The sequence below is a fragment of the Ostrinia furnacalis genome, unplaced genomic scaffold, assembly GCF_004193835.3.
Source record: "Ostrinia furnacalis isolate ACB-3 unplaced genomic scaffold, ASM419383v2 OfSCF0389, whole genome shotgun sequence".
NCBI lineage: Eukaryota > Metazoa > Arthropoda > Insecta > Lepidoptera > Crambidae > Ostrinia > Ostrinia furnacalis.
The window spans coordinates 403216-691573 of record NW_021130628.1 but is presented as its reverse complement, the minus strand read 5'-3'; the positions used below and the strand labels follow the sequence as shown (position 1 = coordinate 691573).

The window sequence follows — 288358 nt, the reverse complement described above, 5'->3', positions numbered from 1 at the left end:
GCTTTTAATATATCAAGTTTCTTTCTGTCAATAGACAGTAGAAATTCTATCTTAAACACCGTAACTTATAATAGGCACACCTCAAATTTTATTTATAAACGTTGTTGCATGTGACCTTAAAAATATTTAAATTCGTAGTATTAATCAACGCTAACTAATAAGAAATTGTCAATAAAAATCATCCATAACTTTCTTCAAATGTTGCAGTGCAGCGTTTCTGAGAACCATGCAACAGGAATTTTCCGTAGCCTCTACTATAATAATACGTCAAGTTGCCATGGTTCATGGTTGTCATAAAGTGCGCATTACGACAATCGCGTCGACTCGCGCCATATGCAGTTATCTTGACAATATGGCGACTTTTTACGATTGCAAAAGGGTTACGTTGTTGCCAATACAGTCAAGCACATTAAGCTACCATAAATCACAATAGATTTTAAACTTTAGGGTAGGTAAATGTTTAACATCCATTGAAGAAATATCCGATTTTTAGCACACAACGCGACTGTGCTCAATTTTTTTATGTCCGTACAATGATAGAAGGTGTTGAGCATGAATTCTTCAATGAAAATAATGTCAAAAATCAATTTGCGTTCAGATTATCATCATTTCAGCCACAGGACGACCACTGAACATGGGCCTCCACCAATGACTCCATATCGCTCTGTTAGGTTGGTAGCCACTAGGTTACTTTAAATTTGTTTACACTTAATTTTTAATAGACTGCACTACATGAAACTTTACATTACGCCAAAAGAACGATCGTGCTTCATTGATTGGATGGTTTAATAAAACAAGCATTTTATTTTTGATGCCTTTGCCTGCTCACAAATAAAAGTTTTTTAATTCCTTTGCCTATTTCAAAATAAAAAAAGTTTCTGTAATGCACTGCGCCTAAAGCTGTGTTTACACACCAGTCAGAATCCCTACACAGTCGGCGGGGTTGTTGTAGCCTCGGCTTATATCATATGGCTTCAGTGAGGTCGCATTATTAGATCAAAACTCACTCGCACTCTTTAACTCTTACATACATCCACAATCCTCTGCTTATCTAAAACCAACTGTATCTGTGCATGCTAAAGTATAATTTAAAGTTGAAACTAGATGCCAGTGTACAAAGTTTGTGTCCGGCTTTGCATAGGAATTGTTCAAAAAGTAATTTCAGATTTTTTGGACTTTTGAGAATGTGACGGTCATTCTCCGGATCTGGATTATTTTGTTGATTACCCCGACCNCCCCGGACACGTGATTTTCTTGGCCGGTGGAATGACCCGTGAATACAATAATAATAAAATGTTGGATATGTTAATGAAACTTTTTGCTGGCAATGTTGATAGAATCAAATAATAAAAATAATATAGTGGGTTCGCGAGTCAGGCATGTCATAGCTACATTTTGTCATACAAAATCTATGGTAGAGTCTACAGACGTGTTGTCAGGACTAGTTATGTCAACTATCTCAAAGCAAATTGGCTAAAGTATGCAGCAGTTATTGACTGATAATGATTATAAACCGTATACAATTTTATTTGTTTCATAAAGTATTCATAAAGATCACTGACTTTCTTTTTCATAAAACTTTATCGAAAAGTCAAAATAAAAAGTTTATTTTGTCAGCAACCTCACTTCGTGCATGCTTACATAAATAATCCTTCAAAGTCAAACTTTGTCATAGATATTTATAAGCTTTGCGCGTTGTTATTCAACTCCATAACTTAGGATAAAACGTTATGATTTTTCGTTTGTCATCAAACTTAATACGTCGCCATTTTGACTATGAATTTTCTATTTCCGAACGCGGAAAACGGTTTCTGTAACTGTCAAAAACATTCGAACGAATTTCGAACTCTGGCATTTGTTTTTTTATCGAACTGAATGCCTCTTCCATTTGAAAAACTAACAGAAAGGCAGCCAGTGGCCAATTTTTAGCGTTCCGTGCCCTAAATGGTGCCAATGAAACTTATGAAAAGGTTCCGTTTCTATCCATCCATCTGTAATTTATAAGTTTTCCCCATACCTAAAAATACTTTTACCGTTATTGCACCCTATTATTAATTTGCATGTTGTTTCCAAGATCTCATTATCAGTATCATAGTATCGATTGAAAAATCACCAATCCAGATAATAAGCAGTCTGCAAGCCATAAGCCATTAGTGATCATTGTTGCGGCTCGCCTAAAATAGCTTCATCCTAGCATAATAACCGTGCGTAGTAATAAAATTATTTCATGCACAGCGTCTATGTAAAATATACTAACCATCAGTTAAGCTAATTTAAACTTTATTTCAACTCATAGAAGGTCGATATCGAGTTGTTTGCGGTCACCGATGCATTATACGTTGACACTGGCTGTAAAAGAGACGCAGAGCGCCATTTTGTTTTTTATTTTTTATTTTAATGTCGTATAATTTCCGAGGACACGTCCCGTGCACTATGCGGCCAGTGTCAAAGTTATCTCTTTGTATCGTTTACATCAAAAATATTGCGACACAGAAAAATAAGATAGCAATGTACTCGTACCCGTTTTCTAGGTAATGTATGGTCGATATTTTTTTGTTTACAAGTACTTTAATAAGTTTTATTTGCGGCCGATAGCGATGCAAGACATCTTTATCGCGAATTTTTTACTCGACTTTGTAAGCTGTCTAAATATGTTTATGCAGACAGAGACTGTTTAAATAAGAGGTTTATTGGTTTGTATTTTCACTGTGGTATTAAATATCTAGAGCAAACTGACGTCAGAAGGGAAAAAGAAAATAAGCAAAGATAAATGCTGAACGTGATTGTCTATTGCGTTAAAAATATCTTGTTGTAAAATCTGCAGTTCTGCAGATTCTGGGATCTCCTTGTTTATAGATTCGCGTATTGACAGGTACTACAATGCCAGGGTTGATGGGTACTGGATTCAATTCCCATCAGGGACACATAATGTGAGATGAGCGTAAGTAGAATCGTGGTTCAATATTCTCTCAACATGACTATATTACAGTGACGGACATGAAAACTCGGTCAGGCATACCATGTTCAGAAAATTAGTACGTGCGAAGATCTTTGTAATAATATGTTATCAACAAGCAGGATGCTTTAGAAAAGTGTTTGCAGTGACGGATGCAGTAATAAGGGCAGTAAACCAAAGAATTTCTAATAAATATACAGAATGACACCGTTGGCCTACTTTTGAAATATAGTATGTAGTGCATTCCCCAAATATGTAACAAATCCCATGAGTTTTTGTCTTTATCTTTCACTATTTATTGCTATGATTTGATTTGATTTCACTATTTATTGGTATGATCCATTTAACGAACTTGAAGTTTAATAAAAACATACAAACCCAAACGAATTTCCTATTAATCTCTTCAGGAGAATGTGATAGAAAACGCAGTATTCAATAAAGTTCTAAAATAAAAATTATACTTTTTCTATTACAGATAGCATGATAAACTAAAAGTTTACTTATTGCTCATCTTAAAACACCTAATATTCAAACATTACGTAGGCTTAATTTAACATAAAAAATACACGTAGAATGAGTTGTTTAATTATTCATTAAAAAATGTAATCACAAATAAAATAAAATGAAGCTTTACATCAACATTTTTATTGCGGATGGAAACACTCATCTCAAACACTTTCCATTAATGATTGAATTTAATGATACGTCATCCGTTAATGATAGCGAGTTTAATGATAAGTCATCAATGATATTACGCCAATCATTATTCTGCGTATTTCATTGCGAAGTTGATACTTGGCTATCTAAATTAAGTTATTAAATCTATAAAATAATAGAGATTAGCTTTACGGCATTTCCTAGTGGCTTTTAAGTAATTTGATTATATGTTAGTGTTTGTTCCTTTAGAATTAAATTAGTCATTGAATAATTTATCCAATAGTTACTTTTTATTTTGTAAAATTCAGCCTCTTCCCATTTAGGTCAATTCATTCGTCCCAAGTGGATTGTACTTATCTATTGCGCAATTATTATTATTTTAATACACACCTACTCGTAGATCACAAATAGACCATTAACTATGGAATTAATAGAGCCAAACTATCACTAGCCTAGTCAGCTACAACTGGTAATATTATATCAACGTTATTGTTTTTCATTCATTTAATAGTTTTTTTTTACTGCAATAATATTTAAAAATATGAAAAACAATTTAAAGATTTTAATTGATTTCAATCGATTAAGAAGGGCTTTTATTATATTATTTATATAAATATTTTTAGGATTGATCGATTTTGCTCACGAGAATTCGGATGAGCGAGAGAGAGAGAGCTATAGATACGGAAATGGTTTCGCAGTTTGTGGGTAGAATACTTATTAGGATTTCGTTAATGAAACTAACGGATGCCTGCGGCTTCGTCCAACTTACCCCGTTTTTGTGGTTCCCGTGGGAATAAAGTTCTGATCGTTATAAATAGAAGTTACCAACCGAATTTAATCCTAGCTTAGGATTTCGAGTTAATTAAGAATTGGTGGACGTAGCCAGCCATGCTCAATTCATTGATAATATCATTAAAGCCAAAAGGTATAAAAGACAGCTTACACATTAACATATTGTGACTCAAAACTATATTTTTCATATTTTCACCCAAAATAAATTACCTTCTTATTCTATTTATTTCAGAATTCAGACATGACGTGGCCATAAAATAAAATTCCATTGAAATTGATTAATAAATCATAAAATGCATTCCAACTAAGTATATACCATTTTTTTAAAGACTAGCTTTTACCTATCTCATAGCAGTACAGTTACCTATGTGATACAATTTCTCTAAGGAACGAAAACCATTGGTATGAGTAAAAGCTACTCTAAATTCGAGCGGCGAATCAAAGGGTACTAGACAATTATAATACAAATACTTTTAGCCGAACAAGTAATATGAACAGTAGCGAATGCGCCCGCCTTTTACGGAAGACTGGTCTAACTACCCGCTTGTTAGAAGTGCGCGTGCGTTTACTCGCTAATAAGTATCGTCGGGTACAGGAATACATTACGATTTATGGGGATGTTGTTGCCAAAATAGCAATAAAATACATCATAGGTATTTCCCTATTTTTCTCATGTGAAAGAAAGAAACATTTATTGTTATGGACATCACACAAAAACAAAAAAGGGCAAATAAAAAGATAGGTAATTAACTCGTAAAACAATTAAAGAGAAAGTCAACTGAGCAGTACCACCCTGTCGCAACAGCGATGTATTTTGATATATTTGATTTGTTAGAGCAAGTTAGTCATTTTTGTATAAAACGCAGTAGTATTATTTTCTTAGTTTGGTAGACCACCAAGCCTATTCCCCTCTCTATCACGCGCACCGTAACAACTTCTGTGTAGCCAGGATCCTCAATACAAATTCAGTAATTCAATGTTTACAGATGCAACTTCGTAAAAATCTATACATTCTCCTTATGTATTAATTACAGACTAATAACACAATACATTATTATTGTCATATAAGTGTCTATAGTTACAGTTCATACCAGCTGTATAAAACACGTATGAATTAATGTGAAATACATGGAATAATGGCGCCATTTTATCGAAAAACGCCATAAAACTCTTTAAGTATTCTCCAACTTTCCGGGAAACAGAAGTATTAATCTTCACTTTACAAACATTCTGAGAACGTTTTGACTTTGAAATGGGCCGTTTATAATACACTTTTGTTTTCTTTAGACGACAGTAAAATTCCATTTAGTTAGAAGCTTTTAGGAAGGATTATTCTCTAAATGTTCAGAGAACGTCTGAAAATAATAACTGAATAATATTTTCGTGTGTAGGTAGATAGGCATTATCAAACTAAGCAGTTCTCTTCAAACCTGAAAATGTTTTTGCAAAATAATTCTTCATCTTATCACTGGTCTATGGTAGTAATCATAGCAGCATAACTTTTGGGTTTACTCGTATATTATCGACATAATCATTCAGTATTTATAAATAAAATACGGCATCACATTGAAGCATTTTAGGTGTCCGGGAAAATTTTCAATACCACCCAAGCGTCCAGCTTCCCTAGACAAGTTACAAGTATAATTGGAAATCACTTCACGGAGCGAAGTTACCATATACCTACTTAGGAACAAAAAACGCCGGGACGAGCTGATTTTCGAAAAGCCACTTTACTTACATAAGTACGTCATCTAGGACTGTGGTAGTTGAAGTCTTTGTCCGGATTCCCATAGTTCTTCCCACCAAGGCGATCGACGGAGCACCGGGGTTATTTTAGTGGGTATGCCTCATCATTCTGATGAGGGGAGTCCCACATAACCTACCCTGTCCATGCAGGGTAAGATGAAATTTAATGCATTTTTCCCCGAAAATAAAGGTAACATACGTCATACTCGTCTAGGGCAGAAATATTGGAGTTTTTGTCCGGCAGGCATATAATTGTCTGGTGATGCAGCCCTATCTATCATACGTTTACAATATATGCTCGCCAGGCGAACCGTAAAATGACTGTGACCTTAAGATGTGATACCGATTGTTGTTCGATAGCAACAATGGGCTAGGAAGTGGAATATCGAGAAAAAGACGGTGAAAAGCGAGCGCTTCCCATGGGAACGGTGTTGGGAACCGACAATGCTCGCGGTTGGATTGTATGCGCTGGTTTATTGAGATTAGTTCGCTAATATGGCCATTTGGAGGTTTTGTGTATTGAGGCATTTATAACATTGAATAGAAATAAACAGTATTGTAAAAAAATCTTAGATAGTGCTTTTGTATTCGGCGCGAAGGAAAGGTTTTTTTCCAATAATAGACACATTACTTGTGCACATCTGACTTTGGCCCTGACAGAATTCTGTTAACCCACAACTGATGTTAAGGTGAGTATAGACTAGTTAGAGCATTTACTTGTAACATGACAACGAGCCAAACGTCATACGTCTTACCTATATTGTACCATTCATAAGAACGTTACATTACATAGAAATGCTCTGGTCTATAAATACCTTACGTACCTTTAAGTCCTGCACTCAGGTAAGACTAAGTATGCGAAATATTAGGTCATTCATCTTTTTTCTGACAAAAAGAAAATTAATTCTGCAGAAAAACCCCTCTACTCATACAAAATATTATACCAGATTTAAAGAGTTAACCGCCAATTATCTGGAAATAAATCTTCATACCAGACTTCATATAAAAACATAAACATTGTTAATTATATTTTTCAAACTTTATCATATCATAAATGGACTACAATAATAGCATTACAAAACATAAACTCTCCCACAAAACAACGCAGTTAAAGTAAAAACAAGTGTTGAACAAAAAGCATTCCTGTGGAGGTGCAGGCGAACTTTGCACAGCTGGTTTTTGTTTGCGAGCAATAGGGTTGGCAATAGGTTAAAAAGTTCAAGAAATTCTAAACATTTATATGGTAAAAGTAGCGAGGTTTCTGGAGTTTGTTAGAGATCAAAACATGGTACTAATTGTGGGCTTTGTTATGTTAGGTATGATAGAATTATACGTGCGATAGAAACAACCATTCACCATGCTATTTTCGTGGAAAATCCTTAGTAAAGAATGCAGGTAGAGTCTTCATTATTCTAGAATAGTAAAATAAAACGTCCTTTTATTTATATCGCAATGACTTTAATATGAAAAAAATAGTGGAATTTTTAGGCAGCCCTACATAACATATGCAAAGACATGCACGTAGATAAAAAATACTTTAGGTAGAGGTATGTGTAGCAAATGAAATAGATAAAATTTGTCAGCACCCAAGCGCATTACAACTAGACAAAATGCTGAAGGAATTTTTAATAAGCTGCTCTAGCTAGATTATCATAGATTCGTATTTGGTATAATTTTACTACTCTTGGGGGAAGAAAGAGTAACGATAAAGCCCATATTATAAGATAGTTTTGTGTTTTATTATAAAAACAAAATTATTTTGCAGCTCTAGCTGTAAGGTTGCTTGAATTTAAATAGTTTGTATTGTAAGTTGTAACAATTTTCCTCTTATATTTATTTTTATGGCTATTAAACAATGGCGACCACGGGCAAGACGTAGCGTGGGCAAGCCTCCTACAAAGTGGACCGACGATCTGGTAAAGGTCGCGGGAAGAGCCTGGATGAGGGCAGCGCAGGACCGTTCATTGTGGAAAACCTTGGGGGAGGCCTTTGTCCAGCAGTGGACGTCATTTGACTGAAACGAACGAACGAACGCAACAATGACTCAAGCGGCAGTAGTCAAAAGCGTCATTATAAATTTCTATAAGATTTCATGCGAGCGCACGCGCATCGCTGACTGCATGGAATAAAAATGCTACATAAGCGAAACAATAGGTGTTTTTGAAATATTATTCTTGTCTTATTAAATATTCTATGGTTATTGCAATGATATTGAATTTATTGAGCCAGTGATAGGTGTAGGTAGGCAAATTGTCATTAATATCGATTGTAAAGATATTGAGCTAAACAATTTAGGATTGAGTATAACGTAATCCCATCAAAAACAATACTTGTCAAAAAAAACCAAGTCTCGCAACTCAGTTGTTCTACGGTAAAAAGTTGTGAGATCCATGTAATACCAAGTCCAGGCCAGGAAATCTTTAACGTTTTACATAAATTATTGACTTGGCCATCGCACTAAATAATTTAATTTACACGTGTTTTCATGATTCAGATAACAATCCTACCTAGACTTATTAAAAACTTAATATGAATTTATAAAAATATATCTAAAAGTAAGGAGCAATTAGGTACTTATGTAGGGTTTTTGTCAAAACAAATTAATGTAAAAAATTAAACGCCTACTTAATTCATTCCTCAAATTAAGTATTACAAACTCCTTCCCGGAGGCAAACTTCCAAAATACTTTCCAAAACCTCTTAATTACGGGCTACCTTAAAATTCACAAGTCGTTATCTTAATTGAGCAAATTAAAAGGTATTTTTCTAAATTTCACGTGTATTTTACTAGACACTAAACACGCTTATTGAGATAATTTTGACGCTTAGCCTCAATTTCAACGAAGAGAAGTGTAAAATTGTGCAAAAGACTGTGTTTAACTTCACGTAGTTATTTATTAAAGATATTTTCAATAATGCTTTCTACCTCCGCAATATTTTTTTTAATATTTACTACTACGTAATTGCATAAATACAAAAATAAGTTTGCCGTAGATTTGAATATGTGCATTTCGCAGCAATAATTTTGGATATTTTGTAAATAAACACTAATATGATTTCGATTGATACATAGTCGTCGAAAGTGTCCGTAACCAGTTCAGTGAGTTTTTAGCAGTTTTCAGTTAGTTGTCACTTTGTTTAGCAGATTTCTTAAATTACATAGGCTAGCTACGTCGCAAAAAATGTGAGAAATCATTCTACTCTTTGCAGGAAATTCTTGGAATTTCTCGAGTAGCGACCACAAACCGGAAGACCAAATTCTAGTTGGGCAGGTCTCCCACCGACGATTTGGTGAAGGTAGCGAGAAGAACCTGGATGTGGTCAGTCTAGGACTGGCAGTGGACGTAATGTAGCTGGAACGAACGAATCATTTTACGCATTTTTTGCCAAAATATTTTTCCCGACTCACTGGGCTGACCCACAGTGCATTGTTGTGGGTATCAACGCGTGTCGCCATAGACACGCGACCCTCTGTGCATCGATCCACAATGCAACGATAAGTATTATTTATTTAGCCCCGATTTTGGGGTGAACACCAATTCGTCGGTGTTGTTGTATTTTCTTACAGCCTCATAAATATTCTACCGCGAACTTTTCTTTTTTCTTCCCTTCAACTTGTAAAAAGTGTGTTTGCACGTCTAACATTTTTAGCATTTGAAGCACTGTGGGTTTTCTTCATTCGAAAAAGATTCGCCACCAACCGTTCCAATTTTTCAAAACTATCACAGTTTGTTGTTTCTATTTGTATTTTATTTCTATTAGATATTTATTTATCAGTTCGTACTCATTCATGCGATAGAGTTAAGAATATAGAATGTACTTGTTAGTTTTTCTCTATAATATAGCTAAAAAATACATCAAAATGTATTCGATTAATATGCTCTTACTGTCTCAAAAGTCTGCTCTACATCTTGATGGTATAATGTCAATAACGAGACATCAAAGCAAAGCATAGCCATAATTATTTAGAAAAACGTCAATTAGCCTGGTTATAAACAATCAAACACTCAACTCGAGTGTTGTTTGTATACCCTTGTTTACATTTCGCAAACAAACAAAAGTGTTGTGAGAGTTGTTTGGTTGCTGGTGTCAAACGGTGTCATAACAAGGATTGTGCGGTGTTATCTGACACCGGGGATTCTTTAGGTTATTGTTTTCTGACAAGAATCGACTTCGGAGAAAACGTAACGATCGTCGTGTTATATCACACATCGCAGTTACAATCGAATGATAATAATATTTGATTTTCCATTCTTACTTCAAACAACTACATATTTAACGGAGTTGTCTGAAAGATATCCACGTAAAGTGCATTTGCAATAAAAATGTGTATTGAAATTGATAAAATGATTATGCGTCTTGGGAACTTTGACAGGAGAGTATAAGAAATTTTAAATACCTCGTAATATGTATTTCAAAATCAAATTGTTATTTAGGAGGCTTGGGGTTTTATTCACAGAAATTTTCAAAATATTTGACAGTTACTCACCGTAAATTCAAAATTATCCTGAAACCACTTAATATATTCACTTTACCTTCTTAGTTATTACTCAAAATTATCCTGAAACCACTTAATGTATTCGCTTTACCTTCTTAGTCATTACTTTAAAGCTCCATAACTCAGTTATTGTTTCATATGATATTCATAGCAAATGCATGACATAGCAAATGCATTTCATAGCGACAGGATGATTACAAGATAACCCTAAGGCTTCGGGGTCTTATAAAATTAATAAAATCTAGCCAGATCGATCTGATTACGTTCGAGAATCTTTAAAAGGGGTTTCTTAGAGCCAGAGCACACGTGCTACTTTGAAAATCAGCGGGCGACGAATTTGTGATTGTACGCGATCTGCCCCCGATAGTTGAAAAGGCGCATCTAACATTTTTTTCGGAATAAAGTCAAAGTCAAAGTCAAAATTTCATTATTTGTATAGACTATTATATAGTGCTTACAAATCGTCAAATATTTTGCTCTTAAGGAGCCTCTACATGTCTCATAATATTTTTACCCTACCAGCGCTTCGAGACCAACATTTGGCAAGTCCGCAACAAATTCAGTCACCACTATCTGCCGGTTAATATAAATAAGAGTTAAACACAAGGACAGCTTAGAATTACCATTTAAATTATTTCAAACCTCCGTGGTGACTTTGCGTTCTTTTAACTATTGGGGGCAGCGATACACCATTGCGATTGCGCGACTTCATACGTTCGGACGCGGTATCGGAATCATGCGGTCTAGCGACTCTATCGATGCAGCATCGCGATTTCGCGACTTCAAGCGTTCGGATGCGGTATCAAAATCGCTCGTTTTAGCGACTTTAACAATACAGTATTACGATTGCGCAACTTTATGCATTCGGACGCGGTATCAGAATCGCGCGTTTTAGCAACTGCCAACACTGCGTCGAGTTTCCAAAAAGCGGCTCAATTGACACGTTTGGGGTTTTAAGTGTGCAGTGTGGAATGTGTGGTCGCTACATACAGTTTCTAAAAATCGGCTAAAACGCCGATCGCCGATGCTAAAGTAGCATGTATGCGATGGCTCTTAGAACCTAACCACGATATCTCAAGGAATAAAGGAAGCCATCTTCCTCCACAGCCCGAGCTGATCAGTATGCACACAGCGCAGGGCGTATCCGATCGACGGCTCCGACTCGCCTCCGTCATAGATTAATGACGCAGATGCGTCAAACGGTGTTGGAGCTGACGCGTATTACAAATGGCAGAGAAAATATATAGAAAAAGGATGGGTAGGATAAATTGTAACACTTTAATATTTAAGTTATGAAAATGTATGTCATAAACTAATTATTTGTTCATATTTTAGTAGAGTAAGTTAAAACTTATTAAAAAAAACTAAGTAGACCATTAAGCTCCAATTTCGTAGATAAAATTGATTAAAAAAATTGAGCCTAATTATTCCATGATAAAATGAACTTATGAAGTGGTATTAATTCATCATTTTATTTTATTGTTCTCGTTACAGTTCTTTATAGAACTCGCTATCTGTGTTCATTTATCTCGATGTTTTTCTTAGGGCATTTGTAACAGAGTAAATGCGGCTACCTTATCACACCAACATTCTAAGGATTTTGGACTAAATAAAAAAAACTTTCTTTCTTTCTACAGCTATTGCTATTGTTTTTTAGTCTAACAATAATTCTAATTGTAATCATTAAAACTCTAGCTAAAATGCTGACAATTTTAACTTATTAATCCAAGTGCTCAACTATTCTGCCTAACCTGCATCAATGAATCGCACCAGACGGCCACCTCTGCGCCGGCGCATGCAAACAGACGCGGTGCATCGCACCGGGGCGTGTGCGCACATAAATTATACTCGTTCTCATGTGAAAAATACTATCACTGATTGGAAATAGCTAAGGATTAAGGATCGGCGGGGGACGTCCACCCACAATGCGGACCGACGACCTCATAAAGGTACAGGAAGGTGCTGGATGCATAGGCCGCCACCAATCGGGCGTCCTGTGGCTGAAATGATGAAGATGATCAAATTAATAACGAAAACTTTTCTCTTGTGGATAGTAAACAATCGCCTTTCCATGACATTTACGACTCTGAACCTATGTCTGTTAAATGCGTTTAGGTGTGAAATTGGGACTTAGGCACAAATCAACGCCGAAAACTGGACTCAACGTCAGTCATGTATTCTATTCTATGTTGAAATAAAAGCCTCAATCTTTGCCTGAAATCAGTCCGAGCTTTAAGCTTCGGTCTGTAATATGCACTGTGAGTGTGAGAACTGAATTTACATTTAATTTTACAATGAAGTAATTGAAAAAATTCTGCATTAATACTCAGCATCAGTAATACAAGTCAATCAATCATTTATCCATACGTATGTCATAAACGTTTCTGTATGAATTATTCATTGAAGTGTTTTACTTATTATTCTTTATTTTTGATGCCAACAATCCATAAATTACCATGAAAGCAGTAATTAATGGCAGAACACAAACAATTCTCATCTACTTTTACATTTATTCTTATAGGATGCGCCAAAAAGTAAAAATCTTGAGAAATTCTTTGTTTTAAGTTTTTATTTTGAGTCGATCATGTGAATATTCTCAGAATGGCATAAGGCAGTGTTTCTTAAGGCCTATTCAAACCTGAGCGATATTCGCTGCCGCTGTGGGTAGAGGTACATACCGCGCGGGTTTCGCTCTGGTATTTAGTACCTATCAAGTACCGCGGCTAGAGCGTTTTCTCTGCCGCAGACGGTAGCGAATACCGCTTAGGTCTGAATAGGCCTTTAACCTGTGTTGGCGAGCATATGTATGGGGGTCTGCAGCCTTCAAGCCTTATCTATGGACAATCTAACAATCATAGTACTAAAATAATTCAAAATTTATTGCTGCTTTTTTCATTAAGGGGTTCTTAAAATTGTGCTTGATTTCCTAAGGGGTCTGTGGACAGGGTCCATATTGGCTCACCTAAAGTTATTTACCCGAAATTGTTCTTCCTAACGATTTTAAATCCGAATGATCACTCTTCCTAAATTTTTTCATCCTAAAGTTTTCATTCATACTATTTGTAGTGCTACCGGCGATGTTCATAACACTCATGTTTCCGAAAATTGTAATTAATAATATCATTTATGTAAATATATTTAAACTCCTACTGTTTTTTATCATAACACTTTTATCCCTAAACATTACCATAATATTTTCACTCATACCTACCATAGAATAATAATAAATACCTACTACGTACAGAAGTACGTTCTTCGCGAATGAAACGTAAGGCCACAGTTCTATAAACCAATAATAATGAATAGACCGATTCGTTTCTGGAACTTGACTGAATAACTGGAGCGGGACTCTGGCTTCGCTCGCTCGGCTCGTGCGTTATGGTCACAGTTCTAACCTAACCTAAACCAATAATTATGAATAGGACCGATTCGTTTCTGGAACTTGACTGAATGACTGGAGCGGGACTCTGGCTTCGCTCGCTCGGCTCGTGCGTTATGGTCACAGTTCTAACCTAACCTAAACCAATAATTATGAATAGGACCGATTCGTTTCTGGAACTTGACTGAATGACTGGAACGGGACTCAAGTATGCGTGCTAATGCCAACAAACTTGAACTTTAATATATCGTCAAAGAAAGAAATCTAAACAAAAAAGATATGACTTTGAATAATAGTGTAAAATATGGTTATGTTTAGAAAATCTAGGAGAACAAATAAAAGTATAATAGATGTTTATTATTGCTAATGACATTATGAAGTTGAATGATTCGGAATTATGAACATTAGAAACAGAGTAGTTAGGAATTGTGATTGTTAGAATAAAAATTTTTAGGAAGAACATTTTCGGACTTCCAATTTTCGGAGTTGAAAATTTAGGTGAACTTTGGCGCACCCCTGTGGACAAAATGTTAAGCAACGCTGGCATAAGGGATATTAATTGCCAGTGATACTCAGTAAAAAGTCGTAGGAGGGTCTTGTTCAGCACAACAAGGCTCGGGGATGGGCTGTGTTTACAAATTATGCCGATTACAATGTGGTCGAGTACAGTCAGCACTATAAGTAATTTATTTACGACAAAATGTAAGTTACGATGAAGAAGTTAAACTTTATTTTATGGTTGGTATATGAAATGTAGTGGCAGAAATCAGAATAAGGGTGGATTCGACCAAACAAGAGTAAATATTAATTTCAGAATAAATCGTAATTTTCACATAATCCCCATACTAAAACTGTCAATGTGTCCGTTATGAGTTATTCTCGGATAAAAGTTTGGTCGAATCGGGCCTTAATCACCCACTAAATATTGATAGCGCCCTCCTGTCTATGTCACATCTAGGACACTATAGTGTTGTCCAAATATAACATGGTGTATGTGATTAATGTGTACATTTAGATAGATGTACTTAAAATTTTCATGGCGAGTACCTAAGTAACTAAAGTTAGTAGAGCTCTCAATGAATCTATAAATAGTTCTAGATGACAACACTAGCCACAAAATAAGGTAGCCATTACTTTGATTTAAGATCAACTTTTTAGGCATCTCATAGATAAGAAAATTTAGTTCTTAAGCTTTTTCTTCTTTTCATTACGTATAAACATAGCTAACTATCCACCAACAACACTACTCATCTTCTTTAGTAGATACCCATTTCCATCATATTTCATTCAAGCGCATTTACTCGCTAAGCTGCTCTTTATGCGCAGCACTGTACACTCTACATATTCATATTGTCCGCACTGATGGGACTTTAATCGAATCCTTAAGGCTCGTATAACTTGCACTTAATAGCTTGATGCATTACTAAAGTATCTTTACAACGAGAATAAAGCTACATACGCCCGTATTCACAATTCACATTAACATGAGGTCTCACACTGCGCGTGAACGCACAGGGTGACACACGAACCAATCACAGAGCTCTATTCAACGCTGTGCGTTCGATTTACTGCTTCACTTAAGAAAGCATCGTTTATGAATACGGGCGATAGTCTATGATGTTAGGAATTTGCGATAGTATATTTTTAATGAATGGGTAGGATCTTCATCATGATCTCATCTAAAGAGTGCAGGTAGTGTCTATGATGGAACCAGCTTGCCCAGTAGATAGCCATTTATTCATACCATAAAGGCTCAGGGGCTATAGAAATTTGGGAATACTGATGCTTTCAATTTTATTACAAATCTTTTTAGTGTGGGGTTGATGATCCTGATAAAAAATCCTATGGGTGCAGATGCGATCTATGGTGAAGCGAGATTGTCCAGATAAAACTCTTTTGAACTCCTGTATCTATCTGAAGTAAATACAAATTAATAATATGTTTGAGTCTGCGCACAGGACACTGCGAAAGGAAAAGATTTAAGAATGTCACCGAGTAATTAGAATACCTTATTTTTTTAAGGTTAATTAAGCATTTTAGTAATTTACATTTCATCCCGCAATTAATCATAGTTAAAATGAGAGACAAAGTGGAATTATAAATAGGTATATAAATCACACACCCGACTCTACATTACGGAGCAAAACAAAGGACTGGACTCACATGTGTAGAACCTAGGCACAGCCTAATTAAAACAGCCAGACCACTCGGAGACAACCGCATTTAAACAAATCCAACTAGTACAGCTTTAGATCAAGCTAATAAGCAAAAAACAAAAAGAAAATACTTCAATGATCAAGTTACAAAATGTATCATATTTCACATCTATCTATTCTAAAAGCCTGGATGTTTATGTCATCCCTAAGCCAAAGAACCCTTTTGTTTTTCCACATGAAAGAAGTTATACTATATAATTTCCTTCGGCCATTGAGCCCAAATGGCATATGATGCGCTAGATATACAACAATTTATGACACTCACACATAAGCAAGTCAGTTCTTCCCTAACTTACTCCATACTCTGGAATTCTGGTGTAAGCAACAGTCAGCCAAAACATCGTGTAGTTTTTGACTGTGTAACTTAGTACCCAGTGACTTAGTGAGTAAGTTATAGTGCCAAGAAAGCTACTGTTATCTATCTATACTCTATAGTATAAGTATAATAGCTCTTGGCACTTATGAGAGCGGTGCAGAGTAGTTCCGCCGTGGATAGCGGTCTTTCGGATATGCAATACAAGTTCCATCTTTTATTGCTGTTTGGAAAACCATTCCATCGTTTCAGTTGTAGAGTCATTAACATTGGTGTAATAATTAAAAATAAAAAAACTTTCTTTAATAGCTCTCTAAGAAATAAGTGTGCTGTCTGTTCTAACTGAACTACAGCTTAGGTCCGCCGTGGACCTAGCTTAATGCTAATGTGGGCATAATTGTTTAGCCGCAGGTCGCCGGGGGATAAATTGTCCGTTCTAGTCACGAAAAAAATGGCGGACCGACTAGTACCCGCTCCGTTTTAATTAATGGTGTACATGAGAATAGCAGAACAATTAAGAATATTTATCAGAATAATAATTATTTATAACGTGGGAGAGAGCTTCGCGATGGATAATGATTGAACATACGAAGCATTATACAACGTACACCATTCATTTATTCATAAAAACTACTTACTTACTTTTACTTACTTACTTACTAATAGTATCGGTTATAGGTAGTTACTTAAACACTATTATGCCAGAAAAATACAAACCAGGTAAAATGTAGTACTCTGATTCCAATTCTAGTAACTCTAATGGTTGATCTAAACTCAAACGAGGACATGCTTTAAGCTCCAAATCTCAAATCAGAAACGCCTGTCAGTCTGTGAACAAAGGCAAAGAATTTGTACTTTATCAGACTATATTCAGCATATTTTGCTTTAAAAATACCAACTTCAATTTGTAATGTAAAATACCAAGTCTATTCTACGACCTAGACTTGGTATGGCCGGAGGTATTGTTAAAATCACACTGTAAGACCAAACTTAAGTGGGTTAAGTTTAAACATTTACTAAATTTAAATAATCTAAAGTTTCGGCAAACCCTTTCAGTTCATAAGAAAGACCTTTAGTCTTGATTGAGGATCGTGAGTGGAGACATGATTGATGCAAAGGATTCTCTAGGACAGTGAGGGATGAGCCCTTGGACGTTAAGCTGGCTTTTCACAGATTAGGTCCTAGACAAAAATATTCTAGGAATATCAATAACAAAGTAGTTGTGTTATGGCTCTTCAGGTATTTTAAATGTAATAAAAATGATGCCATGCTCCATAAGATCAAGGATAAAGATGTGAAATCAAAAAATAAACTGATACCAGGGGTTTTCGAGACCTAGGTAGTTAAGTAATAAGTAATCACCATGTAATAAATTCCACTAGAGGAGCACGGTACTTTAACCACCACCGTCATCACACCAAGTATAATAATAGCTTACTTAAAATATCAAAATAGCACTTTTATGTTAGGCACAGTCGCTTTTTATGCAAAATTACAGGCAAAAGCTTTCATAATAAAGAAAAGTTCTAATCCCGCTGATCCCAAATTATTGATTGAATACAAGATGGGCGTCTAGACGAAGGCATGATTGATGACGTAGGGCCGAGGGGCAGAGTGGCGTCATGGGCTGACGTATCGCGAGGGCACCCGCCTCGTTGGCACCTGAGGTATTCCTCTAACGACACTCGCTAGTAGGGTTTTTCCTCGGCCAATGCCTTCAAAACTATAGTACCTATTATGTTTAAGTGTTAATTAAATAACTATTGTGAAGAAACATTACCTGATACATCTCTACGAGTATCTGTTATTAGTGGTTCTTTATTGTTTAATTGTACAATAATCCAATGAAATTCTATAACCCTGGTCTTCGACACCTCAATGAATAGGTAGGTATGATTAGTTTTATTTTGTTATCAATAGATTGCCGTAATACAGTAATGACCGGCATCGAACGTAATCTTTAGGTAATAAATCTATACACAATAAGCGAAATTGGTAAGTATTATAAAGATTTCAAGTGAAAAGAACTTATCTAACGTGAAAAGCGTAAAAACGTTCCGTCAAGATCAATTTCGAATCCTTCATTATTACATTATTATCTTGATGGCACACAAATATTTTCGCAAGCTACCCTCAGGGCGTTGACCCGCTAACAAAGCTGGGATCGAGACAACATCATCTTGGATCGATCAAGCCCTCAATTTGCGAGACGCCGGCAATTTCGCATCGATACCCGATGCGCGCGCGTCGATAACCTTCGATAAATCGCGGTAAATAACGTATCGATTTTGTGTCCAGACATCGGAGGATCTGGGGTACTTTGTTAAGGTTACAGTTGGACACACGCGCTGGTAACGATTAAGGATTTGCCACACTGGGTGCGGTCGGCGGTCAGGTCAGTGAACGCAGCCAGCACCATGTGTAACAACATTATCGGTCAGAGCAAACGGTCAGCAGTTCGGACAAAACAATTTTTCAGCAATCGTGGCAAGGTAATCTGTCAACGATACGGTTTGTGTACTTTGCTCGTGCCCGCACTGTTCTGACCGTGATCGCATCGATACAAAATATAGGTACCTATACTCGCAGAGACCGACAATGCTGTTCATACATGATACATGACCGCTGACCGCAGAACACATCCAGTGTGGCAAATCCTTTCAGTTCCATATTTTTATCATACCACGTAAATCTATTTAAGCGCACACACATAATACTTAAGATTCCTTTTTTCTTACTCGTGTAACTGAATATTCTAATAGCCTTTTCTTTCTAAGAACTCGATCAGCATAAATCCTATTGTATTTTTCCTTTGTCTAAACAGTTGTCAGAATATTTTCCGCAGCCAAATTACGTTTTACAATAAACGAGTTGCTGATGTTGTTTTATTTATGTTTCGTTTCCTCTGGATGACAGTACCTCACGCTTCTGGGTAAATAAGCTTCATTTTGACAATGGATAGGTATGAAGGTTAAGAAGTAGAAGATAATAAATTAGGGAAAATAATGTCTTTCAATAATATTTTTAGAGGTCTCATTAATCCTCAAACGATCGCACATGAAAATTGATTATAGATCTACTGTGTCTCGATTCGCGGGGCTTGAAAGGTTAAAAATATTTCCCTGCTTCATTTAGAACAATAAAAAAGTAAAAATACAAGCAATAGATCAATACAAACAGATAGGTAATTATATTATTTGTCACACAAATGTTGGTATTAGAACCTGCAACCTCAGACGTTGTAGCAGATCTCAACCACTGCGCCAAATTATTCGGCTTACTCGTACAGTCAGCGTCAAATACATAGTTCGTGACACCCAAAATGGCGAATAAATTGACAAAACAATCTTGACTTGATGCGAACTTTTTCGCTACTTTGGGTGCCAATTTAAATCTATACTAATATTATAAACGCGAAAGTGTCTGTCAGTCTGTGTCGCTTTCACGCCTAAACCACAGAACAGATTTTGATGAAAAGCATGGAGATAGTTTCAGTCCCGTGAAAGTACATAGGACAGTTTTTATCCCGGTTTCGGAAACAGGGACGCGCGCGATATAGTTTTTCTGTCACAAACAAAACTCCACGCGGGCGAAGCCACGGGCGGAAATATAGTATTCCATAAATCATCCGACACTCAGAATTCCAGGACTTTATTTATTTAGTCTGGAAGATTCAAAAATGGCGGGTCCATTTATAACGCCGGAATCACCATCGTTCAGGATTAACGGCATTCAAGCCAGGATTAGGTGGGAACGGTGAATTATCATCAGTGTTGCTATCGCAAATTTGTTTTTGCCTTCATAAAGTTCTAAAGAAAAGTATGCGTATAGAAAATTGATGAAACAGGAAAGAAGCTTTCAAATTTAAAGAAAGGGGTGCCTTAATTTCACTAAAAAGCTCGCTTCCATGTAAATCAGTCCTTTGAAAATTCAATCAATATTTTTAAAGTAGTTTCTAAAAGGAAGCTTTACTACACAGACAACATAAAGATAAGTTGATGATGATATAGGTAAATATGTTTTGACAAAAGACATAAGTGTACAATAATAGTTTAAATAATTACAATACTATTGTTTTTATGGAAAATATGTTTCAAGCAGACTTTCGTTGCTTGACTTTAAAGAATAACTAACGCTTTCCCGACTGAAAAAGTTTTGATGGCAAACAATACAAAACATATTTTGATTCGTGACCTCAAGGTTCATCTGGGAACATTCCCAAAGGGGCATTTTATACAAAGTTTGCGACATATGAAATCCAAGGAGTAAATCCACAAACTATTTACGACTTCACAAACGAACAATAAGAGCGCTTTCACATTAGGGCGTTAGTAGCGCGACTGAAGCGCGGCAGCGGCGTTTTTATAATGTGAAGGCATGCATCTGCTGTCACATAATTATGAAATTTTCGGCAACGCTTCTGTCGCGCATTTGTCGCGCTGCTAAATCGCCTAAATCTGAAAGCGCTCTAAGTGATGTTACAAATCCCATTACTCTTGTGACAAATGAGAATTTCGCAAACATAAAAGAGCGATAACAAATCGTACGAATCAAAGACAAATAAAGCAACGACTACATTCTCCCCACATAAAGGCGTTCGACGAGTTATGCCTTCCGATTAAGTCCCAAGTTTTTATCTGATCAGCCGTTCCTGGAAACGGTTATTGTTTTAGATGGGATCGTGTCGGGGCTGATTGTTGGACCCTTCGATTAACCAGTTAGGGTAATCAAGGTTTTTGCTATTACAATCTGTTGAGGTAAAATCTTTTGGAGTTTTAGTCTTTCTTCAAAGTAGTTTTTCAGTGTAATAAATAAATATCCCTGTCACATCATTGTACTTTATCGTTGATAAAGTTGTGATGCTGATTATTATAATGATCCTGTGTTATTTTTTAGACTTAAGTAGGTCTGTTAAATTATTTATCATATCATTATATGATATGCAAGTCATATGCTTATAAAATTTATTTATACAAAAATATGTAACGTAATGTAAAGTTGTTTCTCGATAAAAAGGGTGTTAAATAAAAAGCTTTCAGTGACAAAGAAATACAAGGAAGTTCTTTCTAAGTTAATGAATGCTTCGTCAAATTTTGTAATTAATTTTCATGTTACTGTAATGAAAAAGATAATAACTAGATCACAAGTTTGGACAAGACAAAGGCACAAGCTCGTATCCTATAGGATCGTTCAGTAGTACAGTCAAACGTTGTTAAATCACAATCAAGAATAGTTAAATTATGCCAAGACAAACCCGTCTCACAACAGTTTAGTATCATCATCATCATTGTAGACATAGTTTAGTGTAATCGTTGTTAACTGTCAATTAATAATCAAAACAACCAGCACTTGTCAGGCTTCGACCACTTAACGCCGACCACTTAAAGGACATGCACATTAGTAATGGGATCGCGAAACCCTTCAAGACTGGAAGCCGCCGTGAGAGCTGCCAATTAACTGATCTGCAGACCTATTTAGGTAATGACCTGCCTTGAGGGTCGCGGGTTCGAAACCCGTTCCCTTGGGAAAAGTAACGGTTGATGATCGAATCACACGAAGATTTTAGTTATGGGATCTGATGTAAAGTCTGTTCATTAAGCTATAACACATATCACACAATAATGAGTGTATAATGATGATGATTATGGTAAACAATATTATTATTCTCTAGAGATTTGACGAGATTTGCGAAGATTTGACGAAAGCAAACTGTCGACGTTACCCAGTAAATAATGAAACCGTTGTAAAGTATCGGTAAATACCTACTCGAAACTGAAAATCAGGATGTACAGTCTTCAATGTTTCAGACTTAATCTGTCTGTGAAAGAGGCTTGTCCAATTTAGATAAGTTACCAAGACTTAAAAATTTTTGAAGTGGGTTTACTTGAAGACTTTAGAATGAATAGGGTTGAAATACGCCTACTTTAAATAATTTTTGGATAAAAGTTATTTCCTTTCGCCGAATTTTATTAATAACTAAGTATTCAGCTGTTATTTTTTATGTGAATGAGGCAAACGAGCAGACGGATCACCTGATGGTAAGCGATTACCGTCGCCCATAGACACCCGCAGTCCTAGGCTTTTCTTGAAACAATTACAGCTAAACTACGAACTTATGAAGGGTCCGATATCAGATAGTACAAGGTAAGAACCTTATTTCTAAGAATATTGTTTATATTATTCATTTCAATATGTATATTAGTTTATGTTCTATGTATACTACTTACGTCACCCAATTTAGCATCGGCTTCCAAATTGAATATGCCGAAGTCATCCCATTACATACAAAAGAAAACAGCGCAGATCCTTATCAATATGTTTATTCTGGCGTGAGTCCAAATTCTTATCTATACCATTACTATGTCGAGTCTTACACGAAAGCATGAGGCGATATTTTGACACAGAGAAGAAGAGAGACGAATCAAAAGAGGGGGATGGAGGATGCAAAACATATACTGCGCATGTCAGCTGCAGCCCCAAGACAGACTGTTCGTTCACCTCTGGACCCCACTAAATCCGTTGCAATTTTGAACCGTACTACCCTGAGATAGAGGTATAAATATTTTTGTGTATGTATGTATATGTAGGTATGTGTTAAGTGAATTTGTCTCTGGCATGGCAAGGTCGACGCAGTGGATGATGCCTGTTACGGCATTGCGTCGGGAGGCTGGGAGGAACGTTGAGGATCGTTTTGAAGATCATATTCGTAGTTTTGAGTCAGGTTTATAACGGTAGAAATTCAGCTGCGAAAAACCAAATCTTAATTTAAGCAAAGCAAGAGGAATAAGCAGATTATTAGAACCGTGTCAAGTTTGATTGGTGGTAGGGCCTGTTCTAAGTCCGCCTGGCTAGCTACCACCATTTTACCTAAGTCTGTCACCATAAAAACAATGATAACAGCATTGTTGTGTTCCGTCAGTTAGAGGTAAGATAGCCAGTTCCTCCGTGGTTGAGGATTCCGGGTGAAGCTTGCTTCCACCTTCGGCCTGATCATCACTTACTATCAAGTGAGATAAAGGCCAAGAGCTTGCTCGTTGTGGATAAAAAACCTGACACTATCCATCAGATCACATATTTTTATTACAAAACCGCATCTATTTCAAATTTTCAACTACATAAGAGCTCACAATATTAAAGTTGATGTGCTAATCGTGCCTATAGAATTGTGATTCACTGAATGTAGTAATATTCTCTAGAATATTATTAGACAGTTTATTATGTACACCCACCCACGTGAATGTCCGTCTAGTTAACTATAGACCTTATTAATGAAGACCATTCATGACTGCATGTGATTTGTATTTAGTTAGATCTTTATTCATCGAACATGATAATATCAGCCGTTTATATTATAAACCAGTATTTTACTCACTAGTTAATTGTCCTACGAGGTAAGAGTAATGTAGGATTTTTATTATTTATCAGAGTTTATAACATTTGATTAACATAACAAGTTTAAAAATCATGTTTGAGAGATGCATCTCATAATTACTAAAATTGTTATAAATATTGCCGTATCTCATTTAGATACTGCTGCTACTTGCATTTGAGATTTTTCCCATAAAATGGCCTCCTACAAGGTGGACCGACGATCTAGTAAAGGTCGCGGAAAGAACTTGGATGCGGGCAGCGCAGGACCGTTCATTATGGAAAGCCTTGGAGGCATATGGGAGGCCTTTTTCCAGCAGTGGACGTCATTTGGCTGAAACGATACGATACGAATTACGATACAATCACAAATATTCCAAATTGCGTAGTGCCATTTTGTATCAAAATTGATGAGCTCGATTCCTTTGCCAATTTTTCACCATTCCATACAATAAAATTTCAGAACCCATATATCACACACAAAAGCCAGTGCAGTTTGTATCAGAATTCAGAAGTCCTATTTAAATAAATCCTTCCACTGTCCTGGTAGCGGGCTGCATCGTGACTCACAGAAAATGCAACTGTAGGCAAGCTGTAGTCAGGTCATTTATCTCTAGCTCGCTTCTTTTGGATCCTATTTATAGGTGACCTTTAGAACTAGAACAAATCCAGCTCAAAATAGAGGAATAAGGCTTCAACACGTAATTGGACTGTCTAGAGTTTCTGTTTAGGTTTTCAGCGATTGTTTGAATTTCGACTTTAGAGCGATGAATATAAAACATATTTCCTCTAGTCTCTTCACAATCGATAGAGACAGAACAGATTCTATATTGTGTGCATTTATTTATTGACAGAAGTAAACAAGCAATAACTTTCCTAATCCTGACAGATATACAGAAAATTCCACTATCAACATTAAACTTTCACAAATATTGCGTAGGACGCTTCCGTCCCTACTTGATGGACTGACGACCTCAAAGAAATAGATGGCGGTAGACGTTTTGAGGCTGATTTCACTATGACGAAAAAGAAAAAAACATTGGATGAAATGGTGTAACAGGCTATTTTTAGTACTTGGTAAGTTTACGTTAGGTATGAGCATGAAATTTTAATTAGAATTTATGTAATCCTTCCATGAACTTGAACAGTCTAACAATTTTTCAAATTTTTGTTGCAAAATAGCGCCTAATTTAACCATATAAGATGACACAATATCCTTTATATTATCCTATACCTTGATCGTACATCGTCCAACCTACCTTCAAAAGAGGAGTCCTAAGCCGCCATTTTGCCAAAAATTATGTAGGCACCTAAACCGGGATCTTTAATCCTCCCAATTACCACAAACCCCGGTTCCACGATTCCTCTTATTAGGCCTTACAAAGTAGCCGGCTTATATTCTAACCAATTACAGAATTCTTATTGTTAAACGCGTTCCCTAATGTTTTAAATACATTTTAAGTGAGCTACCAATGGTGCTCAATATTAATAAAATTGGTGCCATGTGTGTACCCAGAAGACACTTTTTCGCGCAGTTGGAGAATGAACGTTTGAATGTAAACATGTTAAATAATACCTCTAGAAGAAGATTCTAGAATTATTAAGAGCCTTCACCGGTTCCTGATAAAATCTCAGAGATAATTATCTGAGTATCTAACAAATAAAGAAGCTGACCGGTGACTTTCTGCCAGATAATATCTATATTCGAGTCGAAACCAATACTTGTCTTTTATCTGATTGATAAGAAATTTCCTGAGTCTTTCAGAGACTTTACCAGCAAGTTTAGGGGTCCCGAGTATCGTTAATAATACTCAGGCAATAACAATTGAAATCTTACAAACCGAAAACTAATTAACGGCTATAAAGAAGATTCTAAAGCCGCACGATTTATCACTCACACTGACAGACGGAGAATAGAATCCTGACCCACCATTCCTCGCGCACTAAGCCTTTCGAAGAAAAGGGAATCGCTTAAAGTTTGTTGACCCCAATCACTTACGCTGATAAGTTGATAACATGAGTCAAAGGAAAGTAATTTCATCTAGAAAAGTTCTGTTTCAGAGGAGGTCAAAGACCTTTCAAAAGTTATGTAAGTGAAATTGTCTCTCCAACCCGTCTGGCCATGGGGATTGGAGAGTGCATGCCAAATCCTCCATTTGCATCTGATAAATGATGAGAATGAAATGAGAGAGGATCATGGGTCAGCAGTGGACACTAAACAAATGATGATGAAGCTGATTATGATGAACAAAAAAATGTAAAAGATTCCTTTGATATTGTTGGAGCTGATACACATAGGATCGACGCAATGATTCAAATGTGCTTTATAGAAAACACAATAATTAAAAAGTTTTTGAATAGCTTTACGTGACATTGGCAAACGTGGCATAGGGATGAAAAAGTAGAAGTAAGACATCGTAATCAAACCACCTAAAAAGAAAAAAGTAGGGTAATTCCAGGATACATGCCTCAGTGGGATAGGTGCCGCGATTTTAAGTACACTATGTTACAAGCAACTTAGCATAAAGTTATAGTATGTATAATAGAAAGGGACCTCCCCGTACCACTTTTCGCCTCGCAAACCATCAAAGAGTGCGTTCGTTTAGCCAGTGAGAGCAAAAATCTTCCGCGGCCAAACCTTAGCGAGCGTCGAAATAAAATTGGTAAGTATCTTTTAATGAATAATTTTTTTGTCAGCTGTAAAATGAAGCAGATTTTTACATAATTTGATAGACTATCTTATAAATTAGACGGGATAGCTATGTTTAATTCGATTTTTAGTGTTATTATATTTTTTATTAAAAAAGGCACCTATCCTATGCTAAAAGGATAGTTGCCTAATTTTTTTTTGGTATAGATGCCCTTAGGGCCATGTCCCATGCTCCTAGGGGCATCTATCCTAACCTGCTCTTTTTGTCACAAGTAGCAAGTAAGTAGAAAAAAAGAATGTAGTACGGCTAACCTTAGGAAAGTAATAAATAGGTCGAATTACCTCTTTTCCCGACTTCGGGTGGATGTACTATGTACCATTTTTAATAAAAAATATTAGATTTCATATTTAATTAATTTAATAACAAACAATCTTAAATAATAATACTTGGCTTGTTTAATTTTAAAAAGCATTTGATCCTTAGAATTCAAAAACTGTATTAACGAGTCATCTATCCCTGCATCAGGCATCTATCCTTTGAAGCAATCATACAGTGAGTCTTCTATCCCCCACATTAGGCGTCTATCCCACTTTTTAGAGGTCAATTAAAATGCTATTTACTCAGAATCGGTATAACTGAAACTAAAATAATTATAGTAATATCATAGACGAAAGACCAAAGTTTACAGATACTAAGATCAAATTGTTGATAAAAACTTACTGACTGAGTTACAGAGCTGTTTCAAAAAGTGGGGCATCTATCCTGGACTTACCCTAAGTAAACATGGTCATATCACTCATATCACGTGATGATGCGAATCTAAGTCAAAAAGGTACCAATAATGTAAATCTTTACTCGTATTCAGCAATATAACACCCTCATTTCTAAATGAATTGGCATCAGCCTATGAAATATCTAATGCTACCTCAACCCTTTAAACTGTTGATTAATGTTGTTTTCCATGATTCCAAACGCCCCTACCCCAAATCCTGCCCTCCGAGTTCGCCGGGTTGTTTACTACCGCTTCGCCAATGCGGCATATCATTACGAATTGTTTTACTATACTACACAATGCTACAATCATAACAAGCTTCATTATCGCCAAAACATGCCACGGGTAGTCAAAAAAGCAATCACAGAACAAACCCTGGCCCTTTTTCAGTCAGCAAAAACCGCTGAACGCGTCAACAAATTTTTCAATCACAATTATTAAGGACTTACCGTGTCCAAAAATAAGGTTAACTCGCAAACAATCCAGTGCCACTAAAATAAACAACACACACGACCGATAAGAAACATGGGCGCGCATGCAACCTTGTGAAAAACTTGTCACACTTCGCACCGCGACGCGACGTGGCGGGCGGCCGCTCTCGCGCTCGCAACTGGCCCGTATCGAGCGGGCCGGCGCTCCCCGCGCCGCTCTAAACCAATTTATAATACATACTGAGACGCAGCATCCCCCGGCCTGCACCCCACCCGAAAAACAACCCTAAATCCAACCGATAAAGTCAAAATTGTACTGCCGATCCGTTGCCGCAGCGGCAAAAACGTCGCTAGTTCTTGCAGAAAAGCGAAGGGTGCGAATCGTGTACGTTTCCATTGGTTTTTACTCTTCATAATTGAAATTAGCGGATGCTGAAAGCCTGTCGTCTCTGAATATTGAATATAATTTGACGTGAAGCTGTCATGGCGCATGACAAGACCCTAATTTTCTTGGTAACAACAAACAATTCAGGGCTTGTCGTTCGACCTGACACGAGGGTCGACACTCATCCGGAGATTCGAAGTTAATGTCATTATTGTGATCGTAAACATAGCTGTCCGAGTTTGATAAGGTTGCGTCAATTTGAAAAGGGATGAAGCTGTACCAGTCATGGAATACTGAGGTAAAACAGGACGGGTGCTGCATAAAACACAAAATCATACTAATTAATTTGCTCTTAGGCAAAATACTATATTGAAAAATAAAAGATAATGCTATTTTTCTCTTTCTACATTTTTGTCTTTAGTGCTCAAATAAATTAGTGGTCTGGGGTGAGCCAGACTATACCGAGGTCGCGCGTTTGATACCCGCACACGCTTAATAATTATGTACTCGTATGTATAATTGTATTTTATTTTATTCAATAAGTACACATACAGGTTACAGTCATTTACATAACAAAATACATAAACAAAATGAACAGTGTCTGGACTCCAACCTACAAGTAGCGTACATTTATAATGTTTTTTATATTGGTTTTTATATTACCTCGCATTAAAAACGAATGTGACATAGTCCTTATGTCCTGATATCATAGATTTATTAAGTGTGCAGCAAATATTTTATAAATTCATTTAAAGTAGATCGCGCCAAACCATACACGTGTTCCCTGAAAACGGACTTATGCTGGTAATATATCTTCCAGCACAAGCAAATGCGAGCTAAATCAAAAAAGATTTAAACTGTATGTTTTTCTGACCAAGAATCGAAACTACATAGAACCTACTACGGCTAAAGAAATATTATGCTCTACCGCGCTTTTCAGCTTCTACTGGAAAATACCCACATCTTTTTGAAAGTCCGCCGACCGCATGTAGGGAACAAAACACCGATGTAGCGTACGGTAGAATGCTACTTTTTGCTTAATTAAAAATGCGATCCGATTTGTCCACATACTCTTTTATTGGACAAAAACTTATGCGACTCCTACTTGCACTTTTTGTATTCAATGTCAAAGAATACACGTACAATACAGATACGAACCTTTTATCAGGCCATACTTTTTATAACATAATTTACCTCATTTAATAAGACCTCAGTTGTTAGGTTTGCCTAATAATTTCCACAGTTAATCTTTCTTGGTATTCATTTTTCATCAAGTACATAATCATTATAGAAATGAAATTAAGTGTTCTTATGAACGTCATAAAATATGAAAAAGGTCCCCCTTAAGGGTTTTACTAAGAACCTAAAATTTTTAAGATAAATAACTTTCTCTTACAGAGTTGAACTCGAAACATTACTAAAATAAAACAGTATTCGAGTGAAAAACAAAAGAAATATACTTTATTTCAAGTGAAAATCACAAGTGGATTGGAGCCTTCAGTCGGATTTATTGGCTCGTTTAATTCAAGTCAGCTCCGGGATTTTATTAAATTGCACCAAACGATATTTTAGTCCAAAGCAGTGCGATTCACTTTCGTACTGTTAAAAAGCTTTTATGTTTTATCACTCTGTTCGTAAAAACTTTACGTTTTCTCCGAGAGTTAGTTAACGAGTTCGCAGTAAATTTTTTTTACTATTTAATTAGCTTTTCATTAATTAACGGTAAAAATAATTATGGTTAAATACTGACAGATTTACAACGTTACTTGTTTTTTGTTTGTTTAGTCTTATGCTGCTGAACAGATTTTGATAAATTTTCGCAAAGATAGATTTAACGTTTTGTTGAAGAACAGATGAAACAAGGACTCCAAAAAATTGTGGTATGAATTTTTTTTTTATATCATATATATCATAAATCATTTTTTAATTTTGTGTTTATTTATTTGTAGTTTTCTGTAATAAATTATATTCTTTGCCCTTATCACCAGTCCGTCATCGCGCTCGGCGCGTCGAAGGTGCAAACACATGAATAATTGAGAGAGCACATCCCTTGCACTCTACAACTCCCCCACGCCATAATAGCCCTTCAACCCTCACAATAGATACAAAAGTCCGCTGCAAGTTCACAGATCGGTATCGTAGGCACAAATCAAGTTAGGTTTAAAACGCACGTATATGGCCGCTAAGGACAGTCAAGGGAAGTCGAATAATGTTATTATTGGGAGCGAAGCCTATTTGGTAAAGCCTAAAGGTCTCGGATGTATGGCAGGGCCGCTGGAGTTATCGTGAGAATCTGTCCGATGGGTATTTATAAGATCTTCGGGCAGTTAGTTACGTTTTAAGTATGGTCTTTGACTCGGTAGCTAATGCGAAATGTATTACGACTTACGAGATGTAGGTACAGGCAACAGCACACAGACTTAGAGCTAGATTTTTGTTACAATATTGCAACTATATTATAAACTAGCTTTTGCCGCGGCTTCACCCGCGTGAAATTTAGTTTGTTACAGATCGTCATAAATTATAGCCTATATATTGTTATTCTGGGCTATAAGCATTAATACTGTAAAGTTTCGTCAAAATCCGTTTAGTAGTTTTTGCGTGAAAGAGTAACAAACATCCAGACATCTAGACATCCAGACATCCAAACTTTCGCATTTATAATATTAGTAGAATAGTAGGATGCAAAACTTTTGCAGCAAAAGTAACTCTGTCTGTCTGTGTCACTTTCACGCCTAAACCGTTCAGTGGTTATAGGTGAAATTTGGCATAGAGATAGTTTGAGTCCCGGGCAAGGACATAAGATAGTTTTTAGCCCGGTTTTTGAAATGGGATGCGCGCGATAAAGTTTTTCAGTCACAGACAAAATTCCACACAGGCGAAGCCGCGGGCGGAAAACTAGTCATAATTAAATACATAAGATGCCACATTATTTTAGCTTGACTCTACCTGCAGTTTCTCTAATTTGTTCTTCTAAACTAATTTAGTTTCGATTCAAACTTATAATTTGAAGGCGGCGGTGATTGGATGTGTTTAAATATTTAAACCTAGTTTAAAGCTCTCTCTAAATAAGTTTGCATATTTTAAGCAATCAATGCAATATTTACAATAATAAGCTCTTTTCGGTCCTTAATTTAAAAACAAAGCACAAACTATTTGAATATTTCAATAGGGATGAATAAATTGAATATAAACCATTCAGCGAACGATATAAAGCATAGAAAATACTGAACTTCTAAAGCTGAATGACAAATTGTAGAGTATTTTTACACAATCAATTTACGTGAGTTGTAAAGACCCATTCCTCTAGATTTTTATAGCAGTAAGTGGAAAGACTTTAATAGCATCGTAATTTAATTTTGCGCGTCTCACAGCAACTAAAAACTAAATACTACAGCTCCTTGAAAATGAATAGGTTATGTATTTTCGCGAATTTGACGCAAGTTTGAATTCAAAAGAGATACATAAGTTTATCCAGGTTAATAGTGGCAAAAGCTACAAAAAAGGTCCTACCCTCATTTTCTCTATTTTGGATGCATAAAAGAAGTAAAAACTAATGGCCAGGTTTTACCTTCTAGTTTCAGCATCAGGATTTTATTTTTTATTTTACAGCAATTTATTTTCTGCATAAGGCTTTTAAGAAAGCGCTTTTACTTATAGACTCTACAAAAGTAAATTTAGAACGCCCTTTTTCATCTAGCGTTGAATGAGATGGGATGTTTCTATGCTTTACTCGTTGTCAGTAGCCATTGCGTGAGTTTGATTGGCCGTTCGATAGCCCCTACACATTCTACGAACAGTCGCGCAGTCGGTCTGTGAGTTGCTCTGGAATTTGCTTTAATAATACTAGAGCTGCGTATTTTAAAACAGATTGACAATGTTACATTGTAGACGGCTCTTAACAGTGTATGTATAAAACATTATTATATACTAGCTTTTGCCCGCGGCTTCACCCGCGTGAAATTTAGTTTGTCACAGATCTTCATAAATTATAGCCTATATGTTATACTGGGTTATATACAATAATACTGTAAAGTTTCATCAAAATCCGTTCAGTAGTTTTTGCGTGAAAGAGCAACAAACATCCAGACATCCAAACTTTCGCATTTATAATATTAGTAGGATTCTATTCTATACACGTACGTAAGTACATAAGGGCTAACCTTTTATTTTTTGATACTCAAAATAGTGCCCAACCTTGGTCAAAATTGAATTATTTTAATTTCATAAGTTCGGACTGATTAAGGCCTGCATAAAGCGCTTTCCTGCTACTTTTATGAGGTTGTCTGTTCACCTTGTGGGTGGACGTCCTATGCAGCGCTTTTCGGTATGCGGCTTCCACTCCAGAACCTTGCTGCCCCATCGTCCGTCAGTACTACGAGTATATTCTATGCCCATTGCCACTTCAGCTTGCTAATCCGTCGGGCTATGTCAGCGACTTTAGTGCGTTTACGGATCTCCTCATTTCTGACTTGATCTCGTAGTGTTTTACCAGTGATGATATTTATGGTACGGAAACGTGGCATTTCACTATAGGCCTTATAAATAAGCTCACAGTTTCACAGCGTGCTATGGAGAGGGCTATGCTCGGTGATTTGATATTGTAGAGTTATTGCCAAATCTGTTTAGTAAAAAACCAAGAAACCCACCACCCGAACTTTGTAGACTTGTTCGATGTGCGACTATATTCGGTGACAGTGACACGTGCTAATTTTTGAACACCCTGTATACCCCACTACTAATAAAAGCTACTCTACGTTATTGATCCGTCAAGCCAGCGTTATTTCATAGCTAAAACTATATTCCTTCACTGATAGAGCTGGCTACGTCATTTTAGCGAGTGAGTTCCCTCACCTTAGTTTCCACTTCGGCGGGGACCCTCCGTCTGCCAATTATCGGGCTTCGGGCCCTCTGGCGCCCTCTGTACGTGAGAGTTGAGTGGTGTGTGCCAGTAGCATGTATACAATATTACATCAAGCTAAATATCGTTCATCTTATGTCATTGAAATAAGGAAGATTTTTCAACAAATGTAAATAGCCTGAAGAGCTTTCGACTGTACGAGTACATGTGCAAAATTCAGTCTTCACACATACGTATAATAGGCATGTGGACTATGTGATATAAGATAAGAGATGAAAAAACTTGCATGCCTTAGGTAAGAAACGAAAATTATAACAAAATGTTTCATCTATCTCATTGCACAACGCAAATGCAAACGTCGCAGATTTTAGGAACTATGATACCTAACTAAATAACAGATAAACATTTAATAGAAACATTATTATAAGTAATCGATACCTATTCCATAAACGTTGTTGGGAACCGATTGGTGGACCAACCTCTTTTTTATATTGTCTATGTTTTTTTATACTTTTTTTATTGCTTTTGATACCTTTTGTTTAGTTCTGAAGTTTGGTTTTTTTGATAGCCGTGTTGTGGGCATATTTTGCAGAAATACATCTTCATTTTAATCCGAAGGTTTTTCTTATTTCCGCACGCCCGAGCGGCTGTCCGCAACAAACGTCTAAATTTATTTTTAGAATAATCAGGTACATTCAAGCCTGCTGCAACGTCCTAACCAATGTGGGAACTATTAGACAATGAGAACGTCACCTGGAAATAGAACTTAGAACCTGTGGGCAGAGAGCCTCGCCAGTGCCTCTTGTCACTAGGCTACGAAGGCGTTATATCGTATATTATGTCGAATCGTTGGGGCAGAAAATGGCGACCACGGGCTGGAAGATGTAGCGTAAGCAAGCCCCTTACTAGGTGATGCAGGTGCAGGACCGGTCGTTAAGGAAATCCTTGGGGGAGGCCTTTGTCCAGCAGTGGACGTCATTTGGCTAAAACGAACAAACGCACAAACGATATCATTGAAAAAAAATCTAATCTCTAAAAGCACAGTAGTGGGCGATGCGATTGGAAAGTACTGTTCGTTTATCATTCAATCGAAGCCTATTTGGTATAACAGGAACACCAACGGTATAGCAACAACCTCATCTCGCCCCCGGAAGGAATCAAACCCGCAACCATTCGGTCCCGTTCTGAATATCATTCTATTTGCACAATACGAAACGCGTACTGTTAGGTTTGTGGGTGCATACGGGCAGGTGTTTTGGACGTGACCGCTACTGCAATCGTGTCCGTAAATGCAGTTTTAATGTGATTACTATGTAATGTTTATTTAACAAGATAACACGTCACTCAGCGAACTGACAGAAGACAGTGACAACGACAGTGGCCTGGTCACAAATAAACGCAGAACCAATGAAAGATGGTAGAGTTGTCGTTCCTAATCCCTGTTACCTAATTCCCATCCGTAAACCTAATCCCTTTTTCTCGACAACAACAACATCAACAACAACAACAACATAAACAGACAGTCGACAACAACAACAACAACAACAACATCAACAGACAGTCAACAGACATTCGATAGATGGAACCCATGGATAAAAGAATACACCTAAAGAAGAGAGCTGGCAGTGGCCAGGTAAAAAAAACAACGGCTTCATTGGTTTATAAGATTTAGATTATGAAAAATGCTGCGAAAACGGGAAAAAATATGGAAACGGTGTTCACGCTTAGGTACGAAGTCGCGGGTACTCGTACCGTTAGTTATAACAATTTTACTAAAAAATAAAAATCGCAGCTTTCTTTCTTGAAATATTGTCCCGTGTGTTTCCAACGCAAGTGCCTCCTTAACAGCTCTCCTAATGCAACAGTGGCGTGATATCGACCAGTATATTTTACTGATTTGGTGAATTACGGTAAGTTACTGTTGAAATAGAAAAACAAAACAAAACGCAATTCTTGTTATCGAATATTTTTTAGAGCCAGGCTTTATTAGATTAGATTAGGTAGGGTAATTTTTAAAGGAAAAGGAAAGAGAAAAAATATTAGCTGGAAGGTAGTAACTTTTTATTTGATTTCCTTACTGATAAGTATACGTAAACCGTCATTACTATTCCTTTATTCATTTTTCTTTCTTATTTTTAATTTTTTCTTTTTACAATGTAATTATCAAAAAACGTATTATTTTATTATTTAGGTATTTAACGTAGGTATGTACTTTCTTAATCACACTAATTTTTAAATCAACAATTAAACCGAGCTTTTAATAGTAGTAGGTACATAAATACATCCTATACTATAATACTAAAGCCTCCTTAACTACCAGTATAAATGCATTTACATTTTCCCCTAGCATTTTCACCCCAGGACAGATGCCGTCAAAAGCAAATTATAATTATAATAAACTGTTTAAACATAACTACCATACAACAAAGCAAGAAAATCATACTTTTGCATTAAAACTCAATTGCAGTTTGTTCTGTTCCCGTTTCAGCAGGAAATAAAAACAATTTTCCGACAACAGTACGGCTGGCAAAAAAGCTTCCATTAGAGCAGGGATCGCGAACCAATGGCTCGCGTGCCAATGATGGCACACGACAAAATATATTTTTTATATTACAATAATTTTGGGCACGCCGCCCCGACCACAAAGTTTACTATGAAATAAAACATTACTTACGAATGTTTTTTTATGCAGCAAATAGGTAGGTAAGTTTCATTATTTTTTAATCCACAACGAGGAAGCTCTTGGCCTGTATCTCACCTGATGGTGAGTGATGACCAGGCCGAAGGTGGAAGCGAGCTTCACCCGAAATCTTCAACCACGGAGGAACTGGCTATCTTACCTCTAACTGTCGGAACACAACAATGCTGTTAACGTTGCTGTTAAGGCGATTATTTTATTGGAACAATTTAGTATTAATTAATGTAATGGCACGTCAATGGCGTCTCTTTTTTTTAAATGGCAAGTTGAAACATAAAGATTTGCCACCTCTGCATTAGAGAAATCGGCACCTTTTACCGAAGCGCCCATTCTGAGGCACGACCGAACAAATTCATTTTTCTCCTGACCCTACGTGCAGATGCACCATGATTTCAAATCATTGTAACTGCGACCCTCCGACGGATAGTAGACTTTAATGGCCAATAAATAAAGGTGAGAATGGGCAGAGTCATGAGAAATTTTGTTATGACAATGTTGGGCCATGAAATAATATACAGGCTTTTCTTCGTGCGTGCGCTGGACTAGCCTTTTGAATGGTAACTGGTAAATGCTACTTTTACTTTTTTATTTTTTTTAATACCGCATTATCCACTACCCATCTATGAACAAAACCCAGTTAAGTTCCAAAACCGGTAGATAATTGTACACTTACCCACTACAGGCGGGACTAAAGCTATGAATAACAAAAGCTACCTACAAAACTTGGACTGTGTTTAAAACTCTCTCATTCACTCTCTTTACATTCATAATTCATAAAATTTTTGCTTAATATCTGCTACTTATTTAGCACTGTATCAATTTACATAATTGCCAAATTCGTGGCCCCAACAAAGTTTGTATTCAATTACAGCAGTGTCAGAAAGATCAGAGTGCGCGAGTAAAAACTCAGCACCGCGATCATTACAAAGTACATTCGAACGTCTTTTGCATTCGTTCGTAACCCTATTGTTTTAAGGTTCAAATTGTTGAAAAAGCCACCCTTATTTTGGTCACGATGTCGAATTTCATGCCTAATGCTCAACCTTGCAAAGTGTTTCCAGCTAATCGCAGAGTATGATAAATTACGTAAACGGTGCACTCTGCTTTGGTTGAAATGTGAGGTTAAGCTACGGGATCAATGGTTTGTTGTACCCTTCAAAATGAAACTTGGCGAGATCCAATGGAATTAGATCCATAGATGATTATTAGGAGGATGTCTTAAGAGGGAGAAATATGCGAATTTCAGGCTTTTCCAACGCTAACCAGTCTAGTGTGGGGAGTGTAAGCCAAATCCTTCGTATGCCTTTGGTAACTAAGGAAGTGTCGTCCTTCTGCAGTGAAGAATAAATGACCTGATTATGATAATGAAGAGATGACTTAAAGAGGCACTAAGTAACATAATAATATCATAAGAGTAAAGTAAAGAAATTTCTTAAAGATGAAAGTTACTAATTTTGAAAATTAAGTATTGGATTTTTAAATGTTACTAAAATGGTAATGTTTATGAGTAAGTACCTATTGAGTACTATTTACCACTAAGCAACCACACGCCCACGTGACCTAGGTGTCAGTTACTTAGACACCGACCACACACACCGCATAGTAAGTATTTGTCCACGTGGCTATGCGTTTTTATTTGCGTGGCACACAAGATAAAAACATTTCAATACACATTGAATTACGAATGTGAAAATTGTTCGAGATTTGTATTCATAAATAAAACATCAATCGCCCTTTAGGAGCTTCCTATCTAACCGCCCATAAATATGGCACACCCTATAATCAAGCGCAGCGTTATTATAACTCAGTCACTGTTGGACTTACCTAACGTCCATTAGCACTACTGCTGGAAAAAGACCGGGAGGATTTCCACAAAAATCAATCCCGCGCTGCCCGCATCCAAGTGCTTTCCGCGACCTTAATCAGATCGTCGGTCCACTTAAAGGTTTCGACCAAACCAACGCGTGCAGATCGCCATCGCCGGCAAGATCACGTCGCGATCATGGGCCAATGACAGGTCGCGCGGACTGTCATGGGTCGCGCGACCTGTCATTGCCCTATGATCGCGCCGGCGATGGCGATCTGCACGCGTTTGTTGAGCTTTAAGGAAGCTTGCCCATGCTACGTCTTCCATCGTAGTCCATTAGCTAGCACTGAGTGTCAAATCTCAATGGCTAAAGGACACGACTTCGTCCCTTTTATTTATACCAATTAGTGGACGAATAACTAAAAATAAGCGATAAAGTTAATTGTCAATAACTGTATGACCTAATTATACTCGTACTCGTACGACGTCCACAACTATTTGTAACACGTGGTAACATTCCCACGACGCATGCCTCACCTTCGGGCATGTCTCACGCTTCAAACGCATGACATTATACAGGGTGAGTCGATAGATGGAAAAACTATCATCGCTTCTTTAAAACGAGTATAGCTGCATAAAACGAAAGGTATACTCGGTGAAATAGATAAAAGGTTACAAAAACACCAAAATACAATAACATAAAAGTAGTTTTATGTAGTTATTTTCTATTTCCTGCGATTGTTGAATTTGATGTTGATGCATTCTATGCTGTGTAACTGGAGTAAACTTCGGTAGAGTTCTTTCTAAACTAAATCAAAAAATGTAAGAAAAATTAGATGCTACGGAATAAAATAAGCTTTACCACAGCAAAAGATCTCTAATAGTAATTAAATGCCCTTTTGTTTGAGTATTAATAAAAAAAACAGTCCGTAGATTTAAAAGAATTGCCTGAATTTATATAATTTATCAAATCAAATCCAAAAATATTAACTTGAATATTCAATGAGGCATTATAAAATAAATAATGAATTCAATATTTTTTCCTAACATCAGCCTGTATTATACCTGTCAATATAACATTATCGAACAGAATATTTGAATTTAATCGACCGCATATCAAAATTCACAGCTGTCTGTGTTCCTACGCAAATAACAACTACAAACAAGTATGGAACGATAGCGTAAAATGTATGTTAAACAGTAACTAGGTACAATGAATATGATACACATTGCCGACCGTTTGGTGTACCTTGTGGTTCAAAACGGACTACCATCCCGGAGGTAGCGGGTTCGATTCCCGCACAGTACAAACATTTGCGTGCATGAACATATTTGTTTGACTGGGTGTTTTCTATGTATAATATGTATGAATTCACAAAAAAAATAAAAGTATTTAAGTATGTTTATATCCGTTGTACAAGCCATAGTACAAGCACAGATAATATAATACTAGTTTGCTTAGTTTGGGACTAGAAGCGCAGTGTAAAATGTCCAAAGGATATTTATTTGTTTATATTAAAACACAAAGCGAAAATGGGAATGGTCAGGAATACCATAAAACATGTACAAGCGAAAGTGGGAACGGTCAGGAACACAAAGGTAATATTTTGAAGAAGTAGGTAGAGTCAATGACAAATTATTTGATACCTTATGAGAGCTGCATGGAAAATAATACAAAATTTACGGAGGATAAAAAGGATAGCTTTTTTACGACTATTATTTCCCTATTTTTCTTTTTCTATCGAGTCTACAATATTGGTAACTAGCTTTTGCCCGCGGCTTCACCCGCGTGAAATATAGTTTGTCACATATCGTCATATATTATAGCCTATGTGTTATTCTGAGTTATAAACAATAATACTGTAAAGTTTCATCAAAATCCGTTCAGTAGTTTTTGCGAGAAAGAGTAACAAACATCCAGACATCCAAAATTTCGCATCAAAGTTATCTATTTTTATTTCCAGTCAACTTTAGGCACCTCTTAGCTACTAATTTTTATAATATTAGTAGGATTTAGGTGAGCCCTAGGTGTCATTTAACTTGTCTCACTCTAACTACCAGAGGAAAATGCAGGATTGCATTTGCAGAAAGCATAGGCGTCTAATATAGTTCATTTTGATGGTTTCACAAAATACGGAAAATTGCATAAACACTTTGGCATTCTATGTCTTTGTAATAAGTGCTATTTTCTATAGTCTGGTCCGTGAGCACGTAGAATTTTGTCCAATGACCCCAAGCTACCCATCCTTATTGCTCGCGCGTAATTATGTTGCTATCGCGCTCGCACACTCACTGCGGGTGCCAGTGTCGCACAGTTGCGATTGCGACAGCAATATAATAACGCGCGAGCGTTAAGGATGGGTAGCTAGGGGTAATTGGACAAAATTCTACGTGCTCACGGACCAGGCTTTAACAAAAATATACATGCTCTGATGATGTCGGTCTATGTTTACCGTATAACACGGTAACAAGGACTAAAAGTCAGGCCCGTGCCAAACTTATGATGAGAATCTAAGGCAGTAATAAGAAAGGTAACAGGTTTGTGGGCCTGAGCGATGCGATTTAAAATGCATTTCCCGCACGAATTTCTGTAAATGCATAATGCAGTGCAGCGGGCCAGTGGGATACAGTGCGCACGGCAAGTAATGGCGCTGATGCTGAAATAATTCACTGTTCTAGGCTGTGTACAAGCTTAGTCTGCGGGGATACTCAGAAAAGCGGTTTGAGTAGTTTCGGGTAAATCTGTCACTGTCGCTCATGCTGACTCTGCCTTTGTGTGAGAGGGATAGAAATATTTGAACTTCGGATTACGTTTTTAGGAGTGGAGGCTACTGAAATTATAACTGGTTTGTAGGGAATTGTTTTGTGTGCTAATAAATACTAGTTAATTCAATTCAAAATCATCAAAAATAATAAGAAATATCATTGTCAATAGTAATGACACAGCTGGACTACTTATACAGGGTGGAAACGATAAGTAATCTCACTCTATTATTTCTAAACTATGTATACAAGATGTCGAAAAACTGGTTACTGATCCTGAAAGTTCTTCACGAGCTCTATCAAACAGTATCAATAATGGGTTATAGAGTAAACTAGATCTATCCGAAAATTAAATGATTCCAGCTTCCATACATTTAGCCTACTACCTACTTACCTCTAAAAAAATGTAAAGAAAACTCTTTTTGTTTTTCAAAGAAAATCATAGACTACCGTGTCGCACTGTCCGCACTGTAGCCTTGCACTCGTTTCTCTCTCGGCGAACCGTCCCCAGTATTTTCTAGAAAACGAGCGGATTGAAATATTATCTTGGGGCGGCACCTTATTGTTATTCCAAGAATACTGAATTGGTTACGTAAATTAGAAATGGAAGAAATACTAATCTAATTTCTAAGTCGTAGGAACATTTCTTAGACAAATTCATAATGGCCGGGCCCTATAGGGCTTATAATGCAGTTTTTAAGTGCATGATAGATGAGTTCCATGATAGTGTTTCAATACACACTAGCCTAAAACTAATAAGAAACAGAGATCTACATATAAAATTCCATTTCACAATAACTCTACATTAATTTTATCTATATTTAAGTTACCAGTAAATAAGTATATTTGTAGCGAACGCGACATTTTTCAGGTTTTTCTTGAATGTATGCTGTAATAAATAAACTTCCTTCTGGCGCAGTCGGGTAAAAAATTGCAATTTCATTTCACAAAAATATTAAATGTATTTTTCAATTGAGAGAAATTAGGAATTCATTTTAAGATTGAGACAAGTACAATGAAATATCTTCATGAGTGGTCATTAAAATTTCTTAGCAATTTTAGAGTCGCTTCTCAAACTAAATTTTATATAACTTGAAAAATCTAACTGCCTAAAGCGGGAATCGAACCCACAACCACAACAGCGTATTACACTTGAAAATTTCGACTGGTTCATCCAGTGTAAGTAGCTCAGAGGGAAGAGCATTCGCCCGGTAAGGGTGGGTTCGACTCCCGCCTTAGGCAGTTCGATTTTTTCTGAAATAAAAACTAACTATACACTAAGTACTGCTACAAACTCTGAATTAGTTACCTATAAAACATCTGTTAATTCCTTTACAATTTCGTCGTAAGCCCTCCATTATACAATGTCCCAGAGTAGCTGCGGTCCCCAGTAGAAGATTTACGAGGGCGCTAGATTCAATTCCGCGGCCATAGACTGCAGACGCAGACTGCAGGCATAGAGCAAATTGTCTGTGGGAAGTGTACTGCTTGAGAAGGGTATTAATGACACAGGGTGTAAGAAACATGCGGAGAACTTTGACAATGAATTCAGATCTTGTTTCTTTTTTTAAGTCGTCTGGACATGCCTCTTTTTCCTCATTATTAAATGACACAAGATTATGACAAAACGCAGATATGTAACGTTACGATAACTAATAAAATTGTGGACTTAATGCCAAGGAGAACTCGTTACCTTATGCAGAACGAAAACTTTTAAGATTATTAATTTCAATAAAATTGCTAAGGCTGGTTTTAGTGTCACGCGGACCGTCCGGTGCGGACCCGCCCCGCACGGCTAATCTGTATGAACTTCTAGGGAGCATTTTAGAGTAATGCGGTTCGGAGGAACCGCACGCTCCCTAGCAGTTTATACAGATCGGCTACTGACAGTCCGCGTGACACTAAAGCCAGCCTTAGTTACAGAGATGCAGGAAACACCCTGTATAATAGCCGTATTATTTATAACGGAAAATCTAAAACGGTTTCAGTAAATAGGAGCAGTGGAAAGTTCAGTTTATTTTTATTAATTCCTACTTCACAAGCTGTTTGTTAATAGACCTTCATCTCCATTAAAAATCTTAATTTTCTCTAAAAAATAAAATATTACCACTGAGTATTATTTTAACAGTTAGTTGGCAAAATGTAACTCCTTCTCGATAGCCTCGCGGGTGCATTATCATATCATAACTTGCAGGAGTTAGCGTGTAGGGTGACCCGACCCAACTTTCAGTTTTGTTGATTTCTCGCGGTATCAAAATATATCAGCATTGATATGTGCACTGATGTGCGATGACCCATTCCTACGAAACTGCTATTACAAGTTGGATTAAGTACTTCTAATCCACATGTAATGTAAATTAAGAGTATCATAAAATTTATTATTTCTACTTCATTACATATACTCATTGTATTCCAATTTGTTTCGAAGGATGAGCGAAAACATAATTTTATAAAAGGACCTTGGGAATCAAAGCCAACTACTTTACTTAATTATAATGAGCTCTTGGTATTTTTTATGCAAGACAAGGCAGATATTTGACAGCAATCGCACCTGGTGTTAAGTTAAGTGAAATGCAGTCTAGGATGGTACATATTTGTCCTGTAAGTGCCTATTCACTCTCGCCTTTTTATTAATCATGGTCACCCTAACCCTAGGGGAAAAGGCTACGACCGATGGGACGCGTAAAAACTTTTCACAAGTTTCCTTACGAACACAAAATTTAGATGACGCTCTACAAAAGTAAAGAGAGAGTTCGCAAATGTAGAAACAAATGAAGAAACTTTTTCAGAACATTTTGGTACTTTAAATACAACCTATTATGGGTTTTGGACTAAATAAAAATTATCTTCTTTCCTTATTTCTATCCTACTAATCCTACTAATATTATAAATGCGAAAGTTTGTATGGATGTCTGGATGTCAACATGTTTGTTACTCTTTCACGCAAAAACTACTAAACGGATTTTGATAAAACTTTACAGTGTTATTGTTTATAACCCAGAATAACATAATTTATGACGATGTGTGACAAACTAAATTACACGCGGTTGAAGCCGCGGGCAAAAGGTAGTACCTAATATAACTTCCATACTTATAGAAACTTACCATCATACTTGTTAGTAAGGGATTATGACTGTGTCGAATAGTAACTGTACTGGGTCCATATTGGCTCACCTAAAGTTATTTACCCGAAATTGTTCTTCCTAACGATTTTAAATCCGAATGATCACTCTTCCTAAAATTTTTCATCCTAAAGTTTTCATTCATACTATTTGTAGTGCTACCGGCGATGTTCATAACACTCATGTTTCCGAAAATTGTAATTAATAATTTCATTTATGTAAATATATTTAAACTCCTACTGTTTTTTATCATAACACTTTTATCCCTAAACATTACCATAATATTTTCACTCATACTATAGAATAATAATAAATACTACGTACAGAAGTACGTTCTTCGCGAATGAAACGTAAGGCCACAGTTCTAACCTAACCTAAACCAATAATAATGAATAGACCGATTCGTTTCTGGAACTTGACTGAATGACTAGAGCGGGACTCTGGCTTCGCTCGCTCGGCTGGTGCGTTGTGGTCACAGTTCTAACCTAACCTAAACCAATAATTATGAATAGGACCGATTCGTTTCTGGAACTTGACTGAATGACTGGAGCGGGACTCTGGCTTCGCTCGCTCGGCTGGTGCGTTGTGGTCACAGTTCTAACCTAACCTAAACCAATAATTATGAATAGGACCGATTCGTTTCTGGAACTTGACTGAATGACTGGAGCGGGACTCAAGTATACATGCTAATGCCAACAAACTTGAACTTAATATATCGTCAAAGAAAGAAATCTAAACAAAAAAGATATGACTTTGAATAATAGTGTAAAATATGGTTATGTTTAGAAAATCTAGGAGAACAAATAAAAGTATAATAGATGTTTATTGCTAATGACATTATGAAGTTGAATGATTCGGAATTATGAACATTAGAGACAGAGTAGTTAGGAATTGTGATTGTTAGGATGAAAAATTTTAGGAAGAACATTTTCGGACTTCCAATTTTCGGAGTTGAAAATTTAGGTGAACTTTGGCGCACCCAACTGTACTAAATAAACTTTAAGGGCGTCTCTAGGAAACAGAAATTTTAGAAGCATGATTTTATTTCAAAGATCCCGAGCCCGTACAAATGTATATTGGATAGGTTTCAATAAGATGACTAAGCTTTATAACTAAAGCCATGAACCCTTCAAAATGAGTAGGTGGGTAAGTATTTAAATTGGGAAATAAATTAATCTGCACTAAGCAAAAGTAGCGTAAAGCGCTTTTACCGCATCTTGGGATAAAAAATTGCAGGTGCGTGGCAAACGTAAAGGAAGCNATGGCAAGTGTCCATCAGGAATCATTGTTCTTACACACAGAATCGTATTATTTCGCTTTCGGGTAGTAATATGTCAAAATTGTTGGTTCTTTAGGCGAACAATGTATGGAGAACGAACATTGTCCTTTTATTTTCACTTTGTCCGTAAAGTGCATGCTTCCTTTTAAACGTGCAAGACGTTTCCAGTGAAATATGAGTACACTCGCGACGTAAAGGCCTCAATTTGTTTTCAAATAAATAGCGCCGAGGAAACTCGCCTTGTACCGCCGCGACACTGAATACACAACATAGAATAATAGCTCTTTGGAATTTATTTATTTAAATAATATGTTTTTATAAAACACTTTACTAAGAAAGCACCAATCCAAAATATAACCATAAGGCATTCAAGGTAAAATAAGTAAATAGGTATCTTCTGGGCAATCTCGCTTCACTATACATTAGTTTTGTGTAATTTTGTGATCAAGTCCCAAACCAGTAAATTGAAAAAAAAAACAGATGGAAAATTTAAAAGAAAAAAGTTTTTTTACTGGCACATTATCTCTCAAAATTATATAGATAGCAAAAGGTGAAAATATCTTATCTTATCTTACTTCTCACTAATATTATAAATGGGAAAGTTTGTATGGATGTCTGGATGTTTGTTACTCTTTCACGTACAAACTACCGAACGGATTTTAATTAAACTTTACAGTAGGTATTATTGTTTATAACCCAGAATAACATATTATAGATAGGCTATCATTTATGACGATCTGCGACAAACTAAATTTCACGCGGGTAAAGCCGCGGGCAAAAGCTAGTAGATCATCCGACTACGACAAATTGACAACCGAGAGTAGCCGAAGTAGTTTTGCCGAGAATAGCCGAAGTAAGCCGAACTTGACTCTTGTCTCTCCTACTCTTAGACTAGGCGCAAACCACCGATTTTTAGTTGGCCGATACTTGTGCCCGATTTTAATTTGTATGAAGAATCGGTCAAATTAAATCGGCGTAATGTGCGCACTTCCATACATGCCCATACTGATCAACTGCCCGACTAAACTATCGGCCGACGAAAAATCGATGGTCTGCGCCTAGGCTTACGGACGCAAAAAATACTACACGAGTAATGAAGTACCAAAAACAAGCCCAATAACGAAGATGTTTCTCGCAATTTACGTGCAACGTCTGGGGCGGAAATCTGAATGATTTCCCGCCCTAGACGCGCCCGCCGCCCTCGCGCCGCGCGGATATTGCAGCGGATATGGAATCATTGGCGATGGGCGGCGAACTAATTTTACATGTGCGAAATGTCGCGTTTTTGTTTTGACAGTGTTTTATAAGACGATGCAAAGATTTATGTATTATTTAACATAGGCCAGATATTAAATTTAATATTGCTTTGTACCTAATAATAACAGAAAAGGTATTAAAGATTTTTAAGGCAATAGGAATAGGATATGATTTATCAGCGACCACAAAATATGTAGCATTTTATTTACGTTTCATTGTAATTAATTAGGTACGTTGATTTCGATTTTCGATGCTTGACTTTTCACCTTAGCCTATAAGTAATTTGATATCCTACTTACATACAGCCAAGCGTTCTTGAGAAAAGGTGTTTTGGCGAAAGATGGTGTTTTGGTGAGCTTATAAGGGCTATTTTTGAAACGAGTCTTGGAAACTGATTTACCTATCCCCTTAGTAATTACCTACCCATTCAAAACAGATTTATTTTTAGAAAGTCCCGTTTAATTTTTAAATTAATCTCTTTGAAGTTCGCCTGTTCCGTGAATCCTATAAAATATCAAATTTTATTGCAAAAGTTCAAACACCGCTTTTGGGTAATTTTCCTGTACACAAATGATTTACCACAGATTTGCAAACATTTTCGGATAAAATAATTAATTATTGTATTACTAAGACAATAAAAATGTTCTGTTTTTCTTATTTTATTCAGCAGATGAGTATAATTTTCTACCATAAGTATGTATTTTAACAAAAATCTATGTAAAGAGACGTAGTTAGGTATATCACATTATTCGTTTTTGTATTGCTATTTTACATAATTTATTCCTGTACTCCACTCAATATTTGACCTCAGACAAACTAATGTAACTATGTACTTAAACCACACTAAATTCTCAGCTAAAAGCTGTTTCCGAGTAAAATATTTAACATTTCAGCAAAATATTCTAAGATGAACGCCGTGAATTCGCCGAGCAAGCCAATTACATGGCCAAATATTACGTTCGCGCGCATTCGTTCGGAAAATCATACGAATGTTTTACCTTCATTACATAACGAAAGGTCAAAGGTTTGTCGCAAAATTTTCACGCTATTAGATTAAGGTGATTTTTATTTTATACCGAATTCCTTATTTTTTTCTTAATAATAAATTAGTTAAATAGTTTAAAACGCAACTCTTCCATAGTTTTTGTATGGTAAATGGAGTCCATGGCGTCACTGGTTCGCAAACTCAATAAACTATACTTATGTATTGATGTCAAAGCTACTAATCTTAGAGAAAATTTCAAAACTAGCTCAAATTTCATGGCTAATAAAAGACTATTCAATAACCCAAGTGTATTTAAGTTTTATTTTCAACATCGCCTAACAAAATGCAATATTTGTACTTAATATTGCATAACAATTGTGTCACCTAAGTATTTAATTATCTAGAAATTCCCGTCCCAATAGCACAAATAGATAAGCCGGCACAGACACCCAGTTACGAGTAGCTATCACGACAAATTGTCAGCAGGTCAGGCCACTATTGTCCATAAATTAGTTGTATTTCTTATTATCTTTCTTGTCACAACAGAATGACATACGGTAAGTTAGTAGCTGGTAGTTTTCGATTAATTATGCAAACTTGATAAAGGTAGCAGAAAGGCGCTGGTTGCAGGCCGCTACCAACCGTGCGATGTGGAAGTCATTGGGGGAGGCCTACGTTCAGCAGTGGACGTCCTGTGGCTGAAATGATGATGATGATGATGATACAAACTTTCTTACGCCGACCAATGCTTATTTTACAAATTATTAGTAAGAATTACATTGATAAGAAAAAAAACAATATCCAAACATACTGGATTGATAGCGTCGTAAACAAGAACGCCCATTAACACGTAAATTGGTATGAACAAAATATTAGAATCAATGTTCCATTTAAATGTTTACCGATGACGGTTCTAGCAAATGGGGATAATAAATTACCTACATCAGTGAATAATGAAACTATTAATTATCATAATTAAGATACTGTTTAGAACCACCTATTTTGATAATATGCTTTTGTAAGAGCGAGCCTCAGATCATAAAGAGCGAGCCTACTGTTTACATGTCAATGCTAAGCTTTTGTTGTGAATAATTTTGTTATTGATTGTTACAGTGGATTGTATTGCAATCTTAAGTAGGTACTTATCTGTTTAAATGTTAAAGTTCAAGTAAAAAAAACTATGTTGTATTTTATTTTGTGCGTGTTCTAATCGCCGTACTACATGTATAAGCTCTGCTTAGATTGAAATAACTAAATTAAGTTCATGATTTACTATTGAAAATATCGCCAGGCCCTGTGGTAAAGTCTTCTAGTCCTTTACAGATTGAGGCTACGGGCAATATTGTTGTGTCGGCGTAATGTCAGTTGTCGGCGTCGGCCAAGACGGCGTTGTCGGCGAAAGTGGCGCCTCCATTCAATGCTAATGAACGAATTAGTGCAGCCTTTACCGGCGCTGACAGTCGGTTAAGGGTGTGCTAAGTGACCGTACGCGGACATAAACGTTTGGTAGGTAATGCTGTAGCTTCTAGGTTTTATCGTAATGTGAGGAATATTGTAATGTATGAGTAAAAAATAAATGATGGTGAGAACACTTGGAGGAGTCTCATGATGCCGTAATCTACTTGGTTGCACAGCGTTAGCAAGATTGACTGTCGTGTATTTGATTTTACGATAAATTCATTCCAATTTTGTACTGTTATGAAGATACAAAAAAATTCAGGGACATGTTTGATTTCCAGACAAATTAAAAACCTGTCATTCGTGGCAGTTTTAATTCCGTAATAGATTCTCGTTGGTAGATAAATAATCTACATGCTTTTAACTGATTCACTGCGTGAAGCCATGTAACATTTTTATAGAGCTTAATTTCAAATTATTCTATCTCAAAGCCGAGTACGAGCACGTAGTTAATTAAGTTAGGTTACTTTTAATTAGAGTCTAAGAAGTAATAAGTACATACAACTACGCTGATGGTCCGATGGAGAAAAACCTATCTGACTTTTACATGAAATCGATTATACTTGATTGCGATCGATTACCAATAATGTAAGAAGTTTCATTATAGAGAGCAATCAGAGGACACAAAAACACAAATAGTCTAGGTAACACTAATAGTCTAGGTATTATAAGCAATTACCTTCTGACTTCTTCAGGGCCCGCCATTTTGTCGAGTCGACTCCGCCAACATCTGACGTCAGCGTCTGACGTCACCGGCTCTGGATATCCTGGAACGTTTATTAGTTTAAGTAAGTACGATGCTGTTTCATTACTTTACTCGCCGCGTATGCAGTGAGTAGTAACTTATTTGGTGCCACTCGGCTCCTATGTAGATAGGTACAGTCAACAGTACTCCAGACCAGGGTTTCCCAAACTATGGGTCGCCACGACCTTAATTTCGAACTCCTCCTATGTTCTACTGATTAATTTCGTTGCGGGTCCAATGACAGTTTAACTTTCCCCCGGGACAAACTTGACCTTCATTGGTTGGGTTTTTATGGCGGTCAATCTGTAGATCCTGACTACACAGGAGTTGCAGTGGTGGGAACGAGATGTGGGAATAGTAAAAAAAAACTATGCCCAGTAGTGGGTCGCGACCCTTGATTGGGTTCTGCCTGTACCACCCTACCCGTCCAACCGCTGGGCAGCGGGCGAAATTTCCTATAGGTGGGTCCCGAGTTTGGGAACTTGTATTAGATGAGTCATAGCCCAGACAACTTTGGGAACCACTGCTCCAGACTATATATTTTTGTATTTTAATTTCATTAATCTTAGTAGGTACATACTTTCTTAGCCTACTTCTTCTTTTGCTAGGACTCCGAGATACGACCTTACACATTGAGTTATAATGTAATATTACTTCAATTACATGAGTAACGGCCGAATACTGAAACGCCATTTAAATATTTGACGGCTTCTCAAATAGTTAAGCAGCTCCTAAACTTACATTTCGCATACTCAAAACAATATCTGAGCAGTTCTCAATTTTTAAGCACCTCTCAAATTAAGTTGCACTCAAACGCCACTCAAATGAATTTTCGCATACTGAAACGCCATTCAACGCTAAGCATTACTCAAACAACTGTCAAATCGTCCTAAGCAGCTGTTAAATTTGAGAGTGCTTGCGCGGTATCTTAAATCCTATTCTTATACCTAAATCGACCTAAATAGTGGTAAATAATGTGTGTCATCGTTATCATTTCTTTCGAGCCTCGAGGAAATACCTAGATCTAATCGCAGGAACGCAATAAGGCTGAACGCTATTGAAAAATATTATTATAATGACATGCAATTCCGAGCGAGGTTCCGCGTCTCTAAAGAAACGGTGTTGTTTCTGGATTCATAATTTGGAAGCTCTTTGAAACCCCTCACCAAACGCCATACAACCAGTGGACCAAATACTTATTAAAACCCTACTGTTCTACGCAACGGGAAGTTATGAACGTGTACTATAGTCTTTTTCACCTAAGATGATCCGTATGACACTTCAAGGTTATCCATATTACGCATACTACATACGCAGAATATTCTTGAAAAAATATTTGTATTTTATTAGCAATATAATAAAAAAAAAATTAACTACTTGTCTTGAAATATATAGTAAAATCTGAGTCTATTGATTATATTTTAATTAAATACGATGTTAAAATATTTTTTATTTAATGTACGCAATGTGTGAAACGGAACAGATTTAGTGCTGGGGTTATTTATTGTATAACAAAATCAATTATTTCCGTAGTTCATTAATCGATTGTTGTGAATACTTAGTTATTAAAAATATCACAAAAATCAACTATATTTTTCGATTGTTGACTTTAATAAACGCATTGAAAATAAATTAATATTTTTTCATTTAAAGAAATAGAACCAGTACATTTTAGGAATCGTTTTTTTGAACATGAAGTCCATGGAATTTGAATATTATCAATAAAAAATGTTACAATAATATTTCTAATTAAAAAAAACATGTTTTTTGTTAAATAACACCTACACAAAATATTTCTCTAAAAGTAGGTTTTACTAACTCTTAGAAAAAAATCGATAGATAAATCGCTATGGTTTAGTTATGTGACATCTCTATAACTTTCAAACTCGAAACGTCATACGAATCATCTTACGTGAAAAAGACTATAGGTGATATAGTTCCAAAATACTGAGCCCCGATTACGGTAACTTTTAACGTCTACAATCCAGACACGCTTCATCGATTCTGCGATACGATTGGTCAAAACAGCTAACGTACGCTGTTGAACGACCAATCGTATCGCAGAATCGAGAAGCGTGTCTGGATTGGAAACGTTAAAAGTTACCGTAATCGGGACTCAGGACTGTCCTGTCGATGACATTGACAGTGGGGCGCCACCGTCAATACCGGATCGCTGGTTCAGATTTTTGCCATGTTGGAAACCATATAGTTGAACGATGGTAGCGCCCCCCTGTCATTGAGTTTGGCGGGACAGTTCAGCGTGGGTCATCTATATCTTCCACATCAAACAGCCAACTGTGCATCGTACTAGTGCACGAAGTAACAACCAAAATAGCTGCTATGAAATCGCAATACATAAACATGCCTATTTCTGAGGAATAAGGGGACATCGCATAGCAGCATTTCCAAGAGTTGTTGATTTGTCAATTTGATGCTCTGTCAACAATGATAAATGTCAATTGTGGTTACGTTTCGGTCCACGATCGCCACTTAATAGATTTCAACAATAAAAAGTATCACCTTTAATATTATTTTTTTAATTAAATAAAAATGCAAGCATAAATTTTTTTATATGATAAAACGAGATTTATATATAATAGAAACTAAAAATAAACTGTTCTATGTTAAGTTGATTGAGTATATTTCCATAAAAGACAATACATAACCAAACGATGCTGCGTGTAATGGATAAAAAACGTAAAGTTATCATTTGTGTATAGTTCTAAAATACTGGACTGTCCTGTCGATGACATTGACAGTGGGGCGCCACCGTCAATACCGGATCGCTGGTTCAGATTTTTGCCATGTTGGAAACCATATAGTTGAACGATGGTAGCGCCCCCCTGTCATTGAGTTTGGTGGGACAGTTCAGCGTGGGTCATCTATAAATGAAAACATACTTTTTTTGGTAAATGTTGCCAGTAGGTAAACATTTGAGAGCTGCTTAGCTGATCACGGCTTCAAATCCTTTGAGTGGCGTTTGAGAATACCATTTAAAATTGAAGGATACTTAAATTTAGGAGCCCGTCAGCTGAGTGACAGATTTGAGTAGTGTTTCAGTATTCGGCCGTAGATATTTTGTGGGTACTCACCACTCAATATCGCGCAAGTGGAGTTATCCACTTAAAGTAAATTAGCAAAAATGCTACTCGTAGATAATGGCATATCCACCGTTCACTGAACTTATTAAAGTCTAATTTTATTAGAAATCACTTTTTTATAAACTATTGAACTTCACAACGTGACATCGTGACATAACAGTTTGTGACATGTCAACGTCCAACGCTACAGTTTTCTTTTTCTTTATCAGACAACGCAAAGGCATAGACATCATAGAAATAAGAAAATGCTTCTGTATTTTCATAGCATAGAAAACAGATTATAGCCTGACCAGGAACATAAAAACCCTCGCCATGTTGCGGAAAACTAATGGTACTAATTTCTTTTATAGTTCCAAAATACTGGACTGTCCTGTCGATGACATTGACAGTGGGGCGCCACCGTCAATACCGGATCGCTGGTTCAAATTTTTGCCATGTTGGAAACCATATAGTTGAACGATGGTAGCGCCCCCCTGTCATTGAGTTTGGCGGGACAGTTCAGCGTGGGTCATCTATAATGGCAACAGTAACTGAAAACTTCATTGACATGTCACCTTGCATGTCAGTCTATTGTTGTCAAAGTGTAAACAAACTTTATTTTAAATGTGTGCAATTGATTTTGTGAATTAAATTGCTAAAATATTTTTATAGTCGTGAAAGAAAAGTGGTTCACAATGTGTTACTGTATTTGTCGAAGAGAAATACTAACGGTTCGGACAATATTTTCACTGAATAATGTTTCCGACAAAGGTTGTCAAATTGACTGACATGTTTATCGTATAGTACAGTCCACTATGAAAATTAGCTGTATAATGAAGAATGTTCACTAATTTTGTTTTTTAGCTTTCTGTATTCTCTGTTAAAAATAAAAAATACACGTGAAAGAATTATTTCGATACGTCAATTAGTTTCCAAGATATTGAATTTTAAAAGTGCGGGCGGCGGCCGGCCCGCCATTTTATGCGCGTGACGTCATATTACAGTGACTGGCTCATATTTGTATGGGTGGAATCTTGCAAGCTGAATTAAGACCCACTTCCAGGCAACCGATTAAGCTGAAATTTCGCAAACACATGTGATTTGGATGACCATGCAATATTATGATGACATGGAGCTGATCTGATGATGGAGCTGGAAGGTGGCCATAGGAACTCTATAATAAAACGACTTAAATGCATCGAGTTTGGGCTCGTTCGTTTTGTATTGATGAGTATTTTAATTCTATATAGTAATCGGGGTCTAATGATGGAGCGGAAGGTAATTCGCAATAAAACGACACAATCGCATCAAGTTTGGGTTTGGTTCAATTTTAATTTCTGTGATGGGTCTGGGTGTTAATATGTATAATAAGTTTGTATTTACAAAAAAAAAAATATTTAAGTATGTTTGTATCCGTTTTCTAGTGAGCGGACGCTGTGAATGTACGTCACACGGGGTCACGTGACCGTCGGCGGGACTCAATATTTAAGCGAACTTTGAATGCCTATAAAATCATAACTACTGGGTATTTTTGAATGAAATAAAAACGAATGTATTTGTAAATGTAAAAGCTTAACTGTAACATAGGTTTGAAGTGATTTTGCATACCTAGTAACATTCTCAATTCTGAATCCTGATACATAAATTTAGCCTATTATTTAACACAGGTACGACTGTACTCAGTGTTGCACTATCAAATGCAATTGAGGCGCCTCTATGCCAGGGTTTTTATGTTCCTGGTCAGGCTATAATTAATTTGTTATTGAAATATTATTACAATGAGGGCTATCGTTTTAGCGCTCACCAGTTTGCGCCACTGTAGAGTAAGGTCCTGTCACTTGCTAGTAGCGAAGACAGTGGCACCAACTGGTGAGTGCGAAAGTGGTAGGAGGACTATCGCATTTGTACTCATCAAGATGGCGCCACTGTAGAGTAAGGTCCTGTCAATCGCCAGGGGTGCCAACTGTTAAGTATAAAAACTATAGCCCTCATTACAGCTGTCGAGAAACTGACTGAAAAACATTTCAATTAGACTCTTGAATAGAACTTTATTCAATATTATTTGACAGTTTCATAATTGAGTTTCACAAACTTTAGCCACATACTGATACAAACACGGTGGTGTAAACGATTCCTTCTTGAAAGTAGGGAGAGGTTAGGAGTAGGCGCACACCGTTGATTTTTCATCGGCCGATAGTTTAGTCGGGCAGTTGATCAGTATGGGCATGTATGGGAGTGCGCACACTACGCCGATTCGATTTGGCCGATTCTTCATACAAATTAAAATCGGGCACAACTATCGGCCCTAAAAATCAACGGTGCGCCTACTCTTAGCGCTAAGCCTCTGAAACTAACTGAAGTCTCAACTAATCAACAGCTTCTAGTCTTACAAAAGGAAAGTTTAATATGACTATTATTATTATACGTGTAAGGCGGTTATCACACTGCGCCGCGCTCCGCCGCGGAGCGCGTGATTTTCATATAAAAAATCACGCGCGCGGACGCGTTGTCAGTGTGAAGTGCCGCGCGTGTTTTCTATACAAACCGAGGTACTTGCATACAATGATTAAATCTGTCGCCCCGCGCTTCGCGGCGGAGCGCGGCGCAGTGTGATAACCGCCTAATTATTAACTTACAAAATTCCATAGAGGTTAGATGAAAGAGCTTATGATACCTACATATCTATTAATACATACACATGTAAAATATAAAATACATTTTTGGTATCGTTTGTTCATACACAGACAAAAGTTAATCAACGATTGAAAAACCAGCCCAAAGATTTTGGATAAAGTCGGCAGGTAAGTAGTTAAAACAATTTTAATATGAAAAGCTGTTCCCCTCTTGCTTAAAGTGGTGATGCATGATTTAATAATCAGAATTTTTGAACATGTGGGTGCCGAAAGCCCTTAGGAGGGTCGCAGGTACTTCAAAGTTTAAATTTTAAAAGGGTCGCTAAAGTAAGAAAAATGTAAAATGTAAAATGAAAGAAAAAGCGAGGGCGAAAAAACTTTCAGGCCATGAAAATGCTTGAAAGCTATTCACTACATTTTCTAGCAATAAGAGTCACATCTCTAAATTACCACTGGCAATCGACTTTTCCATTATTTAAAATTTAGCTGAAGAGAAGCTAATCTCGTAAATCACTTGTATTCAGAAAAACTCAATTATAGAATAATTTTAGGTAATAAATAATGGTCCTTTTTGAAGGTAAATTAAAATCAGAACACGTCCAAAAAATATGTTCTAAACTGATTTCACCCCAAAAAAACAACTTAAAAAACAAATTGGAAAAGTTCCCGTTTCATTGTCCAACTCGAAGGTTTATCAAAGACAACACTTTTGGGGAAAACCAACAATATGACGGAAAAATTCGGCAGATCGTTAAACTCGGGGAGTTTTATTTGTTTGTTTTTACCCTAACATTAACGCCCTATAGCAAAAGATCGTAGCCAAGGGCGTATGGTGATATAGGCTTGCTTTAATTCATTGACCTCATTGACCTTTATTTTATTTTATACCTGCATGACTACTTCGAAACCTAGAGTCGGCTATAAATTACAAAAAAAGAAATTTATTAGGTTTTCCAAAATACAGATCACGTTTATATTTTTACCTTTACCAGTTAAATAAGGAAAAAATGTGGGCCACTCTTGAAAAGAAGCAGTGCAAGAAACTCAGTAACAAGACCCTTTAACCTATACTTCTATACTAATCTATCTATACTAATATTATAAATGCGAAAGTAACTCTGTCTGTCTGTCTGTCCGTCTGTCTTGCTTTCACGCCTAAACCACTGAACCGATTTTGATGAAATTTGGCATAGAGATAGTTTGAGTCCCGGGAAAGGACAAAGGATAGTTTTTATCCCCGTTTTTGAAACAGGGACGCGCGCGATAAAGGTTTTCTGTGACAGACAAAATTCCACGCGGGCGAAGCCGCGGGCGGAAAGCTAGTCATAAATAAATTAATCGAAATAACAGCAGCTGCCAGCTAGCGTATTGATCACCGTACCCAAATCAGTGACAGCAGATAATAAATTGAATTATTAAATAGGCTGTTCTAGTTTACAGTCAAATTGCTCTAATTTAACTAAGGCTCGATCAAATTAAATAATTAATGTGATACTGCTCGGTTATTCTCCAATACATATCCATAACTATGTATTCTCAAGGCTTAGAAGACACCCTTGCGAAGCAAAGTTTGTTATTAGAGTGTTACATAATCTGGATTGTCCTCATCCCTCCGTTCGCTTTTCCCTCGTCGCATAAGGAGTCAGCCTTAACAAGGCGGCATCAGAGGTATTAGTCTGTGCAATGGTGACCACACAATATGGACAACAACACACTATCTTCTAAAAATATTACCCAAAGCTCTTTTAAAATATCAGCAAGTCTAATAACACCTTGAATGTAAAAGTTTACCTAAGAAAAAAAAGGTTAGTACGTTTTTTTTCTGTAGGTACAATAAAACTTGCAGAAGTTGACTTCTGCAAGCTGTTACCACTATGTAACTAGCTGTGGCAAGTTCTACAACCGCTGCAGCTTTCGGACCAAGCAAATGTCGTCCTTCCGACGCAACAAAAATACAGTACAGTTCTATACAGTCAGACGTTCCCATCAAAAACTCTTGCAAGCCATGATCATCTTCTTCAAAGGGTTATTATAGACCTTTATGTAGTGTTTTTATCTAATTAATTACTTGCTAAATTACAATTGGGCATTTCTACTGTACGGTGTATTTTTTCTCAATTCGGTGCTAAAATTTATATTTAGTTTTTTAAGTAGTTTCAATACAAAAAAATTAATGTTACTCCATTCTGAATGTAAAAATAGCATTGTCACTAAATATTGTGAAGTGGTTTATGAGAAATGTTAAGCATCGAATTGAGAGAGCACCGAATTGAGAAAATGAATCACGGAATTGAGAAATGAATCTCCAAATATAAAAATCGCTCCGCAAACTTAGAATTGATGGCATTATGAAAAAAATACCTAATGTATTTCAATAATTAATATAATAAATACTTAAAACGTTTTGATATCTGATTGCTGGTCTATTAGTTAGATTTTATTTATTTATTAATTTTATTTGGTGCACAAAACAGGGATACAACCATAACATACAAAGCTTTTAAAGCAGGCTATACATATGGTTCATTTTAGGTCTATGTGTCTGAAATACCAATGAAATAAAACAAAAATCCTAATCAATATGTTTAATTTTTTAATAAGGAACTATAATAAATATTAATTTTATTTTATTTAAATAAAACAAATAAATACATAACACAGGGTCTCTTTGTTCATTTATTATTAACCTTAAACATAAAACAAATATTGCAAAACACAAGAGCTAGATTGACCTGACACTATACCGAAGATATTATATCGGACGTCAGTTTGTACACGATTAAAATGGCACTCAAATAGCTGAAATACAACAAGGCACCAGGTGTTACGGCATTATAGCTGAGCTTCGCCGGTACTAAAGGCTCTACAGAAGCAGTTCAATTACGTCATTCTGGAAGGAAAAACGCCTCCGGCATGGCACAGAAGTGTGGTGATAGCATTATAGACTCATCTCACTTATGAGGCGTGTTTACAAGCTGTTTTCGAGAGTCCTCACGAATCATCTCGCTCGCAGACTCGACGACTTCCAGTCTTCCGAACAAGCTTGTTTCCTAAAAGGCTTTAGTATTATGATACACACACAGGTACGCTACGGCAGATTATACAGAAGACCAAGAAGTCACGATATCGGGGATGATATCGGAGTCATGGCCTCCGTAGAGCCTTTCAACAAGTGAGTCTCGAAATGAACATGGACAAGACAAAAATCATGTCAAATGTCCGTGTTGCACCCACTCCTCTGAAGGTTGGAAACTACACTCGAAGTTTTTGACAATTGTGTATACCTGGGACAAGAGTCCAGATAGTTAGGTCCAACTTTGAGAAAGAGGTCTATCGCTGAATTCAACTCGGCTAAGCATCGATCGGGAAGCTTCGCTATTACGTCTGAAATACCGCAGCGTCTTAAGACAAAAGTCTTCTACCAGTGTGTGTTGCCAGTGATGGTGTATGGATGTGAAACTTGGTCTCTTCTTCTTCTTCATCTCAGTCGGTACACTCTTGTCAGAGTGGTCGTGGTCATCATTTTGAATCACTATTCAGAGTGATGTTCCTCGTAATACGGCGCCATTCCTCACGGACTGCAGCTTTCCGGGTACTTTCGCTAACCGAGCACTTAGTTGCGGCCTTGATCTGGTCTTGATCTTGATCTCTTACTATGAGCCTAATAAGAATCAAAAATGTGAATATCGGCAAGATAACCAAAGTGACCGGCATAACCCGTAAAATTGCATAAATCAAGTAGCAGTGGGCGGGGCACATAGCTCGTACAGATAATGTCTGTTGGGACTGAAAAGTTGTCGAGTGGAAACCACGGACCAGTGAGCAGGCCCCCACTAGGTAGACCGACGATCTGGTGAAGGTCGAGGGAAGAACCTGGAAGAATTCTTTTAATAAGATAGCAATAGCAGTGTATTTTTTTTAATGAAACCTCAAATAATTAGTTTTATTGTCTTCTGTCCAATGACTGGTACGGTCCAATGATTGGTAGTTCACCCCATTATTATGCTCTATTGATTTAATTATTATTTTAAGTTACACAAACAATTTATAGCACGATAAAAGTATCTATTTTCATTTAATATCAATTCGGTGTACGTGTTTTCTCAATTCGATGCCCCATATTCCGCGGAATTAAGATCCACGGAATTGAGGAAAAATCACATTTCATCAAATTACTCGAAAATTTCTAAATTACAACGATTTCTACCGAACGTAATGGCAGATATCAGTTAAATACTTAAATAATTCAGCAGTAACCTCATTAAATACTTCATGAACATTATTAATATCGCACACCGGTTTGAGAAATGACCAGTGACCAAAAATTCTGAGTGATTTCAAACCTCTGAAAAATGCTCCTCAAAGCGACTGATCCCTCTTTTATAATGCTCGACCACTCGAGTGCAACTGCTAGTTTATGGGAATCAGGCGTGAGTGTTCGTATTGTGCGTTGTTAGTGATATAGGAGCACAAAAGTAAAAATCACGGAATTGAGGCACACACGTCGGACAAAATTTAAATGTGTTACTGTATTAAAACCCAAGGACTTGCAATAAAGAAACTCATTTATATAGCTTTATTAACTATCCCTTGTTCTGTGAATGTGGGTTTCATAATGGGGAAGTTATTATTTCAAAAGTTATGAAGCAAAAACGAGTAAATTCTGGAAACCGGACACTCCATTTTAGGCCAAATTTCGCCTGTTTTTGAACTTTCGGATTTTTTCAAGGCGAGATGTAAAACCTGGCGGTCTTCTAAATATGGTGTCCATCAAGTCAAGAGTCCTATAAATACGTGTGATTTTTTTCAAGTCCGTACTTCAATTTTAAAGGTACTTTTTTCGCCCCAGTAGGTCGATCGGTCGTCCCCGTAGAAATGCCCAATTAATGACCAACAATTGAAGTGTCAGTGACCGTGAATTGGTTGCTTAAATATGCTTTAACAATAAAATTATGATACAAATAAAGTCCCGAAGTTTTCCTCGTAAAGCATGGTGACAATAGCCATGAATGGACCCCTACCCTCGGTATTGATTGTGCAGCATCACGCTGTCGCCAAGCAACCATGACGTCGTACAGTCTGCTGCAATACTGTACGTCAAGTTTAGACTTTATTAGAGAGGAATAAGATACAATATGCTTATAATTACGGTTTATGCTGCTGACTGTACTTAGTGGCGTCTGAAGTATTGTGGACTGTACTCGTGTGTGTTATAGTGTAGTATAAGTACAGCGAATTTTACCCCACACTTAAAGAAATATAGTTACCTACTTCTTCTTAAAGGTTTTAAGCCTTTGTTTGTCACCTGTCATCCGCTTTGCAATGGAGGGAAGTCGAACCTTAATTTCGAACTCCTCCTATGTTCTTTGATTAATTTCGTTGCGGGTCCAATGACAGTGTTTAACTTTCCCCCGGGACAAACTTGACCTTCATTGGTTGGGTTTATGTGGCGGTCAAGCTGTAGATCCTGGCTACACAGGAGTTGCAGTAGTGGGAACGAGAGGTGGGAATAGTCCCTTTACCTACTACTTCATGGCAAATAATTACTCTAAAACTCGATTTTGATTTGATTTGAAAAGAAATTGTGCGTATAATGTGTTCTAAGAATTTCAGGAGCATGCTTACTGAAAACTCGTTAAACTTACAACTAGTATCAGCTAAGATTACTGAAATTCTCATTTAGATTGGTTTGCTTGGATTAAAGTACCAATTAATTTAAGCGTTACAGAAAATGTGTAGATAAAAGCTATACACAGTGGTATCTTTAGTTGTAATAGGGGTGATTTTCCAACAAACGTGTATAAGGCTGATATGCTGTCGTCTTATGACCTGGCGTCTAAGTCTAGTACTAAACAGGATCCTGCAAAAAAACAGTTCCTGCAAAAAACGGGATGTCTACGTGGGAACAAGACAAGTCCTTATAATTTGCAACAAAAATGTGTGCAAAGATCTTCAGCCGACGTATTTTACCTAAAACTTTTTTACTCATAGTAATTGTTGTTATAAAAAAGTCTGGACATTATTTTCTATTTATTGCTAATTCACAAATCCGCACGATCCCGATCTTAGTAATAATTGATCGGCCAATACAATATCTCTTAACCCTAAATTGTTTTCTAACTAATATTCAGGATCACACTCAAATCTCAATTAAACTTAGCCATTAGTTTCGGCTAAGATTGCTTGAATTCAGATTAGAATTGAGTATTAAGTGCAGATTTGAATAGGGCTCATATTAATTGAAGCATTGAAGTATTTACATAAGATAATTGTGTAAATAATGAAGGCCAAATCGTCTATTTGTTACATACTTAAGTATTTAAGTTTTCACTCCTAATACCTTATAATAAGTGCACAGATTTTTATTGAACCTAAAGAAAAAAAAAACAAGATGGATAAATAGGAGAGTTTTAAAAAATCAGACAAAGAAATGTTATTTGTATGAATAAAAGATACTGTTTTTGTGATAGACACATACTGTTTCTGTGACGCGCGCGCAATAATTTGAATAAAAACATTTCAGTATGAGCCATTTGCTATTCTAAAAATCAAAGTGCAATAAATCTGAGTTTATTTGAACGATTACAAATAACTCCTTATCTGCGATCCATACATTCACCACAAACAGTTATGGGCCATAAAGGAGGGTTCCCTCGAGACGGCACCCTCTGAAACCCACATTACCATTCCAGAGGCGCATGAGGGGAGGTTTTCAATCATGCCTCTTAAATATTCACTTTGTTTCCCAATTCATGATAAAAGACTTTTTGAAATTATACAATGGACAATTTACCTTTGATTTTTAATTTTTCGTCAAATAAGGTCCAATCTTATTCGTTGTAATCAAAGCAATTTAATTAATTTTTAACGTAAGTGAATTTTAGCAATGAAATCCCAATTAAATATTCGTTAAAAAATCCTATTTCTAATGAGAATTTAACGTCTGTTGCCTTCCCATCGAAAATATTCTTCTAATTGGATTTTATAACAAATTCCTACATAAAATACCCATGGGAAATGATTGATGGTTAAACAAAGGGAAACTGGAATCTATGTCCATTTTGTGGACAAAGAAACTTTACATCATTCAAACAAGTTTTAGTAAGTATTCCAATAGTATTAAGGACAGCGCACACGATGAAAATAAGAGCAGTCTTAAAACAAAAGATGCGAACTATTTAGTTACTTAAAATGATGTCGTCGACTTTTGGCGACTTTGGACTATTCACACCTCTCGTTCCCATCACTTCAACTCAGTCCTGTGTAGCCAGCTTGACCGCCAAGAAAACCCCAACCAATAAATAAAAATAAATAAAATAAATAAAAAGTATTTATTTCGGATAACAGGGAAGGGACAGTGAAGGTCAAGTTTGTCCCGGGGGAAAGTTAAACTGTCATTTAACCCGCAACGAAATTAATCAGAAGAACATAGGAGGAGTTCGAAGTTAAGGTTCGCCGGCACGACATCAGCAACTTTTTGGAAATTTCTATCAACTCAAAGGGATAACCGTGTGCAGACAAGTTCGTTCGTTCGTTCGTTCGTTTCAGCCGAAAGACGTCCACTGCTGGACAAAGGCCTCCCCCAAGGATTTCCACAAAGACCGGTAACGTTGTATTTCTTGAGTGTCAGCGGGCAACAGATATACCGTAGGTCTACTCTATTGCCCATCTTGAAATAAAAAAATTGCCTGCCATTGGAGGACTTAGGGTATAAGTTCAAGATGGGCTGCTGACTGCAACCGCAGGCGATACGGCCAGAGGCTGCGGTTGTCCGCAGTAAAAAAATCAAAGAAACCGTGGTGGCTTGCAGTTTGCGGTCTGGAGTCCATCTTGGAGTCCAAGTACAATAAATTCTATATAAAAGACTACCTGGCCTATCATTTCAGCGGGAAAAAGTTTCGTCTGCGCTAACACTAAGCCGCATGCGCAACAAAGTAAGCTGGTAATACGATAAATGTGCGTATTTTGTCCGTGAGGGCGACTCCGCGACGTTAAGGCCCTTGTCGGCTCCAAATGCATCCGTTGCACTGCTCTTGTTACTTGGTACAAGCATTGAGCAGGAGCGATATAAAACGTGTATCAAAAATTTTCTTGGAAATAAACTTACCTGTTAGCTGCTTACTGCTGGATACGATCACATATTATAATTTGACAGTTTCCACCAAATCAATAAATTCAAACTAATATTTTTAAAAACACCGCACTGTATTTTAAACTTTCATTTTACTAAATTTTTACTACGACGAGATTTGGCAACACACAAACACTTTTAAAAAAGGTAAAAAGGTATTTACCTTCCCGACGTTTCGACCCGGTTGCACGAGTCATGGTCGCGGGCAGACTGAAGAGATGCGGCGTCGTCTGCTCGGACGCCATGGATTTTCTTCACCCACCCGCATTTGCACAATAGTGAAAATGTATACAGCACTGTAGCCCTGAAAACTGAGTTCATTTTCAGATTCAGTTCAGCTGTAAAATTCTTAATAGTGTTCGCGACCTGGCGACAATATAGTTTCCCTTTACCATACAAATTTGGGACGTGTAAAATTGCCCTGAAAAGGGTCATTTAAAAAAGAAAAACAAAACAATTTAATGGAGAGTCATTTTGGCTATAACTATCCTAATCTTGACTCATTCCCAACGGTACAAGATACACAAATACTTGTAGATTTTAATCGTCGTTTCAACCAAATGACGTCCACTGCTGGACAAAGGTCTCCCTCAAGGATTTCCACAACCACCGGTCCTGCGCTGCCCGCATACAGGCACTTGCCACGACCTTCACCAGATCGTCGGTCCACCTCGTGGGAGGGAGTAGATTTTAATATTGAACACATTTCCGCTCATACCACACTACACAAACCGATTAGTTGCATCCGACCCGGGCACCCGGGGGCAGCGCAGCAATTGATGGAGCCAATCAACCACCATTATGCGCATTGGCCGCCTTTGTGTCGTTATTTATTATCTGCCCACGCCACCGGCTCCCAAAGTCCCCTCCGTGGGAGATAAGGAACCCCTTTGTAAAAGGACAATGACGATTTTCTTGAAAGACTATTAAGGAACACGTAATAGATGTGAATTTGTAAAGAAAATCATCTGAGATTGATGAGGCAAAAATACCTCTTTTGAGGGGGGCTATTTGGACAGAAGTAACCAATAGAAGTAACCACGAGCGCACTGTCAAAAGCGCAACGAATAAAAAGAAGAAGAACTACTAGAAAAAAACAGAATTGATTGAATCTTAATAGATAGCAGGAAAATATCGAGTTTAGCTTTGCAATAAAAAAGCTTCTAATGGACTCTACAGACTGCTACCTACCCGGTTGTATATTTATCTAACACAGGACTTTTGATAATATTTATTGAACACAATACTTCTTCTTTTGACTGAAAACTGATATTGTGCAACACACGTAAAAGGCTTAATTCACTGCTTCAAAAATGTTTTTCTTCATTTCTAGCTAAAATACGAGACTTGTAAAAATGTTGACAGCCGCTGGTCTATCCAGATTAATGACATACATCTGAATGGGTACAAATATCATAACCCTATTACAAAGGCTTAAGGATTAAGATGCCCTGGGAGTCAGGAGTCGCTTTAGTTTTGTTTTTATTAATTTTCGAAATTGGATTTCTACGAAGCATTAACAGCAAGTGTGATGGATGATAGTGATGTGATAATATCATGTGTCAACGTCATTGGCTCAATTTTAATCCTAAGCGTTTATTATCCAGTAAGTGTGCATTTACTTGAAGTGAAAGTGGTTTATTTAGAATAAACGTGAGTTTTTATTTTGTTATTTGAGTTTACATTTTCACAGAACTCCCAAAATGTGTAAAAACAGGCTAACCTTCAGATTTTGTAATGAAATATTTAAAGCCTATGGAATTAATATATAGCAAATACCTAACTATTTTATAAAAATACATAATTAAAATGAATTTATTATTTGTTTAATAACTTTTTACGACTCCAATTAACCCTTAAATGCGCAATACCCTATTTAACGTCATAGCGTAATAAAAATAGGGTGATACCCACGAAAGTTCGTACCATGTTAATTAAAACGAGCATTCAAGGGTTAAGGGAGGAAAGGAAACTAACAGGCATGTGTGTTCGACGTTAAAATTAACTATTTACGTTAATTACCCCCGTGTAGGGCGCCGATAAGCACGAGCGGGTTTGTTACAGAAAGCTAAAGGTAAAATGTTATACATTGACGACTTTAAAAAGTAAAGTGTAGGATGTAGAGCATCAAACGTGTAATTTATTAATCTATTTAGATTTGAGACACACAAAAATCAATATGTTAAGTTAAATCAAACTAAGGCAAGGGAGAAATGTACTAAAAAATAGACCTCCCAACTCCCATCCCGTCTCTAGCCACTAGCAGCGTGGGGATTGTACCAAAACCTCCAGTTTCATAGAGAGAGTCATTCATATTTCATACCCTTACAGTGAGAATTAAATAACCAAATCAAACTTCTTTAGAATCTTAATGACTAATAACAAAACAAGATAGAAAAAATACAGTTTTTTCTCAAAGAAAATCTAGGTCTAATCTAATTGTAAGTAAATATGTACTTACAATTTTCCTTAGCAGTTAATCAAGAGTGAACACGAATATATGGACACCCCGACTTTACCAAACAAATAGCTAATCCTTCGATTTGAAGCCTTATCCCGTTTAGCTAAGATTTACTTTGGAATTAATTTTGTTTGTGTCAGCAAATAGCGACACGGTTTTTACATTACAACTCAGTAACACTCGTGATGCAGAATTATAATTATTATTTGTTATTTAGATGACTCTAACTAATAAACACAACTACTAAAAACAAAATTGCCACTTTTTCCCAAAAATAAATGTAATTTTGAATTTAATACACACTGAGTGCAAACCTTTTCCCTGAATCTTACTTTATAAAAAGTTGGCAACCCCTCCTCCCTGTCCCCGAATCGTATTCACAGGCGAGATAACAAAATATAAAAATACCCCCGCATCCAGTGAGGTGTGAAGAGCGCGACTTTTGCTACGGGGACCGACGCGTCCAGTCGGGCAAGCAATTATTGATTGCTTGATTTATTGGTGTATCGAAGGCCTAAATATATACTGTTTTCGCGCCAATAGAAACTGCAAACTTTCCTATATTTGAAAATTTTAAATAACTTGAAAAAATCGAACTGCCTAAGGCGGGAATTGAACCCACGACCTTCCGCTTGCCGGGCGACTGCTCTTCCAACTCGTGGGTTCAATTCCCGCCTTAGGCAGTTCGATTTTTTCAAGTTATTTATAATTTTCAAATTAGTTTGAGATGCGACTCTAAAACGCTAAAAATTTAATAACTTTCCTATAGCTGAATAATATTCACTCGCACCCGAGATTTAAAGTAAACCAAAAGAAGTCTTCCTCGAAACGCGCCCATTTTGAAGTGCACCTAAACTATTCCTCGAAGTGCGCCTATGTTTACTAATGTAAAGAATTTTGAACTCTACTATGTTAACGATAAATAAAAAGAACCAGGGCAACGTAACATATGTGCGCTTCATTAGGTGCGCCTCAAAATGGGTGCGCGGGTGTAAAAAAATAGTTCATGTCTACAAAATCTCTCTTAGCGCTATGAACACATGAGTGAAATAAAATAATACCTGTAGCCACACCTTTTCATACATTTTTGTCCCAAAGTAGCACCTTTTACATAAAATGTCTCAGTGTTTACACAACTTAGTTATGAAGTCTAGGTGCGTGGGTATTCCATAACTTTATTGCTTGATCAGACAAGCTATTTTCATGTTGGAAAATAATTTCACCTTTACAATCACATTCGACAGGCCTTTGTAAATTTTCCCCTCATATTGTGTAGGTAGAAGTTATAAATAAAACCGCCCACGTCAGTACATGAGACATCAATAGGGCTCTGAAGATGTGAGTACCTAATTAGGCTTTGTAACTCATAAAAATCTCATTTTATTTTTGCAAGTAGGTAGGTGTTTAAGGCTCGCAGAATTGCTAAAATCAAATGGCAGTGGGCGGGGCACATAGCTCGTAGAAACGATGGCCGTTGGGGCAAAAAAGTTCTAGAGTGGCGACCACGGGCTGGAAGACGTAGCGTGGGCAGACCTCCTACTAGGTGGACCGACGATCTGGTAAAGGTCGCGGGAAGAGCCTGGTTGTGGGCAGCGCATTACCGTGCATTGTGGAAAACCTTGGAGGAGGCCTTTGTCCAGCAGTGGACGTCATTAGGCTGAAACGAATGAACGAACGAACGCGGTTTTTAAAAGGCACTTTTACACGTCCCAGTATTAATTCTATCACTGCTTCGGGACAATAAATGGGTCAGTGCTGAGAAGAAGCAGCGCAAGAAACTCAGTCACTATTGTCAGCCTCTTTCTCTCTAAGGATAGAAGTACCAAATCTAAAGGAGGCGTTATCGTGTATTCCCCTTTTAAAAACCGGGATAAAAACGATGTTTTACACTGGATGTGAAACTAATTCTATATCAAATCTCATCTAAATTGGTTCAGTGGTTTCAGCGTGAAGAGGCAATACCTACACACAGACATAATATACTCACCATTATACGTATTAGATAATTTTGTATCAAGTTTCGAAAATAGAAAAGTCTCGTAGCAACCACAAATTGCTTGCTGAAATATTGTGCAAAAGGATGACGTTATCCATTTCTATTTTTAATTATCCCCCGACTATAGCTCATCCCACTCAGTGTAGTGACGTAACTTATTCATTTATACTCCCACTACTTGGACTAAAATAAGGGATGACATACGAAGAGGCTGTGTTTCCATTAAGAGTAAATTGATATGTATTTTTAAAAGATGTTTTTATTTTTAGAAATGTAAACAGTAAAAGTAAATTAGAACGTCTTGGTTTCTGTATTTCTGATGATTTTGAATTGAATAAACAATGTTTCGTTCTTTCTTCCATTTAATCAATCCCGATCACAACTTCTTGATCATTTTAGACCAGAACTCCCTAAGTCCTTACCATGAAAACACTGAACGAATTTTGAGGAAACTTTCGATGTACGAGGAGGGGATAACGATATGCTAGCAGAGGAAGGAAATCTTTAAAATAATATTAACAAGATCAATGTAACTTAGATTATGTATTTGATCCTATTGATATAACGTAGACATTAGACAATTAAATAACTTTTAACTGATAAGTTGACTAATTGAGGTTTCCGGCTACTGGGACCGCAATTAACTGGGACCGCGATCCCAGTCGCTGGATCCATAAATAATAAATATTTTTCTTGCCGCGACTAGGACCACTCATAAATAGATAACTTAAAAAAATATATTAACTGCGGTTTAATATCTTTTAAAACTTGTTAAGGTGCGATAAATACTTATTCTCGAATCTCGCCTCTACATTATTTACTTATTTGTTTTGACTGTGCCAAGAATGACGTACTATGACGTAGGCCTTCGGATTAGGCAATTAGGTAAGCTTGTGAAAAGGACGCCTGTGGAGTGATTTATAATCAAAAGATCAGCTAGACTGAATACTGATTTATGTGGGCGGAGAAAATTCAGAAAGATGGAGGTTTGAAAAAACATTTTTACTGGTACTTAAATATTAGGAGAGTGGATTTTATGAGATTCTATTTAAATATTTTTACAAATACAAACAGTTTATTTAGTACATAGGCCCTTATACACGTCCCAATTAAAAAAAGTATTGAGGGCAATGTCTGTAACTACATCAATTCATTAAGAAAAGCACCAATTTGAATATTATTTTATTTTTCTTCTTAAAAGGAGTTTGTCATCCAGATAGACGCAGGCAAATCCTGTTGAAATGAAGAAAATTGTTCTTGATTAGTGCCTTCGTCGTCGGCGTGGAATCAGTGGGTCTTACATAGTTTTAAGTTCTGCTTAGTTTTGGGAAAACTTAAATAACTTAATGAGACCAATTTATTATATTTATTAATATACCTTAATATCAACTAAATCACCCTGTATGTAGAGATAAATTCATAGTTACAACTTTAAGTTAAGTAAACAACTCATTTAGCCAAACATACCTTGCCATTTAGAAATGAAATACTCAAGCAATAACCAGATTCATTCCTCAGCATTGCATTACCGATGTCTAATTACGTTCAGACTAGTCCTGAGCCGCGGCTTGGCCTGGCTTTTAATTAGTTGTCAAAACAACCGACTTGAAAGCTGCCGCCCGAACGAAAGCACAGAACAAGTTTTAACTAAAACTGATTTTTTTTTTTTATGCTAGCCAAGGCAGGTATTTGACCGCAATCGCACCTGGTGTTAAGTGAGATGCAGTCTAGGATGGTACATATCTGCCCTGTAAGTGCCTATTCACTCTCGCCTTGAAAACGCCCGGATTATAGTGTTCAGGAAATACAGCAGCAGGCAGCGAATTTGGTATTTTGAACTTTTTTCGGAAAGGGTAAAGAACCAAGAGGAAAAAACTATTTGAAGTAACTGAAGCAATAATCAAAAGAGACAATTCGTTAGTTGAAGCCGCATCTTTGCTGTGATTTGCTAAATCGGGAATTCGGGACGCATATCAAAAAATATTTGAATTCAATGATTGAATTTGACTGATTGCCTAAATTTTAAAGAATTATTTTAAGAAAATACTTAGTTTTAAAGGCTTATAATGATACTGAGCTGAAAACGTTGGTGCTAAACAAGGAAGTACTGAAGTTGTTGTTTATTAGTAACGGATCTGTCGAAGTTTAGTGACTTCTCTGCTTTTTTCGTTCGCCAGCCGCGCTCAAAGGCAGTGACGAAACCTTTTTATTGTTTGTCCTGCTGACTAGCAACCACTAAGAACTGGATAGACAAAGGAATTTGTATTTTGAAAGCTCTAACAGATAATAATATAAATTTCGACAAAATATGTTTGGATACAAAATATTTCTTAGATATAAATTATTGTTATGAATAACTTTGAGTCAAATTCATCGTATTAATAGGCCCTTTCTAGCGCTTAGGTATAAGAGTCCTAAATATAGAATACTCTACCACTGCGGCTGAAAGTTTCGGAAAAACAAGTTACAAAATAAGTGTATAAGTGACCTGAAAAAGGGTTGAAAGAATTTGAATTAGGTACAATTTTAATTTCAGCTTGAAGTTATGAAGGCGACAAATTAATGCTAAACACTTTTTAATTTAATAAACAAATGCGGTAACACTAATTCATGTAACGGAGGAGTTACAATAGGGATGTTTCCTGGGTCAAAAAGCAAGAGTTTTAATTAGTCCGTCAGTTAACTTATCAAAAAATACTCTACACGTATTTTTCACTTTTTCAAACTAATGAAAATTTAAAGAGATAAAGCGCCCCAAAGTTCATAAGAAGAGGCCCGTGACGTCAACGCTTGCTTAAAAGTGCCGCACGTTGTGACGTCGTGCGCAACTTCAACGCACCATAACTATGTAATTATTTGTTAGATTGACAAATAAAAATATATGTGTCCAATATTTTTTGATATTAAACATTACGGACTAAAAAAATTTTTTTAGGCAACTAGCCTATTATATCTTCCAGTGGAAATTTTGCCAACCTTCATAAACAGTAAGACCCAAATTCATACTCGATCACTATAATGACAACACTATCTCCCAAATGAGCGACGTCAACGTCATCAATCAACAAATTATTGGATTATGCCATAACTTCGGCCCCTAGCTAACTTTATCCCTCGGAGTTGTTGACAGAAGGCAACTTGAGAACTATCGATAGAATCGATATTTTATAGACAGCACGATGCTAGTTCAATATCGATTGACCTGTCTATAATTACGCGAAGTGTTGAGATAATGGGTGTTATCGATAAGTCAAACTACATTAACATAACAAAAAAATTAACAGGCATTTTCGAATCTATATGTACAAGCGTTATACAAATTTATTTATCACTAGCTTTTCGCCCGCGGCTTCGCCCGCATGGAATTTTGTCTGTCACAGAAAAACCATATCACACGCGTATGATTCAAAAACCGGGATAAAACTATCCCATGTCCTTTCCCAGGACTCAAACTTTTGATTTTGGACCAAAAATATATGAAACGTATATGATGTCCTTTCATCAAAATCGCTTCAGTGGTTTAGGCGTGAAAACGTGACAGACAGACAGACAGAGTTACTTTCGCATTTATAATATTAGTATAGATAAGATTTGTCAACATTCCGCCTCACGTATTCACATTTTTCTTGTTACTTTAATCACAGCATATTTTTGATAATAAATGAAGTACCTATTATTTCTAGAGAAATTCTTATACGTTGAATTTTTCAAAAAGCTGATCAGACGGTGTATTTATGAGACATATTAATTTAAATTCACATATGAATTCGTACTATGCATTTAAATGGTTCAATAATACTTTAAATTATTGACATCACTAAGCTTTCTAATATTGGATAGAATTATTATTTTTAAAGCCAACTATCGATATCGGTAAATTAGGTAGTTCGACATCACTACGCTCTACTTAGACCCTTGGAGTTATGAATTGATTCCGAGCCATGATTTATTCAACTACCTACTTACTTGGAATTTTCACGAAACGTGAACGCAACGGAAAATTATGGAACCCTCTGTAATTTTGATGAGGATTAACTTAGGACGGGACTAAAATTAGGACAATTGATAAACAAGTTGGGACTTAATAATTTTTGTAACAAAACTTCTCTGAAATATATTAAAAAGAATTGCTTTTACATCCTACTAATATTATAAATGCAACAGTTTGGATGTCTTGATGTCTGGAGAGTAACAAACTCTTTCACGCAAAAACTACTGAACGGATTTTGATGAAACTTTGCAGTATTACACTGCACAACAAAATTGCAACTTTTGGCTGATGATTGACTTTCATTACATGATGTTTACTAATTTGACGTCGCTGATTCTGAATCTGCCGTCCATTTTTTCGTAGCAGCTCTTGTTTACGTGTTATAGCTTTCACTCAAAAATTGCTAAATTTCAGTCTTAATTCGCCGACAGTTCAAAAAATGCTATGTTTTCTTTGTATAATTTAATATGGTAGCATTAAGAAGTGTTTGTGTGAATGATCTAAATCAATTTTGTTTCATTTGCGGAGAGGATATGTTTAAATAATCCGTTTAAATGTGACAAAGTTCGTAAAATTGGCTTACAAAAATTAGTTTGGGGACCCAGTGGAAATGAAAGATAAGCCTTGAATTCCGCAAAAGGCGTGGAAAAGATGCATTGAGTTTTTACGTTTGTAAACAAATAAGAATATGTGTAGATTTAGGTACGAAACCGCTATGATCTGAAAGGAACCCTTGAACCATCGCGACGACTGTTATTTCTATTTTTGAACAGAAATGGTATTAACCAAAAAATATTGAACTAAATGGTAATACCTTGCATACGTTTAGCATGTAGACGTCTTTTCAACCCTAAGAAGTCACCTGAACCTCATGTTGATACTTCACATGAGGATTTTGAGGCGAAAACTGTCAGTGTGGTAGAGACTTTGAATGTGACCCGAAATTTTCAAAACCATGTATCCAAGATGGTTTAAACGATCGTTTTAGAGATTTAGGATCTTCAAGTCTTCCGAAAAGATATGGAATGAGTTATTTTGGCATTTTAATTTATTTTTTGGAAAATCCGAAAAAATCTTACTATTCTTACAAATCGAACAATGTATGAGTCACTTACAAACATGTATTTTTGGTTGGATGTAACATAAACATCGAATTACACTCTCTTCGCAATCACCTGAACAATTTTATCACAACTCTTAAGGATCTAAGTGAAGAACATGGCGAGCAAATCCACCAGGGCCTTCGTACGATAGAGGGACGCAATCAGGGCCACTGGAATGCACACATGATGGCTGACTGCTATTAAATCATTCAGAAGAGCTGTCTGCCTTCAGCATCAGCAAGCAAGTCAAATAAAAGAAAGTTTTTTCAATATAACAACTTCATAATATAGGATCATATCTAAAAAAAGAGTGTTTTTTTTACAAAAAGACCCAAGTGTCATATTTTTTTAACCAGAGCTGATACAGACATTTCAATCACAGATTTGAAATCGTCATTAAAAATTGGACTAATATCATGTAACATAACCCAATCATCAGAAATGCTGTTGTGCAGTGTTATTGTTTAGCCGCTTGAGTCCCAGACGGCATTAATTAATGTCATAACAATTGATTATCTATTGTGTCTAGATTCGCGGGCCTTGAAGGATTAAAACCCAGAATAACATACATATAGGCTATAATTTATGACGATCTGTGACAAACGAAATTTCACGCGGGTGAAGCCGCGGGCAAAAGCTAGTTTTTAAAAAATAATGATTTACCATTGTGTTTAAAACTGATTATAGTTTTTCTTGTTTGCAGTTTTTAAGTACCAAGATCTGCAGACTAAGTAAATAAAGAACTCGGAATCTTTTATATATCACAACCCGAAGGAAAATAGAAATCGGTTAGAAAATCTTCAATATTTTCGTAAGGAAAGAAAGAAAAAGGTTTTATTCAATGACAAGGCTGGGGTTAAAATGACATGACCTCCTAAGGTGATCTATCAAACCTTGCCATACATAGTATACCTACCTGATATACTTTATGTACAATGGTATTCAACAACCTTTTAATTACACGTTACAATACAATACACGTTTTAGGTACGGTTAATGCGTAAAGAATCTTTATTCATAAGAATTTCTTCACTACTTGAGAACTTAGGGTTCAATTCAACATTTACTAAGGTGTCAATAAAGACCATAGTTTCTTAACTACATGCTAATAACAGGTACAATAACAAAGGCTTGAATCCGACTGCCTGAGTAGCACGAGCCCAAATCGCCAGATCTCCAAGGGTTGATCTGCCTCGATCGTGCGCGGAGGCTGCGCCGGCGCACAGGGCCGCGGGCGCTGTCTTACGTCATAACACAGGCGTATACAGTAAGGCAACATAATTTAAATCTACGGTGGTGTCAATAAATATTAACTGACATTTTGGCGCTTTATGTTTCATTGCATAGTCGTGCAATATTTCTAAACATGGAATAGGTACCATAAGCTTCGCAACCTACTTATAATACATACAAAAAACAATTGATCAAAATTAGAATTATCTACGAACTTAAACGATTTTTTCGCCTTCTGTAAAATTGACTTTTTGTAAATAGTTATTTATTGATACTTCACCGTCGAAATGCAAGTTCTTGTCTGAATTTACCTAGGTATTATTATTATTAAATAAATAAATCATCAATTAAATAAACAGGCTACAAGCGTTGCGATGGATTCTCGTTGTCAATGAAAATCTTAGATGTAAACAGATAAATTAAATTATTTTGTTTAAAGAATTTAAAAGTAAATATGCCAACTATTTTCTCGAGAAATTAATAAGATATTTGTTTATTTACACCTATACGCAAAAAGGACTGGATGGATGTAATATTATACTTTAGAAGGTGAGCCACGTTAAATAGCTAGTCTTGCACCTACACCGTACATTAATTAGTAGGATTAATCCAAAACCAACAGTCAATAGGTACACAAATTAATGTGACGTCTTTGTTATCTTTCACGGTTGTATTCTTTCACAAAAGTTAGCCTACCATCATCTACGTAGGTACATTACATCATCTACATGCGCGCGCGCCGCGAAGACAGACGTGCGATCACATCTCCGGACATGCTTAATTCAATTTTTCACGCCTTATTATCTCTCCCGATCCGCCATCTTGCTCATTCATCCAACCTTAACCTTATCACCACGAAATACGTGTCATTATCATTTGAATGCAAATGCCTTAAGTTTGCGACTCCAGGGTTGTGAGAGCTCGTTCGTCCGAGCTAGACAAGGGGCCTACGGGTCTTCCTACGTTTGTGTATTTATGAAGCCGTTCTCTTAGCACGCCTATCAAACTGCGGTCTGTGGTTGGATCACACAATGCAGACAAAATCAGTAGTTTTTCTACTTCTTTAATAGCTTGCTCTCTCATCACCTTGATACTAAGATTTATAAGCCTATGGTTCTGAAATTACTATAATATCAGTCCAATCATAACCTTAACTATTCCAAACCACTGAATGATTTCTCGGATAATAAGGTTAATTTGGCTCTCCTATTTACAAGTAATTTCTATTACACACAGTACTTACCTAAGCGAAATTTTTAAAAACTTCTTGTCACGAAGCTAAGCAGGTAGTTTGTAAAAATAAACTAGGACGTGTAACAGCGCTTTTTAAAAGTCTATTTTCAGGAATCATAACTTTTATGACTGCAAAAGCGGATACTGACCTGTCAATTTTCCTAATGGCTGACAAAAACAATCTATATGTACAATTTTTATTTTTATTTATTTTAATTTTTATATGATTAAAAAATATTCCACAACCACCAGCTTTTCTAAGGTTGAAGGTTACTTATGCGCATATTTGGTAAATCTTAATTATCCAATAACGGAGTGACCCTACTCTATTACATTTATGGTAAGCCGATGGAAACGATACCCTGAGATAACTAGACATGTTCGCGAATGGTTATTAGCTCCAAGTGTAGAACGCTTCAGATTATTTTGAGATGGTTCATCTTAAATGGACGATATGAAAAGGAAAGTAGGAATTTAAGCCCTTTTATAGACTCCTTTGTTTCAGTTTTCTTGATAAGTAGGTATTTAAAAATAACTTAGCGGTCGACTTAAATTCCGTGGTGAACCCTAGGTTCGATTCCTAACCAAGTCAAGTTATGGAACGATCTTTCCACTGTAGTCTAGGTAATAAAATGCAATGACGCTTAATTTTAACTTACCCCTAAATATTATGTGCACTTGAAAAATAAAATCTCCGTGGAGTTTTCTAGTTTTTCTTGCAAATTACATCTCTCTACCAACAGTTTAAAAACAATGTAGTTGACTAAGGGTGGATTCGACCAAACAAGAGCACGACAAGAGTAAATATTAATCTCAGAATAAATCGTCAGTTTTGACATAATTTCCCATACTGAAACTTTCAATGTGCCAGTTATACCAGGAGTTATTCTCGGACAACAGTTTGGTCGAATCGGGCCTTAGGTACACACAAATAAAATTACGGCATAAATTAAAAAAAACATATCGTAATAAATCTTCCGTGGAGTAGTTTCTGGTTAGATGACGTCACAGTAGCAAGGTCCAGGTCGAGACTTCCACTACGTCACATCACACGTTGTACCGTGATGACCACGTGACTGTGAGGTAATGGCCATTTCAACCCTGAACTTCTTCTTTCTTCATCAGTCTTGATAAAATTCTTCGTATTCATTTTGTTTCTTGACAGTTCTTGAAAAAGTCTTGATGTTTCAGGCGATTTTGAAGTTGTTAAAAAATTAATAACATTCACGAATGAATAATACTTATACCTGCTTAAAGATTGCCTTCAAGATGCGTATCTTTTACTTTTATCTTTAGATTTGTCTGAGGGATTTCGCTTATCCTCTGTAGTTAAACACAGTCACTAATTTAACTCCTTATTAAAAAAAAACAATAAAATACACACGTATTTGGATTAATATTGAGTATTAAATCGTATTATGTGGCATTACTTCTTTACGTAACGTTGAGTAAAGCGTGAACCGTTTTGCAATACAAGGCAGGAAGCCGTGGAGTCATAATATTCTCGGTTACAATGTTGGTACGATAGAATTATTGTATTTCATTGTTGTATGTGCCACCCACACCATTTATATGAGGAACATAACATTGTAACTTATTTGAAATCAAATTGGAACAGAATACGATGTATTATGTGACCAGCCGGGCTAGGATACGCGCCGTGATATATACTCTTATCGACGTCAAAATGTATGGGTAAAATCGATAAAATGGCGTGTGATAACAGCTTAGAGTCGACGGCGTCGACGCACACCGTTGATTTTTCGTCGGCCGATAGTTGTCGGGCAGTTGATCAGTATGGGCATGTATGGGAGTGCGCACACTACGCCGATTCGATTTGGCCGATTCTCCATACAAATTAAAATCGGGCACAACTATCGGCCAACTAAAAATCAACGGTGTGCGCCAACTCTTATCGCGCGCGGCGCGCATCCTAGGCCTACTGCACTACATGAAAAAACATTATTCCATCAAAACATACTTGTAAAATTATTATTACGTCATCACTTACTACTTTACTGCTACCAACCACCGGAAGAGCCAAAATCGAGACCATCACTTAACTCCATAGTTACAACTGAAATCACAAAAATAATAATTTGAGGATGATATAGTTACAGTAGTTACTATTCTAGTAAGTAAGTACTTTCTAAAAAAAAATCGAAAATCAAAAATATTTATTCAGTTTAGACCACAAGTGGCACTTATGAACGTCAAAATGTAAATAATAAAAAAAGAAAAGGTAGCCCTTATGGGGCACTTTACATGTCTCCTTATCTTTTGGGCCCTACCAGCGCTTCGAGACAAACATTATGGCAAGTGCTGAGAAGAAACGCCGGAACAAACTCAGTCACCACTTATTGCCAGGAATTATCTAACGGTAAGAATAGCCAAATTTAAGTACATCAAATATGTGCAGACTGAACTGACCACGCATCCTTGTCATCAATATAGTCTCGAACCTTGTAGTACCCTTTCTCTAAAAGTTAACTGTGTCCCCAGGGACAAGGAATTGAAACTGCAACCGCCTGGCTCTATAATTCGTTCCCAAATATCCTAGCATCCAGCAAGTTAATACAAATAGTGAAAACTACTTTTTCGGGAAGATAATATCATTAATTTCAAATAAATGAGGGTTTTTGCGATTGAAAAATCCGCCAGATTCCAATACGTAGACGGGAGGTCCAAATGCTGCATGATTGGTGGATTTTGACATATCTGTCAATGTCATGTCAAAAATAACCAATCATGCAGCATTTGGACCCCGCGTCTACGTATTGCCATCTGGCGGATTTTTCAATCGCGAAAACCCTCATTCCGCACGACTCTATCAAAATAACTACAAGTACAATGTAGAAAAATATCTAGGTACAATTGAATTGACAATCGACAAACAAAAAGGAATTTTCCCCCTTATTATTCAGGGACTTCAGGGCACACTTTCTAAATTGTCTTATTTCACCCACGTTTTAATATTCCAAGTAAAACGCCTTTGCCAAATAATACGAGATAAGAATTGAAGCAATACTTCGGGATTATATTTTGACTGAATCCAGGCTTAGTTAGGTGAAGGTCGAAGTAAATTCGTTCCCAGGGACCCCAGGGTCATGTCTGCAAAATTGACTCCGACCGCGCGAACGGCGCCTTGAATTGACACAACTGAAGTGGATACAGTAGTACCACCATTTCAGGTTGAACAGTCCACAGTAGACACAACAAATGCCACAATACTATCACTCAATCTCGCACTTTTTTCATACTATAAAAATATTTCGCTATGGCAAAAATATCGCTTCTGCGTAATCTGGCATGGCTTGACTGAAAAACTTGCATATTACGCACATTATTTAGCACTTTCGCTTTGCAGTGAGCCTTCTGGTTCTACTTAAACGAAATTTTCTTGACGCGTAGTTATACTAAAAATAATATCATGTAACAAATAAAACTACTTTCTTAGAATCTACGCATTAGCTTTGGACCTACGGTGTTAACGTGCGCCTGCGAAGCACGAAATCATTATTTTTGGACATAGCGCAATAACGTCTAAGACCCGCTTATAATATTCTTAATTAATAGTAATAACTTACTTAATTAATTGGAAAACCGGTAACGCCAAACTACATGTGTGTGTCCCACCGGGAAACCAAACCCTGGACCTTGCAAGCGTCTCTATCCACTTTCTAACAGTTAGTAGAACATGTTTCCCATTACAAAAATGGCGTCTACAATAAAGAGTTCTATCTACATTAAAAAAACAAATTGAACAGTAAGTAGGTAGGTAGTAATAAAATATGCAAACATAACTTACATCGTCCGGTAGCGAAGAGCTGCGCTGGAGTCGATGACGTCAGCAATGCTGACCCGATGCGCGCGCGTTGGGTGTCCTGTTCGTAGGAATTACAATTTTAAATATCGAGCAAAAATTGATCGCTGTCAAGGACAAATGCAATTCGATATGCACTATGTTTGCACGGCGACATGTTAGAATGTGCGATTATGGTATTCTAATAATTGGTAAGTTATTGCGACTCGCTTAGTTAATGTGACTCTCAAAATAATGATTTGTTAAATACGACAACAATTTAAGTGGCAACTGTATTATTAAATCAAGTGGAAGTAACATAATGTGGGAAATTTGGAAAACTGCACAGCTAAGTTCTAATGTGTAGTAACTGAATGCACTGAAAATCGAAAAAGATAACTAACTAACTTGACCTCTAAAGCAGAAAATAAGAAACAATATTTTAATTAATGTGCATTTTCATGAAATTTCACTGAGGTACTGAAATAAGATAGTAGGTAGTTCTGAAAACTTTTTAAAATCCTAAAGTCCCAAATCCCTAACGAAATCCCTAAGAAGTTCTAACTATGTAAACTCTAAAAACTTAGGCTTATTAAGCCCTAGATGTAGGTAGGCCCCATTATTTTTCTATCAAAATATCTAATGCATTAAAGACAATGAAATGCAAAGAAAATTATCTAAGTTTGTAGGAAAAGATAAGCCAATAAAATTATCTTAACAGTCCAATATTATAGCTCTATTCTATCACATTATAAAAGTTAGTAAATAGTCAAACCTGTTTCAAAAAAACACCTAATTTTAAATTATTAAAATAAGTAAATCCACTTACGTCTCCGGTGTGGTCCGTCTCGGTGAATTGCTTGCGCAGGAGTGGCCGCGGGCCGCGCTCGCAGCGCCATGTTCGTCGCAAACGCTGACAACGCATCCCGATGCACCGCCAGGGAAACTGCAATGCGTCCTGTTACTATTAAAATTATTTTTTGGTGTTTCAAAGATTATTTTATGGGCTTTATTTTTGTTCTTTATTTTTTTTATAAAAAGTAGTCCGGGTCTAGAAATCATTGATGGAGGCCTAGATTCAGTGGATAGACGTTCTGTAGCCGTAATTATGAATGTTAACGACCTATAGTAATAAAAATTATGATAGGCACTGGTCCTCACACTAGGATTCCCTGTGTCGTGGTTGGTTCATCATCATACTATTTCAGCAATAGGACGTCCACTGCTGAAAATAGGCCTCCCCCAATGATTTCCATGTTGATCGATTGGTAGGCCTGCGTCAGGGTTGCCAACTCTACGTATTTTTACGTAGATCTACGTATTTTAAGCCTTCCTTGCAAACCTACGAACTTTAGTCCCAGAATCTACGTATTTTCTATCAAATTTGCAAAATAGGCTGAATGGGCATCGTTTCCTTTACTTTCGCGAAAAAGTTCGATCATGGTTCCAATCACGGTTATTTGGCATGTGGCAAAAGTCGGAACTAATGTTATTTTGACATTTCCCCATAGAAAAAATGCTGTACAGCGCCCCCCTGTAAATGTCACTGACACTATAAAAATATTTCGAACTAAGATTGTGCTAAGATTTCGAAGGTGTTGTTGTATTTCGATATTTTTCAACTTCCTTCCTTCTTTTCAACAAATATAATTATGTATAAATTTAATTTGTCTGAAAATGATACACAATAAAAGTGTACTTTACTACTTTTAGGGTAATATAAATTGTCGTTTTATTACTTTTACCTACCCCTACTCTCTTCATTTCACTCAGAAAAAAAATTACGTAGATCTACGTATTTTCTATATGGAAATTGTACCATTTCTACGTAATTTTCTAATCTGTCCTACGACTTTTTCAAAATCCGAGTTGGCAACACTGGCCTGCGTCCAGCGCCTTCCTGCTTCTTGATTGGTACTCAATTTCAATTATTGAGAATTTTAAATCATGTAACTGTACAAATAGAATTTGTTTTAAAACGGATGGAATTTATATACAGCTTCAATGGGATTTGAATCCACATACTTTTGCTTGCCAACTTTGTTTGAGTGAGACAACTAACAATAACTCTTTAACCAACTGAGCTACAGAGATACAACAGCTATTTTTAGTAGATATTACATGTAATGTCGAATTCAAGACTAAATTAATAAATATTAATAGAAGCTATAAAACCGTAGACGAATTTGATAAAATTTTGAATCAGTTATTAGGACAATCTAAAATACAGCAGCAAAATTTTAAAACATTAGCATGATTTGGCTCGGTATCTCACAATTTCCATTTTTCAATTCATTCTGTAATAAAATACACAAGTTTCAAACAATTCGTGTTGACTTTGAGATGATCTTACTAAATTAACATTTTATTTTCCTCACGTTTATTCAAATTTGTGAAACTCTACCAACTTCGTATTTTTCGCAGCTTTTGCTAGAGTTTTGTTATCGTTTTCAAATCTTACCAGATTTAACATTTTATTTCGTTGGGTAAATAGGTAAAGTAAAAAGCTCTTAATATTGTTACTTATGTAACTAACTCATTCAAATAAAAGACTAGTTATACGACTTATGTACCGAGCTTCCAAAAACCTAATTCATTAATTTCGTAGCAATTTTTATTCGATGAAACGTATTCGCTACATTTTCTACACTATCTAGCTGGGTATAGTTCAGTATAAAAATATGGAAAGGTTAGTTTTAGTTAAGACGTTCAGAAAATGGATAATTATCATCATTGACGTTATATCAGCTATGTATGGCTGTCCACTGCTGGACGGAAGCCGCCCTAGGAAAAGCTACAAAGCCCGATCTTTTTTCAGCTAGCTTTATGAGGTTGTCAATTATCAATAGGTATTCTATTACCGAAATTAAAGTCCCCCTAAGTGTCCCCTTAAGTGTGGAGTTTCGTAAAATCCTTTCTTAGCGGATGCCTACGTCATAATAACATCTACCTGCATGCCAAATTTCAGCCCGATCCGTCCAGTAGGCTGTGCGTTGATAGATCACTATGTCAGTCAGTCACCTTTGAGTTATATAACTACATATATTTAGATAGAAGATGGAAATATTAAAAATATTATTTTGCACCTGACTGTATCAACCGCTGGGGTCTGCCAGTCACGTCGCGAGCTTTCGGGCGCGAACTAGCAGATAAACTAATAAAACCTCTATTGAGGGCTCCGGACTCCATTCCAAGTATTGGCCTTCGATCAAACAGACTTGTTCTTAATTTTCTTTCAGCCCCAGTCAGCCCTTCTTAATTAACTTTCTCTCAATTAGTTTACGGGGCACTCGATGTTATTATTTGAAATAGCTTGCTAGGCTTTTAAAATAAAGTTTGAATTTAGGTAATATTTTATTCTCTAACACCTAAAAGCAATTTGCCTAAATTAATCTTTAATTAATTGGCATACTCAATATCTACAGTCAATAAATAACAACTTAATACATAGTTATTAACTTACTCGAATACGAGTAATAAAATAACCCGATGCAACTTTATAAGAGTCATGTTATCTTCATTTGAAAGCTCTTACCTTGTCTTTTTGGGACAAAAATAACTTTTCTTAACTTTTGTCAAACTAGTGTGACATTTTTACGCACTGCTACAGGAACATTGTATACAACACGGATTACACGGCTTGTACCTATAAGTATAGAAAATTAAATCTTAGACGAAATAATCGAATAGAATAAACTGATACAGGGTATCTAACTACTCTCTATTATAACTTGTCTAAAATACCCGGGGTATTTTAATGTAAAATAGCTGTACTTACTACTCTCCAAAAGATAAAACATGTAGAGTACCTGTGCTACAGTTAACTTCGTGTCAAAGGACTTTTTAAAGTTTTCTTTATCTTATAAGCCTTATTATAATAATCTATCTATTTACCTATCTATAACTTCACTAGGAACCACGTCATTAGCTAAACTTGGTGTTAAATAGTGTTCAGTTAACGTTGATCTAATTATGTATATTTAGACTAACATAAGCACGCCTAGATGGTGGTACCAAAGCTTGTTTTACATCGAAATCCTTAGCGATAATAATGTTAATTAGATCAAATCGCTCCAATAAATCATTGGGCCCCAGTTGGGCGCACCTGGCCCGTATCGCGTTGCTGTGAAACATTCTTAGCCAGCGTTCCCGTGCTGTTAATACCTTTCACAACTACTCACATTTATTAATAATAATGGTACACTGTAAAAACATCGGCGCGATCGAGTTGTTCAAAGAAATCGGAAACTTTAGGTCTTTTAGCAATTTTGCATTGACGTCACCTGTAATACCGGGTTGTGAAACTGTTTGTGAAGTTAATTTGTATTATTTTGATACAATTTGAAATTATATAATTGATACTTACCATTAATCTTTGGCTGCATCCACAGGCGGACAAATAACATGTTCTTCATAATTGAAACACCCTGGACGGATTGAACGTTTCGACAATATTCAGTTGATTTTTACGATAAAATATTATTTCACTAATTTCACAGAAATCAATTTATTGTAAAGTGTATCAGGAAGGTTTTCTCCCAACTGACTATAGCAGTAGGTGGTAGGAAAAATAGTAAGTAGTAGTGGAGGGTAGTTGTAGGGCAGGATGATAAGTAACTTAATTTGAACTATGATAAAACTTCAAATCTTGAAGCTTTCATAATCAATATTAATTTCTTATTACTTAGTGTAGGTGTTTCTTTATTCTGAGCTTTTATTCTTCCAATCTGATTATCTGAGTAATGCATTCAAAAATTCCTATTAATTTTCAGTTTTAATTAGGTAGGTGCAAAAAATTTAGATCACTATTATCAATTGCCTGCATAATAGGTTGCTACTTTAGTTATGACCTACTTACTTAATAAGAAACTACTAGCTTTGCCCGCAACTTTTATTGGGCATTGTCACTGCCATCCTAACTTGTTTGTGTTTTTCTTCTGATTATTAGTTTTAAGTGGTGTAATAAGGATTGTCTACCTATCTATCTGATCAGCTATGTAACGGTATTTTCTATTTTTCCGGGCTCATAAGGCCCTTGACTAGACATGGATATTTATTTTTCTATTTAATGTGCAGAATTATTACATTATCTCTACAATTCCATTTTCATTACAATAATGTTCTCATCGATGCTAAAAATAACTGCCCTAGGCATCGTACTAACTAGAATGTAACCAACACCTGCCAACATTACACGTGCTTGGGTTAAAGGATATAGGTACAGTCGACAGCACATTAGAATATACACTTTTGTTGCAAAATAACACCTATTACAACTAAAACAAGGCACAGTGTTTAGTTCAAGTAAAATAGTATGTAATACTTACCTATCAATGCCTTGAGGCAAATGTACTTTTCGCTCTACATTTTGATTCAAATATCTCAATGACTTACTTCATCATCATCATCATTTCAGCCACAGGACGTCCACTGCTGAACATAGGCCTCCCCCAATGCTTTCCATGTTGATCGATTGGTAGCGGCCTGCGTCCAGCGCTTCCCTGCTACCTTTACGATGTCGTCGGTCCACCTTGTAGGTGGACGTCACACGCTGCGTTTTCCGGTACGCGGCCTCCATTCCCCTTATTTTAAACAACTGTCCTCTAGGTTGTCTGGAAGAGATCGTTTCTCATAACGATAAGACCGCAAGAAGTGTGCTCACGCCAGAATGGTCTAGTGCTCAACCCATAAAATCTTAGAAATAAACAATACATACTTTATGATACTAATTCTAGAAGAGTATTCTGATGACTGCAAGGTTAAAAAAGAACAGTCACACTTTTTCGACAACTTGAAATGCACGACTCTATTTTGATGCTAATGTCTTCTTTTATTTCTCATTAATAGTTTTTGTGTCTGTGTAGTGACTTTATTAGTAATTTGTGGTAGTAGTGTGTTTTTGTGTGTCAAGTAGGTCACAGCTATTATGTAAAATACAAAAACATACCTATGATTAGGAATCGGATGTGTGTGATGAATGAATGTGTATTGTGTGTATGAAGCGTTGAACAATAAAACACATGTTTATCAATCATACAATATGTATTTAATATAAGATACAGTACTTGTGACAGGTGGACAAACCATTGTATTTAAAAAATCTTAATAATCACTACATTGAACAAATTTAAAGGTTCGAGATTAAATTAATATTTACTATTATTATGCCCAAATGTGTGATAAATTAATTGAGGTAGATTACCCATTCCGCTGTGGGTCAAATTATAATTAATTTTCGGATTTCACCGTCGAGGGATCAAGCAAATAAGACAACGCATTAAACATTATACTATATATAATTAAATATCTACAAATTGAATATAAGTAGTGCACACTATCCAGGATACAGACTCCACGCATTACTATTGTATCTCGTCAAACATTTACAATAAAGGAGAACATTCATATAATAAACGCATAATATAGGAAACATTGTGAAAGACAACTCCGTACGCTACGACTAATCTAACCGGCCAACCAGGCGCGAAGCAAATTACAGATTATGCAGAATAATACTTAACATTAAATACACTTAACTATATACATTCCAGTTCGTCTGAACAAACGCCGCGTCGCGGTAACGAAACTATTTGTCTATTAAATTCTGAATAGATCGCGCTATGTTTGTTTGTAGTCCCGGTCGCCGCGTCTGCATTGCAGCTGTAATGTGTTTCACGCCTTCACAACATCGTGGTTAGATCCCAAACCCGCGGCTGAACAAAAACTATGGGCATAGCACGCTAGCGCCGCCGAGACGCCTTGCGCCGCGCGCGGAACTAAATACAACTTAACTACTCTCCGTGAGCAAACGCGGCCACTCACACACCCAACTATGACTATTGTGGCAGTGACAAAAATATATCTTTTTGCGCTTACGAGTTATGTATATTTTTCGATATAATTTAGTCCCCCGTCGACAGGGTTCGCTTTCACAAAATATTTATCTGCCTAACGATCCGAACGCCTAAACACTAGCCTAATGGAGTTAAGATACTTTAATCCGTGATCAATTTTGACAAAGTTTGTTTCAAAGCGCCTCCGTACAGTAAAACGAAATTTGTACTAGAATTGTTACTAGGCCAGTCGGTTTGTTTGTCGTGCAATGTACGCATTCGAATTGAGCGAAACTTAGCGAAGGAACCGGCGCGTGCGACATCGCCGTCAGTCTGAGATCAAATATTCAAGTCCATATTGTTACTGATAAAACAAAACGCAATTTTGTCTTTCTGATTTTGGTGTCGAATTTCACTACAAAAATAATTTATAAAAAAAAGCGAGCCAATAAAATATGGCACTACTATCAGTGCTGAAAATAATTACTCTAGTTTTTAAATTTAATAAAAAAATAATCAGTACATTGGAAACGCTCCAAAAAGAAGTCTAGACTGTAGATTTAGCATACGATCCCATTACTCATCAACAATCAGGCACCAACTTGACTACTGGAGAAATTTTTCTATTACACTTCTTTGGGTCTACGCGCGCGAGAGCCACCGTCTTATCGACCGACATTATGTATTAATTCGCTATGTTAATGAACGTTTAAGAATAATATACCTTAAAATCGATAAGACAAACTGGCTACGTGATCGCGCTACATTTCCCTATAGGAGTACTTTCGCGGGCCCGTAGCGACTTCGTAGGGCCACCGCGGTCTTAGGGCCGGCGCCGACGACGATCTCACAACTGTCCACACACTCAAAGTGTCATTCATTCGGTTCGTTATCACCGACCGTCGCCTGCGCCCGCCCTTACCTCCAACTACCCACTTTACCCCAACACTCGACTTATCATACTTTATCAACCTACCGCTTCGCTACGACCATCTAATATAGAATCTCCGTTACTCTTATGACGTCGAAAAGCGAAAGTCTGAAAATACGCACTGGTGTCTATTACCGTTAAGATACACCACGTCCACACACAATTCATCCTAACTTATCACTATAGGCACTAACTAAAAATACTAGCGAGATCGTGTGAGCACAGAACACAATTTACTCCATTCAATTGTATAATCCCTTATTGCTAAAAAGGCATTAACAACTTCTGTATAAGGGGACTCCAAAAAGTTAACACCTAAATTCTGCCTAATAAATCTGTTATTGACGTTCAAAATATCAAAATCATTGGCATGTTGTGTTTATGTAACCACTAATGCATGTATCTTTAGTTCTCCGCTTGCCGGGCCGCCAGAACGGAGAGGCGACTATGACATTTTGGTACTTATGTCTACGTCATTAGGCAGTAGTTTAGAACATTAAGTCATACGGTAACGTCTCCTCGGTTCTCTCGACCCGACCGACCATCACTTCATTAACAAAATTGATACTAGAACATATCATAGCTTTTCCAAACTCATGCCACTGTATAACTGTTGTATACAATAATACACAAAATACAAAACACTTGTGCGTGGAAACGAATATATCTGTTATTCAACAATTAAGTCACTTATCACAAAACGTTTATTGCTAACAGTACAATCGTCGATGTTGTTACAACGGCTTTAAACTAAACACTTTCAATGGCAGTGTCGTATAAATAAGTCATCGGACACACTATAAAATACGAATCACGTTTGGAAGAACACTTGAGTCTGTTTGACTGAGACGGCGCTATACGAGACCGAAATTGGTAGATCGTCATCCTTGTCACTCCCGAAATCAGCGTTCCTTCCAAAACGTTGTAGACAGTTGTTGATTCTGTAAAGCGTCTTAAAATTCACGTTTCGAACACAAGGACTGGATAAAACTCCGAATATCAAAATGGAACTCTAACAACTAGTACTAACTGCGAGTTTCGTCTGATATGACTACACGGGTATATTGATATAAAGTGAACACTACGTAGTACCGGTAGAACTGCGCTATCGAGGCACTTGGTGAGTCGTCAGCCCAAGTCCGGAAGACACCCGAAATGCATCGCGCATTATACAACCATAGACAACGGACCGGTGTCCGCGTCACGTGACAGTCCTTTGTGAAATACTATTCACATGAACAAGTTCACAAATGAGAAGCGTCACATGATACTGACTGGTCAATTGGTACTATGACAAAAACCACACAAATCGATGTATATTGGCACGTAAGCGAAAGCAATCGAGACGCGGTTAATCACCACTAAACGAAACCACATCAAAAAGCGTCAAAATCATATTAATCTAAGCTAAACGAATGTTTCATTAATCATCTACTATGTACACGTTGGCAGTGCTGCGTATTGCTGGTCGTCCGTGTCTACGCGACACAACTTACTCTAAGGGCGGGCGCACACCGTCCACGCCGTCGCAACCGACTTGACATTACCTAAACACTTTTTACAAACCACGCCAGTCAACTGTCCGAATCGCGACAGTGTGCACGCGCCTTAACAACTTAAAAATATTCAGACTACTCCGTCCACTAACTAACTCGAATAGAATCTATCGTATGCACCTACAACCTTTTTACACTTCGCGCTAACTATTTACAGCTTCGTGAACGAAGTTCTCCCTCAATATCATTATAAAAAGTAAGCATCAGTCTTGTGGGTGAGGCTCGGACTGCGAGCGGCAGGGATCTGAGAATATTTGGACTGTGGATTGAATCCATGGTCTTGATTCTTGGCGCTTGCAGTCCTGACCTGTATGTACTCGCTACATTGAGCCCGGGCGGTTCGCCCGAAGAATCAACATCTGTCTTCGCGAATACTACTAACGCTCCCGAACCTTACAACATTCTTGTCACCCATTGGACGAGAAATTTTCGACGAGTTGAAATAGAAATAAAATCTGCACTCAGAGCAAAATTAAAATTATTCAATTAATTCAAATCAAAATTAGAACTCATCCAATTAAATGACGGAACGTAAATAATAATTGAATAATTAATCAATTTAAAACTGTATCATTAGATCATCGACATAAAATTAAATTACAATTCACTATAGTAAAATTGAAATAAGATAAAAAGCCTTGTCAGACTGATAAATAAATAGCATAAAACCGTTAAAATCGATTAAAAAGACCTGACGTCAATTTCGCGTCCAACGTTGACGTTTCTATGCGTTAACAATTCACGCTATCGTTCGACGGGCGTGTGTATGGGGCTCAATAGGTTTTCATCTATGGAAGTTTTATGGAAGACTGGCGTTTGTACTCTGGCGTCTTGGGTTTGTTTATGGGACGCTAACGAAGTGGGATGTCTTTGTAATAAGAATAGTAACTAAAAACATTTAAAAATTCACAAAACTCGCCTGAATCTGTTTATCAAGCAATTTGAACCTTACTGCCTTATATTAAGGTCGCAAAAAAAAACTGTTGCGCGTGCAGTTATGTTGTAAAATATTAGATAAAATTGGCAGTATAATTGATTAAAATCCACTTCGAAAGCGTACACTGTTAAAATCTAGCCGTCCTAGTTTTATAAAACACACGCCCGTCGAATTCCGTTGTCTCCTATGAAAATGTTTCGGTCTTTCAGTCGAATTACAAAGAACGGATTAAAATTATTTGCTATTGAAAAATTGTGTAAAAATGTCATTAGACTACTTTCAACCTTCGAAATATTAATAAACGTGGAAGAACTATTTGATACAATCTTTTACGATTGTATTTGTACATCTACTATTCGTATGGGCGGGTCTTCCTGTCAAATATTGTCAATCTACCGCCATAACTGTTTACGTGTAATTCGTGAAGCTTAGCGTTTATAAAAGGCACATTAAATTCTTATTCTGTTCAGATATTCCAAAGCGTCTTCCATATTTCTTATTACTTCGATAGTAGATAGCTGGTGTTTCAGACGTTATCTAACTTACTGGTGAATAGGCACTTACTGAGCGGCTACACTTAAGGTGTTACTATTATAAGTACTTAAATCAAGGCTACATTATCGCAGATTAAAAGAAAAGACGAAACAGATTCATAGCGAGCTTACAGATAGGGAATTATCGTCCGGAGGGCCAGAAGGCGTCGTAGCCGCCATACCGGCGGCCCATCTTGCGTTTCTTGGCGCCGCTGACTTCGACGCGTTCCGGCGGCGGCTTGTACAACGCGGCAAGATCCGGCGTGGAGCATTCCGATTTTTTCTGCTTTTGCTTCGCCAGTAACTTGTTGAGGAGTCGCGACGATGTGCAGTGCCTCGCCGGGAGAACTCGCGTGGTAGGGACGGCCTTTTTCGGCGGCGGCGGGCTTGGACTAACGCGATACGCCGCGCAAAACTGCTCGTAGAGTAGCACTTTGGTGTGCGCGGGTAACGTAGCTATCTCGACACGCTTGATCCGCTTCACGTCTTTCTCAGGCACCCATTCGTCTTCGATCCTGTGGACGGAGGAAAATATTAGAGGTAATTCGATAGTGTGCCACACAGATGTGGTTGCAAACACAATGGCAGTGCCGCGCTGGTTATCGCCATCTGAAAGTAATGTTACATTTCTCCCGGTCTCCGAGCACGTAGAATTTTGTCCAATGACCCCAAGCTGCCCGTCCTTATCGCTCGCGCGTAATTATATTGCTGTCGCGACTGTGCGACGGGCGCCCGCAGTGAGTGTGCGAGCGCGACAGCTACATAATTAAGCGCGAGCGATAAAGATGGGTAGCTTGGGGTCATTGGACAAAATTCTACGTGCTCGGCGACCAGACTATAGATCTTTCGTTCGGGAGTGTGTTTGCAGCCACGGGTTGCTATCCTCTCTACGACGAACGATGCGTGTCATGCGACTAGGAAGCTTTCAAATTAACTTCGCTTTTGTAAAGTGGAAAATCATAAAGGTTAGTTGTGATGATAAATGAAATAGATATACTACCTACAATGAGCTAAATCATAAGATACGGCCAACTATACATACAAAAAGGACAGGCAACCCTTGGAGATGCTAGCAGAAACTGTCAGAAAACAATTGTCAAACATTCCTCTATTTGCCCAATAGAATAGTATTTATTTATTTATACTTCAATGCCAAAAATATTAACATTAGACGAACTTAATGCCATAAGGCATTCTCATCCAGTTTACCTTTAGTACTGGGCGAACAAGAAATAGTTTCTCAATATTAGTGATAATCAGTTTGTGTGCTAGCAACTTGAGATTTATCCGATTTGTCGTTTCTGTGTGGCACCACGACGCAACATTGAGCATGCAAAGCTGAATGTTGCTTGCGGACCAGTTGCCACCTTGTTGGCCGATCAGAGTTAACTTCTCTAGGTACTTGTTTTTTTAATTAGACTTTTATTTCTCTTCTCTAAAACTGTAATTTAGCAGAAGAACTGTTTATTGTTTCTTTTGGAAGGCAGCAAATGATCCTTTTCAAATCATTAAGCGAAGCAACCATGCTGTTTGATATGGTTAGCCATGGTAAAAAAATGAATGTACCTTCAAGACTACACATCTAGTCTGAAAGAAACTATGAACAACAAAAAATGAGAAAATGTAAGTTCACAGAGAAAAACATTAGAGCATCAATAATTTTGACATATTTGTGTATGATAAACAGCTATGCGTATCATCACATATTTACATGTGAAAATAGGTCGAATATTTTACTTGAATGTATCATGAATGTGAGAAATTATAAATTAAAAATGGTGGGCGTCACTCGCTGCATGTTGAATATGAAGAAATTTAGAATTCTTACACCCGTATTCACAAACATTACTATGAGGTCTCATAGTGCGCGTGGATGCACAGGGTGACACACAAACCAATCACAGAGCTCTATTCAACGCTGAGCGTTCGATTTGCTGCTTCGCTTAAGCAAGCATCGTTTGTGATACGGGCGTAAGACAAGGAATATTCACAATTAATTTTTCTACAACTAATTGAAGTTACCAGACCCACCTGTGTTACCTGATAAGTTATAAATTACAAAGACCGACGATAAACTGACGCTGTCGAGTAAATCGTAAAAATGATTTGAGTATCATTAGGTCGATATAAGTTATAACTAAGATAATAACTATCTTAACGTATAGGTTACTTAGAAACGTAAGGTTGGGCTAGTCGTAGTCGTATGACAGAATTTTTAAGTGTGTCTTCTTTTTTGTGATAAACTGTACTGTATTAGAGTTCCATCCTATGTGCCTTGTTTCATGTAATAAATATTTGAATTTGAATTTTTATTTATAAAGGTAAATGGTCACAAAGTATAGTATCATAATAGTTGCACTATATAATTTTGTTTCTCGTGCATTGTAACTGTATAATCTGTACATTTTAAAAGTATTATCCTTAAGTGTAGTTGATGTGATAAAAACTCCAACGAAGTCGGTAACGACTAGCTAAACCTTACGTCGTTATAAATATACGCTATTCCTTCACTCATCATCATCATCATCACAATAACACGCCCCACGTAGCCCCCTAAAAGCAAATTTGACACAGTTACCACGAAACTTCACTACAAAACTCCAAGTGGGCTTACCTGGAACAAGTTTCGTGATACTGATTATAGTAATAACTTTTACTTTAAGATATTAGGTACTAATTCTTAAGTTATATTAGAACTTATGGTAATTTGTGTTAGCACTAATGCCAAGAATATAGCTCGGACTACAAGCATTTCGAAAATTCAAATACCATTTTGTGATTACCAGATTTTATCTGAGGATCAATCCAAGTTCTTGTAATCCAATCGTCATTCTCGTTGATTTTGTTAACCAATCACACACACACACACACACACACACACACACACACACATTACACGTACATCAAAGAGTTCTACGTATATCTGTTAAGCTTTTTTCTTGCATTAGATACATCTAAAATATTCAGGCAACTTAAATTTTCGAAAATTCCCTGCGCAAATAACTCAGAGCCCTACGTAGATGGCGTTACCTTTCATTAGGAAGTTTACCAATGCCTCGCTAGATGGCGTAAAAGCTGAATATATTTATACGCGGAAGCTTATGAGATTCTGTTTATGTTCAGCTTACACATTAATTAAATGGATTTTACATTATGTACATCAGCGGTAAAGAAATAACCTTAATTATAAGCGAATGTCTATCTCTAGCAGCGTCATAGACTCTCGTACTAAAAAGGGATATTTTTGCAGCAGTAGTAATAGTAACTACCAGTTACCACTTCAAAAACTAACTACTCGCATCAATGATTGTCTCAGTCATACGTGACCTTTATTTAAGCCCTGCGATTCTGTTTACTGCAGCGAGTAGTAGGTACCGGTATTTAGTTCAACTCAGTAATACTATAGCCATTAATCTTAAACTTTCTATTATTTTATTTCAGCAATACCGGTGTTACAGCCCACACATTGCGCAAATGGTTTGCCAATAGTTTCAAAATGTTGTTGCAATAAATTCACCATTTTAATTTATTACATATTACACACTAGTAGTGTTGGACGCAGTCATCAAATTTTGTGAAAAATGTTAATTCATTCGGCAAGAGTTTTGTCCCATAAAGAGCTCTTTCCATATCGTCTCCTAGACAAACATATTATAGTATCAGAAAACCTTTTGCGCGCGGATAATAATATCTCACTAATATCTTAACTAGAAATATGACGGTCTCCAAAGTCATTATTTAGGCACGGAAAATATTCCATACCTAAGCAATATTTTCCGTCACATATCCCAATATTTCCACCCAGCGGGAACATTTCCATATTCCCGGTAACCATGCCCAATATGCCCTGTAACCTATGGTTAACCCACGCGTTCCTTCCACATACTTCTTGCACGTCATACGTCACCTCCATATTCCAACACAATGCCCAATATTCCCTGTAACCTACGGTTCCACGAATCACCTTTCCCAAGTCATCATCCCTACGTTATAAAAAGACTAGCTTTCCGCCCGCGGCTTCGCCCGCGTGGAATTTTGTCTGTTACAGAATAACATTATCGTGCGCGTCCCTGTTTCATAAACCGGGATAAAAACTATCCTATGTCCTTTCCCGGACTCAAACTATCTCTATGCCAAATTTTATTAAAATCGCTTCAGTGGTTTAGGCGTGAAAGCGTGACAGACAGACAGACAGACAGACAGAGTTACTTTCGCATTTATATTATAGTATAGATGTATACTCCTTTTGAGTTGCATCTAAGTTACTGCCATAGCGTCCGTTGAGAGACCACACATGATGCGACCAGTTTGAAACTTTCAGTTTCAGTTTCATTCATCAGCATCATCAGAAAGTTGCAGTTTCGTTTCACCGTCTGTTCTGGGCCTCCATGGTCATCGTCCCTACGTTATAAAACGATGTATACTCACACATGCGGCGGGTAGTACGTGAGCAGCGCCTCGTGCGCGTGCGCTTGTGCATTGTACCGCGTGGCTTGTAGCGCGGCGTGTAGCGTCAGCGTGTGTCGGCCGGGCGGCTCGCGGAGCGGACAGCCGCCGCCCAGCCGCCAGCGGGTGACGCGCCCCAGCCGCCACGCCAGACCCTCCATCATGCTAGCGTCGAAGAAGTCGAACATGCGCGCTGGAAATGATAATAGAGTTGGTTAAACAACAGATCAGAGAAGAGTAAAGGAATACGAGGCAGAGATACAAAAAAGTCAACTTAAATGCAACAACATTCTGCCCCCTACTGATGTTATACGCGGGCGAAGTTGCAGGAAGGCCTAGTGTAATTGAGTCACACATAATCTAATAATAATTATGTATATATAATATATGTATGTGTATGTATATGTATATGTATACATAATCTAATAGTAAGTATAAGTATGCGTCGGCTGTCTGTGCGCTGAGGCTATGCGCCTTCATTTTCTCTGCAAATGGACTCCGCAGAATACCAGTCGCCGTGACGAGCTCTGCGCCGTCACTGCCTTTACTGAGCGGAGCCCAATTTGGTACCAAAATTATAATTATTTTTTTTAAATTTTATATAATTTTTGTTTTGTATTAGAATAAGTTAAATATTGTGTAGGTTTTTAAGAAGTGCATGTAATTTGGTGCCAAATAAACATTTCTTTCTTTCTTTCAAATGACAGTGAGCTGGTCTTAGAGTCTATTTCGATGCTGGATCGCTGAACTACGCCCCAAAAACAAATGATGCGATCAAACAGTGATAATATGTAATAGGATAACATAACAGCTAACTATGTGACAATGAGATAATCTCAAAAGACTGATGCTGGATGGCTGAAGCTAAACTCGTTGTCAAAAAAATAAATGAGTAAATGGGATCAGGCCGCTACCAATCGATCAACGTGGAAAGCATTGGGGGAGGCCTATGTTCAGCAGTGGACGTCCTATGGCTGAAATTATGATGATGAAATGGGATCAATGACTTCAAGAGTTGCAAGTTAAAGCATTGTGATAGAATGGGTGTCTATCTCAGTTAATGAAACCAAAAATATTGATGGAGGTTTGAACTCGATGATATGAATCAAAAGCATGCTGAACTGAGTGAAAATTAACTCGCACTATAGGTAAATCGATAGTTATCAAACTCACCCGACCAAGGTTGCCTTCTATACCGCAGTTTCTTGCCATTCCTTCGTATTAACTTGGAAGCACTATCAACCGCTTTCTTGCTGCCGTTCGTCCCTGGAGACACCTCGTTGAAGTGGTTGTTTACGTGCCTTTCCAACAATATCTGTAAAGTAATACCATCAAGTTAGATTTAGGATGAGAATCAAGAATATTAAATGGGTAACAGTTATCCTTGAAGATTTCGAAGAGCCTACCCAGAAGATGTCGACTGTGTTTGATTCAAAACACATCATCATCATTCACAAAATCATACACAGATTCTATTCGAAGAAGAAGAAGAAGTAACAAATCTCTGGAAGAAAGCATACTAACTTAATCTAGCTAGTCCTAGCACAATACTTGTATCATCCTTTATTTCATCAGCTCGTCTCGATGTGAATAAAAAAATTAAATATGTCGAACAATAAATTTATCAAATTTCGAAGGTCAAATAAATTTATTGGGAGACAAAAATGATAAGACACGGAGTAGATCAGGCACAGGGACTTTGACGCGCAGTCTCGAACCTTTAGGAAAGAAAACATAACACACATTTTAACATACATTTTTGAGCGATATTGCTCTAAAAATCAACGCCAAATGTGGTCACATCACTTTTGCTACATAATTTTAATGACGAAGACGCTAAACGATATGAAAAATGCAAAATTGACTTTATGGAAGACTCTTAATTAAAATTTAAGTAATGGCTTAAAGCCTGACGATACTAAATGACGACACTGAATTAAGAAGATTTTTTATTAAATGACTATAGTGATGTGCCACGTGATCATCCAGCGATTGAATCACGGCACGTATTAACAAAACTGACGAAAGACGACTAGGAGACAATGAAAAAGTTTGACGACAATATTTATATCTCCACAAACAGAATCTACTTCAACCACGTGATTATAATCCAATCACTAGAAGATTGGCCGTGATTTGAAGAGATCACCCAAAAATACACACACGATACAATATTAACACACAAGTTTACTACGATGAAACTAACTTAATCTGAACAACGAAAAGAAAACTATTAACCTACACACCTCTTTATATAAAGATATACATGAAAACTCCCGTCCCGAAAACCAATTTAATGTCACAAACAGATTAATAACGTATGTATTTATTTAATAAAAAAAAAAAGAAAGAACAACCCAATTTTACTGCCCCAATTTTTAACTAAATAAACAGTAAGGAAAAAAATAAAAAATGGTACTTATATTAATACACGATACAAAGAAATAATTTAATTTTGAAGACGACATGTACTGCACCAGAAAACTAAACGACCAATCAAAATCCTTAATTACAAGAGGTACCTACTCTATGTATTAAAAGAATGAAGAAAATTCTAGAGAATCTACTAAAAATCAGACTTTTACAAGTTGTGAGACAACTTTGTTTTTAGAATAAGTACCTTAATTTTAGATACTATTCAAGACTGGGTGCATTGAGAAAACTGGTATGTAACCATAGGTTACATTGTGAATAATTATTATATGAGGTATTGACGACATAAGATTGGACCTATTTTCAAAGGACTTTGAAATGAATATAACATTAGTAAGACATATAACAATGATTAGTAACTAACTATGGGCCAAAGAAAATGGCGGACTGTACTTCTGGAAACGGACAGTTTTAGAAACATAGAACACGCAAAAATACATCAACTGCTTAGAATTGTATGAACAGTCCGTTACCTGCTTTAGACCCGAATCATAAATACCCAAATCCTGTCTGCTTGCTTTCACTTTTTTATTTTTTTAATTATCGTCGGCTAAAGTATTTGATTTTTTATCTTAATATTCATAACTCCGCATAAATTGTATTGAAACTTTTATAATCCACTCACTGTTCCCGCACTTAATATCATCTAAGTTTTGCGCGAACTTAACCCTAGCCGACGATTGACGTAGTTTTAATTTTTAGGGTCCGCCATCTGTACGCAGAGATCGAGGAGAAAGAATGTACCTGTGTGGAGAACCTTCTGTCGCAGCCGTCGACGATGCATTTGAAGGGTTTGTTCCCTCCGTGAGAAAGGGCGTGCCTTTGCAACCAGAGCCGCGAACAAGAGGGCTTCCCTCGGACCTTGCACTTCTGCCATAGGCACACGTAGTTTTCCTTTCCCGCTTGGCTCTCCACATGGACTGACTGGAATGGGTGAAAAGAGAAAGATCAGTTAATGTTTTAAAAGCTTAATAATATATTATTATTAATTCAAAGCATTTTCGTAAGGAACATAAGAATAAACAACGTGTAAGTTATTAAAGGATTTGAAAATGTTGAGGGTACGGAAATGAATCTTTTTGTTTGTAGGCTAATTTCTTTTCAGAATTATATGGGTGCTTGTTAGCACAATTTGTAAACAAAGGACTGTATTGTAGTAGACTAATGTAGACCACAAAATGTGTTATTAATGGTGGGTTTCTGCTAATCAGAAAAACACAATTCAAATGCTCACCTGTAAGTGCTCCAAGAGATCTGTGTCGCTCTCGAATTCACTTTTGCAGTTTTCCCACATGCATAATGTAACTGTTGATGTTGTATCAGTACTTGACGTCCTTTGATTACTACCGGATTTCGCTGGATTCCTTGGTGGAAACCTCAACGTTTTCGGCTGCTTCAGAATTGGACTCTTCTGGCTACTCTGCACTTCCACTGAACACAAACTTATACTTAACGATAACGATGAGTCTTCATCACATTCCTTACTGGTTTGCGAGTCGCTCGGGGAGTCGATGGACTTGTCAGTACCGATCCCCGACTCTGATGACTCCGTAGTGGTGCTACAGTAAGTTTCTTCTATCACAGTACTTTGAACGTTAGACGAAACGTCTTTCAACACAGTTATCTGAGTGAAAATAGTCTCTTCTCTTCTTGCTACTTCTTTAATCTTCCTTAAGTCTTCAGTACATTCAACGTCTATGATCGTGGAGGACTCTATCAGAGTTTCTCGCACTTTCTCTACATGAAATTCGTCTAATCTCTCCGAGTAAACTTGTGCAAAAGGCCTCGAATTTAGTTTATTAGAATCTAGCGGAACAATGTTATTGTTAACAGTTTTTGAAAGCCACGGTATATCATACTTTGAACTTGTTACCTCACACACTTCTTCTTTTACCGTACTACTAGGCGGGTCTGTGCCCTGAATTGGATTGTCGGGCGGCTTGACCGGCGCTATTGGTATACTACTTGTATGTAAGGCTTCCGTAGTAAAGTTCGCTACTAGAGGTGGCGGGTGATGGACTATTGGATTGGAACACGTTATTTGTGATGATGATAAGGCAGTATTCGTGTAGCTCCATGTCTCTTTCACATTCATATTTGGCACAGATGTCACTATGTACCCAGGTTGAGGCATTAGAACAGGATGGCTTAGGTTAACGGTATAATTCGGTTTGGACTGCATATGGGTAATTCCCACGGGTTGTATTCCAGGAACGTTTTTATTTATTACAGGAATAGGTTGACTTGTAACAGGGGCCGTCTTGTTGACATTAGGGTACGTAGACGTCATTGTGTTAGCTAACTTTAAAAGCGTACCGTTTATGAGAATTTGTGCCGTTTGTTGATTCTGTAAATGGTCTTGCCTGGGTGTTGTTAGCTGCGGTGTTTGAGGAAGAACAAAATTAGGCATTTTAGCCATTAGATTTGGTATTTGCAGAACGGTTCCATTGATATTCTGCATGAGTGGAAACACAAATTGGCCGTTCAACTTTGTCGGGCTTGACACATTGACATTTGGCCTATTAAAAGCGGTCATATTACTTGGTTGCGTTAACGTTTGTGCCGGTATTCCATTCTGTGGTATCCTTAACGTGGCTAACATAACATTTTGGGGGACCGCTACAAATGAAGGTAAATTATTTGAATTCACTGCTCCATTACAAGGCTGGGGAATATTTATTTGGTGACAGTTCTGTAAATTGTTCACAGGTACATTTATACTACCGAGATTCCCATTAATCGTCATTGGAACTTGACGAACACCATTTGGGATATTCATCTTTGGTGCTGTGTTTGCTTCACCTGGTAAATTTTGCATGGATGAATTTTGAGTAGAATTAACACAATTTTTTTGCTGAAGCTGTACTTGTTTCAGGTTATTAACCTTAGACCAAGTAAGGTTTTTGCTGTTAGCTATGCAAGCTGAAGATTTTCGATTTGTTCTTTTAGCTTGAGGAGTGGTCTTCTTTGGAACTTCTTTCTTCGTTATGGTGATTTCAGAACTTAAACCTAAGTTATTTGATCCAATGGTGACCCCATTCATCCTACTATCTAACTTAGTAGTGGAACTAACAACACCGTTTACTCTCGTTGAGTCAGGTTTTGAAATCAATGATTTCTTCGGCATATGACTGGCAGATGTAGCTGGTGCTATTCTTACTCCATTTAATTCGTTTGACATTGGTATAGGTACTTTTCTTTTAGCTGCTCCTATGGTATTTGTGGTATTATACTTTGCGCAATTGGCGGATGGGTCTGGTGTTGCTTTATTATCGAGGTTCTGCTTTTTACCGTCGACCAACCCGTTTAGAAGCCCATTTGAAAGTTTCTCTTTGGTCGTTTGGAACGATTCGGTCGCATGCCTAACTTCAACAAAACCATTCATGCTGGTATGATGATTTTTTTCTCTACCCTCCTTAGACCTACTGAAATCAAGCTGACTGCTAATATTCGTATTAGGCGTCACTTTACTGAGATCTGTCGGTTTGGTGGAATCAACAACTCCGTTGACGGTAGAGTTGGGTTTCTTCATGGTTTCTGCTTGTTTCCCAACATCCATCAGGACCTTAGGACTGAGCGTCTGTGACAGATACGAGATGTATTTCTCTAAGTCGTCCGTGACGCCGTTTTTGGGTAGGCACTTTCTTTTGGTGTCTTCGTTATTGGTCGCGTTGGAGTCGCGCTTTAGGCCGTTTTGAGGCTTCATTTTGTGGCTGAAGTATTCTGTGATGCGTCGTCGTATGGGAGGCTGGGGGCGTCGCACGGGCGCGGGTTGGGCCGCGAGGCGTCGCGGGCCCGGCGGCGCCGGCTCGCTCGCCCACGGCGGCATACGCGCGCCCGCCCCCGCGCTCTCCTCCGGCGCGCTGCACGACGACTCGGGGCTGCGCGGCGAACCCGGCTCGGTGATGTCACTGCTGCTGCACCCGCCGCTTTCCGTCGGACTATGCACCGCTACGCCACTGAAACAATAATAATATTCAATTAGAAACGTCAAGGTCACCCAAAGGGCGATGGAGCGGGCTATGCTCGGAGTTTCCCTGCGTGATCGAATCAGAAATGAGGAGATCCGCAGGAGAACCAAAGTAACCGACATAGCTCGCAGAATTGCTAATATCAAGTGGCAGTGGGCGGGGCACATAGCTCGTAGAGACGATGGCCGTTGGGGCAGGAAAGTTCTCTGAGACTGGAAGACGTAGCGTGGGCAGGCCTCCTACTAGGTGTACCGACGATCTGGTAAAGGTCGCGGGAAGAGCCTGGATGCGGGCAGCGCAGGACCGTTCATTGTGGAAAACCTTGGGGGAGGCCTTTGTCCAGCAGTGGACGTCATTTGGCTGAAACGAACGAACGAACGAAGAAACGTCACACCGCACGTTGCCATAAACGTTCTATTTTTATAGCCTGACCAATCCAGTCCATAATAGTGTCACCGATTGCGCTTAATGACAATCAGCTGTTGAATGGTTACGATCGATCGTATGCGAGGATAGACGAGTCGCGAGAACGGGACGGCATGCGCGATGTTTGTCGGCGGAGTGTTGTGAGCGCAAGGTGCATTGCCCTGCCCGTCCAGTGCAGTGACGCAACGAGACGCGCCGCTGCACTGACCGACCGAAACCCACGCACACACTCAAATTATTATTTTCGGCTGTGTGACAGTCGCTGCACGTAGCTAACACTACACTCAGTGTGTGACAAATGAACAAATAATTGTACTTCTTTAACGTTCGGTATCCACTCTCATACTTGGATAGATTATCAATCATGCATTCACTTATGTGATGTTATTTTAAGTTCACGAACGAACTCCCACATATCAGTCTAAGATTATTTATTCTAGAAGCATTCTCCGCGTAACTCGTTTTACAATCTTTTGTTAGGTGAGAGATCTACAGGTAAATGTCGAATAACACAATTTTGACACGTAGCCAGATGTTTCTTACGAGCGATTATGAACTTTGTGGCTGAGTTAGCGGGTGTTATTTTTGTAAATATCTTTCGGCAGAGGGGTGGCGAGCGGGATGGGACATGTGGGTGGCTGGGGTAGGGTGGCGTCTCAGCGTCAAGGGTGCACTCGCTCTTTGTGGAGCCGCAGCGTATAGTCATAACTAGGGTTGTACTCCCCTCCCTTTTCGCACTTCACTAGGAGCTTTGTCTCTAATTGACCCAATTTTTAGAGAAATTTTTAGATCAAACATTTTAAGACGATTCAGGTATCTTTGGGGGGATCTTAATTTAACGTCGAAGATCATTAAGCTGGGATTAAGAGTGGGAAAAAGTTGTCGACAGTAGAATTCACTGTAAATTGTTCGTTAATTGGAAGTTCATCGGGTTTCAATTAGCAGAGTCGTGGTATCGTTAGCACAATGAGGCGGAAGCATCACGGTTCACGGGTGAGGTGACACGCAATCTCGGTGGTTTAAGCGATCGGTCGAGTTGCTTATGTTTTTTGCGAATGTCGAAAGCAAAAGTGGGCGCGTCGGCACCGCGTATGTAGGTGAGGCAAAGCTGCAAGGTCGCGCCCGCGCCGATTTCGGTCGACGACCCGCTCTCGGCGTTACATTGTAATCGTTCGAATATCGAGTGGGTGGTCTATTCCGACCGTTTGTTTTGACGCTCTGCCCAATTTCGTGGAATTCTTTGATGTATTCTATACGGTAACACGACGTAATGTCTACTTTCAATTGAAGTTACGATTGCGTGATAGCGTTATTAGTACTACTTGCACTATAACGACTGCGGCTACATAAATAATAATACATTATGCAGGTAGGATGCTTGATGAGAAAATAATGATTCTTGAGAAGCCAGCGACCAATACACTGGTACCCAGCACATGATCAAAGACAAAGGGAACCGACTCTACTACCTGGCTCTCTATGACCGAAGACATTTTGAACAGCAGCAAGAAGGTATACAAGAACCAGTGATGCGGCATTAATATTAGACTCCATCGTTAGTTGTGTACAATTGTAGAAATTGCGTTAATAATAAGTTGTTGCAGGAACACAATTTTACTTTTTGATCCAAGAGAATCGATTCCAAATTTCTAACTACCCTATTATTGGCAGATGAAGATTAGGTAGGTACCTACCTACTGTAATCAATAACATTTTCATGTTGCAAGAGACCTACCAAATCTGAATTGGCAACATCGGTATTCGGATGGATTCTGGATGACGATGGACTCTATTCCACTGTCATAATCCGTCATCACAAGTCCTAATCGGCAAGCCCTAATGACAGCCCAATCCGCTTCCATTCCGGCTCATAATTGTCGACGGTATCTCGGCACATAATGCGCGACAATTGAGCGTGACCCGATAGCATCGTCGCCGGCGCAAGCTAGCGTGTCGCCCTCGGACTAGCTTCGTATGAATAGGCAATGGGCTTTGCCAGAACTGAGAATATTGCGAAAAATATTTTGAACTCAAATAGTCCTTAGGGGTCATCCATAAAGTACGTCACACGTAAAGAGGGGGGGAGGGGGTCGACAAAGTATGACATGGTGTGACAAGGGGTGGGAGGGGTCCTAAGTTTCATGACATCACATTTCTAGAGGTACTTACTAATCGCGTAATTTGAAATATAAATTAAACTAAAAAATACTCCCACCACTTAAGCACAACTCCGTCGAAGTCGAAAACCTAGGAGAGTTTTAATGGGCAACCAATGAAGCCATTAAATCAATAAAATCTTTTGTAGGAATTATTTGAGATTTAAAATCTAATTCTACTGGCCTATAATGCCGCCAAATGCACCGTACCTCGCGCTTGATTTTATTGTTTCTATTTGTTGCTATTTTTTGTTAATTTAATAATTTTTCGATGTGAAATTGCAAAACATGTGACGTCACACTAGTTAGGGGGGGTCTCAGAAATGTGACCACCTGTGACAAGGACGGGGGAGGGGTCAAAAAATCATGAAATTCGTGTGACGTACTTTATGGATGGCCCCTTACGCCAAAAAGAAACCGCTATAAGAAAGGTATGGGTCGCCCTCGCACTAGTCTCGTATGAATAGGCAATAAGCTTTGCCAGAACTGGGAATATTGCGAAAAAATATTTTGAACTCAAATAGTCCTTTTACGCCAAAAAGAAACCGCAATAAGAAAGGTACCTACTACCTTTTTCTTTCTCAATTTCAAAAGATAATAAACTCATTTTTTCCTGTAGTTCGTTTCAGTTAAATGACTTCATCCTGACGGACAAAGGCCTCCTCAAGGATTTCCTAGTCCCATCTTTTACTGTAGTTCGTTTCAGCCAAATGACTTCCATTGCTGAACAAAGGCCAAGGATTTCCACAACGGTCGGTCCTGCGCTATCCGCATCCAGGTCCAGGCGACCTTCACCAAATCGTCGGTTCACCTAGGAGGCTGGCACAAACTACGTCTTCCGTTTCTTCTTTCACCGTAGAGTCTATTCAATAATATTTGGTAATTTGCCTATGTTCGTGGCATAAATGATACATGCAAGTCTTGAAAAATCAGACAATCATTTCATTAAGTTTTCATTATAATGGCTACATGTTAGATAATGCGATGTGTCCGCTGATGACCACAACTTCATTACGTCGCTACATGAAATTGTACGTGTGGCACAGCGTTGCCAGACGTCCCGATTTTGGCGGGACGTCCCGATTTTTAAATCAAATTTAAATGTCCCGCGCGGGACAGGCTCTGTCCCGCTTTTTGGAAAGAGACACTCACTTCACCAGACTATTGTTTGAAACGCCATATTATTCTAAAGAATATTTTTTTTTTAATTTTTTTCTTTTTTTATTCTAAAGACGAATTAAACGATAGAGTAAATCTGATTTAAAATATTATTTTTTTGATAAAATACATTTTCTATGGCTACTTTTGCTATCTATTGTCACGTAAACGTAATTTTAAGTCAAATAAAAAGATAAATATTTGAAAACCTTTTACTATGTCCCGCTTCTGACGGAAGAATCCCGCTATTTTCACTCAAAAAGTACCAAAGTCCCGACTTGGCGAAAAAAAAAACTGGCAACGCTGGTGTGGCACCATAAAATAACGGCGCTCATGATGTTCCAACCAACTCCAAGCCAAATAGCTCGTAAAAGCATAGAACAATAAATTGCCTCATCACGCCATGTTCTTGTAGGATTTCCAATCAAGTACAATTAAGGCCGATGTCTATACGACTATTGTTCTTTATTCTATAGTGTCTCTAACCTTAGGACGACATAGAGTCGAATGACATATTAAAAGCTCTTGAAGATACATAATACCTACCTAAAGATGTAAAGCAATTTATTACACAGGTTCGACTTGGATACCTATTAAATCAAATCGAGAAAGCGAATAACAATATTTAATATATTTTTTCCTTTAGAAACGTTCACAAATTAATCAACATTACCATCTCAATCTCACGTCTAAGGTTTCCTTTTAATAACTCAATTAGGTAGATTACATTAATCTAATATCAATTCATGTTATTTAAATTATTACAACAGTCATCATAACATTTCTAATTTATTGAATTCAAATACTTACACATGCTTCAAAGGGGGAGAGACTTTTCTGTCTTAAAATTCTGAGTAAAAAGAGATATTTACTGAGTAAGCGTGTTTTATCTTATTAACCCATTGTCGATCTTTCTATCAGATGAGATGGTTCCAGTTTTTGGCTTTAATCAGTCTCATCTCATGAAATTATAATTTTCTTTCATGTATTAATTACATAAAACATAGCAGCGATAATGTCCTAAAACTTACAGGACATCATAGTGGCTTCAATTTTACGTAGACGTAATCTACGTATATCTACGTCAATATAATTATATTACCAGGCTACCAACAACATTACTACGCGCACGTGTCAGCGTTACGCTTACGTTACGTTATATCGTAACGTTATCAAACGCAAAAATAGTACTACAATACGAATACGCAGAAGCGGCAATCACACAGCCCTGCGATAAGGCGGCGCGTCAGAACCCACTAATTGTTCTAGGAAATTACTATGCGATAGTACGCGCGGTTGCGAGTCGGATGTTTTTTTCATTTGTCATTAACGAACTTCATTTGTCTACAGGGTTCGTTTTGTTTGTTGTAACGCGACGTGATGCCGTAAACTAATTGTAAAATTAACGTCCGATTATGTCACAAAAATTTGTGAAAATATTTTAGTTACAGCTATAAATTTTCTTAATACGGAGGTAAATGGACATGGACGTAAATTATCGTAACATATTCTATGATGAAAAGCTATTTGAATGAATGAAACTATTCAGCACATTAATCAGTGTTTAGTTAACTGTCCTTCCTTAAGCAGTATACTTTAATTGAGTAAATTATGTAGTAAGTGTATATCAAAACTTATAGTTCAGCAGTGACAAGTTGATTTACGCCGCGATCGTTCTAAAAGTAAATCTTATCGAGAAGTTTATCGCTAACTGAAATTGGTAAACTTGGCGCAATTGAAAACTTCGAAGTAAACACGATAACTCGAACTAGTTATAGTGCACTAGCTTTCCGCCTGCGGCTTCGCCCGCGTGGAATTTTGTCTGTCACAGAAAAACTTTATCGCGCGCGTCCCTGTTTCAAAAACCGTGATAAAAACTATCCTATGTTCTTTCCCGGGACTCAAACTATCTCTATGCCAAATTTCATCAAAATCGGTTGCGAGGTTTAAGCGGGAAAGCGTAACAGACAGACAGACAGACAGACAGACAGAGTTACTTTCGCATTTATAATATTAGTTGGGATGCATTACGAAACGAATGGTTGCTGGTGCTAGCAGCGATTTACGTTAAATTGAACTAGGAGCTAGTTTATGTGCTGGCTATAATAATTCCCTCGTAAAAATTAATCTGGATAATTCGTGTGCTAATTTAGGTGTGCTTTAACGACAATTATGTATTTAGCGTTAAGTTAATGTAAGTTCTCGAATAAATGACAGTAGGGATAATATAAGGCCCAATATAAGGCAGGTTATTATTACGAACCACGGTGGCCCACATCAAATGCAAATTACTTTTTTACTATAACTAGGGGAGAGAGATAATAAGAGCTATGGAAATAATAGATGTAGTATTAGTATATTTTAGCTTTTTACAACATTATTTTAGACCTCATACTTGATAAATTAGGGTCGATAATCATCAAATAACATGCGACATTTATCCCAGTGTAGAGTCATTCATGAACATTTTAGACGTCAATTTCAGACTATTCTTTTCTTCATAACGCCCTTAGAACGTCTTTCCTGCCGTTTTCTACACGCATAACCAGGATTTTCTATATTCCTAGTAATACTAGCTATACAAGAGCCCCTATCTTATGGATAACGATTTGTCATCATTATTATTTCAGCCATAGGACGTCCACTGCTGAACATAGGTCTTCTCATTCATTGCTATAATGAACGGTTGGTAGCAGCCTGCATCTAGCGTCTTCCTTCTACCTTTTATGAGGATAACGATTCCTGTTGTCAAATAACAGACCTCTAGCCATATGTGTCCTGTCCTGCTACAAGTACACCGGGTGATTACATGCAGGACACCCACCGCGCAAATTGCCGCGCGGAATGAAAATGGCGCAACGCGTCAAACGCGGCCTTTGACAATTTTCGCCGAACACGCGCCGGGGACGCATAAATATGTGGATTGCTATAATTAAATGCGGATTAGGCTCTTATGGACATGGTTTAATTTAAATGATTAAGAGATACACGAACAACATGGTCAAAGACAAAAATGTATTTTTAGACAAAACAGGGATAGGGCTTTTCCTTATAACTTCGCCATGTAACAAATATTGAGGACAGTCCACCATATTCAAAAGACGGTTTGGTTTATACGTGAAACCAGAAGATCCAGTTATTTATACAATAGCACCAAACCAAGGATAAACGTCACGCCTCAAAGATACAAAACGTATGACAGTGATTTCCTTTTCTTTGTACAAAGCGAATTTGAGTCCAGGAAGCGAAGTCGGTTTACGACAAAAATATACATCATAATGTAGATATTATAATAACAAGCAAAGGGTGTGTAATAATCATTAATTCTCCAAGCTTGATCGAATACACTAATGTGGGAAACGCATAATATGAAATGCATTGAAATGTTGAACATCAAAGAGATCAGAAATACACAATAGAGCGTTGCTTCGTGTGTTAATATTAATAACATCAAAAGCATCAAAACAGTCCCCACTGCACAATGCGCGCGACGTAATAGGTGGGCGGACAAAAGCGCAAATGATACGTCACTCGCACATGTTACTAAATCTAGTAGACCCTAGCGTACGTCCCTAGGGGACAGATTATGCACCGCACCCCGAGATTTTAATGGAATAACTACAGGGTTAGTGCCAATACAAAGGACGTACTGTACAATTTGTTACACTGTAATTGGCACCTAATTTGGTGTTTTTACAACCACTGATTTGCGCTTCCAGAGCTGCAACATTAATCGAACAAAATTATGCTTGCATTTGTAAATGCCTTAATAGCGAACTTGAAAAACACTAACAAAATGTTGAACAAGTTACAAAGTATTTTTCGGTGTCAGATAGTTTATTTCGACAGTTATTTATCACCACTTAAATATATCCAGAACAAAACGATACACCTGACACGATACGAAACCTTAAACCCGAACGAGGACAGATTAAAAACCCAATTATTTCGAAGCCAATATATTTGCATTCTTTTTGGGTTTGTAAAATGGAATATAACATTTTAGCGTTGGAAATTGATCATCGTGTAGGGAGCCGCGCCGCTGGGGATTTTAAATCCTTGTCAAATTTCACTCGAGGCAGGCGATTTTTTGGATTTGTGTGTTTATTTTGGTGGTGTAAGGTTGAAATTCGGGTGTGTCGGTTCTGGCAGGGCGTTGTGGCGCCCCGCGGCTCGCATGTCCCACTGTGCACGTTGTACGCTACTTAATTTCTGAATAAATTCCAACCGTTATTGAAATTCCATACTCCCAAATTACCTATTACACTACTGAACGCTAAAATTAAGCCCAAACTACATTCGTTCGATGAAATAAAAATTAAAGAGTAAAATATTACAACGGCCTATGAAAATAATGGTTTTTATACCATGCGTAAATTAATTCTTGTGTGGAGAATGCACATAAAATATAATTTAAACCTCATTAAGACTTTATCATCTACGCTTAGGGCGACCTAATAAAACGCGAAGGTTATCGTATACAATTTATTAATTAGTTATAGGGATAATGAAATGGGATTTCCTAATTTAGAGAGTCGGAAATGATACAATATTATTCTAAATATAGTAGAGATAAACTTTGTAAAGGTCATAATGCGATAATAACTAACAAAAGTTATTAATTAAAATAGTGTTAACTAGTCGCTCACAGGTCAATAAACTGTGTTGCACTTTCCTTCTCTTGTTTCTGGCAAGAGTGAGCATTATTTATTATCTGCCTACCCGTAATGATAAACGTCTACGGCAAAGCAAGTCTCGTTGTGTTTATATGTGAAATCAAGTTTCAAATAATTGATTAATGAAGTCTAACTTGAGAAAATATGGTAAAACATCAAGTATCAGTTACAGCTCGAGGCGGGATAGGGTAATTGCTCAATTATTCAGCATGTGTCTAGATTTTAATGACTTTTTCTTTCTAGATCTTGTTACGATACGACTTTATGGCTGGATTTGGAATGCGATATGTTGTGGGAAAATAAAAATAAAGTTGCCGTGGAAATATGTTGGCGCAGAGATTACAGGGTAAGAGCTCTATCATCTGGCTCGCTTAGCATTAAGCCAGGCATGTAAGATTCGTTCCATTCATGTTTCATCATAGTAATGTAGTAAAATTACGAACGCGAATTTACCACACGGCTCGACAAAATGGGTCAACGCCCGAACGTATATTGATTACGAATTATCGCATGAAATTATGCGTTACATTTTCAAATTGATCCAAGTAGAAATTTGCAATAAAGTAATTCTTGTAATGTCTTATGAAACATGCTAATATCCATTTCAATGTACAATCAGTCATAAAACATCATCATAGTGAAAGTGCATATCTAGCAACCAATGTTTTATTAAATAAAACATCATTGCAAGATTGTTCTACATACTTCCTACATAAAAATAAAATATAGTGTCCGCCACTCATTCGAAAGCAATGTCAGTCAGCCCGAGCTGTCATGTCAGCGGCTTTCAGTCGCAGACATCTGGAAACAAAAGAAAACGCCGCCCAATATACTTTCTAGTCATAACAAGTTTTCAATGGCGCGTACGTACGCAATGTAACGTTTCCGAGATTATGTCACCGCTGTTTACGCGGACCCATTCATTACGGCTGAAAGGAAGCCCGTCGCGTGAGAATCGTGTCACAGACCCTGCCCCCTGCCCACCCTCCCCGGCCCACCCCCGCGATTATTATGCTAAGTGTCTGTAGGGGAGCGCGGGGCGAATTTTTCGCGCATCTGCTATTTATTTACGCGCTTTTTATATTCATGGACTCGTAACCGCGTAAGGCGGGTAACTCGGTTCGAACAGTGCCGTACAGTTCATTACACATCGCAACAACGCTTAGTTTGCTGCTAGGTGTTGGGATTTGACCCTTCCTACCAGGAGGTTAAGGTTTCCAGTTAGGGCGTCGAAGTGGGTTAGCGGGCGCACCCTGCGTGACGCCCTGTCAAATGTCGTTCGATTGATTTCGCTCGCTACTAAAGTGCTTTTTCGAATTTGTGTTTAGTACGGTAAATAAAGAAGTTGAAGACATTTTTCCCCTTTGCACTTCCGCGATACGTATAAGTTATGAAGTCGAGTTAATCCAATATGCATTTAGAATGCATTTGAATATGTTAAAATTATTCAAAATGATGTTATTTCAAGCGAATGCATTGTATGAAAATTTGTTGAAGGGACGAACATTTTTTGCATAAGTAATGACATAAATAAATAAGTATGCAAATCAAAAACCAACCGAAGCTATATTTGGAGCTAGCTTTTTTTAACTGCGTATTGAAAATTGGAATATAAAAGGAAAACGCTTAAAATCACCTCTTTCTTCCGTAAATGAGACGGTAAATTAAAGATACAATGTTAGGTACACATTCTCGGTGCACACACCTAAAATAGCCGTTTTATTTGAAGTAAAAATTTTCGAGCTAACATGCACGGTATAAATAGTTTACGTGTTCTCCGCCGGCGGTCTCAAACGGGCCACGTACGGCGGCTTTCAGAAACTCAATTTCCTGCTCAAATCGCGGCGATACTAGATAAACACGATAGTTCTGCCGTGAGCATCGTCCGCAAACGAATTTCACTTATCCAGGGATGCCAACTTGCCAGTCGTTGTATAAATAAGCAGAAGTGAGTTTGAACTGACTCAGCTCACTTCAAACTTACTGAGCATCTAAAGATAGAGCACGTCTTCGCAATCATACTTTCGCCCTTGGAAAACCAACCGAGCTTTAATTTTCAAGGGCAGTAACATGCTTACGAAAGTTACGATAACTTTAAAGTTTAAGTCCAAGAATCCTTGAAGTTAGCGTAAAATTATGGAACTTTGGAAAGTCTCGAATGCTACTTGCATTGCTCGTCTTGTTATTTCAACGCTCCGGCTAAAATAAACTAGAGTAGAGGTTTGCGGTATTTGAGTTGATATCCAGACGTATATTCTTGGATTATTGAAGTTTAGTTACATAAAAGTAAGTGCGGTCGGTTCGTTAACATCCCTGCTCGTACTTTCGTACCGGCGTCAACGGTAAGTAAGTTAGTTGCGCCTAAACGTTGGATTAATTGCTTGTAGTGGCTTCTGCTTCATTGCAGTAGGGGCGAGAATCGCTTGCGTGTGTTGCATTATGTTGCAGCGTAAAGACGTTCCCGTCATCCGGAGTCTGCGCAGGAAATAAGGATCTAGAGGGCGCTTTGTCTCCGCCGCCACTTCAGCGCTTCCGACGAGCGAGCTCGGGCGGTGAGCCAATCCACCTTATTCGGTGTTCCGTTACAGTTGAATGCAATTTAATTAACCAGACAAGCCCAAGTAGGTGTAATTACGCTATTAACTACTGTAAGACCGCCTGCCTACTTAAGATCGTAAATATTAGTATTGTCTAGTAGAGCGCGAAACAAATAAACTTATGGGGGTAAAACTCATAAATAAATATCAGAGAATAGGTACAACAAATAATCTAGATTTAGATGAATAGTCGCCACAAATAACGGCCTTACCATTTTCCGTATCTCTTACCCTATATTGTGTTAATTAAGCAAATGCCTAACAGGAAAAGTTAATGCGAAAGTATCAAATAACTCATGTAATTAATTTAGCAAACCCAGACACAGTAAAAGCAAAGAAATTCTAGACATATGGTGAACTTTTTGTTGAACAATCACACATCGCTCGTGAAAAAACAAATGAAGTAATGAAATCATTAGCAGCAACGAACAAAAAGTGCATTGAAAGCGACATGTTTGAAAAACAAGCCGAGCGAGCGCGGGAGCGAATAAAAGCAACGCGCTCAGTGCTTCCTATTATTCCGACCAGACTAAACACGTTGTGTAAGCACATGATATTTTGACTTTGCGCGGCTTTGCCGAAAAATATACAGACGAAATATAGATAACGATAGTATAATATAAAGATAGACCAGACACGATAGGTATTAAAAACAATCAATAAAATAAATAAGTGGAGAGTAAACTTGTGTTACAGATTTCAAGGGAATATTTTGCGAAACTCCCCCCCTAAAAGGGGGTAAAACGGGATCCACGCGTACGAAGTCGCGTGCGGCTGCTAGTCAATAATAAAAAGAAACTCAATTCACAATATCTGACACCAGCTTACAGACAGACCTTGCGAGTACGATAAGAAAGGATGATCTTGAAGCAAAAATATCCATGATCATCTTTAGTATTACACACAATATTCACAACACAAAAATTGAACGCGAGAATTTATAAACAACTAGCAATTAGTGATTATTCGAGTAAGCAAACAAATCTAATTCTGTTAACAAGATCAAATGCATTGTTCTTAGATCACAGCGAGTCAGACGTTACTTAGTAGGTATGTGGCCACGGAAATCTGCGCTACTATGACAATAAGGCTATATGTTATAAACAACGTCTTCCGTAGAAGTATATTCGTAAAGAGAATGTAGGAAATCGCCTATTTGCTACTTAATTCCTAGCTTACACCAATATAAAAAATAACTTTAAGTCTGGTATAAGAATATTAACCAAAACAGTTCAAGTAAACCGTTTAAACAATAACAATGCTCTGATGGCAAGAGAAGATTTGACAGAGGTCGAAAAATACAAAAATAACAACAAAATTAGTTTTTGTTTTTAATTAGGTAGATGTCAAAGTGTCAAAAGTGTGAATTCTTATCTTACATTACAAGGTTACTGCACCTTACAATGATAACTTTGTCATGCCCCCTACAATACTGCACAAACATACCTTCAGCAATAATGATAAAGGTCACACGGTAGCAAAAAGTGATTTGCAACGTAAATGTAATTAACCGTAACCCATCATGCTTTTTTGCTGACAAACCTATTGAATTTCATTGCAATACTGGGAATAAAAACCTAACTATAGCTTCTGCGAATAGTCCATCAATCATTAATGAAGCAATAACGCATCCTGGTGAAACTAAAAGGTCTATATCAATTTGGAATGGCTGATAATGATCTATCGGATGCAGTTTATATTGATGACGATAACGAACATAAGTTCGAAATCGGATAAGTTAGTTATATCACCATTGCACTTTATACAATTGTACAATAAAACCAAGGCAAAGGAGTGACCTTTGCAATCGATCTTTACCATCACGTGCCGGCAAGACGGTCTAACCACCAGTTACAGTGTGAAGTGTGTCCCGAACGCTAATACATATAATTTCTTTGTCTGCGATGTGTGTCAAGTGCGGGCCTGTCATTAACGTGAATCACGTATCGATGTTGCAGTTGCATGATCGTCGCATCGAAAACGAAAGCCCCTACCAATGCTTTATTTAGAGCGATTAGAAACGTTACAACATTAAAATTTATCGAGTAAAACAGTCTTTAATCGGACTATTGATTCCGTTTAAGTGAATACTCGAAATGAAATTTCTCACGAGGAGTGTAGGTTTTTAAAATGTGTGAATAATTAGCGGGCAGGTAAAGGAAGTCGTTAATGGCCGATGTCCCGGAGTGATATGATTTAACTTTGAGTTATTGCTCGTTACATTTCAGGGTAGAAGGCTTTCCCGTAATTAAAATTTACATAAACACTGAGTTTAGTGTAGTTATAATGTAATCGGTGGAGAGTGGACGCGAATGTTAATGTGAGATCTACAGTTACATGTTTTGTAATTATTTATTACTCTTTATATTTATAACACTAGTCTTTTGCTTCGGTTAAGTTAGAAAAGTTGACTGACCGCAAATAGTTTTAAAACAGAATTTTACGTCAAAGTTCGCTCAGAAGAATAACAATACTAAATTGAAATAATACTACTTTCAAAAGAAGCGAGTAAGCTGGCGATAACAGTATTGGGGTGAACTTTAATGAAGGGCGCTATGGATTTTGGAAAAAAGCTTTGGGGGAAGCTTTCGTGCGCACATCGACAACATCTAACCTTGAGCCGTTCTGGTGATGAAATTTGCGATGTTGTCATATGATATCTAAATATATAAAAAGAGAAACTGACTGACTGACTGACATATCAACGCACAGCCTAAACGGCTAAACGTAGGTACTTGAAATTTGGAAGGGACGTAGCTTAGGTACCGTAGAGGTGCACTAAGAAAGGAATTCCCGAAATTCTCACGGGAACGGGAATAAGCGGGAAAATCCTTTTGTATGAAAAATCTAAACCGCTTAAGTTAGACGCTTGAAATTTGGCATTCAGGTACCTTAGTAAACTTAAAGCTTAGTTACAACAGGATATTGCAAAATCCCCACGGGAACGGGAGTTAGCGGGAAAAAACATTTGTATGAAACGGGATCCACGCGTACGAAGTCGCGGGCGGCCGCTAGTGTGAAATATAAATATTCGCAAACCAGTAGTATGATATTTGCTAAAGGGCAACGCGACGCATACTAAGTGCAGCGGCCTTGGTTGCAGCGATGACGCGCGGCCTCGCCTCTCCTGTTGCAATCGCGCTAAGACAAACGACCGACCGCCTCTTTGTTGCACCGCTGCTTATGCAACGCCATAGCGCTTTGCTGCGCTTCGATACCCTTCCGATTAGGTGAGCATTAGGTTTCGAATTTAGGACTTTGTTGAACTATAAATTCTGAGTCAACTGCGCTTTGTTTATGCCAATCTGTGAATTTCTTTTATAGGCATAAGGTTGTTTGAAGTCAATATCAATAATCCTGCTAATATTATAATCCAATGTTTGTGAGAATGTTTGTTACTTTTTCACGCAAAAAGCACGAAACGGATTTTGATGAAAATGGAGTATTGTCATAGATTATGCTGGAATAACATAAAGACTTTATAAACAGAAATCTGGAAACTCACACTGATATAAAAGCTGGTAATGTATGAAACGAAGTTAGGTATGAAAGTGGCTGTAAAAGAAGAGTTAAACGTCTAAACCTGAATCGAGTTCTATACCCAAAAAGGGGAGCCTGTAATAGTATTTAAAATTACCATTCCTATCCCGCGAAGGTATTACCATAGAGATTGGCTCTAGACGGCATTATCACAGCGGGTTTCGACGAGCTGCCAGCCTCGAAATTAAATTTAATACAACGGGAACTTGTATGGGTATCGTAATAACGCTCTCAAATATAATTTATAGTTGATGGAGACGAGATATACTCTGGCACGCAAACTTTGAATGATAGTCCATGAATTGAAACGAGTTTTAGTTAATTGAAGTGAATGAAGTCCGGTTGAGGAATTTTGGTGTTGTCGAGTACGATGACATTAGAGTAAATTGAGCGTCCTCGCGATCATTCATTAAACGATACGACACAATAACCTCAGAATAAGGTGACCTTATGATTGTCATAATATGCGATTTTTGTTAACACAGATGTTACAAGAAATTACAAACGTGATTATCATTTGGCTTTAGATAATCATTATTCCACCATAATTCTACATTGAAATTCACAGCAAACTCAATGGATTCACTTTGAAATTACAGTGTCAGTCGTTAGATTTTTAGTAGGTAGCCTGTGTAAGCGATTGTTGAATTATTAAACATTTTATACAACAGGGAACAAATTTTCTGCGACACGTAACATGGCGATGTCGTGCGACGTCGTTAAACATCTTGTCGCGTGATTTTTTCGTACAAATTGGTGTTGTCAGACGTGTCGCACTATGTCGAGCAAACTCGTCTGTTGTAGTACGATTTAGCTTGACATGTGTACAATTCGAAATTTTCATAAAAAAATCTCATATTCTCGCACAGCCTGTATCAAAGTTCTCTGACTTACAATGCTCGGTTTTAATAATAGATTTTCACATCGCATTAGTTAAATCGAGAGATACGGGTGCGTTGTGGTGCCGGCAATCGGAGGGCGCCCGAATTCGAGGAAGCACGCATCCGGTGTATAATTAGGTACCGAGGTGCCGCGGTTAACAACACGTGAGTCGATGGATATTAACCGAATTATTTTCATAAGGTTTGTAATTATTATGGATATTTATTACAGAACTTCAGATGGTTATCGGATGCAGGCGTCAGAAAAGATCGTGCCAAAATTTTAACACTACGGAAGGATTTGGGATGCTCTGGAATTGAATAGAATCCTGATGTTTAAGAAGAGAGACTTTGCAAAACTTTGACAAAGGTATTATGAAATAAAATAAATACAGAATATTTAGTACCTATACCAAGTGGCAATGGGCAGCAATATTGGGGACACTAAACAACAAAAGTCTACTATATTGACGACATTGTATTAATTAAGATAGACCACCCAAAGACTAAGGTTTTCTTAACCTTGACCCGTTTCGTTTAAGGATTAAACGCTAGTGGTGGTCCCTTGACTAATTATTCAAAAGTTGACATCTATGTCATGGGAATTGTTCCCTAAGACACCTCGCAGTAAATACATAAGGCTATGTGTTTGAGTTACAATAATGACATCACAATGCTCGTTACTATCTGCAGTAACATGCAATGCATGAATATTTACTACGTTCTGCTTGGCATATGCGCATTTTGTGCCCAGCTTTGTTCTACAGTCAATGCAATAAGGTCACAATTTGAATGTGCATTCTCTATTGTCCTTAACTGTGCGACATACGATGCGTGTTTGTCTTATTGTTAAATGTTAACGTGTTCTTCTTAACAACCTTAGGTACCAAATGGGTGCAACCCATCGTTTGTGAGTAATCGATGTTTCACAAATAATACTACGAATTATTCTGTATAAATACACCTCTCGAGGAAATGGAGAATTTATTTGATAGAAAGGTAGAATCCAACATGTAACTGCTTTCAAACCACAAATAAAATGACTCATATGTGTTAACACAGGACATTATCACAGTGACTTCATTAGAGCTGTCTCATTCGTTAGTACATAAACGATAAGCCGAAAGACACACGTTTTAACCGCTATCAAGTCTACAAATACATTTCGCAACAATTCCGATGACGTACTGTGCAAACGATTCCGTACATAGATCAATCTAGACTAGATTATAGAGTTCTAAACAGACCACGTCATAGATCTAAAACTTGAGATCATAACTCGTAACTACGTGCTTGTAACAATGGAATTGAATGCGCGTACACTATGTTTATTTTAGACGTCAGCTAAGGTGCCATTCGATGGCTCCTACGTATAAAGGCGAAACTGCCGCTTACGCCTTTTTCCAATTATTTAAGGAATGATTTCATTTTGCTCTAATCTATAACGTCAGTAAGAAAAAAAAATTTTTTTTCCATTAGATACAAAATAAAATTGTAGGCAAATAGGCGTATGTGCAAAATTACGCCACGTATAAAGCCCAATCATACGATTCGTCAATCTATACGAGTAGTTGCTTACATAAATATATATTTTTTATAATCCAAATCTTAAATAAAGCCATGAAAATATTTAGCAAATTGTTTTATTTATAAATTTTGACACATTATATAGTTATTTAATTTTTAGCGTTAAGAGTCGCATCTCAAACTAATTTGAAAATTATAAATAACTTGAAAAAATCGAACTGCCTAAAGGCATTGTGGGTTAATTCCCGCCTTAGGCAGTTCGATTTTTTCAAGTTATTTATAATTTTTAAAAATATGACACATTATGTTAAAAGACCTAACTAAATCTCGAGCACAGTATATGGGCGTATTTGCGTTAAAACGTAATAACGATACATTAAACAACTTTTTCTAACTGATTTATTATTAATATAGCACATGATAACAATTAAAATAATTACATGCATAAATAAAGAGAGTAATCGCTTAAAATATTATATTTACGTTGTCATTTAAGTCTCTTTACGTTGAACAATATAAATTAAATTATAGAAATGTGACGACGTAAAAGGGCAATGCGTAAAATCTCAAAATATATAAGAAAAATATAAAAAATTATAACAGCAGTAGCAAAAGCATTACATGTTAAGGCTAAATGTGAAATTTCATTAAATTCGTTTAAGTAGGTCAGAAGATATGACCCAAAAATATGGTTCTGGCCACTAAAATGGCTCTCCTGTAAAATTTACTTTTTTCACTTACGCCAGTATACGTAGGAGCCATCGCAATGGCCTAAAAAATCTCCTTCGCGTGATCTTGAGCTAGCGTGGAGCTAGACAGACGGCCAGGTTGCCTGACCGAATAATTAGGGTTGATACTGAGTAATTTAAAACAAAATACAGAAAAAAGTCCACCCTGCTTAATTTTACATCGACTAATGAATTTAAGACAGAACTAAAAGGCCTGGTAGTCGATACGCGCCATTAGCCTAAAATAGCGTGCCGCATTCTGATGGTCATGCCAAAGTTATTTTCACAGGCATTGTCACCATGACAGCAAGAGCAAAGCATCGCAGCCCTGCAGTTGTTACTATCGGGGCCGCTACGTAAATAGCCGTCAGTGGGCGAAAGTGAACGCGTTGGCCGTTGCGCTTGACGTGCCGATAGGAATGACTTGCGCAATCCGCGCCCGCGCATCGCTGCAGCGGCTGCACTGCGCAGAATCGCGGATTTACGTGTCTGAATCCTGACACGCTATATTTGTAACTATGTATTTAATTTATGAGTCATCATCATCATCATCATTTCAGCCATAGGACGTCCACTGCTGAACATAGGCCTCCCCTAATGCTTTCCACGTTGATCGATTGGTAGCAGCCTGCATCCAGCGCTTCCCTGCTACCTTTACGATGTCGTCAGTCCACCTTGTAGGAATTTATGAGTATTTTAAGTTAAAAATAAACTTTACCTCGGGACAAACTTGACTTTCACTGGTTAGGTTTTTATTGGCGGTCAAGCCGTAGATCCTAGCCACACAGGAGTTGCAGCGGTGGGAATAGTAATTTTTAAACTGTTTAATATTATTTGTGAAAATCATATTAAACAGTGAGTTCTTTTGATGGTTACCGGTTCAAATGCAGATAAGTAGAGTTTATTTGACGCTAGATTTCAAGTCAAATCAAAACTATTTTATGTTAGTATTTTTACAGTTACAGTTGAAATTACAATAGAATGTAACAATAAACTTCACGCAATGAAAGCGGAAAGTATATTTATGTTCTTTCGCACGACATCGTCGCTTCCTTGCAGTCTAGTCTGCAGCACTAATTGTGCTTCGAGTTTTGCAAGCTAACGGCCGAGGAAATATAATTAAGTGCGGTTTAGGTAGCCTAGTTAATCCAATAAGCTGACTGTAGAGTCAGCAATTTGACTAACGCCCGTATTCACAAACATTACTATGAGGTATCACAATGCGGGTGGACGCACAGGGTCACATACGAACCAATCACATAGCTCTATTCAACGCCGTGCGTTCGATTTGCTGCTTCAATTTAGCAAGCATCATTTGTGAATACAGGCGTGAATATCTTACGTAAGTCTGTCTTCATAATAACAATGTGAACAGCATTGTTGTGTTCCGGTAGTTGAAGGTAAGATAGCCAGTTCCTCTGTGGTTGAGGATTCCAGGTGAAGCTCGATTCCACTTTCGGCCTGATCATCACTTTCCATCAGGTGAGATGCAGGTCAAGAGCTTCCTCGTTTTGGATAAAGACAACTTTTTTTGTTGCAATTTAGTCTACTATCTACTAGACTGCATTGCTGTAACTAATGCTTTGTTCATTCGTCTGTAAACTATTGCGGATAGTACTTAGTATTAAATAATATACCTACTTCTTCTTGTCGTGTCGACAATCAACCTACAGCCAAACGTCAGCCCAAAACTCCGCCACAAGAGTATTAATTTAGTATTAAATAAGTATATTGTAGGGGAACATTTTAAATAAAATATTTGGGTCTTAAAAGCTCTTTTTGTAACCTCACTCAAGAGTAACAAAAATCTTAAAGCACCAAATCGACTCACGCACCACAAACCGTATTGTCCGGCGCACAATGGGCATGCGGGCGCAGTGTCCGAGGTTCGATGCCCGCCACAAATCGCCCCCATGATCGCCGCCATGATACGTCTCCCGTCCAGCTTAATAACCTCATAATTTACACTCACAGGAGCATGCAGTTACAACTCAAGCATCGATCTGTGTTGCAGATATGAGATTGACATCGTCTAGTCCAGTCAATGAATGCCTTAACGACGGTGTAGAGAGAAATCCGTGGAACACAATTTCTGACCTCGGGACTTTATTTAGACTAGTCAGGAGGTGAACATAGCAAAAGTCCCCGCCCTTAGCCCTTGAGCCGGCGGGGAGAGGGGGGTTTAAAGGTGCCACTTTTCGGTTTTTCGCTTAATCCTCGGAAACTATGCGTTCTAGTGACATGACTACTATGAACCAAAAAAATCTTATTCAATTTGCTACAGGTGAGATAGTCAAGTTTTTCTATATCTTGTATAGTTTTCGCGGCATCTGCTCCAGAAGGTCTGTAATATTGGAAATTTTATTTTTGTCTTACATGTTCCCATCAGGAGAAAATCGACTTAATCAACATTGAGCAAACATTCTAGACATGCGGGAGCATGTTAAGCCTAGTTCCAGGGAGGGGACTGCCCCGTGCGTATATTCAGACGAACTAATTGGAGCCACTTTTGACTCCTCATCACTCAAAAAGCACTGTGCATTAACACTTCAAATTAGGCTCATGTGTTGAGACTTGCAAGATAAACATCAGCTTCAAATTTCATAAATATACCTCAAACGGTTATTCAGGTATTGACGTTCAAAAATCGACATTTAGGACACTAAAATCTATCTATCACCAGTGAAATGTTAAAATTTACTGGTTTTTTATTTTTTCTTTTGTATTTACATAACTACCTTTCTGGATGCCAAATTTGAACCTTTAAGGTCATCTGGAAGTGGTTAGAATTTGGTCTATAGGTCAGACATGTAGATTTTTGGACGTCAATACCTAAAGAACCGTTTGTGGTATATTTATGAAATTTGAAGCTGATGTATATCTTGCAAGTCTTAATACATGAGCCAAATTTGAAGTGTTAATGCACAGTAGTTTTTGAATGATGAGGAGTCTAAAGTGGCTCCAAGTGGTTCGTCTAAATATACGCACGGTGCAGTCCCCTCCCTGGAACTAGGCTTAACATGCTCCCGCATGTCTAGAATGTTTGCTCAATGTTGATTTAGTCGATTTTCTCCAAATGGGAACATGTAAGACAAAAATAAAATTTCCAATATTACAGACCTTGTAGACTAGATGCCGCGAAAACTATACAAGATATAGAAAAACTTGAATATCTCACCTATAGCAAATTGAATAAGCTTTTTTTGGTTCATAGTGGTCATGTCAGTAGGACGCATAGTTTACGAGGATTAAGCGAAAAACCGAAAAGTGGCACCTTTAAACCCCCCTCTCCCCGCCGGCTCAAGGGCTAAGGGTGGGGACTTTTGCTATGTTCACCTCCTAACTAGTCTAAATAAAGTCCCGAAGTCAGAAATTGTGTTCCACGGTTTTCCATCTATAATGCTTTATTGACTGGACTAGTCTGTGACTTCGAAAATAAAAAAAGCGTGTTGTTTTTATTTTTCAGGACGTTATGGCGGTTTGGAAATTGCCTCCTTTAGACGCGGCAAGGTGTCAGTGTCCCAGTATATGCTGATTATGATGATAATTATTTCATAAAACCACGCCCGAAAGGAATTACATCATAAACGTTAAAATATAACTAATTATTTGAATTTGTGCGATAATTGCATGAAGAGAAGTCAACTGTAATTTATGTTATTTCATTATTATTTTATAATAGCTTTCGTTTTTACACGCTCTACAATTTACTGACAAAGATATCGGTTGCTCGTTTAACATAATTTATTGGCTTTCAGTAAGTGAATTGACTAATGACTTTATAACAGACAATGAAATGTAGATTTTTAATCAAAGTAAAGAAAATTAAGTTGTCTCTACATGCTAAAATCGCGACAATACTATATTATTACATCTCTATCAGACACCACTTATAATAACGTTCATAAATCTTTCTTAAAAAGCAGCGACGGTATTATGTTTTTACTTTTTATAGCAACAAAAACAATCTTGCAATGAAGTAGTGTAATAATACACATCACCTGTCAATAAATCTTCACGGGCACTCAGTGGTTGCGTGAGTAAGTATTAATCAAAACGGTGTAATTAGCGTTAGCAGGCTGCCCTGGCCGGTACCCACCCCTAGAATTGCATGCGATAGGGTTGCCTCTATGCTCAAACTGGAACTGTAATAACTGGCATTACCTAAATTGACCACTCGTTATGGCAAGAAAACCCTAGCTTTAATGTATGATGCTTACTAATCATTCTAGGAAACACCTTTTAAAATACAGGAGGACCAGACATGTAATTGGCTGATATTCAACACAGGTTTAGCATTTTATCGTATCAATTTGGTAAGCAGTTTTATTCCTTCTTTAAAACTTGTCTGTTCCTTATTGAGAATGGGTTCACAACCCTTAGCATCCATGGTCATGCGATCGAGGTGTGGGTTAGCGTTCTGTGCCCAACTAGGAATGCATAATTAAAACCCTGTAATTATCGGTTATGGCAACGCTCAGTATGCAACAATAGCCGCTACCAACAATCACTTAGTTCACACATTCTTCTACTTGTAGATGGATGGATATAATGGTGGACATGAGCAATAGCGAAGACATCGCATAAACAGTCAAGTTTTTATTGTTTGCCTTGATAGACTTCCTTTCAAGATAGTGATTTTATGGAATCTAGTTTTTTGCAGCAAAAAAGATCCCTTTCACGCAATTTATAACGGACGAAGCGTTTCTAGTAAATTACGTTGCATATTTTTCCGGACTAACAGGTTTGCTTCTACATTTAATTGCTGGTGTAAAAAATGTTTCCTGTTAAAGGATTCTACCCGTCATGTCAACACGTTATAGGATCAGGAAGTACAAGAATAATGCAATTATCCTGCAGCTCGCGAACAACGCAATCTGCGTGCCAAGTCTGCTATTTTTGGAATCATTTTATATGCGATTCATCTTAAAGTAACTCTACTACAGTTATCACAAAAACCTACTTAAATTGACAATTGGTTTGAGTAGAGTCAAAACATGTCTAGATTCGGGAAACATACAAGCAAAATTCTACTTTTCAGTTGAGCTTATTACCCTTATGACGAACATACGAGCAGCAAGATAAAAAAAAATACTTTTGTAAAAATTGTATATTTTACGTAGAGTCTTAAATGGACTTACACGTGAGTACAGTCCATGTATGTTTTAGGTAAAATCAATTTATTTTAAAGGTCTCACCGCACCGTCAAGCGAGTTTCACTTGTCGACACGGTAAGCAGCGTACTATACTATGTCATTATCGCGACACATCTGCATAATTTACGTTTCCGACGGGCGCGGGCGCACCGGGAATACGCACTAATGACCGCACCGTTAAAGTTTTTTATTAATTGCAACTACTATTGTTTTTTTGATGAAGATATGGTCTCTATTATTTCGGTCGAGTTTTACAGTCGTTTATCGAACTGGAGCACTAAATTAACCGGTAATTATGATATTTTACCTTATACGTTTTTGCTAGTCTATAAGTGTACGTAAAATTATATTTCGCAGTCACGACACGACTAACATTTTACGTTTAATTTTAAGTAAGCCATTTCAATTTACCGTATACTTCTATGGGCCAATGTTTTGCTACAAAGTTAACTTGATTGACATTTATTAAAGTAGACAGGCTCTGTTGTTTACAAAGTAAGTCCAAATTAAGTCATTATACTGTTCCCTTCATAATTACATTCCCGGTTAGGTCATGTATGATAGTTATTAACATTTACGAATTTCGAAATTCTGTTCAAAGTTGCACTAAAAATAAAACAATTCATTTGTAATTTTATACCTACTTGTTAAAAACTTTATTATCTATTTTCAGACGATACAGAGCACTTTAGTTAGAGCATAATGGCTAGTAATGAACGAATGATACAATATACGACAATCTTTTAGCCTACCAATTAACTTGAATATAGTTTATTTACTTATTAGCACTTGCAATAACGTGATAATTGGCAAATCCGTTTAAGCGGATGATAAACATCGACTGCACTGATAAGCCGATCGTGGGAACCGATTGTAAATGTCAAATCGATTAATTAACCCGACATTGACATATCTCGCCTTACCTAATTGATTTATCGATTTCTCAATCGCGTTGAATCCGTACACGAGTGTTAAAAATGCGCTAATTATCAATGATTGATTAAGAGAAAAGTAAAAATATTACGCTACACGCTTTCGAACAACTGGATGAGTTGCAATGGTTTATTGCGGATCCCGCAATAAAGTTTGAAACCTCAGTCTAGGACGGCGCAATTGAGAAATTCTTTAAAGGTGTGTTAATCAATTAAAGTAGATAGATCTTCTATTGCGCCAGACACACTTAAAAAAGTTTTTAAACATAAGATAGGTATAATTTGGGTAGTTCCTCTAGGTTAAGGAACTGATGACAGCGACTAACACCCAAATAAAACCAAGCGACTCTGATCTATGATCATGACTAGAACTATAGCTAAAGATTAATACTAGGTATAATAACTAGCAAACTTTGGTTTTATTACATTTGTTTTGTTCACTGAAATTGCTTTGTTTAACTCACAACGGAACATCGAAACGAATGATTTATATGCTACACAAGCTTTCACATGCTCGGTAAACTCTACATATAATTTTATTACTCACATTCACGACTTCACAATACAGATACTAATCTTGTACTTGCTACTTTATAAAACAAACCACAAAAAAGGGTGCGTTCTTTTTTTGACATTCAAAATCCAGCACAATTTTACAAAACACTGTCCATGCAATACTTTTTGGAGTCTCAAAAAAAGAAAAAGACAACTAAAGAAACATAACAAAAGAAAGTGCGCAATCGAAACCTTACCGGTTCACTATCATAAACTTGACCGATCGGCGACCATTCACTCGACGAACCTGTCCCGCTTCCGCTCCGTTACGGCGAATAGACCGAATGAATATACAATGGCGTTTACGCACAAACCGGTATCTGGATTCTAACTATTTAATGATACGTAATTATTATGGAATCTTCATAAATAAAGCGGTTAATGAATTGTAATGTGTTTAATTGAGCGCTCAAGTCTTGTTATTTTGTCGTTGTATCGTACGTGCGTAACGTCTTCTCAGTCTTTGACCTGCCCTTGTGTGAATGTATTTAAAACAACGATATAAACATTGTTATTTTTTTTTAAATACATGCCATTCCCGTTTATTTTACATGCAAAACACAGAAAACAACCAATACAAAAACATGCCGCGATCTTTGGCATAGTGGATAGCAGACTTCTCGCTCAACCACTATGCTAAATCGGTTGTCAAACCACCAAATTCTGGATAAGTTTCGCGCCCGAGTTTTTCTTGGAGTTTATAATAATTGTCGTTTTCAAGTTTCAATATACCGTCAAATAATGCAGCGGTACTGGTGTACTGCGCAACGCATCGGAAGCGTCGCGATAACCTCCGACCCATTTCACAGTCTCGCGGGCAGCCGGCTGCGTCGCCATCATCGCGCCGATTATTATGCGTGCCACCACGCGCTTGATCGCGCAGGGTTCACGATGATGGCTTTTATTTAAATACTAGCTTTCCGCCCGCGGCTTCGCCCGCGTGGAATTTTGACAATCACAGAAAAACTTTATCGCGCGCGTCCCTGTTTCAAAAACCGGGATAAAAATTATCCTATGTCCTTTCCCGGGACTCAAACTATCTCTATGCCAAATTTCATCAAGATCGATTCAGTGGTTTAGGCGTGAAAGCGAGACAGACAGAGTTACTTTCGCATTTTTAATATTAGTATAGATATCTGGATATCAACAACACATTTTCAGCTTCCATCAGATACTAGAATATTTACCGCCGAATATAACAATTAATTATAACATAGATAAGTATTCAGCCCCACCAATGGCTTCTAAGAACAGAATCAAATCTGTGATTTGTCGTAATATTGAAATTGAATTTCAATCTTTTGAGTGCAGTTTCACAATGCGGGCGTAAATCTGAACGGCATGTTTTCATCATTGTAAATACAGATAAGAGTCTGATTCCACATATCTAAACCTTAATAGCTTCACATGAAACCTATCTCACTGATCTTAACTCTTAAAACTACTTTTTTTTTATGCTAGACAAGGCAGGTATTTGACTGCAATCGCACCTGGTGTTAATCGCACTTGATGTCAGTTGTTCAATTCGAACGTATTTTATTCGCAGTGCTTGGCAGCCCTAATCGCACATATTTTTAGCGAACGTCGCGAGGTGAACGCACCGCTTTATTTTGTAACGATCGCGTTATGGTCCTGAAAGACAACCGGAGATGTTTTTAACGATATCTCCGCGGCGAGAGATAAGCACTTGCGGTGCTTTAGGAGTCTTTTATTTTCGTTCGACCGGCACATGTGCGTGCGGTTCAAAAGTACGGCCGGCAGCACATCAACCTACCACTGAATGGCAAATTGACTTTGAACCTTATTGTAGAGCTACACAATTCAAAGTCCAAGTAAGGTGCAAGCTGACGACTGTACAACGAAAGCAGCGGATTTCAGGACCATTCATATCATCCTGGATGATTCAGACTGTTAAATTCTGCGTAAAGCAAACCTACTTATTCCCTTTACTTCGCGGCGAACACGCAGAATACTTGTTTTGATCCGGCTCCGCTGTTTTATTTTTATTATTGTATAATTCTCATGCAAATGTAACACGTAGATGTGTTTACCTTTACGAGTGCATTCATCTCAAGCGCAGCGTAAAATTGCGGGTTACCGATTAATGTATTGTATTGTTCTGTTAATACAAATCTCACGTTTTACATAGAACTTTAGTATTAACAATCAATTTAGAAAGGCAAGCAAATGGAACGCCTATTACTGGGCGCAAAACAATGACATTTTCCAGGCCGGTGGAAATCTTAACTGCTAAGCAGTTAATGCGTTGTTTATGCGAACAACTAATAACAAATAATCCATAGAATTGTGTGAAATCAAATTTATAAACATTACTAATATAAAGTAGGTACTATTGTAACACGGCGAATAGTCAGACAAATGCAGAATAAGAATCTACTTACACGATGCTATAAACATTTAAACAAAATGACATACGTAATTATGATGTAGTTATTCATATCTCTATGAATTAAGAAGGGAGAATTTATTCTTATCTGGGGGCACGGCAGTGCCCCCGCCAAGTCGAGCGCGAAGCAAACACTGCCGTACCATCTTTACTGGAACCATTTCGCCGCATTTTCAGGCCTCTATTTGAGAACCTCTGGATAAGACCAGAACGCAGAAATTTTTGTCATCTAGTAAGCTATAATCACATACTTAAAATCCAAAATTTCAAGTCTGTAGGTCATTTAGTTCCGAAGTTAAGCGAAAGCAAAGTTTCGCATTTACGACACTCACTCACTCACTCACTGATGATCATCAAAATAGAACTAGTACTTCCCATTAACTCAGAGAGTTGAAATTTGGTACAGAGTTAGGGTTTAATGACTACATAAAGGGAAAACTATAAAAACTAGGAAAATCGAAGATCTGGAGTAACACCACATTCACAATCAATACTACTAGCGCCACACCGGCAACCGTGGTGTTCGCCTGTACCGCTCATCGCTAGATGGCGTGGCACTTGTTATTAAAACAATTTCTGATTCGTTGTCCATTTTAAAGGTCGTTGAGTTTATTTGTGTTTAATATCGTAGAAAAAAATTATGCCACTTTCTACAAAAAGAAGTGAAATCCCACCAAAAACATTCTGTAAAAAATTAGCCAAGTCTCGATGGAGCTGCCTGTTTATCTCTAAAAAGTAATGAAATCTAGACAAAGTCGTGCCAAGTCTATGGTTCCTTACTGCGATTTCTTTATTATTATATTTAATGTTGTGTGACTTGGCCGTTGAACAATCTTTATTAAGATAATCATACATTTAAGTATTATTGAAATACGCAGCTTTATTAAGCCTACAATTGACTGGTTATTGCATCAACGTTTTCCAAGTGCAATTTATTTTCCATCGTCAATGGGTAGCGGATTTGGCGACAGATTGGTGCAATGGTGTCATGGAGCATCTGGTTTGGTACCCTTCAACGGCCAAGTCACACAACATTAAATATAATAATAAAGAAATCGCAGTAAGGAACCATAGACTTGGCACGACTTTGTCTAGATTTCATTACTTTTTAGAGATAAACAGGCAGCTCCATCGAGACTTGGCTAATTTTTTACAGAATGTTTTTGGTGGGATTTATTATTCATTGAATATTATGTAGATACGTTAATGTAAGAAATAAGTAATCTCTGAGTAAAACCACTGAATAATGGTAAATGATACTATTACATTGAATCTAATTTTTAACGGACAGCTAAAGATAATGGTAAAGTTAACCCATTAGAGTTTATAATGATGATAACACATGTAACAAGTTAAGCTGATATTGGTTTATAGTACGGTCTGCGGTATCATGGTGTCACAGTTACTGCTCGTAACGACAAAACAAATCGGTTAATGTCGGTTATTGATAAGGACGGCTCGCACTTTATCATCTAGTCCACGGGTGTGTTCTATGGAAGGCCCTCGATTCTATAATCAATATTTGAAATTCATGTATGACGGAATATTACGAGAAGATATGTACATGAAATCATTTACCTACTTTAAAAACGCCAAAATCTTTGTCATGTCGAACCCAATACAAAACACAATAATACTTTAAAATAATTTCGAACACAGCAATAATTTAACAATGATCATGTTACCAATTGAGGATAACCCGTATAGCTTCGAGGGAAACTCACAAATTGCTCCCAAAATAATATTCTGAATATTAGTGTAACAGTTCCCGGAAAAACGGAACGAATTATCCGGTAAAACCTTCGATAGCTGTTGAGGGAATACCCGCCTGTTACCTCGCGATAACAACTTAGGAACACGTTATGGAAACGTCGAACACATTAAAACAGAAGCAAATAATAAAATGGAAAACAATCCAACTAGTTTCCCAAGGAAAACGTTGCATTTAAAGCGTGGAAATGACAACTTGCCCGACAGAGGCAAAAATGTAGATGCAGTGTAGGAAGTAGGTACAAGAACTACTCGCGGAATAAGCCGAGCCTACAATAAGTATAGAAGAGAAAAAACTGGTTTACTTAACGTTAAGGCGCATTCTTTTAGTTATTACATGTGGCAGGCGCAAGTGCGCAACAGAACCAAATAAGGGTGATGCGTTGTAAATTAACAACAAACAACATCTTTAGTACAATTCAGCTCACTAAGATTAATAATGACATTATATTAAAGATACCATAAATACGTGCATCAAGTACTACAGAAGCTTATAACACAAAACTTCACTTGAACAAAGAAAGCAAGAAAACAGCAAAGCAAAGCAAAATCTCAATACATTAAAGAAGTCGCAAGTATGCAAATACAAAGTTGCCGTCGAACTATCCGAAGAAAAATAACTTGAACTTGAATTCTCAGTTTATTTCCAGGTAAAGGCCACCGACCAACCTATAATGCGACGGAACCGGATCGCGATGCGAATTTATCTGAGATGCATTCAGCATACGAGTTCTACGAGAAAAAAGTTGTTGAATGACAGTCGCGGAATGAAAAGGTTCGTCACCTTAGTGTCGGTTTTCGCTTGCACTAGGTACTGTAAGAGTCAAACCTGCCAACATAACAGTACAAGAAACAGTGCTGCTAACATTTAAATAAATATGACGTTTGCTAACGAATAAGGTTTTGCTTGTTTATTTTTCTATCCTATCAGTGCAATGCAATGATGACATTGACCAATTGACAATAGTTTTTTTTATTTAATCGAAATAATAATGGCAGGTTGAACCAACAAGAAGGTTTTAGTTTATCAATCATAATATTCATCTTGACAAGATAAATCGTCAAACAACTTTGATCTGAATAATTTTGAACTTTACTGACGAACAGTTAAAGATTATTTTCTCTAACTCGAGATTATTCTGTAACTTAGTTTCAAAAGGTAATATGTGCTCGCGATTCGTTGAAGGAATTAATTTGAAAACTGACGAACCTTTTCATTCCGTGACTGTACCTTATGATTGAAGATAGCTTTTACAAAATGTAAATGTTCCAGTGTGCCTACCATGAGTTTACGTTAGGTGAGCTCGCTAGCGAATACGTCAAAAAATTCTATGAAGATTTTATTTCTTGAAAGTAGCCACTAGGGGCGCTGCACAATATGTCATACATTTAAATGTCATTTTTTTACGCAGTCGCTAGCGAGCACACCTAACGTAAACTCATGGTAGGCACACAGAACAGACGATTTCAATTCATTTGTTATTGTGACGTAAATTCTCAGCTAAGAGGTAAATACTGAATCAGCTGATAAAGTGAGAGAATTAGTAATAGCGTTATAGGAAAACAAAGCAATGACAATAGAAATAAACATAACGTTGCGTTCTCAATGCCGCATTCGTAACCTATAAATTCCCAACTAAAGAGATCATCAATCGCAATACTAACGTAATAACCCCGACGAAGAGAACTAAACGAGAATTCTGCTTGGAACGTCAAATTTCTAGCGTTTGCCAGAAGAAATTCGCCGTTTGCAACGTCAGGTTATTGCATCTAGGCAAATAGTTCAGAGGGCCGCTCTGCAGATATGAAAATGTGGGGATCAGTGCACGTTACGTGCATTCGGCTCGGAAATTGAGCGTGCTTGACGTCGAGATTGCTTTTAAATCGCATTACGCCACTCGAAGCGCAACTGCAGGACGACAGGCGGCTCCGTTAATTAACACACTGATTTTGAACGCCCACCAAAATTAGGATGTGGAAATTTCAGAAATTATACACCTGAGGATATTATTGGGTAATTTTCAATATTGTTTGCGTTACTTTAGCAAAAAGAAAAGGCATAGTATAAAAATAGTTTCACATCTAATGCAGCTATGATTTTGAAAAGATCACCACTACCGAAATTCTTTCCTAAGAACATCACATGAACAACAACTATAATTTATTGTTTCAAAGGAAAGATGTCAATAATTTAACAGAGATTACCTGTCTAAAAAAATACAGAGGAGATAGAAAATTATTTCTACAGATTAACCCAAAACGATTGTGACGACAACAAAGAGTCATAAAAAGCCGTTACGTAAATGACAATTATGTATTGTTATCGAAGGTCCACAAGTTTACAGCCAACACAAACTGTGCCGCAAAAGCGTTTGTAGGACTTTGTTAATTGCTTTCAATAAAATCAGATAGCAACCTATTAAAAGAAATAGAAAACCAACCATGGGTTCTGAGAAAAATAAACACTGAAATGTTTGCTGAATACTGATTATTATAGGCACTGACAAAAGTATGGCTGTTTAGCATATTACTGTAGAAAGCAACACTGACAACCAAGAAACAAAATTATTTCATATTGTTGAACGTAATGAAAAACTTAAAGCATTTGTCCCTGCGATAAACACGGCTAACGACAATGAGATCACACGCATACTTTTTATGCTGATCTGTGATCACCACTTTGCAGTTAAACATGTGACTGCAATAACAATTATCGACATAATCTCATTGAACATGTGTTGTAACTCGCGTACACGACTGTATGGGAAGCATAAATGATAGCGAAGTAAAAAAACAAATTCACAATTTAAATATCGCGCCAGGTCACCTCGGCACATCTGCTCACAGACATTTTTTATTCTTGACACGTGGTGTTAATGATGAAAAAAATTAAAGGCAGGCAGGCACACAATAAAACGACGGTGTCGTCCGTCCATAATAAATCTTCGATATATCAATGATATTTATCATCGTTAAAGGTAATTCTGAATTTTATTCAGGCAGTCTTATGGCACAGCACGATTGCTATCAAAATGTAGAGAATGCAAAAAATTCGTAAAATTTTGGCTAACTAGTGTCTTCTGATATCGACGGCGTTATTTGTATTAAAATGATACAGATAGTAAATTAAGGATTAGAGAGTAATGAAACAAAGATCACCAAAATGTAAATAAAAGTTAACCATTTCCGTGGATGAGTCACCACCACATCTAATGGCCACAGACCTCGGCGGACCTGTCCACATTACATCTCCAAGAATTCCAACGACTTCCTTACAGAGTGAAATTGGCGGTTTTTCTACTGCGGATTGTGAGTAATTCAATGGGTTTTACTTACTTTGTCCTCGGCTTAGAGATAAAACAAAGAATAGATAAATTATTCAACGCATAAAACCGGAAGGCTAGGCACAAGGTGCTAGGCACACCTGCCAACTATTCCTAGACCTTTGCTTTTTTATGGCAAATGAATTCAACTAACAAGCTAAGAATTTAATTCCATCTATCGTCAACGTGAAACAAGTTGCTCTTATTAACGATTAAACTATGTTAAGCAGGTGAATTAATAAGTGCAAAAACACCGACGCCATGGAAGACAATTCTAGCAATATCGTGAAGTTTAACATAATTAATTGAATGGTGGGTTTCCCTGTTATAATGAACTATTAATTCTCAGATATGGAATAATTTTTTATTAAATTCTGACGCACGCAAGGATATTATTGGTAATACCAGTAATTCACATGAACTTCTGGCTCACTATGACGTTCGTGATAAACCGCTACGTTTCAAAGTGCATGATTATACGAGTGATTGCACTATTAATATAAATAGGAGTATTATCTGAACACCACGCTTGAATAAACAAATTGTATAAATGATTCATATTCATATTCATAACAATATCACACTCGCAGCAAAATTAAAATATCATTTACTGTTGCTGTTAATTAGGAAATACTTTTAGAACAGTGGCAATAATAGTTACAATTCTAAAATTTATTTTTTAAATTTAGAAAATAATATCTCTTAATCTTGACATAAATGTATTTATTATTATTAATTTCAATTTCCAAGATATCTTTCGAATACTGTGCGTGTACGTAATAAAAACTAGACCCTTTTTATTTAACAGCAACAATGAAGCTCCCCAGCGCAAGGGCGACATCCATTGTCGAAATTTGATAAAAAACCAAAACTTTTTTGTAACGCCCGTCGGGACGGTGTTTTTTTGCTCCATTCACAAAAAAGCGCGAAAAAATTTGGGCTTCTCTTACCAGCTCAACAAAATCATGGACCGTTAACTGAATACGATCACTGGAAATCCATTGAACGTTGTTCACGGTTCCCACACGCATGCATGGTGTTTTTAGGGCCGAGGTCGGGATAATCACCTCGGTCGGTGGCGTAACATAACTTCTCATCGCCCGGCGGCGCCTGGTCAGCTCCTGGCTGGTTCACTGCACATCCTTGGGTCACACACAGAACATCATGATCACACGCGGGTAGGCACTCGGCACGATCGAGTCGTTCACTGCACACACTATGTCACTGTCACGTATTGTCGCGGGACGAGCGGCGGCGTGCGCGGTGCGCTATCAACGCCGATGCATTGGCGGCAGTGTAGTGTGCGCCGCGCTCCCGGGCGCGCAACAGCTGACGGGAGGAGCACTCCCCCCTTCCCGAGCCGCGCGCGCAGCCGGTGCGTGCACCCGCCCCCCGCGCCGCGCCGCCACCCCGCGCGTCTCACCCCACCTCTAATCCATTATTTACGGACGGCCGACCGGTTTCAGGCGCGTTCGTTCTGCCCGCCGCTTCACGACGATCGTTCAAATTTAATGCCCTTCCTATGTCCGGCCTCTAATGCGATAAGATTACGGTCGTCGAGTTTTGGGCCCCGCACGAATCCGGAGCATCGGCTGTGCTCGGACGATCCGCGGCACAGACGTCAGGGTCATCATCGATGCACGGAATGTCGGAGATGCTACAGCGGGGACCAATTCACGAAAACGATGTCGAGGATGAGTCAATGACGTGACTGATATGACAAAGAGGGTAGGTGAACGAACTGCAGGCAGGCATCGACTGGCACTAAAAGCGCTAAAGCGCCTATAACCCAAAGTAATATTCTGTTGTAAGCCACAAATACTCTTTTCAAGCAGTAAATATACGTGGCCGGCCATAAAACCGTAGTAAAAATAGTATTGGATAACGAATGGTTTAGGCTGAAGTATTCACGTACAGTGCATGTGAATCGTATGAGCCGGCTGATGTACAGATACTGTCGAAATATTCCTGGGAACATAAAAACTTTCACAGCAGATCCCTCACGCATGCTCAGTTTATCTTAGCATTTATCTTATTTCCGTGAAAATAACTTAAACTTAATCCTTATCTCCATTCTGAGAATATCTCTTCTACTTGTTTCAAGTCCGGGAAATCTTTGAACAAGTTAAACAAAAGTTATTAGGAATCCTATAACAGTAACTGTATTTAATAATCATCTGCTTAAAATAATCAACTTCAAGAAGTTAAATCTGAATATCGATCAGCTGTAGAAATATGAAAAACATCAACGAGCTCTTGAATTATGAGTCTTGAAATTAAAACTTGGATTAAATCATTATTTCGCAAGACGCAAGTCGGCTCTATTTTTTAATGATTGACACATGGTTCATCCTCAATTAATCTGAATTATAACAGTAAAGTTTATTATTACAGCCCGGGTAATAAATTCTATGCGGGAGAATAGTTGAGTTATGAGTACTGGTAATTGGGGCACAAAATAATATCTTCAAGACCACCACGATGAATCGTGGTGCCATTAGTGGCATGAAAGCATCGTCGATGAGTTGGGTACTTTCTGGAATGTGTTAGATATGAGACATTAGATACTCCAAAAAGTACAACGCGATTCAGTACTCGGATGGGGGTCTGATCCGATGCTGCAGAGGGTGGTGGACGGTGGTCCGTGTCTCATTACTAGTTCCAGGTAAGATTAGCGCCAGGCGAGTGGGTCCCGAGATACCTACTTGGGGAGGCTTTCGGACAGCCATAGAAATCACGTAGTTCGCGGAACTTTGTTACCTGTGGTGCGGCGGCAACGCAGCGCCAAGGTGAACGTTCGGGCCAAGGACGGCCCGAGTGGCGGGAGGGGGACGGCCGCGGCCCCCGCGACCCCATTCTCCCCCCGGACCTCAGTAAAAACGCTCCGAACCTTCAAAGACGGGCGGTGCAACCCAGCAAAAAAAGGGCCCGACCGACGGAACAAATACAAAACGCTCGACACAAAAAAGAATACAAATACTGGGGTCTCGGGTAACAGAACTAGTTAGGCCGTACTCTGACGGTTGTCGAAATGTACGGTTCGCGTGTCACCTGCGCCTACGCAGACAGGTCACGCACCGAGACCGCGCGTGTTCCTATGATGTAATAGACGAGCGATAAAAAACGACTAACGGAAGAGGCGCGGAACTGGCCGCATCGGCGACGGTCCACTAATCACCTGCCATTTTGTATTTTCGCAGATATAAAGACGGAATGATAGAATCTGCTGGATCATTAATATTCTAAAGAACGTCTCCATTTCAATTATTCATGTCCTTCTTTCTTATTCGTGAAACGCCATCGTTTTTCTAGTTGTATTAAAAAAACTAGTGGCGACAGGCGATAAAATGCCGGGACTGCTTCCTACCAACCAGTTCAGCGGCATATTGTAGTAATTTTCTCAAGAGAAAAAGTTGTGGTTAGCGCAACATGGGCTGCGAAGTATTCTATAAGATCGAAATCTCATCGGACAGAAGAAAATAAGACAACAAATATTGTATGGTCTCGTGTACAGCTCAATAACGATATTGTAGAAGTTGGTATTGGTGCATTGGGAACATGACAATGAAGTCCTGATTGCAGTAATGCGGAGTGTATTGCCCGTGTTACATCACCGTTCATAAATAGACTCTCCTGGAGACGTAGTACTTGCGTACAGTGCGTGCAAGGAGGCGTAACACTCCACACTCTTCTGACCAATGCCAATAAACAAGAGGGAAAAGGACGAAGCAGTGTTACAGTTAAGCAGGAACTCTATTTATATGCAAATATAGCTTCGGAGTCGACACCTGTTTGCGTATTCTCGTCGCTCGCCGTGCTTTGTGGCAACACTGTCTCCGCAGTATCCTTTAGTTAGATTATGAAATGCAAAAAGCTAGTTTGTACAAACTAGAATTTATTTTCACGAGCCTATGGTTCTTAAGCGTTTGCACGAGGAATCTAAAATGAGGTCATAATCCTACAGATCAAATTCACTTTATTATGAATACTTCTGTCGGCTACTATGCCGCTTTGAATAATTTTACATTCCCAATTTTTTGCAGACAGACATAAAACTATGAATTGCGTAATCGTACGTATGGGTGCGTTGAACCTTTCAGAATAAGTTCTAGGAATGATGCATTGAAAATTAGTGCATATTCAGCAACTAATAAGCTCGGGCATGTTCGTATTAAATTCAATGTTTGCAAACGCATCGTTATCTATTTCCCCTGCGGTTTCGTGCAGTCACGTCTCTCCATTATCATATTTCGCCCTCCCACGCCGCACCCTGGAGTTGGCGAAGACTGCGGTCCGGTGGACGTACTGGTTCATTTATCATACTTGGTCCTGGCCTGAGTGCGTTCCTGTGTACTCCTGCCCGCGCAGAAACGTTGTTTATTTTGTTTACATGAGTTTTGCTAGTACGTCTGTGCTTTTGAAGTGCCTTCTGAAATCAATAGCATTAGCATTTACTTGTTTATGTATGGATTCTCGTAGGTCTTTGTTGTAGGATTTTTGTTTTGTAAAGTCAGTAGTCTCGCACGTCGAGATATAATGTACGAGTATATGCTAGTAATTTTACTTCAATTTGAGTTTTTTTTTCCGTTAGAGGTATTTACTATCCGGCTTGTGTTTCGTAGCAGAACAATTTGTAGATTCACGCGTACAATCGGATTGCCTATTGGTATGCAGATGAGGCGGCATCAGACGTTGTGCCGCTATCTATCTACGTCGCAGTAAGCGTGTGAAACATTTATGTCCACTTTATGGTTATTGTCTAAACATGCAAAGATTATCGTATCGTTTGAAATAGATGTTTTAACTGTTTTATTTTTGGACAGATGTGATCATGATCGGTCTAGAGACTAATAGATTAGGTTTGTATTCTTCACAGCAGTCGTTGTGAAAGAAGCGAGTTGTATTGGTATGCAGAAGCGATACAGCGCTATCCGTCGCTTATCGTGTGAACAATCATATCGCGCGGGAGCGACGCCCGCGCCGTCCTTCCTCGCCCTTTCGGATGCTAGCGCACTGCCACTACACGCGGTGATGCGTCGAACGCCGAACTCTAATAACTATACTCGTACGTAACACGACACATCGCCATTGAATTTTTATTACAAAATGATTGAACATAAATGATCTCGTTACGATTACTCCAATAAAACACGCTCTTGTTAATAAGTGTATCGCCAACTGAATTTATGTAACGAATTAGTAGTTATACTTTTATTCAGTAACATTATTGTTGAGTGCTGAAAACGTTTTATGCTGAAAGTCACTGGAGTCACATTCGCATGGGTTTTCTTTTCAGTTTTGCATAACACAATATCTGCAAAGTCAATAATCTCTTGACTTTCGTCGAACTTTGCGTTGTGTGTCGGGATCGTGACGGCGATGACCGCCGGCTTATGACTTATGATGACGCATAATTACTTTTTAGTGCGGCAATTATTCGCGAACAACGCGCTGAGCACGCCTCTCGACTCAAATACATTTTTGTATCTTTAATATGTGCAAATGTGAATTCTATTGAATACACATCAGACTGCGGAGTTTATTTATCATTTCTTAACTGAAGAAGTAGTAGACATTTTAACCGGTGTAATACAATTTGTCTTAATAGGAGTTGATTCAAATTTCCTCTCCACGCCTTGCCAGTCTGCATCTCTGTAACGCATAACTGTTTCCCTAAAAAACGAACCCAATATCCTTGGGGACTGGGTCCGCGGGAATCCGATGAGACTTTTAATCAAGGCACTCCAAGTCAGCCTTAATAGGTGCAGATTAAATATCCTCGTTTCTGGCAGACGGTTGCTTTTAATTCTCTACTACAGCCGCGTACTTTTTAGCTCATTCATTTGTTGCTTGTCGTGTACTTTTTCATTCATTATTATCTAGTTCTTTGTATCTTGAAAGTACTATTTTTTGTTCTTGTTTACTAGAGAACTGATTTTTAAATTCACTTGCATTTTTGTTTTAAGAAATTTTTGAAGCAGTGCTTTTATTTTGGAGCTAACAATTTCGATGCAAGGAAGTTCTGTAATTTCATATTAACTTTTTTTTCTTTGATTTTCTGGTGGTTGGCCAGGTTCATTGGTTTGTTAGGTATTATTACCAAGAAACTGCTCGTAACGAAATAACACAGGCTGCACTTTGATGTCAGCTGAGCCGCAGTCAGCGACCGGAGGGTGGAAAATCACCCGCGGCGATGCTGCGCAGGGCTGACAGTTGCCAAGGATACGGGCCTTTAATGACATTTTGATTTTGTGTAGGGTCATTGTATCGAGATTGTTTTGTTGATGACTTTTAATTTGCTGAGTGAAGTAGGTTTTGCAACTGATGTAAAAAAATAAGTTCCTAAGAGAGACTCCTTCGAGAACAATGCGTTTTACTTTATTCGTAAGAACGCTATAAAATATTTACAACACAAAAAGTAATAAATAGAAACAAAAAATGTTTCCGAAAAGCTCGTTTGATAACCCTACCGACCCCTATCTAAGAATTTCATATTCAGCTACTTCGGAGAAAACGGCGCAGCGAACGCCGCGACTGACGGCGTCCAAATTAGAGCTACACTCGCTGACCTAAAACTTCACCGACAGCTGAAAACTCAGCTTTACAGGTGAAATAACAGTGATTTTAAAGTCGAGTTTCGTTTAATTTTTCTCTCACCAAGCAACCCTACAAAGGAGCTGAGAATTTAGAAGTCAGCAAGGGAGCGTCGCGACGGAAGGCGGCACAAACTTGGAGCGCGACGCCTCTGACCTATAAACCGCGTCGATGCTATTGCTCGGATAGTGCGAGTAAGAGGATTTGATCCCGAGTCCCGATTCCAGTCACGAAAACTTCTGGATTATATCTGACAAACAGCGGAATTTACGGGTTTGTTACGGAACAAAATTAGTCGAGTATAAATTTAAATAAAGGGGAATTACATAAATGCAGGATTTTTTCTGATAAACTAGACAAGTTACGAGTATTTGTTGCAGTTTAATTTATTATTTCTTTATCAGATGACAAATTAATAAGCTCTACCTATATTTTCTACTTACTATTAGACTACAAACAATCCCGGGTTTAATTTAATACGATTCCCGAGATTAGGAAAAAAAGGGGCGGAATCTTTCATAAGTGCGAGTTACTAGAGCCCTCGCTCTGTCGGTCGATCGGTACAAACCATGGCATTGGTTGTGGCATGGCATGGCATTTAGCTTGCGACTTTTTAGTGAGGTCAGACTAGTCGATAACAAAAGACGAAAACAATGACAGTTTTTTTGAGTGACTTCACTGGAGGAAAGTAAAAAAAAAACACATAGAATAAATTATGTTCAAAACCAACAATATTATTGAATAGAGCGTCTGACATCTCGATCGTATCTACGAGTCCAACAAGTCGTATATTTGGCACAAATATTTTGTTAGGCACTCCACCCATACAATATTTATGGGCGCGAACCCTCCTACGATTAGAATGCCGTTTCTTTACAATATTGAGAACGTTACTGGCTGTATCTTACTTCCATATGGATCTTTGCATATTTAGCGGGGGATTGCATCAGTCAGACAGAATTTGTAAACATCCTTTGAAAAATACAGGGTGCTAGGGATGGGTGTTCGATTTTAGCTTAAGAACGCGAGGAAAGATTTCAGAAAAAAAATCGAAGAAGAAAAAAAATTACCAAAATGATTCGATGAAACGCTTTTTCACGTTCATTGATGCTCAACATGAAAAGGTAATTTTGTATTTTAATTCACAAATATCTTTTGGATAAATACTTATGATACTTATAATTGTAATCAGATTGGATTTACGGTTCACAAGATCTAAGATCGATGAAAATATCTCATAATCTCAACCCATATAAAAAAAAATAAAACCGACTCCAAAAAACCTACATTAAAAAGTAGAAAAATAATTACTAATAACCTACTTATTTATTAGGACGAATTAATATTTATGTAGGTATACCATGATTGATACTTGATCTGAAAATAAAAATTATGTATTTTAAATGGTTCTTGGCAGTAACAGTATTGATAAAAAAAATATGATTACTAACTGTTATGAGCTCCGTTGGTAGTAATAAAAATGTATGAATAAAAAAAGTATGAAAAATAAAATTATGAAGAGAGATTATTATGAACACAAATCGGTAGTAAGACAAAGAATAGGATTTAGAATTTTATGTGAGCCAATATAGAACCCTCGAGTTCGTTATTAAAATGCCCCAAACAAACGCAAAGTGGCAGCGGATCCGGCAAATTGCCGTCTAACAGGCCGCCAGCAGGAAGGCGACGCGACGACATTGCGGCGGCGACAATTTTCCAATCAATCGGCCACTGGACCGAGTGTTAACTATGTCTAACGTCAGTCTACTATGTACACTGTACAGACTGGAATGCATGTGAACGTCAGCGAGTTACTTTGCAAGCTACTTTGAGAGCGTCAAGCAAGATAAATCGTTGTAGTATGAACTTTATTGCCCCATAATACGAGTATGAATTCGCTATATCTTACTGAATCATCCTCATCGAGAATGTCGACAATATGTGAAAATGGTAGAGCTGAAATATGAAAATCATTTTTCAGAGTAAACAGGCCATGACTTTCAAGCTCATTTGATCTGATGTTCATTGTGGTCAAGTTTATCTAAATTGCGTAACTAGTATGTTTTGGAAAAGACCCTATGATTTTCCAGACTCGTAAGCTTGTTAAACAACCATTAAACTTACACGTGTAACGGTTAGACCATCCAACTATGAATTGATTTGGTCCTGCGAGCCGGATACGCTCCCCGTACAAACTAAATTAAGTGAGAGGGGCTACAGTGTTTGATGTCGCATCGGATAGTGAAAGAAAATGAATTCAATAAATTTAAAAGTAATCTCAAACGACCAGTCACTAATGAATACTTTAAATACAGTAAATTGCGAAAAAATTGCTAAATGATCCTTCGTGCCGGATGCGATTAACACGACACTTTTTATGACATTTCAAAGGAAGACTTTGATATAGCGATAAAGTCGAAAAACTGTTAACAAATTGCATACAAAATTCAAGTTATAATCAAATTGGGTGTAGTGACCGGACGTCCACACCCCTTGCTAGCACGTATACATGTTTGCGAACAAAATATACGAAGTGAATTCTCTTTAGATGGCGTTTAAATGAAAAACTTTAATATTTATGGCACATTATGCAAATTAAGTTTTTTTTTTTTTTTTTTTTTTTTTTTTTTATGCTAGACAAGGCAGGTATTTGACCGCAATCGCACCTGGTGTTAAGTGAGATGTAGTCTAGGATGGTACATATCTGTACGTGTAAATTTTAAAATTAAAAATTAGCGATTAACGGGTTAATTATAAGCAAAAGGTCAAAGGTACCTATCTTAACAACATTGTTTCAAAACTAAGTTAGCTTATATTAGCGTTTAATTAGTTCATTGTAAGCACAAAAGTTAAGAGTACCTTAACAACATTGTTTCAAGACCAAGTTAGCTAATATTGTTATAAGTAAATAAATGTACTGTCATGTTTTAAATAAAGAGTTATAATTGGGCTAATGATTAAATACAAATTCAGTCATGTTTTACATTTTTATTTTTCACTCGTTATGAAGTTACCCAAAAATAACTTATTATTAACATGACTTTTAGTTGTTCTTAAAGAACCTTTATGTACCAGACTTGTGATTTTTCCAGGTAAAAATCTCCAAAACAAGGGAGGATGTGACGCGCCCTGCGACGCATCGACAGCCCTAGCACCGAGCGCGGAGATTTTGACAACCCTACGGCTGCGCGGCCGCACGCCGCACGGACCGAGTTAATATAAGAGACGGCGGCGACCGCGGGCGCCTAGCATTCGCTCGGGAGCCATCGCAACAGCCAGACGATCGCGCGCGCGTCTACGGATTCCACAATTGCAAATCTACTATGACAAGAGGGATAGCGACGCGCCCGGTTCACGTCCCGAGACTAGTTTACGTATCCGCGAGAGGGGCGGCGCCCTGTGCGAGGTTTAGCAAGTGTTAGTTTGGATACTTATAAACTAGGGGGGTAGGATGGTCCGCTCACCAAATCGGTAACCGAGGTCAACGAAGTGGGGGTTCGAGTACCAAAGGTAAAAAGGCTTGGGACCTACGTGGCGAGTGGGGAGGAATCCAGGAAGGGTGGCAGCGGGATTGCTACCGCAGGTCGGGATTGAGTAAAGCATGCACTCGGTAAGGATTGGAATGTGTATACAGGCAACGATGGTTCGCTCGTGTCACGGAAACCGCGCGAGCCGAAAGTCCTATCGAGCCAGGTTAGTGGGAACAGTGAGGGTAGCTATTCGCTAGGGACTCTTGCGTAATTAGCCGTAGACGCGCGCGCGATCGTCTGGCTGTTACGATGGCTCCCGAGCGAATGCTAAGTACGTGTCAGGTGCCTTTAACAAACAAAGAGTGTTTGCATCTTGACATATTATTTTACATTCGTAGTATTTATGACGCCCTTAATTACAAAAAAGGTAACAGGTTCAGACACCTTTGTAAATACGCTGCATCGTAATTAACTTGTTGTATTGACTTATCTATAGCCTCAAATTAATAACGTGTCAAAAGTAACATAAGCAAAGTGATCGGATAAGATTTATTGTGTGGCAATGGCATAGAAAAAACAACCATGTTATGGGCAAAACTTGATGACTTAATGAATGGTATACTGTGCAGTAAATAATTCCTTTTCGTGTGAACTTAATCAAATTATTAAGCGCATTTATATCAATTAAGCACTAATTAGAGTAGAACAGAACTCCACAAAGGACAATGTTCGTTTTCCATACATTGTTTGCCTAAGAACCAACAATTTTGACATATTACTACCCGAAAGCGAAATAATACGATTCTGTGTGTAAGAACAATGATTCCTGATGGACACTTGCCATAAAATTAATGATTAAGAATATTAAATCACAGCGATTTTATAATATGTCGTTTATGACAACATGGCGTNGTCAATATCTTTTTAGCTTTTAACGCAAATCTAGTCTTCAAAGCAGTTTAATCGATTTATTTTATTTTCAAAATCGATATTTTATTGTCTATGATGGCCGCAGGAACATCACTATACATGGACTCCCAGCAATAAAGTACGGTAATGCCTCGTACAGATTTTATCGGCAAAAATTATGGAACTTGATAGGTTTTAGACCATGCCACGCACCAAAACGTCCGGAAGTTGTAATAGTATTATAGAATAAACGTTAAAAGACTTATTTATTTAATTTTTCAATGCTTAAGTGTCCATTAGAACGAAAGGGTGCTTAATGTATTAAAAAAAATAGAAAATAATTATGATGGGTTAATGTTTTTGGGCGGTTTTTTAGGCGGTTTCTGACAATGTCCTTTCAGTTAGAACTGGATACTTTATTGAGTTAATGGATATTGTAAGAGTTAAAACTTTTATGAGAAACTTTTCTTTAATACTTTGTTTCAGAGCAAGTTAGTTGTGAACGGGAATTAGCAGGTGCGAACAATAATGTAATAATCAACAAGAATGATCTAAGGAAATAGTTTTATTTATTGAGCATCGACTGAAGAAAATAAGTATTAAAGAGAGCTAACTTGTTGACAACGTTAAGACTGCAATATTTTAAAGATACCGAATTGTACTGTAAATGACACGCACACAATAAAAATCTTTTAATTGCCTAAAAGCAACAATGACAAACGACGATCGCAAGCCCAGAACATGCGGTTAAACTTTCATTAGCAATAATTGGGAGTTATGTATGTGCTCACACGCTTCGTCGTCTTTTTACGATTAGGTATCTTTTTGTTTCTCTCATGAGATATTTGCTAATTTATTATTGCTTTTCTTAATTTGCAGATTTACTAACTACGAGTATAGCATGCACTCAGATTCTACTGCACTACACAGCTTGACAAGCGTGATACATAGTTGCAATGCAAAAATCTCTATCAAAATTTTTGACTTCTCTATTGATTGATGCATATCAAAGCGTAAAAAAAGCACATAGTTAATAAATTCCTCGAAACAAACCGCAAAGATAAAAACCCGAGAACTATTATTAAGAGCATGCAATTTTCATGATACCATTGTATAACATCTTCCACATAATCTTTAAAATGGTAGTAGCGTCGAATACTTTTCAAAAACTCCCTACTACAGCGAACACTGCAGAGATTCCACTAAAGCTGCGGGTATTATACCCCACCGGAATTGTTCTTGTTTACCCTACACGTACAAGCACAGTGACGGTCNCCGTAACAGATATACTATTACGAACGTTACTTTGAGGCATTTTTTATTATTCTCCCTCCTTTTTCGAAGTAATTTGACTATTTAATACTAGCGTGTAAAATAGTACATAATTGAAAATCAATAAATTCAACTAATAAACATTTTAGCAAAAGTTCGTAGCAGCTGTACGACTACAAGGTGTTAATAGTAGCTTTATTTAACGGCTATAGTAAACCAGCGGTTGCAATAGAGGAATAGAGCGTGCTCTACGTATATTTCTAGTAGCTATAGTTGTAGAGAGGCACCGCGCCGCGCGGGAAGTGTTCTCTTGTGCCCTATTTCTAAGTACAGTCGCATACAAATTAAGTGCTTGGTGAAGATGTCGAGTCAGGGAAACTTGCTCTTACCGAGGTACAAAGCAGGTGTTTATTTTTTAAGATTCTATGAGGATAGCCAGTAAAATAATCTTAAAGTAGACCCAAAAGTTTTCTAGGAGAACCATTTGGAAAATAGCTGAATAAATATCAGTCACTGAAAATGAATCAAAAAGTGGCACGGACAAAGAAGAGGTATCCGATTGTCAAGTGTTTTCAGGTATTAACGTTCCGCCATTCAAAGTTGTCATAAATAATCCAACTATTATTTTAACGGGATTATAATAAAGGAACCATTCTTGGAAGCTTAACTTCGTGAATTTTAAAGTACTCTACGAGCGCATTAAAACTAATCTTAATAGGGATCGTATCGTATATCTTTTCCAGGGAAAAGTTATTACCGTCTCAAAACACCCAAGTGCTGCTAATGCATTTATTCGCTCTTGGTCTTTTTGCGTGCTCGATGACTGAATTATTTCGACTTAAACGTTGTGCTGGCGATGTAATGCATAAACATTTGCGTACTGCCCTCCCGTCGAGATGGGCATAAAGATATTTATTCGCGTTTTATTGTTGAATCAATTACGTATTTATGTCGATACAGCCTTTTAACTGTACCATTAATTATGATAAACTAGAAAACCCTATATGGTTACTTCGCACGTCATTATGCGAGTAAAATAACACACTGATGCTTTTGAATATTGTGAAGTCATGTATGTAAAGTAAAAGCTTTTTAAATGGGAAGGAAGATACGTTTTGAAGCGAATCCTTTGCGAGATATTCTTATAAATATTTAAAGTGTGTAAACGTGGGGCCGAGTAACTCGATTCCGCCGGTTTCAGGTTGCCTATTGACATATCCATTAAGTATTATTACGCTAGTATAGGGTAACTAGCTCGCGACCAAGGCTATACTTTAAACAGATACGAATTATAAATAAATGTTTGAAGCTGAAAATAGTTAAAGGGGTTTAAAAATAGCTTAAAAATAAATGTGTTAGTTAAACATTGGGTAAGTTTGTAGAAAAAATATTTATGATAAGGTAGGAAGAAAGAAATACCCACAAAGACGTTTCTTAGAATAGTAAGGATAGATTATAACAAAAGACCACATGTTTCAAGGGTAAAAATATGAAAGTTTTTGTATAAGGTACATTGTTACTTAATTTTAGTTTTTGGCATGTTTATTGACAGAGATAGTAACTATATTTTTTAGGAGCAAAGTTTTCGGATTTTTTTGTAAACCATTTGCAATACTTACATTTTGCAACAGACTGACTGTACATTTATACCCGCAGTTAATTTTACAATAAACTAAATGGTAAGTAGTACTAAACGTAGATCAAAATGAAGTCTTTATGGCACTGAAATTGGACTCTACAAGTCAGAATTGAACTACTTATAATATATTCTGTGAACATTATCAATATTGGTATCAATAATACTACTGAAATCGGATTCTTTAAGTTGGTTGTCTTGAACTACTTTACATATTCTGTGAACATTATATTCTGTGAATATTATTAAGTATGTAATATTGGTATCATACTTATTGGTGATTAACCTTTACGTAGGGTGTCAGCTGTCAACAAACTGTAAACAGCTAATTTAAAATGTATTATTCACAAGCCGATATCCGCTTCCGTTGCAATTTGAATTATGCGATGGCAAAGCTTATAATACATCGCACATATGCGATGTACCCACATTGTAATTATTGATGCATACCTTAAGTTAATCCAAGAGTATCAATACAGTGCATATTAATATTATAAACTAGCTGANTAATCTTAAGTTTATGTTCGCATCTATCTTTAGCCGTAACATATAGATAAGTTGCTTTGTGCGTGCTGTCTATTACATTTTTGCGGCATGTTGATAAACTTTTGTAAAGAAATGTTATGGGATTCAGGGAATATAATTTAAAAGGAATTGAGAGTGCAGGATCATAGTAATTTTTCCCATTTTCGATAGTATGTAAACTAATCATACTTCCCTGACCTCCTGACCATTTATGTAGAGCGTTCAATAAAACACGACATTAACAAATTGATAATTCTATGTTAATTTCATGTAAAAAGTCGCCCGCTATCATTATCGCCTTAAATAGGTCACGCGGGAGCTAATTGGGCACGCATATTAATAGATCGTAGCGTCGCCTGTGTCCTTTATATTTAATTTTAACCTTATTTGTACAGATGTTTGTTAATTTTGCACAAAGAGCACAATATTGGAAGAGTTATTTACTTATTTAGTGAGTTGTATTTTTTCTTCTAATGGCACACCCTGTATAAGGAAGCAAGTTATAATTTCAACACGAACTTAACGAGACTTGAAAGGTCCCTTTCAGATTTACATTTTTATTCGCATTCCGTATTTGAGACACGGCCCCAAAACTGGAAATTCGGGAATATCTCCTTCTCCATCGGACTAGGAACTTTAATTTGTTCTATCTCCTTGCTTAATGCAATATGGACTTTATCACGCCGCTATACGGATCGCCTTCCGAATGCATTTTGAACTCTACTACTTGGAAGATAGGAGTTGTCAGTTTTGCGTGTAGAGCGCCGTGATTGTCACCTCATTCATATCGGGTTGTATTTAGGACCTTACGGTGATGGTAATAGAGGATGGTAGAGTGTTGCAGGACTGGTGGTTGTAATTCGAACCGGGGGGCTCGGGTTCGAGGAAGCGGGATGTTTCCCACGGGGCTCGCGCATGCGCCCCGCACAGCCGAGTGGACATGGTCATACCTGTGGACAATAAATGTATGTTTAATTGACAATGTTGATGAGCAAATCAAATGGAAACAGGATTCAATAAAGGGATCAAGTAGGGTACGATGAATAGATCAGGGTTTGCATTTAAACCACCAGCTACTAGTGTTGTAGGAAGTTTGGAACGTGTTTTGAGTATTGTTCTCTTGTAATAGCAAAACTTAACTGAACTTTTAGAAAGACTTTGGTTGTAGTCTACAGCTGTTTATCAGCTCTACAACTTGTAGAGCTGATAAACAGCCTCAAGCATATCTTACCTCACTATCTAAAATAAATTTTTCACAACCAATAATAAACTCTACATTTTATGGCACATAAAAAAAGCTTAAGTTTTTGTTACTTTATGGGTGGATCCTTCTTTCCCTTTACAAAAAATATCTGTAGTGGTATAACAGTGAATATTGATCTGTCAATACAAATTAGAATGGTGTATTTTATGCTCTCCGCAATCCTTTACAAATCCTTTCTTATTCGTAATTTTAAGAGTTTACAAATGTGATGCACGTAGTAATTAATTTAACATTCGGTGGCAAGTCGTATCAATAATTTAGAAGGCATCCAATTTGCTGTGCAAGTTTTTCTATAACTTTTTTGTGAATATCATTAGTCAATGGACTTGTACAGACACATAAAAAGCGCAACTATCGACCGTCTTCTGTCTTTTTTATCCGGAAACCACGTGACCAAGAATGCGAGGCGTAAGGCGAAGTACACACGAGTAATATCAGCGTGACACATCTGACGTCACCTTTTGTTGTACGGCGCATGTGCTGTAACTCACATTACACGTGTTACATAAACAATCCATTATCTACGATGTTATCAATGATACCGATCTCGTGTGCACCGTCTGCAGGGAGTAGGTATACCTGATGGGGAAGGGTTCTGATGAGATTGTGTTTATGACATAGTATATATGATTGGGGCAAGCAAGTCTACCCACGCACTTTGCCCGGATGTATCATAGAATCATAGTCACGGAATCAGAAATATAATCGATTGTAGAAACCATGTCAAATCAGTCGTCTCTATATTTTAAGTTTTTTAAGGTGTTAATAAAGACAAAGCTGGTTGTGTAAACATAAAAGTAATATTTAAAAATAAAATTATTATATTTTACCTTCGCTTTACAGCTTACGTTATCTTTTAACGCCACATGAAATTGCAAATGCGGTGTAGCATGAAATTATTAAGATTTATGTTCAATGTATCAATAATTTTATACAAATAATATCTTAATGTATTCGCGTATTTTACATTTTCCTGTATGATTAAAATTTAATGAAGGACCAAATATCAAATATCCAATAAGTAAGCCAGACGGTTTACCACCAGGAGGAAGTTCCAAAAATATGACGTGTGAGGATTTCGTTTTTTATTAAATTAAATAATTGGTATTTTTGACGTTGGATTTGTTGTAACTAATCTAATAAAAATATAATTTCAAGTGGTGCTAAATATTTATAAAAGTAGAGGCCGACCTTCTTTCCGAGTCTCATCACTTATTTTAGGATTAAATCTAAAAAACTAATGAAAAAGAATAATAGGGGACAAATTGTACTCGTCTCTCAGTAATTACTTTTATATCAAAGTCGATAAGATTCCCAAAGTTCGCGGTCCATTAACAGGATTGACGGCAAAGCGCGCCCAACGAATTGAAAGATACATCTATTACAAAGAGGGTGAGAAAAAGAGCACGTACGTTGTTCTCAAGCAACCTCCAATCATTTTGAACCTTTTCCGTATGAAAATAGAGTTCAAGTGACTTGTAAAACGCTGTTCGAAGAGAAGAGGCTCTCCAATGGAGGTTGGATCCTACATATTATAATTTAACGTTCTTAGGCGGCTTTATCAGTCTTTTCCAGCTTACGTTTTGTATATTCTTATTCTTAGGTCTGATTGAGCAACAGACGTCTATGGTAATTTTTAGTGCCTGACAACTCCCATGGTAGAAAATGATGAGTTATTTTTCGTAGCATTTTAACTTTACGATGTGAAAATCGAGGGTAAAACTTTTAAAAACCATGTTTTGTACGCAAAGTATGTTAACCAAAGTCTTGAAAGTGTCATCGACCTGAATCGCTTCCTACTCTACATATCTCTCTTCGTTCGGCTGCAAATAAATAAGAGCGAATGTGGACCAATGCTGATGTATTGATGCGTTTTGAATACGGTCCAATTACAATAAAAATAACTTGTTGTATTGTGGTGACTTCATTGGAATTTATTTAATCTTGCAATTAGGTATCGTTCGTTCGTTTCAGCCGAAAGACGTCCACTGCTGGACAAAGGCCTCCCCCAAGGATTTCCACAAAGACCGGTTCTGCGCCGCCCGCATCCTGGCACCTCCCGCGACCTTCACCAGATCTTCGGTCCAACTAGTGGGAGGCCTGCCCACGCTACGTCTTCTGGCTCGTGGTCGCCACTCAAGAACTTTTCTGCCACTTGATTTTAGCGATTCTGTGGGCTATGTCACTTCACTTTGGTCACCGCAATTAAGTATGTCTAAAAGTAATTAAAGATTTAATTAATTTTACCATTGCTAACATTTTTCCCATAATTAAAACCTAACCTTTGTGTACCGAAGTGTCAGTTTTCCACCCATCTCCCATTTCCCCGAAGCGGGCGCAGTAATCGCATCAGATTCGTTATTGTAGCGCATTCCGCGGACTCACTGAAAGCGCCATTGTGCCTCAGTTCCCCAACATCGCGGCGTGTTTGAAAATATTGGAGAGCAATTGAGTAATTAAAAGGAGTCAAAACATTTCCCTATTATTAGTTTGGGTTCGGCTAGAAAATAAACATTAAGGTCGGGGCGCGTACACTTTTATTGTCACAGCAAGCTGAAAATGACGTTAAATGATGGGAATAAGGTGGAATGTTCAAAGTGGTGGTGGTACAGCGTTGCCGCTCCGTCCGGCATCGCAGGCGCACAATGGCCCAGCTGTTTGTTTGTACCTGGCGTGTTTGCCGAGACTATTTGCCCGAGCCTCCCCCGACTTCTTCTCAGTTGATAAAAGAGAGTAATCGATCCGCGTGAAATTGATCCTTGCGATCCAGTAGAGGGCGCCTTGAGCACGCACCGTGTGTGCGCGTGTGTCGTTGCAGTCGCACTCATACTCAACCCTCCACATCGCGAGGGGATACTTAATCCCCTGTCTATTTCAAATACGTTTTACCTCATTCATTTCGCGTCCGACAAAAAACTGTTATTAGATTTACTATTCTCCCCGCCGGATCGATAAACGGACTGTTGTGATTTGACGGATCGTTTCAAGCGGGGGAAGTGTTAAAAGAAGCAACGAGTTTATAAGGGACGATCGGTCACATTATTTCCAGTTTATGATAATTAATCATAAGTTAATTAAATACAAAAATGTTTGTCAATGTCATACTCGTGTAGCACGTATTTTATAAATGAATTAAGGTTTATTTATTACAACCTTGCCTCATCTCAATAAACACCAGCTTTTCTAGCCGTATGCATTGCGATAATAAATTAAGATAATGTGCGGCGAACAAGCTTCATTTGCTGAGCTGGAGTTGAGCGTTCAAAATATTGAATACAGCCGATGCTACCGCGAGCCGCGGAAAGGTTAACCCGTCCCGGGCTTGATAAATGAAAATAGTCTGCGAGGGGGCCGGTCTCCCGCGGAGGCACACATGGCCTTATCGACTCGCGAGTAAGTGGCGGGCATTAGCGGGACGGATTAAACTACGCTAGCATTTGTTTTATTGCCAAGTGCCAAATGCATACAGCTGCGCATGGTTTTGACAAGACTTACTACTATAAAGCGAAGCTCTATCTTATACCAACTTGAGTAGTGTGTGGCGACGATGTAACATAATAATATGTACCTATGTCTTTAAGAGCCTCTTTATGAGCCTTTTGCTCATTGTTGTGTAAGAAGATGATGGCAATCGAACAGTTATAATACACATAGTATATAACTACATACTATAACATACATACGTGATTATGTAGTTTAAGTCGACCAATTAAAATTAACTTGTTTCCGCTTTCATTTTACAGCTGCAAAGTCAATGCCATTTTGGTTATTTTGTTATCTATGACTCATGGAGTTTATTTATTTTTTGGCATTTTGTTTTATTCGCAATGCCTTCAGCATATCTCAAACCAGTGATTGTAAACAGCCGATGCCGTTTCTGAACTGACGAATCACCGACGTTTTGTCACTCGTCGCTTATGCCAAAGGCTGCAGTCTTTTTCCAGTCGTCCTGGCGATAATGCCGCGCACGTACCACGCGTTTGACCGGTGGCTGCCGCAGCGCTTTCGGACTATGTGTACAGCATGTAACTGTTCAGTATTATGACTAACATATTCTCGGAATATCCTTTATCGTGCAAGGAAAAAACAGGCACGTAAACCCGCTACAAAAGGACGTATCCACACTTATGTGCTAATGTTCATTACACGTTGACATGACGTGTCAGAGTGTCATCCATAGGAGGTCACGCCATTATCATAAAAAAACATAGTGCTGTTGATTAGGACTCTACACATAACGTCATCATCATCATTTAGTCATTTATTTTCCAAAGCCTCCGATTTACCAGGAGCAAATGAAGGTATATTGATTCCACTATTGCATGCCGTGGCAACCTATAATTGAGGCAGCAGCTTTGACATGAATTCGACGAGAATGCGTTATTCTTCGCAACGAATTTTAATTCTACAGGCAGAATCGCTCGTCCCTCGTGCCTCACGCCGAAAGTCCTCCGCCGACGTCTCGTCCTCGCAACGACACCGACACGCACGCGCCACGCGTGTGACCGGCGACTGCCGAAATAATTGTCCATTACCATTACCGACTGTGGGGGACCATGTTTCAACTTTATAACATCTTTAGATCCCATACAATGTTTACGATCCCATCAAAAATAAAATACACTCACTTCTCTCGCTATTTTTTCATTTAGGTTCATTAATGCACTGTAATTATTTAAAAATCAACTTATAATAACCAATTTTGTAAAAGCTCATTCTTTTACAACACTACAAGCAAATACCATTTTAACTAGATAAAGATAAATGTTTACATAAAACCAATTACCATCACAAATAGGCAGCGTAACTATTAATTTATAATCAATCATCTAACGTTTGTTCACAGTCCGTGTCGACGTAAAAAATATTTATGAACTGTAATCAATATGTGCGTCCACTGATGAACGATACGATACGCCTAGCTGGCGGGAAGTAATAGGACAAGGGAGGCTGGCTCGAGGGACTGCTGAACCCGTAAACCTAAAAATAAATGCGACGACACCCTACTATTGACAAAAATATCTTTGCCGACGCCATAGACAAAAGAGAAGCTTCACACCCCACTAAAGTTAAAGCATACGGTTCAATATCCGTTGCAACTTTTTTCCAAACATGAAAATTTTTACTTCACGTATAGGTAGGTAGGCTAGGTATATTGCTATCCGAATAGGCGCATCTGTCAAAACAATATACGCCGGAAACAATAAACCTACGTGACTAAATTAAGTTTTTCCCATGATGCGTTAAATTTTATTGTGCTTTTACTACCCGGTGAATTAAGAAATCTGGAGGGCCGATGGATGGATCCAACATCGAATAAAACGCAACGACATCTTTTTAAGAAAAACCGGTCGCGTCGCATCATAGCGCCACTGTCGTTCCACATGGGCATCTTAATTAATATTTTGGTAGTTAAAGGGCGCCGATATTTAACGATGTTTTATTTCCACGACGTTAATTTTATTACGTTTGTTTTATTGCATTCATTACCATACATTAATGGATCGTAAGGAGCAAAATATTACGTTGAGTCCGCGTCACTGACATAATTCGCGCTAAGTTTCAGCATTTGTAGAGTTTCATGAATAACGGTTACGCAACGGTTACGGGCGATATAGGGCAGAAATTGCCTAATGCCACGTCACTGAGTGTTAGAACGAGTTATAAAAGTTGGCGAGAAGTGCCGTAAGGCTAAGTTTCCCGGCTCCCTCGTTGGGGGAAGTTTCGAAACGCTGTTGCCATGTTACGCGGATTAGGTAATAATTTATTTTTCTCTCGGTACCGGCGGGAATCGTTTACGGGAGTTTGAGTCTTCTATTTCTGTCGGACAATTCATGTCGAATTTCGGCGCAGATTCAGAGTGGACGTCAATCAATGTCGGTGCGGTCCCTGCTGCGAATGGAACAACATAATCTGGAGGCGAGTTTAATGATGACACACGGCCAAATTGTTTGCAATGCGACAGCGGGTGAAGAAAACAACGACTTTTTAAACGGCTGGAGCGGCATAAAGAGCGGCCACCGCGCGTTTGACATGAATACGCGAAGGGAAGCGAGTGATTCCGCGCGACTGAGTGACAGCTCGCAATCAGAGTTTAATCAAAGCAGCCGACGTACAGCGGAGCTGCGGACCCGCTGGCTAATTGAGCGGAACAGCCATGGGTGCTCGCGCTCGGTCAGTGCAACGAGAGAAAGCGATGTGACGTTTGGGGACAAAAAAATATCTAGAGATTATACGGCCAGCACTGATGCCGACAAGGATTAAAAGCCTTAACTCTAACTGAAATAAGATGGAATCCTACACACCAACAAATATCCATATCCATAGCCTGATGACGAGAAATAATTGAAGCAAATTACAAATTCGTCATCCATCTCTAAAATTGTATCCGGATAAATCGTGAGAGGTCACTGCTATCACGTTATTGGGTACAAATATCTGCAGGTATATCGCGTCGTCAGATTCTCCGAAAGTTGAAGCACCTGTCTGAGTGTCTAGTGACGTCATCGCCGCCACAAAAAGGCAATGCTCGCCCGATCCTCTGCCTTAGCCCCGTCACATAGAGGACGCGGGTAAAGGGTTCGCGACAGAAAGAGAGGCGAGATATTGTTACGTCGTCACGCGTCCGTGGAACGCGGGGAATGTAAAGTTTGGCCGCATCAAAGGGTTCAAAGTGCCTCCGAAATTAAAACGACAAACAGAGGTCCACTGCCCGTGTTTGTTGCCTATCGACCGGGGGAATGCAGCCGACGCATTAACTAATGCCTTTGGTTTGTACGAGGTGTGATAGTGGTCAGCCGGATTAGTGTTAGGGATGCCATACATAAATTACAATAATATATTTTATGGGAAATTATTATTATATTTGATTAAGTATTGTTTATTAATGCTAAGTGATTGTACAACTGTGTCTACAAAAGCAACTGAACAAACATATTCGCAGACTGTTTTACTTCAATGGATATCGACAAAATCACCTACAATCTACACCAATTTAGTTTTGACGAAACTTCTCCCATGAGGTCATGGCACAAGTGAGCACTTTCCCACGAATATTGATTAATATTTTAATAAAAAGATGTTTCCGTGACGAGTAGCTGACAGCTGAATATAAGTGTAGGTAAATTATAGTACACAAAAACGTAAATGGGACATGGACGTCACGTCAAAGCGTCTTGGCCGTGCCAGCTATGCGCGGAACGCACACCGATGGATTGGAGATAAATTACCCTATACGCTCGATGTGCCGTGTCATCCACACTCGGAATGGTCTTCTGCTTTTAGATCAGGCGATGCACAGATTAAGCTGCATTTTCCGTCGCTTAATAAGAAGAAAAAAGAAAGATAATAATGGTTATTTTAATGAAATGTTATTTGCACACAATACTCGAACACGCACGAAAACTTCTACACGTGTTTCAAACAGATGTCAAACGTACAAAATTGTATTTAGGTAGGTACAGTAAATTTTCAGTGACCTTGAAGACTTTAGCGCATAACTCTTGAAATATAAATTAGTTGAGTAAACACATCTCTGCACATGTCGATTGACATAACTCCACAAGCTGCAGTAAGTGAAATCTCAACATCTTCGTAAGATTTAGGAATGCTTTTGCATAAACTTCTCAATGGAATTACAAAAATTTGGTGTTATTGAGCGTGTTAAAGTAAGACGATGTTCTTACTCCTCTAGCTAGCTAGAAAAACACAATGTTATGAATGAGGAAAGCCCAGAGATATTTACAATTCAGTTTATGTTTAAGAAGACCGTAGTCTTTTGATCTAAGAAGGAACTCATCAAAAAAACTGGAGATACTATCCTGTCTTTTAATTATAGGCTCTGAAGAGCTAAGAGGAAGTATCTAACAGAAATATTCATCAAATAACAAGTCAGAATAAATAAGCCATTTGGTAAGGGTTTCTCTCAAACAAAGAAGAGGATTAAAAAATCAACTCGGCAAAGGCCGTGGGCGGTCATTGTTAAATTATTCAAGCTATTTTTGTTCAAACTCGTTTTTAATGAGTCAAATTACAAATACTGCTAAGCGTCATTTTCGTCGGCTTTGAACGAAGGGGCAGATCGATCTGGCCAATTCTGCCATTTTTTTTTCTTTTCCTTTTATTTACCTTGGCTAATCGCTAATTGGGCGTTTTCATCGATTATATACAGTTGTTTTCCATTGCTTTTTATGCCCATCCAATTTGAAAGGAAATAAAATATTAGTGGCGTTCATAATACCCTTGAGTTCTTATAGAGATATTTAAGTGTCTTCAAGTAAGAGAAAATTGGCGTAAATTCTCCATTTGATGTTACTAAAGGGACTACCCTCCATGTAGAGCTCCTCCCAAAACTTTGACAACAAATATTTACCAGCAGGCTTTTAAGGTACAAGACTGACTGTGTTCAGACGGAGTACCGAGAACTGTGCACTGAGCAGCACATGCGGCTTTCTCCGAAAACTCATTACCGCGCACGCGTCACGTACGGCCCATAACCGGTTTTATTAGGTTTCACTAACGCGCCCTAAGCCGGCGCCGCGCATCCGTGCTGCCCTTATAAGGGCCAGTGTTCACAAACTTTATTATTTTTAACACACTCAAATTTTCATAATTAAGTTGGACCCGCACTCTTTTACGCCCTTTATTGAATTACATCCGGCACTTCTCAAATTAACGCTAATTTAATAACAATAAACGCATCGATGACGACTTTACCAATGTTCTTCCAAGATATGTGACTGCCAAATAGGTTTAAGATTTAGAAAGTTTCAAGAAACTGGAAATTCTGACCAAAATAACACTGAGTAAGCTATATTATTATATTTGCCAGCTATCCCCTAACTCTACAATCTGATTCGAGTGAATTCGTATTGGCAGAGGGGTCGTCGACAGCCTTATTACTTTGCAATAGAACTCAGGTTTGCATTGGTTTAGCATTACTTTTTCAAATCTTGTCAAAGAAATAGGAAGGAAGTGCAAATTCCATTACCTTAGCTGAATCGCTGTTAAATGCAATTGATGATTTCAACACTCGTTGTCAATGATGATAGATAACGTCTATCATCCATCACGATATCCAGATTGTCGTGTGAACGCGCCTTAAGACAACGCCCACTTTGTTTCGGGTCAGATTTTCTCTAGTAGTACAAGCCGAGCGTAGCCGAATAAATGGAGCGATAATAAAAATGAACGGAGCATCTTTCAATTGGGCTCTGCTCCTCCACGCTCCTTTGAGCAATTTTTAACAATCCCGTAATTCATTCTTTCGCGGCTTCTTTATTCAGCGCATTCGAGTTTTAGGTGAAGTTTTTATTACTGTTTTTTTTGTATTTGTCCTTTTGTGTTAAAAAAGGTATAAGCTATCTCTACATTATTTAAACTACACGCTAGAAACATACATAATGTACCCATAGATTAGAGAATAAAAGCTCTCTCACTCTTATTTTAGCTCTCATCTTACCATCAGCCCCAAGCAAAAGTATTTTAAAAACCATGATGAGCAACATTTGCCTTTTTATTTCAATCAGTCTCAAGTTTGCGGAGCCAGCGCAAACCAGAGGGGAGTCATTCTACATTCTAATTAGTGGCACGTTACTTACCTTTCGTAATCAAACTAAGTCGCAAACAGGGGGTAGTGTCCTCTAGCGCAAATATTGGCTTATTGTGTCGAACGAACCCCAAGGGATCGGTTATCGCAGTTCGGAGTTCTGGGATAGGGATGTGGTCGGGATGAAAGAATCGAGAGGGTAAGGCAATCGAGAGTAGGTAATGATGGCCTCTCGATCTCAAGAGTCGATAAGAACTCTCCAATGATAATAATAACTCGTGTTGAAAAGTGCATTGAATCTCCAAAAACTGTAATACTGAAGAGAATCATTTTGGATATGAGGAGATTGATAGTATTATTTAAATGTATGAGGTTAGCTCAAATGCTCTGATCGAAATGGTAAATTATGAATGATGTGACTTTAAAAACGTTTTGTTTGTTCCAAATTGAAGTACTCCAGTGCAACCTTCAGATAAAATTTAGTGAAATGTGTTCGGAAACGATGAATCAGGCGATATCGAAACGTTACACATCACTACTTTACGAACTTGTAAATTCCCCTTGATCGGAGGGTCCAAGGTGTCCTCTCGGATTTACTATTTAATTGCGACAAGACAACTTAAAGTTATGTGGGGAATCATAATCACAATGTATCGTTTCATGGCAGTTAACCAAATACAACATGCTTAATTAAATATTGAGGGAAGGGCAAGACGTTCTGCTCGAGTGTTAATTTGCAATAAGTAGTTTGTTTTCCGGCTAAATTGGTAAAATGTGACAGATTCGTTGAAAATATTTTAAATCTGTTTTCAAGAGCTTAAATTATAGCAGAGGAGCAGGTACGAAGGAGGAGTAAAAAACTATACCTACCTACCCTTGTTTGGTTTCTCTACAACAAAGTTTGCTTGCTATCATATTACATTCTACGATACAGACCCCTTTGGGGCCATACTTCAAGAATTCAATACTCTACAATCTACAACAATAAAACATGAGCTTCATTATACCTAAATGTGTAAATAACACCGTTTTTTAATTGGCACAATTCTTTAATATCTGTAATTCCCTCAAGGGAATGTAGGCATAAGGCAAATACACTTTTATCCACACATATTTTATTGAGATTTCCCATTGTGGAGGCTCGTTTGGCATGCGCATGCGGTAACTCGGCGGTTTATAAAATTTCCGTCCTTGAAAGAGTGATAAAGTATGAAGCCAAAATCACCCTCCTCCCAATTTGTCATAGACGGGGGACCCAGAAATAATAATACTACATCCGTCATCTGTACAGTTAGTGCGTGTAATGCAGCAATCGTGTTATTTAAATTGAGTGTATTAATTAAAAGCATTATTTCTACAACACCGATAAGAAAAATAGGTAAGTTTGTGTTTTGTCTGGTACCGATAAGGTGCATTGCTACTTGTTTGAAAATAATTTGATCAAAAATTGCCATTGTACTATTTTATTTCGATGTAGTAACAATGTTCGTCTGTATTTCTTCTTGTACTAGGTAAGTATATTTTTTTGATTTCTATTTTTTTCTAGAACTTATTTTTTGAGAACAACAAAATTATTCCCCTCCCCTCTACAGAGTAATGCCGCCAAAATCCCCCCATCAGTCCGAAGGATCGAAAGCAAGAGTACCAGGCTCTCATAGGCTCGGGCAGGCTGCGTTGGCAGACGGGGCGGGCGCGATCGATACCCCGCCGCATTGTTACCCCCCACCCCGCGCCCTGCACCCAAAATTCGCCCCATTTGATCCCAGGAGCGAATCAATCGCTTTTGTTGCAGTAACTTGATGCATCACGTACGCCCAAACAAGATTAACTGACTTGTTGATTAGGGTATAAGACTCAAAAACGCTTGCAGCGTTCTGGAGTTAATCTTGAGGACGCGACAGCTGTTCAAGTTTTAAAGAAATGTGTAAAACATGCATTGTTCTCGGGAAGTGTCTGCAACAAAAGAGATGTAGATAGGAAGTGCTATAATAACACGAGTCCACCTGATTATACGGTCAATATTATTCTATTATTGTATCGAGATAATCCGGGATAAGTATCAGTTTCGTTAAAAAACTTATCTGGTAACTTGCGTGGTAAATGGTAACATTGTAGAGTCAACACGAAAATGTTTTTCTGTTTGAATGCATAATTCTGTTGCAAACAGAAGAAACATAAAAAATCCCCCTCTCATCAAATGAACGCTATAAACTCTCCTATGGTGATTCACATTAAGCCAGTAAATAATATGGTTAGCAATAAATAGAATAGTAAATAATTTTAACGATAAGTGTACATCAAACAATAAATACCTAAACGCATAAATTGCGGTCGTATTCTGTATGTTTATTGATTACAGTACGAGGCAATCAATTGTGGGGTAGATTGACAGATTGCAACGAAAACCCCACTTCACTAATAGGGCTTAATCAAGAAACCTTAGTTTAGAGGTGCCATAAATAACTCTCTGCTATAAACCTTTAAGGTAAAGCAGCGTCTACACTACGACAAAATCAAATGAAATTAATATAATATCTTATTTCATAAAAAAGAACCGTACAATCTGTGAACAATAAATAAAAATAAATATGAAAGTGGACAACAATCTTTAGATTAGAGACGGCTCACTTGAGTGTAACTCGCACTCCATTAATATTAACACTCGAGATAGGTGTAGAAACAAGACCTGACTGGCATAGTTTATGTCCAATAAATTAAATGTAAAACCGAGTGGATTAGCATCGAGATAAACAACGTGTTAACAACTCGATTGAAAAGTAATATTGGAACGCATTGGAATGTATTAGTCGCTGTTCAGTGTTCACCCGCGGTGTATTAACGGGCTAATTACAATACACCCACTCATTTCCCAGCGAGGGAAGCGAGTAAACCTAAATGGCCGTGTAACGGACGGCTAGTAATAATCTATTAAGGCCTTTGCCCTCTGGGTCGTAAATTATAGAATTTGCTCGAACGATGCTATTAGTTGGACAGAAGATGAAAAATTACTGAAAAATGAAATAGTGTTGCTCTCACGATACTTAAACATGGCTTATTCTATGCCCAGGAAATCCATCCATCTTAAATTACATGTTTAACTGAATAAAAGCGTTGCATAAAGGCAGGTCGATGTGCAATTAGTATTTTAGAGCTTGTTCGAGTTGTTATTTGCCATAAAACTTGAAACGTGAACCAGTACAAGCAACGCACGCATTGAAACGGGCTGGAATTGAGATAGGGATATCAATAAGTTGGTCCATAAATAATCCCCACTCACGAGTGGTCCAGATAACGCACAGTTTATTGGTTCACTCGGCGCAAGTCATCGGCTGTCTGCACCTAGCCTAATAGCCTTATGCCTTTAGACATTTAACTGACCCAATTAATTGGCTGAGGTGCGCAGTCAAATTCCATTTATAGAATGACAATGAATGATCGAAGGCTAAGTTTTAGCTCTAACGTTTAAATATCAAGATTTTACCTTTGACTAAGGAGAGTAGTGTCATTTTAGATTTTGATTTCTTTTTGGGCCCTAGAAATTATGGTATTTTTTCTGTAAACCGCTATCTCCTTAGACTTGTACTTACTTACTGATATGAGCGGAGGGATCGACCTCGGCTATCAGTTGTTATGTGATGTTACATAAAAATAATCATGTATAACAACTGCGACACTGTAAACTATTGCCCTGCGACTGAGTTTTATCATTATGTTGTTGTTTGAATCGGCCAATAACTCTAATGTAACAAGTAGAGTCGTTTGAAGGAACATTGAATTAATAATTTACACATTTTGTTCCTTTTTTCGTCGTAGCATAATCGTAAGATTCCACTATTACTATGACTCAACACATCATTATTTATTTTTCGTAGCTGTTAATAAGCATTCTTCTCGCATTAACACTAGAAGGGCCGGGCTGCATGCTATACCTTCAAAGACCGCAGCGGTCAATTTGACGGTACTAGAGATTAAGTGAGAATACTTATGAAATTATTACAGATTTTAAATAAAAAAATAACATAAAAATAATACAAATTTATTTTTTAATAGTAATAAACAATTAAAGTTAGTAACATTTGTAACAAGTAATAGTTTTTTTAGACTCTTTTGTACAATTTCCACAAACAATTTTTTTACAGATAGTGCAGTTTTCACATGTTTCATTTTTTTTACAATTACTATTGATTTGACATTGCCGCCTCTTATTGTTTGTAGTACATGGTTCACTTGTTTCAGAATTAGTTTATTGTCTCTGAGTCGCAGTTGAAGTGGATTTTTTTCACACATACTCTTCACGTAGTTCGCTCACTAGTTGAAGGATAAAATCATGGTGAGAAATTTTTATTCCTGTGACTTTTTGATATAGAACCACGAGTTTATAGCTGCTAAATCAAGTATATTGTAAAAAAACGTGAACAGGCCATCTCCAACTTCCAGCTTTTACGGTGTATTTGCGTGCCATTTGATGTCTACACCAAATTTTGTTGCATTATAAAATTCAACTGTTTCAGGCAGCTTTTTTTTATCAGTACCTATGCTTACGTTGGGGTGTAGAGTATTCAAAATAATAACAATTTTTACTGGTTTTCCTTTATAGGTAGTAAGGGTTATATCGGTCTCGGTTTTCATTATGAAAGTTTCATATCTTATAAGATACTATAGTACGAATACATCTACAAATCGGTGGTACCTACTTCTCTTCTTGCACGCCGTTTTTTGTGTTATTATGAAAGTTCAGAAAACTGCGCAGTTTTTAAAATTATTTTGGACCTATGGAAATTCTTTTTTTTTCTCATACATTTCAATTGAAAATTTTAGAATGTTCTGCTAAAAGCATATTTTTTATGTTTCTAGCAAAAATTTTGTATCTTGCATCAAAGATAGGAAGGTGATTATTTTTTTCAAATATCTGCAACTAATAGGGAATCTGTCAAAAAAAAGAAATCTGAGAAAAGTCAACCAAAAAAAAAGATAAAAAAAAAATTAAGCCACTAGGTCATGAAATCTGAAAAAATCACAGAATTAACGATAACTTCTAAACTACGAAAAATCGTAGAACATACATGAGGGTGAAATCGATAGGTCTAGTCCTCACCGATCACCTGCCTTCGGCTTGACACCTTACAAGAAACACCCTGTATATATGTTACGGCTAAAGATAGGTATGAACATAAACTTAAGATTAGCCGGCTAAACTTAAGTTTATCTTCGAGAAGCAGCTAAANTTTCTAGTGTTAAATAAAGATTCACAGATCAATTACAATCTTAAGGAAACAATACATAATTTTTTAAACTGTACGTCAATTAAAACTTCATCATACCCAATAGAAAATCAATTGTTTTGACTAAAGTTAACTGCAAACTATGACATCATGTTCAATAAAAATAGTCGCATTCAATAATGTATGCGATGAGTCTATTATAGAGCTTTGTAAATCAATTACCATGAATGGAAATTATATGGCTGACAACATTTCAATTAAACCTTCATTTTGCCAGTCGCACGAACGGCCCGGAGCGATATTTTCTACAGCAACTTTTCCATGGCTCGGGCTGAATCGCTGATGAGCGAGAAACCTCGAGAGGCAAATGTTCAACTAGAGTTGAGTTGACTTAGTATGAGGCAAATTAATTTTAAAGCATGTCCAAGGGGCTTGCCAACTTCGGAACTATTTTAAAATATGAACTTCATGGTATTTCTGAGATATGCTTGCTCAATTTGTAACATCGATTTAAACTTTCTCGTTTGTTCAAAGATTCAAAGAACCAACCTCTGGAAATTACGTTACTGCCACTACTGCCAGGCTCTATGATGAAGAAACGTTCTACTGCATTTCAGCCAAATCCCACTGGGTTAATCCGTCAAAGTGGCAAACAAGATCTTATAGATAGATGGTCTGGAATTCCGGATGGCTCTACCTTCCTAGTTCCATAAAAGAGATGGATTTTAGTATTGTTGAAGAACCGAAAAGACTACCGTTTGTCATTGTTAAAAAGTGTGAGCAACGCTCATTATTGATGCCGATGAACTTTTTCAAAGCATCGCACTATCAAACTATCCCTATCCCTAACAACCAACAGCAATAGCATACAAAAATAAAATCAGCCTAACGTACGCGAGGGAACGTCGTGCCGAGTACGCCTGTAATTTGCACGTCACCAGTCGCCACGCTCTGTGATTATCGCATGTCAACCGCTATGTGCCAAGTGCACCACACATATACGATGTGGGTTTGTCTGGCGCACAATCGTTGCGCGAGCACTGACCTACCGCACCGAACTAGCCGCGTCATCCGGCTAGAAGCGCCGTTTGAACGATTAAGAAAAAACCAAAGAAACTATTAATCTTGCGAACAGCTGTTCGGCTCCGGCAAAAAGTAAGCCCGCAAATCTTGCATCACCAAGGGAATTTAGCACTTACGACAGAGACTGTAGTGTCATATTGAAACACCAAGCGATATAACTCAAGCGTCACATTACCATAATCATGCCATGAATAACGTGTAGTATAGTTATCATCAATGAAACGTAATAAATGAAACAAACATTTTGCTTGTCGTATTAAATGGCTCATCAGTGGTTGTTTTGACAGGGCTAGTTCATAGATGTCATAGTTAAAAGGGAAAAACGACAAAGCACAGTTTATCCGATTACTGTCAAGAACTACGAACGTCGAGAAGCTTATTTTTTATTCCGTTGGACGTTGAACTACTGTTGATTATTCTGTTTTAAAGTAGTAGAATATCTAAACAAAACGCTTATTTCCTACACAGTTCCCGTATAACGTTAGGAAGATTGTTTTTAAACTTCTCGAACATTCGAATTGTTGATGATCCGTTTCAGATTTCGACTCAGCATAGGTACTAAAGAAACAATTCGCGAATTCAGACATCTCGTAAAGTTCACTGGGGCACGAGTCGTCTGCGACGATATATCACGCCGTCTGGTGGATATTTATTTATTAATAGCAGAGGTGGACGACACTTCTCTAGGACAACACCCAAGAGGTCTGCGACCGAATATTGTGTGAGGTTTTTAGGAAATATTGCAACTGCAATGTGGGTAGAGTTACGAAACCTTCAGCAGTGTACGTAATCTATACCATTTCTTTATTAACATTGATTTGGAATAAATTGTTACCACTGCTTTTTTATATTTCTAGCACTAGCACACTTGAGCCACAAGTTCCTAAAGAATGTCTTAAAAGTGTGCCTTCAGCTTATGAAAATGCGAAAATGGTTTCTTCTCTTGCTATATTTATAGCACAACACCATTATCATTATAGTGACACGAGAATTTATGACATCGCTATGCACGACAAATGGTCGAAAAGAAACAGACACTGTAACAAGATAGTGGAGAGGGGCTGAACGTGGTGTGAGTAATGTGTGACATCTTCCGATTTGACACATTATCCTTCGCCAAACAAAGGACACAAAAGACAACAATGTCATGAACTCTGAGCGATTGCCAAAAAAGGTTCCATAACATTACTGGATAAATGAGCCGGCAATATCGTTCCACTGAATTGTTAATCTTTATAAAAACAAGGTATCATTGTTTAACCCGCTCATTACGCCGCGGCCCGCCTTCCTCGAAGATCATCAATGCCCTCCACATGTATGGAACATGACACCAATTTCCTGCGCGCTGCAGGTCGATGTCGCGTAAGCGTCATTGTGTTGCCGATTTGCATAATTAAATAACATTATGCATTCATTCATTCGGGTCACCCCTGCGACGTGCTGTCAAAACAAAGCGCCAAGAAAAACACGGTCCGGCAAATAAAGGAACACGGTGAAAAAAAAAATCATGGCATAATCGCTCTGACAGTTCAATCTCGCTGTTTCCTTCAGCCGCAAAAAGGGAAAACTGTTCCGGACGCGAATTAATGTTCGCCTGAGAACTTCCAAATTAATCCCCTTGAGGTGGACGCCCACATCGAGAGTAAACAGTTATCGCGGAGACTCCGAGTTCGCGGAAAGATCGGGGTGTTTCGCGAAACCGACGCCAGACGAGCGGCGGCGGGGCGCGCCGAGGGCGGCCGAGGCGCGAGGAAAGCGAAACCTCCCTTAGTTTTCCCCCTCAGTGGGGGCTGGGGTCTTTGTCCCCGCGCGACCCAGTTAATGACCGCCCCGCAGACGCGGCGCATAGCCTCGTTCCGATATAAATACGCCTACTACACTTGACCTCCAAAGTTTTTATTGGAAAGCACGTGCCGGTATCGAGATCGTGTGTGTTGTTAAACAATATCGCTCTGTGATGTAATTGATATAGCTATTTCAAAACTGATGTAGAGTCACGTTATCGTTACGTCACGACTTCACTGCGGACCAGATGTTGCGTGTATGGCCAGTTGAGATGAAACGGGATAAAAATTGCACTCTGTAAAGGCTGGATAGGATACAAAAGTTTCCAAATGCGGCTAATCAAGAGCGCACTTGGTCCGGCGAGGCGAACTTTGTTAGCCAATAAATCCTTTCTAAGTTGAATGGGAACTTAAAAGGGTCGGTCGGTCCGTCCGAGTGGCAGCACGAGGGGGGCGGAGGGGAAGCAACAGGTCGCGAAACAACGTTTTAATTGTTGGCCGATAAGCATCGACGTCACCGGACCGCGACACCTACACGCTGCGGCGCAGTAAGGTACGATGACCGAGCCCTAAATGCATTCACTCCGCTCATTTACTGTGAAATTGTGCATGTGTTTATAATATTTTAGTGATTTCTTACATTACAAAGGGGAACGATAAGATGGCCACCTTGGAGGTTGAGGTAATATTGGTTATTCAATAAAGTTCTCCAGTAGATGGAAATAACGTTTCAATAGTTGTTTAAACACCTCGGGAAGTTGCCCGAGGATGCCGAAGTTCTCCTTTACAGTTGACCAAGAGTAACCAGTCGGTAATGAACTTCCGCAGCCGAAGCCGTTCAAGTTAGTTGAAGGGGACTGGTGGCTCTTTGTGGCTGGTGCAGACGGGAAAACTTGCGCCTAGAGCGATAGTTGCATAAAGCGCCATTTCGCAAGCCACAAGGGTCTGAGGTAAACGTTTCAATATCCTTTGTTTCGAGTTGAGTTTGCTTACAAACTGATATTTAAGCGGAGCACTTTTGTTTATTGAACGATTAAAGTTATGATTTGTTAGTATTAGTATTGGTATTTTCAGACACGCCCTATCTTTAAGTTGAGTTTGATATTTGAGCAACAAAGTTTTGGGTCCATATTTCAGAAAAGTGGAGTCGAGTGTACATAAATACTTATACGTCGTCCTCGCCCACATATTGAGCAGCTCTCGGTCCAAACGGCTCAGCCTCATTGTGTTGGAGGTGCTTTATGTCGGCTTATGTCTCTCAGCTCGAGCCCGTCGGTTTTACGACACGTTTCGAAATCATAATCAAAATCTACCAACCTCCAATAATGAAGTCCCGCTGTTAAGATCACAATGCTAGTTTACGAGTTTGGCAAAATGAATAACTTCCAAATTTTATATCTAAAACCGATACAATACAAGAGTAGCGATAAATCTTGTAAATGGCTGGACTAAAGAAAAATTTACCATGAACATCGGCATTAGTCACAGGTGTTTAAGACTAGTGATTGATTGCGAAAACTAATTCGTTTTCCGTTCGCAGACGTTGGACTTGGCACTTAAATAACTCTACAGTGTGGTACAAATCCGGAACATTGAAATGCCCAGTCGCTTTAAAGTTACATTTGTCAAGAGAACAGAGTGACTTTTGTGCAGTTACGAGTGATTTTCCAATTTTACGGCTCTACTTGTCAACGCGTGTAAACAAAAGCTGTGTGGAACGTTATTGGTGTATTGTAATATGAGAAAGGTTCGGGTCATTGGTTGATCGTAAATTTGAGGCCTTGGGGTCACGTATACTATGGTCTTGTCGAGTGATATTTATTAGATGGCTTTGTTCGAGATCGACGACTTCAAGTGTGGAAATAATAACATACTTCGTAGTTAATTTTAAAGCTTATCGTAAATTGTCGTCAACTAAATTCTTACGGTATTGGTCCATTGGGATTCTTAAGTTTTATCCACTTGGTCCACATACCTTAGTAAAAAGCCATTCAAGCTTTTAACTCGTTTCCTTCAATTTCTTGCTGAATTGCATAATTTATGTATTTTGGTAAACTCAGAAATGACTTTGTAAGTAGATTTTGAGAGTGCCAGCAGTATTGAAGTTTTTGTACCTCATAAACCCTCCAAAACCCTTGAGATCTTGAGAAATGAAGAATATAATCATAACATCTCGAAGGCACACAAGTGGAGCCTACGTCGAAGATATGGCAGTACAAATGGTTGCGTTAATCATTCGTTTTTTACGTCCCAAAAAGTAAAAGCTGTTTAGATTTGAAAGGCCCTTTTTGTGCTTCCCAAGCGTATGCAAATGAGGCTTGTACACGGTACCGGCACAGTGTATGATGATGCAGTAGATTTTTCCACTGCATGCTGTATGGATTTGGTATTGGTTTGCAAATTATACGAAATCAGGGTTCCAGAGTTTTACTCTTCTTAAATGCAAGACAAATGCAGGTTGAAATAAGACAACCAACTTATTTAAATGCTAAGTATACCGCAGACGTTTAATTAACTAGTACGTACACAGTTTTATATTTACGATCATCAAGAATCAAGAAATACACTGGTGAATTTATAAGAGACTTCTTCTAGCCAATCATGATGATTGAGAAGGAGATGAAGATATGTATTGGGATTTGCTTAGAAACAGTGCTGAGCCTACTCCACCCGCTCCGCTTATGGGGCCGGTTCGAGAGCGTTCCGCGTAGGTACCTCGGTTGCATTAGTGCAACTGCAGTTGTTGCAACAGTATGCAGAGGCCTTGCATTCGCCGACCCACGGCGCTGGCCATGGACCAAAATACCCGCTTTCACGCACTAAACTCTGTAGTCCCATTCAATGCACTTAGGTTTTGTAACGACGCTATTCTAACTAGGAAATATTCCAGAATGGCCAAGATTCAATCTTCGAGACCTAGATGTTCTGTATCGAACACGATCGATGTTGTATAGACTCTACGTTATTATGACTAACCTTTTCAGCCAATGTGGATTGTGGCACAGTAGTAAATTCTTATAATAATTTAAGCTCTTTTCTTTTCATCGCTCTTTATTTCTTCAGTCAATGTGGCACAGTAGTCAATGCTGATACATATTTAACTTGAGCTCCATTCTTTTCATCGCTCTTTATTTGAATGCATTATTCTTGCCAACTTTTAGTCTTCAGTAATGTAAATCTGCATCTGATTCTCTCATTATATTATTTCTTCTTTGAACTCGTTATTTTCAATATCCTACTCGATTTCTGTGCTTAGTGGTACTTGGCAATTGAAATCTCGTTTGAAATCGAAACCACTAACACACTTTAGTCATCGGAACATTGGTTCGCGTAGTTAGCACAATCGTAAACTGGAATCGCGTTGGCGGTTTTCAACAAGATTAGACCCACACGCACCATAACAGTCGATATAAGATTATATTCTGACCAATTCTGGCTGGATCTTGCGGTATAGTCGCCAACAAAATACTAAAGACACAATAATTTCAAGCAGATGTGACGGCAGTAAAATGCTTATTACTTTAACTAGACTATAGATAGATCTGAGATTTAGATACTTTTTATTGCACACCACACACAACTGACGAATAAAAGTCCTATCGCTACGAAGCGATCTGATCGTCCTCCTCCTCCAAGTCCTTCTTTCCCTGAGATGTTTGTTTGTTTGTTGTTATTACACTTCTGGTTAATCGTATGTCATAATTATCACGCTGATCATCATCATCATCAGCATTAAAAGGTAACAATTTTGTTTATCTTTTCTAAAATCCCATATATTAAATGAAGCCTGACAGTCACAGTACAGATACAGCTACTGTTTCTCAGAGAGCGTGATTTGCCCGACTTGTAGAAGATGGCGCAAGCGCAGCGGTGTCGTTTATTACGACTCTGTATACTTAAACGCGATCTGGAGATAAGGATAACGTTAGTTGACATTTATACTGGTGTTTAATATTCATGTCATTAAACTTCGCGAGTAATTATGGGAATTAATGGAAAAGATACCAACTGTGAACCACCCATGATGGTGTGAGTCACTCATTAGAGACAGATAGGGTGTAGTAACACGCAATATTGTCTAAACGAGACATGAATGGATGTGTTTTTGTGTGATGAGTATCTTATAAGTAAATAATAATCTTTAGCAAAAGTTAATTAGATATAAAAATCTCTGTAGTGTGTTCCAGACAACTTATGGGTAGTAGATAGTTCCCATGCGATACAACTTGATAACTCTGGCATGCAAATGCACTAACCAAGTCCATTGAAGCCTTTGTTCAAGCATACAGATTGCAGACTTCAACTCAAAAGTGGATTCCAAACTTCGCGTCAAAATGGATTCGATTTCGATCGCATTGTTCATTTACTTTGACCTTGAAGAACAGCTGTGGTAGTAACATAATTAGCTTAATTTGGAAAATTATATGGAGAATGATAACTAATTGGTAGTCGCCAGGTTAGGTGGTTCACGCTCCAGTGCTCTACGGTTCTGAGTTCGAATCCTGAAGGCATTGGGAGGAGATATTTGGAGTCATGGCTATGAACGTGTACATATTATATCGTATATCTGTTTATTACCGCAATTCCTTCATCTAATCGTCGCAGTATAATCAAAGTTTAGTCCCTTAACACTTTCTGCAAGAGGGACATGATTAGAGAATTTTCCACCAAGAAAATTTCCAAATGTGGAAATTTTCGAACACTTATCGCATTCGCATAGTGAAGCCATCGAAACCGTATCGAGTGCTTACCAGTCGCATTCGCCTCCTTAGGGAGCTATCAAGTATCAACTGAGGTAGCTGGATATGTCGTGGGCGTTACGCATCGCATTGTAGTGGCTCAGACTGTTTGCGCTTCGGCCTGTCTGGCCACAGCGCTTGTTGTATGGCTACAGCGTGATTCTAATCTTGGCATGTTTATTAGACGCCGCTAGAGCCGCTTTTGGTAAGTGGTAAACAGTTTCCCACGTGTGTAGTGGTTTTAAATTGCGTAATCATTGAAATGCTAAGGAGAATGTGTGAATAAAAATGTGGACATTTTTGCAAGGGCATGTGAATCGCCTCAAGCATAAGACCTAAGGAAGAAGTTCAGGAAGAATTGCAAATAAAATACTTTGTCGCTACCACCTTTTTTTGCAAAGTATTATAGCTTCATAAGATGCTACTACAGTGTTCGTTTGATGTGCCGACGTATGTACATAGTAATTTCGCCGTGTCACGGACCAAAATGGCTAACACGTAAAACATAAACTAGGTAAAATACTTGCGCATGTAAAACTTCACAGGCCCGCAGATTATAATCTCGGATATGTTTACGAGCCGCCACTCAGTCATTATAGTAAGGGCACGGCGAGGTAATCGCATACTCCTGGACTAGCAACGACTGCAGGTTTCGCCTGACGCAATCTCTTATTTATGTGTTTTGCCTATATCCATTAGACGACCAGTTTCTGCTTAAACCTATAACAGTGAAATTTTATTATGGTTTATAACTGGGAGCAGGATACAATTAGGTACACGTTAAAGAGACTTTGCATACTAAACTCATCACCATTATAAAATATGATGGCTTAATTTCCTTTTATCGTTTGTGGACACTTTATAAAATAGCCCGAGATAGACGTTTTACGTGGTTCAATCAAGCCTAGCCTAGGACATAGCACCGAAAGACAACACAAATGTTAACACTTTTTGTTGGTGATAATACAAAATATCTCGAAGCGAGAAGGACACAGCCACAAAAACGCCGGTTAATTTTATATTCATAGGTTTGACGAAATTTCTAACAATGCCAAATTACGGTACGGGTATATCTATGTGACTTAAATCGACACAACAAAGCTGGGGGCAGTAAAGTCAAAATGTTTATTTTTACAGGGCCACAAAACGTACAATAGAAACGTTAAGACAAAGCTCTTTGGAAAAAGTTACCGTACGAACAAAAGGACGTTTGCTTCAAACTGGGACGTAAAGGGGGCGCTGTAAATCAATGTAGGCGAATAATAAAATGCGACTGAGCGCGGCCAGAAATGTCGCTGGAAGTGGCCGAGGCGACGTAACTTTTAACGAGAAACTCGTGAAAGTTCGCAAGTATTTCAAAGTTTGAAAAAAGCTTCAAAATCTCAAGCAGGACTAGGGTTGTCAGACGATGAGACAGGATAGTCTCTGCTTGTCAATTTAAGGCTGAGATACACTAACTCACTTTAACTGTAATTATAACAATAACCAGTGCTTTTTGTACGGAGTTTGACAGATTTATGACGTTTGTTAAAGTTAAAGTAAGGTGGTGCACCTTCGACGATTGATGCCCTGTCCCACTTAAAGGGCCTTGTTCGGCAATNTCCAGTTTAGATGACGATCCGTGGGGGAGGCCGTACAGGGCAGCCAGAAATCAGTTGCGCCCAATAGGCCCACCACTAACTGAGACACTAGAGCCAGCTCTGCTGAACTGTGTGGTACAAGGCCTCTTCCCGAGGCAGCTCGCTTCCTTTACCCCACCGCCAATGATTGACAGGCTAGTCAGCCCATCTGTAGAAGAGGCTCCAGCCATCACCAACGGAGAGTTTGGCGCGGCAATATTGAGAATCCGCGCCAAGAAAACGGCCCCCGGTCCGGACGGTATTCCGGCTAAATTAGTGGCTTTGGCATCCTCTGAAATGGAGGGAAGGTTTCGGGAGCTTTTTGACCGATGTCTAGCAGTTGGGAGGTTCCCAAAATCTTGGAAGGATGGACAATTATGCCTTATTAGAAAAGAGGGGCGTCCTGCCGACTCTCCTTCGGCATACAGGCCAATTGTCTTGCTCGACGAGGCGGGGAAACTGTTTGAACGCATCTTAGCGTCCCGCCTCGTCAAGCACTTAACGAATGTTGGACCTGATCTCTCAGAGGCCCAATACGGCTTTCGGGCAGGGCGGTCGACGATTGATGCCCTGTCCCACTTAAAGGGCCTTGTCCGGCAAGCGGTAGACGCAGGGGGCGGGGTAATGGCTATATCCTTCGATATAGCCAATGCCTTCAACACCATTCCCCACGCCACCATTATGGAGGCACTCAGATACCACGAGGTGCCTCAGTACTTNTCGATATAGCCAATGCCTTCAACACCATTCCCCACGCCACCATTATGGAGGCACTCCGATATCACGAGGTGCCTCAGTATTTGAAGGATTTGCTGGCTGACTACCTGTCAAACCGCGAAGTTTTGTTTGTAGACAAAGTCGGTCAACTCCGGCGGCATTGTGTCACATCCGGTGTTCCACAGGGATCAGTTCTAGGTCCAATACTGTGGAACATCGGCTATGATTGGATCCTGCGCGGCGCCCTGCCCCCAGGCGTGAATGTCATTTGCTATGCAGACGACACTCTTGTCACAGCCCGGGGTAAGGACTATGAAGAGGCCGCTAACTTGGCAGCCGCTGGAGGCACACTAGTCGCCAAGCGGATCCGCAGACTGGGGCTCGGAGTAGCCCTTCATAAGACGGAGGCTGTCTATTTCCGGGGGCCCCGCAAACGTGTCCCTCCTGACGCCCGTATTGTTGTAGATGGCGTCACGATAGAAGTGAAGGCCCAGATCAAATATCTGGGTCTAATAGTGGATAGCCGGTGGCAGTTTGGCGCTCATTTTGCTATGCTGTCACCGCGCTTGCTAAAGGCTGCAGACGCCTTTTCGTGGCTCCTCCCAAATCTGGGAGGTCCGAGGGCGAAATGCCGGCAGCTTTATGCCGGCATTCTGAAAAGTATGGCGCTATACGGGGCTCCCATTTGGGCAGACACCCTCGACAGGAGAGAAAACGGGGNAAAAAAAAAAAAAAAAAAAAAAAAGGTGGTGCACCTTTCTTTCAATTTATAACCAATCTTAGTATAACGTATTAAAGTACCTAGCCTTTTTGGCTACCTTCGTTTATCTAGCTAGTGTCTTTGGGACAGCATCTAAAATGTTTTGTGACAGCAGCGAATAATGCTTATGTTTTCGGCCTTCATTCGATGCAATGCATTTGGCAGTCTCATTCAGCACAACTATTTCTTCGTCGGCTGCACGCTGCGAAACCTTGGTTAGTGCATAAACCGTGCTTTTTAGTGTCGACTCCGTCAAGCCGCGATTATACCAAGTAACCTACATAATAATAACAGTTTACTGCACTGGTTATTTTCGGATTTCTTGCAAAATTTTATTTTTGGGAACAAGGGCGCTGCTTAGAACAATTGGGAAGGGTTTTTATTGTGTCAGTGAAAGGTCGTAGATATTATTAGCATGGTTGATTGTTAAGGGTAGAAAATAAATCAGAATAATACAAAAGTTGGATGACGTAACGTCACGAAAAGAAATCGTTTCGAATATTTGATTATAGCACGACCATTGTCATAATTAACGAATTTGGGGCTATACATTGTGGCTTTAATACAGTGAGGCATTTGTGCAACAAAAATGTACCTATTTATGTCAGATATGCTGGCGACTGTACAATGTTTCATAAATTACACAGCCAAAGTGGTCACTAAAACATGTAACATTACACACGAGAGGCATTCGGATTAGTTCGTTTTTGTTCGAACATAATTCATGAGATGAATGCCCCACAAACCGCGCATAAGAGAATGTGAGGCGAATCGCGCGGCCATGGCCTGACTTGCAGCTAGAATGCAGTTTAGAACATACTGTGCTGAGTTAAGGCTGGTGCACAACACTGAAAATGCATTTACATTATTCTCTAAGTAGTTTATATTCTCCAGTAAAATATTTTTCACATTAACCACTTTACCGACTCTTCAGGATAATATTTGGGACAGTGCTGAAAAGAAGCGTAAGAAACTCAGTCACAACAACACTGCACTGGTTGTACTTTGCAACCGAAGACGTTATTTCTAGATGATTCGTAGATTCAAATTCGCATGACTAACAATACAGCAGTTAAAAAAAATTACTAGTACCATTTTCATTCTTTGTTTTTTTATGTTCAAAAACATTTCTAATTACCATACAACTTTGTTTCAACAAAAAAATAGGCACCCCTTCGCGAACTACGAAGAAAAATCTTAAAACATTAAAACAAATTGTAAAGCAATTTCTATTTGTAAATTGCAATGTTTAAAAACACGCCAATAATACTTGGCAAGTATACAAACATGATTATTCTTTCATGTGGGAAAGCAAATTCATGTTAACGTAACATTTGACGACTTGCTTCCAGTTCCAGCCGTAATTATTCCTCGCACTAGGAAACGCATTATGTAAATAAGCTAAATGTATACTAGCCCTTATTGTTTATTACTCCATCAACACAAGTACCGTAATTGGAAACCTGATTGCAGAAATTATTTCCGAAGCTCAGCCGTAACTTCCAAGATATCGGCGTTTAGACGCTGTCCTTCAAACCCCGTTAAGGCAAGTAACTTTTCCCTACTCTTTTCAAATGTTAATTATTTTATTAGTATGTAGGTAGTCCCTTTTCAGGTCACTTATACACGTCCCAAATACATCTTTCTCTTCTATTTTCATCAGAATTTTTGTATTATTATGATGAAAGATAGATAGATAGATAAATCATTTATTTGCATACACTTAACACACATGAAGAGTAAAGTTGCAGCATAACAATATTAAGAAAAGAATAGAATACATATATTAATAATTAATATTAATGATATTTACGTTTCGCTCTTTTAAACTTATCTATCTTCTTGCCACTGCGGGACAACATTTTGGTTGGTGCTGAGAAACTCAAGTCACTTTTGTGAGAAAATCTTTAATTCTGAAGGTATCCTCCGTGCGAAAGATCTCAACATTTTATTCCGATAGGATACCCGTTTGTACATTTTCCTTTTTATTTTAGTAAACTTTGACATCGTTATTTATAGGGATCGATTGGGGTTTGCGCGACATTTGAATCAGTCAGGAATTTAAAAAAACTGATAATGACTTCAGTTCTGAATCATGTACCTACTTAATTTGAATACAGAAAGCTGTACAAGGATAAGGTTAATTACATAACAATTAGTGACGTCTGCAACTGTATAAACAAGGGAAGTTTACGAGACAATCGATCAGCAAATGGTAGCAATCAACCACTTTGTAGAGCCGCCCACATTTCTTCGTCTTTCTTGGTGTAGTTGGAATGAAAATCTTTTCGATTATTTACTTTTAAAAAATAAATAAAAAAGCTAACTAAGACGGTTTCAAGCTTATATTGGAAAGTTTGTGCCCAGAGAGAGACTAAAGAAAGAAAGCACATACACACACGAGTGACAAGACGTATAATAAATCTTATGAGCAGTTACTGCCTTCATCTTACACCGCGCTTTGATTAGTTGATTGGTTAGCATTCTGTTAATGGTAATGAGATTGTAGGGACAATACCGTTACTATATTACAACACTAACGTGGACAAGCCTCGAGGTCGAAGAAAGATTTAATAGAAAATAATCTCCATGGACCATGAAGCTACTTATATTATTATCGTACCATTATATTGAAAAAATAATTAAAGCATTTATTAAACGTATGTATTTAAAGCCCAGTTTCGGAATTGAGATTTCCAGCTGGAGTGTGCTCATCTTCCACTCAAGGACGAATTCAACATGAAATCACTTACCTACTTGTTTAGAAGATAAGCACGTTCAAGCCAAAAATATTTATTCAGAAACAGGGCCTAGTGCCCGTTTTTACCATCAATCCCTAATTTTTAAGTGACCCCGATGGTAACACACAACAGGCATTTTGTTTTTATAGAGGACACTTAAAAATTATGGATTAATGGTGAAAACGGGCATAATTCTTTTAAAATATGGAACAACCCTAAAAATATGTCTGCTTGATTGAAAATATAATCAAAACAGAATATGTGTACATGCGCATTGCGCACGTCAGCGGGTGTGCGTGGCTCAGTTGTTTGTTCCCACACTAGACCTGTGGGCATTTGGAGTGCGTGACTGGTTAATCGCCACGTCACTTAAGCAGTTCTTTTCTATCGTCACTATTTTCTCTTGAGTGTCTCAACATGTTGTTTAAGGGCGTCAGACAAAGGTTACTGGACGTGATAACAAACTTTTTAAAATTTTAAAATGTTTTGTTTTTCATCTGCAATACCAAATAAAAACCAGTTCCACAATACTATGCAAAGTATGAAAAAGTGTTATTTCTTTCGAGCAATGAATTATCTTAACTATAAATCCTTAATAACACAAAATAAATCTATACCAAACATAACTCCTAATTAACGATAACATTGGTTTACTTACCTTTACAAATCAGGTTAACTTTCGACTAATAGCACAAAGGAAGTTATTTCATAATGCTTCAAAAACTATAATATCGATGGCTTACGATTAGAGATGAAACGGATATCCGGTAACTATCCGGTAGGCCGGATATCCGGCCTAAATTTACTATCCGGCCGGATACCGGATAGTAACTCACTATCCGGCCGGATACCGGATATTAAAAAACTACGACAATTTCCTATTAATAAAATGAAATACATTAATATTTGAGGTAAATATCAATAAAATGGCTTATAATAATGACGGCTTTTATTTAAAGTCCAAAAAGTTACAAAAAAGTCATATTAAGGCCTTTCCAAAAAACTCTAATGACGAATACGTAAATAGTTAATATCTGTTAATGTCGAAATATTGCTAAACTGGATGTGGATCCCGTTTTACCCCCTTCATCTATCTTACGAGGTGATTTTTTCATACAAATGTTTTTTCCCGCTAACTCCCGTTCCCGTGGGAATTTTGCAATATCCTGTTGTAACTAAGCTTTAATTTTACTAAGGTACCTGCATGCCAAATTTCAAGCGTCTAACTTAAGCGGTTTAGATTTTTCATACAAAAGGATTTTCCCGGTAATTCCCGTTCCCGTGGGAATACGGTACCTAAGCTACGTCCTTTCCAAATTTAACCATTAAGGCTGCACACGCGACGGAAGCTTAAAAATTGAGTAACTTCTCCCGTTTTCCCAAAATTTCCCTTCACTACTCTGCTCCTAAGTATACTATAACCTGCCCAGGAGTATGAAAATTAATTGTACCAACTTTCGTTAAAATTCGTCGAGTAGTTTTTGTTTCTATAAGGAACATACAGACAGACAGGCAAAAATTTTACTGATTGCATTTTTGGCATCAAGATCGATCACTAATCACCCCCTGATAGTTATTTTGAAAATATATTTCATGTACAGAATTGACCTCTCTACAGATTTATTATACAGGGTGTTAGGTAAATGGGTATATGAACCGACACTAGCCCATGTTAACATGGTCATATAAATGGTATGGTGAAGTCAGAAAATTGACCCCTTCATTTTGATTATTTTAATTTTCATACAAATCGGATTTTATAAACTTTATTTTGTATGAAAAAAAAAATAATAAAATGATAATATCAAATTTCTGACTTCACCATACCATTTATATGCCCATGTTAACATGGGCTAGTGTCGGCTCATATACCCATTTACCTAACACCCTGTAGATAAAAAGGCGTTCTTTTTTTCACTGATGGTCTGATGACATGTTTAGTCAGATTACGCAGCAAGTAAACTAATTTAATTTTCGCTATTCAATCACAAACTCACGATAGCAACCGAAATCGCCTGAATTGATCTGCCCCCTAGACAAGTGGCAAAATCTGACATTCTATTCGGACGGATTCGATTTTCGAAAAGTGTGACTAGTCTAGTCTACTAATAGGCGCCGCACTGATCGCGTTCGAAGCACCTGTGCGGCACTAAACTCGTCACGACATGCAACGAGAAAGTGAGCTAACTATCCGGCCGCCGGATATCCGGCTATCCGGCCTAGCAGCTGGCCGGATATCCGGTATCCGGTATCCGGCCAAACAACTATCCGTTTCATCTCTACTTACGATCGATCGATTATACTGGCATCAATTATGACCAGCAAACACGGTCATGCATCACTTGCAATAAGTGTATCATACTGTTGTGGATAATAAATCACAGAACGCGCGACTGGTTTATCAAGACTACCGTTTCGACAGACGCGGAGAGGTCGCCTTAATAGGGTAGCCAGGAACGAGTGAAACGGCGGATTCGAAAAGAAATTTAAATTAGGCTGTAGCGTCGGATATTTAGAATTAATTATGTAAATGCAGACGGAGTCGACTGATTAACTCACCACAGCGCTAATATGCAACGACGTGCATAAACTCAGCCTCGCCCAAGGAGATACTGGGGCCAATAATTTTGTTGTGTTTGTCACATGTGCGTGTGTGTGTCCCGTTAAGGCGCTCTACACGCCAAAGCTCTACGTAGCGGCAATATTTGAAAGAAAAGGATGTAGATGTCTGGAGATACTCAGACACTTACTATTATGCACACAAAGCACTTAGGCGATCAACTTTTTGGCGTTTGGGGGAAGCAAGTTTTCAGCCAGCTGCAGCTGTGGAATGCCATAGGCTAAAAGATAATGACGATAACTGATCAACACTATTAATTTTTATTTTATATTTTAACTAGTATTTTCGGGCTACCCTAGCCTTTCGCTCGTGGCTTGTAGTAGGCGTATGGACTGGCTAGTAAACAAACAGGGTCAACGCACAGCTCTGCGTATTTACTGCACTGCATCGAGTGTCAGTAACAAGAGTGGGTAAATAAATAGAACTGATTAAGAAAATGATATTACTTACCATTAAGTAGGTATTGTATGAAACTACAACTAAATAGGTGAGTACTGTCGGACCCTCTGATATTTTTAGTAATATTCTTTAGAGTATTTCAGGTATCCGTATTCAAAACCGAAAAAAGTAGCAAATGTGAAATGGTTTATGAAATGAAACGTTGAGAAAATAAAAAAAAATAAAGCATTGATTTATTTCTAGTGATTTAGCATCGCAATCATCGCCCAAGGTGTATCTATTCAAATTATTTATTGTTACAAATTATCACCTTAACCGCTCAATTAGCAATTTATCTCGGAAAAAACGTGATCATTCGCTTCTATTGTAACCATTACAAATCATCCGAATGACGATGTGACTCATTTGGATTTCCGAAAATTGACAACTCATTTGAAAATAATTCCCCGTGGCCATGATAAGGCAATATTTCTCCATTACCACTCGAATACAGATACTCAATATCAAGATCAAACTGATATCAAGACTCGAATATGATTTTGTTTAAATTTTACCACATAAAGATAGGTACTGAGTCGCATGTTCTAAAACAGTCTCTTTTATTTTTGAACTAGTATTGATAAAGTCTTGAATTGCAATATAGAGAGGTTGAATTGCAATATTTAGGTCAATCACAGTCTGAATCTGTTATTGAGTGTAGTAGATTCATTTTAAAATTCATGTTTAAAAATAATGGTATCGAATATTAACATCTAACGTAACATTTATCCTCAAATCAAAAAATTCAAGTCATTCAAAATATTGATTAACTTATTCCACCCTTTAAATCAAGAACGATCCGATCCGTTTCGCAAAACCAGCGGAACATCACTATTGCGTATAGATTTTTAAATCCAGTTCGGCTGTATACATCGACCCCTCGCTGGGCTATTAACAATATTCATAATCAAGCGGTTGGCGAAAGATGGCCAAATCCGATAACTCCAATACAATTTGAATATGCATACGGCATTATCCGTATAAAGAGAGCGGAATTATTTTTTAACAATTTAAATTAACATTGTGTTTTGCTTCGTGAATTTTATGCCCATTTATGAAGGTTTCTCATTTTTTTGAATACTCATTTGTGAGCATGCACCTATTAAAGTACATTATCTATCAGATATCCACGGCATTGAGGTTACAAAAAAATAATTCCGGAATTAAAACAACATTTGAAATAAATAAAATTATTTTGATATTAATTACGATAATTATTTCAGGGTGTATCACAGATATTTTTTTTATTTTCACACTAAGTAGTATTGTATTCAATCAATAATAAAACGGACCCCCACACGGGATCAGACCAGAACAACCCTATCCCTAACAGCAGCGTCTTCATTTGTCAGATACATCTCTCAACACCTGACGGAATCGTTCTCCCAATAGCTCGATACTCGTGAGTAATCGGCGTATTGAATCGGCTATGGGCACTATTTCCGTCCGGTGAGAACCGCAGCGGTGGGCGAGATCCAGTTCCATGACCTCTTTAGGTATAGCAGTGCTATAGCGATCGCCGCGATGCCTCTGTGAGACTGTGACGCAAGCGGTCTTGCGATTGGAACACAGATTGTGCAAATGCTTTCACGTATTTTGCAGCTCTAACAAGTCGGGCTTTGACTAAAATCTTCTGCGCGTGGCTTTTAATGAGCACTACATGTCCCAACGAACCCTACTACTGTTCGGGTCAATAATATGGGCCAGTGCTGAGAAGCAGAACAAACTCAGTCAAAAAGATGTAACATGGATTTAGGCGAATATCGTTTGACGCGAAACATAAATCACGTTAATTTTTAAACCACCCATTATTCACATGTCGTATCCAATCTGTCGACATTTACGAATAGCTGTAGATTTGTCTGTTTTGATGCCTTATCAAGTAGGTGAACATAATTCTTGCCAAGCATAGAATTTTGTTAGATACCTACATAGTTTTGGCGGTTCTAGACTCCTTTTATTATCGCCTTTAGATCAATTATGTAAATTAATAAAAAAAAGACAATCGATGCATCAAAGTCCATATAACTTGTTTATAATTTCCAAAAAACGTGTCCCTAAAAATAGAAAACAAAGCGGTTACCGTTTCCATCAAATTACAGTATTCGTGCAAGCAAAGTTATATGGAAAGGCAACCGACCCGGGTCCGCAGGAACCACAATCGCTTCCCAGAACTACAAGTCGATAAAAGCTGGAACGAGTTTAAAAAGCGAAGATCTATTGATAGAAAAGCTGGAATGTTCTGTTCACGTTCACAGGACTAATGGCGTTCGTTATCCGAGGTTTTTAAATGCGGCACGCGATCGAATTGCAGGGTATACGAGTGTAGACAGCAAACAGCTGTTTAGTGGTATCATGATGGTGCTATATGAGACCAGAATTTTTTCACATCTAATGGCGTAAACACCAAAATAATCAACGTTTTAAAAGCACTTGTGTGATCTTCAATAAAGGAAAGGAAGGAATGAAATTCATAAAATGGAATCGCAACGTCTTATACCACTTTTACGTAAAAGGATGAAGGCTAGAGTGGGAAATGTCTCGAAATTGAAGCCTCATATAATATCTAGTTTATCTATGTCTGTTCCACGAGTGTAGTTTGTTGGACTATTGAAATAGATGGTATAGTTAACGCTTAAATACCACTGTGGGAACTGGGAACTGTTGGCGAAGTGATATTAATTCTGTCGGCGGGTTCAATGTTTAACAGCCATGCTCACGTGAACTAAGTAGAGTCAAGCAAGTGTTAAATAATTTGCATAAATTATCTCCATTTTTTCCACACTGTTGTTGAGTTAAAAGAAATAGTAGACCATTTTTGCTCACATGCTCGTAAAAATATCAAATATTCATCATCATCATCATCATCATTTCAGACACAGGACGTCCACTGCTGAACATAGGCCGCCCCCAATGCTTTCCATGTTGATCGATTGGTAGCGGCCTGCGTCCAGCGCTTATCTAATATTCATTTTTGTACAAAAAAAACGTGTTCGCAGTGTGCTGACATTTTGACTGCTAGAAAACTACTTTTACATAAAATACTCATTACCGATCTATAGTAACAAATCTCATTTATATCCTAACGGAGGTGTAACAAAGTGATTTTTAAACAGATCTGTCAACAGCCGATAGCAACGAAATCAATTTGAAGACCTAAAAGGAAGTATGACATTAAATTCGGTAGCTACCGAGGGGTGGGCGCGGGAGGAATGCGGCGGGGGGAGGGGCCACAAAAACTCGGGACGGTACCTGCGCTGCCGTTGACCCCAGCCCGATTAGCTACACCGTAATGCATCAGTTCCAAAACTTTGTGGGTCAAGCAAATCCACTTTAACCGAATTCTTCTACCCAAGTAGGTACTTACTGGAACCTCTTTCTGGAAATTTTGGCTTCGACTGTTCGAAAACTGTACGTTTATCTCAATATGGGATGACATTTCTTTTAAAGAATCCCAACTTCGCGCTTGGGTACTCTCATGTTTAACATTATGATGAAATTATATTTGTATCTATCATGATGATCTAAAAGACATAAGAACGGTTTTAAAATGTCTTCTATTATGATAAACTCTAGAGATAAACTAAGCAAAATGTAGTACCTTTTGTCGACTCAATTTTCCGATTCATTTCTTCAAGCTCCTAAGGTTTTTCATGGGGTAATTAAGATAGAAGATATTCCTGTGCTGGTAAGAAGCCTGCCATTTTTCGTCAGATTACAAGCGAACACGTATATGATCAATATGGATCATAAAATCTTTGAATTTGAACATTAAGCTTAAAACAGTTTTGGTATAGACCAATGAAATAACCTTAAAAGAGATAATTTCGAAATGCTGGGTGGACAATGGGGATCTTTAGAATTTAGCAGACGATGTTGAGAACCACTGCCGCAGTAATGCATCGGTGCAACGCGACTAATCCCAGCTTTTTACGAGGCCTCTTACTTAGTGAAACTTTGAACACTGTAAATTAATTTACGGGACGGCCGAGTCTTTTTAACTGTTCCATTTCTTTCGTCTCAGTCCGCTGGTTTGGGAAGGACGAAGTCTATCATGCATTTTGCTCTTCTTTTTACCTGTCTTTTTTAACTTTCCAGCATTTTCATTTTCTACGACCCTACATTTTGGCTTTGACTCTTTAAATACTTAACGTGTCGTACATTTGAATAAAACGTCTGTTAAAGACTGTCAAAGTATTTGATTTGGTGTTAGTCATAGTTTTGTATGACTTTAAATTTACTTACTGAATGCATCAAGCGTTGTTTTCAGACATACCTGCAACAAGAAAATACATGTGGTTAGGAATAGGTTTGTAGTTAATCATTCTTTTTTTGCTCTTTTGTTGATTATGTATTGTAATATCTTTGATACCAAATAAATATGTTTTCTTTCTTTCTTTCTTTAGAACAAGAACAAGACTGTCAATGGAGACATAACATTTTCTGTTGCAAAGGACAATAACATTCAGCACCCTCAGACCTAAAAGTAGAGTTGATGTGTTGATTTTCATGTAAAAAGAATGGAAAACAAATTGTTCCCTGCAGTCGCCACTTCAGACACGTGTAGGTATATTTATAATATCTGGGGTTGTTGTTCTCTCTGCTTAACATTCTGTCGCCGTACCGCTCCCTCCAGCTCCGGCTTCCTGTCCTCTATTATCTTTGATGGGGCGTCTGATTACACTAACTTTCGTGATATAGGAAGCATTAACGGCCGCATGCGATAATTTTGAACCTGCGAGTTTACGAAAACTCATAAACGCGGTGTCATCAAGGATATACGAGTAAAAAAAAAAAAAAAAAAAAAAAACTAAGATTTATTTAAACGAGCTCGAGAGAGTTTTAACTCTTGTGATAAAAGCAGCATGGAGTATTTTTTTTATTGTAAGGAAAATATTTCATAAGCCGTGGTGGACGATGCACAAAACAAATATTATTATAGTTCTGATTCAGATGCACATTGCATTTTGTTGGTTGTTGGTTGATTCTGAATGCGTGCGGTGTCCCCCGGTCGGCAGTTGGACAGAAATCAATATTTCGGGACAACAGATAAAATTGTTGCCATAAATTTTGCGAACTGGACGCAACTGTGATAAGCCAATAAAACATATTGGATTTGTAACCAACGTGTGAAATTGAGATTTTTGTTGAAAAAACTGTGTTGATATTCCTGTTGCGTTCACGTCGTATTTTATTATTTGGCGAGTAAACTGCGACGGAAATGACGTGCTATTTTTTTAGAATTCACAGAAGATATTGATGTACGAATCAATAAGTGTAACCGAGCATACCCAGGGCGAGCTGAATACATGAATTTCAAGTAAGTATGTCTTTCTGTTGCAGCGGAAACTTGTTTTAGTTCGGAACACTGTCACTAGTACTAGGCCTTTGGTTTATTTATTGTATAAACGCTTGTAGACATGGTGCTTACATTGTAGCTGCAGGCCAACGAGTGTTGTAAGATTTCCATTATCGATAGTGGAACACCTTACGATAGGTCAAGAGTTTAGATAAAAGCAGGTGGGGCATTTCACCGATTGATCTATAGTTTATTTAATTAGCACGCAAGTTTTATTCACACTTGTTGCATTCGTACACGCTACGCATAATCAGATTCTACAAATAAATTAACTTTAAGAAGTTCTGCTGTTATATTGGTATCGATAAAAAATTATAACGGCCATAAAGTATTTAATTACATTTATCGATTACATTAACTAAGTTGCTTTAAATGTTTGATAGTCGATACTGGTATCGTTAAAAAAGCGGTACATCCCTACAGCCGACATCGCATTTGTCTTGTCCGAGTGTCTTTGTAGCACAATTTATGTGCTTCCTATCCGTGTCCTATCAAACACGGAACCCTGATATATGCCGTCGACGAGTTCATTAGTTGTCGATCTAATTTCGGCGCCGCCATCAAACGACACCGTTTACGATGCGCCGGATTTAAACTTCTCTTTTTTGGTTTGGATTTTTTAATTTTAATGGCAGAAAAAAACGGCAGTAGCCAGTCCAGAATTATCATTTAACAAATGGAATTGTTTGTTTTTTGTCTTGTGACGATAATCCGACTTGAGAGCCATAACTAATTTATTACTTTGGAACTGTAAATACAGGTATTTCAAGTTTTATTATTAAAGCTCTATTGTTGTTCGCGTTTGGTCTAGTGGCACGAGACACTCTCCTGCCAAAGGGTGCCACGGTTTTGTTTTCTTATAATTTATTGTATCCGGTTTTTGAGGCAGGTGGCGATAATATAACAAGGTGGTACAACCCTATCAATCCGTAAAGCGAGTGCACATTTATCCCCATCGAAGCTGGCGAGTGTTGTGCAATTAGGATCTCTACGTAGGTTCTAACAAAGTTAAATTCAGGTTGTAGAGCTTGATTTTAAAATAAAAACGGCCAGTCTATCACAATCAGCAAAGATATTAACAGCGATATTTTTGACGATATGTTACGAATGCATTGAAGTGAGATGCATGATTACTAATGGCAATCCCACGAAGCTTAAGCGAATGTATGATGACTAACGGGACTAATCCCACCTCTTTCTTACTCCCACAACCGCAATTCATGTGAAGGCAGGTCTTCAGTAGTATGATTTCAGCCACAGGCAGGATGTCCACTGCTAAACTAAACATAGGCTTCCTCCAATGATTTCCAGATTGGCTGGTTGGTAGCGACCTGCATCCAGCGCCTTCCTACTACCATTATGATCTGTCTACCTTGTAGAATTAGTATTAAAATAAGATTTATTTTCTATTACACCGCGTAAATCAAACGGCGATACATTATCTACGGAGATCATTGTAAGACGAGATGCTAGAGCCCGATATCATTTATCAGCCCATCTTAACTACTGTTGAGAAACACGTTAACAAAGCGTAGGCGCTACAACATGGAATTAATTTAAACAAATTAAAAACTACTAAACGCCCACCAAAGGCTTTTGTCTGCAATTTGACAATTATCATCTGATTAGGTTTAAAACGCTGTTCAAGAAATCAGTGGTTTAAAATATTGTAAGACTATTCTAAAGTCTAACCCGCCTGCAAATATGATAACTTTACCCAAGGAAAAATCGCGCGATTTTCTCGGTTGTGGAAAAAGTAGAATTTGAAATATTTAAACCGATGTCAGTTTTGTTCTCTTAAATCGGAAGTATTATGTTCCTCATTGGTTCTTTAGGTGTAATTCGTATTCTTCAAAGCATCTAGGCCTAGCGACGCCACTACAAACTAGTGACCAACAGATGGCGCTGTCACTACTTCACTATGGCACACTCCGCCGCTCATACAAACCTGCATCGCGGTGACGGAGTTTTATATCCTGCCAAATATATATAGACAAACCAAGATGGTGTAAATCGGACCTTGGTCCCCGAGCATAACACCCGCTCGGAAGGAAGCACTAACATCTAGCTTCCTTATTGTGGATGAACATCATATACGACAGATATCGTATCCAGAAGTACCTCACCAACCACAAACTCGCAAACCAGAATAGCCTCTAATCCCACGACGTACGCACGCGGAGCAATGCAAACTCATTACGGTCGTAATTACCGGTATTATTAAGAAATATTTACGCGTGTGCCATCGGATTGTGAGCATCGCGATTGAATCCGTGAAATACTGGCCATAAAATGTCCGGACACAGTGTGTGGAGGACAGCCGGCTCATTGCAGCAAAAGCTATTTTGCTAAAATAAGGCTGAGTGGGACCACCTAACTTCGACCGTAACTTTAACGATAACGGGTGTTTTTGTATGGAGTTTGACAGATTTTTGACGTTTGTCAAAGTTAAAGTGAGATGGTGCAACCCAGCATAAGTATTTTTGGATTTTAGGATGCTTGCTTGCACATGCTCTAAGAAACACATATAATTCTAGCGCCACTTACGCACGGAATCTATATATATAAAAATGAAACCCGTTTCGCGTTGTCACGGCATCACGTGTGAACGGCTGAACCGATTTCGATAATTCTTTTTTTTAAATGTTTGTGGAAGTCCAAGGATGGTTCTTACAGAAAAAAATATTAAGAAAATCTCTACGCTAAGGCGGTACGAAGTTCGCCGGGTCAGCTAGTACCAAGATAAATTATTTGTATAATTGTAAATTAGATCAGATCCATCAGATTCAGATTTCATCGATTTATTTGAATGCTACTTCTATGCTAAAGCACATAATACGAGTACATTATGTTTTAAAAAAACATTCTGTTTAACGAGTTTGTAAACCATACTCATTTATTGCTTTCCTGAGACCTGGCCTTTGTGAAATGCTGACAGCAAACTTTCTTGTTTAGCAGACTACACGTACTACATGCTAGGCTAAAGTTGGACCGCTTGTTCGAATATTTAGTGAGTTGTTTGTTGAAGTTGAGCTATACCGGTCGGTCCGAAACAGGCTAGGCATTATTTACGAGTCAAATTACGCTCGTTGCATTAGTTATAGCGATGATTTGCGATTAGAATCTCTGAGGAATCTATGCAGTTGGGATAGGTTTAACGATAGCTATAAAAATGTTTATCAAAGTTCAGTACTGCTCTAATGGTAAACATGACATTTGACTTTACACAAATATACCTACTGCCTATTTCATTAATAGCTTCGTTCTACTTAAAAAGGCACATTGACGTAGCCAGTTTCTCTATGGTTGAGGATTCCACGTTAAAACTCATTTCCACCTTCGACCAGATCAGGTGATTTGACTGGATCCTGATGGAAAGTGATGATCAGGCCGAAGGTGGAAGCATTCAATACATATCACCAACAAAAGAGCTAGTCATTGACTCCGACTGCATTTGTGAACATAAAGTTGTCTTGTTTCTATCTTTTCGGATATTTTTTATGCAGTCGGGTTTTTTAATGAGTAAGATAATTGTTTCATAAAGAAGCTGACAAAAACAGCAGCCAAATGAGACTAGTTACAACCTTGAATGCACCCGACCCTACCTGCATTTATACTCTAAAATGAAATTAGCGAAGCGGCCCGGTAATCACAGATGCAAGTGATTAATGACTGCCCGGGGCAGCCGTTTGATCGCTTTGTGGAAGAATCGAGGGACCGTGATGATATGATTGTGATTGTTGGAACTTTACTACGCGTAAAATGATTGATTTTAATTTACATGCAGAGAAAAATTTTACAACTATCAAGCCGAACACTGTAGCATAATGCAGTTGAATTGGTGTTGTTTTGTACAATAAACTTTACAATGAAGAAACACAAAATACAGCTAGGAAGCAAAATCGTTAAAATTGAACAGCTTTAATCCTACTAATATTATAAATGCGAAAGTTTGGATGTCTGGATGTTTGTTACTGTTTCACGCAAAAACTACTGATCGGATTTTGACAAAACTTTACAGTATTAATGTTTATAACTCAGAATAACATATAGGCTATGATTTATGATGATCTGTGATATACTATATTTCACGCGGGTGAAGCCGCGGGCAAAAGCTAGTAAGTAGTACATAAAGCAGTGAAAGTATATGATAATCGTAGTAATGCCATTAATAATATTATAATAATTACAGGTAGCCACTTGTTAACAACAGCCTCGTAAATCATGTAAAATGTTAATTAAATTGAAAATAACAAATGTTCCGATGACAAATGGCGATTGTTCACAAAGAAACGTGGTCTTAAACGAACCCTCTAGTTTCTTCGTAATTTCGATTGGCATTCTTTACCAGCTGAGCCCGGCAAGTGGCGAAGTTGCGAGACAATTTATTCTGCTTAATGTCTCCCAAAATTGACTGTGCGCTTGCACAAACACTTTGTTTTCGGCAAATTAAAACTTTTGTACGCATAATGCGTCAATAAATGTCGTTATTTTAATAAATAGACATTGAATTAAAACTTTATTCGTTAATAAGTGCAACATTAAAAACCCACCTGTCTTGCAGGCATACAAAGAACGCTGCAAAATCATTAAATGTCATAATTATACTTTCACCATTATATCAGCCTTGTTTCTTGGTTGAAATTGGTATTCTTTCGTTAATGAGTCGGTAGCTGCAGCGTGCTGTGTAGTTGAAGATGAAATACATTTAAGTTTGCTATTAACACATTTTATTGGTACTAGGTACAGTCGGGCCGCGGCTGGGTTTTAGTCCGTATACTCTTGCGTTAATTAACATTTTTATAGTCGCGGCTAGCGATAGTCGGCGAATTTGGGCTTAGATATGGATCGACTATTCGGTTAATATAACCCGAAAGGCTTTTAGTTTTATTGCGTCTAAATGCATGCAGTGTTCGGAACTGACGATGATTTTATCTGTGCAATATTTTTACTTTTTTTACAGATCACAAAAAAAAATCAAAGGCGTCGGAAGCCAAGAAAATTTCTAGGTATTACGTAAGTGTTCCATTTTCAAATGATAGGTGGTGGACTTGTTTCTGGTATCGTAAACCGGTCTCCAGTTAACATACCGGTGATCCCGATACAATTTAGCATTCGAAGGAAAGCTATGATATTATGCGAGGGGAGCCACCCAGTGATGCGGCCTGTTTGTCGATGCATTCCAATAATTCGTATCGATTCACCCCGGAATTTGCATCCATTCGCAGTTTCAGCTTCCGGGCATTCGAGAATGCTGTTATGCATGCAACTTGCAAGCTATCGTTTTGTGATATTAATGTATCGTATGGGTTACTTTGAAGTGAGCCGATCCTTTATTATTCGTTTTCGATATTATTGTAATGTTAACAAAAACAAATGCGATTCTTGTTAGTTTATTTATGATCAATAATTTTTTTTTTTTTTTCGAAAAATGGTCGAAAAACATTACGAACAATTCAGGTCACTCGCTATTATAAAAGTATAACCACCTATAACGCAAAGCAAACTGATCCAAATATGAACTCAAAAATTCTGACTGAAACAAAGGAACTTTAACTTTTTTAGAATCGATAACTTGGAATTTTACGCAACCCTGTTTGATTACCGACCTCTAATCAAACGACAAACGTTCGATAGTGCTGCAAAAAGTCGATAGCACGGCCCCGCCCTTCCCCGCAACACAGCCCTGGTAACCCAATATGAGGAATACACGAGGGTTACACATGGACACAGAGCACACTGGATGAGCTAACAAAGGAATTGTTTGTTTTGATAGGCCCGCTTTTGTTTGGAAAGAAAACCACTGTAGCCGACAGTGGTTTGGGAACAATATATTTATCTTAAAGTTTTTTTATCGAATGAGTTGTCTATCGGATTTGGTCACAAAATGACTGTTAAAGGGAAGTGCATACAGTTAAAAAAATAACTGGAACTAACGGGACTATTCCCACCTATCTTTCCCACCGCTGCAACTCCTGTGTAGTCAAGATCTACAGCTTGACTGCCAATAAAAACCCAACTATTGAAGGTCAAGTTTGGCCATATAAAACCATAACCATTAACTGGAACTAGAAACGCTGAACAAGAGTAACTCTAGCAGAATGTATTAAGGACCCTAAAAGAGAGCTTAATGATATTTACAGAAATTTCATCAAGACCATCATACAGTCAGCGTCAAATAGTTCGTGACATCCAAAGTAGCCAAAAAGTTCGCAACACGTCTTCCTTACGAATTTCAGAAATAAGGTTGTGTTATCAACTTTTTGGCCACTTTGGGTGCCACAAACTATTTAAAGCGACTGCACCAGTAGAAGCGGAGTTTAGCGGAGGAATAAAATTTTCCATAACATTAACAAAAACCGCATCCAGCAACTCTACAGCTTCGCCATGGGAACAACTAGGGAATAAGGCGTGGTGTTTAAACAGGCCGGGGGGTCCGTGGCCGCTCGCCCGCTGTACTGGCTGCGTCTTGTATTTTCAGCTATCATATTTGTTGACTTACCATTCTGTTCCATCTGTACAGTCCACAGTACATCAGGCTACACATTTTGATGGAAAAAATGCTCTTATTTATAAGATGCATTAGTTTTAAAATTATTAAGCTGTCGTCAGTCTTGTGTTCCATATGATAGTCGCAGAATTTCCTATAGAACAAGATTGCCTATCGACAAATATTTTTTATACTTCAATTAAAAATTAATAGGGACTAACCTAGAATGAAGTAAATTAATTACGTTATTACATAGAGTAATAAACACCACAGCAAAAAACAACGTTTAGTCCCTATAAATTAATTTGTACGGTGTCATGAAGCAACACTACAATGAGATCCTCAAAAACTGGAGAGTTATGCGGCAAAAAATACAAGACCTCCGACGCGTGTTTCTTAATGTATTTTTATGGCTGGAGCTCATGCGATACTCATTATTAGAACTTCATAATAATACAATTAACTTCACAGTCCGCTGGTTTTCAATTCTCATCATTAAGACAAAAAGGCCTAAAACGTTTATTATTGAGATCGTTAAGGGTTGGATTTGACGATTTAAGTTATTAATAACATTAGTTTAAAGAGTAATTTGTATTTATATATTCATTGTGTACATGGGATTTTATTGCAAAAACTTGTGTTCTGAGTTGGTAATTGGAGTCGGCATTGGCCGCGGTCGTGCGCGGGCCGTATATGGTATTTATTAGGTACAGCGCGGGTCCCGTTAGGCCCGCACGTGATTAGCCCCTCATTAGACGTACTGGATGTTCAGGTGTAATTGGGTGCCTTGGGCGTTGCGTACTAAGTGCAAGAACATGCAAGTGCATGAACAACGGACGGTCGAGTGTGAAATAACTTAGGTTTACAGCAAATTTAATGTAATTTTCCCGTTATCGTGGGATATCGTATCGTATCTAATATCGCTGTCAATTAATTTATTACTTAAGAGACGGTAATCAAACGGGGACATCAAAACGGTAGTTGAGTACAACACTACTTAGGTTACTTATTTATTATGTACTACAACTAAGTTGAGCCTTATAATCTAGTTCGTGTCTCTAAACCTGTGGGCCAAGCCTTAAGCGACGCCTGTGTCTCAATAAAAAGTGGATTTGCCTCCTCAAACCCTGTGTATGATAGGGAATCTTAGGAGTCCCAACGGCTGGTTGCCCTAGCGGTCAGTTAGAACTTGTTACTTACAACAAAAAAGGGTTGACAACAATAACAAATGTAACAATAAAATAAAAAGTTTTAAACGGTCACACGCACAGTTGCCAAACAATTTAGATCCGATCCCCACCGACACATGGTCCATTTGTGTGATCTAACTCGCGCGCGCGATCTTGAATGGATCTAATTCAACAATGGACGCGAGGGATGTCGCGTGCGCGCGCGCACGTGTGCACGACTGGGGATTATGCTAATTTATGCAAAGGCCTGGATGCTGATCGATAGCGATGATTAGCGGGACAAATGGACGATGCTATGATGGTCGTTTTAATAGATATAAGATAGGGACAAAATTGGATGGACGATGAAGTAATTGATGGAAATTATCATGTAGAAATTTCAATGAACAATTTTGACTTGAAAGTGGTCTGATCAAACTTGCAAAAAACTCCGAACGCTCATTAGATTAACTTTACAAAACTTGACGAACAGACAACTTCCAAAGATAAAGCACTCTTGAAACACAAACAAGTACCTACTACGAAACCCCAAAGTGCTTGAAAAGATGAACAATTAACATGAGCAAATTCGTGAGAACCGACGAACAAAACAACACCCAAACGAGCTAACCAACTATTTATTTAGGTAATACACGAAATGCGAACGCACGTGCCTCCCCCGACATCCCTTCCCATTCAAAACTTTTCATTAACACTTTCTCCATGCCAATTGCGACCTTATCGTCTACGCTGGAAGGGTTATTAGTTGGCACATGTGATGGAACAAGAGGAGTATACTCGACTCTTTTAGTTCAAAATTAAATATCATTGTTCGCAGCCCTCATTAATGCAATATTGAGCTCTTGCGAGCGACACGATGCGATTGTAGGGCGGAATTTATAGTGTGCAAAATTTATTAAGTACGAAAAAACGCTACAATGTGCGAGACGGGTGAATCATGGCGCGCAAACGGCCAGTGCTTTTTCACGATCGATAATGTAATGAGATTTATATCGATTGTGTTTACGACGTGATTCGATGTTACGTATATTTATGAGCATATCGATTTCATTAAATGCACAATGGAATTTATTTGTGAGTTTTTCTAGTTCGAACTCGATTGAGAAGATATGTACATTGTGAATCGAAATGCTTTAAACGCGTGATGAAATTTTCAAGTAGATACATCTCATTTTAGATTGATGTAACACAATTGTTTATAATTTAGCGGAGATGAAAAGAAAGGAAGCGAAAAAGAAAGTAGAGACATATATGTATTCTTCTCTATGCTTTACATTCGAAATATCGTTTTTCATGCGCAACGATTGAAGAAAATAATACATAAAATATAAGAATAAAAAGAAAATTTACAATTTTCATTGTAAGTCTTTCTAAGTTCTTTCTAGCGATTGCAGATAACTGAAAGTGTTTCACTTCGCCACTAATCCACACACGAAGTCGGTTTAAAAATTGTCGACATCAAATTTTTATCCAACTTAAAAAGGTTCCGTTTCCAATTACCGGTAAGTTTAAAAAGTTTTTTAACTTCGCCACTAATCCCCACAATATTGGTAACAAACCAATAATACCTCCCCTCCAAGCACCCCATCTCGCCCCTCGCAGCCGTTGGCAGATTTTGATTGATGAGATGTGAAGAAAACAATCATTCCCGTGTCTTTTGTTGGGTTTCTGAACAACTGAACTCATTGGCTGTTTTGATTTTGGAAAACTACTTATTTTAATTTGATGTGTTTATAGTTGCATAACAACCAATTTCTCTACTTGTCTGTATTTTTTTCCGTCTTGGACATTAACAAAAACTTAAATTGGCATTCTCACATTGACTTGGTTGACTGAAAAAGTTTAGATTTTTTCCTAAATTTTTTCAAGGTGCAGGAGTTTGAAAACAAGACTTTGATATTGGATAACCTGATATGAATCTACCAATGGATTTTAAGTTTTAACACTTTCAAATCAAACAGTAACAGTAACAAAAACAGTAACCCAAAACAAATTTACCTTGAAAAGAGTGTAGACTTGTAGGTACGAGGAAAATAAACTTTTTGTTGAGTTTGTTTCCCGAGCAGAGTTTTGTTTGCCTACTAAATTGTACGAATTACATAATTGTTTCAAAGAGTCGGTCGTGAGCGTAATATTGTAAACTCATTAAAGGTCAAACCTAAATTACTTTTCTTTAAGGAAAGGATTTGAAACGTTACTTAAGAATCACGTTTTCTGATCTCATAACTCAATTCAAACTAAATAAACAAGCATGTGGTTGGTTAATTAATATTAATTGAATCAATGTTTTTCATTACATAATACGACCCATAGAGACATGCAAATGACACTGTCCGTTAGCCCCGAGCCAGGCATAAGTTATGCTAAGCCGCTACTATCTCGAAATATAAGTCTAAAATAAATAAACACGAATAATCGTAGGTCCCGGCACGTCTAGTTCTCTTATAGAGTTGTAATAGGGTTGATTTTGGAACAAAATTTTGTAGCCTGATGTGCTGTCGTCCGTACACTGCTGAGCCCTCCGAACATGAGTTTATTCCCTAGCCTTTCAGCTTAAAAAAGTTTAATTATGTTATGGTGTATAATAGTGCGATCGCGAGAACTGGCCAGATGGCCTCGTATCGATCGCGGATTTGGCAGGGTTGCCGCACAAGTTAAACATGGGAAAGCACACGTTATTTCTACTGGGAATAATATTTTTATTTGAAAACAAAATGACAAAAATGTAGAGTTCTGTACATACTCCCTATACTATATCATTTAAAAGAAGTTGCTACATAATTAGTAGTAAAGATATCGTCATGTGTTCAAAACTTAGTAAGTAACTCTATGGTTAACGTGAAAAAGCAGACCAACAAATATGAAGTGAAAGATCTAAAGTTTACTTACTAAAACAACAAACTCCATCGAAACTAGCATTATTCGGCGTGACAATCAAGTTTAGACGACATTATGTACCATAAATAGGTACGTGGATGCAGCTCTAAGCTCTATATCTCCATACCAGCCCTACTGGTCACTTAGAGCTTTCAATTTTTTTTTTAAATCGCCAAACAATGCCGTTGTGCCAGCCCTGCCTGTACAGTCGGCCTGGTATTATTGTTAAATCGCAATCTCCGATTAGCATAACAATTGTGTGCGCACTACACACGTCGCACTAATGAATGGATGACGTCGTAGCTACTTTTTTATCGTATTTTAGAACGCCGAAAATCTGTAGTTATCGTTGGAGATGAAATCTGCTGAAATTTTTAAGCTATTAAATATACCTACTTTGAACTTTAACTTTACCTAGTTTTACTTAGGATTTATTTGCCATTGTAGTTTTCTAACTAAACTAACTAACTAAACTAAATGTAACCACATTAACTACCCATTTTCAGCGGTCTTATTTACAGGTTTACAATTTTAGTAACATGTTATCATGGTGTGTCAGACATTTGCTTGATGTGCAGTCGTCCATATTGGAATAAATAACTTTAAGTCTGAGACATATTTCATAAAGTATAGATAGATAGCCATCTTTACATTTCAATGTTACAAGTTCACACAATCCCCAGAGGTGTACACAAAAAGCCGTAAAAACAAAAACAGTCGTATCCCCAACCAGAGCAACCCTAATTAAAACGAAACAAAGCGAGGCGCGCCATCGCAATGGTGGTCATAATTCGATAACCTTGCGGGTAAGTGCAACAATAATCTCATAATCCGGCGGCGGGCGACGGCAAACAAAAAACAACGCGACCCGCCGCGACATTCCCACGAGGCAGCGGTTGGCTTTGACGGTACACGTTCCCATTTCGGAGCAACCAAACGAGCCAAATCCGCCATTCGGGGTACGTTTTGTCTTGGCTCTCCTAATAGTCAAATCCGGCTGGATGGGTACCTCTCTCTTAAAATTACCGCAGACTTTGGGGTTAGATAACACGTGCTGGTTTATGACAGGTGGTAGACCTGTCCCTAAGCTTCAGATAAACAAAGATGGGTTTAAAAAGCAAGAGACAAAAAGTTTTCGAAACGACGAACATCAATTTATTATGACAATTTATTGTAATTTAATCTCATGGCAATTGCTCTATAAAAATGTAAGTAGGCTAAATTAATCCGAGTAAGCTGACAAAATCCTATACTTTGTAGCGACAGTCGCAACACTCGCAACAAATGCTAATAGCGGCCAAGGGGATCAAGTAACTTCACAACACTGTAAACTTTTGAAGATTAAAGGTTAAAACGGAGGTCTTTACTCCTGGAGCTCAAAGGACGTCGCTAACGGCTAAGGTCAGACTGAACGTTGAATAAATAAAGGTAGGGGCACATCGCTGATAAACCTGGTATAGTCGACAATGCGAATTCCGCGCGGCGACTAATTGCAGGCCTGCCCGATAATCCATCCGCAGCGGGCGGCCTCCAAATTAAAAACCCCCCACACAACTGTCCGGCCAGGCCCCGGGATTACGCTCCCACGGCGCGAACCACTCACAACCCCGAAAAACGAAGGGTGAAATTCTGTAACTTTGCGCCAAATTCGAAATCCTGAGATGAAATAGTAATTTATCAAAGGATTTTGAAACTCCCAAGGAGCTATGTGAAGGATGGCTTCCCTTTATCGCAAATTGCAGTCGTGTGCTTATCGAAATTCCTTGGAACAATAAAAAGAATTGGATAACTGGGCATAAGCGATTTCACAGTACGTTACTTTCGATCCCTTATGGCTGAACTAATAACCAATTCTAACTTTTTACAGCATGTTGTATAGCTTACAAAGGATAATGTATTCGCGATGCTCTGTATGCCTAAACGAGTATACCGGTGTATTAATATTCAAATGGCCTTTGGGCGACCGGTGCATGGGATCCCAGCGGTATTAGCCACTGTAATGCAATGCGTCGCTACCTAGTACCTCGTAATGAGAACGCCCTTTGTGTGCTTGGAAATATTTGCAGTATGCACTGGGCCGGTCACTTGACAAAATAATAAATTCTCTCAATTACGATCTGCAGCTGCCGACTTCAATGTTATAATGAGCGTTCTCCAACGAAAGTCAATGTTAAATAGGAAATTGGTGTTGTAAACGTTGTTATAGACCGCATCTGTAGCCCTCGAGTCATTTGATGAGTTTAGGAATAGATTAATGGCCCACTCCTCTTATTTTCCATCAGCGTGATCAGGCGTGTAGCCATTTCCTTCATAGTTTCGAACAGCTGTTGTAAAGGTTACGCCCTTATCCTTGCACCTGCGTTCCCCTCCCCGGTTATATTGTCACTTCACCCCCGAGTGGCTTAATTACAATCCTATTAACGAAATCGTCTCATCGCTCTCCGCCGCTTGACATTTAGGGTTCAAAGATTCAAACAATTAATATTTGATCGCCCTCAATTTCTCCGTGCCGTTAAATTTTCTGTTTATTGCGCAGTATGTGCCGACAACCGTTTTTGTACCATGCATATTCGTGAGACCGTTCAGATAACAATCAATGCACTCGTCAAAAGCAATCCACAACCCTGACATTCAGTATTTGTGATTGGTTAAAAAGATTCGTCGGAATCGGCCGAACACGTGCGAGGGTATAAATCCACAAAGGGTTCAATTTTTTTCATTCATCGCCCAAAAAAAAACTCTACCGACAATTACCAGATTAGGGCTGAAAAGGTGGGGAACGTATTTTTTCTTTTCAATCGATTGCCGTTGGCCTTTTTCTTTTCGGATGAAGTTTTCTCGACGGAGATTGTTTTAATTAAAATCGGCGGGAAGTCGGTTGTGGAAGGCGTCCCGCGTAACGGTAGTCGCAGTTTGTAATTTGTATGAGGCAGACTGGCTCTCAAGTGCGCTCAGTATTATTAATCAGGGGTTCGTTAATTAACTGAGAGCGGTGCGGGCGCGAATCCGACACCGCATATGCGGTTCTCATCTGATTTTTCGATCTCGCTGGCACCTGTTTGCGATGTCAGAATTCAGAAATCATTTTGCGAAGCTTGTCAGTTTTAATAAGACTATTTTTTAAATCTGCACGAGGGCTGATCGGATCGTTGATTTGAACGAATGGTTTCTATAAGATAAGAGTGCATTGAAACAAAATCTCCCATCCATAACTAAACGAAACAACCTAATGACCGGTGGGTAGATAAATGCACGTAATTTCGCCGCGTCCGCTTAGCTGCGGGCGCGCACGCACGCGACTCGCGCGTCTGCTCAAGACCAGCTTTTTTAACAACTTATACACACAAAACTAGTCTTTATGTCTCTACCAGTAGAATTCATATTACTGAAGAGTGCATAATGACTGACAGACTTCTTTGTGCTTACTAACTCCTGTACCGTTATGTTATGGAAACTGCTTCCGAGTTTGCCATTGTCGATATAACATTATTTTGATTGCTGGCTACAGTGGCAACCAATTATGTTTTTTTTAAATCATAATTTAATTAAATGCATAAATCGAAAGAAAAATTCGATGATTCAATGATCACTGTTCAGTAGTTCTGATTCTGTCTTGAAATTTTTCCATATTCATGATACATTGTTGACAGGACTGAGCAAACAGAAGATTTTGAGTTATATTAAAGTTGATACGCTAAATAAGGACCTCTTAAGAAAATCACATATTTCGTCTAATAGGCAACAAAGTTACAAGTTTCCGTAGCTTGTGAGTTAAAGCGAATCATTCAGGCGCCATTAATTATTGTCGCGTCGCGGTAGATTGGCGCAGGCGTCGCTGCTAATGTAATTACAGCAGCTGCTAAGGGTCGCGTCACACGAGCCACAAAGACGACAGCGATCGCAGGCCCGCGTCACAAGGACCACAAAAGACGACAACGATCGATCGAACCGCGTTCGTGACTATTGTTCGCCCGCGAATGCACCACCACATCTGTTTCGTTCCTTTTGCCTCGCCTTGCATAATGAAACCGGCCCATTGTGAGGAAAACATCCACAAAAGAACACGCACCTCGGCTCTGTATTTTATAAGAAAAAATAACAACCTCGAGGCCTAAAAGGTGGGCGTAGACCCAGTCGGAAATGAGAAAGTCGATGCAACTGTTATGACATACGCGGTTCGTTAAACGCTGTCGAAAATAAACAACGCTGCGCGCTTTAACGAAGCCAATTGGGACGTCAAATTCCGAAATATTTTTTGTATCGAAATCGCTTAGCCATTAAACTTTTAAGGACTATATTAATTCGTTAACAATGTGTGCTACAACTATTTTTAACAATAGGGTTACAATTTTAATAACTGCTTTTCTCGTACTAAAAATAATAAACCTATGATTAACCTTATTAACTTTGTTTTTACATTACTGATAGCAGCCGTCATAAAGCTGTTGCTGACTTTAAAGGAACATTGAATTTCAAGCCTTTTAGTATCGAAGCAGCATTGCTTTGGTTAGGTTTGCATGTTTATTGTAAGGTAATTGCATCCGTGCGTTGGGAAACATTTGGCCGACATTGAGGTCTACCGTCGACACAACTGTTCAATGTAAATACATTTCTTACCGCAGGATTATTATGCTGCTGGCTCAAGTAACACTGTTCCTTTTGGTTGCTTAAATGTTACCGTGAACTCGTTATTATTTATTGGGATACTTTTCATTTCTTTCTTAAAAACTCTTGGATTAATTTCAACAAAGCATTTTAAATTACTACGTTTTAAGAAATAAACCGTCTGACGTCTCTCATCTCGCCCGATTGCGTGTAAACTCGAAATTAAATCTTTATTAGCACTTGGTACGCAGATGTAGTCTTGATAGTTGGGAATCATACGTTGTGGATCGTCTGCAGCATTTCCTGCACTCAAAACTGCATTAACTCGGGAGCGTGTTGCGGCAAGTACATTTTTGCTAACTGAAATTTAGCGAGGAGGACCCTCCTATCATAAAAAGTGTGCATTATAAATGCGGGCTGGATTTCGCCTCCTGAGGCGGACGCCTGCGCCGACGATGGCGATTAAGTGCACTTAATACCGACTAAATGTTGCCCGACAGGAACCGCCCGGTTTGTGGACTCCGCTACTCGAAGTCTCATGTAGGGTCTTCAGAAGCTCTACTAGCAAACTTGATATTAGGCATAAGCTGTCTCTTTCATTTTTTTAGGGATATCTTCATAAGCAAGAGAGACGAAAACACATTGATGTTGCGTAGTTGAGCCTCGGGTTTTGATTTAGGACGTCATCATTTTTAAAAGCATGTACAACAAAGTACACTTGAGACTGATTTAGAGAAGTGCTTAAAATGAAATGATGGGATTTTCCCCGAATCTGTAATAATGGTAAAAAGGTTACGAATAATGAAAGGCTCATTGATTCAAAGGAAAGATACCTAATAAAAAGTTGAATAAAAAAGAAATTAGAAATGATTATATCCAAAATTCAGATCTCGTTGCTGCTCTCTAACCTAATTACAGTAGCAAGCTGAATTTTAAGTCGAAGTACATAATAAATTGATGTAAGCGGAGCATGTCACTCAAAAATACGGAGATAAAATCAATCGCCACAGGCAATGAGGCAACTAACACCATGACAACGCCACCCAAAATTAGTCTCGCAAAAAGTGACACAGGCGTACATTGATTTCGTAATTGGGCTTCTAGAAGGTTCAAAGAGGGGCACGTCGCAGCCCTAGGGCTTCGTACGGCCCTCGCGTGCGGATCGAACTCCTCTGACAGGGCAATCGCTCCCATCCAGTATGTGGATGCCCATTGACATAACAATTACTGTTAGTTGCGCCTTTTTATTGTACCGTTTTACGTAAATTCTTTGAAGCCTTAAGCGTGCAAAGTACGATATTTAGGTAGCCTTAATTGTCATCGTTTAAGCAACTGTGTAGATGACAGTAAGCAGTCTCTACCTTATAGGCTATAACCGCATGCAAACTTTCGTTGTTTTGTTTACGAGTGACAAGTGACAATCAATAATTAATTGCCAAAAAGTTTGAACTGTGAGTAAGGGTAAATCATCTTTAATTAAAAGGGATTCGACACATAAAAAACGCTCATTCCGAACTGTCCCATCTTGCTTAATATGTAGCAATGTCATATCAACCCTGACAAAGGAATATTTTGCATGCTCAAGACCGGAACAAGCTGTTGGAAATGAAGCTGCTCTTAATTATCATCTAATTAATCTGAGACTTATCAGGCATTCAATGGCCGCTGCATATCTTTGCATTGAATCGGATCCGCTTCAAATTGAACTTTGCAACGGTGATTTTAGGTTTGCAAATGGATCCGAGTGGTTTCCTGGCTTATTCCGACAAAGCTATGACCCACAACGATATGGAGCAGGTGTGAATCTACATTGTTACAGTCATCGTTAACTTTGGGACAAGCTTCTTTTAATTTAATTAAAGGGCGACTTAAATTATATGTAACTCCTGTCATTCATACGCACGACCCAGTGCATATCTTACCGCCTTCAATAGGCAATTAAATTTAAAAGCAATGCTATGTTAATGTGCACCAGCACGATAAATATAAGAATTTACATTAACTTTTACTGCTCTATAAACAGTGAAGATTACTGATGCAATGATGATTGGAAATGTCATTTAACCCCAGGAGTAAAGTACTTTAGTAGAAATTAAAGGGTAAATGCATCTATTAGTTAAACTATACATGAAAATTCATTAACTTTTAATAAGCAATAGCTTTTATTTTGAAGTTGGTAGAGTAAAAGTTTAAAAGTTAAGAGACATGGAAAAAGGTTGAGTTTATGCCACAAGTGCGAGTAATTGAGCGAATATAGCAGGAACGAATCGCATTATAGTAAGCGAGGCTTGATTCAGCAGTTGCTGCTTCAGAAGTAAATCGAGCGTTACCCAGGGAGGCTGAGAGCACCCGCGGGCGAATCTTGTGATGCGGCGAGACGTCTCGAGTGTCGATGCTACCTGTGTTGCCCTCTATAATTAACGTTCCACGTTAGGGTTTCCTAGACGCGGTTGGAACTAGGGCATGAATATCGGAATCTCGGAATCTCGTAATATCGGAATCTCGGACAGCAAGATCCGATATTTCAATTCCGATATTGAGCGATCCAATATCGTAATATCGGAATCAGATAAAAGTTTTAATTGAGATTTTAAACAAAGCGTTTAAACTCGCCACAAAGCCCAAAGTACCATAATTACCAATGATTTTCTCATTCTCTCACCATCACTTTTTGTCCCACTGCAAATATTTTAATATCTTTACTATTTATGGTTAATTTAACTTGTTCTAAATCAATTTTAATGAATGATGAATGATGCTGAAACGCCACTACACATTCTCACGGACTGCGGACCTCTGATACGCAAGCGGAGCTTACACCTGGGCAAACACATCCTAAGCCCACAAGATGTAAAACATATCGCCCCCCAAAAGATACTGCACTTCCTAATGGATGCAGGACTCGCAGGCGAACTGTAAGGAAAATAGCGGCGATCACAATAGATCGATAACGGTCGCAGTGATACTAGGACTTTATTGAATAGCCGCTCAACACAAATTAAAAAAAATCAATTTTAGCATTTGCCATAGGTACTTGGTCAACATAGAACGACATCTCAACTCCCTTTCAAACATTGATTTTACTGGACTATGGACCGTCAGTTCTGCGTACTATGTGCTCTGCCCATTGCCACTTCAGCTTGCTAATCCGTCGGGCTATATCAGCGACTTTAGTTAGTTTACGGAGCTCCTCATTTCTGATTAGATCTCGTAAAGAAACACCAAGCTAATCCCTCTCCATAGCACGCTGTGCCCTATATTCAAGGGTCATTCTACGATAGGGTAGGTGAAATGAAAAAAAAAGTAAAATCCACTTTTTTAATTATTTATAGTATCAAAAATATTTGTCTAACATAAAGAATCTTATAAAAAATAACGACAGAGATCAAACTTAATTATTCAATTTTAAAATGAACTTTTTTTAAATAATGAGATAGACAGAAGTGACCTTAAAATCGACAAATGTGACACTTTGTGTTGTAGGTCCTAAGAATTATAAAAATTAAAACAAAATCAAGCCGTAATATTATAGCCTTTAACGTTAAAAACTAGTTCTCAGTCTCAAATAATTCAAGGTAATCAAAAGTTTAGAATTAAAAAAATAAGAAAAAATGTCGTCAGAAAATAAATCATTTCTGTCGACGAATCAAAAAATAGCCTCATCACTAGACGATGACATTAAATGAATACGTTTTTGTTTTACGGAATTAGGAAGATCGTCAAATTCTTCAAACTGAGTCTCAGAAATGTTTTATATAAATAAATAAAATGTTGCATGCAATACTTCATGCATGGCAATATTAACAGAGCGATCACAACAAATACGTTTCGTTCTACCGATTTTGTAATAAAATTTATAAAAATTTAAAAATATAGCACAAAAAAATCACAAACTACTGTTTTTTATTTTGAAATCACTAATTTTTCATGTTATAAAAAGTAATTGCATTTGCAATTGCTCATTGCTAACAATCATGTTTTAATTGAATAATTTCCAAAGAACGAAACGCTTTTGATAGAATTGACCTAATATCGAGCCCTAAAGTCGTAATAATATGCATAACTGGCAGAAAAAAAGTTAAACAATCATGTTTCTGCCTGACAGCGCCATTTTAAAATTCCTTAATAATTTAGACGGAAGCATGGATAATTGTAGTGCCACGATGTCACAGACAGATACGTACATATCACACACACAATAAAACACCCTTCTGTTTAAGTCAGGAATTGAAAACAATATTAAAAGCATGAATATATCATTTCTGTCGACAAAACTATAGACAAGTGTGACATAGACAGAAATGACAATTTGAAGTAATTTGTAAATTTTGGTTTTAATTTTGCAGTTAGATTGTAAATAATTTAGGCACAGTATATAATTCCACATTTGAACAAGGGCATGTGATAAAAACATCTCTAATAAGTAACATACCTTAATTATAATGTCTTTTAGAAGTGACACTCCAACTTTGAGATGATGTAGAACCACTCTTAAAATATAATTTACTGGTGCAATACTCTCTTTGCAGAAAAAAATGTCTCTGTACAATAACAAGTGGGTTGAGGTGTTGTCACAAAATATAAGTTAATGTTCCCACCATTACATTTTCTTCATTTTTTAGTAGAAACTTCTACAGTCGACAGGTTTGTCAAAAATCTTATAACAGTTGTAGAATCGTCCGTTATTTCTTATTTTCAGATCAAAATTTATTGATATTGAATAGATATAGTCTTGAGTATGTCTGATTTATTAATCACGACTTGTTATCCCATTTTAATGAACGGATTTTTTTTTGCAGGTATGCAAACATGAGAAACCGTGTTCATAACAGTCGACAGAGCGTGATATGTCACATACTGTCGGCTGAAAAAATCTAATAAAATAAATGTATTTTATGTTTCTTCACATATTTTTTGAAGCTACTAAGTACACTTTTGCTTATAGAAGTTCTTAAATAAACGAAGACCACTTATTTTATGAGTAATTTCAGCTGAACAAAAAAACGGCCTCTTCTTAGAATGACCCTCAAAGGCCACGTTTTCGAGCCGTATATCATCGCTGGTAACACACACTAATTAAAGACTTTCGTCTTCGTATTCGACGATTTACCTCTTTCTCGAATTTGCATCTAACTACCTAGCTGATCGTTTGTCCGAGATAGACATACTTACTTGTCAACAATCTCGAGAATCGAGCTCATAACCGAAACAGGGTAAGGAGCAACATGGACATTCGACATAAGCTTCGTTTATTCCATATTCATCCGAAAGCATACCTGTTGGGAAACTTGATTAAGGTCTTCGAGCATTGTGATAAGGTCTTCCAACGGTTCTGCCTTAGTACGCAAAACAGACGGACGATGAGGCAGCAAGGTTCTGAAGTGGAGGCCACGTACCGGAAAGCGCAACGTAGGACTCATAACCACAAGGTGGACCGACGATCTCATAAAGGTAGCAGGAAGGCGCTGGATGCAGGCCGCCACCAACCGGCCATTGTGAAAATCAGCATCGGAGCCTGTGTTCAGCAGTGGACGTCCTATGGCTGACATGATGATGATGATAGCTCGTGGTTTTGTGAGTTACACATTGATAATCAAAAAGGAACAAATTGCAAGCATATTCGAGTTTTTTACCACTCTCTACAATTATTGTAACACGTGATTTGAATGACTCCAAAATTCGTTCCGCCAACATAAAACAGGGTAATAATATAATGAAGGAGTAAAAGTTTGATTGATACCTGTGATTTTACCAAAAACTCTTTAATTATTTGCTAGTCCATATAGGCTTATTATCAGCCACCATTCATTATCAGGTGATCCGTCTGCTCGTTTGCCTCTTGTCACATAAAAAACCAAATGCATTGGATACCCATAACGTAAAAATGGTTTTAAAATACTTCAATTTTATGAAGTTTTATTGTAAACAATCCAGAATTCTTACGAATATTTAACCAAATATTAATTTTATAGCACATGAACACAATTCCGATATTAATATCGGAATTCCGATATTGAGATATAATATCGAAATCCAATATCGGAATTGAAAACCTTCCGATATTACATGCCCTAGTTGGAACGTTTACTCTTGTTAGTCTAATTAAAGAGGCAGCCCGAAGAACCCTCCGCGCGTGCCATCCAATGCTACGTTCTGTCAACACATTATCCTATCTCGATCGCTATTAAGGATTCGGATCGTTGAATCAATTTATCTTGATTCTACAATGATGTATTAGGAAGGCCATGAATAAGTCAATAGGGTTTTTAGATATACCTGACGCCCTGGACAAATAGGAATGTCGTAATATCATATCTGGAACTGCTATAAAAATTCCGTGTGTTGGGAGTCAGTGAAATAACTGTTGCCCAAGTACGTGGACATGTCCGAGGCGGTGACGGTAAAAAGTTCAAGCTTGCGCCGTGAATGCCATCTGCAGAGCTCGTCAGGACATGGGGGAGCGATAAAAACGATCGCATCGCGCATGCGAATATCGTGTTACGGCGCAGTCATACCAATGGCGACGAGGATCCACTTACAGCGAGTGCTTATACGGTCGCGCTAGATATGTGCGCCGATACCGTGCTAAACGTGATAACAAAGCCTCGACAGGCGGTAAACGCTGACGCAAACTCCGTATCTAGTCTACGACTGTTTACACGAGAACACGCGAATCGTGCCAATGACACGGACGCCGAAAATCGTTACATAAGGTCCCGCAAGGTCAATGTCGCGGCGAACAAAGATCGCGAAAGTGGTCCAACGTTACGTAGCCGGCCGGCTCACACGGATAATTGCGATGTAATCGTCGTAATCCATCCGCGAGGCTGGTTTCCTTTTACGGAGCGCAGCTTGCGGGCGCATAGAAGAAACAGCTGACCGCCGCACGCGCCTCGATGCATATTAATGTCGCACCCGCGGCAAAAACACGAATAAAATCGAAATGTTACGATGAAATATCGAACCAGTTTTAGTGCAGATGCCTCAATTATGCAATTGTCGTATGCGAGCTACGTAAATCAAACTCGACTTGTAATGGATAATCGTTTTATTTCTTTCCCTTTGTGTTTTGCCACCCGCCGAGTCCGATGTTCTTACAATGTACGCGTCAGCAGACTGCACGAGTGTTTTACTCGGAGAGATATGCAAACTTGTTTCAGATTATTTGATGCAATAAATAATATGTAAGTAGAGCGGATCCTAAAAGTAGGTACTAATTATTTTATTTGATGTAATTGTGTGCGGAAAGAAATGTTTTAAATCGTTTTAATTACCAAGCGATGAAGTATTCAATGAACCATGCCTAACTAACTAACTACAACACATTTGTTACGAGAGAAAACTTTATGTAATAAAAACAAAACTTAATTACTGGAAGAGGGGTTCAATAATAGACATATTTCCACTCGGCGAGTTCGATTGGGAGGTTTGTGTACAATGAGTCGGAGGGCTCTCATTGTCCTGCTCATAAGTGGAGCCCTGACATTTCTCCCCCGCAGAGCCGCAGCTGCCGTTATCATTACCGATACAATAAAAACTAAACTCCGACAACTCGGCACGCAATTACATGTTTACACAAAACACGCTAAGATCTCCCACAGTTCTGCGTTGTACAAGTCAATTTGTATTCACTCGTATAATTTTGCATTATCACTTTACCATTTTCGCGAGCGAGCTGCGCGCATTCCCATTAAATGTCAACCTTTATGATTCTCTAATAGCTAATCGCTAGAGAGTGCAGCTGCTTAAGGCACGTACTGGATAATCATAGATTGCTAATGGATATTAACTCGATAACCGACGGCAGACTCGATGGGGGTTGGAAGCGATCCAACGAAGATACTTTATGGGCACGCATAACAATCAACGAATACGGCCGTTCTTGTACAGTCGATTACGTAAATTACAGCATTCATTGCTAGAATCACTTCCATTAAGTGTGTTACATTAGTTTTATGTCCGTTTGCAATCTGCATGATGTCTTCTATATTGNAAATCAGTATCTTTTATTAATATTCTTATTTGTGGGCCCTCAAAAATTTACTGCTTTAACCTTTTTTTATGCTCAAACCAGAATTTTTTTTTGTTTTTTCCTCACTTTTTCCACTCTGAACTTCATGTTATGGCTTCTTTGACCATTGAAACATTGCCTCAGTGTTCACAGCAGATTATACAAACAATTTCGGGTATCCACGGCTTGAAAACAACCAGAATTTCCGACTTAAAGTAAGAAAAATAAGCACTTTTTATTAAAATATTGTCTAAATTTTTGAAATTCTTAACTGTGTACACATCACAAATGTAACAAATTACATTTGGATCGTTGAGGCAACTTCTTGGCAATGCGGACATGATATTACAAACTGTGCAACCAAAGTACCGATTAAAGCTAAAATTTAAAACTGAGGTTAGATCAAAAACTACACGTAGGAAAAAAAAAGAAAAATATTTTTATTAATACTAATACACACCTAATAATAAACTATCAACAGAATCTCGACACCATTTTAATTTTGATTTTTTGTTGACCAGTGTTATGAGTCAATTCAAACCGCCGAATAAATTCATTAGAAGAAACATAACACCAGCGAGTCGTAAGCTAAGTTAGAATACGAAATGACAAACATAGCATCTTTAGATGAGATGAAAGGGTGTATTGATCGTACAAATTGAAATTCTTTCTATCTTAAGACTCGCTAATAAATCTATTAGTCATAAAAACACAACACCACTTACATTACAACCCTTATGATTTATTCGCGAATAACGACTTTAATTATGACCGGTATTCGATTAACAAAATAAATCGATGGCCAAGCGAGTATTTTTCAGCGATTAATCGATGTGACAAGAATAGCACGGCGCGTGTGCATCTGGTGGGGCAGTTCATTAGTTGTTTATAGTATCATAGGCGCGCAATTTTCTGGATAAAATATGTTAAGCGGCAGGTGTCGGGAGGTCGATGACGTTAGACCTTTCTATTCTCTGTCGCGTGCCCTGACTGCACATGCTGCTGTTATTAATGCACTCCTGCGCAAGCTCACAACCTGTCAGCACCCGGTTTTTATGGGCATTAAACGGACACTTTGTTTAAAATTCACATCTTTAAATAACAACTTTCATATCTAAGTTTCCTGGATGGATTACTGATTAGGTTTTGACTGTGGCTTGAATAAGCGGTTTCTTCACTTAGCCAGTCCAGATTTTTTATTATTCAGTGATAAAAGAAAAATTACTCTTTAATTGATGTGAGGGAACTTTTTTACACCTTTTTGGGATCAATCAAGTAAAATTTCACCATACAATAATTAAAACAATGAAAAAACATCATCTAAGAACTTACACAAAAACGATAATTAATAACGTGTTACCAAGTCACGCGCGCACGCGCCAATAGTCAGGACTTTTTTAAAAGGAAATAATAAAATAATTTTGATCTTTTTTCACATGTATAACACTACATCTCGCTGCCCTGGTTTCGAAGAAATTAGAATGTCGAAAAAAGTGGAAACAACGGTGTATTGCGGTAGTTGTGAACATAATGGCCTTAGCCTCTTCAAGGAATGAGTGATAAACAGGTGTATGTCACTGAACTTTTACATATTTTGCAAGTTGACTTTAACAATAATTATGTCACCCCTGTAGTAAATACGTGTAATGTGTTTTTATAGAAGAGAGGAATTTTGCCAATACAAGCTTATCTTCACTGAAAAGGTATCAAAAATGTAATTTATTAAATTGGCGAAATAAATTATCTGAATTTAAAGTAAAATAATTAATTTAATGGCGTACTAATAGTATGTAATACGGGAATTCGATACGCATTAGATATCATAATTAATTCATAAGATTTATTTGTGCAGCAAAGCAATTTGATGTAATTTATGGGACTATTTAAGGTAATTAGTAATTTGATCAGAAAATCAAAACGATGATGAATTACAACGGTTTAATAAGTGTTGAAAATGTTTAATAGCAGTTCCCCGGTTTGCTATACGAGTAATATAGTAGCTATATTATAGCATTCTGCGGAGTAAATGACGCATTACGCTACGCCTTCTTTCGCCAAACATCAAGCGATCGATGTGTTTTAAACCAAAGAAAATAGCAATTACTTGCTACTTGGGTGGATCAATCAATATTAACTAATATTGGAAAGGAATAGCAATGAAATATGGGTTTTTAAGCTGTATGTAGATCCTGGCTACACAGGATAATAGTACCGTAATAAAATATGGTCTTGAAAAAATCGACATCCTCAACTACTTGAGAAATAAATAACCTAGTCCTACGACTAGGTTTTGATACATTTGGGATTATTGCTAACCTTAATAACTTACAATGAAGTAATTCTTTGCTGACAGCTCAGTTGTTTAAAGCAATATTTTGTTTTCGTACCTACTAGTATATTTTTGGCACGTGTAAAATATGTAAATATGGGTATTACGTTATTTTTATTCAACTTCCCGCCTGAAACTGTCGTGAAAATGCCGTGTTAGTTAAAACTAAAATACAAGACACAATATACTTTTGTGTCAACATAAATCTGCATTCAGCCGAGACTTAGTAATTATAGAATTTTCGCTATAAACGGTTGAGGGTTGTGTTGAGCACTATTACAATTTTTTTAATGTAAAAGCTTTAAAATTTCACATCGACTTGAACCGAGGAGGGTGCCATCGACAGAACAGGTCCTGTGACTTTCTTCGCTTCGGGACAATGCTGCCTAAACCGGGCCTTCACACCTGCCTTGCTAGCGAAGGGGACGAATTCCTGGCTAAGGGTGCGCTTGTTAAGCTCCTTCGGGTGTCTCCGAGCGAGGAATGTAATTATAACAGAAAAACCCAGCAGGTTCCATCGAGGGCAACGCCAGACAAATAAGGAACGGTCTTCCGAATTCCATTGAAATATCAAGTAACCAGACGTTTAGACGGAGCACGAATGTTCATACCTGAATAAACATAAATAATAAATACCGCGGGGACGGCGCGTAATTATAAACTGGGCGAGCCGAGGTGTCGAGATACCACGAGTCCACGATACTATCGAAACGTTTCGTTTAGCTTTAACGTTAACGTCGGGTATTTAAACGGAGAATTTAATAAAATGGTCAACCGGCCGCGTTGTCACACTGTCGATTTATCATGACGTCGATGGGAGTGTCGATACGGGATTCGAATGCATCGGCATTTTTATATGTTCATCTGTTTAATTTAAGAAATATTCATCGCCTTTTAGAGAATTTTTAAATGCTTTGAAAAATGGTGATAAACCAATTCGGTGTGTTGCAAAAAGATCGTTCATTCGTTATGTTCCTCTTTATTTCGATTAATCTTGGACAAGTCTTCTTGCATTTTGAATTGTTCATTTTAACGAGGCAAGACCTATACCGGTAGACATAAAAAAATATCCATATTCGCTAGGGGTCACGTTGAATATGATAACAAGCAAAATACAACATGCTGTCTGTTTAACAAAGCGAAATGTCATTGCAGACAGAGGCACGAAGCCATTGGACAGGCTTAACATGATACAGGCGGATTACCATCCCATTTAGGCGGTGCCTCCCGAATTCAGGCGCCCATGAAATATTGATGCCTGCTCCTGTAAAGGCACGTGCCACTTAAACATCGTGTCTCAGTTTGAGACAATCGTTGGTCAAATTACCCAGTGAAACTATGATATCGTCAAGTTGAGGATTTAACAAAACGAATCTGACAATACGCTTTTGGGTGCTCTAAGACTCTACGTGGATAAGAAATCATAAAATAAATTCTGACAAACATACGATAGAAAGCTTTTGCGGTTTGCCTGCCTTTGTTACAGACACGTAAACTGGCGCCATAGCTGTGTGTGTGAGTGTAATCAAAATACCTTCGTGCATTAGACCTTAATGAAAGGGGGACGAAAGTTTGATAGCGCCGTAAAGTTTGGAAACTTGAGACTCCACCTTCAGTTCCAATACCGTTAGTGTAAAATGGTTGCATTTCGGAAACTACACGGAATGCCGAGTCAGCGCGACAAATGACAACGTGCGTGAAGAAGCAAAATTAAACAATACATATACCGGATAAAAGGGGCCAAAAAACCGTAGCAAGACCATTAGGAACCCGAAACCGAAACGTACTCCCCTCAGCCGAGGACCTTTTGCTGTTTTTGTGCGCCATGTTGAATATTAACTCTGGCGACATATTTGAGATCGTTCCAACTTCAGTTTCTGTCACATCATTAGTTTGAATAATCACCTATTGTCCTGTCGCAGTTTCGAAATCATCATTTTACATCGAAACATGAAATTATTGGTAAATTTAAATATTTACACATTTCAAGGACTTGTTGACGTTAAAAAAAAAATACAAAGCGATGGCGATCAAACTCACAAAGCGCCATGCCATCGTCCAGCCGTGCAATTCATTTGATCCGTTGACAAACAATCAGCTGAAATAAAACACATTGGCCCTGTGACATGGATTGAATACAGGCCCCTCACAGTCCTCACACGCCCTCTCCTAGGCGCTTGCATCGGAAGCAACAGAAATGCAGTATTATGCAGCAATCTGCCAACGGAGGGGTGCCCCTCCTCGTATCGTATTCCTGGATTAATTGCAGTTTACCCTCGGCCCGGGGCAGATATTCCCGAATTATATCACGCGAAATTAGCAACCGTTGTAATGCCGAATTAATAATAACTTGCAACGGAAAGGAAGGTACAATCTTGCGGTTGAATTAAGGGCACCGAATAACGATAACGACTATGTAATATGAGAAGATTCAAGATTTCCGTTATACAAAAAGCCGAAGAAATATGTATCCACGTTGTAATTAAGCGCTAATTTTAACATCGCAATGAAGACAGAGAACTAATGGCATAAATTAACAGGCTTGATCTTTCGCATTTATTAGCAACGTCGTAATCTTAATAAAGATTTTATTTTCCAATTCTAAAATTATTTTTTTGTGATCTATGAAATAAACGTTCATGTAATTAAGAATGGCCGTAAATTAAAAACACTGCTTTCAAACTACATTTTAATTAAGATGTAAATGCTTGTAGAGATGCTTAATCTTACTCGTTTTCATAATTAATTAATGCCTATAAGAATAGGATTCTCTTTTGAGTTTTGAAAGCAATTAATAAAGTGGACAGCTGAATCGCCCACTAAATTCCAATCGGCAGTCCCGGTACAAGGAATGCAATTGGACAATGCGACGACGACTCGACGTCTATCTTGATAGATGGCGTCCAATAAATAGTTGACTTAGCTGTCTGCCGAGGACCTTTCGAATGCCTCCCCGCTTGTTCAGACGTGTATTTTTGAAGCGAGATAACAGCACCAATGAGCAGATCATCGACGTATACCTGATACCAATGAGAATGCATTCAAATAGGAATTCTCCGCGTACGTCTAGGTCGGAAAGGCGAGCCATTGTCTAACAGCTATTTCCCGACGGGATGTAACAATGGAATTCGGAAGACATTATTCTCTATCTGTCTGCGATGTGATATCTACAGTTGCATTGTAAACATTTAGCAGAATTACGACTTGGTTATTAGTCTGAACGTGGTGTTGCAATTTGCGATGCAAAACTTTCAAGCAAAACTTATTTATACAATTAGTGTTTTTTGCCGTTTACAATGACCTTTATGGAACCTTGCAGTTTGCTGCATCAAAATCTTGGTGATGTCATGAATTCGTGCTATCGCCTCCGGCAACTTAATGCTCGATTTATGGTTTATAATTTAGATAATAGTTAAGGGATTCTAAAACGTCCATCCAAAATCATCTTACTAATTACAGACATTTGTTCCGTGTGGTAGAAGCTACATGTTTTTAATCAGACCTAACGAAGTATAATAGAATTATGGCACGGAAGAAAACTTTTAAGAGTTAATAAATTCGACTATCGGATCACTCAGCCACCCACTAACTGGTGTTCTTCATTAAAGATAAAAGTGAACCAGATAAGGAATCGTGTTATTTGTGAGTGAGTAAACATGCGAAAGGTTAAAAAACAGTTTTCACGTGGCGGTCGTAATGACACGATACAAGTGATGCAAGATAATATCGCACCGTGGTGGACACATGCTGACTAGTAAGTTGTGGAAGCTAGAGATTTATTTCATAAATAAAAATAAATAATTAAGGTTGTAAAATGGTCTCACATTCCTATATTTTGAATGTCTGATAGTAATAAACACTATAGAATGTCAAAGGTGAAACTGCGACAGGCAAGGCAGGTGCTCATACTGTGGACGCAGCTGCGACTGCGAATCGACAACAAAGTAGCATTCGATATATTTCGCGAATAAAATTGTTCATAAATGGTGTCCGAGACCGCAATTAAAACACATCGATACCAATCACGACTTTTTTACACGAAACGGACACAAAAACTCCAAGATTTGATTTGATCAATAAGGGATATGGTTTCCCAGAATGCGTGCAAATTGAGTTGAACCTTGAAAATTTAGGTACAATAATCGGAGCTTGTAAATAGTTAGAATCGAATTCTTTAACTATGTGGATCCAATGGATCTCACCGTTCACACGCAGGTGACGCAGGCCACTGTCTAGTACGACGATAGTCTACGAAACTTTCGAGTTCGAAGTTAAAACTTAAGAATAAAGGGAAAATATTGAAGTGAAACAACATTGTGGTACATTTTAGTTCGGAGCGCTCAGCCGTCGCTGTTGGTTACTTAGCCTGTTTCGACGAAGCACCGATAATTGCATTAGCGTGGAACCAGTTCCTCTCTGCCTCGCACGCCCTTTGACTGCGCTGATTCTTCTTGACAGCAACACGAGAGCATCTTTGTGTGGGCGATAGGAACCAATAATCAACGGCCATTAGCTATTATTTTTGATTTTGGAAGCGCATTTTCAAATGTCAGACTCAGGTTGTCTTGTCCTGAGACACTTTGGGAATAGCAAATTAAAACAACTGCTACTTTAGTTATTTTAGACTAAAACGTGCGAAAGTATAATTTTAAAAATGAAGTCATCAAATCAAACTTCAGTTTGTTCCAAGTACGTAAAGATAATGTTTATCTGCGTTTAGTCATCGATGAACGTCGATAGTCGATAAATGAAGTATTTGATTAAGATTTATTATACTGGTTAAAGGACTTTTTTTACATCAAGAATGGTAATTTAACAGCTGATATTTTCAATTGAATCGCTAACGAGGGCAATATAGGTAGAGTTTGTGTAGGTATAGTGTTTGTAGGTATTACCCAAGGTTGTTCACATTCCACGTTCACCGAGGCTAGACTTGCGTGACCCGACTGCTTGGAACAAGCACAATATAAAATCACCAGTGAAGTAAAGCTGTTTAGGTACCGTTACAAAAGGTATCGAGCCTGTTTAAAAGGCAGGTAAAAACAGTGCAGTGTTTTTGCTGACAGCCAGTTTAAAAGTAAAACCAATATTTATTTATAGAATAAAATAACATTACGAGATAGGATCTTGCAGAAAGTTCTTACATGTACAGATTTCATTAAAACCAATATCTGATGAAGCGCCATTACAAAAATAAAGTATTAATTCAACGTGACGGCTCTGTCGAACATCATTCACGTCACGGACATTGATCATTAATTGTGTTAAGTACTAAATGATAATCAATACAATGCCAGCAGATCGCTAAAAATCGACGAGTGCAAGAAAGACGAAACGAATTACGACAAATAAATGACGGGTCCATGCTTTATACCCTTCAAACTGGTTTAGTGGCGTTGTCTCCGGTGTATGAGTGCGCACGCGTCAAGGCTCGACAGTAAAATATAAATAAACAATAATGAAAGTTGAACGACCAAGCTGGTGACTCAGATTTACCTGACCTGACCGCTGCGGATCTTCACAAAGCTTGGCTCTCGCGTCACTTCGATCGGTGGATCTAGATGTGATTTTGGAATGTGGTGTAATCTTCATCAATCAAATTTCCGAAAGCTAAGCTAGAGAAAGGAAGTTGAAAGAACACTGATGATTCGGTGACTGACCAGATCCACAATTGCACATGATAAAATTTCTCAAAAGATCAAGAATTTAAGACATATTTTACATAGGTATTTTGGTAAAACAATAAAATTCGTTACGAACTAATAACTGAGTGAGAGATTTAGCACATTTTTATCACGATCACGACCACTACGGATGATATGAATTACAGATTTATTGTAGACCATATCGTAGCTTCTCGAAAAGATAGTGGTGGCTGATGAGTGGCAGCATTGAATTGGATTAAAATATTGAAAGGAAAGTTTTAAATGAACTTGAATGAAAGTTTTAATTTCATTTGAATGAACATAATCACTAACAATTTGTAAGCCTACAAGTAAGTCTCTTGGATATGTTGCAAGTAAACTGAAAACGTTTAGAGCCTGGAATTTCCGCAGTGCTGAGACAAAAACTGCGATTCTTATGGCAAGTTCCAAAACCAAATCTGAACGAATGAATTTCCCGTGGTAGGTAGTCGGGCATGCACGGCCGAGGGCCAATGCGCCCGCGCACGCTTCTAATGACAGGGGCGCGCGGGGGGAGCGGCGACCGGTCGCGACCGCCCTGAGGTACGTAGCCGGGAGGGAGCCGTGTGTACTCAGCTGATGGGGATTAAAATTTTCAGTGTTGAATAAAATTTACTTAATGAGAATTTTATCGTGGCGATAAGCTGTGATACGTTTCAATTGCGTCAGCGAGCGTGCGGGCGAAATCAGATATTAATTTTATTTAATCTTTATCGATCGATTGTCTTCTGTTAAGTTCAACACTAGGCACTAGCATTCGTGTTTATTGACAAGATCACAAGATGAAAATTAAATGAAAATTAATTAGGTAATTTTAATATTACATTTAATTCTACCATGCGTCTGCGCCTGATCACTGTGTGTTTTGCACAAACAATCAAAACAGCAAAAATTGAATCCACAAAACGATTCCGATATGAAGACGAAACTCATATCAACCCTAAAATGCTGATAAGTTATTGCTATCAAGTCGAATTTAATTCACAGACAAGATCTACAAAATCGAAGCCTACGCAGCTACGTATCGTCTGTCTCGTTCTAAAAAGTGATTTAACCGAGTGCATGCCTCGCGCACACTTACCACAGCGCAGCCGGGAACCCGTTCGGTGTCCCCCGGCGCGGCCGGTTAGAACTCCTAACTTTTTATTTTAGAGCTCACCCTTTGTGGCTTAGGTTCGCGTGAACGCCCTACTGCCTGCCCCGAGTTCTTTCTTTTGTACCTCGTCAATTGTTCAACTTTCGCGCCAGACATTTTGCAGTTCTGAAAACGTTAACTATTTTTCTGACGGGATCCATAAATTGGACACCTTGTATGATTTTTGACGTGCGTTTGTTACTTTTGTTTGGAGTTATTTCGTTCGTGGATTTCGCGATGTATCTGGGTATTTAAGCACTTTGATATATAGGGAACTCGCTTGATATTTCAGCAACCGACTTTAAAATGATTTAATTTAATCATTATGAATTTACGAATGATGGGTGTTTAAAACTTGTCTAACTACAAGACAAAAGGTCTCAAGTTTGATCCTCGCAATGTAAACATCTGTTTCTTCTGGAAGTTTTCAATGATAAACATTTCAAAAAAATGTTTCAGTAGATACGATATAATACACCGTCTTGTTTACAGGTATTGTGGCTTTGCTCTGTCTGGGACAAGATGTCCAAGGCGATTTATTTATGTAGACCTATTGAATTTAAATTGGGTGCGGATTTACTCACTTTTACCTACATCATTTTTTAAACTATATTGACCTATTTTCCTGCAGTTCGGCTTTCGTAGTAACTAGCTGCTGTAACGTGACAGATAAGGGTGCCGACCAGCACTCGAGTCAAGTGTTCTGTTATCAATTATTTTGAACCCTACGCAGGCCCTTCTTATCGCCGCTTATCAGGAAACAAAAGTGGTTAAAACACTGTTGCTGTCACCTAACTGCGTTTATGTTGGCACGTTTTTCATTTTCGCATTTTTGTTTCATGGCGGACAAATGACGAAATAACAAACACAATTTCTATCTTAAAGGCTGAGTTGCACCATCTTACTTTGACTCTAACAAACGTCAAAAATCTGGCAGACTCTATAGAGTCTACATTTTGTATACAAAAAACGCCGGTTAATTTAGTTACTGCCAAAGTAAGATGGTGCAACTCAACGTAAGTGTTCGGGTAAAAGTTTTGTAAATACTTAATTTAATTTCCCGATTAGTACCTATATTAAAATTAACACTACTAATGTGAAAGAAGCTCTGTATAACATTTTCAGGCCTAGACTGCTGAACCAATTTTAATTAATTTTAGTATTCCATTAGACCAATGTTTAGAAGGCAATTTTATATAATATCATTGTTAGAAGGTCATAATGTTAACTTTTAAATAATGAAAGTTTCTTGAGTAGGGATCCATCCATCAAAATCCATCGTAGGCATAAGGTACTAAATTAACAATTAAATAAATGAAATACTTTGTGTAGTTATTGATAAATTAAATTTTCAATATAATATGCGTAAGCATTAACAGGAAAACTAAAATAAGATTTACGGGTTTTTCACATAACGATATTTTAAATAAGTAGGTAAGTACCTAACTACCTACATATCCATTTATCACTCTGGCGAATTTATAAGCATTATCGAACACGAAATTGTTTTAGTCACGTGTTAGATATTATCACTATGCGGTTTAGTTATTACGCAAATAGCGAACAGATAAATCTGTGATTTAATTTATACCGAGAAAAATGATTAAACTTCAGATGATAGCAACGGCACCTCAAGCTAATCACTGTAGGACCTTAAGTGGTTGTTGTAATAAGGGCGATTTCACAACAAAACAGTTTGCCGAAAAAGTTACTGCTTTGTTTTTTTTTTAATTTTATTTGTGACAATCTCATTTATGAATGACGTCTCCATAATTAGGAGGCATAAGTAGGTATAATTCTATCGAAGCATTCATATGATCAGATTGTTCATTATAACTTAGGTACTCAGAATATTAAAATTATAAAGATTACGAAATTATCAATTTATTACGCATTGGACAGTCAACAAACAACAACTTTTCGATGAAATTCATTTAAAAAAATTTTAAGTAAGTAGGTATGTATGTAGTACATAATAAGCAAGTGATAAAACAGTTATTTATTGACATTGCACCTGATTGACCTGTTGATTATTCTTGCATATACCTACATAATATAACGAGCATTTTGTTTACATAACTCAAAAGTTCAGTGGCCTCAGATACGTATTTAACAAACTATTCAATAAATGACATTGGTAAGTTATTTTACCGCAGTGTTGTCACACTACTTATTAGTTTAGTACAATCTTTTTTTATACGTTGCGCGTTTTTCATCATAAACGTTTGAATAGATTTATTTTTCTATGGATAGACATATATCCATCCATTTTTATCGGACGGGAACTTATTATTACTTATTAAAATCATTTGAAGCTTTTAGTAACTTGTAGAAAGTTTTTGAAATTATTTTAGACGCGTTTTTTAAGGGACAGACTTGTGGAAAGACCGAAAACCATGCAGGCGAAGCCGTGAGCAGAAGCTAGATGAAAAAAAAAACATTTGATTGTCCACTACACACCCTAAAATGGACCTAACATACAAGTAATTCTGTTAACATAGTTTATCAATAATGGATGACCCAGTTAAAGTCACTTAACTGATACTCTCTATCTATCTAGATTTCGTGTGTGCCAATGAAAGTTTGTTTCAATAATATGTAGGTATCAGCCAAAACAGGCAGTACTTTATTTAGGTAGGTAAAATAAATTACAAATGTATTGGTAATATTCGAAAAAGTTTTCTTTTACATTACATAGTATAGCTTCTAAAACACAGTAAAATTGGCCTATGCACGCGCAGTGATCGCCATCGCCGACGCGATCTGCACTCGTTGGTTGGTTTGGCTGAAGCTTAAAAAGCGATTTCTATTTTTTTACTTTTTTTATACAGTTTTTTCTTTTTAATAAGATTATGATCAATTTGTACTTAACGCACAAATTGTATTTAATTTAGTGCTTTTTATGACAAGATCACCTAGAATAATATGTTTATTTAACTAGTGCTATAATAATCTTTCAAAGTACCCAAGTATGTTACTTGTGTCACAGAATGGCAGATTGACTAATTAATTGAAAAGTCAGTGCTCTGTTGATAATGATAATTTATGCAATAATAATACAAGATACATTGCAATGATTAGACCAATTAATGGCTTATGGTGGCCCTGGTACCTACTTTGGGATTGAATGCTTAAGTTATCAAATTGTAACTTTTCTACTATTTGTCTAAATTCTTTTTAAGTTGACAAGTTAAATAAGAAAAGTTGAAGTGATCTACTTTGAAATGCAAAAATCCTGAATAACGAATAAAACCTATTTAAAGTATTTTTTTTAGTGTGCTTAAATTTATGAAGATAAACCATGTTTTGTGCCCCAAAGGGGTACCTTTTTTAATTATTATTTTTGATATTTAAGTGCCAAAACAAAATACTGTCAAAACGGAATAAAATATTTTTGATTTGTTTTGAGTGAAATCTTTTGCCCTTTTGCTTCTTTGGAGACATGGAAGTTTAGTGGTAATGCTTACTTCGTCTCTATTCGTAACAATATTGAAGTATGTTTGCCAGAGCCTAAGTTTAGCTTGGTTTAACGTTAAGACATTGGCGTAATACCTACTTGGAAATATTTATCTAATACGTACATCATATGAATTAGTGTTATTAAATGGTTATGAGAATTCAGCTTCGTCAAATCCTTAAAACTGGCATACCAGTTGATAACCAGTATTATCTTTGTGTACACTTCATATCTTTAAAACAATGTGCGTTTGTTTCAATTTTTTATCTTAACATCAATGGAGGAATGACTTATGATAATGACCAACTTTAAAAATTATTTCAAGTTCAATGATTCCGCTGATAATGAAATTTTATTTAATTAAGTAACAATTGACTATTCAACCAGAATTTAAGTAATTTTGCTTAAAATTTACACATTTGCTCTTTGAACTTCTATTATTAGTCACGTTGAACAGCGTTAAAATTAAATTCTAGGTAAGTACAAGTGTCAAATTGTCTCCTATATGAATATTGTCAATGGGAATTTGTGTTCAACAAGGACATGATATTGACATCAGCCAAATCATACAGTAGAATATTAGTAGAATCGTACAGTAGAATATTAGTAGTAGTAATAGGCACATAGTATCCCTTTACACCATTATTATAAAAGGTAGCAATTTTATTCAAGAAGTCATAATTACCTATTAGATCAGTTTAATATTGGATGGACCAAGATTTTTTTTATACATATTGTAAAATAAAGTAAGTAAACCGACCTAAATAGAATAGAAACTGGATACAGTTGGTTTTGAATTTTGATAGGAGAATAATTAACTTTTTAAGTTTTTTTGTTTGAGATCATGTTAAGTTTTAAAAAAGGTATTATGTTACCACCAGTAAAATAAACGCAGAACTTTATTACCTCTATGGATTAATATTGTTTGAGTTGACTAATGTTAAACTGTAGTTAAATGTCTAGTGTGAGAAGTAGACAGATGATTTCATGTCTCTTGAAGGTGTTGTTTTGATTAGCATATTTAGCATTAAAAACAAAAGTGTACGCAAATAATCGACATTCATCTGCTAGTTAGCTATTTACAATGGACGAAACTGGCAGATTGTATAATAATGCGTGCGTAAATACTACTTATCACATATTGACGTAGGTAGGTGGCAAAGTCTAGCGGCTCTTCTCACAGAAGAAAAGAGCAACCTGTCTCCGATGTTCGCCTCATTCCAACGCAATTTGTTACTATTACGAGCACGACTCCGGCCGATTATTTAACAAGTCAAATGCTCAGCGACGCGCCGAGCGGCCCAGCGTCTATTCCGAGGGCGTTCAACCTTACCAGCACGACCTAGCAACACCACGGTTCTTCACAATGGCCATGACATCGAAAACAACAGCCTCCGGTTACTGGAGCATTGACTTTTCGGCCGCCGCCAAAACTTCGGCGACCGTTCATTTATTTACTAACAGAAAGTTATTACGACTCACCTGTCAGATGACTCGGAGCTGTCGTATCTGTCGAAGCATCTTTTCTTCCTGTCGTCGCGGTCCTCGATGTTTGCTTCGCGCGATTTTAGGGAATTCGTCGTCGTGACGACCGCCGCGGAATCATTCGCGGCCACGCCGCGCGTATCACTTTTCTCACACGATGCACTCGTTTCTAGTTCAGTGTATAACGATAACTTCACTTCATCGCCGTCAAATGTTTCCCCACTACACTTTTTTGTGTCACCATGTCCTGGGCCGGGCGCGGAAAAAGTTAAATCGTTCATTTGTTTCGGGCCGGTGCGGTCCTCGGGCGACCCATCCGCCATCTTTGAGCGCACGAGTGTTTTGTAGATAGTTTCTGTGCGGCGCCGCAGGCAGCATGGGCGCTGTAGTCGCGCGTCGCAGCCGCGGGGTGCGGGCGGGTGTGACGTCACGGCGGCTGCGCGGCCGCGGGGGCTGAGCGCGGTGACGTAAGGGCCCCGCCCCGTGCATGTGCAGAGGCGCTGTCATTGGCCGCGGGTTACGCAACGCGCAGGCCTATTCAAATAGCGCGGAAGAAGGGAGCGTAAGGGCCAATGCTATAGGGACGGGCCCGTCCTGCCCTAAACGTAACAAATAATGCAGGCGTAATGACCGTGCACAGCACGCACTCAGTCTCTCCCGCTCTTGTGCGGCCGAGGAACAAGTGTATAGAAATTAATGACACGTTTCACCCTTTAATTTTTCCAAGTTTGTCATCCTATTCTCAGCCACTTAATTGGGTTGACACTTAAGTTTTTTCTGGAGGAGCTAATAATAACACAAATTATTCAACTTATGAAGAATTAATTGAGTCTTGTTGTTAGTACCTACCTACCACCTTCACAAAAGTTGACAATTATCATCAAAAATGCTTATAGTTTTTAATTTTAGTGACAGGAAAGAATGTAAGAAAATCAAACTAAATCCTACCTCCCACTTACATGAAATAAAAAAGAGATTTAAATAATGAGTTGAAGATTTTGAGTTTTTGATAAATAATAATAAATAATAAAGAAACTAATTTATATAATTTAAAATAGGTACGTATAAATAGTCAACAAGACTATTTAAATGCAGTTTAGAACTTGACTTAGTTAATGTTTGATATTTTATTAAATAATTACTTAAATAATAACAACCAAATTATGTATGTATCAACTTTGTTATGTACTGTATTCTTTACAACAATATGCTGAATAAACTATTCTTATTATCTAATTCTAGTCAATTTTAAAATGCACTAATAACTGACGTTTAGGTAGGTAGGATTTATACAGACATGCATTGGAAGCAAAAAGTAAGATTAAGCAATTATGATCTGAATGTTGTTGACGTAAGGTGCATTTATAATCGATCCGGGCCTAGGTGAGAAATGATTATCATCATGCACTTTGACTTGATTAAATCAATGAACTATGCACCGTATGCGTACGCAATTCGGCTCTTTTTTGTTTGATGTTCTCGTCTGTTTCTGAAGCTTAGCTAACATCGGACACTCCCTAACTTATATTATTTTAATTTAGTGTATAATTAAAAAGAAAGATTTTCATTCGTTTATTCTTTTCCAGATGTTAGCATGAATGTGAATCAGTATAAAATGATAAATAAAATTATAATAACACATTATTTGCAATAAAACTTTTTTGTCTAATTTTTTTTAAATCCGACTGCGCAAAAATGAGTTCATTAAAAAAGAAAAAAGGCGATCAATGAATTTTAAAACTGAATAAAGGTTAAAACTACTCACTCAGTTCATCACTTTTTTATTTTTTGCAACACATTCGTCTTGCAACGCCATCTATCGCCGTATGAGTGAATTATATTACACTGGACGCAACCATGCTAGTAAGGGTATGAACCGCCATTTTTTGTTGCCTCTACATAAGCATGAAACCATAAAATATACCTTGTGGTGTGTAAAATCCCGTGTCAGGCATTGACTGGGAATCGGATAGACCATCACCATCTACGGATTGTTTTCCAACTACAACGAACCGTCCATCACATCAGTGACATTGACAGGGGGCGCCACCGTCAATACCGGATCGCGTTGGTTCCGATTTTTGCCATGTTGGAGACTATCTTTTTGAACGATGGTGGCGCCTCCCTGTCAATGAGTTTGGTGGGACAGTTCAGTGTAGTTCATCTAATGAGAGTTGAATTTCAAACACCCTTGTTTAATAAGAGCAGCCATTAGAAAAAGTTACTGTTATGTATGGTTTGGGGGAGTGAAAATGTGGTGATATCACCCATAAGGAAATAAAATAACTTAGTTTGGTAAGAAATATAATTTATTAATATTAGGTAGGTATACGTTCAACAAACACAACACAAATATTTTGTTAGTAAATAGTATTTATTTAGGGAAAAATAAAGCTAATTCTGAATTCATAATAAAATGTCATAACTCATATAACATTGATTTCATAGAACATTTACCCCCTTACTAATAAAAAGTTACACAGTTGTTGAACACTGTTTTAAAATGACATTTACATACTAAACGTCACTTTTAAACACTGTTCAACGAGCGTGTAAGTTTGATTAGTAAGGGGGTTAGTTATGTTGTATTCGGAGTTTGAGGTTAGCAAGTTTATGTATAAAATTGTAAATGGAATGGTATATTTGTACTTGAAATTGGAAGCACTCTTAAGTACGCATATAAATCGGACTTTACAGATATCAAATTGCACCAGAGTAAACATTTAAAAAATATCAACATTCAAAATATGTTTTTATACCTACATACTCTTTTAGAACTAACAAGATTGGGTCACAAATCGACCGTAGTGTCAACATCTCACAGGTTATTTTCATGTTTGACAAACTTTTGCAACACAAATAAACCAAACACAATTAAATAACTACTAACTACCTCCTTCCTAATAAAATTTACACGCTTGTTGAACACACAGTTTTTAAGTGACGTTTTTGTATGGAAATGTAATTTTAAAACAGTGTTCAACGAGTGTGTAACTTTTTATTAGTAAGGGGGTAAGGGGGGGTAGTGAGGAGTTATTGATAAAAAACCTCGAAATGTCACCCATAAACACAACAAACAAATATATTTTTTATCATTAATTTATATTAACATTTTTATGCAGGTTACGTATTTGCAGTAAATTAAACTTTTAATTCGAGATTTTAAGTATAAACAAAGAAGAAAATTGTTATAACATACATAACTAAAGAAAAACTATAATATGGTAACGTTATCGCAAATATTGAAATCACATTAATTCAACCGAAAAAAATGAACTGCCCACTAAACAACCGAGAAAATAACAAATGAATTTAAAAAAAAAGAGTAATTGCCCGTTTACCAGCAATCCCTAATTTTTAAGTAACCCCTATGAAAACAAAATACCCGTGTAAACAAAACGAAAGAAAACAAAATGTAATGTTGTAACACATACAATTTATAAGTGATCCCTCACTTAAAAATTATGGATTGATGATGAAAACGGGCATAATACTCGTATTTGTTTACAATTAAAGTCTACAATTAAAAATTCATGTACTGAAAATAAGTAACCACGTTAACATTTTAAGAATTTTGTCCGTGATTTGTTCGACTTGTGTATTTCACACTTAATGGACTTATCTTACTTAACAATAAATAAATAATATAAAAATAAGAGATACGAATATAATCTCATTCGAAAATTTTACTGCTACTCATAGTGTATTTGTAGTCTAGTATTAAAATAATTACGTCAAATATGAATACAAATATAATTTGATTTTTTAAAAATTTATTGATATCGCTCCTTACAAACTAATTATTAGATTTTGAAATAAATGTACAGTCAACAGCACATCAGACTATACATTTTTTGACAAAGGTGGCTGAGTTTCTTCCGCCACTTCTACCAGCAGAAGTGGTGGTAGGGCAAGCTATATTTGGGACGTGTATAAGTGTCCTGGAAAGGGCCTATGTTACTGAATAAACTATTTAGATGTTTTTAAAATTTGTAGCAAAATAGCACTTATTAAAACGCCATAAGATGCCAGTGTTCAGCCTGATGTGTTGTAGTCTGTACTTATTGAAAAATATTTTGGCAAGTACATACTCTATCCATTTTATTCTTTCTACAAGAAAAATGTATAAATTTACTCATCACAGATTTCATTATATTATTTTTGTAACAGGTTCCAATTTAGGGTAAAAAGAGGGTACTTTATACCTAGGAATTTCACTAGATACAATGTCCCTTTCTAGACAATTTTCTTGGGATGACCTGCCTCATACATGTGACATTACGTCACATGTTGAAAAGTGCGGTATGCTTACCATGAGTTTATGTTAGATGTGCTCACTGGCAAATGACAATAAATTTTAATGTATGACAGATTGTACACTGTACAGCGCCCCTAGCGGCTGTTTTTAAGAATTGAAATATTCATAGATTTTTTGACGCATTTGCGAGCACACCTAACGTAAACTCATGGTAAGCTTACATATTCAAATACTATGTGCGGTTTTCTTCGCCAAAGAGAAAACATAAGCGCCGATTATATTGAACAAAGGACTCCGTCTATGATTTTACAATTTAATTCAGTTACTTTAAATAGCACCTTGTTATTGTAAATCCTATTTTGATATGGTTATAGCTCAATTTAGCACTTTTTAGGTCGGCCTATGGCTCTTTATATCTGACACAAAGATTGGAAGTAAGTAAGGTAAGTTCAACTTCAAGGATATAACACAACAGCGCTTTAGACTGTTAATAGAAAACAAATGAATGTTGCCTAAACGAATTAATATCGAGATAACGAATTGAAGCACATCTAAGAAATCGAAAGTTATTATAACATATTATTACTTACTGTTAATTGTGAAAAATATAAAACATTAAAATAGCGGTATCGTTATAGCCAATGAGCTGCTGTCATAGTGACATTGACGTATTGTCAATGTCACGCGAGAATCAAACGGCAGAATAGAGGGACGCGCGGAGACGACTCCGCGCGCTTTTGTGCTAAGTGATGAATTGTAATTAAAATAAGGCAATATAATGTGAAAGATGAGTATCCAGTGTTTTATTTATGAGAATAGATCGACCGGCCTCTAATATTACGTAAGCATGTTATTAACTTAAACAATAATTTGTTAAACATTAATTTAATATGTAGTTAAAAAAAAATTAAGTTAACTTAGGTATTAACTTTAATAATAATAAATAGACAAGCCACACATGATAACACAGTTACTTAAGGTACGAAGGCAATCAAATAAATTGTAAATATTTCTTTTATTGTAACTTATTTTTAAACTATAAAAATATATTTATAAAGATTATGCATTTTGTTTTAGGAACTAATTTTAAAGTGAATTCTCGATATTAATTTGGTGAATTGTATCCATTATTTATTTCAAATATGAACGTAAAATTTTGAATATGAACATACCTTCTCACTAACGATTTCAAAGCACCTAAACATCGAATAAAAATCTACTGATTTTACCATGGAACTATTGGAAACAAATATACAATTTCAACTTAATATTACATAGTTCTGCCCCCCTAGACAAAACGCACTTTTTGATCGAATCGAAAATCGAATCCGACAAAACTCCATACAAAAAAGGGGCTTTTCGACCACTTTTCGACTGGTTTGCAATTATAATTTGCACTTTGTCTAGACCCACTGAAAGACAGCAATTTAGGCTATTATAAGGTGTTACAAACACCTAGCACCACTGATATTTACTTTTTTCGCGCAATTGTACTTATTTATCATTTTAATACAATCGGTATTCCATAAGGACACTAGGTAAATATTACTAAATATTCTATTAAAATATTTAAACCAGGTTTACTCTGTAAAATATAAATCGATTTCTTTGATAGCTGTCTTTGTCTGACGGAGTTGCAAAAAGAGTAAGATATGTTAAGGCTCCTTAAGAGCAAAACAAGTTTTTTTTTAACTTTTATTTTTTTCTTTAAATATTTGACGATTTGTGAGCACTATTTAATAGTCCAAGAAACTTGGACTCAAAACAGAGGTTGTTTGAGCTTCATTAAAAAGAATCTATTTTATAATAAATATTGTCTCAATAATATTGAGTGTGTAAAATTGAGGAATTTTACACAACACAAAATAAACAATACCTCACCAGACTCGTAATAAGATATTTGACACCACCAATCGATTGATGTACTTTTTAAAACTGTCAAAACGAGTTTCTCCCATAGATTTTGTATGGCAATAGGTACACAACCACATTGGCTTGCTTTTGCTTCTTTGTTTCGTCTTGACTTGCTTTGACTTCGGCCGTTTGCAAGACGAAACGGCAGTGGTGTTTCAGTGACACGAAAAAACCAGGAAATGAGTAGGTTTGTATACGTATATGAATACCCAGTATTACCCAGTTATACCGGATGTTTTTAACCATCTCGATAATTTTACAGTATGTTTCACAAAATACCTAGTCCCAAAGCCAAGCTTGTTCAATGGAGACTATTTATTTTTATTTATGAATATTTGGGAAACAATTTTCATCCTACTAATAAAATATTATAAATACGAAAGTTTGGATGTTTGTTACACTTTCACGAAAAAACTACTGAACGGATTTTGATGAAACTACAGTATTATTGTTTATAACCCAGAATAACATATCGACGGTTAAGAATCAATACCATCTATCTCAAGTTTTGGCGGTTTTCACTTTTTAATGCCAATAGATTTAAAGTCCAATTTGGCACAGGTTGTTCACACTCCTATCTCAATATTCACAGTATTTCCTAAGTTATTTGCTTATAGAAATACCACCTATGTAAAGAGCACGAAATTTTTTCTGCCAATATTGTCTATCTCTCCTCGAAGAATTCTAGAAAGTTACTTTATTCGGTATTTTTTACTGTCATTGTGCAGTAGACGTGTTTCATTGTATTTTTAGCCTATGAGAACTTGATAATTGTAAGTTGAAAATCAGAAAAACATGAGATAAAGTTGACAAAATGTTCACAACTTTAACTAATAGTACTATTATTCAATAGGCGATAGAGCGGAACCAAGGCTCCAAAGTGTTCGCAAGAGACAACTCTATTGAGCTAAGCCAGCTGACGAAGTTAAATACGGTGGACGGTGTGTGACCGAGGTTCTGGGTGAGACCGAGAGGTTTTACGGGCATACCTTGGTCACCAAACCTGTTAATATGTAAGCCACAGACCCAACAGCTGAGCTAACTCGACACTCTACCAAAGATATACCGAATATCAGCCTATACGAGATTAGAATGACTCTCAAACAGCTTAAGAACAACAAGGCACCAGGTGATGATAGAATAACCTCGAAACTTCTGAACGCGATTGAAACACCGATACTGATGATCCTTCAGAGGCTTTTAATTCCGTCTTACCTGAGGGAATAGTGCCAGAGGCATAGAACAGAACAATGGTGGTGTTTTTCTTCAAGAAAGGAGATAACACCTTACTGAAGAACTACAGACCCATCTCCCTACTGAGCTATGTCTACAAGCTGTTTTCAAGAGTCATCACGAATTGTTTCACGCGTAGGTTTGATGACTTTCAGCCTCCCAGGCACAAGCCGGTTTTCGCAAAGACCACATCCATATGCTGTGGCAGATTATACAGAAGACCGAGGAGTATAAATTGCCCTTTGCTTGGCGTTCGTGGACTATGAGAAGGGCTTCGATTCGATCGAGACTTGTGCATTGCTACAGGCTCTCCAGTGGTGCCGTATCAANGTGGACTATGAGAAGGGCTTCGATTCGATCGAGACTTGTGCATTGCTACAGGCTCTCCAGTGGTGCCGTATCAACTATCGGTACATCGAGGTGCTTGTACAAAATGCTTTCAAAATCCTGAATTGGAAAGGATTCTGCATAAATATAAATTAACTAGCTTTCCGCCCGCGGCTTCGCCCGCGTGGTATTTTGTCTGTCACAGAAAAACTTTATCGCGCGCGTCCCTGTTTCAAAAACCGGGATAAAAACTATCCTATGTTCTTTCCCGGGACTCAAACTATCTCTATGCCAAATTTCATCAAAATCGGTTGCGAGGTTTAAGCGGGAAAGCGTAACAGACAGACAGACAGACAGACAGACAGACAGACAGACAGACAGAGTTACTTTCGCATTTATAATATTAGTTGGGATGGCGAGTAGGTACATCACTCACCTTCAGTTTGCCGAAAATATTATGGTCATTTGCTGGAAGACCTCTGCACAATGTTTAAAACCCTTAACAGAGTTTCCCAACAGGTAGGTCTTCGGATGAAAATGTTACTGACGTAAAACATAATTTTGACTAAGACTGATATGCCTTATGCCACAGCCATAACTGCGTCAAAATACCAACATCTGCAAGAACTCAAACAGGTTCTACCAGCAGAATGCCATGACTTTTATGATTCTTTGCCTCATTTGTAAAATACAAATTAATGTAAGGTATAAAACAACCTCATTTCATGCTATTGATTAATAAACTACTTGATTTTTTACTAGTTATTTTTGTCCAATAACACCTATCTAGTAGATAAATAAAATAATTTTAACTCTTTTGAACCAATACTATCTAACTCAAGTTATCTTGGTATATGACAATATTACGACAATCTAAGTTTACATAACATTTTCCAGTATTTATTTACCTTTTTTAGCGATTTTTACATTCCTAGTAACATAAAAGCTGAAGCGAGGAAACGTTTTTCTTACCTCCTGTAAAGTTGACTTTTTTGAGATAGATGGTATTGATTCTTAACCGTCGATATAGGCTATAACTTACGACGATCTGTGACAAACTGAATTTCACGCGGGTGAAGCCGCGGGCAACAGCTAGTACACAGATAAAAAAATAGGAAAGAACTAGTAATTAAAAATAATAACATTATTCGTTTTGATTACTAGTTCAGGAATAATAAACATACATATACAAAAATAAACATACATAAATACGTGGTGATTAGATAAAGGAACAAACGTACCTACTTAAATACTTAGATATAAATATACCTACATAAAAATATGACTTCTGGCATAAATGCTTGTGCTCATTGCACTAACATTTGACCCCGACGGGAATCCATGACACAGTTCCATGGACAGATTAATATTATAATTAATCACTAATGATTATAAAAATAACAATAACGTAGCCTCAGACTTGCAGGAGTCAGCAGGACTTACGTTATGGAGTTTGAAGATAAATATACGTACTTAGATAAACATATACGAATAAAATACATAAATATAATACAGGTTTGTAGCCCAGGCATAAATGATTGTGCAAATCACAATAACATTTGCTCCTAGGGGGATTCAAATCCACAACCGCATCTGGTATTGTAGTTCAGTGCATGAACTAACAATCCAGTCGGTCTTCAATGATAATAAAAATTGTAGAAATGGTCACACCAAGAACGTAGCCTCAGACTAAGCAGGGCTTACGTTTTGGAGTTCAAATAATGGATAAATATATGTACTTAGATAAACATATACGAATAAAATACATAAACATAATACAGTTTTGTAGCCCAGGCATAAATGATTGTGCATATCACAATAACATTTGCTCCTAGGGGGATTCAAATCCAAATTAGGTACGTACATCTGATATTGAAGTTCAGTGCCTGAACTATATTACTCCAGACTGTTTTGAATGATAATATAAATATTACAGAAATGGTCACACCAATAACGTAGCCAACAAAGCAGGTCTTACGTTTTGGAGTTAAAATAAAATAGTGGATAAATATACGTACTTAGATACACACATACAATCATCATTTCAGCCTCCCCACACATACAATAAAATAGATAAATATAATACAGGTTTGGAGCCCCGAATATATGTTTGTGCATATCACAATAACATTTGCTCCTAGGGGGATTCAAATCCACAACCGCATCTGGTATTGTAGTTCAATGCGTGAACTAACAATCCAGTCGGTTTTCAATAATAATAAAAATTATAGAAATGGTTACACCAATAACGTAGCCTCAGACTAAGCAGGGCTTACGTTTTGGAGTTAAAATAATGGATAATAAATATACATACTTAGATAAACATATACGAATAAAATACACAAATATAATACAGGTTTGGAGCCCCGAATACATGTTTGTGCATTTATCACAGTAACATTTTCTCTCAGGGGGATTCAAATCCAAATTACATCTGACATTGTAGTTCAGTGCGTGAACTACCAATCCCTACGCGTCTATGTTATTCAGAAAAAAAACTTGGATACTAATTTGTTTTTTTCAAATCCATCCAGTAGTTTTGGAGCCTATTCCATACAAACATAAAAATCTTTCCGCTTTATAATATTAGTAGGTATAGATTGATGAATAAAATTACTTGAGAATTAGGTATTTGACACCTCCAATCGAGTAATTGACTTTTTACGAGCTGCAAAAAGTATATTCCAATAAAAGTTTGCATAGCTTTATAGGAATTAAACATTTTAAATGTCAACTACTCAATTATTATGGAAGCTGATAGCTATCATAGAAAATAATTTATATTTTACTATGTTTCAATTTTTACTTTCCATGGTAAACAAACACTATCTCATGTGCGTCTATCTCACTAGACCCTCACTTTACTTTTATTGGCATCTTTAGGTTTAATTATGCAAAGCTAGTGGCTTTGTGTGAAAGCCTTGAAGTCGACACAAAGTTTCGCGTGTGCAGAACGTCATCTGACGACGACGACCGATCTAAATATAAAACCAAGTAGGTATGAGAACTTTCAAACTTTTCATGAGAGATAAAAAACTTCTTTTAATCTAAGCGTTATTATGCTTATTATTATTACGAGGTATTTTTCATACCTTATATTGGTCAAAATTAATATTTTATTACAAGATACTAACATTAGGAAAACTTTGAAAGTTTCTGCAGTAAATCTTATTATACAGGATGGAATTTTGTAATGCCACCTGAAGGAAAAGTACTCTTACTTAACACTGAAGATAGAAAATTTTACTAAAAAAACATTCCTTTATTTTGAAACGAAAGAATTCATTTCTGCATTCTGCATTTTTGTAAATTATGTATGTGTGATAACACTGGTCAACAAAAAATCAAAATTAAAATGGTGCCGAGATTCTGTTGATAGTTTATTATTAGGTGTGTATTAGTAATAATAAAAATATTTTTCTTTTTTTTTTCCTACGTGTAGTTTTGGATCTACCATCAGTTTTAAAATTTAGCTTTAATCGGTACTTTGGTTGCACAGTTTGTAGTGTTCTCGGTACATTTTTATAAATGCATTTATTTTAATATCATGTCTACATTGCCAAGAAGTTGTCTCAATAATCAAAATGTATTTCTGTTACATTGGTGGTGTGTACACAGTTAAAAAGTTCAAAAATTCAGGCAAATTTTATTAAAAGTGCTTATTTTTCTTACTTTAAGTCGGAAATTGTGGTTGCATTCAAGCCGTGGATACCCAAAATTGTTTTTATAATCTTCTGTGAACATTTAAGGCAATGTTACAATGGTCAAAGAAGCCGTAACATGAAGTTCAGAGTGGAGAAAGTGAGGAAAGAACAAAAAAAAATCCTAGTTTGAGCATAATTTATTTTTTAAATTAATTTATTAAGTAATTTTTAACGGTCCATAAATAACAATATTAATCAAAGATACTGATTTCTTAAGTTCGATGGACTATTTGGAACTATTTGCATAGATTTTGTTAATTTAAATTACAATTTTTTTTTCGGAAATCACTAGTCCAGTAACTACTCTGAAATTGTGAGACATGCCTTAAAAACTCAGAATGTCATAATTTTTATCAAAGAGCACTACCTCCACAGTCATCTTGACCAATTCCCAGAGAATCTTGGGTCACTATAGCATGCTATAGCTAAGAATAGGGAGAGCGATGCTATCAAGACCTAAAAACCATTGGAAGAGAGGTACCAAGGCAGATGGGATCGGTATATGATGGCTGATTACTGCTGGAGGATGTAACGTGATAGTTCCATTACACCTCATTCACAAAAGTCGTGGAAAATAAAGTTTTTAAGCATTTCAAAATATTATAAACGCTGATTTTGGTGAAATTTTGTATTTATCTATACACGTCAAAATCTAGAAAACCACACGTAGGAAATCTACAAATTTGCTACTAAAGCAACCAGCATAAGGTCCTCAATCAAAAAATATATACAGTTCCTTGGCACCAAAACCACTGTTGACCAGTGTAATGAATAATCATGTTTTCTTTCTTTCTTTCATTCAAAGATTCCTTTCAGGTAGCATTGCAAAATTCCACCCTGTATACTATACGAGGTGTCACATCTAGACAGATGACATGTTTACTTAGACACACACAAATAACAAGTACTTTAACAATCCGGAATGCTCTGTATACAACTTCTTAGCGTAGGAGCACCATTATCAATTTAAAAGGCATATTTAGCCACCGGTTAGATTGAGCTATGCCAGATGCCTATTCGGCTTTTTAAATTTGAAAAGAGGGTTCATTGTAACCTCAGTTGTTTCAATTTACACTATAGAAAGGCGTGTTATTATGGAATACCCATATGTCTTATCACGCGAGACTCAATGCACTGTTACTCCATCCCAACTAATATTATAAATGCGAAAGTAACTCTGTCTGTCTGTCTGTCTGTCTGTCTGTCTGTCTGTCTGTTACGCTTTCCCGCTTAAACCTCGCAACCGATTTTGATGAAATTTGGCATAGAGATAGTTTGAGTCCCGGGAAAGAACATAGGATAGTTTTTATCCCGGTTTTTGAAACAGGGACGCGCGCGATAAAGTTTTTCTGTGACAGACAAAATTCCACGCGGGCGAAGCCGCGGGCGGAAAGCTAGTGGGTTATAAATTATATTAGGTTTTTTTAGGTCATGAGAATCAGAGCGGCCTAAATCTTTTAAGCATGTATGTTTATAAAATATACATATTTCAGTTTGTTTCAAATATTCTATATCAAAGCTCTACAGTTTAAACTTAAGTTGAAACTTTTTTTTAATAACTAACTATTCCAATCAGAAATTTGAAAGAAGTTTACTTTAGTGATCTTCAATATTTAGTTAGGCAGATTTGGTTCTTATGGTCTTAGACCAGGTTTCTACAAAAGCGGAGCGGAGCGTAGAACCGACTAATTTTTCTATAGAATTTGAGAGCGGCGGCGACGCGCGGAGATGTTTAATTAATGAAATTAATTCAAAATATTTCTCCGCTCTGCTCCGCCTTGGCGGAGACCGGGCCTTGAAGGGAGTAAAATCAAGCTTAACGAAGCCAAACATCATGACATGTGTGTGTTGAATATTCATGTGAAGTATTTCTGATAGAGTGCGCTAAAGGCTTCTCTGAGTAAAGCTTAAGTCACGAGTAGCAACGAAACCACGACTTTGACGCACTAGTGATAATTTAATATGTGAAATTGAAAATTAATGGATTGTTAATTTCACTTGCTAAGGGTGGATTTTTCAATAACTTTTAACTGAAGAATAAAATTGGCACATAGACAATTTATATGGTAGGTATATGTCATAATGACAATTTCATTTTTCAAATAAAGTTAAATGACGATTCAAAAATAGTGTTAATCAGGAAGTAACTACTTAAAACTTTACTCGGAGATCTTGTAGAGGCTCTAATTAGTATTTACCTAAAATTCATCTATTTGGTACGTATAAATTAAGACCCATTCACAGGGTTTACATCATAACAATTTTAAATAAGATATTTTTTGATTGAGTTTAAATAACTAATTAAAAACCTCTTAGTAAATAAAATTGTGAATGTACAATAAATTAGTATGTAAAAAAAACAATGCCTAGTTTTTTGTTTACAGTGTTTTTGTTTGGATTTGTGTTTTTGTGTGTAAGTGCTGTACGCAGGGATGTTGACATCAATTATTAATTAATAGAAGTATCATGGAAAGAATACATTTATGTTTTAAATCCAATTTTCAATAGCTATGAAATTATCAATAATTCGATGAGTTTAATTCAAAAATAGTAATGTCACAAATTTATAATTTCCTTATAAAAATGCAGAGATAAATAATGAAAATAGTTTAATATTTTTAAGATTGAAATTAATATAGTAAGTAATGTCAATATCCTTAATCTTTATTTATTTGTCTACTACTTAAAAATACCGGCAGTAATTGTATTATTATTCTTTAAACGACTTCTTTTCCTATCATCAAGCGTAATTTCAGGCTCCGTTAAGGGTATTTCACACCCTGTATACCAAATACTACGTCCATAAAGCTGTAGGCATCATGCCTTCCACCGAAGCTTGTCGCGGAGTCAGCACTTCGTTGCACAGGAACATAAGCGGTAAGTCGACTAAATACCCGCGTATAAGGTCGATTTTTCTGTTAGCTAGCGCGCGGTCAGAATGCCAAAGCCCGCGGCCGTTCTCTTCTTGGTATTTCTTTAGTTCGGCGAACGTGTGGACTGAGTCGGTGGGGAGGCAGTGGAATACCTGAGGATAAGTAAAAGCAATGTTAGGCAATTTGTAATCATTAGTTCGTTTCAGCTAAATGACGTCCACTGTTGGACAAAGGTGGGCCGATGATCCGGTGAAGGTCGCGGGAAGAACCTTGAAGAGGACTGAGCGGTCGTTATGGAAATCCTTGGGGAAGGGCTAGGTAATTAAATCTAGTGCTGGATTAAGTCTCAAACTCCCTCTACCCCCATTCGCTGTGCGACAGGGTGGCACTGCTTAGTTTACTTGCTCATTCATTGTATGTTTTATGTCACCTCTGTCTTATTTGCTTTTTTTTTTCATTTTACCTCTTTTGTCTTTTGTGATGTCCATGGCAATAAATGTTTCTTTCTTTCTTTCTTTCCATCTACAATATTTTACAGCTAGGAAACACACAACATCGTTTTCGCAACGAAAAATAGTAGATAATATTTATAGTTTTCTAGGTTTCTGCAGGTTACAAGTCTGCGACTATGACTAACCTATCGTCATCATCATCTTGTACACATTCTTCATTTTATTTAGCATTTCTACATCTACATAAACATCCGTATTCCTTTTCCACGTAGCCTTCTACACGTCCTTATAGAAGTCCGAGATCCTCCCAGAAGATAAATTATGAGTGCCAAGTAGGTAAGTATGCCTCACCTCTTCATAAACATCAGTATTCTTGTTCGACGCAGCGTGCTACATGTTCTTTTAGAAGTAATCCGAGCAGGATCATCCGTTTATGCAGAGGTAGTCTAGGTCCTTCCCCAGCAGCCTAAGATGAAAGATATTCAGCCTGCCCCAGCATCCAAGTAGAATGAAGATGTGACCCATACCTAGCTGGCACTTTTACGTAAGAGTGCTAGCAAGGTTTGGGTTACCTCTTCATAAGCATCTGTGTTCTTCTTGGACGAGGCTTGTACACATCCTTGTTACTCTTCAGAGCAGGGATCATCCATATTTGAGGTAGTCCAGGTCCTCTCTTAGGAGTCCGAGATCCTCCCAGAAGATAAATAAAATTACGAGTGCAAATTAGGTAAGTATGCCTTACCTCTTCATAAACATCTGTATTCATCTTCGACGTAGCCTGCGAAACGTCCTTAAAGAAGTGATCCGAGACGGGGTCATTCGTCTATGCCGAGGTAGTCCAGGTCCTCCCCCAGGAGTCCGAGATCCTCCCAGAAGAGGAATTATAAGTGCCAACTTGTAAGTAGTATCCTACCTCTTCATAAACATTTGTATTTCTCTTCCACTTAGTCGGCTACACGTCAGTAATCGAATCAGGGGTCATCCGAGGTAATTTAGGTCCTTCCCCAGCCTAAGATGGAAGGTATTCAGCCCCAGCATTTGAGTAGAATGAATAGGTGACCCATACCTAGCTGGCACTTTTACGTAAGAGTGGTAGCAAGGTTTGGGTTACCTCTTCATAAACATATGTGTTCTTCTTGGACGAGGCTTGTACACATTCTTGTAACTCATCAGAGCAGGGGTCGTCCATGTCTATCCCGAGATAGTCCAGGTCCTCCCCCAGTAGTCCTAGGTGTTCACTAAAGCTATATTAGTACCAGCTACGTAAATATGCTTTACCTCTTCATAAACATCGGTATTCCTCCTCGACGTGGCCTGCCAGACGTTGTTATAGAACTCATTGGAATAGGGGTCATCCATGTCTATCCCGAGGTAGTCCAGGTCCTCCCCCAGTAGTCTTAGATGTTCACTGAAGCTATATTATAAGTACCAGCTACGTAAATACGCCTTACCTCTTCATATACATCGGTATTCCTCCTCGACGTGGCCTGCCAGACGTTGTTATAGAACTCATTGGAATAGGGGTCGTCCATGTCTATCCCGAGGTAGTCCAGGTCCTCCCCCAGTAGTCCTAGGTGTTCATCATCAACAGCCCTTTACAGTCCACTGCTGGACTATGAGCCTCCTCCACTATAGTGGAGGGTTTTGCCATAATCTCCACGCTTGGCAGGCGGGTTGGAGATCGCAGTTTAAAAGATTGATGTTTTTCAGAGAGCGCTGCTGCCCATTCTCTGTTTGATGTGTAGGTGTTAGCAAGGGTCGTCCATATTTATGCTGAGGTAGTCCAGGTCGTCCCCCAGTAGTCCTAGGTGTTCACTGAAGCTATATTATAAGTACCAGCTACGTAAATATGCCTTACCTCTTCATAAACATCGGTATTCCTCCTCGACGTGGCCTGCCAAACGTTCTTATAAGAAGAAGCAAGGATCGTCCATATTTATCCCGAGGTAGTCCAGGTCCTCCCCCAGTAGTCTTAGATGTTCACTGAAGCTATATTATAAGTACCAGCACCAGCTACGTAAATATGCCTTACCTCTTCATATACATCAGTGTTTCTCTTCGACGTGGCCTGCTGCATGTTTTTATAAAACTCATCGGAGCAAGGATCGTCCATATTTATACTGAGGTAGTCCAGGTCCTCCCCCAGTAGATATAGATGTTCACTGAAGCTATATTATAAGTACCAGTACCAGCTACGTAAATATGCCTTACCTCTTCATAAACATCGGTATTCCTCCTCGACGTGGCCTGCCAAACGTTCTTATAGAACTCGTCAGAGCAGGGGTCGTCCATGTCTATCCCGAAGTAGTCCAGGTCCTCCCCCAGTAGTCCCAGGTGTTCCCGGAAAAGCCGCTTGCGCAGTGCGCCCGCGACACGCCCGCTGGGTAAGGTTTTGCCGTTCATGGTCCCGTCGATGAATTTTTCGTCCTGGAATTTGGATTTATTTATTGAAGTAAATAACACAGACGAACAGTATTTGTAATGATCAATTAAATTATTTTATGATAGATAGATTTGACTCTTTTCAAGCTAAAACTCGTACAGTCGTGGTCATTAAGATTCGAGTATAGGTCGCGCAACAAGAGTTGAGGCCATCGACAAAAGCACAGATTTATGTCTGTTTACGCTTTCTGCGCTGACGTCTTGCGTACTGACAAGTGCTTTCTGTCTCGCTTGCACACATTTAGCAACTGCGAGGTAGCATATGATATTTGAACTTGAAGTGTAATGTGGTGTGTTCTGTATTCAAATATTACATTAGTGTATTGCATTGTTGTCCTCAACTTTCGCTGCGCGACCTATAAAATATGTCTAAGGCTGGGTTGCACTATCTTACTTTAACTTTGACAAACGTCAAAAATCTGTTAAACTCCATACAAAAAACATCGGTTATCGTTAAAGTGACGGTCAAAGTTAGGTGGTGCAACTCAGCCTTAATCTATACATTATAAAGCTGAAGAGTTTGTTTGTTTACTTGAACGCGCTAATCTCAGGAACTACTGGTCCGATTTGAAAAATTATTTCGGTGTTAGAAAACCCATTTATCGTGGAAGGCTATAGGGTATACGAGACACGCTACGAGTAATAGACACAGAGCAACAATGAAAAATGTTGCAAAAACGGGTTTTCACGCGTACGGCAATTTTGGTGACTGAATGAATTCCTGGCAATAAGTGGTGACTGAGTTTGTTCCGGCGTTTCTTCTCAGCACTTGCCATATGTTTGTCTCGAAGCGCTGGTAGGGCCCAAAAGATAAGGAGACATGTAAAGTGCCCCATAAGGGCTACCTTTTTCTTTTTTTATTATTTTCTATTGACGTTCATAAGTGCCACTTGTGGTCTAAACTGAATAAATATTTTTGATTTTGATTTTGATTTTTACGATGTCGCGGGCACAGCTAGTACATTTTATACATTACATACCTCAAGCAACACAGCGATTTCCGAGTCCCTCGTCCCCAGCATAGACCTATCGTTGATATTTGCGCTGCCGCAGATGATGATCTTGTCATCGGCTATCATCAGCTTGGAGTGGACGTACACCAGTTCCGTGATAGGCTCTCCATCCAGGATGGAATGCGTTCGGAGGCCGTGGAACGTTATGTACTGGGACGGGTCCTCGATGCCGGCTTCGTAGAGACGCGTGAGGATGGCTTCTTTGCTCCTGTTTAAATAAAAATACACTATTAAAAAAATATATATGTTTTGACAACAAAAACTGGGATTGAACAGGAACGAAATTCACCAGATCGTCAAGCCAGCTAGTGAGAGATCTCCCTACACTACGTCTTCCGTAGTCCCCATTCGAGAACTTTTTTGTCCCAACGGTCATCAGTTCTACAAGCTATGTGCCCCGCACACTTAAGCAAATACTGGCAGTAGTGCCATCACCACGAACACCCGGAAAGTTTCCTGCTTGTTGTGCGCTGATATGATGCTATTGAAGAGCACTACGTGTGTGTGAAGCCTTAAAGTATAGTCTGTCTTCACCTGGATACGCTCTGGTAGTTCCAGTGCGCAAGGTGACCTTCTCTCTTCAAGTGTCATAGTTTCACCGGCGCTTGGGCAGCTTTGACGGCTTAGGATTACTGCGATACCATTGCTGAGCGGCTATCGAACAAGTGACGCAATAGCGTGAGGGGGCTGCGTTACTTTTACGAAACAAAAACTTGCGTTTACGTCGAGGCGACACTGAGGCAACGTTGCATTGACGCTGCGCGGGCGTTCTGGCAAGATAAAGACGCTCAAAAGACGCTAGTGTGAGGGTGTCCCTCAACCTCTGAAGATCTGGTGAAAGCCGCAAGAAACACCTGGATTCGGGCAGCGTAGGGTCGTTGTGGAATCCTTGTGGGACCTTCGTCTAGGGATGGAACTAGGCTAAAACGATGTCATATTTAGCGTGACGTATTCACCTGGATATGCTCTGGTAGTATTGGGACTACGTCAATGCGTCACCGCGTGCAACGAGGTGCAGTTGTGAAGATTAAAAGCCTTTGTCCAGGGACGACACTAGGTTGAAACGATGTCATATTTAGAGTGACGTATTTAACTGGATTTGCTCTAGTGAAAGCTTCAGGAAACACCTGGATTCGGGCAGCGTAGGGTCATTGAATGTGGTGAAGCAATAAAGTATTGAGTATTATGGAATTCCATAAGGGATCTTCTTCCAGGGATGGAGCTAGGTTGAAACGATGTAATATTTAGAGTAACGTATTTACCTGGATATGCTCTGGTAGTTCCAGTGCGTCACAGCATGTAATGAGGTTCCCGAGGGCGCGCCCACCTCGCCTTCGAAACCAGGCAGTAGCGGCATCACCACGAACATCCGGAAGGTTTCTTGCTTGTTGTGCGCTGACATGCGGTTGAACAGTGCTTCGCCTATGTGTGACGCCTTAAAATATAGTATCTTCACCTGCAGAAGCTCTGGTATTTCCAGTGCAGCACGGCGTGCAGTCAGGTGACTCCCTCTTTGAACGTCTTAGTTTTCATTTCAGTAGCGCTTGCGCAGCGTCGACGGCTTAGGGTCACCACGAAGTCATTGCTGAGCTGCTGCCGAACAAGTTTATTCAGCAGCCGCTCAGAAAAAACGTCGAAAAAAGCTAGTGAATGGGATCCAGTAGATTGATCCAGAAATGGAAAAAATTGGATCGGTAGACGCTGAGCCAGTGTCGCGTAGACGCTGAGCCAGTGTCGCGTAGACGCTGAGCCAGTGTCGCGTAGACGCTGACCCAGTGTAGCGTAGACGCTGAGCCAGTGTCGCGTAGACGCTGAGCCAGTGTGCGTAGACGCCGAGCCAGTGTCGCGTAGACGCTGACCCAGAGTCGCGTCGAAAGACGCTAGTGTAGCGTCCCTCAATTAACAACCATGGTGTAAATGTCTTTACCTGGATATACTCTGGTAGTTCCAGTGAGTGACGGCATGTAATGAGGTTCCGGAGGGCGCGCCCACCTCGCCTTCGAAACCAGGCAGTAGCGGCATCACCACGAACACCCGGAAGGTTTCCTGTTTGTTGTGCGCTGACATTATGCGCTTGAAGAGCGCTTCGCCTATGTGTCACGCCCTAAGGTATAGTATTTTCACCTGCAGAAGCTCTGGTATTTCCAGTGCAGCACGGCGTGCAGTCAGGTGACTCCCTCTTTGTATGTCTTAGTTTTCATTTCAGTAGCGCTTGCGCAGCGTCGACGGCTTAGGGTCACCACGAAGCCATTGCTGAGCTGCTGCCGAACAAGTATATTCAGCAGCCGCTCAGAAAAGACGTCGAAAAAAGCTAGTGAATGGGATCCAGTAGAATGATCCAGAAATGGAAAAAATTGGATCGGTAGACGCTGAGCCAGTGTCGCGTAGACGCTGACCCAGTGTCGCGTAGACGCCGACCCAGTGTCGCGTCGAAAGACGCTAGTGTAGCGTCCCTCAACCTCTCTTTGAAGGTCAATTAACAACCACAGTGTAACATGTATTTACCTGGATATACTCTGGTAGTTCCAGTGAGTGACGGCATGTAATGAGGTTCCGGAGGGCGCGCCCACCTCGCCTTCGAAACCAGGCAGTAGCGGCATCACCACGAACACCCGGAAGGTTTCTTGCTTGTTGTGCGCTGACATTATGCGCTTGAAGAGCGCTTCGCCTATGTGTCACGCCCTAAGGTATAGTATCTTCACCTGCAGAAGCTCTGGTATTTCCAGTGCGGCACGGCGTGCAGTCAGGTGACTACCTCTTTGTGTGTCGTAGTTTTCATTTCAGTAGCGCTTGCGCAGCGTTGACGGCTTAGGGTCACCACGAAGCCATTGCTGAGCTGCTGCCGAACAAGTTTATTCAGCAGCCGCTCAGAAAAGACGTCGAAAAACGCTAGTGAATGGGATCCAGTAGAATGATCCAGAAATGGAAAAAATTGGATCGGTAACGGAACAACGGGGTTAGAGGGTTGCGTTACTTTTCCGAAAACGTTGCGTTGTCATCGTGGCCACGATGAGCCAGTAGACGCCGAGCCAGTGTCGCGTAGACGCTGAGCCAGTGTCGCGTAGACGCTGACCCAGTGTAGCGTAGACGCCGAGCCAGTGTCGCGTAGACGCTGACCCAGAGTCGCGTCGAAAGACGCTAGTGTAGCGTCCCTCAATTAACAACCATGGTGTAAATGTCTTTACCTGGATATGCTCTGGTAGTTCCAGTGAGTGACAGCATGTAGCGAGGTTCCGGAGGGCGCGCCCACCTCGCCTTCGAAACCAGGCAGTAGCGGCATCACCACGAACACCCGGAAGGTTTCTTGCTTGTTGTGCGCTGACATTATGCGGTTGAACAGTGCTTCGCCTATGTGTGACGCCTTAAAATATAGTATCTTCACCTGCAGAAGCTCTGGTATTTCCAGTGCAGCACGGCGTGCAGTCAGGTGACTCCCTCTTTGTATGTCTTAGTTTTCATTTCAGTAGCGCTTGCGCAGCGTCGACGGCTTAGGGTCACCACGAAGCCATTGCTGAGCTGCTGTCGAACAAGTATATTCAGCAGCCGCTCAGAAAAGACGTCCAAAAAAGCTAGTGCATGGGATCCAGTAGATTGATCCAGAAATGGAAAAAAATGGATCGGTAACGGAACAACGGGGTTAGAGGGTTGCGTTACTTTTCCGAAAACGTTGCGTTGTCATCGTGGCCACGATGAGCCAGTGTCGCGTAGACGCTGAGCCAGTGTCGCGTAGACGCCGACCCAGTGTCGCGTCGAAAGACGCTAGTGTAGCGTCCCTCAACCTCTCTTTGAAGGTCAATTAACAACCACAGTGTAATATGTATTTACCTGGATATACTCTGGTAGTTCCAGTGAGTGACGGCATGTAATGAGGTCCCGGAGGGCGCGCCCACCTCGCCTTCGAAACCAGGCAGTAGCGGCATCACCACGAACACCCGGAAGGTTTCTTGCTTGTTGTGCGCTGACATGATGCGGTTAAAGAGCGCTTCGCCTATCTGTGACGTGGTATGGTATCTTCCCCTATGGTATAGTATCTTCACCTGCAGAAGCTCTGGTATTTCCAGTGCGGCACGGCGTGCAGTCAGGTGACTCTCTCTTTGTATGTCTTAGTTTCGGATTAGGATCGGTAACGGAACAACGGGGTGAGATATTGCGTTTCTTTTCCGAAAACGTTGCGTTGTCATCGTGGAGACGTTGAGCCAGTGTCGCGTAGACGCCGAGCCAGTGTCGCGTAGACGCCGAGCCAGTGTCGCGTAGACGCCGAGCCAGTGTCGCGTAGACGCTGAGCCAGTGTCGCGTAGACGCCGAGCCAGTGTCGCGTAGACGCCGAGCCAGTGTCGCGTAGACGCCGAGCCAGTGTCGCGTAGACGCCGAGCCAGTGTCGCGTAGACGCCGAGCCAGTGTCGCGTAGACGCTGAGCCAGTGTCGCGTAGACGCTGACTTAGTGTCGCGTCGAAAGACGCTAGTGTAGCGTCCCTCAACCTCTTTTTGAAAGTCAATTAACAACCACAGTGTAACATGTCTTTACCTGGATATGCTCTGGTAGTTCCAGTGAGTGACAGCATGTAATGAGGTTCCGGAGGGCGCGCCCACCTCGCCTTCGAAACCAGGCAGTAGAGGCATCACCACGAACACCCGGAACGTTTCCTGCTTGTTGTGCGCTGACATAATGCGGTTGAACAGCGCTTCGCCTATCTGGGGACAGATTTAGGGGTAAATAGATAAAGTTACAAATGTTAAGGGCACCTTGGATTACTTTAAAAGAGGACCAAGTCACTACTTTAATAGAGGACGACACAAAATGTTCCTCAAGAGACGCCACTCACTCAGCGAACGGATGCCGGCGCAAGTTTTCATGAAGGCACAAACTGCCAACTGTGAACTTTTGGGCTAAGCAGAAGAAAATTCATAGATGTCCGACACTGAACCATTCCAGTTATGACAATGTCATCAATATTTATTTATTAGTTCCGATAACTGCCACGTTAGACAACCTTAATACATTTAATTAAGAAATTTACAGGAGGGCGTTACTATCAATACTGGGTAAGTAGTTTTTGATTTTTTTTACTTAAAGTTTCATAATCGTTGGATTATATGAACAAATTTAACTAAAGTACGGCCAACGAGAAGCGATACTAAATGTAAACAAACCCAAAGTCATGGGTGAACCCGTCTGACTTTGACATATTTTGACGGTAGAACGAGACATTACGACAAATACACAAGATGGGAAGAGACAGATAAAATTGTCAACTCGACAGTCGTATCGACCTTTTGTATCGCTGCTAGTTGGCCGTACTTTAACAAGTATAATACTTGTAGAGGACACTTGTCATTGGGCTATCTCCATACCTGGTTCCTAACATTAGGGTTGGTTCTCGACAGTGTGATGAAGAACTGGTTTTCTATGTAGATGTAGTTCTGCGCGCTGGTGATGGTATTCACGTACGCCTCGTGGATGCTCTGTTCCACTGTATCCGGGTCTAAGAAACCGCAGGACCAGCTGGAAACGCTTCGAAGCACCTGTAGGAATAAAACTGAGTTAATACCTTTAGAAACTTTCAAGGCCAATGTGTAACCCTCTTAATTTGAAGCTGAATGTATCAAATTTCAATAAATAAATTATGCGTGTAAGTCACATGCAAATTAACATCTTTATCACCAGCCTCAGCCTTCTGTTGGACATAGGGTCTCCCCCAATGAGGGCTATCCTTCTTATATTAAACAGTTGGCACCACTGGCAATTGACATGTCCCTAATCCCTCCTACCGCTTCAGAGCTCACTAGTTGGCGCCACTGTGTTCGCCAGTAGGAAGTGACAGTGACATTAACGGCAATGTCACTGTCTGCCAACCAACTGAAAGCCTAAACTAAAAAGACTTGCAATTATAGCTGTTAGAATAGAACTCAATTAGATACCTACTACGGTTTTTAATGTAATACATGAGATGTGCTGCAATTAAAGTAAAACGTTATTTTTGAGTTGCTTACCTGGCATGTCATATTGTTGATATCTACGTTCAGCTTATGGTTCAGATCTTGAAGTGGTTTGATGTTTGTGTACGATTTTGGAAGTAAGTACGGGTAACTGATGTTTTGTCTGAAATGAAAAAAAAAGAAGATAAAAGTAACTTCAACCATTAATCATTTAATTACAATTAAACATGGTATGAAAAGATGTTAGGTACAGACACGGGACTATTCCCACCTCTCGTTCCCACCACTGCAACTCCTGTGTAGCCAGGATCTACAGCTTGACCGTCACAAAAACCCAACCAGTGAAGGTCAAGTTTGTCCCGGGGGAAAGTTAAACTGTCATTGGACCCGCAACGAAATTAATCAGAAGAACATAGGAGGAGTTCGAAATTAAGGTTCGACTTGCTTATAAGGTACAGACAGTGAGAACGATACGTTTAGCTAAAATTAGAATGCAAAAGTTAAATTAGAAACACCACAATATTAGCGATGATTCTAAAGAAGAACAAAACTACAGCAAGTCAAAGAACTCTTTTAACTTTCTGAGATTAAGATGAAGGTTTATGATTTTGAAACAAGAATGATATATTCACTCTATGGATACTTTCTAACCATTCCAATTAATTTTGAACTCTATATCAATGTGCATAAAGTTGTATTTACCTTGCTTTTTCGAGTTTTATGGCATTCCATCTTTGAATAAAGTGCCTCGCAACATCTCTCGCAGCCGCGCCTTGCACCATAACCCCGACGTCGTGCCAAGGCATTCTAGGCGTTGTGTTTCTGTCCACTAAGTCTGAAATTGGATAATATATTATTTACTAGCTTTCCGCCCGCGGCTTCGCCCGCGTGGAATTTTGTCTGTCACAGAAAAACTTTATCGCGCGCGTCCCTGTTTCAAAAACCGGGATCAAAACTATCCTATGTCCTTTCCCGGGACTCAAACTATCTCTATGCCAAATTTCATCAAAATCGGTTCAGTGGTTTAGGCGTGAAAGAGAGACAAACAGACAGAGTTACTTTCGCATTTATAATATTAGTATAGAAGTATAGATTAGTTTACGAATTTAGTCAAAGACATGCTTTCGTATAAGGCCAATGTAAATTATTTTGGCTTTATGTAGGTATGTATTTTTTGCAATACAGACAGAAGATATACCACAAAATCATACACAAATAGCCCAATCAAGAGGCTAAGTACCTTCTGATTGCCTTGCTAAACTACACTGCTAGGATATTCTTAAATTATTTAAATACTAAGGCTGGGTTGCACAATTTTATTTTAACTACTAGCGGACGCCCGCGACTTCGTACGCGTGGACCTCGTTTTACTCCATTAGGGGTGNTTTTCGGGTGAATGACATTTGATTTTAATATTTTAATGTTTATAAAATCGGGAAATAAGTGATTGAATTATTAGTTTACCTGTGAAATGTGATTCCTTGACTTTTATTCGTTCGATCAGAACGGTTTTTACACCATTTCACCACACAAGACATGACGTTATTTGTTTTATTTTTCGCCGCCTAAATGTGTCAACTATGTGAAGTTTGCACTCGAAGTGGTGTAACAGGGTGTGAATGTGTGCGTGCCGGCCTGTACGTACAGGCGAGCTGGTGTAACCTAATGTCACAGTATTTTGTTGATGAGACTCCGTCCGCCTTTTTTTATAGGNTCAGGCATTGAGGTATTTTGGACGAAAAGATGTTGCGTAGTTTTCCGAACGCTGCCCAGCCGAGTTGGATTCGACGATTGACCTCCTTCTCGAAATTGGACCTACCTAGCTGGATCGTTTGTCCGAGGTAGACATACCTACTTGTCGACAATCTCGAGAATTGAGCTCCCAACTGAAACTGGGTAGGGCGCAACATGGACATTCGACATAAGCTTCGTTTTGTCCATGTTCATCTTTAGGCCTACCTGTTGGGAAAATCGATTAAGGTCTTCGAGCATTGTGCCAAGATCTTCCAACGATTCTGCCATGACCACAATATCGTCGGCAAACCGATGTGTACACAGTACCACAGTGTACCGAACAGTATATGTACACCTCCACAATATCTAGAGACCATAGTGAGCATACACTTTAACTTTCAAGTCTCTTACTTTAAAAACCGAGGACTGTAATACAAACTTCTAACCCCCTTTTTAACTCCCATAAGGGTTGAATTTTGCAAAATTTCGTCTTAGTGACTACCTACGTTCTAAAAGGAGTACACCTCCTATATTAAATTATTATTTTAGTGTCCTTTGATCATCTACAAACAAATCACACCTCCTCTGAATAGTCACATGTCCAATTGTTGTACTACATATTTTGTTTTGTAACATTTTTGATATTTTCTAAAAACCGCAATAAACAAATTGGACATGTATGTGACAATTCAGAGGTATGATTTATTTATGGTGATCAAAGAACACTAAAAATATAATTTAACTGGAGTCCACTTTGATCATCTTGGTGATCAAAGATGATGTGGTGACTAAACATGTAAGCGCTTTGGGTTTTCTGTAAGCTTATTATGTTGCTCATTAAATAAATAAATAAATAAATAAAGCCAGGTGGAATAGACCATTAACCCCTGAGAACTCTTTTGAGACTTGTAGTTTCTGAGAGACTTCGTGATGAGTGAGTGAGTCACTTAGTCATTCAATGACCTTTCTTTCTACTAAAATTATACGTACCTATAGTAATTATCATTAAAATCAAATAAGTAAGTACCTACCAACCTAAGTAATTAAAATAAAGACCCTACCAAAAAATTAACAAATTACATACAGAAAATAAAAACGAAGTAGGTAATTCTTATCCTATTTAACTACAATCGCCCACGCGCCCATCCCATTTGTCCGCCGCTGAACCGTACCCTAATATTCATCTCGGTAGATGGCGGCACATAGTAAGAATTTGCAAGGAAGTTTGTAAAAAGTCACTAATTAACACTTTGATTTGCTCGTTTAAACACAGTGAATGATTCAAATAGGTACATACAGTGAATGGTTCAGTTACATAAAATATCTTTATTTATTAAATTTTCAATATTATTTACGAACAGCGCTATTCATAGTACATGTAATATTTAGTTACTAATTTACTAATGATGTCGATAGATGGCGTTTGACAGCTTTGCCTTCATGAATATTTACGTACCTCAAAAATTTTTGTCAGGCGCAAGAAGATTTTAACCAATGACGATAGATGGCGCTTTTCCACGTCTTATGAAAATCCCAAATATTTTACGGGATCCTATTTTTTTCCAAAACAAAATTTAGCCTATGCTACTCGTGAGTTATGTAGCTTTCGAATGGTGAAAGAATTTTTAAAATCGGTCCAGTAGTTTTTGAGCCTATCCATTACAACTAAACAAACAAACAAAGTTTTCCTCTTTATAATATTAGTGTAGATAACAAACGTCAAAAATCTGTCAAACTCCATAGAAAAAACACCGGTTATCGTTATTGTTATGATTAAAGTTAAGTGGCGCAACTCAGCCTAAATTCAACTTACCTACAAAAGGCAGATCTAAATTATTAAAGTCTTTAACGATAAAGTTAGTGTAGTCCTTTCCGATCCACAGTTTCGAGTTTCCTTCAACGTCCTCCAATGCCTCTTTAGTTTTTTCTGTGATCACCCTTCCCTCCACCACTTGAGCTAAAGGTGTCGGCTGACTGACCCCTCTACTAACTGCATTTGGCGTCAACCCTAACGCGTCAGTTAGTAATATTTGGTCGTTGGATAAAGCGTACTTTTCGGCCTTTTTTCGTTCAGAATCATCAAATTTCTGCTCGTTCCTTTCTTCTTCATACGGAGGGTAGATTATACTGATGATGTCTTTGCCTCTGTCAGTGATTTTGTTGAGCACGTTCCGTTTTTGGACTTCAGGTGTTTCGAACTTGGATAGATCAGTTGTTTGGGTTTTGGCAGAGTTGATGAGGAGCTGGTCTCCAGGTTCTAGCACTGGTAGGTTGGCTGGAGCGCATTCGGATTGGGATTCCTCGCCTGTTGACCCGTTAGGTGTGTCTGCTGTAGTTTCTATGGGGGTCATGCTGTGGAAAAAATAGTTTTAAGTTAGAATCAAAATAGCCAACTGCCAATTCCAAGTTATCCAGCATCTAAGTAAGCCAAGCTTATTGGGAAGAAAAAGGCTTTGAGTGATCTAAGTATATGAAAAGTCAAATAATTTTGTTATTGAGGAAACGTCGAATTCTCTGACTTTTGATTTATTTTAACTCGCAAGGTTTACATTTAATAATAGTTTTCCTCATTTCTGCTCGTTCTTGGAAAACTGAGTTCTACTTCAGATTATAACTCTTGTATAGCCCTAGCTATGTACCAAGCTTAACTGCAAGGGAAGGCCAAATCTTACTCAGTTGGCCGTAGAAAAATTCACAAATTGACAAACATGTAACAACATTATCATAAATAAACCTAAAGAATAATAGCTTAACTTACTCATTCAACCCGATCACGATGTCTTTAGAGCTCTTGGCCAGTTCCAAAGCGGCCTCGATTCCGTTGGAGTAGGGCAGACAGATGCCACCGCCTGGAGAGCTAGAGGTCTTTTTCTTCATTCGTATAGCGTTTGCCGGCTGCGTTATGTTGCCGAGGTCTGTCAACCTGGAGGCAAGTGGGTATTGTTATTATTTATAGTGTTATATCTTGAAAATGGCTTAAGATAAGGCACTCATCGTTCATCAGGCAAGAAACCATGACTTTTCAGTCAAAATCAATCGACAGATAAAAATACACGATTACCTATGTTTATCATCGTCCTATTGACCGTAATAGATCGATGCCGATCTTCTCAACTTACCAGTCAGAATAAGAAGAAAAAGCTGGATGATAAAAGGGCTATTTACCTGTTTATCATCGCCTTAGTGGCTGTTTATCATCGCCTTAGTGGTTGTGGTTGGGCCTCATAAGAAGGCTCAAGGTCACCCAAAGGGCGATGGAGCGGGCTATGCTCGGAGTTTCCCTGCGTGATCGAATCAGAAATGAGGAGATCCGCAGGAGAACCAAAGTAACCGACATAGCTCGCAGAATTGCTAAAATCAAGTGGCAGTGGGCGGGGCACATAGCTCGTAGAGACGATGGCCGTTGGGGCAGGAAAGTTCTCGAGTGGCGACCACGGGCTGGAAGACGTAGCGTGGGCAGGCCTCCTACTAGGTGGACCGACGATCTGGTAAAGGTCGCGGGAAGAGCCTGGATGCGGGCAGCGCAGGACCGTTCATTGTGGACACCTTGGGGAAGGCCTTTGTCCAGCAGTGGACGTCATTTGGCTGAAAAAAGAAAAAGAAAAAGAAAGAAGAAGTGGTTGTGGTAGATATCGATAAGATTTTTTTAGAGCTGTGCAGTGTTGACGATGCGATGAAGGCGCTGACGAGACGATGACGTTTCAATGACGCTAGTGTTCTTCCTCACTAGCATTAGCGGCCTTACCGATGAAAAAAAGGAGAAGATACAAGAAGAAAATATCAGCAGCAGCGATCGATGCCACCTACAAAATATGAGAGAGAGAGAGTGAGGGAGAGAGAGAGAGAGAGAGAGAGAGAGAGAGAGGGAGAGAGAGAGAGAGAGAGAGAGAGAGGGAGAGAGGGAGAGAGAGAGTGAGGGAGAGAGAGAGAGCGAGGGAGAGAGACGCCCACGAACGCGACGCTCTGGTCCACGCAGACAATCTTCTATACTTATGAATAAAGATAAGAAAAAAAATAAAGATAAGGAGAAAAGATAAGAACAAAATACTTCTTTATAGCCTGACCAGGAACATAAAAACCCTGGCATAGAGGCGCTTCAATTGCATTTGATAGTGCAACACTGAGTACAGTCGTACATGTGTTAAATTAATAGGCTAAATTTATGTATCAGGATTCAGGATTACGGGCTAATTTGATATTTTCATAAATTAACGAAAAATATTATTAAAGGTAACCTGGTTTAAATAAATTAAATGAAACCATCAATCGAGCTAGTAGGATTTATTTTATTATTCATCAATAATCAAATTCAGAACTTGAATATTCAACTGCAATGTCTGCTCATGAACGCTTCAAACTCGGTACTTCTTTCCCAATTCCATAAAATTCAAAACTTAGAAAGTGACAAAAAACTTTAAAATAGGTAGTTGAAACAGACTACAGCTAATTTTCATAGTGGACTGTACTATACGATAAACATGTCAGTCAATTTGACAACCTTTGTCGGAAACATTATTCAATGAAAATATTGTCCGAACCCTTAGTATTTCTCTTCGACAAATACATTAACACATAGTGAACCACTTTTCTTTCACGATTATAAAAATATTTTAGCAATTTAATTCACAAAATCAATTGCAAACATTTAAAATAAAGTTTGTTTACACTTTGACAAAAATAGACTGACATGCAAGGTGACATGTAAATGAAGTTTTCAGTTACTGTTGCCATTAAAAGAAATTAGTACCATTAGTTTTCCGCAACATGGCGAGGGTTTTTATGTTCCTGGTCAGGCTATACCTGTGTTTATCATCATTCCAGCGACCGTAGCAGAGATCGGTGCTACCCACAAATGCCACGCTCTAGTCGACGCAGAATCTAGCTATCTTCTCGCGGTGAGCCCAGAAGAACGCCAATAAATTTTTTTTTCCCCTTTTTATATCTGCAATCGACTTAGGTCATAATCAGATGTTTTGTCTTGCTTTTTTGTTTGTGTTCATGAGGAGGGGTATTCCAGTAAATTCTCTCCCTCGGTTTTTACTAATCCACGTAGCAATCTAGTCCAGCCTTCCAATATTCAGTCCAAGCCACTAGCATCTTTGGTCCAACTGTAATATTTGCCATCTTGTGGCAAACTGCCACCATCAGTCTTGTGGATTTGTTCCACTATTTCTCTAGCGAGTTGGTTTGTGTGATGTTTCAGCCTTTCCTTATATTTGGTACAGTATATGGCGTTTTTTTTTTTTAAAAAACGCCAATAAATGGGGATAAGGAAACGACAGTAAGAAAATATATCTATACCTGTGTTTATCATCATCCCAGCGACCGTAGCAGAGATCGATGTCGCCCACGAACGCGACGCTCTGGTCCACGCAGACAATCTTCTATACTTATGAATAAAGATAAGAAAAAAATAAAGATAAGGAGAAAAAGAAGAAAATACTTCTTTACCTGTGTTAATCATCATCCCAGCGACCGTAGCAGAGATCGATGCCGCCCACAAACTCCACGCAGACGATCTTCTATACTTATCAATAAAGATAAGGAGAAAAAGATAAGAAGAAAATACTTCTTTACCTGTGTTTATCATCATCCCAGCGACCGTAGCAGAGGTCGATGCCGCCCACGAACGCGACGCTCTGGTCCACGCAGACAATCTTCTCGTGGTGAGCCCAGAAGAACGCCAATAAATGGGAAAAAGGAAAAGATAACAAGAAAATATTATTTTACCTGTGTTTATCATCATCCCAGCGACCGTAGCAGAGGTCGATGCCGCCGACGAACGCGACGCTCTGGTCCACGCAGACAATCTTCTCATGATGAGCCCAGAAGAACACGCCCGCCTTCGCGTGGTCTGGATGACGGAAAACCTACGTTATAATTCTTTGTATTACAATTTTGGAATTGGCCGACTAATTTTGATAATAACAGATTAATAATATGTAAGTCCGGTCGCCGAGCACAGAATTTTGTCCAATGACCCCGAGCTACCCAACCCATCCTTATCGCTCCTTCTCCTTATATTATTGCTGTCGCGACTGTGCGAGCGGATTTTACATAGAGAAAGTTTTTTTAGCGAAGGTACAGGGTGGCCCAGAAGAAAATTCAAGGAAACGAAAACTAAATTTTTGTAGAACTTTAACTATTGCAATTTAAAGGAAATTTAGTGCAGTTTACACTAAAATAAGTTATGATTACAATCCAGTTTGAAATATGTAAATTATATTTCTAGCTCTCAACTCAGTCAGTGCCTGAGGTATGGAAGCGGCACGGGAGGGTAATTTTGTGACGGTCAAATCTCAGCGACACTTCAGATTTGCATGCCCTGTCACATTATAATATGTCAATGAGGGCTATCGTTTTAGCGCTCACCAGTTAGCGCCACTGTAGAGTAAGGTCCTGTCACTTGCTAGTAGCGTAGACAGTGGCGCCAACTTGTGAGCGCTAAAGTGGTAGGAGGACTATCGTATTTGCATTCATCAAGATGGCGCCACTGTAGAGTAAGGTCCTGTCAATCGCCAGAGGTGCCAACTGTTAAGTATAAAAACGATAGCCCTCATTAGGGATGTTATGGATATGTAGTTTCGGTTATGGATGTGTAGTTTCGGTTATGGATACGGTTACGGATATAGGAATATTTTTATACCGGTTTCGGTATAAAAATATTCTTATATTTTTTTATTTCGGATATCCGAAAGTTTCGGTTACGGTTACGGATATCTGTGCTTTAGGATGCAATCTGAAATAGTTGTCCAACACGGTACATTAGTGGCCGCAAACTTTACATCGAATAAAAAGTAATAAAAAATAAAAATGTATGATAGATGGCATTATAAAGGTAAATCAGGCTGTTATGCCTTTACATATAATGCTATACAAAAACAATTTTTAAAATGCCTACACCCGAAACTATCCGAAACTTTTTAATCGGTTACGGTTTCGGATATTTTTTTATTTCGGATATCCGAAAGTTTCGGTTACGGTTACCATATCGGATATCCATAACATCCCTGATCACAATATTACCCCTCCCGTAGCTCTCCCCTCAGGCATTGAATGAGTTAAGCCCTATAGTATTTTACCTTGATGTTCTCCCCGACCAGGCGACTTTTGCTGTAGAAGCTGTTGATACCAAGTGCCATCTCTACTTCCTTGTAGAGCATAATAAATACTTTGATTCCTTGAGCCTAAAATATAGAAGAATACGTCAGATTATCAAGGTAGAGGCTGGTGCGCTACTAGATACACATCCTATCCTATTTCGCTGATATAATATCTGGATGACCGAGTTTCAGTTCAGAGCTGAGGCAGACACTAACTTTTCAATTTTTAATTATTTTAATTTTTAGTGTCTGTTTTTTTTATTGATTGTTTTTTTACCTAACGAATTCTATACCGAGGGATTTTTTTTATTTAACATTCCGCCATTTCGTTAATTGTTTTTTCCTAACAAAATAAAATAAAAATAAAATATCGTGTCCCTGACTTGACTCGTGATCGTGGCGCCGACGCCGGATGGACTAGGTCCAAATAAAACTCCCGGGCAATGTTAATGTAACCTGATGGTCCCATCAGAATAGCTCGCACAGTCTTACACTACGCACAGCTCGCTAGCTTTTAGAATCCAACGGGCCCCTTCCCCGCCCGTTGATGTGGGGATCGACCACTATATTGTATCCCCTCCAGAAGTTATTTGTGATAAAGCCTGGTCCATGAGCACGTAGAAATTTGTCCAATGACCCAAAGCTACCCATCCTTATCGCTCGCGCGTAATTATGTTGCTATAGCGCTCGCACACTCACTGCGGGCGCCCGTCGCACAGTCGCGACAGCAATATAATTACGCGCGAGCGATAAGGATGGGTAGCTAGGGGTCATTGGACAAAATTCTACGTGCTCACGGACCGTGCTTTAGTAGAAAGCAGCTTTAAACTGCTATGCGACAATGTGTGTTGAAGCAGAAATTTAATGTGCGGTTGAGGAAGCCAGTTTCTTTCTTACATGGGTAGATTGACTTTTAGATTCTCAAAGAATTTATAAGGATGTATCTTTCAGAGAACAGTAGATGTTCTCTGAAAGATACATCAGTTCAGTGAGAAGGGATCAAATCCAGCAGATTTTTCTCAGAGATATCTATCATACAAAGGAAGGTGTAGCTACAGCTGATTTTATTCAATCTGTCAGCAGAAAAAAAATGGTAAATAAAGACAAGAAAGGACGCTCCTCATTGGAATATAAGACAAATGAATGAGTATGTTTCAAGTTAGATAAGAGAAATAATGTTTTCGACCGCTCTAATAATAAGCTTAAAAATGTGATATGAAGTCACAGACTACAATTTCCAACCCTACTATACAAACAGGTCACTATTTTTTTTAACTCTATTTTGTAGGGAGTTTCAAACTACTACTACTACTAAGTACTCACGATTCAAACGATGTTATATGCATACCTCCGTTATTATTTTGATAGCCGTAACAAGAAAATAATATAACAATATGAAATAATTAATTTTAGAAAGTAGGTAGTACCTAGTCCTTAAGAAAATAAATAACACAGTAAACCATTCATTGGATAGGACAAGTTTATACCAAAACTACTTACAGCCTTTCTCTTCAAAATGGTGTCCAGCCTCCAGTAGTTTCCATTGAGTGCTGGTCTCTTCATATAAATCTCAGGGCTGAGCCACCAGTCGGCTATGAAGATTTCTTCCTTGGCTGATTCCATGGCGTCTGCGACCGCTGACATGTAAGAGGAGCCATCAACGAAAGTAGCTACAGGTGTGGCTCGCCTGGCTGGCGCGAAGGAATGGTGGACATTTGGGGCGGTGAAGTCTCGGGCTATAAGGAAATTAAGTTTTAATTAGTATAGAAAAAGTATAGGAAGTGCTTATTTGGCAATATTATTTGTAGTGTCCCATCATCATCATCAGATGTAGAAGTTTATAACTAGCGAGCGGCCATCTTGTCGCGCGCCGAGCACAAGATGCCGGCGACAAGATGGCGGTCCTCCTACCGCGGTGGGCCCGCGCGTTGCGGCGTTAATGAAAGAAGCTGAAGTTAAACTACAGATCGTTTAGTTTCCACTGGAGGATCATGCTCCAATGTACCCGAAGCAAATGGAGGATTTGGCGTACACTCCCTACACTGGTCACACGGCTTTGTAGTAGCAATAATTATTATATGTATAGCCTGACCAGGAACATAAAAACCCTGGCACAGAGGCGCTTCAATTGCATTTGATAGTGCAACACTGAGTATAGTCGTACATGTGTTAAATTATTTAATAGGCTAAATTTATGTATCAGGATTCAGGATTACGGGCTAATTTGATATTTTCATAAATTAACGAAAAATATTATTAAAGATAACCTGGTTTAAATAAATTAAATGAAACCATCAATCGAGCTAGTAGGATTTATTTTATTATTCATCAATAATCAAATTCAGAACATGAATATTCAACTGCAATGTCTGCTCATGAACGCTTCAAACTCGGTACTTCTTTCCCAATTCCATAAAATTCAAAACTTAGAAAGTGACAAAAAACTTTAAAATAGGTAGTTGAAACAGACTACAGCTAATTTTCATAGTGGACTGTACCATACGATAAACATGTCAGTCAATTTGACAACCTTTGTCGGAAACATTATTCAATGAAAATATTGTCCGAACCCTTAGTATTTCTCTTCGACAAATACATTAACACATCGTGAACCACTTTTCTTTCACGACTATAAAAATATTTTAGCAATTTAATTCACGAAATCAATTGCACACATTTAAAATAAAGTTTGTTTACACTTTGACAACAATAGACTGACATGCATTTTTTTAATTAAATAAAAATGCAAGCATTATTATTTTTATATGATAAAACGAGATTTATATATAATAGAAACTAAAAATAAACTGTTCTATGTTAAGTTGATTGATTATATTTCCATAAAAGACAATACATAACTAAACGATGCTGCGTGTAATGGATAAAAGACGTAAAGTTATCATTTGTGTAAATGAAAACATACTTTTTTTGGTAAATGTTGCCATTATGTAAACATTTGAGAGCTGCTTAGCTGATCACGGCTTCAAATCCGTTGAGTAGCGTTTGAGAATACCATTTAAAATTGAAGGATACTTAAAAGGAGCCCGTCAGCTGAGTGACAGATTTGAGTAGTGTTTCAGTATTCGGCCGTCAAAATGTCTAATTTGAAAGAGCTCTTATTTTGATCCCCTCTCTATTAAGCGTCCTCGAAGACTATAGATTTTTTGTCAGCCTTTAGCTTAATCAGTACGAACAAGTATGGAAGTACGCACTACATCGATTTGGTATCGGCCGATTCTTCATACAAATTAGCAGCCGAACAAACTATAGGCCGATAAAAATTCTGTAGTGTGCAGAGACTCTTATAATATGACGAGTCTTAAGTGAAAGAATTCCCTCTCATAAATTAAAACATAACGAGATAATTTATTAGAGATAGCTTATCGAAATGGGTTATGTAAACAATAAATAAAAGAATGTTTCGTTCATGAATAATGTATTCAATTAATACATTAACGATGAGCAGTTAATCGTTTGTTAAAAAATACAAATATGAACAATGAACACTTTTTGACGGACACGTTAACACGGAAAACAACAAATGTTACGTTTTAACACTTTTGTTAATGATGCGCCTTTTTCTGAGTACTCACTGTCCTTCGGCTGCATGAAATAAAATAACTCTATGAGTAAACTGTAAGGTAAATCACATCATTGCGTTTTATGTAAGAATCTATTTATTTGGAGTATATTTGAGTAAAGTATCACTAAGCAATCAAATAATTTGGACGCAATACTGATGAATGTCTGTTGAAATGCACTGGACCTAGCCACCAATAATAATTCGAATTAGTGAAGGTTGATTTTTTGTCCTAGTAGACTGCTAGCTTTATTGGAATGAACGACGATTTTTATTGGAAAAATTTAGGAGTTTACTTTTGCACTACGTCAGGTTCTAATCCGTGAAATATGGTACGGAGTAGCCATAGAACCATTTGTATGGCAGTTTACTTTTAACTTGATTCGATTTCCATCATCTGATTTCTCTAGTTAGTTTTCTAAAGTCCGGTCGCCAAGCAGATATAATTTCGTACAACGACCTCAAGCTACCCATCTTTATCGCTCGCGCGTAATTATATTGCTGTCGCGACTATGCGACGGGCGGCCGCAGTGAGTGTGCGAGCGCGGCAGCAATGCAATGGATGGGTAGCTTGGGGTCATTGTACGAAATTCTATCTGCTCGGCGACTGGACTTTAGATCCGTATTTTGACGGATTCGGATCAAAAGTTGTACAAAACCACTCCTGAGATACAAGGATACAACAACGGACAAACGTAACTAACTGTGCTGAGTTATAGAGTGGACTTACCCCTGATCAAAGAGCATGACTCCTTTGATAATGCCATCCCGAGGCCTGATGTAGCCGAAGAAAGTGTCCTTGACGAATAGCCACCGTTCTTGCCACTTCGCGCAAACTAGGCCAGTGCAGAAGTAGTTGCATCTGTGTACGATAAAGTAAATTAATAGCTGTTCAGTTGACTTTCTCAATGGATCACAAAAAAATTGGGTATAACCAGACAGTCTTTTAGCTTATGGCAAGCTGTGTCCAAAAAGATTTTACAAAAATGGGACCGAGCTTCTTTAGATTTAAATCATTATAGACACAAATAGATTGAGCAGACACCGTTTTGGCACATAGCTACTTTGTCTTAAGTTTTAATTATTATACCATCCGCAACAGTGTTAACTATCCATTGTCTGTCATGTCGTCTCGTTCTATCGCAAAGACTAGCCATTTGATGAGAGCGAGAGCAAAAACGGAAACGGATAGTTAACAGTGTAGCCGTGTGTACAGCCGATAGCACATCAGATTAATGCATTCAAAATCAAACTCAAAATATTTATTCATGCCTACTTAGCCCTTTTTAGGGCACTTGTACACGTCCCTTTGCAATATCTCACCTAATTATAAATACATACTCGTATCGTATCTATACATATTGTATTTATATCATCCGTAACTTGTTAAGTATGTGAATGACGTCCTAATCACATAGGCTATGACATCACAAAGAATAATTATTTTATCGATTAATCCTAAACCTAAATCTGATAACCTACCTCTAATACGAATAGAATAGACTGCTACTTAAGTCGGTAAAATACTGTAATCAAAAAGCAATAGTAGCACAACCTTTTAGTGATTGGATGAATCATACCAAACCACTCAATGATAACGATTGAAGATTTTTATATATGGGTATGAGTCAACCAGTCTGTCTCTGTACAACATTGTTTTACCTGTATATAGCAGTGGAATGATATAAACGGTCGTCTCGTGGACGGGAAATGTATCATTACGGTTACGAGGACTCAAGGAGTAGCTAATTTTATCTTCCGCATCTGGGCTTTGATAACGACAATGTACAAACATGTATGTATATTTAGCATCTTGTAATGTGACATGCAATAAACTTTTTGAATTTGTATGTTTATGTTTATTTAGAAAAGTAGATTTAAGAGTTTGTTTAAGAGAAACTTGGATTAGTTGGTTACTAAGGCTGAGTACTGATAACCGGTGCATTTTGTATGGAATTTGACAGATTATTGACGTTTGTCAAAGTCAAAGTAAGATGGTGCAACCCAGCCTAAATGTCTTTGTCTAGACAGTGGATTAAACAATGAAACGAAGGACAAACAATCTATTAGATAAATTTAGATACTCTGTTTACTTGTTATGAGCTGTCAAAACGCGCATCCGTAGATTGTGTAATGGCAATACAAATTTGTGACGTCACAATGTAATTAACTAATTAGGGTTTTAGACAAAACTCTATAGTGAAACAGAGTTTCGACAGGTCATAAAAAGTAAATAGACTGCACTGGTGTCCAATCCCTGATAGGGTTTTTACCACTACCAATCAATGAGGGTTTTCGCGATTGAAAAATCCGCCAGATGACATTGACAGATATGTCAAAATCCACCAATCACGCAGCATTTGGACCTCGCGTCTACGTATTGCCATCTGGCGCATTTCACAATCGCGAAAACCCTCATTGACGTACTTTTTAAAACTGTCAAAACGAGATTCTCCCATAGATTTTGTATGGCAATACTAGCCAGTGACGTCACTATTTTGCCAACTCAATTAAACTTAAAAAATAAATTACAATGCAACCACAAATCTTAATTTACAGGTAATTTAAAATTAATTAAGTTTTTAAGACCAGAATGAAGTGTCTTTTTGAAAAAGTTGTGCTTTAGAATTATTGGGGAGTAATGGCAAAATTAAATATCCAATTGAATGAAGTTCTGTAAAGTTGGTGCTTACCTGACGCAGACAGTGTTCCCCAGCATACCGAAGCAGTTACAACCAGCTTGGCCGGGTTGAGTGGAGCCGGTTCGCTTCTCAATCATGCCCTCCTTCCCTTTGTCGCCTAGCTCGCTGATGAAAGACAGGTTGGATACTTCCAGGAACTTTACCTGGTTGGAATAAAGACGAAGTTGCAATGATTTTAGTTTGGACTGGCGGATATATTGGCGTAATTTGAACTTTATTTCCTTATAATAAAGTCGAAAAGCAATGGATTTTTTTATATGTTCTGCACTATAAGGGTTACAAGATTCTCTTTATGTAAAGAAAAAAATCTGGCAGTTAAAATTGACCTTAAATCTATTCAGGTTAAGCCTAGAGTAGGCTTTCAAGGACCAACGGATTTCAAGCAAGACCCTCTAATGTACTAGAGCAGGGTTTCCCAAACTATGGGTCGCGACCCACCACTGGGTCTCGCGACTCGCGAGCGAACATTGAGTGAGCCCTGCCTGTAGAACGACACACCACCCTACCGATCCAACCGATGGTCAGCGGGCAAAATTTCCTATAGGTGGGTCCCGAGTCGGGGAACGTGTATTAGATGAGTCGTAGCCCAGACAACTTTGGGAACCACTGTACTAGAGGCAAATTGAAGGTTTGGCATACACTTCCGACATTGGGCAGAGTCACAAGGGTTCAGGAGGCGTGATACTCGTATATTAGTCCTTTATACCCCTTTGCGATTTCCACTGGAAAAGTGGGGGTAATCTTAATCTGCTGTCCCATAACCACACGGCAAGTTAGATTAGTTTAATATCGAATGTAATTAAAAATAAATTACTATAAGTAGCATAAAAATTGATAAGGTAATAAAGAGCATTGGTGCAGCCACCAATATTTTACATTTTATATTATTTCTCCTAGGTAACACATAACTTGAAGGTGTTTTATTGTTTTTTGTTATATTCATATTTGAACGGAAATCCGTGCAATGACGTCATTGATAAACATACAAAAAACCTTTACATTCAAACACTTGTTTTATTACGGGATCTGCGTTTTATTACAGCGATAAAAATATAGATATAGCGATTAGGGTATTAGCTATACAATACTGAAACTTACCGTTTCGTGGTGATTTCGATAAATTGATATGTTTAGCAAGTTGAACATGTATTCTTCAAGTTGCTTCATCCGCAGCTGGAGCCCCTCGTATGTGATCATTACTTCAGGTTTCTTTGGAAACCTGTGAAATATAAATAAAATTATTATACTGACAAACAATGAGAAATGATTTTCAACCTTATGTCAATAACATAGAGTTCGAAATCTCATGGACTGTTCAAAATAGATTCCTAACTTTTCTAGGCAACTGGGAAAACAAAGATAAATGATTTTAAATCGTTCATCAAAGATTATAGAGTTCAAAATCCTGTTAACTATGCTTCTTAATCGGGCACTCTTGTCGTGGTCGAGGTTGCACTGACGAGGTACAGGTGGGGTCATCTTCGAGGGTAAAGCTCACGTGTAATTAATTATATTGCTGTCGCGACTGTGCGACTGGCACCCGCAGTGAGTGTGCGAGCGCGATAGCAACATAATTACGCGCGAGCGATAAGGATGGGTAGCTTGGGGTCATTGGACAAAATTCTAAGTGCTCACGGACCGGGCTTTATACAAGATACATTTCTCACTAACCTGGGCAAAGCACCTTTCCTCTTCCTAGGTCTGCCGTCCCTTTTCTTCGAGTTACTCCTAGGCAGTGCCTGCAGCGCCATCTTCTCAGCTTTCTCCTCAGTACTGACTGTGTTTTTGAAGCTAGCTCGTCTGGATTTATGAGTTTTGGTTGGGAAAGGTATGTTGAGGGACGTTCTGTATAAGGCCAGCTGCTGATGCAGGTATAATATGTGTTTATAACGCTTCTTGATCGTCCAGGTGAAGTCACCATGTTGCAAATGTATGGTGTATCTGGAAATAGAGTGGCTTTTCAATAAATATGAATATGGATACGTTACTGGTATCATTTAACTAATTTTATATTTTTTTTTATATACTAAAGGTGAGAAAATAATTATTAGCTTTAAAAGCATAATAATTAAGTATTTTATTTTAGAATAATTAGGCAAGTAGTCAGGAAAATTTTTCTGAGCTTAATAATTTGCAACCATTTAATGTCATTGATGTAAACATGCATTAGTAATTTCAATGTATTATTGAATGTTATCCTTAAACTGTATTTAACAAGAATGTAATAATTTTAAAACAATGTGTGACTGATAGTCGTGACTATTATTTATGTTACAATAAAATAATTAGTACTTAAATAAAACATAATATGTACATTTTCTGTCTTCTTTAATACCATGATAGTGTGTAGTAATGTCAATATACTAAACAATTACCTACGTATTACGTACGAAGCGTAAAAAATAAAATAATACTCACAGGTTAGGATTAAGCAAGTGTGTGGTAACACTCCTTTCGTTTTCGACGAATTTGACCCGTATCTCCACACCGGGAATGAATACTTTTCTATGCACAGCATTGAATTTCATAGGTGTTTCGTGGATCTGCTTGAATGGGACGGAGGTTGCTATTTCTCCTGCAACAAAAAACATTATTAGAAATTAAACTAGGCTCTTAAAAGCATTAGAACGTACAGTGTAATCAATATACAGTGAAAGTATCATAACATCTAGGACAATTTGATCGTGGCTTCTTCCAAGCACTTCCAAATGACATAGAATGCAATGAAAACTTAAATATTTTTGTAGACCTTCGCTGATGTGTTCACTGACCATGGTGATAATTAATTAAGTAAACAATAGTACCTACTACACGGGTACAAGGTCGCATTAAAAAAGCTATCAAAATACAATGCAGGTAGTTGTTTTTTGGATTTTGATAGCCTCCATTCTATCTTGAAAAATTTTGTAATAGCTACAACTATTCCATAGTAGAATAACATGAACTGCCAGACATTGGACATGAAATGGACCCATTTCATTGAGAAAATTATTATCAAAAACATAAATTTATGTGGTGTAACACAATCAAAAATAGGATCTTATCTTACATTTTTCTGTAGCAGAGTATTCACATTGTTTGTTTTTGATGAATCACAATACTTATATTATTAAAAAACGATAACAAGTTTAATCTATAATGTGATAAAGTACCTAATAATTATCTAGTTAGATTCTGTAAAGTTCTATCTACTCTATACTATTGTGGTATAATGTATCATTGTATAAAAATTATGAAAGATACATGGATTGTAATATAATAGAGATAGCCTGGGGCTGCTTTTGTTTAGAAAACATATTAATACATAGTATACCTAAGTACCTACCTACTATTTTTTTTTAATAAATCTTAAACAACTTGTGTGATGTCACACCATTTACCAGTAAAAAGTTTTGAGTACAAGTGTTATTTAATGTAAGTAATTGTTAAAAAATATTACACTTACCATCATCGCCAGTTTCTTTATTATCCGTTTTATCCACATCTATGACGGAGAGTGAATCAGGCACCGCCAGACTCTCATCGAAGTCAGAGTCCATTCCTGGGGATAAGGAGTCCATACGCTGGAACAAGCCAGGTATGCAGTCTCCGGCCACTGTCGGTGTTGGAGTGTCCATCGCGTAGTTTGTGTATCCGTACAGTTGCTCATCTAAGACGTAAGGTTTCCATAAGAAAATTATAATTGTAATTATAACACTAAATGCTAAAATTGTTAATATTTCAACACAATATTAGGTAATATTATGTATTCGAATGATTTAGTTTTAAAACAAGTTTTGCTAGTTTACTGATACTTTTAAAATCATTACACAATAGCTAATTGATTTCATGTTTTTTTTAATAGAACGATGAAATGTACTATGAAGATGTTACCAATTTTATTTGCCACTTTTGATTGTAAAAGCAACCAGTTCTAATTACTGAAAACATTATTTATTATAATCGAACTAAATTCAGTAAAGTTGGGAAAGTCTTGTTTTGCTACAACACTGATTATTGCAAGGAAGAGTGATGCAAGTAACCGACACAACACATTTATATAACACGAATTATCACTAGTAAAACACAAATAACCATCGCTATGTACCTCGTTTGATTAAATTATGAAAACTCAATGTTAATTCTTTTCGTTCCATTAGTTACTGTCTAGACATGTCCGGCTGACACTCTCAGTAATGCTTTTTCCATTATATGGTACAAATTTAACACTTGTGCACATAATCTATTGTGATAAGATATCAGTGTTATCACTAGTAAATGGTTCAGTTATTTTTTAGCACTTGTCAAAAATAGACGATTCACATCACCATCACAGTTGTGTTTAAAATGAGTGAATCGGATTTACATTCGCCGCGATTGTATTTTGTTTCAATTTAAGAAAGAACGCACACACAATTCGTACAAAACAATTGACAACCGTCTTTAGAATCACGAGATTGCGATATCTTCAAGTTAGCCGTTTCAGTGCATGGTTCAATGAACAAGGCTGTATTTCAAGGTTTTTTATTACCATCGGCGGATTACTGAGTAATGAAATCTTTACTTACTAGTTTTCGTAACTTAGATCGAGGCTTTCTCGAAGCGTACACGCAGATGTCAGTTGAGTTTTTTTTTAATTATCGCAAGAAGCAACTTCTTCCAAGCATTTAGAGGCCTCCAGCTACTTGTTCCTGTTTGATTCATACAAATTACAATGCTCTAATGGTTACTCAAGGTTTTTTAGGCGTTTGCCTCGATGACCGATGTAAAACCATGATTGATTAAAAAAAAAGTGACGTACGGTATTAATCAGTCAGGCCTTGAAAACATTTTCAAACAAAACTTCACACATGATTTTTGAACTGTACACAAATTATTAGCTGTTATTAGTCTATTTTATACCAATTGCCATTACTACTTGTAATGTAATAGGTATTTAAAAAACTCAAAAAAATATTTTATTCAACATACAAAAAAGTTGATATTTAAATTTAAAGAAAAACTGTTTTTTACATCTGCATACAATTTAAACAAACGTCAACAAAGTCAGATGCATTTTGGCATATTGCATAACGTTCAGAAATGTGAAGTTGTAAAAGTCAACCACGAATATTATTATAACTGTGATTTAAAATGATTTAAAATGATTGGACTTTAATCCAATCATTTTAAACAAAAAAAAATGTTACAATAAAATACCGTAAAATTACCCATGAGGACAATTTTGCAAAATAAAATCGCCTTGTAATATTTTGCCTGCAAAGTTTTTCCGGGAAATAAAATGCACTCTGTCTATGATCAGGCGTTAATATAATTTTACATACCTTTCAAAAAGGTAGCAAATTGCATTGTATACTTGTGTTGTCAGGTAAGATGCTGGGAGTCGTCGAGTGCAGGAAGAAGACAGTCCGTAAAAGTTGGAAGTCGAAAAAATCTCTATTTTGGGTACAGGCTTTTATCATCCCTCTAATACAATCTGTCTGTCAGTCTGCCTACTCGTTGTACCTAGTGTACCTAAAGCTAACGACAACTAAAAAGGGACTTACCATGAAATCCTCATCGTGTCCACCAGTCTTCTCATCACCTCAGGAACTTCTTCAACTTATCTCTTCTTATTTCTTCATACCGTCGACAGTGTTGCGTTTCGTTCGTTCGTTTCAGCCGAAAGACGTCCACTGCTAGATAAAGGTCTCCCCCAAGGTTTTCCACAAAGACCGGTCCTTCGCCGCCCGCATCCAGGCACCTTCTGCAACATTCTCCAGATCGTCGGTCCACCTAGTGGGAGGCCTATCCACACTTCGTCCTCCGGCTCGTGGTCGCCACTCAAGAATGCGAATTTTCTGAAAACATCTTGTTATAATTAGCAAAAGTTTTGCGTGTAGATAATAAAATGGCGCTTAAAAATATCATACCTGGTGCTCCCTCACCGAAATCATTGTCTTTTCAGCAGTTGTCTTGAGCTCCCCAATAGGTAGGCCCATGGGCGTACCCAGCTTCTGGCATAGGGGGGGCAAGTCAATTTTTTTAGGTCAGATAGTTTGACTTAGTTTTTTTAAAGCGACTTCCAGGGGGGGCAGCTGCACCCTCCTTGCCCCCCCCTGGGTACGCCCATAGGTAGGCCGCCCCCGTGCTCTCCAAGTCCCCAATAGGAAGGCCCCATAGAAGATCTGAAAGAAAAACCAAATAATTACCTTAAATTACCAATACCTAATTTAAAACTTAAAGAAAAAACCGCAATGTTTGTAAAAAACATTAGTACCTAATACCAAAACCGTTAGTATTTGTTTATAAAATGTATAAAACCGTAATGTATTTAATTTTTTTTTGTAAAAATAAATTTTGACTGACACCGTTTTTTATCGAAATTCAAAAATGAACCACAAATTAATCTTTATACGGATTTTACCCGTATAAAGTTAAAAAAAAAACTGTACTTACCTTCGTTACCTTTATCAAAACCATACCTAATTACCTAACCTGCATAAAGTTACCTTTATCAAAATCGTTACCTTTGTTATTGACTCATTATTTTACTTACCTAAATCATGAGTGTTACCTTCATCAAAACCATTTACCTTAGTTAATTAACGACCACATATTTTGCAAAAAAAAGAGAACTGTAAAATAACACCTATTAAAACTTCATAATGCAACCATCTTGGACGAATAAACGATAGATTGCCCAGTGTCATGTAGGACTTGAGTTCTTCCGTAGGTAAAGCACGACATAGGTATAAAAGTATGTTTTTTGAATAGTTATTAGATTTACGTAAATATAGTAAAGCGGTATTTTAAATCTAAGAAATCATAATATGGAAAACTTGTGAATTTACAAATTATAACAAAGCGACTGAAAGTTTTTGGATCTTTTCAATACCAATTTCATTTACGATACTAACCCAAGTAATCACTGAACTCACTTAACACACACTCACTAATCACTGAGGAATACACACTATTTCGCTCTTTGGAGTTCCTGATTATAAAATACCACCAAATATTATAAAATCAATAAACTCACTTATTTCACACACTCACTATTGAGGTACACTTAGGGCCTTATTTCAAACATGCGCGTTGAACACCTGTTTAAATTGACATAAGTATAGAAATGTAATTTTTAACCAATTTTGAACATGCGTTTAAGGTTTGTCATGGAGTCTTTCGTCAGAAAATCTTCAAAGGGAAAGGTTCATTCAACCAATTATTCTTTTTCTTTCAGATTCAAAGCCGAGTAGATAAACTTTAGTTTCGTTGTCTGTGACAATATTTTTTCAGTAAAATGTAGTCATTAATGTGGGTATTATGACCTGCATCTGTTCTGTTTTTCTAATATCGTAGTAGAGTCGTCCAGTCATCGGATAAATCAGGTGGCATCCAACGAGTCCAAAGTTTCTAATTCTTGAGTCGTACTCGTACATAGGTACACTTAGCTCATGCCAAAATATTATATTCTTTTTTCTGGTTCAATCAGTCGTGGTAAGGTACGAGTACCTATAGTATAAGTTTCAATAACATGTGTCGATTCTTCAGTCGGTTTTCACTTAAATCACATTCTTATTTGATTCACTGAACAATATACAGTACACGAGATAATCACTGTGAAAACTTTTCTTTTTAGCACTATTGCATATTAAAAAATCATTATCACCACACAGTTCACAACACCACGATGCCAGTGATGCCACAAAGTAAAAACAAATGATAATAATCACACAAACTAAACCTCATTCCGGAGAGATCACTTTTTATCATCACCTATGTGCACTTATGAAGCAATAAATAAATGATTATAATTATGATTAAATAAACAGTCGGAAACTTTTTCACGTTCAACAATTATTTGATTGACCGAGGGTCAAGCCCAAATCATTAAAGAAATCCACGCGAAGGTACAATAGGTACCTAACAGAAGTATCTAATTAGAAAAACATGCTTATGTAGGTATATGTCATGTTTGTATATATCGTTTTTCATTCAAATTAACTATATAAGAGTACATTCTTACACACCAGCATCGAGAGCCCTTCCAGTATCAATATCTATTTGGCGCTAGTTATGTACACGTAGCATCGAGAACTCACCCAGCATCAAGAGCCCATTTAGCATCAATATCTATTTGGCGCTGTTTACACGCAGCATCGAGAGCCCACCCAGCATCAATATCTATTTGGCGCTGTTTACACGCAGCATCGAGAGCCCATCCAGCTTCAATATCTATTTGGCGCCATTTACATCGAGAGCCCACCCCAGCGTCAATATCTATTTGGCGCTATTTACACGTAGCATCGAGAGCCCACCCAGCTTCAATATCTATTTGGCCCTTAGACACGCAGGAGCGAGAGCCCACCCAGCATCAATATCTATTTGGCGCTGTTTACACGCAGCATCGAGAGCCCACCCAGCATCAATATCTATTTGGCGCTGTTTACACGTAGCATCGAGAGCCCACCCAGCATCAATATCTATTTGGCGCCATTTACATCGATAGCCTACCCCAGCTTCAATATCTATTTGGCGCTAGTGGCACGCAGGATCGAGAGCCCATTCAGCATCAATATCTATTTGGCGCTGTTTACACGCAGCATCGAGAGCCTACCCAGCTTCAATATCTATTTGGCGCTAGTGACACGTAGGATCGAGAGCCCACCCAGCTTCAATATCTATTTGGCGCTGTTTACACGCAGCATCGAGAGCCCACCCAGCTTCAATATCTATTTGGCGCCATTTACATCGATAGCCTACCCAGCTTCAATATCTATTTGGCGCTAGTGACACGCAGGATCGAATTCAGAATTCATTCGAGAGCCTATCCAGCATCAATATCTATTTGGCGCTGTTTACACGCAGCATCGAGAGCCTACCCAGCTTCAATATCTATTTGGCGCTAGTAAACACGCAGGATCGGGAATATCAATATCTATTTGGCGCTAGTTACACGTAGCATCGAGGACCCACCCATCATCAATATCTATTTGGCGCTGTTTACACGCAGCATCCTTGCTAACATCATTTCTATCAGGTCCAGGGCAGCGGCACTGTCGTCTGAAATGCTCAAAGACGCAAATACTAATAATAAATATAAAATATTAAATAGATTTGTCTTAATTAACTTATTCTACATAATATTAATAATGAAATTAACTTATTCTACATATAATATTAATAACGAAATTAACTTATTCTACATAATATTAATAATGAAATTAACTTATTATACATATGTGCGTGCGCCCGCGCAACTTATTTCGATACACTGGGACACCAAAACGGTTGTGGTCGGCTGTGAAGAGAGACTGCAGAGATTTCATCCTTTTTATTTGTTCTTAATAATCTGCAATTTAAATAAAATAATGTCCTAATGGCTAAATTAACTTAAGTTTCTTATTAAAATAAACCTTAATTACTTAAAAAAAACTAATTTTCAAGCATTTATAAATTACTGATATTACTTACTTATTTCTTTGAGACACTAGACACTATAGAAATTATAATGTTCGAGGATCACCGGTGAGCTGCTAGGCGCCCAACGTGTTAACGCCGGCCGAATATTGCACTGCCTTTGGTAAGCACATCGCACTCATCAAGCTATAAGTCACTGTGCTATTGGAAGGACTCGCGGAAATGTACTTGCAGGTTATTATGAATAAATGACTGACCTTACGGTAGGACATCCTCACGTCACCGGGCAATCTATCGTTAAGGTATATACCTACCTATTCACTTATTTTATTTTTGTCTCCATTCCTCGTACCATTGAAAATATTCTCATAAATGTAAAGTATGCTGTAGTTTTTTATGTGGCCCGTTAATTATGTGATTTACCTGTCTGTTACCTTTATCAAACTTTACCTTTATCATGTTACCTTCATATAAACCTTTACCAAAATAAAAATAGGGCACGGTGTTTTAAAAGCTTCCGTCGTCAATTTGCGGCACGAAGCGCTGCAGCAGCTTCCAAAGTCATACCATAGGAACGGTAGAGTTGTTTACCCTTCAATGATAATAAATAAATTGTATTGTAACTATTACTTTTTTATCCCCAACGGGGAAGCTTTTGGCCTGTATCTCACTTCATGGTAAGTGATCATCAGGCCGAAGGTGGAAGCGAGCTTCACCCGGCATCCTCAACCACGGAGGAACTGGCTATCTCACCTCTAACTGCCGGAACACAACGATGCTGTTAACACTATTGTTATGGCGACAGACTTAGGTAAGATCGTGGTAGCTAGCCAGGCGGATTTAGAACAAGCCCTACCATCAACCAAACCGAACAGAAAAATCTGCCCCTATTGAAATCCGTAGTAACTTGTGACGTGTAAAGATGCTGTTCTATAAAGGGTTGCAGTTGCACATAAAGTCCTCTTATGAATAGCACCTCTATCTTTGCATAAACGTATGTGCAATGCAGATATTCCAACGTCATACTTACCCTAAAACACGAAGTGTGTCTTCCAATCTTGCAATGTTATGCTGTTTGACTTGAAGTATAGCTTGAAATAACCATCACTCAATCGTCACTTGTAACAGCTGATTGATTGTGTTGAATGACTGACACATCGATGTAATTTTTTTATTTAGTCCGTATCACGTAAAGCATGAAATTGTTGTACCGTGACGTAATAGCAATAAAACTAGCGGACTCTTAAGTTTTAGACACGGGATTAATCCCACCGCTCTACGCCGCAGCAATTGGGTGATTCTCCAGAAAGTCCTGCAAAAGATCACTTACCTTGTGTCACCACCAGCTTCTCCAGCACCTTCATATTATGAAACGACACGCATCATGTGATTTGATGATTTGATGTCCAAAAGATCACTTACCTTGTGTCACCACCAGCTTCTCCAGCCCCTTCATATTATGAAACGACACGCATCACGTGATTTGATGATTTGATGTCCAAAAGATCACTTACCTTGTGGCACCACCAGCTCCTCCAGCACCTTCATATTATGACAAGACGTGATTTGATGATTTGATGTCAGAGCACCTTCTGAGCCTCTTAGGCAGTCGATTTTTATGAGGTTGAAATTCTTTTTAAAATCCACACTTCGAATCTCCCATTCATTTTTTTTTAAATCTTATGATTATATGAATATCCTACTATTCCTACTTTTCTCGTAATATTATAATCCTACTTCCCGCTATCCTATCCTACTATCCTACTCCTACTAATATCCTATCCTACTATCCTACTCCTACTAATATCCTATCCTATTTCCTACTTAATATTATAAATGCGAAAGTTTGTGTGGATGTTTGGATGTTAACATGTATAACAAACATGTTTGTTATACATGTTAACATGATTTTGAAAAAACTTTACAGTATTATTGTTTATATAAAAAGACCCATCAATGTATGATATTTTGTACCTACCTACAATTGCAATAAACTAATTTGATTTCATTTCATTTGAAGAACTTTTTTAATCGAGGCCTATTAGTTAGCTGGTCATATAAATAAAAAAAAAACATGCAAGCATTCACAGCGAAGCTCATGCGATCACAAATAACATTCCCATTCACATTCCAGGCGACATGTATCAAGATAGGCATTCCCGAAACTACAAAATGATGATAAAGTTTACTCACAGAACTCGACGACGAAGAAGAGGGGGGAAACGGGGGGCTTGCACCATTATTGGACTATATCATTTAAAATTTAAAGAGACAGTCGACCCCAATAGAATTCGGTAATCTCGTAAACTGCAAGTAATAATTCGACCCGGGGTCGATGTGTGTGAGGGCAAGATTGCAAAGTTCTCTCGGAAGTCGACTGTAGAGAGAAAAAGAGTCGTAACTAATAGAATCTGGCAACCGCGTTAAATAATAAACGACGTTTGATAACAGCCGTCTCGACAAGGCCGTCATACAACACGCTGCCGTCGTTTTGGCGATTGCTATGCTCTCTCAGAAAACGATTTTCAATTACACATGATACTCGTTCGTGTTCAAATGGGGCGAAGTGATGTTATCAGAAAGAAATAATGAATTTAAAAGATCAAAATCAAATCAAAATCAAAATCAAAATCAAAATCAAAAATATTTATTCAGTTTAGACCACAAGTGGCACTTATGAACGTCAATAGAAAATAATAAAAAAAGAAAAAGGTAGCCCTTATGGGGCACTTTACATGTCTCCTTATCTTTTGGGCCCTACCAGCGCTTCGAGACAAACATATGGCAAGTGCTGAGAAGAAACGCCGGAACAAACTCAGTCACCNAATTTTAATTTTAACTAAAATGCTTATTTTACTTCAAAATCTTTTGTTTTTACTTGAAATCTAACTTGTCTTTATCAAAATTACAAATCTAGAGCCATTTTCAGTTTCGTTGTCAACGAAGCGTTGAATGGCGCGCCCGGAGAGGCTTAGTTCAAACGATCATAGCAAATGTTGTGATAGGGATAGAGACATGCAACTTTTGGTTTTACAAAGGTAATACGATAGAGAATAATACACAACAATAAAAACTACCTGTTATAGGGGCATTTTTTGGAGAAATTTATCAAATAACCAAAAAAACACGAATTTTTAAGCAGGTTTTTTTAAAAAAGTATCATTATTTATTACTTGTTGGCATTTTTTGTGTATTGTATGTATTTTTTTAGTATTGCCTGTTATTTAGCATTATTACTGTTTTTATTTTATCAGGATATACCGCTTAGTTTAAAAGTTATTACGTTTTCTTTACAATAAGTAATTGGAAGAAAAAAAATTCTATAAAAAATTAAAAAAAAATCTCAAAAAATTTTTGACCTCTTTTTTGTCGATAAAAATAGGTCTAGTTTCATCTATTTTCATATGTACACTTTAACGTGACTCACACTGTATATTGTTAAAAACAAAGCACTTCCGTATGCTTTGCTTAACAAAATTAATGAGCTACGTATATAAGATGTTTCTCCTATTTAATAATTAAACTTAATATACTTTTACTATTATTACTTACTTCAATACTAACTTAGCTACTTATTTATTAATTAGGCACTTTAATATCACAGATTATATAGTAAGACTTTGTATTGTCCGCTCTGTCTTTATACAGTGTGAGTCACGTTAAAGTGTACATATGAAAATAGATAAAACAAGACCTATTTTTATCGACAAAAAAGAGGTCAAAAATTTTTTGAGATTTTTTTTATTTTTTTAAAGAATTTTTTTTCTTCCAATTACTTATTGTAAAGAAAACGTAATAACTTTTAAACTAAGCGGTATATCCTGATAAAACAAAAACAGTAGTAATGCTAAATAACAGGCGATACTAAAAAAATACATAAAATACACAAAAAAGGCCAACAAATAATAAAAAATTATACTTTTTGAAAAAAATCTGCTTTAAAATTCGTGTTTTATTGGTTATTTGATAAATTTCTCCAAAAAATGCCCCTATAACCGAAAGTTTTTATTACTTTGTATTATTCTCTATCGTATTATCTTCGTAAAACCAAAAATCGCATGTCTCTATCCCTATCACAACGTTTGCAATGATCGTTTGAACTAAGCCTCTCCGGGCGCGCCATTCAACGCTTCGTTAACAACGAAACTGAAAATGGCTCTAGATTTGTAATTTTGATAAAGACAAGTTAGATTTCAAATAAAAACAAAAAATTTCGAAGTAAAATAAGCATTTTAGTTACAATTAAAATTGTCTCTACCTGTAGCGGAGAATAATGTTGTGGCAGGCCTTTGTTCAAACGATCATAGCAAATGTTGTGATAGGGATAGAGACATGCGATTTTTGGTTTTACAAAGATAATACGATAGAGAATAATACAAAGTAATAAAAACCACCTGTTATAGGGGCATCTTCTTGAGAAATTTATCAAATAACCAAAAAAATACGAATTTTTAAGCAGATGTTTTTCAAAAAGTGTCATTTTTTATTATTTGTTGGCATTTTCTGGGTATTTTATGTATTTTTTCAGTATCGTCTGTTATTTAGCATTATTACTGTTTTTATTTTATCAGGATATACCGCTTAGTTTAAAAGTTATTAAGTTTTTTTTACAACAAGTAATTGGAAGAAAAAAATTCTATAAAAAATTTAAAAAAACACTCAAAAATTTTTTGACCTCTTTTTTGTCGATAAAAATAGGTCTAGTTTCATCTATTTTCATATGTACACTTTAACGTGACTCACACTGTATAATACATCTTTTTTGTAAAAAGATGTACGATGTTACATCATACCCCAATATTTTGTTACAACTAACCCCAAAACTGTTACACTACATCGTACATAGATAAATTTTGATACCAAATAAAATACAGAAAGCTCCAATTAGTTGAAAGCAATTAAGTGAATTAAATGCTGTTGAATCATTGTTAAATAAAATAAAACAACAAGTTTACGAACGTAAAAATATACATTATCTGCAGACAATATAACGGTGGCACAGACCCACTCATTGTACCTCTTGGTATGATAGGGCATTGACTGTGAATGTGATCTTAAGACGCGNACTGACATGCATGGTGACATGTCAATGAAGTTTTCAGTTACTGTTGCCATTAAAAGAAATTAGTACCATTAGTTTTCCGCAACATGGCGAGGGTTTTTATGTTCCTGGTCAGGCTATACACACGGTCACACTGTTAACTATACATTTCCGTTTTTGCTCTCGTTCTCATCAAATGGTGATTCTTTGCGATAGAACGAGACGACACAACCGGCAATGGGTAGGTTATACTGTTGCCGATAGTACGTAAACCATAACGTTTACTTCATAACATTAATTTAACGGTGAATGATCTTCATTTCAAAAGAGCAGCAGTAGAAAGTTAGACTTACCAGTCTGATTGGCGATGGTCTTCAAACACTGCATCCACTCCTTGCTCTTGCGTTTGGTCCAGCACTTGATGACCATCTGCCTACTCTGGTTCAGGATCTGCAGCCCGTGGTTCAAGCCCGTCGAGTACAACCCACTCGATACTTCAAACCTTTGGTGTACAAATCCATTGATAATAAAGAGCTATAGAGCTGGGGCATATAAAGTTAGGGTTCTTTCAAATTAAACGTTTCCAGCAGGACGTCTGTCGTGCGTTTGCAAGACCGCACACTAAGGCTGAGTTGCACCACCTAACTTTGACCGTAATTATAACGATAACCGGTGCTTTTTGTATGGAGTTTGACAGATTTTTGACGTTTGTCAAAGTTAAAGTAAGATGGTGCAACCCAGCCTAACTATTGGTAATTGTCAATTTTATTCCGACGCAGTTGTCATACAATTTACCGTGTGCGGTCCTGTACGAAAAACGTCGGGCTCACGGCCGAATACTGAAACGCCATTTAAATATTTGACGGCTTCTCANCCAATAGCATCTTTTTTCTCCTGCCAAGCATCGAAAATGTGTTTGATAAGAGCAACCCCTGCATCGGTCGTACTTTTCCCTTTTGTGAACCCATATTGTTTTTCATGAAACAGTTTATTTAAGTCAGTTAAAGTAAGTAACGTAGTAAACAGTTTATTCAAGACAGATCAGTGCCTAAACATGAAATTCAGCACAGTGTGCTATGGACAGAGCTAAGAGCTGTTCCACTGATGTCAGTCATGAGCAGTCTGCCCATCATATCTTGTGGGAGTGTGATCTTTAGAAAAATGAACGTGACATAATGCTTAATTCAATAATATCTGTTTCTGCAATTTATTACACCGAACTTGTCGCAACAAGGAAAAAATTTCGTGCTTAAGCGATTTTCTGAAAAATATTATTGGCAGGCAACTAGTTAATTGCTCATAAGATAGGTCCCCGTTATTTTATATTTATTGTCCGTGGTGCATATCTTTTCTTAAAGGTTATTAAACTTTTGTTTGTCACCTGTTACCCGCTTTGCAATGGAGGGAAGTCGAACCTTAACTTCGAACTCCTCCTATGTTCTTCTGATTAATTTTGTTGCGGGTCCAATGACAGTTTAACTTTTTCCCGGGACAAACTTGACCTTCATTGACCTGGTTGGGTTTTTATTGGCGGTCAAGGTCAAGCTGTAGATCCTGGCTACACAGGAGTTGCAGCGGTGGGAACAAGCGGTAAGAATAGTTCCGTATGGACAGAGCTGTGTTCGATGTTTTTACCCGACTGCGTCAGAAGGAGGGTTATGTTTTTTATAAGACTGAATGTTAAATGAGGAGATCAGTAAACGAATTAAAGTAATTGACATAGGTTGATGGATCAGCAAGTTGAACAGAAAGGGAGAGAGAGACGATTGGGCAGACAGGTACCGGAATGGAGGCCACGTATTAGCGCAGAGTAAGATATCTACCCACAAGGTGGACAAATGACCTAATAAAGATTGTAAAAAGGAACTGGATGCAATACACCGCTACCAATCTGGATAATACGGGGAGGCGTATGGTCCACGGTGGACTGAGTTGATAATGACGATGATTAAAGATCTAGTATATGTTGGAAATGAACCCTTAAAAATGGAGAAGCCACCATAAATGATCAAACTGTATCATTTGTAAGCGAGAGACGAATCCAATAGAACGCGGCAATCAAGTAAAAAGAAACGACGTCTAAAACAGCCGTCTCGACGCTCCTTGGCTGGCAACAAGCTGCCGTCGTTTTGGGCAGTTGCTAAACTCTCTCAGAAAACGACTCAAAATAAAAAATAAAAATAGGAGGAAAGGTGCATCAAAATATTTTATACAGCTTATCAGTTTTAGTTTTTAGATCAAACAAAAAGTTTTAATTCTACGGTCCAAATACAACAACTTTCCCCAAGGGATTTCATATTTAAATTTTACAAAAAGAAATTAACCTTGCCATACAAATTGTCATCAGTAATCAGTGAATTAGTATGGGGACGTAATTTTTTTTTTGAGAATTCGAATATTTTTTTTGTAGAATATATGTTGCAGTTGAGTAGTAGAATCAATAATTTTTGTTTGATTCTAACTTAAAGTGACACCCTGTATATGGACATATAATACATAAAATACATATCATATAAAAAGAAAAATACAATAAGTACGTCATATACATAATAAGGTCGGTCGTTGCCAATAGAACCCGGCAATCATGTGATAAAAGGCAAGATTGCTAAATTCTCTCGGAAATCAACCTTCGTACCTTAATATCTTCTTCTTCTACGAGGCCGCATCCAAGGGACGTGCATAGCTGCCACTCCTTCCAGCAGTTGCCACTACTCCAGTAGTTGCCATTGCCCCAGTAGTTGTCTCTTCTTTAATGGTTGCCACTGCTCTAGCGATTGCCGTTTTCCTGGTAGCGCTTCTGTAGTAATGGTTACACCTCCAGGAGTTGCTGTTATTCTAGTAGTTGCCACTCTCCAAAAGTTGTCGCTGCTCCAGTAGTTGCCATCCCTTTAGTAGTGACCATTCCTCCAGGGGTTGCTACTTCTCTAGTAGTGGCTAGTCCTCCAATAGTTGCAGCTGCTGTAGTAGTTGCTCTTGCTCGTTGTACTGCTTGCCCGTCGCCCGAACTGTAAGTGTTTGGAAATTTAGTTATTTGGAAGATTAGTGGCCTATAAGAATAGGCAAATTCTCAAGGGACCCCTGCTCTACCATTTTATTTTGGTGTCAACGTATTGAATCGTAGTTTTTTTCTTGTTTTCCACCTAAATAAAAATCTGACTGCGCCTTTAAATGCAATTGTGGTCTACGTGACAACTATAAAATTGAAATTAAATCAACATCGAGAACGTTAATTCTCTTGAAAATACATTGATGGTAGGTACCTAATTTTTTACTAAAACTGCCTATGTAATCTAAGATTAAGTTTTTGTTTGTATGATTTTGTCCGCTTAAGATCGGCTTCCGCACTGCGCTTTTGAGTTTATTGTAAAAAGTTGCGTGTTGAACAGCAATTTCAAATAATGACATTTCCATACTAAACGGTGTTTAACTTTGTATAAGAAAAAAAAAATCTTATAAAGATACACAATTCATGAATAATTTTGTAACAATAACAAATTATTTAATAAAAGCAAACACAATATTAAATATAATAGTTACTACAACTAAGTTTAGATAGGTGCATAAAAATACATAGGTAGGTAATCTGGTTTGCTGGTTTTGTTGTTGAACTCGCTCGAATCCCCTTTCTCAAGTAGATGACAAGAATGATAGTAAAACTTCTTGTCATCTTCTTGAGAAAGGAAATCCTTGCAAGTTTTGTCTTCTGTCTTCTCACGCGTTCTTCTTCATTGAAATTTTAACTGTATAGTAACACATTTGGTAAAAAAAAGTATCCGTTCTTCGATTGTCGGAACTTGCTTAAATGTCCAACTCAGAAAGATGATAGGAGTGACATAAAAAAACCTCTTATCATCTTCTTGAGAAAGAGAAATCTTTGCAAGTGAGCACATTTGGTGCAAGTTTAAAGGACAGTACATTTATCAACCTGGAAAGGGATCGTAACCGTATCAACTTGAGGCGGTCAGTATTCTGTATGAAACTCCATTTGCAACACACATTTATCCGCACTGTAAACGCCTCTATAGTTCCAAACTACTGAACTGTCCTATCCCTGACATTGACAGTGGGGCGCCACCGTCAATACCGGATCGCTGGTTCCGATTTTTGCCATGTTGGAAACCATAATTATAGCGATGGTAGCGCCCCTCTGTCATTGAGTTTGGTGGGACAGTTCAGCGTGGGTCATCTATACTCGCGATTGACAGCGCGCTAAAGGCGATGACAGCTCGCGAAAGGCGATACGGTGTTGATCCCTTTCCCAGTTGATAAGTCTGTTATGAGCTTAAAATTAGAACGGTGTAGTCAATTTAGACAACATAGAAATATACTCGTACATTTTCCTAATCAGTGATAATTTCCTTCGTTGTAGTGTGCGAGCTCGCCTGGATCCGCTTCCTCAAGTAGATGACAAGAAAGACAACAAACTTCTTGTCATCTTCTTGAGAAAGAGGATACGTGCAAGTGATATCTTCTTTACTTCATCTTGGTAGTTCTCTTGCTGCAGTAATTCTTCATTTCGTTCTTCTTAAAGATGAACTCGCTTGAATCCCCTAGCTCAAGGAAACGACAAGTGTGATAATAAACTTCTTGTCATCTTCTTGAGAAGGGAGATTATTGCAAGAGTTGTCTTCTTTCTTCTCTCTTCATTTGACTTTAAGAAGGAACATACATTAGGTACTATCGGCAACAGTGTTAACTATCCATTGCCGGTCATATCGTCTCAATCTATCGCGAATAATCACCATTTGATTAGAGCGAGAGCAGAGATAAATGGATAGTTAACACTGTGGACGATAGTACTTACAAAAAATATTATAGTTACCCACATAAAAATAGTATAACAAATTTTTAAGGGCCGATCAGCACTATGGAAATCACCCTTTGAAAGACAATTTTAGTGTGAGGTTTGTATCATTTTTCATTTGTTTCATTTTTCTGATGCGCCTGCTAGAACCCCCTATTTCAAGAAAAAGGCAAGAATGATAGTAAACTTCTTGTCATCTTCTTGAGAATGGGGATCGTAGCAAGTGATATCTTCTGTCTTCTATGTTGCACGTGTGGTGTTTCATTCTTCATTTATGTTTCGTTTAAGATGCACTCGCTTGAATCCCCTAACTCAAGGAAACGACAAGTGTGATAATAAACTTCTTGTCATCTTCTTGAGAAAGGAGATTTTTGCAAGTAGTGTCTTCTATCTTCTTTTTAAGTTAAGTTGGTAGGGTTAAAATTGTTTATAGAAATAAGCATTCTTTAGAAAAAGAATTAATTTTTAACTAAATAAATAATAATAAAAGGAACAATCTTTCTGCTACCGTCTTTCCTGAGCACTATTCACTCTCGACTTGACGATGTCGGGATCATTCGGTCGGCGGATGACCCGGCCATAATCAAGGGCAGAGTCAATATGCACATACAGGTAAGGTATGCACCATCCTACGCTGCATGTCACTTTTTAACATGAAGTGTGATTGTGGTCATGTACCAGCCTTTTTCTGCTTAAAACACTCAATTTAAGTTTCGTTCTTCCTATAGCTGTACTCGCTTGAAACCCCTACCTCAAGAAAAGGTCAAGAATGATAGGAAACTTCTTGTCATCTTCTTGAGAAGGGGGATCCTTGCAGTGACATATTCTGTTTTCTCTTTTGAAAATCTTCACGTACTGTTTCTCCATTTATGTTTCGTTCTTCCTAAAGTTGCACTCGCTTTAATCCCCTTTTTCAAGGAAACGACAAGAGTGATAATAAACTTCTTGTCATCTTCTTGAGAAGGGGGATTTTAGCAAGTGATTTCTTCTGTCTTCTTCTCTTGTCTTATTAATGTTTGAAGTTGTGAGGTTTATTGACACTAGCATCGTCTTTTACTTTTTAATAGCGTACGGTTTTTTACGTTGCATTTGCTTGAATTCTCTTTCTCAAGAAATGATAAGAGTGATCAATTGTCATCTGCTCATCATATTCTTAAGAAAGAGGACCCTCGCACATATATTTTTTATTCTCCCTTCATGGGGTATCTAATTTAGCTAAAATATGAATTATTTAATCAGCTAAGATATAATTATTATTGCTGTATAATTTTCTTGGTAATGTAAACACACAAAATAAATACTGATTACCAGTAAACTAATGTAACATTTCGTTAGATCGCACATAATCGAATAATCGAGGATTAAAAAGTTTAGGGTCATACATTAAGCCCAGCCTAGGCGCAAACCACCGACTTTTAGTTGGCCGATAGTTGAGCCCTAAATAAGTAAGTATCAGATATAATAAACAAGATATACTTATAAATTACTCTTACAAAATTGCATAATATAATATGTATAATATTTACAAGCAATGTTTAATATTACCTTAGATATCATTTTGCCACTAGCATAAAAGTAAAACTGTTTGTCCGACTGCTACTGTTATTTACTTTTTAGAGTTGTGTTATTTGGCAGCTGCGATACAAGCGTGAGCTTAGTGCAGAAGCCGCTGAAAATGTTATGTCTGACTACTTCTTAGAAATAAAGCTATTATTTATTAAATGATAATACACCTTTTTAACTGCGAAGTTATTAATATAATAAAATATATCATCATTTAATACACAGTCACATAATACAATGGTAAAAAAAAAATCTTATGCAGAACTAGGCAGTTATTTGACCGTAATCATACTTGATGTTATGTGAGATGCAGTCTAGGATGGTACTTACATATTATTTAATTTTGTAGTTAAATATAAATTATTCAAAGTTAGAACAGAGTTACCATGAGTTACCATAGCCATATTGAACAAGTTTCCACGACATGAAAATGTGAACTGAATAACTACCTACATGGAAAAAAATAACAAACGAATTAAAATACAAATTAAAAAGTTTCACTTGAGTCAGCAAAAGCACAGCTATTATTTTCATACTGAATATAAATTGGCACAAATTCACTTTACACATTATTAGCATGTTCTATTTCACGATACTGAAATTCGAATTCCCGATACCACCTGTAGCTTTCAGGCTGTATTTAAATTAAGTTTTCGGGACTCACAGCTGAACAAGCTGACCTATGTTGACACATTTAAATATTTTTACCCCTAAAGATAAATTTATTGCCAAGTAATTTCAGGTTGTAGTTAATTACAAATTTTATTAAAATAATGATAACATCTTACTAAATTGAAACTACTACATAATATTTGAAATATAATGTCCCTATAGTTATGTATGTAGTATGTAGAGACGACTTTTACAGGTTATATCTACTACACATGATAATTCATTCATCACAAATCAATGAAATATTCATTATCTAATATAATAAATTGTCTATAATTAAATCAGTTATAAGTTTTAGCAGCATAATGTTTAATGATAAGATAAGATCTAGCATAGCATTAGTCTAGAAATGTAAATTATGACATGTTTAGCTAAGTTTTGTATGAGTGAATTAGAAATGTCAATTCTAAGATTACTAACTTTAAAAAGTGCATTTATAAAAAACCACTAAGTTTGTTTAATTTAAGTGAAGCAAAAATGACTGCGTAAGTATATTTTTTTCAATATTCGTGTATATTTGGTCCAATATCGGGGTAAAAGTCCCAAGCTGGCAACTCCTACTCGAATTTGCAAAAGTGCGCATGTGCGGTGCCGAGCCATGCGGTCGATATGCCGAGGCGATGCGAAAGGCGGACATATTGTGTAGCCCATACTACTAGCTGTGTCCATGGAAGTGATTTGTTTGAGAGCTAGGCTTTTAGCTGTGATTGTGAAGTGATTATAGGCTAATTCTAGAGTTTAGTGAGTTAAAAAAGTTAAGGATGACAAGAACGGGTTGGCAAAAGTAGAGACGACTCCCCAATTTTGGGCTTTTGATAATTATTTAACGCGGTTTTACTTTATAGTCATTTCATAATGCAAGTGATTTGTTCCTGAAAAAGGGATTTGTTTGCACAATGGAGTAAGTATCCTTCAAGTACTAATTTTATTATTCCATAAAAATTAAAAATAATTTAATAAGTGAAAAGTCAATTTTGGTACATGAAGATTTGAACTTTTTTTTGCCAACTAGTCCTTGAGGATAGTCTATTGTTTTTATTTTGTTATTTTTTTTATATTTCGTAGTTGCTAAAATATTTTCTGCTACGACTTACTGTATCCAAAACTTTTCATAGATGAGCTTTTATTCGTCTAATCAAAGTTCCATTTAACTGTAATGTTGCATAATTTATTGTGAGATACCTTTCGCTTTGCAATTATAATGTATTTTATGATGAAGTATTTTGACAATCTTTTTAAAAGTTTGTTTAAAAATCGCTCAGAGGTTTATCATTGTTAAAACACGGGAGGTTCAATGAGTTATTTCTTATATTAACATAATGTAGTATGCGCCAATAGAAATTGACAAACTTGCGAAAAAGTTGTCTCAAACACTAACATCGAATGTGTGTCGTAATTTGTAATGAAATAGGCAATGTAGAGATTGCTAAGTAGGTAACCGTTGTACCAAAGAATAACAAAACAGCGTTTTAGTTAAATGATTTATTGCTTCTGCTTAGGTATCAAATGGTGTCTATGTCGCAAAACTTAAATGTTTTGATTTTTTAAACGGTAGAGTTGGGTCGTATTTTAGTACCGTTATACCAAAGAATAACAAAACAGCGTTTTAGTTAAATGATATTGCTTCTGCTTATCAAATGGTGTCTATGTCGCAAAACTTAAATGTTTTGATTTTTTAAACGGTAGAGTTGGGTCTTATTTTAGTAGGTATATATACTTTAATCAGTTATCAAATTCTGTTGGCGCAAACTGCACAAAAATTACTAAGTCTGTTTCTTATCAAGTACTGGCTTACCTGTTTGTGCTGTGTAACTTGAGTCTCCATTCACTTCGCCGCGCCGCGCCCGACGCGCGACGGTGCGCCACACTGTTTGAAGGCACAAAATCGGACATTCATCGTTTTGCAGTTTTAGTAAGGTAACAATCATACAAATGCACGACTTTAAACTACCAGATTTACATCTTTTTTATTTTCAAAATATTTTTTTTTATTTCCTCAAAGAAATCATCAAAAATCAGAATACACATAAACCCGAAATTAAATGCGTAATAAATGCCTCTCTAACACGCTCGCTTCGGTTTGCTGGTTGCTTTTAGCGATTTATTCCCGTTTAATTAAATAACTGAAATTCACTATTTTTTTCATTCCCGTTTTTCATTACTCCGGCCGGAAGAGTGATGACAGGGGGAATAAAAACATAGCAAATCCTGATTATTTAATTAAATTCCCGTTGTCTTCACTAGCCGGGATGGAGACAACGGAATTAAACCCCCTTCTGCGACCAGCCTCTGCGAGCAGCTTTAAAATCGCACTAGCATTGGGCAGACAAGTACCACGACGGAGAGACCACGGTGAGTCGGGATTCAACTAAATGCTTATCAATAAGTTTTCTTTTTTTTTTAAATAATAACACAATGGATTTAAAATTTTTCCTAGTAACGAGGTTCGGAAAATTGAAAATTGGTACTTTGACTTTCAGGAAAATGTAATCATGTTTTTGAATTTAGATTCTATATTCGGATGTTTAAAAATCGAAATATTCATTAGTTTTTATTCGAAATTGCACTGTATTTTTACATTTTTGTGTCTCTTATTTTAATTGAATCCCTATTTTCGATTTTCCTATTTTATTATTTTCTTTTATTTATAAATATAGCGTATCTAAATGATATAAATACATTGGCTAGATCTTTGCCTAATTTATTATAGGGAGGGCCTTGTAACTATTTTTAAAAGTAATGGCATATTGGTATATCTTGTCTTGAAATAAATAAGCCATTATCACTAACTAAATTGTTCTTCTAATGAAGTCTAGTTTGAAAAAATATCAAATCTTCAGAATTATTACTTTTTCTTCCAAAAAGTAACTGTCACAATGAACCCGAGTCTGGGGTTTGTCGTAACATCCATTGAGGCATATAGTAACAACAATAAAGACAAGAATTTTACCCATTTAATACAGTGTGAGTCACGTTAAAGTGTACATATGAAAATAGATAAAACTAGACCTATTTTTATCGACAAAAAAGAGGTCAAAAAATTTTTGAGATTTTTTTTTAATTTTTTATAGAATTTTTTTTCTTCCAATTACTTATTGTAAAGAAAACGTAATAACTTTTAAACTAAGCAGTATATCCTGATAAAATAAAAACAGTAATAATGCTAAATAACAGGCGATACTAAAAAAATACATACAATACACAAAAAATGCCAAAAAATAATAAAAAATGATACTTTTTGAAAAAAATCTGCTTAAAAATTCGTGTTTTTTTGGTTATTTGATAAATTTCTCCAAAAAATGCCCCTATAACAGGTGGTTTTTATTGTTGTGTATTATTTTCTATCGTATTACCTTTGTAAAACCNTTAAAGCTGTCTAATTTGTGCCCAAACTGGTTCTATAAAAGCATTATAGCAAGCTATACAGCTCGTATACAGCTGACATACACAGCTTGTGGAGTACATGTGAACGACTATTGAACTCTTAAATGGAGTAAAATGTTACTTGGGCGGGATGTTAATGATAAGATTGTGTCAAAGAAAATGTTATTAATGTTTAAAGTCCTAATGAAAAAGCACTGTTACTACCCCTGTTACATAAAGCCCCTCGCTCCCCTATCTATGTAGGTTTACAACATTTTCACTGCTTGTTCTTCTTAACCATTCTCGAGCGTATCGTTTCAAGCAGGAGCTGAAAATCAGTGTTCTGTTCTTTTTTGAACAGTGTTTACACTGAGCTCTTTGTTTTTTACGTCACTCACACTTTAGCGCATGATTTTTGTTTTTTGCATGAATAAGTCACTATTTTTTTGCTACTGTTTTTGTTTTACTCTTTTAAACTTTTGCTTATTATGTGCAAATGTGTTTTCGTTATCATCATCAACAGCCCTTTACAGTCTATTGCTGGACTATGAGCCTCCTCCACTATAGTGGGGGTTGGAGATCGCAGTTTAAAAGATGGATGTTTTTCAGAGAGCGCTGCTGCCCGTTCTCTGTTTGATGTGTAGTCCCTTAGTCGCCTCTTACGACACCCGTGGGAAGTGTAGGGGTTGGTGACAAATGTATTCTATCTACTCTGCCGTCACCACACGGCTTTACAAAATTAAATAAACATTTTATCTAATTTCCTGCTTGCCCCAAAGACTGCTGCTCTTCGGTGTGTTTCGGCGTTCCTCCACATAAGAAGCAAATTGCTTGTAGAGATTTGAATAATATGTGGTGTATTACTTATAATTGGTTATAACTGAAAGTTTTATATTTTTTTTATCAAAAATAAAAAGGATAGAAACCTGGGAATTGTAGTCGTGTAATTATGAAACTGTTACTTTGCTTAAACTATTAAAAACGTTGGATGTCTGGTTTCGTGCCTTCTTATAACACTGTGACGTAGAGTTGACGCTCGCCCTCAGCGCTGAAAATAAACAATAAAGTGGCATTAGTTACGTATTTAATTTAATCCAGGTTTTATATTTAATTCTTGTACTTTTGAAATTATTTCTTGTAGGTATAACTCTGCAACTGCTGTGCCTTCGAACATTATGTATAGAACGTGTACATTATTTATACTTATGTATTAAGCTCAGATTTATGGTAAAGTATTTTTAACGAAATTACTTTTAGTTTAGGTTATATTAAAATTAAGATTTTAATAGTATTACGATTAAATAAATAAATAGTTATCAATCGTACCATTAAGTTACTAAAATATTGTTGTCTAGAATATCTAGTGTGACTCAAAAACTGGCTTACCTGATTTCTTGAGACTTGAGTCCTCGTTCACCCGCTCTCCCGCAGCGCGCCATGCCAGTCGTATAGCAGCCATGTCGCAGGACGTATGTGAACAAACATGTTAATTAGTAATTAAGTTTTATATGTCACACCACCGTCCAATAGGTGTAACACGTATTGTGTGGTGTGGAGTCAGTTTTTAGGGATTGGGTACGTATTCTAATTCGTTAATTCAGCAAAGATCTATAGCCGCTATTAATTGTATCCCCAATATCTTTGCATGCTAGGGAAAAACCTATACATTTACTGCTGATTTTACTGCTAGATAAGACGTAACAACAGCTCACGTGATTGGTAACGGGTTTTTTTTAGAGGTATACAACTTTAAATTGCTTACACTGTTTCTAATGATATTCAATTTTATAGTTGGCCAATATGGTCAATATGTAGTTATTTAATTTTTAGCGTTAAGAGTCGCATCTCAAACTTTTCAAGTTATTTATAATGGTCAATATGTATTGACATTTCATGATAAAATAGAATTACTTCATAACAACGCTTGCAATTGTGTAAACATTTATTTTGAAAATCATGGCCCAGATCACTATACAAACGTCCATATTACGTTCGACGTAATTTTCGTAACTTTTTATTTCTAAGTTGAATGATATTGATGTGGCAGAGCTATGGTTTCATCAAGATGGTGTAACCATCCAACCAGCACGCGACACCTTCAATTTCTTACAGGAAACGTTCGATGAGTGCATAATTTCACGTAATGGAACTGTGAATTCGCCTCCACAATCATGTGATCTCACATCTGTGGATTATTTTCTATAGAGATATGTGAAGTCACACTTCCTCGCAGAAAAACTACGGACTTTAATACCAACATTCGTAGCGTAATTGCCCAGTTGCTCGAGAAAGTAGTTTAAAATTGGACATCTCGATTACGCCTCATTTGGGCCCATCGTGGCACCCTTAGGCCCTAAATATTTTTTAAGTACCTATATTATCTTGTTTCATTTTAAAGTAGTATACCTCTAAAACCATTCTATGTAT

At 37.7% G+C, this 288358-nt stretch overlaps 2 protein-coding genes and 1 long non-coding RNA gene across 6 annotated transcripts; all 3 read right to left on the bottom strand.

Annotated features, from left to right (window-relative positions):
* Nucleotides 1–89061: 89061 nt before the first annotated feature.
* On the bottom strand, nucleotides 89062–222383 carry jing (AE binding protein 2 jing). Of its 3 annotated transcripts, none has more exons than XM_028317885.1 (6): nucleotides 221833–222383; nucleotides 97705–100429; nucleotides 97215–97394; nucleotides 95211–95352; nucleotides 94020–94230; nucleotides 89062–90106 (listed from the first exon to the last, which is right to left on the bottom strand). In XM_028317885.1, the coding sequence occupies exons 1-6, from the start codon at nucleotides 222156–222158 to the stop codon at nucleotides 89734–89736; spliced, it is 3957 nt and encodes a 1318-aa protein (XP_028173686.1). In that variant the 5' UTR covers nucleotides 222159–222383; the 3' UTR covers nucleotides 89062–89733. The 3 variants fall into 3 exon arrangements, with proteins under 3 accessions (XP_028173686.1, XP_028173693.1, XP_028173700.1); XM_028317892.1 differs by lacking the exon at nucleotides 221833–222383 and adding an exon at nucleotides 133341–133572; XM_028317899.1 differs by lacking the exon at nucleotides 221833–222383 and adding an exon at nucleotides 133224–133312.
* Nucleotides 222384–235670: 13287 nt separating this feature from the next.
* On the bottom strand, nucleotides 235671–265626 carry Pld (Phospholipase D). The gene is made up of 21 exons (XM_028317493.1): nucleotides 265195–265626; nucleotides 264553–264756; nucleotides 263526–263682; nucleotides 262779–263048; nucleotides 262206–262326; nucleotides 261099–261250; nucleotides 259136–259267; nucleotides 258401–258428; nucleotides 256858–256867; nucleotides 256326–256561; nucleotides 254805–254909; nucleotides 253453–253592; nucleotides 250481–250645; nucleotides 249536–250074; nucleotides 246691–246823; nucleotides 246043–246151; nucleotides 245404–245574; nucleotides 244577–244743; nucleotides 240019–240259; nucleotides 238808–239023; nucleotides 235671–236296 (listed from the first exon to the last, which is right to left on the bottom strand). Exons 1-21 carry the CDS (start codon nucleotides 265241–265243, stop codon nucleotides 236066–236068), a joined length of 3576 nt encoding a protein of 1191 aa, XP_028173294.1. The 5' UTR covers nucleotides 265244–265626; the 3' UTR covers nucleotides 235671–236065.
* Nucleotides 265627–266832: 1206 nt separating this feature from the next.
* LOC114362286 (uncharacterized) lies at nucleotides 266833–284412 on the bottom strand. Of its 2 annotated transcripts, XR_003656663.1 has the most exons (5): nucleotides 284364–284403; nucleotides 283663–283719; nucleotides 278165–278534; nucleotides 266999–267253; nucleotides 266833–266926 (listed from the first exon to the last, which is right to left on the bottom strand). It is a non-coding gene; the product is annotated as an uncharacterized LOC114362286 (long non-coding RNA). The 2 variants fall into 2 exon arrangements; XR_003656664.1 differs by lacking the exon at nucleotides 283663–283719 and having other exon boundaries at nucleotides 284364–284412.
* Nucleotides 284413–288358: the final 3946 nt, after the last annotated feature.

What these genes read in the sequence shown, in the direction of transcription:
- jing (XM_028317885.1), bottom strand. Translation starts at nt 222,158, where the DNA reads ATGGCGGATGGGTCGCCCGAGGACCGCACCGGCCCGAAACAAATGAAC. An exon ending in TAGAAGGCAACCTTGGTCGG is followed by an intron (nt 94,231 to 95,210) that starts GTGAGTTTGATA and finishes TATCATTTCCAG; the next exon opens with CGCGCATGTTCGACTTCTTC. An exon ending in ACGTACTACCCGCCGCATGT is followed by an intron (nt 90,107 to 94,019) that starts GTGAGTATACAT and finishes CTCCGTCCACAG; the next exon opens with GATCGAAGACGAATGGGTGC.
- Pld (XM_028317493.1), bottom strand. Translation starts at nt 265,243, where the DNA reads ATGGAACGAAAAGAATTAACATTGAGTTTTCATAATTTAATCAAACGA. An exon ending in TCATAATTTAATCAAACGAG is followed by an intron (nt 264,757 to 265,194) that starts GTACATAGCGAT and finishes CTTACGTCTTAG; the next exon opens with ATGAGCAACTGTACGGATAC. An exon ending in GTCATGCTCTTTGATCAGGG is followed by an intron (nt 258,429 to 259,135) that starts GTAAGTCCACTC and finishes TATTTCATGCAG; the next exon opens with CCGAAGGACAGTGAGTACTC.